Source organism: Dermacentor variabilis, unplaced genomic scaffold (assembly GCF_050947875.1).
Source record: "Dermacentor variabilis isolate Ectoservices unplaced genomic scaffold, ASM5094787v1 scaffold_31, whole genome shotgun sequence".
Classification (NCBI taxonomy): domain Eukaryota; kingdom Metazoa; phylum Arthropoda; class Arachnida; order Ixodida; family Ixodidae; genus Dermacentor; species Dermacentor variabilis.
This window is the reverse complement of record NW_027460489.1, coordinates 327,506-615,863: the sequence shown is the minus strand read 5'-3', so window position 1 is coordinate 615,863 and position 288,358 is coordinate 327,506.

Sequence of the window (288,358 nt, the reverse complement as noted above, 5' to 3'; positions counted from 1 at the left end):
CATGAGACAGGTGTGCGTACGGTTTGAACATGCGACAGGGGTTGGATACAAGAGGACTAAGGAAAGAAGGCGTGTACGGTTGCAATTGGAGCCGAATGCCGGAAACGCAAGCCTACATGTTGATCCTCATAACCGCGGCAGTTGCTCTGTGAATTTTCGTACTGTTCGGACAAATGACTTGTCAATGCATGAGTAACGAGAAAAGGGGCGCAGCCTTCTTGAACCATACTGGCAGTGTGAAAAGTCTCTTAGCTCATTATCTCCCGCGCAAGCTATTAACGAGCACAAACGCCATTTTGAAGGTCATATTTGAAAAGAACGCGCATTTTGAGAGGCGAAAAAAAAAATCTAACGCCAACCTTTGTGTGCAAGGAACATCTAATTACGTGAATGTCACTACGTAAGTGTGATGTTGCGATACTTGCAGTGGCGCAAGTGGAAGTCAAAATAAAGTTTTATTGAAGAGCGGCAGACGCCCGTTCCCTCCTCTGGTACATAGCTAGTGGGCCACACCCAGCGGCCCCTGTAGACACATAATCAAATCGCCCGATTTCACCACAGCGACATTTGTTATTACGTAATCTGTCCGCAGGGCTGTTCAGAAGATCAGTCGCCCCGAAACAATAGCATGCTCGAAGATCTGTGACGCATTGCATTTCACTATCGCGCGCTTTGCACTTTTCACCTCGTACGCGCTAATCTGCAAGTTCCGGCAGTTCCGTAAAGTTTTGTGCTATTTTAACATGATGAATTCTGGCATCCTCGCAAATTTTTTCAGCTTGACTCGGTTCGTTTCTACCGTTTGTTGACAGGTAGAACTCGTGAGAGAGTCAGTACTTACTCTACACTGTCTTTATCTCCGAAATGCAATCGCAGCGGTAAGCGATGATTTTGTGATTTTGGAAAAATGTTGGTCACGTTTCATATCATCAGTAAAGTTTGCCAAAATGCAGCTGCAGTAAGGATTCGTAATGTAGTGACTTATACCTTTACCGTCACACGCGCACGTTGAGCAAGACGACTGAACCACTAACGTTTCGTGATTACGTTGACGGAACGCTTGCAGCGGTTGAACAGCGTGGAAATTGCAGTATAAAATACGCCGTTCGTCGAATTCTTATCAGTAACCGAATAGCAGGAAGGAGTAATGAATAGCAACGGCTGCTTGCGTGATATTCCACAACCGCGTTATATGGCGCCGAGAAAATCTGCTGCCTCTCCTTGGCGAGAGAAGTGAGCAGGTTAACTTTGGGGGCATTGACCGCAAGATGAAACGCACTGTAGGCCAACGTGTATATCTCGAATGCGGCCTTCCGGCGGTCTCCGGGAATAGCAGCATCGCCAGGTGAACGCAGAAAAGGAGGTCGTGGTTGAAGTCCCAGGACACTCATTGTGTTGAACAAGAAGGACATTTGCCAGGAAATTGTCCTTCATAGACGAATCCTGTTTACGAAAATATTATTTTTACGTGCTCCCAAAGAAATGACATGGATAAGTAATATGCAGGTAGACATTCTCTTCTTTAATCACTGCCCGTACCCTCGCTCCTCGACGACACACACTTGATCTCCACTATGTGGCTAGTCACAGGAAACACGGTTCCATCACTAGAGTATACCTAATTTAGTTATAATGGGATTAGCATTCCTTGCGAACTTCGCCCATTCTGCCATACAGCGGTCTGACTGTACCCAACATCCACCACGCCAACTTGGGTAAATGACTTGGCCATGGTCTAATGGCTAGATCGTTGGGCTGCTGGGCTGTAGGCAGCGCATTCGAAACCAACCGTCGGACATGATTTAGTGCGATTAGCATTGCTGCAGAACTTAACCATACTTTCGGTATATTTGTTGTATAACACAGCTTTCACGCGAACTTGGGTCAATGGGTATGGGCCACTAGGTATATGCCACTTTTAAAAACAAGAAGATTTGCGGTGCACTGATTCTTTAGAAGTGATCTGTGACTTTATTACTATTAGCAATCTATCTTTAGCTTTTCGGTATTGTTGTTCACGCGCTTCATATATTTAATTCACATGAAATGTAGCCCTTACTCCAGCACACACACCGAATAAGCGAAGTTGGCTACAATTAGGTTTATTCAACAGCGCCACGTACCCAGAGACAGATATCCGTGACTCTAGGCGGCGTCGACAGGTTGATTGATGAGCCGCACATAACCGCTAGCATATACAAGTGACCCAAGGCGGCATGAAAGAAGGTCGTTTAAAGGACAACTCCAGCTTCTTTTCGATTTAATGGATGTCAATGAAATTCGCTGGGTACATTCCTCCGCACACTCCCGTCATGACCTCAAGAAAGCAGGTTCGAGAGTTGTACAGATTTTGTACAAAGGAATTTAATAAATGGCCTCGAGCACTTTTGCTTTAATTGCCCTCAGTTACAGTCAACATTGTGTGGGATGTCAGCGGAGTCCCCCTCAGGTCATGCCGGTATCATGCAGACGACAGCAACGAGAGCGCAGAGGAGTCGACAATCGTGACCTAGTGCTTTGCGAGAGAAATTGCTGTCGCGACAATTTGGATTCCCTGGGCACGGGCAGGTGCTGGAGGGTGGCAAGTGGTTATGCGTTGTTGCCTGCACGAATTTCAGCCCTCGCCATCGAGACACAGTTTGTGCCGATGTCTATCGTGTTTAGTTGAGGTTAAGCCTACGCCTGCTGCTGGCGGACCTGAGCACTGACCTGAAGCTAATTAGGCCATTATGATGGTAAAAACTACTTCTGTGGTTCAGTTTCGCCCATACGGATTTGATATAAGCCCTTCCTCATTCGTACAGTGCACACACAAAAAGCAAGTAGCGACGAGACGGAGCAGTATCAACATCGGTACGTTGCCGTTTTTGACGGAAAGCTGCCTGCCGCACTCACCGGCACTTCCCTAAATTAAATGCGACTATGAAGATCAGTGTATTTTTATAAGCTGTGATGCCGACTCTATATTTAGCTTCCGAGATGCACTGCTTGCCTCGTATCCGTAATGGGCAGCTAGTAAAGGGCAGACTCGTTGAGCTGCCAAGGGTGTCTTCACTTGCATCGTGGTTCCGCGGGAAAACTACGCGTTCTCTAAATGAACAATAACACGTGCAAGGTCCTAATCTATGTCCCCTTTACGGAACCTCTTGTGTGCGTGAAGAGAACATGGATAATGATAAGCAGGCAGCATAACGCTCTCGTACTACAGTCTCCCGCTCGCTGTTTTCGAAGGTGGGTGGTCGCACAAATCAGCGCGATTGAGTGTGATGCAACGTTGCTTACATGCACAAAATCTACCTGTTTTGATATGATATGACATTATGTGTTGTGAACGATGAGCGGCTGGTATTATGTCTCAAGGGAACGACGAGCGGTCGCTGCATCTGCCGATCAGTGTAAACGAATGCTTAGTTCGGTGCTTTGGATTTCCAGCGGCATTTTTGCGAGATACAAATGGGGAAAGGCTTGCTCCACACCTTACAGTGAGCATGCGAAGCGTTTCCCTGAGAATGGGTATACAACCTAAGATAGCAAGCAGCATGTATAAAATAGATGGTTTGGGCTACGCTTGGTCTTAATGTCGCAACACGATATGTAGCGCGTGTATACTGGCTCGCGGGATGGTGGGCCGAATACAAACGGTGATTCATGGGTATCGAATTCGTCAGAATCATTCTTGTCAATATTGGACGGTTCCGAAGAGCTGTTGCAGCTGACATTGTCACCCCAAGGTTTGGCGCGGTCACGATTCAGCCGAGCGTCCGCTCTTCGTTGCCAGCGGGCGAGACCAGCATGCCTTGCGCGCATTCCCCGGTGGAGACAGCTGTTACGTCACACGAAGGGGTTCGTTTGGCTGATAAGTCGGATTCTCGTTTCGTTTTTGCGCTTTCTTGCTTATTTAAAATTATTTTCAAATGTCCAAAACAATTCTACTATCAGACGCTTAGAACGACAGAAAGCTGAGCTAGTTGGTAAGGATTCATTATGCAAATAAAAGTGAGGCGTGCAGACAGGACACAAGAGAAGAGAAGTGGACAACACGAACGCCGACTATCAACTGAAGGGAGCACTGAGGCGAAGAAAAGAATGAAGACACAAAACTCATCTGCGCATGCTCATGTGCTCAGTGCTCCCTCAGTGCTCCCGCCTCAGTGCTCCCTTCATTTCTTCTAAGGTTCTTCTTCTAAGCTTCATTTCTAGTACTCTGAGCCCTTTTCCATGTTCCCCTACTTATCTGCGCAATCCTGCTTCATTAGCTTCCCTAATTTCCATTTGTATGTTCCGCGCTAGAACCATGTCATGGTTTAGTCGTAATCGTGTCGTCCCATTGGAAGTTCAAATAATGTGCGGCTTTCTTTAACCATCAACTGGGCATGCCAGGAGGACTGGAGCTATTCTTTCCGCTGAATCATGGCGCCATGTTAGGTTCTACCAGGAGTGTCTAAGGGTCCGTTGCGCGGCCCTGGGAGACGGTCGCCATTAGAACCGCCCCTACGCCGATTGGAATAAGTTAGCCGGGCAACATGCGGACTTCCTATGGAGGATGAAACTTTCGTAGCTTCAACAAAGTAAGAGGAAACACCTGTCTAATAATTCACCGTCAAATAATGTACTGGTTCTTGGAGACGCCTTCGTAAGTGATAACCATAGAAGAACCCTTGCTTTAGGTCCTAAGCACTGTTTTAGGCCTAACATAAAACCCGTTGACATTTTAAGCATACCGCGCTGCATAACCAGGTTCGTCCCGGAAGAAGAACGCTCGCGCTGTATTTCGGATTGCATTGCTAGCATTAAACAATCAAATTCTCATTTTAAGACGCCTCACCCTGTCCGATCGTTAGTTGATTACCTTGATGATGATGATGTGTGGAGTTTTATGGCGCAAGGGCCAGGTGTGGCCAAAGAGCGCCATGTCTGTGGTAATGAGTTTGCGGTGTAATTATGATTGCTATGAAGTTGGTGTGAGGTGGCTGTAAAGAGGCCTTAAAATATACGCTCTAAAGTGCGTAAAATCTGTATGATAAAATTATGGCGATGATGTATGACTTGTATTATGAAAATTTAGATGCGTATAAAAAGAATGATACGATAGGTAAAATCTATCTCGATTATAAGAAATGCCAGAGCACTACCGCCTCCTTAGAGCCCTTGAAGCACAAGGGCCTGGAGGCATGTGCTACGCAAAACAATTATCCCAGTGGCATCCTCTCGAGAGAGGAGGCGCTACGAATTCATGGGACTAATAACATGTAAGAAGACATCTCTGAGGAAACCTAGGACACTGTTTGTATGCTAAGGAAAAATATCTCTTTCTCTCAGATTCGGCTTCCCGACACTCCAGGAGGACGTGGAGTACGGTCAGCCTCTCCCCGCATCTACCACAGGTTGGAGGCTCACTTCCGGTGAGTAGAAAATTATGGGTGCCAAACGTGTGTCCTATTCTGAGACGACAGAATAGGACATCTGTTCGGCGCGATTTTGTAGTAGAGGGCCAGAATCCTAACTGTGGTTTTATCAGGTGGAGCTCATTATCCGTTTCCGCATCCCACATGTGTTGACAGTGATCTCGCAGCCTCCTTCGCAAGAAAGGCCTCAGATCTATGACAGGCACCGCAGCGGTAGGGTTAACAGCTTGCAATGTGATTGACGTGGCCATCTCGTCCGCCAGAACGTTACCTTCGATTCCCCTATGGCCAGGGACCCAGCATATTATGATATTCTGGTTAGATGAGTACGCTTTGCACAAGACCGAATATAGTTCATTAAATACGGGATTTTTATGTTTGCTGAGTGACATTAAGGCCTTCACGACGCTGAGAGAGTCTGTATAGATCGCTGCTTTTGGAAGTTTCGATTTTCTTATGTGCTTTACAGCAGAGAGTAATGCGTAGGCCTCGGCCGTAAAAATGCTTGTTTCCGGATGCAGTACATCGGATTCCGAAAACGATAGGCCGACGGCTGCATAGGATACCCCGGCATTTGACTTCGAAGCGTCTGTGTAGAACTCTGCGCAGGAGTGCTTGTGTTGGAGTTCTAGGAAATGCATTCGGATTTCGGCCTCAGGAGCGTGCTTTGTAACTTTTATAAAGGATATGTCACATTGTATCACCTGCCACTCCCAAGGAAGTAAGAGCTTGGTTAGGTGCATTAAGCAATGCTCGAGGAGTGGGACATGCATTTCATCGCTAAGCTCCTTCACACGCAGCGAGAAAGGCTGTCTTATGGAAGGACGATTGCTGAAAAGTGTAGCGCACGTCATATCAGTAACGGTATCAAAACATGGATGTTCAGGGTTAGAGCGTACTTTAAGGAAATATGTAAAGCTAATGTATGATCTCTGTAGGCGCAGAGACCATTCATTTGATTCTACATATAGACTTTGTATGGGACTCGTTCTGAAAGCGCCAGTGGCCAGTCGGATTCCTAGATGGTGGACAGGATCTAGGATCTTTAGTGCGCTCGGGGCGGCAGAGTTATATACTACAGCACCATAATCCAATCGAGACCGAATTAGGCTCTTGTATAGGTTCATTAAACACTTCCTATCACTACTCCATGTAGTCTGGGATAGAAGTTTCATTAAGTTCATTGTTTTTAGACATTTTTCTTTCAGATATTTAATGTGTGGAATGAAAGTGAGTCTGTAGTCAAGTATGATTCCTAGGAATTTGTGCTGTTTGCTGATAGGTATTCGTTGTCCACACAGTTCTAAGGAAGGATCCGGAACCAGGCCTCTCTTTCTTGTAAAAAGAACACAAGAGCTTTTGTTAGGATTGATCTTAAATCCATTCTTGTCTGCCCACATTGAGACTTTGCTCAGGCCGTGCTGTACCTGTCTCTCGCACACTGAGAGGTTACAGGATTTGAAAGCTATTTGTATGTCGTCCACGTAGACAGAATAAAAGATTGCCGGTGGTAATGAAGCACGAAGCGTGTTCATCTTCACGATGAAGAGTGTGCAGCTGAGCACGCCTCCTTGCGGTACACCCGTTTCTTGCGTAAAAGGACGCGAAAGTACATTTCCTACTTTTACCCGGAAGGTACGACTGGACAGATAGCTTTCTATTAGGTTTAGCATATTATCATGGATGCCCATTTCTGACAAATCTCTTAAGATTCCGTAACGCCACGTCGTATCGTACGCCTTCTCCATATCGAGGAATATGGATAAGAAGAATTGTTTGTGTACAAATGCGTCCCGGATATTTACTTCTACGCGTACAAGATGGTCAGTTGGGGAGCGCCCTTCTCGGAAGCCGCACTGATAGGGATCAAGGATTTTGCTCAGTTCAAGGAAATGGATGAGTCGCCGATTAATCATTTTTTCAAACACCTTACAAATGCAGCTTGTGAGGGCTATCGGGCGGTAACTTGCCACTGAGGAAGGGTCCTTGCCTTGTTTCAAAACAGGGACCACAATGGCTTCCTTGCATGTGGTTGGAAGGTACCCTGCATCCCAAATGGTGTTGAAAAGTGTGAGTAGTGTAACCTGCGTGTCATTGTGTAAGTTTTTGAGCATTTCATACATGATTCTATCAGATCCTGGTGCGGAGCTGTTGCATACGCTCAAGGCAGCTCTCAATTCAGCAATACAAAAAGGACGGTTGTAAGGCTCATTCTCTCGACCTTTTCTTGTTAATGGCTTACGTTCTTCTGTTTCTTTCTATTTGAGAAAGGACTGTGTATAATTTGTTGGACTTGACACGCTCTCAAAATATTCCCCAAATGAGTCTTCCTGGTCTTGCAGTGTATCGCCCTTTGTGTTTACCAGGGGGAGTGAATGTGTTTGCCGCCCTCTAATCCTATTTACTCTGTTCCAGGCTTTGGCCTCATCCCTAAACGAGTTAATACTCGATAGCTACTTTTGCCAGCTTTCTCTTCTGGCCTGTCGGCGGGTTCTCCTACCTTGTGATTTTACTTTTTTAAAGTTGACAAGATTTTCTGCAGTGGGCGAAGCGCGTAGCAACCCCCATGCTTTGTTCTGATTCCTACGTGCGATTCTGCATTCATTGTTCCACCACGGGACATGCCGTTTGTATGCCGAGCCGCTTAATTCACGTATGCATTTAGATGCGGCATCTATTACGAAGGCTGTGAAGTACTCCACAGCAGCATCGATTTCTAAAGAAGACATGTCATCCCATGATATACTAGTTAAGTTTCGGAACCTCTCCCAGTCTGCTGTGTCAATCTTCCACCTGGGAGCCTGTGGCGGATATTCGTTTTCCCTAAGTGTTCTTAATAGTATGGGGAAGTGGTCGCTTCCGTAAGCATTGTTCATAACTTCCTATTCGAGTTCAGGCAGAATGGACGAGGAAACTATGCTCAGGTCAATAGAAGAAAAGGTTCTGTTTGCTAGGGAGTAATACGTGGGTTCCTTCTTATTCAGCAAGCACGCACCTGAAGAACAAAGGAACTGTTCAACAAGATGACCTCGTGCGTCTGTACGAGAGTCGCCCCACAGGGAGCTGTGCGCATTGAAATCGCCAAGAACAACATAAGGTTCTGGCAATTCGTCTATAAATGACTGAAATTCATGTTTGTTTAATTTGAAGTGTGGGGGTACATAAAGCGAGCAAATGGTGACGAGCTTATTTAAAAGAACAGCTCGAACCGCCACTGCTTCAAGGGGCGTTTGTAGCTGTAAACGCTGAGAGGAAATACTTTTATGAACCAAAATGGCAACACCGCCTGATGATACGACTGCATCATCGCGATCTTTGCGAAACTTGACATACGGTCGGAGAAAGTTTGTATGCTGTGGTTTTAGGTGTGTTTCCTGCAGACACAGCACTGTTGGATTGTGTTTTTGGATAAGCTCTTGCACATCATCAAGGTTCCTTAGAAGACCTCTGATGTTCCACTGAATTATTTGTGTATCCATATTGGAGGTCAGTGGGTGCTGTGTGTACAGAAACAGAAGTAGTGATTATGAAAATTACAGAGATTAAATTACAGAGCCCTTTCGAGGCCCTGTAACGGGAGTTTTGCCCTTTCTGGAGCGTTCGAGGGAGCCTCGCCGCTCCTTAGGCGCTTGGTGCGCCTTGAGGATAGGTGTTGTGTCCATTGCCTCTAGTGAAGCTCCGGACACGTGCTCTTGCGAGCGAGACGTTTTCAGAAGGAGTCCCGCCTTGGAGGGCAAGACCCCTGCGCCCACCAGCCCGGAGGTCGATGGGGCTCCCTGAGGGATTTGACTGCGCCGGCTGTGGCCAGCGCTGGAAGGGGCCGGGGAGGTTGTGGCAGCCTCGGCTGCGCCCACCTTCGGGGTCAATGGTCCCTTCTGCACAGTTAGCGGAGCAGCGCTAGCTGCAACCACCGTGGGGGCAGATGGCGTAACTGCCGACTCACTGCGTGTGGGTCGGACAGCCGCCGGAGGCCGTTGTGACGCTGCCGCCTGACGCGCCACTTCGGCAAAGCTTTTCTTTGGCAGGTATGCTACCCGCCTGCGTGCCTCTTTGAACGATATATTTTCCTTCACTTTGATTGTGACTTTCTTTTTCTTTTTTCCATGATGGACAGGACCGCGAGTACGCGGCGTGTTCCCCATCACAGTTCACGCAGTGTGGAGCATTCTCGCAACTGTCAGATGGGTGTTCTTGGGCACTACATTTTGCGCAAGTCTGGCGGCCTCGGCAGTTCTGTGAACTGTGGCCAAATCTTTGACACTTAAAGCATCGGAGAGGATTGGGGATGTACGGTCTGACTCGGATCTTTATGTAGCCAGCCTCAATGGTCTCAGGTAGCATACTTGATGCAAAAGTTAAAATTAAGCGCTTTGTCTCAATCTCCTTGCCATCGCGCCTGATTTTTATTCTCTTGACATTGGTCACATTTTGATCGCTCCAGCCCTCCAGTACTTCGGCTTCAGTCAGTTCCATGATATCGGCATCGGAAACGACTCCGCGGGTGGTGTTCATTGTGCGGTGCGGTGTGACCGTCACTGGAAGATTCCCAAAGGATACTAGATTAGAGAGTTTCTCGTACTGTGTCTTATCACGCAGTTCTAAGAGGAGGTCGCCACTTGCCAACTTAGCGACTTTATAGCCTGGGCCAAAAGCTTCACTAAGTGTCTTCGCAACAAGAAAAGGTGAGATCACTCTCGCTGCCTTTTCTTTTTCCCTGAATGTACTATATGAAATCTTGGAAAATTGTCATTATTTCGGCCAAGAAACTTGAAAACTTCTTCGGTGCGCCCTCGTTTATGAGGGCGATCGGGAAGGGTTGGAAAAGAAGTTGCCATAGATATGTGTAAAAATTCGGCAGCGCCGCCAGCCACCCACCATGGAGCCCAACAAGGGGACGCTGCAGGACCGTGAAAAGACGGCCTGCACGCGACAGCTGCACGACACTACTATAACCAAATCTGTTATAACCAAGGTTGGCTATCCCACACAAGGTTAACCCTTGCCGCGGAGGAGAATGAAGTAAATGGAAGAGAGGAGAGGACAGGAAAGGTCAAAAAGTAAGAGATAAAGACGAAGATTCGAGAGGAAGAGACAGGAAAAGGCGACTGCCGATTTCCCCCGGGTGGGTCAGTCCGGGGGTGCCGTCTATGTGAAGCAGAGGCCAAAGGGGTGTGTTGCCTCAGCCGGGGGGCCTTAAAGGTCCAAACACTCAGCATCGGCTCAACCCCCCGGATCCCCTTTTCCCCAGACACGGCTAAGCCGCGCACGGCTACACGCGGGAGGGTCCAACCCTCGTGTGCTCGGGTACGTGGTGTCGCAACACACCAAACGCCTGCTTGCACAGACGCCCCTGCGTGGGTTGATTACCTTGTGGAGCATAAACTTAGACCAGTAATATCTGACAAGCAAGGTTATTTCGTGATTATGCCACATGACATGTTTTCAGAAAAAGCGATTTCAGTCATAGAAAAGAATTTTCAGCCAGTAAAACTCAAGCCTTCGGTAGTTAATCAATGTGCGGTTGACTTCTTGTCAAGGCATAATCTTGATAGGCTTATCTGTAATGTGAAGAAAGCTAAATCCCTCACCTTAGAACTGTTTTTCTCGGCCAAGACCCATAAACAAGAAATTTCTTTTCGTGCTATAGTGTCAGAGAAAGGGACGTGGCAGGTCTGTGTCGTTAGTTACCTACAAAACTGCCTAGCTTCACTAGTTTCTTCAGACCCCTTTTGCCTACGTAATTCTCAGGCACTAGTTCAGTATTTGAGAGAGGAAAATCCTGGTGATGGTACAGCTTTTAGTATGGATATCGAAGACCTGTATTATTCGTTGCCGCATGACGGGTTGCTAAATTCCGTAAATGAGTGCATTAAAGAACAAGTGCAAGAGTCAGCTTTTATTGACAGATGCGGTGTTTCCACGGGAGCTTTCCTAGACATTCTTTCAATGTACTTGAAATCGACGCTGATTGGTTGGAGAGATGGTGTTTTTCTGCAGAAATCAGGCATTTGTATTGGCCCAAAGGTTGCCCCTATTCTTAGCAACTGGTTGGGTTGGTCCAACTATTGACGTGCTGTCGGCACTTCTTGCTGGCTCCAGAAGTGGCTGCAGCCACGCACTCCTAGTATCGCGTTCCAATCATTCCAATCTCTCGGCGTTGCTCGTTGGCCGGAAACCGCCGGCATAAGATTTATATCTTTCGCGGCAGGGTGGAATCATTTGTAGATAAATTAAGTGCCCATCTGGCTCGATTGTCGAAAATGCATGGTTTGACAACCGTATAAGTTTCAGGTATAATATGGCATTCTCACAGGGCGAAAGGGGTATCTCTGAGCCCTTTGCCCCTGTTGATGTCGTGTTTATTTCCTGCTAGGTCACGTGGCCCCATTTCCTGCGAAGGCCGACAACGACGGCGCCGAGTCCGCAAAACAACTTAGCTGTAAAAGAAGGTTAAGAGATTGTAAGCAAAATGCTAGAATGAAAAACATGCTTGGCACACCTGGTCAAATCAAGTCGTCTAGCTGATTTACCATTTCAAAGTGAAGCAAATATATCATCATCATCATCGTTAGTATCGTAAAGCGCCTAGAGTTGCGCGCCGAAACGTGACGCGCCGCCGCACGCCTCGCCGCCACCCACAATTCTAGCTGTGCCGTCGCCACCTCCGATGTTTCCTGCGGGCGAGATCGGCACGCCATTTAAATGGGAATAAAGATTTAGTTTTGGGATGAATCCAGCTTCGCTTGAGATTTTGTGTTGTCTTGTTTAATTCCTTTGCCTCTATTATGCATAGAAACATGTCAAGCAGGGAAGCAATGAATAACAGAGGGGAAACAAAAGTAACCCAGCTCTCCACACGTCGGCGGGTGCGTGTCGTCAGAAGTCAGCGCAAAGTGGGCTCCCAAAATTTCTCCTCCAAAAGCGCAATATGGCGCAACGAGATGATACGTACAGCTGCCTCAAAAAGGCGGTATCACGGCTTGAGGGTTATAGGTACTGTATTTTCTTTTACAATCGGCGATACGTCAGATATCGGCATAAGCGCGAGAGATGCAAATTGTAGCGACACGGAAATTACTGGCCGCGAAGTGTTTAACATGCCGGTTCGAGGGTTTCCCATATTTCGGGCCGTTGCAGCAGGAGGAGGTTTTGTACATTTCTAAGTGATACCTGTATTTCTACTAATCCACACTTCTTCACACAACCTGCTGACTACGACTTAACCAATTTAGAAAATTTGTTTCCTACTGCATCATAACATGTCTCAGCTGAAAAGAGAAAAAAATTCCCACCTGCTGCACAAAAATTGAACATTTTAATTGTTTTTTTAGGGAAAAAGGACGTTATCAGAAAAGTTACACAGGAAAAGCTGGACCAGTTTTCATAACAGTTGATTTCACTTTTTGCACAGTCGAGAATGTGCGTTATAAGAGGTCCTGATTGGTTGACAGCTTAAGAGCTGAACACATGAACAGTGGCCCATAGATGAGGTCTGGTTTTGTACGTTAGGCATATTGTATAAACACAATCTCATCACACAATCTCACAAGTGGAAGCAAGGTAAACATATCTAAAGAGTGGCACAGGCGGCAACGCTGGCTTAGCAATTCTAGACGAATGCACTCACTCTTTGCAGAATGGGAAAAAAATACCTTGTATAAACCGAGGTACAGAAAAAAAACAATTGCAACTACGACGCAACAGGAAGGACCCGCATATTCGAGGAGAAAAAAAATACAAACACACTCAACATGGACGCTTATAGATATGTATTCAAATTTCTTTTTTAAATATGTCAGCTCAAGAGCAGATAACGCTGAATACGTTTTGTATTTATCTCATTTTCAACACCTCTGTGTGCGGCCCTATCAGCCCTTAGTATGAAAAGGCCAGAATTTCAACCAGTTTAGCAAAGAAGTTTGCAGCAAAACGGCTTTTTAAATTTGAGGTTTTGGTTCCCACGCCGTCGCCGCCGACTTGCAACGACCACTACGCCCCTGTCGGTCTATATTGACATAGCGCCCACCTATAATTGTGCCCATTGTCATGCGATGGCACGTATGGCTTAGTGTCGATACCTGCCAGTATTGGATCACAACTGCGTTGTATTACACCAGATCTTACGTCATGTAACAGATGAATGCTACACGTAGCAGAACTTGGTTAACACAAACGGGTTTGGTGACTGCTTGCCGCCGCCACGTATCAAACACGATGCAAATAAATCATGAGTAGCATCTTATTGTGCCACGGGTCAAGAGATCTGAAGTGTGCGCCGCGTAGTATTGATATCTTCGGTACACGTTATGGCACCAACTCGCGAGGTACCAATCACTGCTGAAGAAGCGAATCGTAGAAGCTACGCACGCGGATGAAACCAAGGAACGTCGGGGTCAGCAGTTCGCTGTCCAGACAGTAGGACGAGCCGCCGCTCGCCATCGAAGCCGGGTGGACAGTTCAGATCGTTCTTGTCAAAACGAGGCGAAGACACTTCAGTGTGAAGAGGTTCTAGTTCTTGCTACCGAAAATGGAGACCCTGCGTAGCCACTCATCCAGCTCACGCTGTGATTGGGCTTTCTATGCCTAGCAGTGATGTGACTTTTTAAATTTGGAACTTGTAAAGTTCCCCTATATAATATACAATCGTCAGTATCACTGTTTGTTGGCTTCTTATTCACGACCATACATATGTGTTGTCAGAGAAAGCACGATGGAACACAGACAAAAAAGGCCTCTATATATATATATATATATATATATATATATGTGTGTGTGTGTGTGTGTATGTATATATATACATATACATATGTATATATGCATATATATATATATATATATATATATATATATATATATATATATATATATATATATATATATATATATATATATATATATATATATACGGGATTTCTCAACTAAGTTTAGGCAGTGTTTAAACATATGGGAAGTGTACGTTGCTGATTTTAGTATGTAGTGAGTCACCCAATTTTTTGTATTCTGCCTTATTGCGAAGTTAGTCAAGACTAATTACTCCAACTTGCGAAGCAAGGGAGTTTGCCAAACCCTTCTAACTATAAGTTTGTAGAGCGCTGTACATAATAGTTGTGCATAATACATAACTCACTGTGCATAATTTATTAGTGTTTTCCGGCCTATTGCATATATCCATGAAATAAAAAAAATATATCACGTGAGGTGCCCCCTTGCGCGCCGTGACTGCATCTCTGTCAAACGTTTTTTGAAAACACGAACATAGCATCTAGCAGGCTCTGCTGCCTCACAAACGGCAACAGGGCAGTGACGCAAGCGTTGGCTGTGTGATTTACTCCTCCAACATGCTTCACTCGCAGGGGTTCATGATAGCGATAAGCAGGCACAGCTGATCGCGCAACATACATCTCCTCCCTTTTTACCCATAACTTGGCTTTTAGGAGCCTGTTCCTGTATTGAGCGTTGGCGTCGGCGTGACAGAGCGAACGAGCACAGCGAATGATCAAAGAGCGAACGCGAAGCGAAGCGGGGCATGAAACACGACGATAGCGAAGAAAGCGCGAGGAAAGCGGAGGAGGAAAGTATGGTGAAAGCGTGAGAAGCGTAATGCCGAGCAAAACGGGCTCTGCGGCGACGACCGCTAGGAGATAGTGCCAGAGTAGCGTTCCATCGTTTATTCACAGATGACTTGCAAAGAACCAGTTCACCGATACCATTTATAGACAGAAAGCTCGGCTTTAGCGGAAATTTATCTGCGAGGCTGCTGAGAATAGCGCCCGCGCGGCACCCCCGCGCTGCCTCGCGATCTCCCGATTAGCAAGGTGGTCGCGCGACGTTTCGCTCCGTTCGCAGTTTGCCGCACGGAAGAGATTGTCGGCGCCAGCCAATATAGCACAAGCCTGTGTGTTATCGCTCACATCCACTGCAGTTGCTCTGGCAATTTTTGTAGTCTTCTGAAAAAGGCATTCTCATTGCGTTCTTAAGCTGAAAATCAGAATTCTCTTCATAAAACGCTTCGGCCGTGGCGAAAGGCTTTCGGCTCTTTATCTTCTATATACGCACAGCCCGTAAAGAGTACAAATGCGTTGATGAGTGTCATATCTGGGGCATTTCGAGAGGCGAAAAAAACATTTATGCCGATTCTCATTTGCAAGAAGAATCCCATTACGTGAATGTCACCGGACAATTGTGATGTTATGATAGTTACTGTGACGCAAGTTGACGTCAAAAACTGGTTTTTAAAGAGCGCTAGTTGCCTGTGGGACCCTGGGACACATACCCCGTGGCCCACACACAGCGACCCCTAAGGATAAATAATCCAGGTGCCTAATGTCTCTACAGCGACGTTTGGCGTTAGGTGCCTCGTGTGCAGGGTTCTTCGCAAGACGATCAGCCACCCTGCAGCAATAGCGTGCTCGTAGTTCTATGATACCTTGCATTTCAAGATTGGGTGCTTCGCCCTTTTCACCTCGTTCATGCTAATCTGCAAGTTCCAACAGTGGCTTAACGCGTTGTGCTCTTTTACGTGACGAACTCTGGCATCGTCGCAAATTGCCTCATCTTGACACACGGTTCGCTCTTACCGATTGTCGATAGGGAGAGCTCGTGAGAGAATCAGCACTTACTCTACAGTCCCTTTGCTACATGTCCCTCTGTTACACGTGACGTGTCCTACTGAATACGAGAGCACGCAGTTGGAAGGTTGGAATATGAATGGTTAGCGCTTCCGCCTGGGAGCGTATATTTAATAAACAGAGGAGGGGAAGGGAGGACAAGGGAAAGGTATGAAATAATAAACGCCATCGCCGTCCACACTTTCGAGGTAGTGTGATTGCGGCTGGCGTGACTTAACAACAACCTCTAGCTCCAAAAAGCAATCGCAGCCCCAAAGGATGACTTTGTGATTTTGGAACAAAGCAGGACAGGTATCATTTCACCATTAAAGCTTGCCTTTGCGCAGTTGTAATACGGATTTACAATGTAATCACGTATTCCTTTACGGTCACGTCACCACGTTGAGCACGGCGACTTAACCACTAACTTTACGTAATGGCGCTGACGGAACGCGTGCAGTTGTTGAAGAGCATGGGAATCGCGGTATAAAATATGCCGCTCATCGATGTGGTATCAGTAACGAAATAGCAGGAAGGAGTACTGAGTAGTAATGCCAGCTTCGTGATATTCCACATCCGTGGTCTACGGCGCCGAGAAAATTCGCGGCCTCTCCATGCCGAGAGAAATGAGCCAAATCACTTTGCGGCGATCGACCGGAAACAAATGCAAACGCGTAAATCCCAAAGGCCTGCTTGCGATGGTCTCCGGGAATAGCAGCATGACCAGGCGAACGTAGAAAACGAGGGGGTGGTTGAAACCCCACGACACTTATTGCGTTGAAATAGAAGATTTCCCGGGAACCTGTCATGGTGAAGCGAATCCTATTCACAAATCTACCGTATTTAGGTGCTCCCAAAGAAATAACACGGACATGTCTCATGCCGGTAAAAATTCTCTTCCTCGCTGGCACACACTTGGTCTTGACTACATGGCTTTTTATAAGAAACGCGGCTCTGCAACAACGGTATACCTAATTTAGTAATAATGTAATTAGTATTCTTTGAAACTGGACCCATTTTGGCATATGTCCCTTTGACCGTATTCAACTTCTACTGCACCAAATTTAGTAAGTGGATGGACCATGGTCTTATGTTTAGAGTGTTCGGCTGATGAACTTTAGGTTAGACGATTCGAAACCAGCTATCGATCATGTAGTAATGCGATTAGCATTGCTGCAGAACTTCACCATGCATGGGGGATACATGTCGCATCTAACCTATTTCACGCTAACTTGGGTCCCTCTGTATGGATCACTATGTATGTGCTGCTTTATAAATAAAAAAACGGGCTGCATTCATCCTTTAGGCATGGTTGGTGACTGTAGTACTATCGGCAATCTATGTTACGTTTTTCAGTAATTGCTCCTTTGTTTCATGTAATAATTAACATAAAATGTGGCGCATAGTCAAGGACACATACTGATGCACCCAAGTTGGCAAAGGGCAGGTTTATTAAAGACTGGCACCCACCCACTGAGAAATGCACTTTGACCCTAGTGTGCATTGCACAGGTTTATTGAAGCAGCACCACGTACCCTGTTTCATACCCTGTCACCCAAGTTGCTCCGACAGTTTATTTCATACCTGGTTCCTTCAACAGAGCAACATGGCATTCCACTCATTTGATCAAGAACTACCCAGGGCCCCAAGTTGCCGGGGAAGAGGTTATGCGAATGTAAAAACATTCCACAAACTGGGTGAAGTTCGCAAAGAACGTTAATAGCATTATATCCTTTTTTCCAGTGCTGCGTGGCATCCAGCCAGCGTCCGTTAAATTACGGCAATCTTGTCTGCATACATTTTCAGACACGCGCTACGAGTGGACTTCACAGTAGCGCCACTATAAGGCACATCATGTCAAGAGGGAAGTACAATAGATTAGTGGGGCAGCAGTGCACATCTCGCATATTACAAATTTTGGCGGTGGAGATACGGTGCGTCACTAAATTGCTTGAATTAAACCCCAATTAACATGTACTATTGTTATCCTAGGGATGGTTTCTACGAGACATTTTTCTGGCGCTAATATAGTATATGCTTCGCAAACGTGTTTATCTTTTATTAAAGCACAGCTTCTATGGCACAGTGAAATATTGGCTAATCAAGTCAATAAAAGATACGATACGTTTCACGTTGTCTGTTCCAATCAGGTATTCATAGTACTGGCGATAACAGGTAAAGGTTTCAAGAAGTAACATTTCTCGATTATTCTGCCAATATGTACAGTAGCTGTTAAAAATCGCCTTATGCTGAAGGCTTCACCAAAAACAATTCACCCTGTTTTCTTCATTTTCTATTCTTGAAATGGTGGCCTTTTCAGCACAATATCATGTGACTTACGAGGTCCCGCTTGAAAGCAAAGCGGTCAGTTTGCTGAAAAGGTGAGCGCGACTTCTAGTGTAGCATTGATTACCTCAGCGTAGGAAAGTTCCTAGTAGTACCAATATATAAGCCCATTCATACGAATAGAAACACGAAGTAAACATTTAACACAGAATGTTTGTGGCTGCTATAACGCTGCTCATGATATGAATTTGCCGAAAAACAAGTTTCCTTATAGTCAGTTCCTGCAAAATCTCGGTGGATTCCGTTTTTTCCTTAATTTTTGTTTACGCAGATTATTTTTCAGGTACATATTCAACTGTATTTTCAGTCATGCTGCTCCAATCGCTTGTGTCTTCTTGTTGTAAGAAATTCTAGCAAAAACTATCCAAGACGATCACCCCATTCGACAATGGGTTACTTGGGTATTCTGCTAGGGGCTGACTTCCATGCCATCTCTTCATAATGAAACCTTATACGTACATAAGTAGACAAACGACGTGGTAATGTCGATCCTAAGCAAAAGGAAAGTTAGTACCTCGTCAAAGCATACCAAAAATATCTGAAGTTCATTTTCCCTATATGTCGTTGTGTTAAGCAAAACATGTTACGATAAAATTTTAAAACTAAATATGTACAGAACCTTGGTGATGCGGTTAAGGAGGCTGTTCACCGCCCAGGCGCAAAACCATTTACAGGTTCCATTCGAACAAGGTATCTAGGAACCCTTCCACTCGGGTAGTTTCTACTAAACATCATTTAAACAAGAAAGCTGTGTGACTTTTCTGCTTTAGCCATTATGATGAAACGCGTCTAAGTGGCTTAGGTTTTGCGGCGATGGTGTTTTAACCGACAATACTTCTCACAACGTTATCGCTCGGCGCAAGATGCACGCTCATGTATTGGAACATTCACGGATGTTGTGGCCCCTTCTATGCCTAGTGAACCTTTTCTAATCAGATTGCATGGGTGACGCCGATAGCATTGTACGTTATGAAAGCACGCAAGCGCCAGCACTACACAGTAATGCTGCTCTTTTCAGCACACGCGCATGGACTTCTGCTACACCACTTGGTAAGCATGTACATGCATCTTTCAGTTAATATTCCAAGACTCGTGCGCTTGACGCATGGATGAGATTTCCATGACCGACGCCAGTGCACTTACATCGCTGTGTTTAGGTGTTTCTTGCATCTATGAGCACAAGTTCACCAATGAAAAATTTAGTTTTCGTGTAAGACAGCTGCGCAAGTTTTTTGTTCTTAACTGCGACTACAACGCTGTAATATCTTTTATTAAATTTAGTTACCCTCAGCGCTGAGCGATCTACAATTGCTCCGTGTAGAGGTTTAGCTTAACTCTAAGAACGGGTACAGAGCTGAGACTTCTATGTTCTTAAACCGGGAAACCACTATAAAATGAAAATGTACACGACGCGTTAGAACTGCAGAACAATAAATAAACTTGACTTTTTAATAACTAAGCAGTGGCAGGCTGCGCCAGTGCGTGGCCTAACTGCAGCCATATGCCGCATCTACTTAAGTTTTTGAATGAAATATATGAATCATCTATATGAAGCAACAACGCGATGTGTTTATCTAACAAATTGATTTTATGAAAATTAGGACTAAGACTTTAAGTAAATAATTTGGTACAGCACAGAATTCTCCCACCGTAAAATCCCACTTTCCTAAAAGCTACAAATTAAGCTTTATGACATGCTTCATATAAGAGAATAGTTAACACAGTTTGCTCAAACTGAAATTCAATCTAAAATATTTGAACTCGACAGGACAATATGCATTCACTGAAGGGCGTCGGCTTCAGGATTGTGTTGTCACACTTGTACAAATGTGCCTGGGTGTGAAGAATACTTGAAACTTCTGAACTGGCTTCATAAATGAGAGAGAAGATCAAAGTCAGAAAAATAATATTTTAACAAGGCTGCAACTAATGGCCAAGTCCATTCGTAGAGAAAAAGAATGCGTGCTCATCCACGGGATGTTCAATTTTTTATCTGATTCAGTGTTCTTCACACAAAGCTGTGGTTGCTAGATGCGGAATGTCCCAAACCGCTCCAATCACGCAATCGCATGGCGACCCTAACCTAAGGACACGCCGTGACTTCTTGAAATTGACCATGTACAATAAACCTTCCTAATCGATGCGCAGAACAAAACACTCAGTCCCCCCTGTAGTCATTCACGTTAGCCCGCCGTCGTTTGCAGTATTTACGCATAACAGGTGCGTAGCTTCTTTTCTGATCGCTACAAGGAACATCCTTGTTCCCTCAAGGCTCTAGCCGGGAGTATGTTTACATTCTATATTGCGTCATATGGTTACTCGCTTCAATCCACGGCTTCGACACCTACCAAAGAAGCTAAAAGAACAGGAAATGTAATAATTTGGGAGATTAGGCCACTTGCAGGAGTGACCGCACGCGCGCAGAATACTAGCGCTTAATCTGCTTGCAAAGATGTGACCCGTCTAGATAATACAAGAGCCTGCTTAATTATCTCCGTGCATCCGTTTTTGGCAGATATATTTTTCCCATTGGTTTTGCTTGAGAGACTTTCAGAGCTTGTCAAACTCTGTGCCAAGATTGAAGTTGTTTGTGCCGCTTTTCGATAAAGATCTCGCCACATTGGATCACTGAGTATGTGCACTGTGTGTGCTGCAAGTATGCTGAACGTTTGGAGGCACCCGCACGCCACGCCTCTTATTTCGGCAGGCCGCTTGCGGACTTCTCTGAAGCGAGCGCCACGCGGCAAACTTCACTGGCCACAGAATTGCTTCACCGGACCAAGACATGTTTTTAACAAAAGGATGTTTTTCTCTGACACATTTGAATGACTTGCATCTTAATTTTATGATACACTCAGTACTTTACGTTGATACCTTTTTATTACATTGTAAAAGCTATTTTCATTTTTCTCACACTTTGTGTTGGTGATGCTTATAGTCCATCGCTATGACTTGCCGCATATAACCTCTATTTTGATTCAGTCCAAACCTCAGCAGTCATGGAGGCATTACGGAATCAGGATGTACACGAGCCATATGTAAAAATACTGAAAGGTATCTATAGCGGCTCCACAGCCACCATAGTCCTCCATAAAGAAATCAACCAAATCCCTATAAAGAAAGCCGTCAGGCATGGAGATACGATCTCTCCAATGCTATTTTCAGCGTGTTTACAGGAGGTATTCAGAGACCTGGATTGGGAAGAATTGGGGATAAAAGTTAATGGAGAATACCTTAGTAAGTGGCATGCATGACATTGCATAATGGCATGACTAGGCACAATGGCATAACTAGGCATGCATGGCATTGCCTTGCTTAATAACTCAGGGGACCAATTACAATGCATGCTCACTGACTTGGAGAGGCAAGGCAGAAGAGTGGGTCTAAAAATTAATCTGCAGAAAACTAAAGTAATGTTTGACCGTCTCGGAAGACAACAGCGGTTTACGATAGGTAGCGAGGCACTTGAAGTGGTGAAGGAATACATCTACTTAGGGCAGGTAGTGACCGCGGATCCGGATCACGATACTGAAATAATCAGAAGAATAAGAATGGGCTGGGGTGCATTTGGCAGGCATTCTCAAATCATGAACAGCAGGTTGCCATTATCCCTCAAGAGAAAAGTGTATAATAGCCATGTCTTACCAGTACTTACCAGATTTCTGGAGGCTTACGAAAACGGTTCTACTTAAATTGAGGACGACGCAAGCAGCTATGGAAAGAAGAATGATGGGTGTAACGTTAATGGACAAGAAGAGAGCGGATTGGGTGAGTGAACAAACGCGTGTTAATGACATCTTAGTTGAAATCAAGAAAAAGAAACGGGGGGCATGGGCAGCGCATGTAATGAGGAGGGAAGATAACCGATGGTCCTTAAGGGTTACGAACTGGTTTCGAAGAGAAGGGAAGCGTAGCAGGGGGAGGCAGAAAGTTAGGTGGGCGGATGAGATTAGGAAGTTTGCGGGGACAACATGACCACAATTAGTACGTGACATGGGTAGTTGGAGAAGTATGGGAGGAGCCTTTGCCCTGCACTAGGCGTAGCCAGGCTGATGATGATTATGATGATGATGATGAAGAATAAGAATAAGAAGAAGAAGATGGTCCTAAACATGAGGGGCTGGTCTCCCCAAGGCGCCTTCAGAAAGCTTGTCCTTACCGCCTGCGCATATGCCCTTTGGTGCAGCCATTGCATGGCGGTTGGCAGCCGCCTGCTCCTGGAGTTTCTTTTCATGGCTCACTTTAGGAGGATTTTACTAGGATTGCTTGAGATCTAATTTCATGAGATCTACTTGGTTACACACGGCGAGGTTGAGTTCCTGCAGCGCTGGTCCTGCACAATGGTCGTTCAAGCGGAAGGCAAGGTTAGATTTTCTGATGTCTTTCTTGCTGTTGAAGTGTTCTAATTCATGTATGCCAAAATGCCGAACGGCCACCTTTTGATGTAGATGTTAACACCCGCGCTCCTTGTAGACTGCGATAGCGTTGGTGTGGTTGTGAAATTACGTAATCGTGTTTGAGTTGTATGATCGCAGATTAGACTTCTCAGTGTACTATCTTCACAGAAACGTTGCCCTGAGGCACATGCGCTTGGCGGACGGCCTAGAAGATCGAGAATGTATGTTTCACGTGTGCCTGCATGCATGACGTATGTCATTTGTGGTAGGGGTGCTTGTGTGACGTCGAGTAACATCAGTTGGGGTAAAAATGCAGGGAAAACACAGGGAATGCGGGAGATGGAAATTCAAGACGATGAGCGAAACGAGAACAAGGTGAGAGCAGGAGCGAATGTTTTGACACGCGGACTTGTCTTTGTCAATGCGGCATATGCTCTCATCGGCACAGTATATATATATATATATACATATATATATATATATATATATATATCTATATATATATACATATATATATATATATATATATATATATATATATATATATATATATAACAGAGTTTTCAAGCTGCATGCGCATGAACAAATTTTTTCTGATAGGCCAGACGTAGGAAAACAGGATGGATATTCTGTTAGACAGCCTAGCACGTGGACACCGGAAGCTGAACAGTGCCCAGAGCACAATTTATATAAAAATAGCTAATCTCAAAAGAAATGCTAGAGTCAACGCGACATCGTCATAAGCGCTGTCCCCCGCTCAGCACCAAATTTTCTATGACCTCGCGGAAAAAAAGATATTGTTATAAAACCAGCAGACAAAGGCGGCAGTATCGTAATCTAGCCTATAGAAAGCACAAAAAATGAGGCCTTCGGAAAATTGTGCAACCACGGCCATAGCAGAAAACTCGACTTTAACCCAAATTTGGACTACAGCAAGTTAGTGAAGTGCAATAGCGGAGCCCCGGTCATAGGAACTAATCGCCCAGCCGGAATATCGCGTCGTGATGCCCAATAACAAAAAAGCTGACAGATTTTACCTTCTTAATATACATAAGGTTCCCGCAGAAGAAATATTTACAACAGAAATCCCAGGCAGACCTATAGTGTCAAATAACAATACACCTACCGAGTCACTATCTATACTCTTAAATCGCCATCTGCCAAACAACCCGATCACCCTACCATATTTTATTGAAAATACGTCCCACTTCCTCTAAATTATCGTCTCTATTAACGGCAGCCAAATCATCTCCGACTGGGCCATTTTAGTAGCCTTACATGTTTCTGCTCTGTACACTAACATGCCCATGAGTGAAGGAATTGAAGCCGTATCGAAATCCATCGGAATCAACCATCAAGTGCACACTTCTGATGTTTTCCTGTCACTCCTTGAGTTAGTTCTCACGCTCAACTATTTCAAATTCGATTCTTTTCCCTACCTAGAAACTTTCGGCACAAGCATGTGAGAACCAATCGCTCCCACGTATACCAACATTTTCATGGGTCAGCTTGAAGCAAACCTGATGAAATAGTACCCTTTATAACCCCACACCTACCTGCATTACAGTGACGACATATTCTATTCGTAATGTTGGAACACACAACAAACGCGCTAGCCGACCTGACTAGACGTTGCGACCGCTTTCACCCGAGTATTAAATTTACTGCTCACCACTCTCCTAGTCAAATCAACTTCCTAGACTTGACGGTTTATTTAGAAAATGAAAAACTGAGAACGAGACTTTACTAGAAGCCTATCGATAGCGAGTAGCATTTAGACTACACCAGTCATCAACCTCGACATTGCAAGCGAGCAATTTTTTGTCAGACAAACGAAACGACTAAGAAGAATCTGTAGGGAAGACAACGATTATATACACCATCTAAACAACGTTAAGTAAGACTAGCCGCAATAAACGGAAGTCCACAGATTCCTCTTGACCGGACTTATGGCATCGCATCAAGATTAGAGAGATAGTCGGAATTCGCTAAGAAACAACCTACACCTGAATAAGAGAGACCACCAGATATTCTAATGCCCTCCCAAACAAAAACAGCATCCGACGAAGGTACCACCCAATATTATCAAGCAACGTGTGTCTGAGAAAAGCGTTCCCGGATGTGTCAAGAATTACCTATCACCGCAACAGAGTACTAATACATTAGTACTGTGCCGAGGAGAGCATATGTCGCCTGCAAAAAGAGAAGTGCACTTGTGAAAACGTTGGCTCCAGCTTTCACCTTTTTCACGTATTGGTTGTCGGCATCAAGAAAAGGTCAGCGATGAGAACTTCGCCTTGTTCTCGTCGGACGTTGCTGTGTGCAAATAACGTAAGCTCTTAGCTTCTATTACAGGTCGCAATTCCACCCAATGGTAAACTTTTATGTGAGCAGTGGAAAACCGCACATAAGGGCGAATGGGAAAAATAATACCTGCAAACACAGCCGCCTAGTGACGTCTCCGCAATCAACAGGTGACACGGCTCTCATTAGGATAACGGAACACTGTGATGTTTTCTGTAGCCAAAGTGCGCATTTGTATAAAAAAAAGTAGAAAACGAAAAGCTGGCCATTTTGATCGCATTTTCGCAAAGTGGGCTGCCTAAACAGTGATTCGTATTGGGGACAACGACTAGACGTAGACGGCCAGTAAAACTGGTGATACAGTATTTGTTTATGTCGAAATTTAAGAAAAATTTGTTTGATTGAAGTGGTTCACATGGATCTACGAAATCTTATCTGGACATGCTACATCATAGCCGGTATCGCAGTTGAAGAGTAAGATTACGAATTCTCGTCTTTCTCTTCGTTTCGAATGTTTTATTCTCGGCGAAAATAACAATGTGGGCACACTGCAGTCCTAATGTACGTGTATATTTCTGCTTAACGTTAGCGTTACTGAGATACAGTGCCTGCAAATTATTATGGCAAACACAACGGCAACGTCTACATGAACCTTTGCAGCGCGGCATACCAATAATGCTGCAGTAGCAAGAACTACGCTCGTCCTGTCGTGGTTGTTTTCGTGTTCCTATCCTCGTACCTTGGCACTGTTTCAATAGAGCCACACATGGTATCATGCAACAGAACATATACACTACGGGATATAAGTGAACAGGCTCCATTTCGTTATCGTCGCTCGCACTTGGAGCCACCACATTTTCCCTATGACGGTTGCCTAGTCCAGCCTCTGCTTCAGTCCCTGCTCAGAAAACTGATAATTGATGAAAAGAAAAAAGACAACAATTTCTCAGTTTATAAGCTTGCGAGCAATTTAACAGCTGCGGTGAAGAAAAACGGCATGTGGACTGTTACAGAAGGCTAGCACTTCCATACTTTGTCTCAATAAATACGGCATATTTCAAGAAAATTCCCGTTTGGATACACTGCTCACGCAATGACGGCGAAGTTTTTTTCGTTTGTCGAAACGTTGGCTCCTGCTTTCATCTTGTTTTCGTTTTGCTCCTGGTCACTTGGGATAGTGGCACTTCTCAAACGTCCGCACTAGCTTCGCTGTAGATAGAGTCGAATGGAGGCGGGTTTACAGTACTTGTTACAGGGACCACAGGGCAACTTCACAACGACAAAACCCATACGAAAACGTAATACACATTATACACCATTAGAGTGAGAATAATAAACCATTTTTCAAACTAGATAAATTTGGGAAGTTTGGGCAACCAAAATAAGATGATGGTCTTAACACAGGGAGTTCGCTGCTGTTGCAATATAATTCGTTGAGTGCCAAAGAAGGCAGAAAATTACGTTGTGTTTTTGCTTTTATTCCAGATTGTTCACGCATCCTTTAGACCCATAAATCAACTGATCCAAATTAAAATTTTGATCATTTCTACCGTTGCTACACGTCGCTTGTTCAAAGCAAATTTCAAGAAGTGTAGTATAACAATCTTATTTAACTAACACCGATGACAATTTATTGCAAAGTAATCGAGAACCCAACGTCACGTTGTAAGAGCGCATCGAACTGCCAGCGTAGAAATAATATCTTTGCTGCCATATACGATCGTCTTCGACAAGGTCGCCATCGTGCTGCGGTCACCATACACATGCATGGCTGCGACCCATTCACACAACTACCAAATTCACAAACACGTTGGTTCACCTGGTAACAGCCATCCCAGCAATGTTTGGAGTCTGCCCAATTTTTTTCTTGCAACGCCTAGCGTGCTCGTGCCATACTCATGCGGCATGTCATCGTTGTCGTTTTTCTCCCCACGTGAAGCGGCCTCTACCATTAACCCTACCACGCTCTTAGGCACTGCTATCGAACATGAACCTGGAGGTCCAGCTCTAGCTGACCATTAGGGCATGTGACCACCAGGGCTTCCTGAACAGAGGAATTCAGCCTGAACAAATGCAACCGCTTCAACGTTTATTCAATAAGTCAGTGGCGCACAAAACTCACACCGCACTCCGACTGGACCTTTGTCATTTTGCTCAAATCATTGAAGTAAGTACATGGGTACACGGGTTTCGAAATTTTTCCACGAAGGAAAGCGTTTCGAATGTGAGTGTGACGTGTACAAATATTATGAAACATGCTTTTACGGCGGAATTTTAGACAATGCAAGACGAAATACACCGGACGAACGACGATCCTTTGTATCTCGCTGTGTGTCGTCTAAAATTTCACCGTAAATTACTCACAACTAGTCTACCTTAGTTTTTTGCACACGTATAAGACTATAATTTCTACAACGTGAATTATCGCGCACAGCTGCTGCGCTCTGGACAGTACCTAGAGGCCACTTTTGACTAACAATGCACACATTGCATACACTGCACACATCGTCATACAAGAAGGTAACATCGCACTTGTAAATCAACCTTATCAGGCTCGTAAAACACACACAGAAAATATGCACGCACAGCAAACACAATTGTAGTACCTCAAAAGTGCGACAGCCCCGAGCCATTGTCAAACGGGATGTGCAGTGCAGTGCGTACGATCTTTTCATCCTAGAATGCGACAGATGTATAAAAATCTCGCTGAGGGGCTTTATTGTCTCAGTACACAGTAAGGGGTATCAGCAGCAATCCTTTCGTCTGGTACTTCTGCTGTAGAAATGGCTGTTACGTTATTTTCGTGTAGCCAAGTCACATCGTCAAATGATTGTCGAAAATAACCTGCGAAGGCTCAGGAACAAAATCCACAAGCTGTTTACTTACGGACACTGATTCCGGTAGCCTCCGGACATAAGAACAAGGCTACTTATGGTGGCACCTATATCATTTAATGAAATGCCCTTCTAAATTGTTGTTTCTTTTATTCGGAAGAACTGGCCTCCGGCAGCGGCCGGGCTACATGGGCAATCCCATTCTCGGAATCCGGGGATCCCTCGCTAGACAATTCAACTTTATTTTAACGCAATTAGATCTATCTATCTATCTATCTATCTATCTATCTATCTATCTATCTATCTATCTATCTATCTATCTATCTATCTATCTATCTATCTATCTATCTATCTATCTATCTGTCTGTCTGTCTGTATGTCTATCTATCTATCTATCTATCTATCTGTCTATCTGTCTATCTGTCTGTCTGTCTGTCTGTGTGTCTGTGTGTCTGTCTGTCTGTCTGTCTGTCTGTCTGTCTGTCTGTCTGTCTGTCTGTCTGTCTGTCTGTCTGTCTGTCGTGCTCGCGACGCCATCGCGTACGTTCCATAGCCGTCATTCCAGCTTCGTGATCGGACTTTCATCACGCAGTCATCGTCGTCAATTGTACACCTACACACTGGTTCAAGTTGTCTAAAAGCTTGGGCCACTAGGGTTTCTGCTCGTGGTCGTAGCCTCGCCATCATTCTAGCTTTGTAAAACGACTGCCATAAGGTCGTGTTCAAGCTGTTGTCGTCACGCCATCGTCATCATATAGTCCCCATACAGTCGCTGTCGCATTGCCGTCGTGATGTAATCGTGGTCATTCCAATGTCGTCAGTCCAGCTTCGTCACCCGACACTCGTCGTGCCATAGTTATCACGCAGTCGTCGTCACACAGGCTTCGTGATGCAGTCTTCGTCACAACAGTGTCCTCATACACCTTCATGCCATCGTCATCATTGTGTCTCGTCATAGAGTCGTCATCAGGCATTCGTATTGTCATGCCGTTGTGATGCCGTCGCGGTCGCTTCATTGTCATCATTACTTAGATATCTGACTCTCGTCATGCCGTATTCGTCAGGTCATCGTCATCAAGCAGTCGTCGTCATCACAACTTTCTCGTTCATCAGACGTCAATTCCCCTAAGCCATTCTATCATCATCAAGCTGTCGTCATTCAGTGGTGAATATACTATTGTTGTCATCGTGATCGCGTCGCCATTAGGCAGTCGGTATAATGGACCATTGCTACACCGTCATCATGTGTCGGGGTGGTACCATCGTCTTCATTCCGGCTTCGTCATCACTTCACTTTGTCGTCATACGGTGAACGTCATGCCATCAGCATCGTTAGACACTTGTCGTCACCCCATTGTCGTCATATCGCTGTTACGCTGAAGTCGTTCCTCGTCATCGCATTGTCGTTTTGCCATTGTCGTCATAACTCATTCGTATTTTTATCTGCTTCGTTCTTTCTTCATCATTCAAGCGTCATAATTCCGTCGGCGTCATGCAGTCCTTGTAGTTCCACCGTGCTAATGGCTGGCCTTGGCGAGCAAATACCACAGCAAAAAGTGGCGATACAGGAGTATGCTGCATTCGCGGAAACACCAGAAGTATCAGAATCAACACAACAGGTGTTAAGAAAACATGGCTTCAGAAATGTTGTGTGTCGCTACATAGCGTGAATGCTAATCGCATTCTCGTCAACTGTCGTCGTCTGATGGGTTTTGTCGTAATTTTCTTTGCAATGAGAATACTACACCTATGCTTTTTTAGCTACCCCGAAATCTGCTATGGTGTCTACATTTCCTGTGGTGACTTTGGGGTGGTCATCACCATATATTTCGAGACGGTGTCGTCAAACGGTGCTTTTTACATTATCGCCCTCACTACGAGTGCATCACAAGGCCCCTCGTAGCATTCGGTGTGGTCCAGTTGCTCCTACAAATCATAGGTCCTGTTGTTCACTGTAGGCTTTCTCCCTTAGAGTTATCTGTTCTTTGACCTTATTTGTGTCTCGTTTTAGTAAATCTGACCAAAGAATACAATGAGGAAGGTTCGCTGCTATTTGTTACTGGCGGATGCGTGTTGCGTCCCATGACCTAATACAACCTTAGCGGCAGTAGCGCCACCTGTTCATTTCTGGTTCTAATTTTTTTTGCAAACAATTCTGCCAAAATATTTTCCTCTGGACAGCAATCCGCCCTTTATTGCAACTTCGAGTTTCTTTCGAACCCATTTTCGGAGTTCCACTCCCGGTAGTCCTGACCTGACTCGTAGGTCAACTCTGGCACTGATATTCACACTGGTGCGAGTTCTTTCTTTGCCAATAAGCTAAACGTCACTAAGTGGATGCCATTTGTGATGAGTTGGTACGAGTATTATAATGCGAGAGCATTATATGCTCCAGTACGCCAAAATTCGTCGGTGTAGTCGACGTGACTGAAACATGGAACCAAAAATGGCCAATGACGCAAAGAGCAAGAACACATAAAAACATGCACGGATTGACATTAAGTTTCTCAGCTTAAACAAAAATCTCTTAAGCTTCGCAGCGTAAGAAAATGGGAAGCTTACAGTCCGTGTTATTCTCAACAGAAAAATAAGAGTTCACCGGTGTAAGATTTCTCCCGTAAAAGGTCCGGACGACGAAGATCGGGTAACGACGTTTGCAGACCCTCAAGGATGGCTGAGTCCAGGTCGTCAAAGCGCCGCCCGCTTCTCTTCATAGCAGTTGGGACGCTACAGGTCGTCGGAGAGCCACGTTGCTCTGGGTGAGAAGCCTCTGTGGGCCCGGATCGAGGAGCCCCTCAAGCTCGCGCCTGTGCACCCCGGCAGTCTCCGTCACACGGTAGTCGTCGTCGTAGCTGGGAGACGCAAGATGATTGGCAACAGGAGCGCCGGCTGGGCAGAGGCCTTGTGAGCCCATGTCCAAACACCGGACAAGCTCGCACCTCTGCACATTATCTACCTTCCCTTATTCAAAACGGCGACGTGGCCCAGGCAATCTTTTCCTCTTCTTCATTTATGTCTTCTCGTCACCCGTGTACTTCATGAATAAGATATTTGTTGTTGGAATTTATTTCTTGCGATTCTCAGCCCTCTCGTGACATTTTTACGCGGCAGGTCGTTGCTTTTTTATGGCGCGCAAAGCCCACACAAAGCTGCGGTCTCGCGAGTGGCCCCTCTCACGGACTCGGTGATTTTGCGGGCAATATCACACACCTGCCAGCGCCGCCGGTTGCCGTACTTTTTGACCTTTTGTACGTTTTTACGCTGCACCTTAGTCGTAGGCTCGCTTATGGTGCGATATATATATATATATATATATATATATATATATATATATATATACGCACACACATTTCTTTAGTAGGATTACCTAGAGCGCCAAGAAGACATTATTGCAGAAAAGTAAAATTGCTTGCAAAATTGAATGAAAGCGCTCCAAACATCACAATGTACGCGTATACGTATTAGCCAATACTATAAAGGATTACCATTGCTGCAAACAACAAAGAAAAGAGACAAGCGTTGTTAGAACATTCAATACAACCAATTATCAAAGAAGATAACGAAAAATACATCTTTCAAGGCATCTTTTCAACACTCGTTAAAAATTTGAGGCATGAACAATATTTCTGGGTAAATTCAATTCAATTCAATTCAATTCAATTTATCGATCGTGCCAGGTAGAAAGAAATATTGAAATGCGTTAATGTGACACTTGTAGGTACATATTTACAAGGGTCCCTGCTGCTGAAAATGTATTGCTTTCAAATATTTGCTTTTATCAATGCCTGTTTGTTTGTGGATGATCTGAAAATATATATATAAACGAAACATCTTCGACGCGATGCCAAGACTTATATGCATGTTATACATGTGTTACTTATATCCACTTATATGTATGTCACAGCTTCTAACACCAAAATTATAATTGCCCATGACGAATGTTGCGGGGAGCCTCCGAGCCCTTTCTAGTTTGTAACTATTCTGGTAGGTGCATACTCAACTATGGACCTTATATTGGTAAAATGAAATGTCTGTTTTAATGACTATGGTGCTCGCTTGAAATTTCGCTGAAAGAATTACAGTATCTGTGGGGCCTTGCTTGCTACATTATCCACATGCGCTCTCCAGGCCAATGTATCAGTAATTGTGACGCCGAGGTACCTAATCTGCCACTTGAATCATTTCCTCTTTCAAAAAATATGCACTTTGAACTTTCCTTCTCTTTTTGGGGAAAAACGTGATAACACTTTGCTGCGTTTCGATTCATCTTGCATTTATCACACCAAGAAAGAACTTTGTTCCGAGGAGTTTGTAGAACGTTTGTGTCACCTAGATATGTGACTGGGCGATATAGCCCGCTATCGTCGGCATATAGCAGAATAGTTGGTTTAATTTCATCCGTCAAATTATTACCAAAAATCTGAGAGAGTGCAGATGATAACGGATGATAACTGCTAATGATAACGAGCCGCTTATCACAAGGCGTTCTTCACGACCAAGAAGGTAATCTTTGAACCATGCCAATAGTGATCCTGGCATGCCGAGAAACGACAGTCTTTTCGATAGCAAATCATGTGGTACAACTTCAGAAGCTGTGTTTAAATCTTATGAAATCACGTCAATCTTTACAGAGTTGTTAATGATAGATGATAAATAAATTCAGCGAGTTGCGTTGCGCACTATATGCCTGAGCGAAAACCACGCTGGGTCTCCGTGAAATAATTGTGGTCTTGAAGTTACTTAATGATGCCAGAGTGCACCACATCTTTCGGTGTTCTACTAAAAATGGGACGGTAGTTGCGTACACTGCGCTGCTCACCAGATTTATGTATTGGCGTTACGTTGGCGAACTTCCATTCCCGCAGTAGCTTTTTTTTACTCTGGAACGATTTGTTAAAGATCGCAGTTAAATACAGTGAAACGTGTGCGCGGCAGCGTTTAAGTATTTGACATGGTATGGCATCAGGGCCCGGGGCGGCATGTGGATCTAGCTTACAGAGAAGAGTTCGTACGCCTGATTAGGTTACTACTATGATTGCCACGTCGTGTAAAAAGTTAAAATAAATTGTGGAGTTTCATCTGCCAAAACCACGGTCTGATTTTGAGGCACGCCGTAGAGTGGTACTCCCGAAATTTGGGCCTTGTGGCGTTCTTTAACACGCACATACATATAAGTACGCGGGTGTTTTCGCATTTCGCCCCCCATCGAAATGCGACGCCGTGGCCGTCATGTCCACTAGCTGCCTAAGTGCATATAAAACAGTGTTTATAGCGGTTAGGAAGAAAATATAGCAGACGTAGTTATTACAACGTTCAGCTATGCTTATATTGTCCTTTACTAGGTTTCCTTCGTGTTTTCTAGCAGGTAGACCAGAAATATATCTTTTAATTTGTTTGAATGTATTGCCGCATTTCCTTCGCCTAATATTTAGTCTTGCTTCTAAGAGCTAACGTGCACTCCTTTTTTACAATTTTCTTTTGTCCTTTGGTTGAGAACCGAGAATGTTCGGTTGGCTGTATAAATATTGCTTCTTGGTTCTGCAGTATTCTCTGAACATCCGGACTTTTTCCTTTATAGATGGCGCAGCTCGTTGTTACATCAAGCCTTTTCTATACGACGCTTTGAAGAAAACCTCTTTGAAGGAACGCACTGGTCTATCGAAGAAAGAATGTTCTCTGAATATAGGCCACAAGTTTTCAATATCCACTGTGTCACTATAGTACACAAATTGTGGCCGAAATGTGTCTAGTTTGTTGCCCATTTCAGTACAACTCCCTTTATCGTAAAATAATGTTTTCCTCACACATGACGCATTCATTTGATGCCTATCGCACATTACAGTTTTTGTATTTATTTTTATTTTATTTACGTGCACCTTGCAGGCCTTCGAGAAGACATCGTGTAAGGGGGGGAATGCGTTAAAGTATTCGAAAGGAATGAGTAAGCGAAAAAAAATGCTTTAGTACAATGAAAAGAATATTCACGCGACGCAGCAGTATGGAACATTATTACGGTATTAGCAAATACAGTATCCAGAGAAACAACATTAAAAACATTAGACACTATCACATAACGTGATAACATTATAAAATGTTTGCATGCATACAGTATTAAATACAATAAAAATAGGATCGCTGGAATTATTTTGTTAGCAAGACGTGTTAGGCGGTAGAAACGGCATATTGATCGATTAGAAGATTGTGAAATGCATTGCGTTTCGAATGGCAAGCGATGATGTCTGGGAGAACGTTCCATAAAGGGATCGTGGGACAAAGCGGAAAAGTTAAAAGCGTGTGTATTGCCATAAATTCGGGTGTCTTTGTGACGTTGCTGATGCTTTCTTCCGGTTTCATAAGGAAAGGCCAACTGTGTCAAGGAATGTATGAAGCATTAATAGAAGGGTGAGTAGTTAGTGATTCCCACAAAAGGTCGACTTTTATTTGGACTGCACTTGACTGGTTATGTATAAATTCTTGAAATGAAACGCCTCGTTCTATTCTGGATGTTCTCCAGGAGTTGGATAAGGTATTTTTGATGAGGAGACCATATAGAAGAGGTGTACTCAATTTGGGGCAATGCAATAGTTACGCAATCTAGTTTTTGCAGTGGTGAAGGCGCAGTTCTTAGGTTGCAGCGCGCGAATCCTAATGATCTGGAGGCGTTATATCTGAAATGGAGGTGATGTGATTAGTCCACCAAAGATTGTGCGTAAGGAGAACTCCCAAGTACTTATATTCTGTGGTGTGGTCGACTATGTGAGAATTTAAATGAAAAGAGAAGTGAGAGCTGACAGTTTTTAGAGAGAAAGAAACTACCACGGGAAAAATAACGTACAGCGCAAAGGACCAGGACAGCGATAGACGACATACACAGCGCTGTTTAAATGTACGACAGTCACATGGGGTGTTCTAACAGCAAGTCATTGAACGATACATGGTCACCTCAAAAAATAATAATAATAAATAAAACAAATTAAGCAATACAATTTCTATCTGTCTAGAAACGCGACTTCACCAGGGGTCAGCGCGATTGAGGGCGCACTAACGCAAGAACTGCCAAGTTTTCTGATGAAATCAGCTTCCACTATTTCGCGTGTGAGTTGTGAGCAGTGTCTCGCTAAAACTTGCGTATCTTCAAAGAATGGCACGCAGCCGCAGTCCCGGCAATGGATGCCCAAGTGGCCTTGTACAGTGTTGCGGACGTTGTTAGAATGCTCTCTTAGTCGATCATTTAAGCACCTGCCCGTTTGTCCTACATATTTACGGCCGCAAGACAGGGGAATTTCGTAGACTACATTGGTTATGCACGTCACAAACCGTTTTTTGTGCCCGACAGAACAACAACTCTGATGCGATTTAGGCGTGTTTACACGACTACAGAGCCTTGCCAATTTTTCCGGGGCCGAGAAAACGACTGCGATTCCTACACGCTGCCCAATTTTCTTTAGCCTATGGGATACATCATGCAAATATGGCAGCACTGCAAATCTGCGTCTTTCAGCCCGCTGGTTTCCTGATTGAGCGGGATCATCACGTTTTGTGCGCCTCAGAAGCTGTTCAGCTATGGCTGAAATTAAGACCAAAGGGTAACCAGCCCAAGAGAGGCGATCAACCTGAGCAGCAAGACTATGTTGCATCTGGTGTGGGCACGATTTATTGAGGCTGTTAACGATACATAACTTTATAATACCTCGTTTAACGAGTTTTGAGTGTGCGGAGTTAAAGGGCAAGAGTGGCTTCTTATTTCTCGGCTCGAAGCACCAGCACACATGTTTGTTAGCAAGGCTCAGCCTGAGATCTAGAAAGCGCAAGGAATCATCGATGGGGAACTCATGCGTAAGTTCTAGAGGCTCCAGCTCCTTCTTAAAGATCTCCAAGACTTCAGAAACAACAGGCTCAAAAGCGGGATTAGTGCAATCAATAAATATCAGGTAGTCGTCCACAAACCTGCACACCTTGACAACAGGGGACGCGGCTAGGTGACCATGAATATTGCGATCATGATGAGCTAGGTAAATATCACTTAATACGGGCGCAAGACATGATCCTATACAAACACCATTCCTTTGTATGTAATTTTGTTCATTCCATGAGACGTAAGTTGATTTCAAGTAGAAGGTGAGCAATTCAAGAAAGCCGCTAACAGAAACACCCGTAGCATTTTGAAAGCCAACTGATCCAAAGTCATCAATGCATTCTTCAACAACCAGAAGCAACTTGTCATGCGGAAGTGAATAGTACAGATCTTTAACGTCGATCGAGAACATGTTGAGTCCCTTTTCATTCTCTTTTAAAAAACTAGTAACTTCACCAGAATGTCTAACGAGAAAAGGATCGTCAATGATTAGAAGGTTTAGTTTGTCTTGCAAAAACAAGCCAACAGCTTTCTGCCAGGTCGTTGCTTCAGTTACGATAACCCGCAGAGGGCAGTCATTCTTATGCGTCTTAGCTGTGAAGAAAATGTCTAGGCTTAGCTTTTTAGTTTTTTCTATCACTTTTGCTAGCTTGTCAAGGTTAAGGGATTTGCATAGTTTTTTTGCTTTCAATTTCACGTTTGCAAGGGAAACACTGTCAACACGTTTAAAAACTGAATCAATGGCAACGGCAGCCTTCGCATTGAAGTCACCTAACGGCAGGACAGCAAAACCACCTTCTTTGTCAGAGGGTAAAAGTGATAACGAGTTCGCTTTCAGAAACGATGTAACATATCCGACCGGGAGAACCTTTGTGGAAGGTTTGCAACGCGTTAAAACATCAACACCTTCCGCAACACACCTTTCTGATTCGGTGTCCGGAGCACGTCCAGCAACTTGCCTAACAAGGGTGAGAAGTTCGTGTGGCGATTTTCGAGGTTCCACGGCAAACTTCGGCCCAAGGGCTAACACATGCTGCACTTTTTCTGGAAGCGTCACGTCTCCAATACGGTGCACATTGTCCCTCGGCAGGGGTTTCTTCTTTGGAGTAATGGCACGTAGTTGTAGAAGCGCATGTTGCCAGAGATATTCAGCAGTTCTGTCGACAATAGCAGCCAACTCACGCCACTTTTTCTTTGCCGTAGACGGTCTGTCAGAACTGTGAAGTCGAAGAAACAAGACGTCACGGTAGAAGTGGGCCTGGCGTTGCCATTCCGAGCGCAGAATCTTGCAGATCCTCACGCTATGCCCACAAGAGGGTCTGAACCCACCACACAGGGCTGCCACTTCGGGAGGTATGATCTTGACTCGAATGCAGTAAGCGCTGTGTATGTCGTCTATCGCTGTCCTGGTCCTTTTCGCTGTCCTGGTCCTTTGCGCTGTACGTTATTTTTGATCATGAATTACCAACTAGCCCAAGCAACCACCCTAGTTCACTACCACGGGAATGATGGGAAGTGCATGGATTTGTCTGATCTTCGTGCTTGTGGATTGAAACGTTTTTGTGGCTTTGTTTATTACGCTATTTATATGCCTTCATTGTAAATTTCAGAGCAGTCTATACTTTTAGGAGTCCAGAAGACAGTGCGAGCACGCATAATCGCGACTAATTGAAACGGTTCAGCTTGTTGAGGCGGCCAAATCGAAGCGTGGCAAGAGTCTCAAGGAACAGGCTTACTCAAGATAGATTCATAAGGGTCTTTTAGGCCGCTTGTCAGTGGATGCGCAAGCGGCTTAATGGTCTCAATATCGTGATTCTGTGCTGAAGTACCTGTGCTGGAATCCTGCCATCAGACAATTTGTATATTGCTTATTTAATTACTAATTACGCATAACTTTGTTAAAATGACGCACCTACAATGCCAACAGGACGAAGTTTCGGCAAATGCATGTACTTCCCGAAATTCCCATGCTGGCTGAACCGCTCCCATTACCGCTCCCATTGCCGCTCCCATAGATGCTAGCGCCAGAGTTCCCTTTAGTATTTGTTGTACGAAACTACATGTCCGAAGCATTCTTTTTCGAGTCCAGCTAGGTTTTGCGGTGTATCTCTGCACATCACCGTTTTCGTGGGCAAACGAGCAGATAACTACCGCCGTATGCAGTCAGGATGGCAAGTATATAGCTGAGGCCTTGACCCGCAGCCGCGAGCAATGGGGATAGTGGAGGAGAACCAGCCAAGCGATTTGAATGTGAGCTCACTGCGGACGACAGAGAACCACCGAAGCGCGTTGAGTGTTTGCTAATGGAGCATGGCCCAGTGAAGTTTCTCTCATCCTCCAAGCACAAATACTTAGACCAGATGTGCGGGACTGAGAGCTACGAGGGGGACGCAGACGAGCATCGCGCTGATTGAGCTGGCTCGGGTTTCCCTCAGTGTCCTAAAAGCACCAGTCCATATGAAAATGACGCAACGACACTACGGCCGCAAGGGCGCCACAAACTCTTCGCGCGTCGACGGTGCGTCAGCGTCTCCTGCTGCAACGATTCGCGCAATGAATTTCAGTACGTAGACGATAACCATGGTTAGGTCTGACAACTTGTTTTGAGAATTCATTTGATTTTTCAATATTTTCGACAAATGTCATCGACCCTGACGAAACTACGTCACCCTTATCGGCGCGATCAAGTATTAGGCTCGTTGAATAAGAATGGAGAATAAAATGGATCGTTATCGATTACTCCCACTCATTATGTTCTGAGCGTCTGTTCGCCTTATCAGAGTTTCCAAAGTATGCCACCGGAGTGCTAGTGAGCCACTGCGATGCGAGCATGAAAAATATACCTCTTCGCTGTGCAGCAGCGATCGTACGATGTATTTAGAGGCTGCAGCTATCCGTCTGAGTGCTCACAGTACATTGTGCGACCTGTCGCGCGGCGACTTGAGCGTGCACTACTACGATTGCGAAGGATCACATACTGCTGACAAACAGGGGAAAAGAGAAAAACTGAAAATTCGCTGCGTTTTGGTGCTCCGCAGCGGGCTTCTATTGTAATGCAGTGGTTAATAACCGCAACGGGCGCCATTCCTGACGGCTAATCTCGGCGGCGTGGGCAAAACCATTTTAATTAAAGCACTGAACATAATGATGCAAGCGTGGCTCCCCATTCAGCTTGTTATATCGAAGATTTAGTCTATGTGTCCCTCCCCTTCTCTCAGCTAGCTCCCCTGTATAGCCTCCCCATGATGTTGCTCGTCTTCTCCTCAGTTGTCAACATCCGCCGCGTCCACACAGCGCTGAGTGTAAGTAGATCACATTAGCACACAAGAGATCTTATTAGTTCGTTTTGTTCCTGCCCGTATGCGTACCAGTTTCGAGTGACCTGTTCTGGGATCACCAGTGTTTTCGGGTCATCTCTTACTCTTTATCTTCCACCGACCCTTGCGACGCTTCTTCGGCACGCGTTCTGTTAACGCGATTAGCGTAATTCTTCCGAAAGGACGTTACAAGTCGCGATTCCATCAATATTTCTCCTCCTAGGACGACACAGGACACCACAATGCCAAATACATAGACCATAAAGTGAACGTCGAAAGGGTCCGTTCCTTGGTCCTGGCTCGTACTGGACACGGCGATCCGTCTGCGATGTGGTTTAGCAAGTCCCGTCTCTGTTATCGCCATGAGGAGGCGCCGGTGCTGATACCTGGGAGAGAGTACGAACGAGTGTTTATATTTCTGGAGCGGAAATAGGAAGGTATGCGCCAGAAGAGAAATCAGATTGCCGCGTTTCAGGTTACTCGTCCAGGCTGAAGAGGCTGTCTACCTCAGTATTTGCAGTATGAGTGGATAACAGCGGCACATTTTTTAAAGTCTTGCAGTGGACGAGAACTTTCGTTTTACCAGGTAGCTTTTAACATTTGTCATGCTGCGAAGAATAGGATTTCAAATGAGATGGGACAGCGTTTTCTGTCCTTGCTTTAACTAGTTCGTTACCGCTGGAAATATACTCAACTTCGGAGATAATATGTTTTAGCATTATATTTCAAGCCATAGTAGTTGCAACTTATACTGCGGTACATAAGATTATAGCCTGATCACTACTGTTTTGAGTGAATGTATAGCTTTAACAATTCTTCCGACTGCTTTTGCGAATTCTCATGTGAAAGTCAAAGAAGCACACCAAGGAACACGAATGAGTAATAATTTGCTAGTTTTAGTATAACTACTGACAATGAATAAAATCTTAAAATGGAAAATCAGCGGATCAAGTTCTCAAGTTCTGTAAGCTATTGGTTGGGCAATTCAATGCAGGAATGATGGCTCCCGGTCTGATTTTTCGATACAAATTAAATATGAACGCGATAGCGTAAAGGTGCCCGTGTCGCTGGAAATCCGGCGACCCGCGGTCTGCATCGGACGTCATTTCAACGAAAATTACTTGGAACCGCGCATACCCAACCACGCAGGCCATCTATGTGGCGCAAGGAAGTCACTGAGATAATTGAAATTTTCAAGGTAAAATACGTAGAAAAATCGTACAGTAGGACATAAACACAACCTACAGACGAACACAACAGCGCCGAAGTTTAATTTGAATATTCTAGAAAACATTAATTTGTTATGCGAAAACTCAGAAAAATCTGGCAGGTTTCACGTCAGTGATGTAGTCGCATGCAACAGCTGTTACTCTTACAAGCGCCCAGCGTGGCTTCTCTCTGAAGTTTCGTGCACACACCAAGGCCAGCGTTCGCCGCCAGTGTTTCTCAGTAAGCATTACGGTTACATGAACTGCGCTTGCCGGAAAGCGTGAGTAGCAGTCAGAGATCTTTGAAGGCTATCGCGTTCCATTCTTAAAGGCGAAGCTCAAGCGTCTTCTAAATTTCAACGCAACAGCGTTAAGAAGACCTTGCCGCAGAAAATCTTGTATCGGTGTGGGACGTTCCATCGGCAGGATGATTTTTGAACCACACATAGCTCTCGGATTGTAATTTTACTATAGAAGACATAATTATGTTATGCAAGAACTTAAAAACATCTTTTCCAGCGTTTCTAAAATCCATAGACTGCCGAAGGCGTCCGCCATTAGCGTGCGCCGGCGCATGAATATCTCTGAGTCCCTTAGTGGCGCGCCCGCTTCCTTCAAACTCTTCCAGATGGAGCTCGTCTCCGCCGCATTGCCGCCCACGCAAGAGGCCGTTTTTCTACCAGAAAGCCCATCTTCGTGCATACCATTCGTCACGAGAGTTTCCCGGTAAACATTACGGGTCCATACGCTGAAGTTGCCGGGAAGCGAGAGAAGCAGTCACGGATGTTTGAATGCTATCGCGTTCCACTTTTCAAAGGCGAAGCTTGAGCGTCCTCCAAAATTTTTTTCATAAATAGAGCAACGAAAATACTCTATTGAGTTGCATATTTCCAGGCGCATATGCACGACTGCGGAAAAAGAACAGCCTACGAAAGGTCATGTATTTATTTATTTATTTATTTATTTATTTATCTATTTCAATGTAGGGCAGGCCAACAGTTTTGCCCATGCAGGAGGAGCTTTGCAAAGCATGAAAATACAGTGTGACACAGGAAACGGCAGTACGAGGTATGATTATGAATAGAACTATATATATATATATATATATATATATATATATATATATATATATATATATATATATGCACGTGGTGGTGAAGTTGAAGAACACAGCGGTAATACTGTGAGAGACAAAACTAACTTTTATTGGGCGAACCTGTGCTCACAAAAACAGGCTACACTTATAACACAACGATAGCGGCGAACACGGTCGGCGATCGTCGAAAATCTGATCAACGGGTCAAGCGCGTCAGCTTTTATACATCCATCGTCGAATGTTCCAGACTAATCGTGGGGACCCGCGTGCCTTCCACAAAGTTCTACACCATTCGCGTCAGGTGATAAAATCAGATAAGCTTAAGGTTCGGCGACAACAGACAGCGGATAGAAGCATCGGTAACTTTCCAGAAACTTCGGATACATGCAGGAGCGTCCCGCGCTGTGCGATTATATTTGTTAGGCGACGAAACGTGGGTGCTCCATAAAGATAAGCACACGTGTCAATATACATGCACATATATATATATATATATATAAATATTATCCCATTTGGAAAGGGTCCGCGAGAGAAAACTGTGCTTGAATGTGTCAGTTGTCGCAAAAATTTGTTCAGGCAAACGATTTCCTGCATGGCATGTTCAACTAGACTATAAGTATTGCGGGAAGCAGTGTGTTTAGTTTCTGTGTGAAAAGCTTATGCATAAACAACAAACGGGACATTTTCCTGCGTATTTGAAGTAATGCGATGTGACTGGTTTTCATTTCTATTTTCGGCGAATATAACCTGTTAAATTTGTTATCATCATCATCATAAGCCTAGTTACGCCCACTGCAGGGCAAAGGCCTCTTCCATTCTTCTCCAACTACCCCGGTCATGTGCTGAATTCTGGCCATGTTTTCCATGCAAACTACTTAATCTCATCCCCCCACGTAACTTTCTGCCGCCTCCTGCTACGCTTCCCTCCCCTTAGAATCCAGTCCGTAACCCTTAATGACCATCGTTTATCTTCCGTCCTCATTACACGTTCTCACCATGCCCCCCCCCCATTTCTTTTTCTTGATTTCAACTACGATTACATTAACTCGTGTTTGTTCCCTTACACAATCTGCTCTTTTCTTATCCCTTAAAGTTACACCCATCATTCTTCTTTCTATAGCTCGTTGCGTCGTCCTCAATTTAAGTATAACCCTCTTCATAAGCCTCCAGGTTTCTGCCCCGTAAGTGAGTACACTCTTACGCAAAGTTACACCCTTTGGCTATCCCCTTCTGCCACACAACAATAATCGCTATCTGCCTTGATGCGTTTCCTTTCTTTAACGCTGCGAGCCCAGTACTTTCCAGTAACGAACGGCACGCGCGTTATCAGCATAGAACAGTTTACACCCTTTGGAGTGCCCCTTCTGATAATGCGCGTGCCGTTCTTTACTGAAAACTACCGGGCTCGCAGCGTTAAAGAAAGGAAACGCATCAAGGCAGATGACGATTATTGTTGTGTGGCAGAAGGGGCAAGCCAAAGGGTGTAACTTTGCCTAAGAGTGTACAGGTAAGACACAGCTGTTAAACACTTTTCTCTTGAGCGATAACGCCAACCTGCTGTTCACGATCTGAGAATGCCTGCCCATTCCTATTCTTCTGATCATTTCAGCCTCATGATCCGGATCCTTGGTCACTTCCTGGCCTATGTAAATGTATTCACTTACCACTTCCAGTGCCTCGCTACCTATCGTAAACTTCTGTTCTCTTCCGAGACTGTTAAACATTACTTTAGTTTTCTGCAGGTTGATTTTTAGACCCACCCTTCTGATTTGCCTCTCCAGGTCAGTGAGCATGCATTGCAATCGGTCTCCTGAGTTACTAAGCAAGGCAATATCATCAGCGAAGCGCAAGTTACTAAGATATTCTTCATTAGCTCTTAACACCAATTCTTCCCAATCCAGGTCTCTGGATACCTCCTGTAAACACGCTGTGAATAGCATTGGAGAGTTTGTATCTCCCTGCCTGACGCCTTTCTTTATTAGGATTTTGTTGCTTTCTTTATGGAAGACTACGGTGGCTGTGGAGCCGCTATAGATATCTTTCAGTATTTTTACATACGGCTCGTCTACACCCAGATTCCGTAATGCCTCCATGACAGCTGAGCTTTCGACAGAATCAAAGGCTTTCTCGTAATCAATGAAAGCTATATATAAGGGTTGGTTATATTCCGCACATTTCTCTATCACCTGATTGGTAGTGTGAAAATGGTCTATTGTTGAGACGCCTTGATGGAATCCTGCCTGGTCCTTTCGTTGACAGAAATCTAAGGTGTTCCTGATTCTATTCGAATACCTTAGTAAATACTTCGTAGGCAACTGACAGTAAACTGATCGGTCTATAATTTTTCAAGTCTTTGGCGTCCCCTTTCTTATGGATTAGGATTATGTTAGCGTTCTTCCAAGATTCCAGTACGCTCGAGGTCATGAGGCATTGCGTATACAGGGCGGCCAGTTTCTCTAGAACAATCTGCCCACCATCCTTCAACAAATCTGCTGTCACTGATCCTCCCCAGCTGCCTTCCCCCTTTGCATATCTCCCAAGGCTTTCTTTGCTTCTTCCGGCGTTACCTGTGGGATTTCGAATTCCTCTGGCCTATTCTCTCTTCCATTATCATCGTGGGTGCCGCTGGTACTGTATAAATCTCTATGGCACTCCTCAGCCACTTCAACTATCTCATCCATATTAGTAATGATATTGCCGGCTTTGTCTCTTAACGCATACATCTGATTCTTGCCAATTCCTAGTTTCTTCTTCACTGCTTTTAGGCTTCCTCCGTTCCTGAGAGCATGTTCAATTCTATCCACATTATACTTCCTTATGTCAGCTGTCTTGCGCTTGTTGATTAACTCGGAAAGTTCTGCCAGTTCTATTCTACCTGTCGGGTTAGAGGCTTTCATACATTGACGTTTCTTGATCAGATCTTTCGTCTCCTGTGATAGCTAGCTGGTATCCTGTCTAACGGAGTTACCACCGACTTCTATTAGGCACTCCTTAATGATGCCCACAAGATTGTCCTTCATTGCTTCAAAATTGAGGTCCTCTTCCTGAGTTAAAGCCGAATACCTGTTCTGTAGCTTGACCTGGAATTCCGGGGTTTGATAGCTGTATTCATTTAGGAGGTTGTGGACAAGTGCTGCACCAGGGTGGCCAGTCCTGCTCTGGGATGTGACTGGTTTTCATGTGTATCGTAGGCAAATCTAACCTTCTCTATTTGTTATAAATGATCCTTATTGTTTTCATATGTGCCATGTCATGCTGGTAAACATCTTTTTTTAAGAATTCGTTCCATAAGACCGAGGCGTACTCTAACTTTGACCTAATAAGTGGTATGTATGCAAGAAATTTAAGCTTACTTGCACGTCTAAGCTTCCGTGTCAGAAACAACAGCTTGGAAAGTGATGAGAAATAAATGTTTGAAATACGGACAGTCTGTGTTTTTTAATTTTTTTATTGATACATACTGCAGCCTCGGTGAAGCTATTGCAGGAGTGGGCAGTGAAGAAAAACAAAAGGAAAGCAAGAAAAAGAGGTATAGGCACAAAATATATAATTATCAAGTATATGTAATTGTTTGCGAAAATTCTTGCGTAGGTAAAGAGCGGATGCTTCCAGGCAGTGAATGCCAGAGTTCAATGGCCAATGGAAAGAAGCTGTGCTTGAACGTCTCCGTTCGGCAAAAGAAAGGGATAAGGTTGAGAGTATGAGAACTCCTAGTGATAGAAGGAGGACTAAAGTTCAAATAATTATTTGGTGTAACAAGGCGCTCAGAATGAATCAGCGTGTGTAAAAATTTTATACAATCTAAGCGGCGGCGAGATGAAAGAACTGTAAGACCTGTAGCTGTTTAATGGGAAGAAGGGGAAAAATCTCGGCTGTAGTTGTGAAAAATGAAGCGCACTGATTTCTTTTTGACTGATTCTAACTTTTTATAATCGGATGTCTTATGAGGATTCCTTATGATTCAGCCATAATCAAGAATGGGGCGGATAAGTGTTTTATACGTCATCAGTTTGGTATCCTTTGGAGACTTACGCAATGAACGGTGGAGGTAATCGAGACGTCTAAAAGCTTTGTTACATATGATGTCAATGTGTTTCGACCATGACATGTCATGGGAGAAATGAAGACCAAGGTATTTAAATTCGGTTACTCTTTTTAAATCTTGACCATGGAAAGTGTACGTGAAAAGTGATGGAGATTGGCGTCTGGAGAAGGACATGGAAACAGTTGTAGAGAAATTAATGTTCATTTGCCATTCCTTGCAATGCCTACAAGATTTTGTAAAGGAGTCATTAAGTAAATCATGATCCATTGGTGTGTTAATACTATAATAGAGGACGCAATCATCAGCGTAAAGACGAATATTAATGGACAAGCAATGCGGTAAGTCGTTAATATATGATAAAAGAAGCGGGCCTAAAACGGACCCTTGTGGGACGCCGGTTGAAACACTGACAGGAGAGGAAATAGAGCCGTTAAAGTGCACAGACAGAGAACGCTGGGTTAGGAAGCTATGTATCCAACCAACCAGAGAAGGGTTATTTAGAATTAAGTTAAGCCTGTAAAGGAGTTTTGGGCGTGGCATGGTGTCGAAAGCTTTGGGTAAGTCAACAAAAATGCCGTCAAAATGTCCGCCTAAATCTAATGACCGACAAATATCGTGTGTGAATTCGATTAGTTGTATAGTGGTGCTATATCCGCGACGGAAACCATGTTGGTAATTGGACAGAATATTGTGGCTTTCAAGAAATTTTGTGATTTGTTTAGAAATTATATGTTCGAGTATTTTGCATGAGTGGGCAGTTAATGAAATGGATCTGTAGTTCTGCAGAAGTTCAGAGTTACCGGATTTGTATATCGGAATGACCGTAGCAAGCTTCCAGGATTGGGGAACAATGGAGGTGGATAATGATTTACGGAAGATAACGGAGAGGTATCTGCTTGTCCAAAGGGAGTAGCGAACGAGGAAGGAATTGGGTATGTCATCTGGGCCCAGCTCTTTTTAGTATCTAAATGGAGGATCATGTTCAGAACACCTGAACTAGAGACGACGATGTCTTCAATAGGAGGGTATGAGTCACAGCTAGAAGGTGGAAGTGAAGAGTTATCCTATGTGAACACGGAATGAAAATAGGTGTTAAAAGCGTAAGCAATAGTGAGCGAATCTGAAACTGCAACTTCCTTAACAAATAAACTGCTAGTTGGGCTGTTACTTGGCCTTATCGATTTCCAGAATATACGAGCTTTTGTTTTCATTTATTTTGGCAAAGTAACAGCATGGTAGAAATCCTTGGCAGATGTTAGTTCCTGGCGAAGTTCCTTCTTGGCATCACTGAACTCTGAAATTTTGTCAGGATTACCATTTCTTTTAGACCTGCGCAATCGCAAAACACGACGCGATAAATGCAGTTGTCCTCTTGTCATCCACGATAGTAAATCGTTTGATGATGTAATCTATATTTATGACCTGTGACGTCGATAACAAAATGATTTAGTAGGATATAAGTGAAAGGAGAAGCTTGTTTTGTACGCGATATTCGTAAGATGACAGCTTTATCTAGGTTATGTTGCATATTCCATTTAACGCACCATTGATGAACGGCTAATAGTGAATTTTGTAACATATAATGATCGTTCTGTTCCTTTATGCTGTTAAATAGAATGCCGTCATCTGTAAAAAGTCTGACAATTGGCGTGTCATTCACGTCTCCACGGCCACGGCGCGCTTGGCCTGCTCTTGATAAATAGTTAGGGTTCTTCCTCCGGTGACAGATACAATGTTCCGGAGCGTCTGAATGGGGCCATTGTAAGCACAGTTCTAAACCTTCAGCCTTGAAACGATCACAATGCCAATGCACTTTGTCAGATTAGACTATGTGGGGCCGACGGGGCCAATTTCGTAGGTGGCGGGACTTTCTTGGTGCAACGATGGTATCTTCCCGTTAACCGGGAATGGAGTTTGTCGGAACGCGCCCAAATGGCGGCGAGCAGGTCAAACATGCGCAAGTTCACAACACATTAAACGTACATCGCTGTGCGAGCATCATAGCGACCCTGTTTGCTTTGTGACACCGTACCCGACATACCCGTCAATGCGCAAGCTGACTGGTTTTATTGGCACAATCGATGAAATCGGGGCCGTCAGATGGAGCAGCAGGTGGAGAAGGCATCAACACCCGTGCTAACGTCTGGTCTTGTCTGCAAGGTAGGTCAAAGAGCGAAAATTCCAGCATTATCGCGAAGAAGTGTTGCAAGGAAATTTTATGGAAGGCTCCACCTGGTCATAGCGGTGGCCTGCCAAAACGATAGCTATTTCCTCTATGAGTGTGGTTAAAGTGGTCCCAGAAGCTGTTAGTCTTGTGGTGGTAAGAAGATCCCAGTTTACGCTCAGTAGAACTGGAACAGAGCATATCGGTAGTAATTTGGGATAAAATGATACGGCCGTAGTGAGTAAGTACCTGCCACGAAACGCCTTAAAGTAAGATAGCCTTGCATAACAGGACGTCCGCAGCATCAGTTGGCTTAATGGTCGGTAGTGCTCGGGAAATCATTTGGCGCGTGGCGTAATCACTAGCCACAACCACCAATGTGTTTCCCGAAGCGGATGTGGCAAAAGGGCCTACAAGCTGCAATCTAATACAAAATAATGCAAAATAACGCTTCCGTATGGATGTCAATACTTAATATAACCTGCAAGTACGTAGCAGCAAGGCGGTTTTAAACGTTAACATGATCCGCAATATGCCACCTAACAGCGGACGTAGCGGGCATACGCCTGGTCAAAAGAAACGACGGTGCAACCGTTCGTAGGTGCGAGATACACCAACCTTTCCGAAAGCAGGTTGAGCTTGAAGTTCAATGAGAAATGAGAACGCTGTTGCGTAAGTGTCTACCAGCCTGACGATAAAAAAATGACAGGTTTGTCAGGATGGACATCCTGATAAGCGCCTTCAACTAGCTTCAAATCAAATATCCCTTCAACATACTTTTCTCTATCAATGGTTCGAACGCTGGCGCTACCACTAAAGAATGCCGCCGCTTGGAACAAGCCAAAAGTGGAGGCATTGCTCACCTATTGGCCTACCTTCCGAATGGAATAACGATGCGTGTGCGATCTCTTTCTTGACGCAAGCACCGGCGATAACGTTACACGTATCGTACGGCGTCAACTTGAAGTGGTCAGCCCTATTGCTCTGGAACCAAAGGTTCCCTGCGCCGGTTCTCATATCGCTTATTCAAGGAGTACTTCGAAAGAAAATCGCCAAAACAGGCATTGATGCCATTTCCACGCCTCCCTACCCAGATGTTTGACAGTGTTTTGCCATTTCACCTTGTCCCCGCATCAACCTTTCCATCCGGCATCTACGCCCGCTCTCGCAATTTGTCTGCATGGCGAACTGAAGAGGACAAACCAAACATTTTCGCTGTCACAGCATTGGCAACACATCCCGCCGCTGCGGAAACCGTTGAAGTTCTTCACGCCGGACACCGTTTGCTAACTACGATAATCAAGCTGGCCACCCTCGCCAACCCTGCTATTACGCTCCCAGACGGAAAACGAGGCAACGCAACTTATAGAAGTGGCCCTGAAGTGTTTGAACAGCCTCAAAGTCCGCTATTGACGGTCTCCACGAAGCAGAACCTTTTATTCTGATTACAAATCTTTGGGTAATTCAACTCGGGAACGGACTGTCTCTGCCTCTAACCGTTTTCCAGCCATCCTGGATCACCGGTAGTTCACGATTGAAGGTGTAGCGCATCGGTTCGGATGGAACAGGGTTCGAAATCAACCAGTAGACCAACTTGGGTAACTTAGTAGGTGGCCCTGCGTACCTATGTGCCACTCTTACAGGAACCTCTTTGACGCCGACATCGGTTACTGGAGACGTGGCACGTCAAATGCAGCACTGAGCATGTACCCCTCTTGAATGAACCTCTTTGATGCCGACCTGGAGCAGTGGTTATGTGCCAGTCGGTCTATGGTGCTGTTCAATGAGCTTCTTTGATATCAACTTGGGTTACTGGGGGCGTGCCCGCTGCTGTGTGATGCCAACGACGTTAAGTACAAGTATGCCACTGGGTATGTGCCGCTCTATAATGACAAAAATGATCCTTTACATTTATCCTATGCTCAGGGAAGTGGAACCCGCACCACGCGCTATCCTTACGTCTGCAGTGGGAAGCGTCAGAGAGGAGCACGGTTACCTAGACGTTTCGGCGTTATTAATACGGTGGGTCGATACATGTATTAAATGCTAATCGTGTTAACTTCGACATTAATCTTGAGGTGGGTTTTGCCGAATGTTATTGACGTACAGGTCAATGGCGCATTCATGAAAGCTCTGATCGACACTGTGGCGCGCGGTTCGACCATGAGTTTTTACGTTCGCCGAATGTTGCAAAAAAGTCTCGCGCCGGTAAGAGCTAAGTTCGTGCGTGTCATTTATGGAGGAAGAGCTACCGTCACCGGAATGTGTACGGGCCGTGCCCATTTCGCCCATGGCATCACAATTGTTCTCCTCACAGCCGTGGAAGGGTAGGCTTGTGTTTAATCAGCAATATTCATTGTACCGTGGCAGTATAAACAAGCTTTTTAATGTAACGAGGTCTCCCAAAGGGTAACAGAAGTTGTTCATTCCTTCACTGTCCGGCATTGTAAAACTGATGCAAATGGCGACGGGGGCTTAAAAGAAAACGTCGCAGTGAGCAGACGAACATTTACAGGCAGCACAGCGTGGCCACTCAATGAATTCGACAGTGTAGTACGGATCCATAGTGGCACGCTTTGATAATAGAGAGTTTTGGAATAACGCATAGCGGAAAACTTAAGGACAGTGGGGTAGGCCCGGCCGCGCAGTCCCAGCTAACCAACCCTTGTACTGGCCCGCAGCTTCCAGCTTCGGTCGCGTGTTCATCGTCCCAGCTCCTCAGTCACTAGCCGCGATGTTGCTATTCACGGAAGCAGTTACGTTCATTTGCGAAGGTGATGAACTGGCCCACGATGGCCTGGAGTGGCGGTACGGTACCGCGCCGGCAAGCAATATCTTGCGTAGTGGTGCGTCAAAGGTGGATGTGGCGGTGCAGGCAGTGTCTGAGTTACCAAGGTCTTCCAAGAGCCCGAAGGTTCTACACCTGGCTGGCTTCCCAGAAATACAGTTGGCTCTTATGCAGCACAGCCGGCAGTGTCGCCTCCGAGTTGCGAAGGACTTGGAGGCGCACAAACGCCCTAAACACAGCTCATTTCCTGCATGGGCGCCTGGTTTCTCGCCCTGAGCTCCTTTAGGAGAGTTGACGCAACAGGTAGGCGAAAGGTGGAGCCGCCTTGTTTCTTTCAGGCCACCACAAGGAGGCCGCCAAGTCACCTCAGATGTGTATGTGGTGAAGTCCACAGGCGCTCGTCGCCGAACCAGGATAGACTTTTCCCAGCCTTTATTCCATCTCGAGATCAGAGGCTCCTTGAAGTGATCCGGCCAAGGTGCGATGTCAGCCCGCGCTCGTGAAAAAAAATTATACCTTGACGTTGCCAATGCTGCTACTGACAACTAGTTCTTGATCTGTCGGAACTCGACCATGCAGAAACAATGAAAACTGCTCGCCCGTCGCTCCACCATAGCCCCAGACGATTGTGTGGAAATGCGCATAGTGCACCGCCGAGGGACGGAGCTGCTGCTGCAGGTGTTATAGGCGCCACTGCGTCGGCGTAGTCTTAGGCGGCTGCGGCGCCGAGAGCCGAACAAGAGCGTTGGAGGCGGCGTCCACGGATCCCCCGCCGAGACCGATAACGGCGACGGAGCAAGAGCAGGGGCGAGAGGAATGTCCTCCTCGTCACCCTGAAGATCTGCACGCATGACTGTGGTCACCTTGCAAGCCGGCACGGGCGCGGCTGCCTCCCCCATAGCTCTGCATTCCGCGACGCAGCTGATGCCCCACGTTGGGCGCCATTGTGGTGGGTGCCACGGCCTCACACTCCTACGAGCGGGCCCTAGTCTCGGCCAGCAGCATGCAGGCATAGCTCCCGCGTTCGTCGTCTTCTCCTTCCACCACTAGCCGCGATGCGGCGGATTAGCGTGCCAGTTCCTACAGGATTTGGCTTTAGTGTTGCGTCGGACACACTGCACACGTCGAGTAGGTAATGAACGCTTTCGCTCTTGCAAGCGCCAATTATTTTCGGGATTTATCGTTTAAAGCTAAAGAGCGTAAAAGAAACCTTCCCTAGAGGAACTGGGACACTAAGTGACCCATCCTGTCTTGGCGGCACCCGTCGAGCAGACATGGTTGTCCTGCACACCTTGGCCTCTTCGTTCCGAAGTGATGCTTGCATTTACTGTAGATTTGAGTCATCATGTTTCGAGAGCAAATTGTTAGAGAAAATTGAGCGCTGTTACCAAGATTGGTTCTCGATCGTTCGGTGCTATAGGCTTGAGAGAAGAGGCTGAATTGGCTGGTCCTAGCAATATTGTTATTGGCGATACAAAACCTCCAAGATTTCACGTCGCGGGCTACAAGCCTCGAGCGTTACCAGATCTCAGGAAGCATCGATCAGAAATCTTTTGCTTGTATTTGTTTATATAAATATGAGCCTGACGGGCTGCCAAGGCGGTGCTGCGGAAACGCCGGTCAACAGAGCCCCCTACGCCGCGCTTAGATGTTTCGGGTAGTACAAAACGCGATGCCCTGCTGGTGAATACATGGCGTCGCGGTATATCTGCTCGTCTGAGCTGCGCTGCGGTGGACATTTTGGAGAATTTCACGCATTGTAGGCAATGTAGCACGCTCTCCGTCGCCAAGGAAGCAAAGCGCGGTGCCGAATGCGTGCACTGCGCACGAGAAATCGCAGACGCCGTTTCTGTAGGCTGCCGCCCTCAATGCGTGTACTGCTCCAGTCGCGCGATGGCAATCTAGCTGCAATGGCAGACTGCTGTAATGTGTGTCTATTCGCTTAAGCACGTACACCAACCCGATAACAATGAATTAGATAACTAATGAAACTAATATAGTAATCTGCTGACGTTAGCACCATGACTCAGCTTAAGCGACTCTGGTATGTGTTGACGCTGAGACTGCCGGCCACTAACATGCTTCTCCGCAAAAGCTCATTTCAAGACACGGGAATCAGTAAATACTGTATTTGAGTGTCTGTATCCTTAGCGCTAGCTGACACGCTGTAGCTCTTTTTTTTTTTTGGAGGAAGAACGATGCAGGCGCAGCAACAGCTTCGTGTATTGTCATTCATTTGTTTACAGTAACATATGATGTGACAAATGCTGTTTAGACACCAATTTTTATGTACAGTTCCCTATCTTATTGCCGCAACTGACTGGGTCACGTCAGTCGATCCATTTCCTTTCGCTTGTTCTCTCAACAACGCTTCTGAAACAATTTCAACAACTCTATATGAACTTTCGTTTAATTAGGTGGACCGCTTCACCATAAGAAATTGCTTTAGGTCCTGTAATTTCCTGCGCGTGGCAGTTTTCTAATAAAAATAAATTTGCATGAACCTTTACAGATGACTGCATTCTTTCATGGTTAAGCTAAAATTAAATTCAAATCTTTCATGGCTGACCAGTCTCGGCGAGATGATCCACAGGCTACACTCAGCGAATGCAGGCGCTTCTTCCGATAGCTGAACACCAAAATAAAACAGGAAATGAACCCTGAACACACGCACAAACATGCGATACCGGCTGTACACAGCCCGCGGACAGCGTAACTTAATGCGGAGAGCTGCGACTTGCATACTACTCAGCCAATTATGTATCTCACAGCGAAGTCATCGCAGAGTGTGTTGAGAATTCCAGTGTGTCAGGCTCAAGGCCCTCGTGACAATTCACCACGCTTAAAAAACGGTGGTGACGATGTTTGGGGACAGTGCGCTGCTCGGCGCAGTCTACCGTATACTCGCCGGGTCGGCTCGCCTTTAGCACGGCGTGTCGGACAAAAAGCGCCTGTACTCCATGACCTGTGCTGCATCCGGTAGCGCACAACGCCCTACGTACGTGTCAAACACTTTTCGAGTGCGAGAACTACCCACAAAACTCAAAACAAAGCGATAAACGAGCGAGGTTCGAGCTACTCTACGGGGCGGTTTATTTTTCGTTCTGCCCAGCCAACTTCGTTGACCGCCGCCAGGTCCAGCGCGTCAGCCCCATGAGCAAAAACCTAAATTTTTGTGAACTGGTCAAAGTCATCGTTGTCAGTGCTGTTCAAATAATACGGACAGAGGTAGGATTAGGTTTACGTTTGGTGTGTATTTAAATAACTTGTTGTTTGTGAACACGGACGTTTGGTTTACGTTGCAGCCTTTTGCATTAGTGTTCCGATTTATCCCGCTATTCCAATGTCTACTTTTGACAGTGCTCTGTAGCGTACCATAGCGTTATCGTTGCGCTTCCCGCTAACGCTCACGCAAGCACTGCGCGTTCTAAAACTCTAGTAACTGCTTGTCCCGCCGAAGTAAAAAAAAAAATTGAGTACTTTTTACTCCCTCTTTGCCCAAAGCCTCATTACTGCACACAATATCTTCCTTGTCTTCCCCAACTATATGTGTGACTACCATCTAATGAGAATTCTTGTGGACATTGTTCGTATAACTTTCATGTTCTGCGCAGAAGTTTCTTTATGTATTACGTGAGCATGGTGACTTATGAACTGAGGTTTAACAATACCTATTAGCGCTACCGCCGAAAATTTTTTTAGACATATTACCTGTTCACTTCCACAAATGTGAATAGCTGGAATGGCTTCGTGAGTTGATGCCCGAAACGGTAAAACAATAAATGAAAGAAAAAGTTGCGTATGCAAGAACTGCGCACGGAATGTAAATATTTCCCCTCCCTGTGCTCTACACTGTGAAATGCTAAAGAGTGCAGTAGGCTTCATTGGGCAGCGAGACAAAACTGCATGCTTCCGGTTGAGCCGTCCGACACGTTAGATCGTCCAAATTAAACAATATCACTCCGTTGGTTTAAAGGGAGTGACAACCGAGAAGAATTTGTTATTAGACGTTGACGGAAATGAAATAACTATGATTTATAGTGATAAAATCTAGCACGCTGTTCGCGATTTAGATAGAAATCGTAATTTTAAATTGGCAATGAATTTCTCAAGAACCAGGAAGCAGCGAGACCTGGCTGGGAAATCTTGGTACTTCAGATGTATACAATGAGGTTACCATACGTAAGTCGACTGTTATTAAGTACAGAATAATTATTGCTTAAAACTGCAGTTGGTATATTATTAGACACTCGCGCATAATTCTATGCTGCGAAAAGCAAGACGCACGCGTGGCTACGGTGACACGCCTAACTCAGTATCACGTGTAAAAGCGTCGTTTCGTTTTTGATCAGATTGTTTTCGTTTTCACTGGTTAAATACAGAACAAGTTGGACAGCTAACCACGAGAACACGTGGCTAATGTGGTAGAAATAACTTGAACAATCCGAAAAACACGAATTGCTGGAACATCAACTTGATAAACAAAATCATACTTTGTTACAGCTACGGCAACACTTGTCGTCTGTCTCCCACTAATTCCGGCCTCTACTCGCTATCGCGCTCACCTATCACCATTTATAGCATGCTTCCAGTGAACTACACCCTCACTACAGATCGAGAAATTCTGATAGAAAATGTTCCACGGCGTTTTCTGCGTCAGCACTTCATAATAAGACACTCTTACCGTTAAGCTTCCGATTGCACTAAAAAAATGGGTACCATGAAAATTGGTTCAGTCCCTTATTGACTTCCATAGCTACACAAACACTATACTACAAAAGAAATGGTAGTGCAGCTCATTTGCTTTCCTAATAGCTTAGTAGAGGAACAGCTTACCTGAGCGGATTCAAGACGTGTATTGCTGGCGCTTGAACCATGGTCTGGTACAGGTCACCCGGAAGAAGGTTCCAATGGGACGCGACTTCAACCTCTTCGCCGGTGCAAACTGATAGGGCCACGTGTGTACCTAGCTGAGTTCTATGGTAGCACCTACTGACATCATGCTCAAATGTGGTGTTTCTGTTACAATATTTCACAATTTGTGCCAGCCATAAGATTCGATTCAAGAACGCGTCACTAAACGAAACAGTAAGGAATAACTGCCAGTCCCTGTTTAGACAAGGACATAAACTACGGCTGTCGAAAGAGCGGTACAGTTCCGGAAAAGAGGACACGTTCATCATGGTTGTCGGTGCAGTGCGAATGGCGGTAATACTGGACTGGACGTAGTTGCCCAACACCATCATACCTACCATCCATGCACCAGTTGCCAGACCCCGAAAAGCCAGAGCGTTTGCTAGAAATGACGGAGGGCTTTTACCGAGAAAAGTGGCAACAAAAAACAAAAAGAAGCCGGTGGCACGGTAGCGCTGCTGCCCGTCTGATAAAAATCGGCATCGTATTTGAATGTAGAGAGCGAGTGCGCCCCAGCCGATACAAGGCTCATAACGAGCCATAGGAGAGACGTCCACGAGTCAATGAAAGCCACCTTGTTTGCCCTTCGAATTGAAGTAAAATAACACAGCGGCGCTGGGCTGTATTGCGCGTCCGCGAATATGCTTCTCCTGATTAGGATGCCGCTTCCAATATGACTGAGGACCAAGTCAACCCGCTTGCTCAGAACGTCTCGCCAGGTACCAACATCTGTCATGTAAACGCTGTTATTCAGTGTTTTGTACGCGTCTATCAGTGCCAATGCCTCTGATCTGAGGCTTCCACCCGCCGTGCCAGTTTTGTCAGACCGAGCTATTCTTAACGTATGTCCGTTAGGATATCTTCCATCTGGCTTAATATCAGAGAATACCCATGACACATTAACAACACGTTGAACACTGCAGTTCCGGAAACGGTTTAGCGGAGCGTATACATAGTCCGATGTTACGATGGCTACGTCACAAAGCAACACTGATAATTGATGGACCAATTCCTCGTGCGAAGTTGCAGGAATAAAGAAGCGAACAGCTGTCGATCGGGCTGCATCTGAAAGTTGAGTTCGTAAACTCTGTGGAAGATGGGGCCATGGAAAAGTTAAAAAGAATAACCTTGTTTGCTGGATGTCGAGTGCACGCCTGCTGTTCACGATGCCGCATTTTCCAGGATGCCCTTTAATATAACCGTACATTTCGCATGTTATGTCATCCATAGATGCTCTTAGAAATTTCACCGGAATGGGCAGCTCTTTCGCGCTCTTGTAGAGACTTTCTGTATCGGAAGAAGAGTACAGGAACACTGGCCGATCCGAACATGATTTAGACTCGGCAATCGCCGTAAGCATATTTTGTGTAAGAGGCGCCTTTGCCGTGTGCACTAGAATTCCACATACTACAATTAAAGTGGTAGTTAGAAAAATTTGAATGCATGCTGTATGTGGAGGCATGGCTTCCGAAAAGTGTATGGAAATACTTCGGAAAGAAATGCGACCTAACGTGATTGCAATGTTACCTTTTACTTGCGTTTTTGCTTGTGTTGTGTCCGCGTGACAGAAATGTTTTGCAAATGCGAAAATATTCTAAGCATACTGTCTGCATCATTATCGTAACACGTGTACTGCCGGATAACGCCTTAAGCCAATTTTTTAGTTTAATGTTTTCTGTTGGGTGACGCACGCATACTAGTGCAGCAACTTTAGGTTCTTCCTCGGTTTTTTCATCTTTGCAGGGTGTGGATTCTGAAAATATAATGAAAGAAATGAATAGTTTACTGGCTTCACGTATTAGGAAGCAAAAATAAGAGAGCGGTAACTACTCACAGTTGAGGCAAGCTGTAATCTTGCTGTTGTTCTTCATTGTGTACCTTTTGCGGATTGCAGAAAATAAAGTGCTGCTTCAATCTTCACACAGAGTTCCTGGAGCATTCATAGTGCCCTGCAAAAGATAAGAATTGTTGCTAAAGTGCCTTGGTTTTAACAACGTGCGAAGTTCGGCGAACTCAGTCATGCGTCTACTCGCTCAAACTCATACAGAACGGTGAGTATGAGTTTGTTCAGGCTCGATTGTGTTTTCCGAAAACCGGTGAGTCGGAGGCGTGACTCTGGGCAAGTCCTAGGGACGCGATTCTGTTTGATTCATCTCTAGTGAACTGGAGATAGCTCGTATTTGAGTGAGATTAAGTACGCATAAATAACTTATGATTCCACTTGTTTGGGATTTCACGAAACTACTTCGAGGATGATTCCACGTTATGTTAAATCGGCCATTATTTGTATCCTGGAGCGGAGTCCGTCTGAAACATTAAGCCCGAACATGTTCATAGTAGACTACGTCCAATAAGTAAAAAAAAGATATTGTCACGTTGCAGTGATGGTCAGGAATACAATAGTGACACGTGTACTTGTTTGTCTTTATCAGGAGGCATTTTTTACCGAATAACAAATGTTATCGCACAGCGCAGGACGCGCCTGCATGTATCGGAAGTTTCTGGAATGTTATCGATGGTTCTATCCGCTGTCTCTGACGGAACCTTGTGTAATCTGATTCACATGTGTGCGCGACGGGAACAATGTAGAACTTTGTGCAAGGCACGCGGGTCCCAGCGATTACTCTGGAACAATCGACGACTGATGTATAAAAGCGGACGCGCTTCACCCGCCGGTCAGATTTTCGACGATCGCCGACCGTGTTCGCCGCTATAACTTGTGCTATAAGTGTAGCCTGTTTTGTGGGCACAGGTTCGCCCAATAAAAGTTAGTTTTGTCGTTCACGGTATTGCTACTATGTTCTTTGTAGTCACGACCACGTGACGATAGCAAAACTGTGACTGACGAAGCCAGCTCTTTACTGGGGGAACTTGTGCCCCTACAAGCAAGTGACAATCAATGCACAACGATAGCGGCGAATACAGTCGGCGATGGTCGAGGCGACGGCGGCAGTCGGAGTCAATGGTGACTTGATAGAGTCGCGCCACAGCAAGACGTGCGTGATTCTGTCCATTGTCGAGAAACTAAACAGGCTGCCCACGGGCGATACATGGGGCTGTAGGCCGAAGCTGGTTGAGCCAGGAATGTAGCCTCTCTAAGTACTGCGCGGCCGCTGACGGAGTGCCTTGCTGAGTTCCAAAAAACGGACCTGGAACGCCGATTGCTGATCCATAGAGCAGCTCGGCTGCGCTGAAAGGGAGGTCATCCTTGATTGTTCTTCACGACCCTAGTATTACTAGGGGTGGCCTTTCCACACAGTAATGTCTGTCGAGCATGTCAGGCAATGACGTTTTCGGTGTCGGTGGAGACACTTGACCATGCCGCTGCTCTGTGGATTGTAAGGCGTGGTGTTATGTTTGCGCATCAGCGTGTCGCCAGCGCAGAAAAAAAGTGATCTTTGGCATTGTCGGCCTCGGTCAGTAGTTATGCGCAAAAGACAAGCCCACCGTAACACCCACGTAGCAACAAGTGCTTCAGCCACTTTTTCGGCCGTGATGTCTTCTGGAAGCGTCGCCTCAGACAACCTTGAGTACCGTCGACACGCAGGAGGAGGTGCCTGAAATCTTGGCAGAGCGGAAGAGGCCCCACCAACCACATGATCGAAGCTGTTCTCCGGTGGTCGAAACGGCTGCACCGGTAAACGCATGTGCCGAGTAACGTTCTAGGCTTAACAGGCTTGGCAGCTTCTTGCCTAGCTGCGAACAGCTTTGTTAATACACGCCGTGGTTGCTCAGTTGCTATGGTGTTAGGCTACTGAGCACGAGGTCGCGGGATGGAATCCCGGCCACGGCGGCCACATTCCGATGGGGGCGAAAACACCCGTGTACCCAGATTTAGGTGCACGGTAAAGAACCCCAGGTGGTGGAAATTTCCGGAGTCCTCCACTACGGCGTGCCTCATAGTCAGAAAGTGGTTTTGGCACGTAAAACTCCATAATTAATTTTCTTTTGCTTTGTTCATCCCTGGCTAGACGAAGCGGTCTGTGATAAGCCTCTGTGACGCTCTGATGCCAGAATGGCTTAGCCCGTGCAGTGAATGGAATATTGGCCACCGAAACTGATGGGCCACCAACAGGCGAGAAGCTGCCGGCAATGTGTCGCACGTTACCAACGTCGTTGTGTAGGGAAGCGACCCCTGCGCAAGCTGGAGTCTTTTTCCCGCAATTGGCGCAGCTTGCGGTCGTTTTACAAGGCGGAGGCTAGAGCTTGGAAATCGACAGGGCCAACAGGCACAGCGCCGATCCGCGATAGTGCGTTAGTTCCCTGATTTGTGGTCCCAGATATATGGCGGATATCGGTAGAAAATTCGGAGATAAAAGAATGTTGCCACAGCTCTTTATCTGAGTACGAGGAACTGTTCTTGAAAACGAAGGTTAACGGCTTGTGGTCTGTCAGGATGTAAAAGCCATAGCCTTCAAGAAAAAAAGAAACAGAAATTCTTGACAGCGCAATAGATGTCCAACATTTCTCATCCGAAGATGCTGCAGCGAGCTTCTGAAGATTTCAGGCACTTTGAGAAGAAGCCCAGCGGCCTCCATTCTGTTGTTAGGGTTGGCGTCTGGCATCGCGTGTTGAAAGCAATTTCAACCGACCATCTGAGCCTGCGTCGTCGAAATGAGGCGTGACTTCGCCTGCTATTGTTGGCATCCCGATCCACGGGCAGAAAAAACTTTCTCTCACCCAACCTCCTTCCACCAGGCCTCGTCGAAATGAAGCGTGATTTTCTAATTTGCCATGACCATTTCGAGTGTTTGCCTGTCTGCCGGAAGCCCTTCATTGTACAGGCCTCTTTTGTGTGTGTATGCGTGTGTGGGTGTGCGAGTTTAGAGATGCTCTTTCCTCGAATTGGACCTAGAGGAGAACTTCCATGAACCCGCAACGCGCAGAAGAGACGGACAGGCGTCTACAATTCCAGGAGGCGTGACGACCTCCTCTCGGCAGCAAACTCGGTGTAGTTCCTGTCTGCAGCAGCTCTTTCTGTGCCGGTCACGTGACGTCGACGGAAGCAAATTCCCGCCCACGATTATAGAGAGCCTATTTAAGAGGCTCCAAAATGTACTTTTGATTACTTCCTGCTCTTCTCATTTTCTTTCATCTAGCTTTGAATAAACCGTGCAAGTTTTGCACTAGAAATCGTCTCGCCCTTGCTTGGTCGCCATGGACGTCAGACTCTGGAGTTTTGCAAGACGCGTAGCGCCACCTGCCGGTGCGAAGAGGCAGTAATTGAGTAGTGCGAAGCACTCCCTTCCTAAGTTGCCTATGCAGCTAGCGTCTGCGAAACAACGATTTAACTAGATTTTGGTCCATATTACGAGTGTTTTGCGCATTTAACAGCTAGAAAGAGAGCTATGAATTTCTCTACGCTAGTCGGACGCGCCGCCGAACTGCCATAAAGCGCTTGCTGGCTCACTCTTCAGACTGATGGCGGAAACGACGGCAACCGGGATAGCTCCGGGCGCTACGAAGAAACGCCGCAGTCGACGCTGCTTGTAAATTGCCATGAACGTGAAGGACTGAATAACAACGTTCAGTTTTACCGATTTCCATCGCGATCGTATGAAGGGGAAAGGCGAGAGCGCTGGATACGGGCCGTTCAACCTGTTAAGTAATCGTATTACTTGCGTTCCCCACAACATAGTGGCTCGCATGAGAAAGTGCGACAATTTTGTTATTCTGTAATTGTGTTGCGTAGCCCTGATGGAGGACCGTGGTAACCAAGCGAAAACTCAAGAATCTGCAGCCGCCACTTCGTTGGTAACAGAAAAAACAACGTTGCGAACCATCCTGCTTATGTGCCATCGATATCGCCTTTTAACAGACGTCCGCCTCCGCTTGACTCAGCAAGTGGAACGGAGATATTTGCCAGGTCAGCTTAACCAAACATTTTGGATCGTTTATGAATTCAAAATCCTGTTCTAGAGCATCGTTGTATTGCGAGCTCATTGCTACTTTCGGTATTTTGTATGTCCTGCGCCGATACAACAAGCACGTTTCGCAATGTGCTGAGCCTGCTCGACTGTGTTTTTCAAATGTCAGCAATAAAGTTGCTGTAGGAGCACTGGATGAGTAATTGCGAAGTAACGCACGTGTGTAAAGAAAAAAAATTGACGCGTTTATTTACATTTATTTGTGCGCACATGTTGCTCGAAGCGTCTGCGAAAACTTCTAATTAAGGTACTGAGCGATGCTGTAGCTCCTGCGAGAAAGAAAGATGCGGCGCGTAGGCACTGTAGGAAGCTTACTTTCGTTATGATCGAACGCTGTTTGCTGCCTTGGAAAACGTTTTCTGTTTGCGGCCCTGAAAAAGGCCATGAAAGGATTTACTCTGTAAATAATTGCGAGACTAAACATCACGATAAAATACGTCAAAATATAGGAGATACTTAAGTCTTGTGTTCAGGACATATTCAATATGAACAAATTTGAAATGCTTAGATTTTTATGCTAATATGCCTATAGACAAACCTGATGCTCTCTGTACTTGCGAGTTGCAGCACGCCGAAATAGCAACTGAGACTTTATTTTATATTGTACACGTACTTGGCCCTGCTGAGCTTCCTTTCCGAAGCGTAGATGGGCGGAAGAAGCTTTCAGAGTCCTTGATGTTTAGGAAACCGTGCCTCAACACAAACGAAAGAGAAAGGTCCATTGTGGCCTATGCACCTTCGCTTGCGGACAGCTCTCCTTGCACTACCCAGTTCGCGTCAAGGCTGCGATGGGGGCGCTGGTGACGGATTTTTCCGCAGCGCCGCCTGGGCAGAGTCTGAGGTCTATGGGCTACCGGATGCCTGCAGCCAGCCAACAACCCCCCGCTACCCAATAAGTAACGTCGATCGAGCTTCGATAGGCAGGCGTCGCTACTTCTCGGCAGCAGTACGATACGCTACCCTGGAGTACGCAACACTATGCTGTTGCAGTACTGCTGCAGCACTTCGCTTACTGCCGTGGTCGACGCGTCTAAAATAAAGCGAGTTGACACGTCTGGCAAAGGATGAATCAGCAATACTGTGGTCGCTAACCTTGTTTCTTGCTTGCTGGAAAGAGTTCTCGTGCTCGGAAAGAGTGGAGGGTAGGCGTTTTTTTTAAGTCACGACGCAGCAGGTCGCTCACCGGGTGAAGAACTTGCGCACATGATGATATGACGCGCCTGAAAAAAATTTATTAGCCCCAGAAACTTGCGCAACTTTCGGAAGTACGTTGGAGGGGGGAAGACCTCGATTGCTCAAACTCGAGATTCCAGTGACAGGATGCCTAGGAGTGCAATGCGATGGCCGAGAAAATCCAGTGCTTCAACTCCGAAAATGCATTTCTTGGGCTTTAGGACTGGGCGGTGTTCGCCCATTCGCTCAAATAGAAGACGAAGGTGCTCTTTGTGCCCTTCATCTCGGCAACTGCTAACGAGAATGAACGGATGTACACGCACATCCTCGTTCCTGACCCTGTGAAAAGTTTGCGCTGCATTCTTGAAAGCGTAAGGCAGACGGACAAACTTTAATGGGGGAAATGGAGTAGTGAGCGCTGTCTTCGGTATGTCGCTGGGTTCGACATGAATGTGGTGGTACGTCCCCATCAATCAGCATTGCTATATATTTGGTTCTTGTGAGACAAGCGCCGAGGTCACGTAGGTAGGGAACGGGATATTGATCCGGAGTAGAGAAGGCATTCAAAGCTCGGTAATCACTGCAAGGCCGCCAGTCGACACTGTCCTGCTTTGGGACCAGATGGAGAGGTGAAGACCAATTGCTGGAGGAAGGACGAATAACGTCGCGCTGCAGCATGTGTTCGAACTCACGGCGGGCAATTTCCAACCTCCGTCCAGCGACCCTCCGTGGCCGCGCAGCGACAGGTGGGCCTTTAGTGGTGATATGATGTGTCACTTTGTGTTTCACGGGCAGCGCATCGTTTCGGGCTTCGTGAATTGCGGGTACTGAGCAAGTATGTTGTTGCACGCTGAGACCTGCCAAAAGGTATGGCCGCCAAATGAGGTGATGATGGACTGCAGATTAAGCACATCGAGGGATGTGACGTTATTTTTGAGGCGTCAATCGCGAACACTCACATCTAGGTTGAAATGTCAGAGGAAGTCCGCTCCCAGTATAGGAAATCTGACGTCGGGTATCACAAACACCCATCTGAGCAAGCACTGGAGCCCGATGTCTGGCGTTTTCAACCGGAGCAGTGCTGTTCAGTACGTGGAGCGTCGGTGCCCACCGGTACGCCAACGCCAACGTTCAGTACGCCAACGCGGCGAATCCACTGTCCGCGTTGGCGATATGCGGCTGTGGCGGGAACGATAGACAGCTCGGCTCCCGTGCCGACGAGGAGGCGGATGCCGGTGATGCGGTCGACTCTGAAGAATAGCGGCTTGCGCGAGGGCCGATGTCGCATGCCGCCGCTTGCGACTGGCCGGTGCGTTTCCCGTCCACGAACAGGCCTGGGTGCAGCGACTTGCTTGTTCGCAAAAGCGACGGTGATACCAGCACAACTGCCGCGGCGAGTCTCTATACGGGCGCTGCGAGACTATGAAGGCGAACGGTTACGCAGAAGTTGAAAGCAAATGTTGCCACTAGTCGTCAGCTTTTCCGGTGCAGTAGTAGTTGGTCGACTGTCTCCTTCAGGGGCCAAAGTTGGTCTCCTGAGTCTGAGACTCTCGCAGTGCCAATACTTAGCTGTGCCGTAGACGAGCAATCACATGTGCGGTCAGCGAGTGCAGCTAGCTGATCGAGATTCGTCTCGTCGGAACCCGCCAGCACCAAGCGTGTGGACTGTGGGAGGCGTCGCAAGAACAGCTGGCGCAAAATTGGAACCTCGCTTTCGTTGGCGGGGTGGCCACCCAGAAACTGATGCGACCGGCGCAGGAGTTGTGGCGCTCGTTGGTCGTCGAGTTCCTCGGGGAAGATCTGTTGGAGTCCACTCTGTCGCAATGCTTCGACGCGCTGCAGGACCCTACTTTTCAGGTCGTCGTATGCTATAGCCGAAGGCGTACCCACTATTGAGAACAAGATTAATAGTGCCACCCACGACTCTTCTTTTTAATTAAGGCAAAGTTTGTTAAGGCACTCGAACCCTCGACCTTTGATGGGACCAAAATTCAATGGCACGAAAATTGATGTTGCCACCATTGATGGTCGAACCCACGACCTTTGGTGTTAATTAGGGCGAACGCAATTAAAACGGGTAATTACCATATATTTAGTTAAGGTATTCTAGCTCATAACCTGTGGTGTTAATTAAGGTGAAGTTAATTAGGATAGAGTTATTTAAGGCAGTAGAAGCCAGGCCTTTGGCGAGAGTTGAACCCTCGACCATTATTGGCACCAATATTATGTGGCACCAAGGATTTATGGTGCCATACACGACCTTTGGTTTCAATTAATGCTAAGTTAATAATGGGACTCGAACCCACAACCTTTGCTGGGAGTAGAGCCCCGACATTGGGTGTTAAGGCGAAGTTAAGGCAAAGTAAATAACACAGTGTTAAGGCACTCGAACCCAAGACTATTGGTAGGAGAAAACAGGTAAATGGCAAGTAATAACGCATTCGAATGAGATTACCAAGTAATTTAATAATAACATGAGATTTGGCAATGGTTCTTTTAGCGCGTCAACTCCATTTGAGTGCAGTGGCTGCTGTGATTACAACATATTCTCGTTCCCTCTACACTTCATTTACAACTTCAGCAACTTCATCAGCCCTAAAAGCGCTCCTATAGTTAGTTAGCTCTTTTGAGGTTATTGTTAGTATTAGGTTACTGTGTTCCTTTGCACGGTTTTTTGGACTACTTGAACTCTTTTGAGACAAGAATTCAATTGACCTTGGAAGAAGAGAAAAATGATTGCGTTGCCTTTCTAGAGTCTCTTATTGAGCGAACCTACGACAAAGCTCTCACCAGAAGCGTGTACCGCAAACCCTCGCATACTGGGAGGCACCTCGATTTCCACTCAACGCACCCCATCGGATGCAAGCGGTCAGTAGCCTCAGCACTTTTTGACCGGGCGTTCCATATATGCCCTCACAAAAGAAGTCGCTGGGAACCGAATTGTATAAGACAAAACCTGAGTACTAATGGCTACCCTTGCACCCTACTGACAAAAGGAGCGTCGGGCCTCAACACCTAACCGCCGATTGGCTCCTAAGAAGAAAAAAAGCGTTGCTGTCCCATATGAACATGGTTTAGGTGAGGCACTTAACCGGAGCTTTGAACAATGACGCACGTGTGGTTCATGTGCCCTCCGGAAAGCTTCGCGACCGTCTAATGCGCATGAATGACCACATCGAGCGTAACCTTCAACGAAGCTTTATTTGCAAGATTCGTTGTAAAGACTGTGATGCAATCTTCCTCGGTGAATCGGGCCACTTTAGGAAAAGCAAAAAGGAGCACCAGTACGAGGCGGCAACCGCAAACACATCGTCGAATGTGCTGGCCTTGCATTACAAGACAGACCACATCACTAACTGGGATGCAGCAGCTACGATCACCAAGGAAAGATCCCTACCTACACCCTTGCTGTTTATTCATTCCGGATACAGACAGCAGCGCACCTGTTTAACAGGATGTGGGTCAATCTAGCAGAAACCTACCCACGCTCATTGCGCCATCTTCGCAGTACGTAAACAAGGACTGCGCATCTTCGTTGTCATTGTGACCAAGAGGCCTGGAAGGGCCTCGAAAGGTCCACCTTAGATTTTCTTTATTTTCCTTTGTTTCTGCTTCAGTAAGAATGGCACTAAGTTACGTACTGTCTGTGTCAACCAAATGTAGCCAGAAAATTAGAAAAATAACTTAAGGATATATGGACATGGCGCTTACGCTATGTTAGTGGTGTAGTTCATGATAGTCATAAGGACTTTTCCATTCACAAATAAGAAAATTATATTCAGGTTTAGCTAGCTACGTTTCTTTAACTGCATTGATAATGTGTAGTTGCAAAGGTTGCGGTAGATGGGAAGGAATAACCGATAAGAGTGTTTAAGGGAACCTAGGCTTTTTGTGGTATTCTTAAAGATAAGAAAAAGGGATTCCGCAAAATGATACAAAAATTCTAGGTGATAACGAGCCCCTACTCTAGCGATATCAGTGGTCTCAAATGTAAACTTCGCCACATGGCACATTACGCATCTTCGTCATGTTCCAACCATGTAATCGCGTTTCATAAGGGGCGAAGGTACGCGCCGCATGTAGCTGGTGCGCCAGGGAAACGTGCGCCCACTCGTTCGAAATACTATGAAGTAAGCCGGTATATTAAAGCGAGAGTGTTAATGGCCCCATGTCGCAGAAAATCTTGTGTAGGCGTCCCGCACCCGGCACCCCGCGTCGGACGTCATTTCGGCAAAAAGAATTTCGAACCACGCACACCCAACCACGCATGCCCTCCATGTGGCGCAAGGGAGTTACTGATATAACTGAATTTCTCAAAGTAAAATACTTACAAAAATCGTAAAGTACAACTTATACGCAACCTACAGACATGGTAGCGTCGGACTGTAATTTGAATATACGAAAAAACGTAAATCTGTTACGCGAAAACTAAAAAAAATACTACAACCTTCTTTGCAGCGTTTTTACTAATAATACAGCGGCCATGGCCTTCCATATTTGGGCGCGCAAATATCAAGCACCACAAAATGGTGTGCCCGGTTCCTTGGAACATCTCCAGATGGCGCTCGCAACCGCCGCATCGCGGCCCACTAAAGAGGCCGCGTTTCTACCAGAGAGCTCGCCTTCGTGCAAAGTGTTCGCTGCCAGCGTTTCCCGGTAAACGTTACGGTTACGTAAGCTGCAGTTGCCAGGAAGCGTGAGAAGCGATCAGTAATCTTTGAATGCTATCCCGTTCCACTCTTAAACGCGAAGCGTAAGCGTCCTCCAAATTTTTTTGACAAAATTTACGTTTGATGCCGCTGCAGTACCGGGCGCACGAAAGTGTCATGACGACCTATGCTTCCTGCTTTCTTTTTAAAATTTCACACGATATAAAAGGTCCGCACAGTACCTGTACGTTGCTTAACGTGCCTACCGGTAATTTCTCAGGGCCCTTCGCAACTTCTGCATTGACACCATGTGAATAAAGCAGGCTAGGAAAAGCTTGTTCAGTGTAAATATTTTTCCTTCTTATTTAACAAAACACCCATGGTGAGCCTGAACAACGCCCATCAATACAAACGACTGCCATTCGTCTAAAGCCGTGCGTTATATTTATTCTTATTGACAATATTTGTTCGCGACATAAGCCGGTATTAAAGGTTAATAAAACAAACCTGAAGTTGCTTGGTCATTGCATATGTTTACCAGTTTTTCCGAAAACTAGGAAGAAAAAGAAAACTCCTGTGTTTTGACGAATGTAAACGGAAAATAAAGATCTCTGCGTTTTTGCTATGCGCATCAGCACCAATATCATAGTCTATGCCAATAGACCAATTTTTTGGACAAGCTTTAATATATTCACGGTCCTACGACCCGATGTACTACAACGTGACATATATTTCGAACGCCGAACGCTGGCGTCAACATCGCTGCCAAGGGTACAGTTCCTGCAATATATGTTTTCTACGGTCTTTGCGGCTGCCATTTGGACGCTGAAGTTCCCTAAAATCGTGAATAAAACTGAAAATTTAAGTCCCTGGCTAGTGTTCTGCGGCGGAAAAACCCCTCGAAAGGTCCACCTTAGATTTTCTTTATTTTCCTTTATTTCTGCTTCAGTAAGAATGGCACTAAGTTACGTACTGTCTGTGTCGACCAAATGTAGCCAAAAAATGAGAAAAATAACTTAAGAATATATGGACATGGCGAATGTGGTCGTTCAGAATATGGAGTAAATGTAGAATCCTAATCTGAGTGCAATTGCTGGACCAGTGAAGGTTGGCGGTCGAGATGTTTCACAAGCAAGCAGGTAGTTCGTGGCCCTGCCGCTCTCTCAAAGTTGCGACCAGACGTGGTGGGTCGGTGAAATACATTCGTGCCGGTATACGAACAAGTTGTTCGCCAATTATTGGCACAGGTTTACTGAAAGTAGCGTGCAAACTAGCACGCAAACATATGTGTGCGAATGAGAAAGTAGTTGGCCCTATTTTTATTACCCAAAATAAGGTACATACAGGTAATTACAAATATACGTCTTATTTTGGGCACCATACACTATTTTACCACACAGTCCCCAAACCACGCCGGTTCAGACATTTGTCCCATTCCATAGCTTACATTTACATGCCCCTGGGGTAGAATTTGTCCGGCTGACTGTGGAACCGCGGTCGGACTGCTGTCATGGCATCATCGTTGCACGTGAATCACAGTCGTGCCAGGAACTTCTTCAGCGGACCGAAAACGTAGAAATCACTAGGGGCGATGTTCAGGTTGTAGGGTGTGGTCTAGACTCCCCCAGTGAAATGACCGGAGCTTGTCGGTGGCTATGATTACCTCGTGTAGCCTCGCATTGCCTTGTAGGATCACCGCGTTGTCCACATCGAGAATCCCTTGTAGTTTTTGCTTGATGGCAGCCAGCAGGCGTGAAGGTGTAGAACAATAACTGTCAGCATTAATGGTTGCACTTGTGGCATCAAATGCGGCAGAAAGGTTCTTCCACCTCGGCGATCCCAGATGACCGTTTACATCATTTTCGAAAGAGATGGCGCTGAACGATTTTTCTTTTTTTGGTCACAGGCGAACTGGGGTGTTTCGGCACCATGTAGTGCTACTTCGATTCCGGCGGGAAATGCGGTACCCATGTTTCATCAACAATGAGGTCCAGGAAACTTTCACCCTTCTCACTGAAACAATCATTCAATTCAGTGAAACAATCATTCAATTTCCCTTCATCATGTCGTCCAACTGCTTAGGTGCCCGCCGACTTGAAAGGTTCCGGTACCCTAAGTCCCCGTGAATGATGTCGTACACACTCCCATACGATATGACAAGCTCCCAGAAAATGTCCTTGTGGTGCAGACGCCGATCCGCTTTCACCATTGCATCCATGCGGGAAATGTCGTCAGTCAGTGAGTCTCAAGTCTTCACGGTCTTTTGCGAGCTCACACCACCACCTCACATTTCTAAAAGGGAGACACTTTTCCCCATACGTGGGCGGCATTTCCTTCGGATTTTGATGGGAGTTCGTTCCTTGCTCCATAGAAAACGAATACACTTCGTTGCTCGTACGCCGTGGACGTGGGAGGCACAACCTCCATCTTAAACAACAGCAGCGCCGTGCCGCGAAGCTGCCGGCAGATAAGGCTGCACCGGTCCAAGAAAGGTCCACAGCTGGGAATGTATATGTTGAATTCGCATTTTCGGCCGTAGTGTGGCTAAAGAAATAGCGGCAAAGACTTCCAGATTCGCCATCGTATCATCACAATTAGAATGAGCTACACGATGGACAGACCGATACGGCTTATTTACTTTACTGATATTGCGGATTGTATTTGTGTCTTCACCAAAAAACGAGTGCCAATGCAAATCATTTTGAGCAAGTCCGCGTAGTTCGCGAATGAATAAGAATTGTAAACAAGCCTTATAGATTTTTCATTTCCCTCAGGCCAAGTTATAATGCACCACCTATAGTGCCCATGCTGCAGATACCACAGCTGAAGGTGGCTGCCTAGGCTGGGAGTTCACGAACGCTATTCGGGATTCATCGAATTCCATGATGCCAAATCCTGTAAAGGTGGCATTTTATAATAATAATAATAATAATAATAATAATAATAATAATAATAATAATAATAATAATAATAATAATGCCCTTTGTGTCACTTGTAGTGTACTCCACACTAGAGGCCGGCAGAAAAAGCTGTGTGAGGCAATCGGGCCGCAGCAGTCCACTTTGCCAATCACAGCTCGCATTATGGCGGAATTCGACGATACCCATAAAAAAGACCAACTTGTGGCTATTGCTGTGTAGCTGCCAGTGAACGCGCACATCCCGCTCAATTTGATCCTTATGAGTGTGCTTTGGAGCAGAGTGTCACAGGTGGAAGCTTCGGTGCAGAATAGCGCAATAGCCACAGCTCTTCCATGGCTGTTTGCTAGCAGGTAAATGTCGTAAACAACGCGATAAGGAAGCACCGAAGAATCCCGATGTGATTTCGGAGGCACCTTAACGCTTGCCAGGCAGACCACCACCAATCCCGAAGCGGCAACTGAAACGGATACTGAAGCTAAGAGAAGGCCTCTTGTTTTCTCGAGGTGGCTGACTGCGATCGTAGCCCGGGCATTACTAACGGCGAGGCAGTCACCGCGCACCAATACGACCAAGAATTTCATCGTGTGGGTAGCAAGCACGGAGAACATCGCAGTAGTCAGAACTCTGAGTGAAGACATGGCGGCCAAGATACGAGACATCAGCCCTGTGCAGTGGTGCCAGAAAGCATGCAGTGGCAACATACATGGTTCCACCAGTGAAATGGGCTCACGGAGACACCTACGACATCTCACGGCAACAAGCGGAGATAGTGCGCGGGCTGTAGGCACGCACAAGGCAAACCTTACAAGCACGGATCTTGGGACCATGCGTGACCACTCTGACTACTTTCTAAGTAAGAACGGTACCAAGGTACAAGGCGTTCCTTTATGAAATGAAAGGGGACGCGTGGCCTGCGCTCTGTGGAGGCTGCTTAGAGCTCTCGCAAGTGGCAGCATGGGCAAGCACGCCCGCTTGTGGCGTCATCTGTTGGCAGCCAGAATAACCAGTCACGGCCGACAGGCATACGCCTGCTAGAATTCCCTTTCATAAAGGACCACCCTGTACATCACCTTCCACGCTGCAAAGCGACACAAGCTCAAAGTAAACGGCAAGTCTCAACAAGTAGGGCACGGGACCGACGTTTGATTGTCAGCGGACAAGCGCAGGTTCGAAAGCTTCAGAGCAGGGGCACCCAGCGATGGGCACTTGTCCAAATTAAAGTGCTCGTTTTGCGTGGGCAATCACGCCACGGCGTCGAAGGGATGCCCAAATGGTACCCGCACTGCCCTGGTTGCACAGGCCGCGCAAGAAGCAGGCGCACAACGAAAGCACCACAACAAAAGTGACGGAAGGTCTGAAACCGTGCAGGAGTCGCAAGCAGGGATTGCGATCTTGGAGGCGCTTCAGAAGCAGAGCCCGAAAGGTGGCACCGCAGCTGTGAGGGGGCAGAAGATCTAGGTCGAAGAACAGAATCTCGTGAAACAGACGTTTGGAGACCCTGAGTCACTCGAGCTAGAAGCGACAACAGGTGAGCTGGGCCGAAAGCTGCCTCCCGAACGCGCAGAAACAGACCTTCGCATTTCGCGTGCGATGCTCTACGAATTGAGCTACCGCGGTGCCGTTTCCCCAACCACTTTCCCGGGCTTTTATGTTTCCTAGTGAGAACAGTGGCAGTGTTAGCCAGCACCGCCACTCAGCGACCTTGGCGGCGGATGTGGAACATCCTTTCTGCCACAGGCTTCACGAGAACATGACGCCTGCGTGACGCCTCGGTTAACCCCATTTCTTCTCGTTCATTACACAAAGAGGGTTTCGAATCCGGCAGCACTGCTGCCTTCTGGTAGCACGTGTGGGTTTATTGACCAGTTGCTTTCACCCAAAAACATCACGTACTCGTGACGCCAGCGGCAGAAAGGTTGTTCCACATCCACCGCCAATGTTTGTGAGGGGTGGCGCTGGCTAACATTCCCAGTGTAGTTCTAGTAGTAACACATAAGTACCCCAGAAAGTGTATGGAGAACGGTGCCGGGGTAGCTGAATTGATAGAGCAACGCACGCGTAATGCGAAGACGTGGGATCGTTCCACACCTGTGGTAAGTTGTTTTTTCATCCACTTTCATTTCGATTAAGCTATCAAAAATGTAAACAAGGTTGTTGAATGACCAATTTTCATTAACACATTTGTCCTCAACTTGTTCATTTCATGGCCTTTACATTTTTCATAATAGTGGCATGCACTGCTTTGCTGATATCGAACTGATATAGTTCCAAGGATCGTGTGATATTTTCTTTACTTACCAAATAGACAAAAACATGGAAGCATTGATATCAGTTACCTTGAGCTCAATTTCTGGTACATACGAATATATCTTTTTATTAAAAAATACATATATTACTTGTTTTCACAGTGCGTAGCGTTCAAGAATTCGTTTGCAGCATCTTTGGCAATGGCAATGCAGTTGTTATTCATGTATTCTCTCGGCAAATTGTTTAAGAGGAAGCTTTAGCTAGGGCCCAACTCCGACGCGGCCTATTCAAATAAATGTAAAACTAGAAACGCTTTTCTGAGATAACCCCTGGATCACTTTTAATGGAATTTGTTGAATTTGAGGAAGTTAACTTCTAGTATCGGTGGGAAACGCAAGTTCGATTTCGGGCCTCAATTTTTTTTTAAATATTTTGAAATATCTGAAAGTGCGAAAAAAATAGAAGCACGACGTTTACGAACTAAAAGCTCTTCATCAAAAACAGATACCGAGGTTCTTTAAACGGCATCTATTATAAGAGCCAAAGCGGACAAATTGGGTATGTCAATTTGTATCTTACGTGAATTGGTTACGTGGTGCACAAGGGTTCTGCTAAAGCCGTATTTCGGTAATGCTAAATTGTTTGAGATTAATTTGCAACATATGAATTTTGTCCGCTGTAGATGTACTATTAGATGCAATTCACAGAATTGTGATGTTATTTTTCATTGCTGAGTTAGAGTTTTAAACGTGATAGTTTCGTTTTCTGAAAATGTGAGATTTGTGCCAATATTTAATAAAAAATTGACAACCTAAATGCAAAACTATAAACCAGAAGAATGTAGAATTTTTTATGCAACAAACCTCATGAAATTTTGTGCAGTGGTTGCTGAGAACAACTAATTCACCTTCTACATGTATTTAGATAGGAGCCTCCGAGATAAAGCTTCCTCTTAAGGAGGAGGCCAAGCTGCAACGTGAGACCCCCCCCCCCCCCCCCCTCTTGAACGAAATTTCTGGCTGCGCCACTGGATGAAGGCGAAAGCTGCCACCCTGCCTTGGCGTATCGAGTTGCGTGCGGCCAACTGCTGCAGAAGCGGCACCTCGCTCCCTCGCCGTGGTCTTCGTGCGCGCGGGGTATAAACAAGCGAGCGAGCCGGCTTATAAAATAGAACGTGCACACGTAGAAAACAGATCTAGGACGCAGTCGGGCGTCACCACCAGAAAGTTTAGGACGACAGAAAGCTGAGCTAGTTGGTAAGGATGAAGGAATGGTGAGGCGTTCAGGTTGTCCATTTCTCTACTCTTGTGTCTTGTCTGCACGCCTCACCTCTTTTTTGCATAACCACGAGAAAGGTGAGCGATGCTGTCTGCCCACAGTCCCCGTGGTGTGCGCAATTACTCTTAGGAGAGTATATACGGGGAAGCGCGCAAGCAATCGCGCGTACACACACACACACACACACACACACACATACACACCGCGCCCGCGCGCTAACTCACTATATATGGGCTTGGTGGGCTTGGTGGCACCATCCGAGACGCAATGCTCAAACCTTTGTTCGTCTTCATACAGGTGTTCGTGCAAGGGCAAGTGCGCATCGGCGATGGCCTTCCGATACTGATTGAACATCTTCCTTCGACAACGTCATCAGTACCATGCCTACACGTGCCCTATGCTGCGCTGATTCCGCACGTTGTCGAGTCGACTGACTCACCACCCGAGGCATCATGGGAGGTGGACCACCCCTTCTGCGCACCGGCGACGACGGCGACAATGTCGAGACAGTATAAAACTGAGAGCCAACGGCGCGCCGACTTCAGTGGGCTTGGTGGCACCATCCGAGACGCAATGCTCAAACCTTTGTTCGTCTTCATACAGGTGTTCGTGCAAGGGCAAGTGCGCATCGGCGATGGCCTTCCGATACTGATTGAACATCTTCCTTCGACAACGTCATCAGTACCATGCCTACACGTGCCCTACGCTGCGCTGATTCCGCACGTTGTCGAGTCGACTGACTCACCACCCGAGGCATCATGGGAGGTGGACCGCCCCTTCTGCGCACCGGCGACGACGGCGACAATGTCGAGACAGTATAAAACTGAGAGCCAACGGCGCGCCGACTTCAGTGGGCTTGGTGGCACCATCCGAGACGCAATGCTCAAACCTTTGTTCGTCTTCATACAGGTGTTCGTGCAAGGGCAAGTGCGCATCGGCGATGGCCTTCCGATACTGATTGAACATCTTCATTCGACAACGTCATCAGTACCATGCCTACACGTGCCCTATGCTGCGCTGATTCCGCACGTTGTCGAGTCGACTGACTCACCACCCGAGGCATCATGGGAGGTGGACCGCCCCTTCTGCGCACCGGCGACGACGGCGACAATGTCGAGACAGTATAAAACTGAGAGCCAACGGCGCGCCGACTTCAGTGGGCTTGGTGGCACCATCCGAGACGCAATGCTCAAACCTTTGTTCGTCTTCATACAGGTTGGTGATAAATGGTCCTTTTCTAAATGCTTGAGAACCAGCTCTGTTGGGTTAGTGGTGCTGCCAAGCCCTGGCTGTCTTTTCCGCTGTTGCTGTGAATCATTGCATGTTGTGCGTTTGCTATTACAACTGAGTGGAGATGTGGAGGAAAATCCGGGGCCTAAGATTGACGAAGTTCTTAAAGTGGTTACTGAAATTCAGGCCTCTCAAACGGTTCTTCAGACCGGGTCACTTAATGTGCAGACTAGGCTGACAGAAATTGAAGGAACACTCGCATCACTTAAGCTATACCAGGAGAAGGTTGATAAGTGTGAAGTAGCAATTACGGCCGTACAGAAAGAAGTGTCACACATGGCCAAAAAACTGGATGATCTAGAAAATCGGAGCCGCCGCAATAACGTTGTCATCTTTGGTCTAAAGGAAGACAATGATGAAACTAATACATCCTTGGCAAAACATGTCACGGAGAGCATATTTAAAGAAAAGCTCGGGGTAGAGGTGCGATCACTCGAACGCATTCATCGCATTGGTAGAAAGATTAAGAACAAAGATCGACCAGTAATACTACGCTTGTATGACTTCCCTGAAAAAGCTGCCGTCCTTCGTAACTGTTTCAAACTGGAAACCAATACCATATCTATTTCTGAGGATTTTTCCCCAGCTGTTCGGGAAGTGCGAAAAAAATTGTGGCAGTCGTCGAAGGTTGATCGCGCGAAAGGTGAAAAGGTGAGCCTTCGGTTTGATAAAATGAAGATTGGCAACAGCTGGTACGCGTGGGACTGCGAGAAAAACAGAAGAACTGTGATTAAGCGTGCACAGGTTGACGATGACGCTGCTCCGCCCGGAACTGATAAATGACCGCAAAACACAAGCCCCTTGACACTGTTGTGCCTTAATGCACGTAGCATTGTGAACAAAAGAGAAAAATTAGAAGAAATTGTCTTGTTGTTCTCTCCTGACATCATGGTAATTACCGAAACCTGGCTGCACCCCGACATTCATGACTCTGAAGTAGCTCCAGTGGCTTATAGCCTCCTTCGCACAGACCGTGACGGTCGCGGTGGGGGCGTAGCCCTAGTAATAAAAAATAGCGTTATATTTCAAGAACACGAGGGCATACCTGGTCATGAAAGCATCTGGTGTACCGTTAACGCGTGCGGAATGTCTGTTCTGATAGGTGGTGTGTACAGGCGTCCTAACGCTTCCGTCGAATACATGATGCAATTGCACGATTTCCTCCACACCAAGCTAAATGCCAGAACCAAGCTGATATTAACCGGCGATTTCAATCTGGCAGGGATAGACTGGGATAACCTAACGTTTGGGGCTAGGGAAAAGGAAAGCTGTGACCAACTGCTGAAAATAATGTTTAGCTTCTCATTATCGCAGCTAGTTAACCATCCAACAAGGCAGCAGGGAGGCGTCGCATCAGTGCTAGACCTGGCATTTGTCTCGAGCACTATCAAACCAGAAATTAGCATAGAAGATGGTATTTCTGATCACAAAATGATTTTGTTGACCTTTTCTGGGCTGACGTCACAGGCGGGTCACCAAGATCATCCTTACACTGATTTTAAAGGTTATAGAAGAGCAGGTGACGTCAGCATCAGATTATTTAGAAACTGTGCTTGAGGATTTCACACTACTGCCTTCATATGATGTTAACGGATTGTGGGAGAAATTTAAGGGTGTCATAAAACATTGTGAAAAAAATTTTATCCCCACAATACGTAAACGAACAAATAGAAAAACACCCTGGATTACCCGCAGTATCATCCACTTGAAAAGAAAATTGCGAAGGATGCGCAGGAAAAAACATAACCCAGTGGAAATCGCGCATCTTTCGGCTGCGTTGAAGTTTGAATTAAAAAAGGCGAGAGATAACTTTTTCTCGAATACTCTGACGAACTTCATGCACAGTCAGCCGCACAAATTCTGGCGCTATCTGTCAAAACCTGAAAACCCAATAGTACAAATTGAAATCGCTGGTGCTCCTACCCATGATGCACACACCATTGCTAACGCTTTTAATGCCCATTTTCAATCCGTGTTCACACGCTCTCCCCGTCTAAGTGATGTTTCGTTTGCATCTGATTCAGCGATGCCTGACGTAGTTATAGCTGAGCCAGGCATACTGAACCTGCTCTTGAACATTGACACAAAGAAAACGCCCGGCCCCGATAATATTTCCAATACGTTTCTAAAAAGATTTGCTGCCCAACTGGCTCCGTTCTTACACAGGATTTTTACGGCGTCTCTTCAAGCAGCTGCATTACCTTCAGACTGGCTCGTCGCAAAAGTAATCCCGATTCACAAAGGTGGCAATAGGTTGCACATAGACACATACCGACCAATTTCTTTAACAAGCTGTTGTTGCAAATTAATGGAGCACATTATTAACAAATCCATTATTAGTTACTTGGAAAACAATAACCTGATATACCCTAAACAGCATGGCTTCTGGAAGGGCCTTTCTACAGTGACAGAGCTATTGGAAATTTCGCATGACTTTGCAGAGATAATTAATTCCGGATTACAAGGAGACGCCATATTCGTCGATTTCTCCAAAGCCTTCGATCGCGTGCCTCACTGTGAACTGATCGAAAAACTTAAACTTATTGGAATTGCATCTAACACTGTTGCATGGATAGCATCTTACCTCACACACAGATCACAATATGTATCAGTAAACAATAATGAGTCAGAGAGCCTTGAAGTCTTTTCCGGTGTGCCACAGGGGTCCGTGCTAGGGCCATTGCTCTTCCTTGTGTATGTCAACGACATCCCATCATGTGTTGAGCCTAACGTAACCGTACGCCTTTTTGCAGATGATTGTGTTGTCTACACAACTGTTCGGTCTGTGGATGATCAAATTAAGCTAAACACCTCACTAAACAGCATTGCCAACTGGTGTGATAGGTGGGGAATGAAGTTCAACATCAGTAAAACAACATGCATCACTTTTACACATAAAAAGGTACCTAACATGTTCACTTACAACATAAGAGGTACGGCTATAATAAGATCAGATACTGTAAAATATTTGGGTGTGACATTCTCGAGCTCGCTCAAATGGGACACTCATATTGATATCACATGTGCAAAGGCATTTAAGCAGCTCAATTTCTTACGTCGGAAATTGGCAACAGCACCATCCGATGTCAAATTAACTGCGTATAAAACCCTCGTTCAGCCAATACTTGAGTATGCCAGCATTGTATGGTCCCCGCAGCAGTCTTACCTCATTGATAAACTTGATAGAATACAGCGCATGGCACTCCGTTTCATTTATTCCAGATACTCTCCGTACGACAGCGTCACTGCTTTACGTGAACAAGCACATATCCCGACTCTAATATCAGGACGGCGAATCGCTGCCTTGAAGTTTCTTTTCCTTCTTTATCACGGGCACATAAATATTGATAAAACAAAGTACATTAGGCCACCCTTCCAACATTCGGAAAGAACAAATCACCGTAAGTGCATCAGACAGTTTTCTGCGCGTTGCAACACATTTAAATATTCATTTTTTCCATCTGCAATTGAAGCCTGGAACCGCCTGCCGGAACCAATTGCACATGTTGACTCCATCGAAGTATTTGCAACCAAGATACGTGCACTTTTTTATGATTAGGTCTGTTTCCGATTATGTACTGCTTTCCTACAACGTTGCGTTGCGCAACTGTGTTTTGGCCGTTTCCCACCACATCTGAATTGTTCGTAGCTCTTACCACTTCCCTGTATTATGTGCCTAGTACTAATTGCTTTGGTCTGTCGTTTTGTTTGCGTGTTATATCTTTCAATTGTAATAATTGGCGTGTTTCATTGCTTTCTTCTGTTTTGACCAACAATGTTTCGTTGTTTTGATTGTAACCCACTCCTGTATGAGCCTGTAAATGGCTTACAGTATTGCTAAATAAATAATAAAATAATATATATTGTTACGTAGGAAGACACCGACGAAAAGCTATTTACAAGTATATTTACAAGGCTACAAGGCAATACGCTGCGCTTGGCCAAGAGGCAACAGCCCGCGCTAGCTTCTAATCGTCGTCGTCGTCTTCACACTGCTCGCCTTTCGTGATCGCACATATTGTGCCGTAGCACTACCCCCAACGGCAAAAGCGCCGTCCCGGAGCGACTAAAGATCGGACTCGGAAGCACTGTAGTAGGCCTTGAGCCTACTGACGTGTACGACATCACTAGATGCCAGAGGAGAGGACGAGGTTGAACCCACAGGAGCAATTTCGTAAGTCACAGGCGTCACCTGGCGCAGCACGCGGTAGGGCCCTGTGTATCGCGAAAGGAGCTTCTCTGAAAGTCCGACGTGACGAGTGGGCGACCACAGGAGCACGAGCGCACCAGGCGGAAACTGTACGTCACGATGGCGGGCGTTGTACTGGCACTGCTGAGTGGTTTGTGAGGCCGTCAGTCGAGCACGGGCAAGCTGGCGTGCATGGTCGACGAGGGCGATGGCGTCGCGCGCATACTCGCTTGTTGAGACCGCAGCAAGAGGAAGTGCCGTGTCTAAGGGCAAGGTAGGTTCGCGACCGTACAGTAGATAAAAGGGAGAAAATCCAGCGGTGTCATGCCGGGAAGAATTGTACGCAAATGTTACGTAAGGAAGGGCAATGTCCCAGTCGTGGTGGTCCTTGGAAGCCTACTTGGCCAGCGTATCGGTAAGAGTACGGTTTAACCGCTCTGTCAGGCCATTGGTTTGAGGATGGTATGAGGTAGTCAGTTTGTGTTGAATGGAGCAGGAACGCACAATGTCAGCGATAACTTTCGAGAGAAAGTTTCGACCACGGTCAGTAAGGAGCTGTCGCGGGCCGCCATGAAGCAAGATAATGTCACGCAAGAGAAAGTCCGCGACGTCAGTGGCGCAACTAGTAGGGAGAGCCCGAGTGATAGCGTATCGGGTGGCGTAATCAGTCGCGACGGCTACCCATTTGTTCCCAGAGGATGAGGTGGGAAAGTGACCGAGCAGGTCTAATCCAACACGAAAGAACGGTTCCACAGGGACGGTGATCGGCTGGAGATGACCGGCAGGTAGCACCTGAGGTGTTTTCCAACGCTGGCAGGGATCACAGGCAGCAACATAGCGTCCAACGGAGCGAGCGAGACCAGGCCAATAGAAGCGGCGGCGGACGCGGTCGTACGTGCGGGTTACCTCAAGATGTCCTGCAGTGGGTGCGTCATGCATCTCAAAGAGCACAGTCTGTCGTAGCTGTTTTGGCACGACAAGAAGAAGGTCAGAGCCGTCAGGGAGGAAGTTCCTTCGATACAGAATGCCGCCCTGGAGGACATATCGGCGAACGGATGCGTCGGTAGGTGTAGAACGCAGACGCTCGATAAGTGCTCGCAGCGATAGGTCTCGGTACTGCTCATCGGCGATGTTAGCGAAGGCAGACACAGAGAAAATGCCGTCGGCGGTACTACTGTCGGCGTCGTCAGGCTCGTCGACCTGGTAGCGAGACAGGCAGTCAGCGTCCTTGTGTAGTCGGCCAGATGTATAGGTGACAGTATACGAATATTCTTGGAGGCGTAAGGCCCAGCGACCAAGTCTTCCTGTAGGATCTTTCAATGAGCATAACCAGCAAAGCGCGTGATGGTCTGTGACAACGGAAAAGGATCGGCTATATAAGTATGGGCGGAATTTCGCAACCGCCCAAACTAGGACCAGACACTCACGCTCAGTGATGGAATAGTTGCGCTCCGCGGGTGAGAGGATCCTGCTGGCGTAAGCGATAACCCGGTCGTGGCCTCGCTGGCGTTGTGCCAGTACCGCGCCAATTCCGTGACCGCTGGCATCAGTACGGACTTCGGTAGGCGCAGAAGGATCGAAATGGGCCAGAACGGGAGGCATTGTGAGAATGTCGATTAGATGTGAGAATGCAGAGGCCTCGTTATCGCCCCACTGGAAAGGGGCGTCTTTTTTCAAAAGCTCGGTTAGTGGTCGTGCTATGGCGGCGAAATTTCTCACGAAATGGCGGAAGTACGAACAAAGGCCGATGAAGCTGCGCACATCCTTGACACACTTCGGAACAGGGAAGTGCGCAACAGCATGCATCTTGCGTGGGTCCCGTTGCACTCCGTTCGCGTCAACGAGATGTCCGAGGACGGTAATCTGGCGACGGCCGAATTGGCACTTGGAAGCGTTGAGTTGCAGACCGGCTCGACGAAAAACGTCCAGGACTGCTGAGAGGCGCTCGAGGTGCGTAGCGAACGTTGGGGAGAATACGATAACGTCGTCCAGGTAGCACAGGCACATGGATCATTTGAATCCGTGAAGAAGGGAGTCCATCATGCGTTCAAAAGTGGCAGGGGCGTTACATAGACCGAACGGCATCACTTTGAATTGATAAAGACCGTCGGGTGTGACAAAAGCAGTCTTCTCGCGGTTGAGATCGTCCACGGCAATCTGCCAGTAGCCGGAGCGAAGGTCAATAGAGGAGAAATAGCGAGCACCGTGGAGCCAGTCAAGGGCGTCATCAATCCGAGGTAGGGGATACACGTCCTTTTTGGTAACCCTATTAAGGTGCCGATAATCCACGCAAAAGCGCCATGAGCCATCCTTCTTTTTGACCAGTACTACAGGTGACGCCCATGGACTATATGATGGTTCAATAATGTTCTTGGCAAGCATTTTGCGAACTTCTGCGTGAATAACTTGACGCTCAGCTGGTGACACTCGATACGGGCGGCGATGAATAGGAGGGGCATCGCCGGTATTAATGCGATGTTTGACAGCTGTAGTTTGGGCCATAGGACGATCGTTAAAGTCAAAAATATCGTGGTAGGAAAACGGAACGCGGTAGAGTTCGCGAGCGTGCTCGGACGTCAAGTCGGGGGCAACCATTTTCTGGAAGTCAGCGATGGTACAATTTGCCGACTGCGATGGTAGAGGAGTATCGGATCAAGTGGCGTCAACTGCACTGGATGCTACTGAGTGATCCTCGAATGAGCAAAGGTGGGCCAGAGACATCCCACGTGGCAGCACTTGTGTCGTCAAGCCAAAGTTGACCACTGGCAGGCAGACGCAATTCGCCGTAATAGATAAAACTGTATGAGGTACTGTGATCCCGTGTGTAAGGAGGACGTCTTGCATAGGAGCCGCGATGTAGTGACCGTCGGGGACTGGTGAGGATGACACTAGGTCAACGTAGGTCAGTGCCGAAGGTGGCAAGCGAACGAAGTCGGCGGAACTGAGGCGACAGGGGTGTGGTTCAGCACGATCGAGAACAGGCAGGTCAAGGCGGAGAGTACTGGCGGAACAATCGATGAGAGCAGAATGTGCGGAGAGGAAGTCTAAGCCGAGGATGATGTCGTGGGGACAGTGGGCGATGACTGTGAATAGCACGATTGTTGAGGAATCGGCGAAGGAGACGCGGGCGGTACACATACGAATAACGGGGGCTGTTCCGCCATCGGCGACACGGACAACAGTAGTCGTGGCGAGCGTGATAATTTTCTTGAGCCGGTTACGAAGGTCCGCGCTCATTACGGACAAATGCGCCCCAGTGTCTATGAGTGCAGACACAGAAACACCGTCGACTTGCACGTCAAGAAGGTGCAGATGAGTGGGCAACGTCAGTAGAGGATTTGGCGGCGTAGGGAGCAATGCAGCGTCACCTCGAGGCGCTGCATCGCCTAGTTTTCCGGCTGGGAGCGGCGTCCGAAGGGAGTCGGCGAATAGGAGCGACGGGGCTGGGGAGAGCGAGATTGGCGTCGTTGGGGCGAAGGCGAACTAGAATAGGGGCGGTTCGTTGCAGGAGAATCAGTGGCGGCATTATCGGAGCGTGCGGCATAGGGACGAGAAGGGCCACCTGGGGAGCGAGAGTAGGCAGTGTAAGTAGACCGGATCGGGGAACTCCAGCGACTGCAACAGTGCCGAGAAATGTGCCCGATCCGATGGCAGGAGAAACAAATGGGCTTGTCGTCAGCAGTGCGCCATTCAGATGGGTTGCGGAAACGTGGTGGGTAAGAAGATGCTGGACGGGGCGGAATGGAAGAAGCCGGGCGGGTATCAGGGCGATGGGCCGAGCAGATGGTGTGAAGACCCAAGTTTTCGAATTCCTGGCGGACAACTGCCTGGATCAGTGAGACCGTGACTGCAGATGTGTTGGTGGGACTGGAGTCGAAGGCAGCCGGATAGGCGGCCTCGATCTCACGCCGGGCGATCCTGGTAACATCAGCAGTGTTGTTGGGACGAGGAGCGTCGCCACAGGAAGATGTCGCTGGGGTGTTGGGCAGACGGGCAAACTTCGGGTCGATATGTCGGCTTTTGGCGAGGTCCAGGCGGCGGCACTCTTTTATAACAGCATCCACCGTCGCTACGTTGTTGCACACGAGCAAGTTGAAGGCGTCATCGGCAATGCATTTGAGGATGTGGGAAACCTTGTCTGACTCAGTCATGTGGGTGTCAACTTTGCGGCATAGAGCCAAGACGTCCTGAATGTACGTGACATAGGGCTCTGTTCACGTCTGCACACGGCCGGAAAGCGCCTTCTGCGCAGCAAGTTGGTGACCGTAGGGGTTGCGGAACAAGTCTCGAAGCTTTTGCTTAAGCGAATCCCAACTGGTCAGCTCATCTTCGTGCGTCCGATACCAAACTCGAGGTGTGCCACCGAGATAAGACTACGTTGGCGAGCATGATAGTAGGGTCCCACCGGTTATTGCGGCTGAAGTTTTCATACAGGCTGATCCAGTCATCGATGTCTTCCCCATCTTTGCCTGAGAATACGCCAGGATCACGGGGAGCGGGGAGAGTGATGTAGGTCGTCGAAGTGGCAGCAGGTGTCGGAGCCGGCGGAGTCGGGTTGTCGTCGCCGGGAGCCATGAAGGAAGGCTCGACGTCGTACCGTCCACTGCGAAGCTCCGTGACGAGGTACAGGGAACGTCCACCGCCACCAGATATGTTACGTAGGAAGGCACCGACGAAAAGCTATTTACAAGTATATTTACAAGGCTACAAGGCAATACGCTGCACTTGGCCAAGAGGCAACAGCCCGCGCTAGCTTCTAATCGTCGTCGTCGTCTTCACACTGCTCGCCTTTCGTGATCGCACATATTGTGCCGTAGCAATATATATATATATATATATATATATATATATATATATATATATATATATATATATATAGTCTCCTTGTTGACTAACCCGCACAAACAAGAACGCGCGCAGACAGCACCGTGCTGCAAAGAAAAGGTAACAGATTGCCAAAAAAAAGGGAGCAAGCAACTCAAACAAGAGTCAGAAGAATTAGGCCATGGTCGTTCGTCGGGCCATATACCCAATTCCTTTCGATAAAAATAAGAGGGAAGTTCTCAACGACAGTAAATCGGAGGCTTTTTGCAATGTATTAAGAAGCTTTTCGTCAAGTTCTATGAATGTGTTACTGGGTTAAGTGGTAGGGTTGTAGTAAAAATATCTCAATATATTGTGCCTACTTTAGGTAGACATCTGGGCGCCCTTCATATCCTATCTTCTGACAGATGCACTGATTAGTTCCTTGGTCATGGACATGAGCTTGCCAAATGTTTCAGACGTCCAAAGGACCAAGTTTTGAACGCCCACGCTATCAACATAAGCCTAAACGCAAACACTTCCGAAACTATTCCATTCATTGTTGGATCACGGGGTTCACCTGTTGTTCACCAGGTTGTTCACTTCGTTCTTGGTACACCAGATTCTCTTCGTTGATGGTTCATCAGGTTCGCCTGCATTTGTAACACTTGTAACAGCAACTAAAGTTCAGGCTCCTAAACTTACGCTTTGGACGACTGCACGAAACCAGCCTTGGTGGTGCAATGCATATCGCGTCGCCATGCTGAGCTCGACGTGACGGATTTGACTCCGCCCACCGCGGCCGCAAATCAATGGGGACGAAATGAAAAAGACGCTGCTCTACCTATGCATGAATGCACGTAAAAATATTGAGGTGGTCAAAATTATACCGGCGTCCCGCACTATGCAGTTGTCTCGTAGCCCGATTCTCATTATGACGCTTGAGTGTCGAGAATTAAATTTTTTTTTTTTGCGCTTGGAAATCTGCTACAGAGCGATAACACGTCGCACGTTTACGTTTTGGGCGTAACGTGGCTTCGTTCGTATACGCTTTGCAATTTATGCTTATAGTACGTGTCCGTATCCCCTTCGCCGCAAGGCTTTGTCAAATGGCGCTTACCACTGACGCTGACGCGTTATTATGTATGAGATGGCCATCTTTACATTCACTTCTTTCTTTTCTACCAGTGCATAACATGTAGTGCGTTATCTTGTTAAAGAGCCAAGTGATTGCTTCAACTTAAATCTAGTGTTCTCTTCTTTCCATGCCCCATTTTAAACACTCTTCTTAGGCAATAAGTTATACCGAAGTCTAACTTCTAGTAGTAATAAAAACGGCTAATGAAAGACGTCTACGAGCTTGCCATTGCTCAAAGACGAGATGCTGCTATCGCACGGTTGGCGAATGGTAATTTCCTAAGTTCTTTGGAATCGATAAAAAAAGTTCCGTGCGTGAGCGAAATCATAACGGCAGACCTTCGCAAACCTAAGTCTGCATAAAAGAGTTTGCTATTTCTTCCCTCACCTCAAAGTAAGCCCTTCAAAAGATCCATGAGAAACGTCCTGCAAGTTAGACCATTGTAGTGCTTGGATATACCCGATGTCGCTTTCAAAAACCACGTTGTTTAGTTTCTGAAACCTCGCAGCAGTGCAAAAAGCCCTAATAACCTTAAATTTGGCAGGTCGCTATAACACAAAAAAATGTTTGCTTTTTTATAGCAGAACCATCTGACAAATTATACATCAATATGCTTAGACATGACTGATGCTCCAGGGCAGACCTGCCATTCACAATATGCCGCGTGCGCATGGCTCTATTACACAGAGACGCGCACACGCACGCAAGCGCACACACACGTGCACACACCGATACACACCTATACTACGCTTCAAGGCAGTCTTCTTGCACCGGCTTCGTTCGCGCTTGGATATAGTTCGATGTTTCTGCGACCGTAATTGTGCGCGACTGTTTTTTTATACAGGGTCAGTATAGAAGGAAACAAGTTTTAATTCTTAGAAACAAACACACTGTGGTATTCGGCTGCTAATGTGTTGTTTTAAATCATTCTTTTTGTTTTTGTTGTTCCTTTCGGGTTTTTTTATTCGCAATACGTCGCGAGGAGCCTCTCGAGCATGCTCGCGCGAGCGAATCCTGTTGTCGCGCTGCGAAGCACAGACGGAATGCGCGGAGTGATAACTTTTCGTTGCCGAACTACTGGCGTAGCTTCCACAGCATTCACCGCTATGCATGGAACGGTGCATACGCAAGCGTGCGTGTACGCCTCCCCCCCCCCCCCACCCCACCCTATAACACGCAGACAGACACACACACACACACAAATACACGTGTGCAGGAACAGCAACGCTCTAGAACAAATGCATGTAAGGTCGATTCCTTTGAGCTGCATTTTCTGAAGAAGTCCAGGAAGTGCTGGACTCGGCGATTCCTTTCGCACGTTCAACATGACGACGTCTGCGGGCCGTCATTCGTTACACTCTGCGCAGGATTTGTGCAGGTCGAGTTCACAGCTTTCCCTGCACTCGTCCGAAAGGTAGTGCGCATTTCATGCCGGAGGTGGCGGGCGCGTTCCGTAAGAATAAGAAATGGCAACGAGCGGGAAGGAACTAGGTCGCCAACTGCAGTGAATCGACATTTGCTCGAACTCAATTGTAGAGTTCAGTTGCACACGCAGGCGAATCATGTGGCAGTTGAAGGTGGGTGCTTCTCAGGTTTTCAAAACTCGGAACAGCTTGAAGAGGGCGCGTGAGTCGCCCATCTCGCAACATACTTTGTGGCTCATGCATGGTATTATTTCTTCCTCCAACTACAGCATAGCTTTGTAGAGAGCCGGTGAGACAACATTTGTCCAAATTCCGGCTTTTATTCAAACACGACAAGCAAGTCGCAGAGTTGACCTGCAAACTACTGCAAGGTGAACTTCTCCTAAGTAAATTGGTAGAAGTTGAATTTTGAGTGAAAATCCAGGTATTGTATATCACGGACAGTGCTTTGTACTCGCAAGCGCATCACAAACGTTTCAAGCTCGTCAGGCGCATGGCCAGACCTAACAACGGTCCGGGGGCTGCCATAGATCATTCGCGAATGCAGAACCCCTGTGACTACAGTTACCTTCCAGCAAACACTACTCGGGCGATTCGTTGACGACGACAGAATTTTCAAGAAATTTTGATATTTTGGGCGTCATACAGCTGCAAGCGCACATATTTAATATTGTGTACTCCAAAGCACAACTGAAATCTTAGTCCCAAATTCATTCCCGTTGGTATTTTCGCTGTTGGCTTAGCAAGACACCACGCGGTCCTTGTTTTCGGTTTAGACATTCCGTTAAGAAAGCCCACCTTAACGTAAACATTTGTGCCCAGTTGCTAGTAGATATGCATTATCCTCATGAAAGGCGACAGTCTGTGGACGGGTGAAGCTGATGACCAGGTGAGGGAGAAAAACTCTGGTGCACGGAGGAACTGCGCACAGTTCCGTGCGTACTACGTGCGTTTGTGTGCGATGACAACCTGAAAAAATAAAGGGCAAAAATTAATGTAAGTAAAGAGTAAAGGGCCAGAACTAGGAAAAACTCTTCTTTATGTCTTGACTCACTTTCCGCAAGGTCAATTAAAAAATTTGATTCTCGATGTAACCTCACGGAGCCGCGGTAGTCCTAGAGGTTTTGCAATCTGTGTTTGTCAGAAGTGTTTCAGAAACTTGTGACTCATATTGCTATCGCCTATGTTTCTGTGTTAAGATTTGTGAGTGTCTCAAATACCGATTCTATTTGTCGCTCTATTATTATTCAGGGCGCAGTTTTTTTTTTTCATTTTAAATGTGGCCAATATTTACCGGGAGCCCTCAAGGGAGACTTGAGAATATTGGAACTTTTCTCTAGCCGTTCCTAACCTTTCAACGGAAGTCAGGAAGCGCTGTTGCCATATTTGATGCCAGTTTAGGCTTACGGGGTAACGAGGAATGCTTGATAACGTAGAAAACGAATAGATGCATTTAAAAAAAGTTTTTTGTTGAATTGTGTCCCAACACACTGCACTCTAGGGTTTCCAGTGTCTGAGAGCGCAGATCCTCGGATATTTTGCAGATTTCGCAGTGCTGAAGTGCAAAGCGAACTTTCTACTAAATTTTTCCTTTTTGCATTGGCTTTTTTTTTCATACCTCGCTTAGCGAAGCCATACTTTTACGTTCGAAGAAATACACCCAATACATAATTTGCCACAAAATTTGCTTAAATAATTTTTTTGTTATTTATGGTCCTGAGAAGACCTGAAAGTTATATATCGTTGTGGAGCGATGCCGCTAATGCAACCCAAGCTTTGTTAGATGCGCGTTCAAGAGCCTCGAATCTTGCAAATGTAAGACATACCCTTGCTGACTATGATTTTGGTAAACCGACCAATATGCTTCGCTTGCGGTGTCGCCGGCCACGTTGCGCGCTTCTGCCATTGTCGCATGCCACCTGCTAACGCTACTGTCGCACCGCCTGGATATGCCTATTCCCACGATACTACCGGGCATGCGATGCTTCCCGACCACGAGTTTTCGCCGACTCCTCGACGCCCTGTCGGCACCCATCGTTCTCCATCACCCCGTCGTCGCTCACTTTCCCCCTTACGCCGCCGCCAGTCACCTAGCGAGGGAAACTAGTCGCTGCAGTTCCGCAGGCACGAACTGCAAGCTTCGCGACTTCTAGAAGGCCTGCACAGTCGCCACGCAATTTATTGGACGTTTTGGTCGAAGGAACCGCCGTAATTGCGCTTATTGATACTGGGGCTGCAGTTCCTGTTATCGACGAAAAGCACTCTCGCAGCCTCCATAAGGTCACAACGCCGTTAGCTGGTATGCTTCTAAGCAGCGCGACTGCGCAGCATATAGCCCCGCTTGCTCAATGTACTGCAAGGGTGGTCATCGACGGCATTGTCTATGTTGTTGAATTTCTCGTGTTGTCATCATGTTCACATAACATTATTCTCGGCTGGGACTTCTTGTCTCCCCATCGTGCCATCATCGACTGTGCCCGGGCCGAAGTGGCGCTTTTCCCGCTTGCCGATGCCCCGCTGCCTGACCCCTCTGAACAGAAAGCCTCCAAGCTCACTATTTTGTCCGATACGGACATACCACCCGACATGTGTGTGCTTGTGCCCGTCTCTTGCTCTACCGCGCCAGACGCTACAGTACTTTTTACACCGTCGCCGATTTTTCTACGTGGCAAGGCCCTACCTCTCCCATTTGCCGTCCTCACCACTGTGTCTGGATTATCCTCAATGCTTGTGTGTAACCCGTCTCACTACCATGTGACGTTACTGCGCGGCGAATCACTCGGTCGTGTTCAGCCCCTTGACTCGCTTCACATTCTCGATGTTTCCGACGACACGGCCTGTTATGAACTCGACGCCCTCACTTCTCCCGTGCCGTGCACATCATCATCATCATTGTCGTCGTCGTCAGACGTTCTTCAATCTGTCGTAGACGCCGATCTGCCGCCTCCATATCGCCAGCAAGTCCTCGCGCTTCTTCAGAATTTTCGCTCCTCGTTTGACTGTGGTCAACTATCTCTGGGGTGTACGGCAACCGTCACTCACAGCGTACACACTGGTTCCCATCCTCCTTTACGCCAGCGACCATACCGCGTGTCGGCAGCCGAGCGACAGATCATTAACGAGCAGTTCGACGACATGCTACACCGTGGCGTCATTCGCCCTTCCCACAGTCCTTGGACGTCTCCCGTAGTATTAGTACGCAAGAAGGACGGGTCAGTACGCTTCTGTGTGGATTACCGTCGGTTCAATAAGATCACTCGTAAAGATGTCTATCCGCTACCTCGGATAGATGACGCCCTCGACTCCTTGCAAGGCGCGGAGTACTTCTCATCTTTAGATCTTCGCTCCGGCTACTGGCAAGTGCCGATGGCAGATGATGACTGTGAGAAGACAGCTTTCATGACGCCCGATGGCTTGTACGAATTTACCGTAATGCCATTCGGGCTCTGCAACGATCCCGCTACTTTCGAACGTATGATGGACACCATCCTTCGCAACTACAAGTGGAAAACATGTCTGTGCTACCTTGATGATATCGTGGTGTTTTCGCCAGATTTACCGACGCACCTCGTTCGCTTGCGTGAGATACTGACCTGCCTTACCTCTGCTGGCCTCCAACTTAACATCAAAAAGTGCCGTTTTGCTGCTGGCAAGTTAACAATATTGGGTCACGTTGTATCGAAGGACGGTGTGCTTCCTGACCCAGCCAAGCTTCGCGCGGTCGCAGAGTTTCCGACGCCCACCACTCTTAAGGCGCTCCGCAGCTTTATAGGGCTCTGCTCTTACTTTCGGCGTTTTGTGCGCAATTTTGCGACTATCATCGCACTACTGACCAATTTGCTTACCGCTACCAACGGCGTCTCCGCATGGTCAACTTCCTGTGACGAAGCCTTCCAGCAACTACGTCGCCTACTTAGTTCGCCACCGATTCCTCGACACTACGATCCCACAGCGCCTACAGAGGTACATACGGACGCCAGCAGTATCGGACTTGGTGCAGTCCTCGCACAGCGGAAAGACGGCTATGACGAGCACGTCGTCGCATATGCGAGCCGCACTTTAAAGAAGGCAGAAGCCAACTACTCAGTAACAGAAAAGGAGTGCTTGGCCGTTATTTGGGCGCTCGTCAAATTTCGTCCATACCTATATGGTCGCCCTTTTGACATTGTCACCGCACACTCGGTGACATGTTGACTATGTACGTCGCCTCGGATCACAGTAACTGGGACACTGTTTTGCCGTTCGTCACGTATGCCTATAATACGGCCACACAAGCTACCACTGGCTTTTCGCCCTTTTTTCTGCTGTATAGACGACAGCCCTCGTGTACTATGGACACAATGCTCCCACACCGACCCGACGCTTCCGAATGCACGCCTGTGTCTGAAGCCGCCAAATACGCCGAGGACTGTAGGCAGCTCGCGCGAACCCTTACGACCGCTGCTCAAGGTCGTCAAAAGCTGCGGCGTGACAGTGGCGCACTTACACCAGTTTTCCCGACTGGTTCCCTCGTTTGGTTGTGGGTCCCGCGTCACAGCCCTGGCCTTTCGACCGAACTCCTTGCACGCTATGATGGCCCCTACCACGTCATAGACCGTACTTCCGCTGTCACCTATGTTGTAGAACTTGTGACACCTTCACCCGACCATAGGCATCGCGGTCGTGACACGGTTCGTGTCAACCGACTTAAGCCGTACTATGAGCCCCTCGTCCTACCTACGCTGTAAGTCGCCAGGATGGCTCCTCTTCTCTTCCGGGGGCCATTGTGGTGGAGAGGAAGACGAGGAACGCACTCTTGTGTCGGCTGTGCGCGCGATCAGCGTTCGCCTACTGCCAGTGCGACTAGACTGTGCCTAGTGCCTTATAAAAATATTCTTATGACACGAGTATCAATTCACATGAATTGGGTCAGCAGTTAATCTAAAAAACTGGCAAGCATTGCTGCTGCTCATGTATATATTACCAAATGCAAGGAGTATTGAGACGATGTCATACTTAGAATGAAATCTGCCTTGTAATCTAAATTTGGAATCCTTGATAATTCAGTCTACTCTCAGAAGAGCCCTTTTCTTGCCCAAATTCGTCCATGACTCTTTGATGACTGACCTGACCCCTTTAGAACAAAGCAAACGTGTTTTGATATTCAAAATGCGTGACGTTTACTGCAACCCTGACCTTATATGTTATATAGCACTAATGGTGTCCTTTCATATCTTGCTTTAAACGAGGGCGCGAGCGTATATAGGAAACAACACGGAAAACAAAGTGCAGACCATGCCTGGGAGCCAACATATTTGAAATGCTTAACAAGGGTGCGACTTATTTCCTGAGATTTTGTTTGCACTACAACTACACATCTGACAACTTCCTAACGGCATGCGTGTACAGTACAATTCGGTATCCTGCCAGTCTCTAGATGCCCCCTTTCATAATAAATAATGAAGAAATTGAGAAATGGAGTATGTAACTGCAATATTTCTTTCTTTATACATAAATATACAGCCTAACCCGCTTACAGCTAATAAATATTGTTTTCAATGCCATAATGTTTGCTATGTCTGCCTTGACACTGTTTGCTAGTATGTCGGAACATCACGCTCATAGTTCCTAGATTACCAACGTGTTTACTTTAGTACTTCAAAACCACCACCTGCAAAGACAATAGGCCTTATCAGCGGTAAGCAAAGAAAATTCCAGGAAAAAAGAGTATAGAAAGTAAACTTAAGCTAATTGGGAAATTATGCTTCTCATCCTTCTATATTTGTTTGGCCCAATGAAAAATCACGTCTCTCTCGCTTTAAATTAATGCCATCAAGGTAGAAGTTTCCATCGTTTTGCAAGGCTATAATTGAAGAAGTTGTGCTCTTCTTTAAAAGAAACTGTAGACTGTGCCAATGTTTTGGCAGCAGTCCACGACACACACTTTATATATAACTAAGCGAGAAAAGCAAAGACAAAACCTTTAATTTCGTCGTTTCGGCCAGGGTCCAGCCTTCATCAAGAGTGAGATTTCAGGCAGCCAGAGCTCAATTTAGACATTTCCACTGTAAGAGTGAAGCAAACTTTAAAAAGGATGAATACATACGTACGTGTAAAATAACTTAAAAAGTATGGAAATCCTGGGTTTCCTATGAACCCAAACACGCGTATATTCGGTGGCGTCACGAATTCGGCCTCTAGTGTACCAACATGCGTAGACTAGTTGATGTAAAAAAAAGCGTATGTACCCTATGACACAAACACGTGTAAATTCAGTGGCGTCCACTAGGCATGAGAAATATAAGATGGAAAGAAGCAGTCAGTGTAATGCATGGAATAAGTGTCGCATTTCAGCATAGAGCGTGCGAGGTGTAGCAGCTACAAGCAGAGCGCTTCTCTTGTTCATTATGAAACTGCAACGCGCACAAGAAACGCAACCCAAGGCGAAGGTAGTTCAGAAGCAGTACTTGTAGTACTTTTCAGTACTTGTAGAATTCGTTTCTCTTGTTCTTTGTTTAAAGTTAAAGAAACTTTTCTGAAATCCCGAAGATGGTCATTGCTCGCACACCCGGTTGTATGGCACCCATACTGTGACCACCACTTCAGCATTTAAAGAATACCTTCGGAAGAACCTGAGCGACCTTCCTAAACGAAAGTAGTGTCCGTGATGTCGTTGCCAAATCTATGCGTCCTCTAACCCTACCTCCGGCAGGTTTTGTCTTCTAAAAAAATACAGAAAAAAATTATTCGTGCCTATCCATTGTCTCTGAGATTAGAGTCATACTAGAAAAAAATTGAGTTACGTAGATGGCCTAATTAGAGGAATTCCACCTTGATTCGCTTCTCACATAAAATATATCACTCACTTCCTTTTGGTACTAATTGACCTTTGCATTCCCACAAGCAGCCTCTTAATGACCCTGCACATTGGATCCCTGTATACAAATATACCACACGTAAATGGAACTCGCGTAGTTGTACACTCGTTTTAAGAGTCATTGTTTGAAAAACCACTTGATTGTCGCACGCTTCACACCCTATTTGAATTGTTATTAGAGCTAAATTATTTCGGATTTAATTGAAAATACTTCGCACGAGTGAACGGAACAGAAATGGGCTCTAAAATAGGTCGCAGTTATGACAATGTATTCGTGGGCATACTTTCTTGAGAGGTGCGCGCTAAAAACAGTGTTTTGCAAAAATGTTCATATACGACACATTTCTAATCTGGTCCCACGGCGAGAAACAATTTTAGAACGACAGAAAGCTGAGCTACTTGTTAAGGATTAATTATGCCACAAAGAGGTGAGGCGTGCAGACAGGACAGAAAATTAGAGAAGTGGACAACACGGACCCCAGGCATTCGTGTTGTCCACTTCTCTACTCTTCTGTCCTGTCTGCACGCCTCAACTCTTTGTTGCATAGAGAAGGAATTCTTGAAGTTTATTTCTGATATCAATGTATTCCATCCAACCATCTCATTCTTCCATACATTTTCGGCTTCAGCAATGACCTTTCTGGATATCGGTGGAAGGACGCTTCACAACAAGCTTTTCTCATCAGTTTCGAAAAAACCAACCGATAGACGCCAATACAAACATTTTCATAGTATCCATATAAAACATCGTAAAGCAGCAATCCCGTACAGCAAGTGCTTCGTTTCAAGCAAATGTGCACTAAAGAAGACTTTCTGTCGAACTGTGAAGAACTCCTTAAAGACTACGCCAACGGTACACTTCCTCTGCTTTGAGCGACGCCATTAAAAAAGCAGACAACCTGGATCGTCATGTGCTCATCAGCAGCAAACCAGTTCCCACCGATTCACAGACTAACTTTATCCTTAGGTATTCACCATCAACTGCTAACATGAATAGCATCCACTGGAAACTATACGGAATGTCTACTATGCTTTACTCTTAAAGAGCAAGGAACTGCACCAAATTGATGCTGAACCTCCGCGACTGGTATACAGACACAGCACCAACCTCTGATATGTTGTCACCTCCTCCATAATCAACTCAGCTAACCTCAAAGGAAGGGCACAATGCGGAACACTTCGATGTACACTCTACCCCATGATGAGTGCCGCTAATGTGGCCATGAGCACCGTGTCTATCTTTTTCATTAAAACTCAGTGCTCTTTCACTCTGAAAAAGGATGACCAGCGAAGCTCTGTATGTGCGCCCCTTAATGGCGAACTGCGCCTCCTCCGCGGGTCGGCCCGGCATGGCATGATATTCAGGATCGGCCCACGTAATGACGTTTTATTATAATAGGGCCGCGTCAATCACGGCGCGTACTCGACGGCGCGAACGCAGATGGCGTCTGACGCGGACGTCGGAGGAGAAGGCTCGAGCATTGTATCGACACGCGAACAGGATCCTGGGGGAACTAGCCCTTGACAGCTTCGCTTTAAATATCCAAGGGCATTACAACTGCGACGCTTGGGTAACTCTTTATATCTCCTAGAAAGCACCATGTGCTCGCACAATACATCGCACAAACGGAAACGCCTTTTAGCCTACGTTTTAATAATCACAAATCACATGTAAAATCTATACAACATCTCCCCCTCTCCCAACGTGTGCATACACTAGACCACCCTTTCGATAAATTTACCCCACTGTTCTTAAATCAGGATTCTCCACTTACTATGACAAAGAAGCTTGCGAGTCATTTCTAATACACAGCTTCAGCTCACTTTCTAGGAGAATTAATGAAAATATAGGCACGCTGACCTGCAAGCACAACTAGCAAGAATGTTTCCATGATTGTCATGTTTGGTGCAGCACTGAATATTCCTCCTGTCTGTTTTACGCATTACTACATGTTATATGTGGTACATAATATACAGCATGTTTATAAAGCTATATATAGATTTCCCTATTATTCATTAGAGGTTCTTCATGCCCTTCTCTTACTTGGATGCTCATCAGTTTGTTTTGTCGTATAATATTTAATTTATTTCCCTTTTCATATACGCGTAGACTTTGAATAAAGGGAAAATCAGACATCCACCCGTTCGTAGCAATTGCTACAAAGGAAACCCATACGGCTTCCTCGAAAGGAAAGCCTCATAGTTGAAGAAAAATTCGTCCTGGTCCGGGACTCGAACCCGGGACCACCGCCTTTCCGGGGCAGCCGCTCTACCATCTGAGCTAACCAGGCGGCTAGCAGATAGCAGGGCGAAGTCGAATTTGTCGACAACACGAAGCCAAGGCAAGAGTTTGACGTAGTAGTTCTGCGGAAACCCGCAAGGTGGAGAGAAGTAATGAATAAAGGGAAAATCAGACATCCACCCGTTCGTAGCAATTGCTACAAAGGAAACCCATACGGCTTCCTCGAAAGGAAAGCCTCATAGTTGAAGAAAAATTCGTCCTGGTCCGGGACTCGAACCCGGGACCACCGCCTTTCCGGGGCAGCCGCTCTACCATCTGAGCTAACCAGGCGGCTAGCAGATAGCAGGGCGAAGTCGAATTTGTCGACAACACGAAGCCAAGGCAAGAGTTTGACGTAGTAGTTCTGCGGAAACCCGCAAGGTGGAGAGAAGTAATGAATAAAGGGAAAATCAGACATCCACCCGTTCGTAGCAATTGCTACAAAGGAAACCCATACGGCTTCCTCGAAAGGAAAGCCTCATAGTTGAAGAAAAATTCGTCCTGGTCCGGGACTCGAACCCGGGACCACCGCCTTTCCGGGGCAGCCGCTCTACCATCTGAGCTAACCAGGCGGCTAGCAGATAGCAGGGCGAAGTCGAATTTGTCGACAACACGAAGCCAAGGCAAGAGTTTGACGTAGTAGTTCTGCGGAAACCCGCAAGATGGAGAGAAGTAATGAATAAAGGGAAAATCAGACATCCACCCGTTCGTAGCAATTGCTACAAAGGAAACCCATACGGCTTCCTCGAAAGGAAAGCCTCATAGTTGAAGAAAAATTCGTCCTGGTCCGGGACTCGAACCCGGGACCACCGCCTTTCCGGGGCAGCCGCTCTACCATCTGAGCTAACCAGGCGGCTAGCAGATAGCAGGGCGAAGTCGAATTTGTCGACAACACGAAGCCAAGGCAAGAGTTTGACGTAGTAGTTCTGCGGAAAGCCGCAAGGTGGAGAGAAGTAATGAATAAAGGGAAAATCAGACATCCACCCGTTCGTAGCAATTGCTACAAAGGAAACCCATACGGCTTCCTCGAAAGGAAAGCCTCATAGTTGAAGAAAAATTCGTCCTGGTCCGGGACTCGAACCCGGGACCACCGGGTTCGAGTCCTTATTCATTACTTCTCTCCACCTTGCGGGTTTCCGCAGAACTACTACGTCAAACTCTTGCCTTGGCTTCGTGTTGTCGACAAATTCGACTTCGCCCTGCTATCTGCTAGCCGCCTGGTTAGCTCAGATGGTAGAGCGGCTGCCCCGGAAAGGCGGTGGTCCCGGGTTCGAGTCCCGGACCAGGACGAATTTTTCTTCAACTATGAGGCTTTCCTTTCGAGGAAGCCGTATGGGTTTCCTTTGTAGCAATTGCTACGAACGGGTGGATGTCTGATTTTCCCTTTATTCATTACTTCTCTCCACCTTGCGGGTTTCCGCAGAACTACTACGTCAAACTCTTGCCTTGGCTTCGTGTTGTCGACAAATTCGACTTCGCCCTGCTATCTGCTAGCCGCCTGGTTAGCTCAGATGGTAGAGCGGCTGCCCCGGAAAGGCGGTGGTCCCGGGTTCGAGTCCCGGACCAGGACGAATTTTTCTTCAACTATGAGGCTTTCCTTTCGAGGAAGCCGTATGGGTTTCCTTTGTAGCAATTGCTACGAACGGGTGGATGTCTGATTTTCCCTTTATTCATTACTTCTCTCCACCTTGCGGGTTTCCGCAGAACTACTACGTCAAACGCGTAGACTTTGTATAAAAAAATTTCCGCGCAGTAACCAAATATACCACCTGTGCGAAAAATCCAATAAAATGCAATTCGCGGAACTCGGAGGTTAGTGGAGGTCACAGTATGGGTGTCATGTAATCAGGTAGGGGGGCATCGACCGTCTTAGTAGTCTCACAAAAGTTGCAGTAACTTCAAACAAAGAATAAAAACACTCTTGGGGTAGCTCCAACCTTTCGCATGCTGTATGCAAACAGGTAAAGCCTTTCGCCTGCATTCCACGGCCACATCTTTCCATTTTGTAGTTCTCACACCTTGTGGACGCAAAGCACTTAATGTACGCGTGTATGTATTCATAAGCTACCTATTCTCTCTTTTGTTTCTCTTTTCCTTTTCTGTTATTTTTTAATGAATGTAAGCTTGTTGGTAAAGATGACGCCATACGCTTTCTTTTCTCTTTACTTTCTTTTAGATTCACTATACTCTTTGAAAAAAAAAATGTATAATGGAGCACTGCGTTCTTGCAATCGCACCCTTGATGGAGGCTGCACCTCGGCCTGGCCGTAGTAATTAGATGTCTGTTTTTGCTTGTCAACGTGCGCCTGCACTTCTTTTATTATATGTGTAATGACTTAAAACAACTGCGCCCTCGCTTCGTGTAACGAACAGCGAGACAAAGCTCTTTGTCGGACTACAATGTGTTTGTACTGAATATATTCACCAACTTTAAAATAAATCGAAAAAGGTAAGCACATGTTGAAAACATAGAAAACTAGATAATTCCTGTAATCTTTCGGGTTTAAGTACTGCTCTCCTAATCTCGACGGGTGATTGAGAGAAAAAAAAGAAAGAACCAATCTTCTTGATTGCAAAGGAAGTAAGCCTTAATCACAATTTTCTGAGCATAATTATTATACTGAGTTATAATAACTAATATGTATAAGTTCAGTGCTTTGCACTATTTTGATAATCAGGGCCATGTACTACAATGTACATGTACAAATAAAGTTCTGCACCACATAACTTTATTTGGTCGAACCAAATGGAGTTATGCGAAAATTCGCAATAAAGATAGAAACATCACGGAAACGAATGTTAGAATGCAGTACAAAGAAGCGTAGTGCTGCGAAGAAAACCGACAAATATTTCTGAGAACCCGCGAGTTTCCTTAGTAGAACCGGCTTTGTTCAAGTGAATTGAAGAAACAAGGCATGACGTCGATCGATCGACGGGGGTGAAATGATGACGTGACAACAACGGGGTGAATAAACTGAAGTGATGACGCTATTGAAACGACAGCGTGACCCCATCCACATGATTACAACGACATGACGACGACGTCATGCCGAGAGTAGGATGCCGAAATTATAATGATGACGACGGAATGACCACGACGGCATCCCGACGACGGTGTGACAGCGAATGCATGACGATAACTGTATGAGGACGATGCAATGATAACGATGGCATAAATAATGACATTATGACAATGGGATGATGAGTGTACGGTGACAATCGCTTGGAAACAGCTTAAGGAAGAAAGCTGTATGATGACGACGGCCTGATGGCAACGGCATGACGCGAGTCGGATGACAAGGTTTGAGTGAAGATGATGGCACGACGGCCTTACGACGACGGTGTGACACTGGAGGCATGATAACGAGTCACTGATGACGATGGCGTGAAGAAGGGCGGCACAGTCCCTGTTGAACGGCGAGAGCATGATTAGAAGAAATAAAAAGAGTTTATTTATTTATTTATGTATTTATTATACATACATACTGCAGCACAATAAGCGGTATACGAGGAGGGGATTAGCCGAGGAAAATTATACAGAGAAAAGTACGATACAACGACGAGGATGATGTGTAGGACCATTCATCCTGTATCGCAGATCCATAACTTGGAAGTGAGCATGGGCAAATAGACCCAGGTAAGGGATTCCAGTGTTCTACGGAACTAGGGAAAAAGCGGAATTTGAACAAACTAGCGTGGGAAAATTAGGGCATCAAGTTCAAGTTGTGATGTCGTCTCTTCGATGACTCTGGCGCGAGGTTAGTGTAGCTTTTTGAAAGTCTAGCGGAAGAATTGCCCATGGCTGCTGCACGAAATCTAACGATGCTTTGCGGCGACGTGAATAGAGCGAAGGTAAATTCAAGGAACGAAGTGCAGAAGAGGGTGAAAAGTCATGATAATAATGGTGCAATAAATCTTACAGCTCTTTTCTGAATTGCTTCTAGCCTGCTAATCTCACACTGCTTATAAAGGCACTAAACGACAGATGCGTAGCCAACAGCACGGTTGAGCGATTTATATAACAGTAACTTAGTATCTTTTGGAGAGTTGGATAGTGTACGACGTGACGTGGCTAGACGTAAATAATCTAGTTTTTCAGTGCTTTGTTACAAATGCAATGAATGTAATTAGACCGTGACATGTGCGTAAAAATGACACCGAGATACTTATACTCAGATACCCTGCACACAGCGCGGTTATTGAAGGAGTAATGAAAAAGAGAATGGATAGATGGATGGACACAACCTTCTTGTACGTCCGGCAAGGTTTAACGTGACACGGGCTCAGGTCTCCCACGGGTGAACGTCAAGGCCCTGCCTCAACGCCGCCTTACGGGCTTGCTGGACTGCTCACGTCTGGATTCCGAGGTCTGAGCTCTGCAGAGCGGCGGCCCACTTCGACGACAGGGTCTCCGTTGTAACTGCCATCCCTCCTATAACTGCACTGCACTCCCACAGCCTGTGTTTGAGTGTTGCTGGTCCTTCCTGGCGCAATTTGCACGTGTCGTCATGATCCTTATCAAGGAAGATGCGTTCAGACGGAATGGATTAGGGAAGGTGTTCGTGTGGAGTTGTCTCCAGGCGACGGCCTGCCTCCTGTTCAATTTGGGACTCGGCGTTGTGTATATCCTTCTGGCGTTCAAATATGCACTGGTTATGTCGTTGTATCTGGTGAGCCTGTCCCGTTCTGCTCGAGAAGCGTTCGCTATCGTGCGAGAGGCGTTGGCCTGTTCGCCATGGCGGGTCATGTCTCGCGCCGTCCGGTGTGCCGTCTCGTTTAGTTTCGGGAGCGCGTCACCTTCCATGGTAACGTGAGAAGGACACGATTTTTTACGGAACGACATAAGAACGGCTTTATCAAAGTTAATGCTCATTTGCCAGGTGTCGAACCAAGTGCAAAACCTAGAAAATGGCTCTTGGAAGCGGTAATGATCATTAGAAGAGTTAATAACTTCATACGAAACACAATTATCAGCATAAAGAGGAATGTTAGAAGAGATATTAACAGCCCCCATATCATTATATATATACATATATATAAATTAAAAGCAGTGACCCAAGAACGGAGCCTTGAGGCACTCCAGATGTCACATCAATAGCAGTAGATTGGGTCGAGCTATTAAGAGACGAACTCGGAACGAAGTGAAAGAAAGCTTGAAGTCCCCTTAACTAGTTGAGGATTGTTTAGTGCTGCGTTAAGTTTAGCAAGGAGTTTAGAATGTAATACTGTGTCGAGTGCTTTAGAGAGGTCTATAAATACAGCGCCAACCTGGTTGCCGACATCAAGGTTAAGGAAAATGTCATGCGTAAACTCAACAAACTGCGTTGTCGTACCAAAACCTCGCCTAAACGCATGCTGTATATTAGATAGCAGTGAGATTCCAGGAAAAGCACTAGGTGTTTGTGATTGATATGTTCTAAGATTCTGCATGGCTGTGATGTTCTTGAAATCCGTCTGTAGTTTGATAACGACTGCTTGTCACCGGATTTATAAAGAGGAAGCACTTTAGCTAACTTCTATCAGAAAGAAACAGGGGCAGATGATGAAGATTTGTTTGTATATGGCCGTTGTATACCTTGATGACCACAGACAGACAGACAAAGAACTTTATGAACGAGGTCCTGAGAAGCTTTGCCCTAGGGCAGAGCTGCGGGCCGCTCCCACGTGGGGACGGGTAGGCCGAGCCTAACCGCCGCATCTTGGGCTCTCTGGACCGCCCAAGTTTGACGTGCATGCACTGCGCTCCGGATGGCAGAGCTCCATTCTTGTTCTGTGATGCGATTGGGTCCCTGTAACGAGGGGCATCGCCAGAGCATGTGTGCCAAGTTGCTAACAGCCCCACAGTCGGGGCAAGTAGAGCTGAAAGCCTCTGGAGTGATTGTGTGGAAAAGGGCCAGGTTTGGATAGCACTGCGTCTGAAGCATGCGTAAAGTGGACGCCAGAGGTCTAGCCAGTTTGCAGTGAGGGGGAGGATAAGTCCTCCTACCCAGGTGATAGTGCGTAGTAATTTCGCTGAAAGTAGTGAGAGTGTCCCGAAACTCGAGAACACCGGATTCTGAGCTCAATCTTGCTCCCGCGCGGTGGGTTAGTGCGCGCGCTCGGGAGTGGGCAATGTCATTAAGATTGGGAAACGAGTCAAGCTGGGGGTCGAGGTGAGCCGGAAACCACGTGATGGTGTGCGGAGAGATTATCTTGTTCGCGAGAATCTTGTGAGCCTCCTCGGCGATGGATCCTGAAGCGAAAGCCCTGACCGCCGACCTCGAATCAGTGAAGATTTGTGATCTGCTGTAGTCTAGGAGTGCTATAGCAACTACGGCCTGCTCTGCTCTGGTTGGTGTTGAGCACTTCAGGGAAGCCGCATTCACTATCTGTCCGTTGTGATCAACGAGGGCAATGGCGAAGTTAGACGACTGTCCATACTGGGCTTCGTCGACAAAACATGCCGAGTAGGGATCGTCTTTGGTACGCTTGAGGAGGGCGAGGGCTCTTGCCCTGCGTCTGCCTACGTTGTGTTGAGGATGAACATTACGGGGAAACGGTGCAACTCGTATGTTGTTCCTTTGATTTTCTGAAATTTCATATTTCCGCTCTTTCATGAGGATAGGGTTGATCCCAAGAACTGCCAGGATCTTCTTTCCAGCCGGGGTAGAGGATAGACGGGCCAGTTGGGCTGAGTCCTGGGCCTCGATTATCTCGTCCAATGTGTTGTGCACTCCTAGTTGCATAAAGAGGTCCGTGCTCGCCCGTAACGGAATGCCTAGTACTTTTTTCATACTTTTTCTGATGAGCGTGTTTAATCGTTTCTTCTCGGAGTTATACCAGTTGTGCATGGCTGCCACATAAACTATATGACTCATGAGGAAGACGTGGAACAACCGGAGGAGGTTGTCTTCCTTTAAGCCTCCACGCCTATTCGAGACTCTGTTGATGAGTCTCATCATGTTCTCAGTCTTGGCTGTGAGCTTGTTGAGCGTGGTATTATTACTGCCATTGGATTCGATGAACATGCCAAGGACCTGAATGGTGTCTACTCTGGTAATGGTACAGCCGCTTTTAGTGTGGAGTTTGATGTTTATTTCAGATATCGGTTTCCAGCCTCTAGGTTTGGGACCTCTCCTGACTGGCCTGTAGAGGAGGAGCTCAGACTTGCTCGGGGAGCATCTAAGCCCCGTATTTTCCAGGTACATCTCTCTTTGATCTACAGCCTCCTGTAAGCCTAATTCAACAGTTCCTTCGCTTCCTCCGGTGCACCAGATTGTGATGTCATCAGCGTAGAGCGTATGATTGATCCCTTCTATGTTGGAGAGCCTTTCCGATAATTTCTTCATGCCGATGTTAAAAAGCAGTGGTGAGACAACCGCTCCTTGTGGTATGCCTCTGGGGCCCAAACTGAAATTGTCGGACTTGAGGTCACCGATTTTGAGCGTGGCCTTGCGATCCCGGAGGAACGAGCTTATGTATCTGTCGAAGGCGTCTCCCAAATTGAGCTCTGAGATGGAGTTCAGAATGTGAGCATGGGATACATTGTCAAAGGCTTTCTCCAGGTCTAAGCCTAGGATGCCTCTTATATCTCTTGTGGTGTTGTCAATGATTTGACATTTGATGAGTTTCATGACGTCTTGCGTTGATAGGGCCGGACGGAAGCCGATCATGTTGTACGGAAACAGTCCTTGTTTCTCGATGTGCTTAGAAATTTGATTGTGTATGACATGTTCGCTACTTTCCCCACGCAGGACGTGAGGGAAATGGGTCTGAGGTTTGAGAGACTAGGGGGCCTTCAAGGCTTTGGAATGAGGATGATCGAGGCCATTATCCAGGACTCCGGGACAACCCCTCGTTCCCATATTCCATTAATCTCCTCTGTCAACCATTCTATACAGCAGTCGTCCAGGTTTCTGAGGGCACGGTTGGGGATGCCATCAGGACCAGGGGCAGACCTGTCATTTAGATTCTGGAGAGCTTCCCTTACTTCGCATGCCTTGAAGGGGTTATCTAGCTTGGGGCAAGATGAGCCTTTGTAGGGGGGATAGTCTTTGTCACTCGAGTTGCCCAGTGGCAGATACTTGTGAGCTAGTCTGTCGAGTACGGTCTGCAATGTCTCTGATTGCGATGCCTGGTGCAGAACCTTCGCTATCACTTGTCTTTGGTTTGACTTGGTATTGGTATCATCGAGCAGATGCTTGAGTAGGTTCCATTTAGATCCAACTCTCATCTGGCCATCTACGGAATTGCAGATCTCATCCCACTGTTGTCTGCTCAAGGTTGGCAGTGATCTTCTGTAGTTTTGTTGAGCTCCGCGATCTTTTTTCGGAGCCTTCGGTTGAGTTTTTGCCCTTTCCATCGTTGCAACAGTGACTATTTATCTTCTAGAAGATGAGCGAGGCGGCTATCCATCCTGTCCACCTCCAGTTCAGTCTGGATTTTCTTTGTCGCCGCACTGATATCCTCCTCTAACTGTTCAGCCCACTGCTCCAGTCTAAGTGCTGAGTCATGCGTTTGTGCTCGCTGTTCCCGAATCTTGCGAAAGTAATCCCAATCTGTAATAATGAACTCTTTGAGGTCCCCGCCTCTCACGTTGACGGAGGTGGCCAGGACGTTGTGATCACTGCCAAGGTCAACTTGGAGGTTGGACCAAGATGCCGATTCCACATTCCGTATGAAAAAGAGAGCGGGTGTGGTATCCCTGGAGCAGGAGTTGCCCATCCTGGTCGGAAAAGCCGGATCTGTTATAAGCGTGAGGTTATTATTGACTGTAGTTTGCCATAGGTCAACGCCCTTGTGGTTAGCTTGTTGGTACCCCCATGCTTGATGGGGAGCGTTGAAGTCTCCAGTCACCAGGAGTGGAAATGTCCTGGCCTTGCTTGTAGCCCTGTTGATAATTGCCGCTAATCTTTGCCTGAGGTCTTTGGGTGTACTGTATATGTTAAGTATAAATATACTTGTCTTGAATGGTCCGCTGGGGATGATTTCAACAAGCGAGTGTTCAACCTTGTTGGATTCAAGAGTCAGATCGTTGGCTATGAACGCACATTTGTTCGTGACTAATGTGCTGATTACCCTCTTCCCATCAGCATATTGGGTATGCGATTTATAGCCTGGTAGGGTGACCTTATCCGTGAGCGTTTCTTGTAATAAGATTACATGTGGCTTTTCCGAGTGGGTCCGAATGAACTGTTGGAGGACGTTCCTTTTACGATGGGATCCCCTACAGTTCCACTGCCAGATGTTAATTACCCTGTGATGTGCCGCCATGGTGGGACGTAGTAGATACCTTGTATTATAAAATGCTGCGGAGCGCAGCCGATGCCGACCTTTCAGTGTCGGTGTTACTCACTTTTTCCAACGGTGTAACTGAAGCCATTGTAGAAACGTGGCGTTCCAGATTATCGCATCTGATTCCTAGTGCTCTGACCGCCTCCGCAAGTGTGTCAATAACAACTTGAACTTTTTCGAGGGATTCATCAATTTTATCTATTTATTTATTTATTTATTTATTTATTTATTCATTTCCTCAAAGGTCTCTGTTGAGACATTACATGAGGGAGTGGGGAGTTAGTGACAAAGAGATACTACAAATTACAAAGAGATATATCCGATGAGTCGCTTGAATGCAAGTGGGTCGATGATAGTGGCAACTTCGGCGGGCAGGCCATTCCAGTCTCGTGTTGTGCGCAAAAAAATGATTTTTGAAAAGTAACGGTATGGGCTTGTGGGGGATATACTGTATTAGAGTGACTGGTGCGGGCAATGCGATGTGCTCTTTTTATGTACGGGTTGTCAAAAGGCAAGGAATGAAAGAATTTATGAAAAAGAATAAGACGGGCTATTCTACGGCGTGAGGCTAGAGAGGGTAGGTTTATTTGGGCTTTTAGTGCCGAGATGCTTGTATTGTATGAATAAGTTGACAGGATAAATCGTGTCGCGCGGTTCTGAACCGACTCGAGGGCTTTAATAAGGTTATTGTGACGGGCGTCAAAAATAGCTTCGGCATACTCGAGCTTAGGCCGCACAAAGGTTAGAAAAGCAAGTTGTTTAATAGAGGGAGGAGCGAGGAAGAGGTTACGGCGTAGATAACCTAGAGTACGATTAGCAGAGTTTATTATGTGGTTAACATGACAGGTCCAAGTTAAGACACGCGAGATGTACACACCAAGATATTTGAATGAATCCGTTGTTGCAATCTGCGTGTTATTGATGCTATAATTAGGGATAACGTAGTTACGGCGACGATGAATAGACATTAATACGGTTTTAGCAATTTTCTAACACTGGCGCTCTTGTCTGAGACATGAACTGCCAGCGCCCTCTTTTTGGGTAGACCATTGGCAGTCGGTTCCGCTACGGGGATCTCCATGGGCGTTTCTACTGCAGGGGCCTGACTGGGTTGAACTGCCTCTCGCTTGCTGGCTTTTTTTAGTTCTGCAATTTCTGCTTTGAGCTGCTCCATTGCGTATTTTAACGAAGCGTTTTCTCTTTCTAATTGTGCAATCCTGTCGTGCTCTGGCGATTGACCCCCCGTTACCTTTTTAGTTCTTCGGATGTTCTTAGATGTTAGTTCTTCACAGATGAGGCAGTCGAACGCGGAAAAAGAAACGTTTTGCCGCTTGCATATTCAAATTAGGTTCATTTTTTGCGTTGTGAAACCTGCCCAGGGTCATGGGAATAAAAATTAAATTAGGGGGCTTTACGTTCCAAAACCACTTCCTGATTATGAGGCACGCCATCGTGGGGGACTTCCGAAATTTGGACCACTTAAGATTCTTTAACGTGCTCCTAAATCTACGTACACGGGGGATGTCGCATTTAGCCTCCATAGAAATCTGGCCGCTGTGGTCGGGATTCGATCCCGCGACCTCGCGCTTAGCAGCTCAACGCCATAGCTACTAAGCAACCACGGCGGCTGGTTATGGGATCGTTGGTTAGTTTAGAATGCCTAAGCCTACGGACCCGACGAGATAAATGAAAGATGTCGCGATTTATCCAGGGAAGGTTAGCGTTACTTTTCTTAGTTTTTACGGGCACATATCGTTGAACACATGACTTGAAAAGACCCTGAAAATAATTACTAAGACAATTTACACCTTGTCTGCCTGACAAAGAGCAAAAGTATCGAAATGATTATCTAAATGTCAGTAATGCAATCATCGTCCACACGAGTGAAGTCAGGGAAACTAGTAAACGTATAGGATGATTTGTAGGTTGGACTAGAGAGCGATAACAAATCACCTTTATGATCTCATAGTCCGTCAATTACTTCGCAACAGAAGTCGTTCTTCGCTAGATGAGCGCCTAAGAATACCAAGTCCAGAGTGGAAGTTAACCTAGTTGCACTATAAACAACTTGAGTGAGCCTAAAGGACAAGGGCATATTGACTAATTCATTGCAAATTGTAACACTATAGAGAAGCAAACTTGTAACATTAAAGTAGCACTGAATAATCTTACACTGATACTCGATGTTCGAAGCTCGATGTTCAGTAATGTCTCAGTACAAGGTCGAGCATTAGAAGAGAAAGTGAAGAGCAGGGTGCTTTCTTATGAATTTTTTTTGCAGAAGAAATGTCATGCGCTAGCTTGGTGTGACGTCACAGATAACTGCATTTTTTTGTCGTATTTAGGTCATTGTGGTTTAATAAATGTTCTTGATACTTGCCCAGTTGAGTCGTTGGCTCTTAAAATATATTTAGTCCATCCTACTAGGCCCGTGTAGATGCGGACGTAAACAATGACGTCACGGTGATCTATAGCAGGAAATTCTAGGCGATGTCGCCATCTGTCTCGTTTATTCTTGCGGCTTTTCTAGCCTATCAACTTACTTCTTGCAGTAACAGCATATTTATTGCGGCTGTAACAGAGTATTTTGCAAGTACAACTAAATTTTTTGTCTCTTTAAGACTAGTGGCGATGTTGCGGGCGAAAAATTGCAGCATTTACAACTGAAAACTCTTTCCGTTGCTCTTTGGGCTTTATGTTACGGCACTGTTGATAAACGCCTACTCGGTGCTGGTCGGCTCAGCTGCTCGAGAACAATAGTCTTTTGAGAAGAATAAAATAAACTGTATTCAGTGAGACTCTCGAGGTCACAATAACCACAAAAACCCGATGCCAAAGTCATTCCATTCTCCGTATACTTCCGGAAAATAAAGAAACATTTAAGCAGATGTGTCCCTGCAAGGTAAGGACAGAGAGTTGCACTAGATTACTCCCAATCATCTTTGTGTGTAGTAGTGGCGCTCCCCAGCATAGGTCGGTAGAAACAACAGTATTGAATCAGACACACTCATAAATAAGATTTCGTGCTTAGAGCTTCTCTCGGGGAAGGGGGGGGGGCGGGTTTAAGCACAGCAGAATTCACTAAAGCCACACTCATTCTTACTCAGACTCACAAATTCGATTTAGCTAGGCCGCACTCGGACCCAGACTCACGAAAATTCTACTCAGCCGTACTTACTGGGATTCAGACTAGCGGGTTGGTCTGAGTCTGGATGTGTGGGCTTGTGAATGAGTTTCCCAACCTATGTCCCCCGTGTACGAATCGGCAAAAGAGCGATATTACTTGCCCCTCTTTTTTATCTTCATCTCGTCCCATTTGAGCTTAAACACTTGAGAATTCACTGGAGAAAAGGCAGGACACAGGGAAAATCTACGTCTCTAAGACAGGCCTCACCTAAGTAAACACATTGAGCCGCTGGTTAAAGACCGACACGATGTCCAGTGACTTAAAGATCCCATTTGTTATACGCAGTTTTTTTTCGGCTGTACGTAATCTGAGTCGGCGAACGAAATGTGAAGATCCAACCAACTGTGAGAATCTATGTTACTCGAAGCAGTTTGCAGGTACCCACCTATACAAGTATTGTTTATGGTTGCACAAGAAGACACCATGTGTGCCAACGTGTTCTTTTAAATTGAATAGTTATGTTTGGGGTTCGCGAGCCTACGTGTGTGTGAAAAGAACCAAGTTGCAGAAGGTCGTATGACGGCTACGGACTGTATACACTGGCTGTTTGACGCCAGCCATAATTGACGCGATTGTTCTATTCTACACAAGTAATGAACGCGCGTAAGAGAGAGAGAGATGGATCGTCACGTCATGAGCCACTATACTTTGTTTCAGGCATCAGGTGCAACCCCTTGGCGGTTAGAGAGACTTTTTGCTGCGGCTGCGTTCACATTTAGAAATAGTTTGAGGTATTTTTACCACAACTCAGCATGACTCCATAATAGGTTACGCTGTAAAATAGTTTCGCAAATAGCCGCTACGCTTCGTGATGGTGTCCGCCGCGGCAGCTGTCCGTCGCACTTATCGCCGGGCGTGAGAAAAGCATTCGCACTTCCCACCAGGATCGAACCCCGGCCCCCGGCGTGGGAGTACACGACTCTATCACTTAGCCACGCCAGTCCTTTTTTCATCTTCATCATTTTATTTCATCATCATCACTTTGTTGCATGGGATGCTGAGTAGTGTCATTTGAAAATTTTTGCATTGAGTTTGAACACACATGAACAAATGCACACATTCTACGCAGCCCAGTGAAAGTTCAAAATTCGGGCAAACAAACACAAGCGTCCAGACGTGAAATCAATCCCGGGTCGGGATCAAAGGTAGCAACCACATTGGGCACTTGAGCAGCCTCTTCTCCAAAGACAGATTTTGTCGAGCGAGGTGGCTCGGCATATCTGCCGATCGTTCGGCTTCTCCATAGTGAATAAAGTCCTAATACCATCAACATATCGTATGGTGCATTACTAGCTGACTTTTTGAAAGGAAGGAACCGGATGCTATTGGACGTGAGAGGAAGGCGTTTTTTATAGTTCTTTATGAAATTCTCCATGGCTCCTACCTTGTTGCGGAAAAATGCCCTATACACGCCTCCTGCCCACCACGAGACACGCGATGTGACACCGCGTAGCGTCTATACGTGCACACTTTGCGCTGCAGTTGCATAATATTGCACCAGGTGAAACGTCATGTAGCAGTTGCACGGGTAGGTTTACAAGGTTAACGCGCTCCATTTTATTATGGCTGAATAAAGTTGTTTCTCTCTCTCGGTCTTTCTACGAGAATTGGAAGTCTTGGGAAAAAAATAAGAATAAGGAGATGTAAAAAAATCCTAGAATGAAAAACATGGGAAACATCAATGAAAATGAAAAAAAGGTATGGGATACATGATGAAATCAAGCAGGTTAGGTCCCTGTTTATCACTGCCCGTTTCAAAGCAGATGCAAAAAAATTATAAAATAAATCGTAAGCACCATTATCATCATCAGTTGCATCGCACCGGGCCACTTCTCACGCGACGTGAAATACGTGCTGCGTAGCGTCGATACGTGCCCACTTCGCATTGCATTTGCATAATATTATAGCAGGTGGCACGCCATGTAGCACTTTATAGGCAGCGGTACAAGGCCATTAGCGAAGGCTTCAGGAAGAAAAGGAAAATTAAGGAGATGCATTCAAAAATGCTGGAATGAAAGACATTTATTGCACACCTGAATAAATCAAGCAGGCTAGTTACTCTTTTTCATCTTCGCGATTCAAAGGTAAAAAGTGGACCTGCGCGCAGCGTGGCGTCGATACGTGCAAATTTGGCACAGCTGTTTTATTGTATTCCACCAAGTGTCCCGACATGTAGAAGTTGCGTGCAGCAGTTGCATATAGCAGTTCTATGTAGCTTTTGCATGTTCAATGTAGCTGGGCCTGGTCAACTAAAGCATGCTAGGTGACTATTTGTCGCTGCCTTGTTTGAAAGCGGATGCAAATTAATGATCGTGGTCATCATCATCATCAGAAGCAGCATGGCATCGTACCACAAGGTCAAGTGATTTGACATCTGCGCCACGTAGTCTCTCGATACATTTGTTTACTCTTGGGTTCACGTTACGGCGCCTCCTCGCAAGGTACGAACCCTACAGTGCGTGCTGCCTGAAATTGAGCTCCTATGGAGGCGCTCCTCCAGCATACGCTGTGACTCTGCTGTGTGTGCCGCGCTGGCCTTCGACTTCTTTATATAGGATCAGCATAGGCTCATAATATCTTTAATATTTAGAGAAAAAAAACTAACTATGGTATACACGGCTGCTAATGCATAGTGATAGATACATAAGCCTTTCGTGTCTGTTGTTTGTTTATTTTCAATTTGAAGCCATCATGGGAGCCTCACGTGCAAGATCACGAGAGCAAACACCATTGCCACGCAGTAAAACATGGACGGAACGCATAGCGAAGCTGCAGTGTTATCAACACGCGGCGATTATATTAAGCCCGGAATACATGGAGCGAATAACCGGCGTCCGAGAGACGAACTTTGTCGGGCGGCGAACGCCGGACGGTCGGCGTCCAAAAATTTGACGCACGCCGCCGAGCTGTCTGTCCAAATATTTTCGTCGGGCCGCCGGAAGCGTCGAGCGCGCAGCGGCGGACGACAGCCAATCGGGAAGCGCCAGTTCGGGCGCTAGGCATCCTGGTCTTTCGCGCGCTGGTCTTTTCTCGTCTTCTGCAACCACGTTGGTGTCTGCGCTAGTGTTGATGTCTGCGCCGAACAAAAGATGAACGCGCAGGAATGCGGAGAAGCGGTAGAAGTGGCGCCTAGGCCCTATTTAGGATCGGCCGGGCTGGAGTATAACAATAAACTCATATCAGCTGTTCAGAAGCGCCCCACAATATGGAACTGCAGAAGGGCCGACTACAGAGACCAACGGAAGAAAACAACTGCGTGGCAGGATGTCGTCGCTGAAATCGGTGGCGACCCAGGAGGTAAGTTTTCCATGTCGCAATGAAGTGACTGTTCCTTTATGTAAGCGAACGATGCATACAGTACCCTCGGTATACGGGCGGCGCGAACAGGTGTCAGTGTTAGGCCCGTGTCATTGGGTTGCATGTAAACAAAACGTTTCCCGCTTCGCGGTTTGCCTGCGGCGTTCTCTTTCTTTCACCGCGTTACTACTGCCAGCAGTAGCCAGCAGAGTCATTGGCGAACCTTCGTCGAGTCTTATGAGTTTGCACACGAAATGACGGCGACCGCGTACGTCCCGTACCGGTCACCACCACCGTGCTGTAAGTTGTCCTTTGAAACTCCGTATTGCGTGCGTGCGCGCGCCTCTTTGTACCTGTTTATATGCCATTCAGCAACGAAAACGCATGTCCGCCAGAGTCGAGGGATTGGCGACGTTACCTGACCACTACCGGCGTCTGCCGTCTAGAGTATACAGACACCGTACCGCCTGTGCTACGTACCATCGATAAACGTTTCCTTCGTCCGTGCGACTGCTTTGTAGTTCGTGAACAGGTCGCGGAAAGTACGCTTCAAACTAAGTCAGCACTTAAATGTACATGATCAAAAAGCAGTAGCTGCTTGCATAGAAAAGTGAAGCCTTGGCCAAGAAAACAACAAACAGGGTACAGGCGGAGCGTACTCGTGCAACAGGAATGGCCGACGCCACTGACGAATTGCTGTTGCTTAAGAACTTGTATAAGGTTATATGTTTATACTGTATTACAGCGCCTAGATGTTGCTCTAACACTCCCTTCCGCACGTACACTGTTTGCTAACTACGACATGTGTCTCTTGCCAGCATATTTGACCTTTCTGTATTTTGATAATGGCATATTTTCATATATTAGGTTCCACTGCCCAAGCTCGCTGGAAGAGCTTGAGGGACACATTCTCAAAGAAGCACCGCACCTGGAAAACTGGTGCGCCAAGTGGGTCTGGGGCAAGCGATAGCAAAGACGTCCGCTGGCCTTATTTTAAACTGCTGTTTTTTTAAGGATTTAGTTGACATCGGAAGGTAAGCGTCAAGTTCAAATAGAGTTTTATGAAGTAGAAATTTGTTCTACTGCTGGCATATCATTTATATGTTGTTGAGCTGCTAAGTGTTATGACATTTACCTTCATATGACCTTTCCACAAGATGGTGTTTGTGTACGCTGTAATGTATAAGTTGCTTAGCAGCATAATTAATTTTTCAGCACTACAAGCAATATCCCGCAAGCTGAGGCAGAGAGTGCAGAAACCATCCTGATCAACATGTGCTGCCAAAAAGAATGTAAGACATTTATTTATCACTTCACAAGTATATCAAGTTACAGTGCATATAAAAACAAACATGCTCAGGGTTTCCATGTCTTCACATGTCACATAGTATTGTGTAAGTATTTCTATGCGTGAGCCACTCTTTAGAGGAAGATAGCAAGACTTAAATGTAGCCGCTTTTCTTGCAGACACTACCGACGAATGCAGATCCAAGGCCACTGAGTCACCTGTGCCTGGGACTTCCAGCACAACTGACGAGGAGACGTCAGCCGAAGTATGCCGAAGTGCTACGCCAAAGCGAACACAAGCAGTCGCAGCGAAAAGGAAAAGACACAAGCTGGATGACGAAATCGCAACTGTAGATGATCTGCTAAAAAAATGAAGATGCGCCTGCTGTTTTTGGGCAGCTTGTTGCCCATAAATTAAGAAAGATTTCAGAACGACAGCAGTCTGAATTGGAAATAGAAATTTTACAGTTGCTGAACAGGCACGACTATGAGTGAAAATAAAGTGTGCCCTATTTGTTCACTGCGACCTTGTCATGTAAATGTCAAACCATAGCTATTGTTCCTGGCACAGCCGTCATCTCCTGCAACAGAGCTGCCAAACATATGGTGCAGAGGTTCTCACACATAATGTACATGAGTTATGAAAAAGTACAATAACACTCTTGTATTCGAAACAAAAATTGCGTGTGACGCGCATTATAGGTTCTTGCTTACTGCTAAGTTCGTGCTGGAAGCCCAGCAGGTATAAAGCCAATCTGTGGCTCCATGCCTGGCTGCTTAGGAAACTTCGATTAGAATATTTAATTTCAATGATAACTACATCAAGGTCTTTTGAAAATCAACAGTTGACCTGAACTTCATGTACAAACGCAAGATTTGTTTCAGAAGATTGCCCACTCATGAAGCCATGTTCCACTGGAATGTGCTTTAAATAAGAGGTCAAATGTTTGTGTACAACCATTTCAAAAACTTTTGCAAACAAAAACAAAGGTGCGAATCTACAGTTCTCTGCCTACGTCGTCACATCTATGCACTGGCACTGCAACCGCTATTGTGGAAACTTTTCTAACAGCCAAATGTCTTGCTTTACAATGACACTGGAGGAGCACTAAACACTTTTGTAACAATCAGTTCGCCACTCACCAATGTAGAGTAGGCTTGGTCTCTTCGAAAAACCACATAGTTTTGAGGAATGTAGTGTCTCATACTAAAGAACTCGTACTGAAGAATATCATAAGGAGCCAACAAACACTGACACCAAGGACAAGATAGGGGAAATTACTTGTGCTTAATAAATGAAATAAAGAAACGATAAATTATAGGAAATTAAAGTGCATGAAAAAACTTGCCGCAGGTGGGAAACGAACCCACAACCTTCGCATTTCGCGAAGGTTGTGGGTTCTAAAGGTTGTGGATACTAAAGAACTCATTCACGCAGCTTTCAGATGTTACTAGATGGGGTTGGAAGGTAAGCGTATGCCCACTGCCATGGCACAGCACCTTCCGCCATAAAGTACTCCGCAAAGAGGTCGCGCGTCTCAGCAGCATCCACCGTGTGGTTTCTTGATGATGTTCCAGCCAAGCCACACAGTTCGCTTGTCTAAGCCTCTTCCCTCCACTGGCCTGGGTTAACGTTCACATACCGGTCTACACTGTCTACGTAACCAGGCGGGGAATACGTAGATCTGCTCATTGAGCACAAAAAGTTATGCAGCGCGCAGCAGGCCAGCACAACATGGGTTGCATTTTTTGGCAGGAGGTTGAGGGCGCCAAGAAGGACTCTCCATCGTGCCACCAAAATCCCAAAGGCATTTTCGACAATGCGCCTGGAACAAAACATTTAGCAGGTTAATAATGTGCTGTTCACAGACTGTGCAGCTATATAAATATTAACAAGCATGGCTGTTTTATTTCAAACATGAGCTCTACATTGCAACCAGAACAAATATTTTCATGTTACTTTGCTCTGCTAAGCCTATAGTTGAATACTTTTCGGCTTGGCTGTATTCCTTTTCCGGGATAGGGCCGCATAAAATCCTGCTTCAGCTGAAAGGCTTCATCACCCACAAATACGTGAGGTGCCACCTTCTTGCGATTTGGGAGACGTGCTGAGGCTGGCAAGCTTAGGCAATTGTTCGCAAGGTCCTTGCTAAATGCTGTTGCTTTAAAAACGCCCCCATCACTGTGTCGGCCTGGAGCCCCGACATATATCATGACAAATTTATAACTGTCATGCGCCACTGCCATCAACACAATGGAGAATGTTCCCTGAAAAATAAAGAAAAGCGAATACAGCATTGTCACATCTGGCTGCAATAACCTTCGCGCATGATTTACATACCTTGTAGTTGTAGTAGTTGCTACAAAAGTTTGGAGGTGCCTTTATTTGTATGCGTTTGCCATCGACGGCTCCAAGGCAGGTTGGAAAATTCCAGCGCTTTGCAAAGCCTTCGGCCACTTCCTGCCAGCGCGCAAGTCCTGGCACCTGTGTCATTGAAAGAGACGTGCACATGTCAAGGTTTACAGCAGTTAGTTGGCAACTCGCATATATCATTTGAGTTTGTTGTAGCCACATTCTACCCGCTACATTGAAGACCATGAGGTATTCTTTCGCCTTTACTGATAACCCATTGCAGTGGCTTAGTAGCTGCCGTGTTGCACTACTAAGCCAAAGATCGTGGGCTCAATACTTATCCATGGTGACCATTCTTCGTTGGAGGCGAAGTTTAGAACTCCCATGCACTTGACATTTTGGTCCACATTGACACACTAAAAGCCTGAATTTCTCCACAGTACTCGCGTTCGTCGTCACCTATACTCCAAGTCTTTCCTCAGCTATGGTAAGCCCCATTATTTACGGTAATTTGGCCCATAATGCTACAAAACCATAAGCTAGCTAGCATTAAGTCTAGCTGCTGATTTGTTTATTCATAATAGCTTGTGCAGCATATACTTACAGGCAGATAAAGTGGCTTTAGTCGCTTCCACAATGCTCGGCATGTGTCATGAATGACCACCCTACAAGTGGCAGGTGCCACACGAAAAACCATGGCGACTTGCTTTATGGCCATTCCTGAAGAGAGGTACCTGCATGAAAAAGCGAGTTTTCACATAAACGCTGAGATAAAATTAACATTGCTTCAATGCCTTGCCATACCTGATGGTGATGGCCAGTCTCTCTTCTGGGCAAAGTGGTTCTCGGCACAAGAACTGCTTGACGAGGTCATTTTTGACAAGCCGGTGCAGGAAATCGAACTTGTCTGGCAACATCCGATAATATTTGAAGAACATTGGGGGGTCCTTCCTCATGTCCTAGAACTGCAGTAAATGCAAACTTAAACTGACCTCTTTCGCACAGATTCTTTTACATGCAATACAGTATTTGCGCCGCATTTAGTGCACCTTGATGAATGCACTGTACTGTCGTTTTTTGCAAGATTAGTTTCAATGTGTGCCACTTTCAGGCGCTTATTGGTTTCAAATTGTGCCGCACATATTCTGCGATAATCACCTCCCTGATCTACATCTGCACAAATGAACGCAATCGCCCTAACTACTTAACTTTTCGTGAACTAGCGCCAGCACTCGATAAAAACTGGCATTGTCGCAGGAAAGTTCCATGTCTTCACTGTGTACGCATCGCCTGTTTGGGATCCAAGCTGCAAGCCGCATGAATTACTTCGTGCGAGGTAGGCGTGCGACGCGGAGATTAAATTTGCCGTAGCCTGCGCGTCTTAATAAATGATCGTGTTTCCATACGCAACCCATAACTCGCAGCAGTATGCATAATGCTTGCAGCGCTTCACCAGATATAAGACGTTCCCTGTTGAAAAGATGTGGTTTACAACTACATTAAAAATTTTAATGCCCTTAAGGGTGTAAATGACTTGTCCCATGGGTGACACCCTTTGGACATATTGCTAAACCCAAGCAAAGGGTGTAAATTAACACCCCGCGAGGAGAAGGGTGTTAATATGACGTCACCTTACCTATGGGTGTAAAACAAACAACACCCTTTCTATATGGGCGTAACACAGACACCACCCTTTCAATATGGGTGTAGCATGGACAACACCCTTCCAAAAGGGTGTTATCCCTGCAAGTATTTTAGCGTTCACTACAGCCATGTAGTTAATGGACAGACTAGCTGTTGTGAATGCTGCCTAGTCTTAGCTATGGTACTACCTTGTTCAATATGAGCCAGAATCTTTGAGACGTCGTCATATTGCGCTTCTGGTCCGTCATGTGGTAGCATATATAACGTGCGACCCTTTCAGGCAAAAAAATTATGTTTCACGATCGCAGCAATGCACACACCCTATACTTTTCGTAATCTTCCTCTGCAGGGATAGTACACTGCCGGCAGGATGCAGAGCGCAATAATAACGCGCGCTGCACTAAGGACACAGGATATCCCGCACCTTGATGCACCAGTACTTATCACTCCATGGAAACAGCACATAACCAAAAGCATGGTGTTACATGCATTTCAGAAATAATTAAAAACCTCCACGTTTCTTGGTCAAACATTTTCGCAGTAACACCAGCTCGACCAGGAGGGAAAGACACCACAACTCGTTGTTGTAGCTCATATTGAATGCAATAGAGCGCAAGCAATGCATGGATTGGCGACGGTAACAAGTGCAGCACTACAGAAGCATACGTTTGCCTGTCAATAAGTTTTTTTGCCGTTTGAGGCACATATTTTATACCTCTATTCATCAAAGTTGTCACTTATCTCCACGGGATGCTTCTACTAGTATTTTCACATGTGACTTAAAGGTAGCACTGAAAGCCAAACAAAATGCAACAGAGCGCTTCCACTTAGACTAATGTTTCAGCATTTACAAACAAAACTGCATGTGTAGTTGTGCATACTGTTTAATATATAAACCATGCCCTATTTCCTGAAATTTATGTATGCTTCATTTACTGCCAGTGACCTGCTTATACACAATAATTTAGTTTATTTTTCACCATGTGCTTGCACTGAATATCCCACAGGCATTGTACGTTAAGCTACTAGAACAACAATCAGCTAGTCTAAGGTTACGTAATTGAACAAAATCATTGTAAAATTTGTGACGAAATGTGAGAAGAAAAGTATTTATTATTTCATTAAAGAGAAATGTTTACATAATAATGTTTGCACATTTTAAAAGTAAAAAGGAAGATAAGGAGTAAAACCATACCAATACAGACATAAGCAACGAATATTGGCACAGGCTTGTTCAATTAAATTTTACGCAGATAAGTTTTTAATTACCACTACGAACTATCTTATTTTCATTCGAAAAGCACTGCATCTTATTACAAAGTACAAAAATAACCGGTCACATAAGAAAGAACAAGTCTGAGTGTGTCTATGCGAACACAAGGATAGGAAGTTGGGCGAGTTGGTACGGTAACATCATTTTGGATTGTAGCGCAAAGTGACACGGACACAGACTAGAAGCATACAGCATGAGCGCTAACTCTCAACTAAATTTTTATTGAAACGAAGAATACATAAATACGGGTGATTGCAAAAGAACCGCAGCATAAGAACATGACAAGGTATGAAGACATCAGTTAAACATATCAGGACGTAGGGAAGTCAAAAAAGGAAACAACAAAAAGACACTACTTCATATTAACACACGTGTTGTGAAGGTACTGAAATTCGCATTCTAATAGAGACGAAGATGCCTGGCTAGCGCAAGTCTCTCCTAATCTTTTAATGTGGAATGCCTCGATTATTTCCTGTGTGGTTTGGCATTTGTGTCTTGAAAGAATTGTTGTGTCTTCAAACAAAGGTTTACAACCGCAATTGAAACGATGTGACGCTAGATCTGAAGCATTAGGTTTTTAAAGTAAATGTTTGTGTTCTTCTGGTCGAATATTAATGCACCTGCCGCTCTGTCCAATGTAAGTCTCACCGCACTTGAGAGGAATCTGATAAACTATACCAGTATTATAAGGCACAAAAAAGGACACATGTCTAATGCCGCAATCATCTTTTCTTTTTTGCCACCCTGTTCAAGTTTCGTATTTATCACAGGGCACGTGATAGACAACTTGCGGGGCCGAGAAAACTTTATCCACGTCATATCTATTGGCCACGTTCCCTAAACAATGGGATAATCCATGTACATAGGGCACAAGAGCAAACATTTTTTTTTCTTTTTGTCTTGTTTCTTAGCGGGGCTTTTTATCCATTTTAAAAGCTTTTCGCAGGTTAGTGATAATAAATGCACAGGATAACTAGCCTTCTCGAGCCTATTTGTTAAAAACTGTTTCATATTGTGTGGACATGACTAGCTTACTCAGCTCTTAAGTTTGCCATTACTAAGTCATGTCCACACAATATGAAACAAAGTTTTTCACAACAAATAGATAGGCGCGAGAAGGCTAGTTATCCTGTGCATTTATAATCACTAACCAGCGAAAAGCTTTTAAAATGGATGAAAAGCCCCGCTAAGAAACAAGAAAATGTTTGCTGTGGTTCCCTATGTACATAGATTATCCCATGGTTTAGGGAATGTGGCCAATACATATGACGTGGATAAGGTTTTCTCGGCCCCGCAAGTTGTCGATCATGTGCCCTATGATAAATAGGAAACTTGAACAGGGTGGCAAAAAAGAAAAGATGATTGCGGTGTTAGACGTGTGTCCCTTTTTGTGCCTTGTAACACTGGTATAGTTTATCAGATTCCTCTGAAATGCGGGAAGACTTACATTGGACAGAACGGCAGGTGCATTAATATTACACTAAAAGAACACAAACATTCTTTTTACAACCCTAATGCTTTACATATAGCGTCACATTGTTTCAATTGCGGTTGTAAATCTTTGTTTGAAGACACGAAAATTCTTTCGAGACACAAATGCCAAACCACACGGGAAATAATCGAGGCATTCCACATTAAAAGATTAGGAGAGGCTTGCGTTAGCCAGGCATCTTTGTCTCTGTTAGAATGCGAATTTCTGCATCTTCGCAACACGTGTCTTAATCTGAATTAGCGTCTTTTTGTTGTGCCCTTTTTTGGCTACCCTACTTCCCGATATCTTTAACTGATGTCTTCATACCTTGTCCTGTTCTTATGCTGTGGTTTATTGCAATCACCTATATATATATATGTTCTTCGTTTCAATAAAAAATTAGTTGAGAGTTAGCGCTCATCCTTTCTGCTTGTAGTCTGTGTCCGTGTCACTTCGCGCAACAATCCAAGAGCATATGTGAACAAAACATGGCTAGTAACAACTAGTGAGCACTACAAAAGTTGAACATGAAAACTAGTAATAGTAAAGATATATACTTCGCTCAGCTGAACTGCAAAATATTGAAAATATCACAGACAGCATAAAAACTGAGCAGGACAGAGCACTGACTGTTAGTTATAGTTGCAATATGCACACCAAATCTAGACATAAAAAGTCAGAACTATACTGCCGGAAATGGTCATCTCTCCAAGAGACCACTGAGGAACAAAAGGTATACTTTTTATAATTCCATCTCATAGATTACTGATCTAATTAAATTTGATACATGACCACTTGTGTGTCACAAATCCCCTGTTCTCATTACCTACGCATGATTACCAGCCTTGGTGAAAGAATGACTTGCACTAACGTTTTGAACTTTCTGTTGTGACAGCACACTTGTGGGCAGTTGTGAACGCAGTTGCCTATAAGGCTCAAACACCATGTTTTGGCTGCACAGGTACTGTCTACCGAACACCTGGTTCAAGATAGCTTGCATCTCGGAGTGTGCAGCCACACTGGTGGCACAGCATTCTTTTTTCACCTTGCCTTTTGATAAAGCCTCAGCAGCTGCAATCATTTGCGACTGCTCCTAAAGGTGCCATAAGGTCAGGCAGCAAACACAGATACCACGTAGCAAAACCTTCAGAGTGCATTGTGCGAGTCGAGGTGTGTAATTTGTGCTTTAGTTGGGCAGCACTGCCACATTCAGAACTATTCATTGCAGCTCCTAAATTTCAACCACATCAGCAAAATAAATTAGGACAATTCCTTCAGTACGGTGGCAGATGCTCAGCTGCAGGATTTCTAGAACCATGCATTATCTTCAGACAGTGCCAGTACAGCCCGTAGCACATCTTTCAAGCGCTCCATACAAGTACACCGATTACTGTATACAGAGCATCTGGTGTCCATTTACCTATAGAGGTAAGGTAGCCCCCAGAAGACATATTGTGACAGGCATGCTGTGCACTTTGTCCCCTGAAATACAAGTGCCATTTGATACTTCAGTGCCTGTAGTGTCATTTACATCTGAATGAATAATGAATACATAGTAGTAACAAAAAGATGAAAAAAAGCCATCAGCCATCGACTGTGTGGCAAATCTGGGGGGAAGGTATTCCCTTATCAAATATACATGTAGGTATTGCGACCAATGTGCTCCCAAGATGTATGAGGCATTAGTCATTGCAGAGCTGTAAGGAAATGACAATCCTAGGATGATTATCTTCTTGAGGCTTTCTTCCCCACTTTCCATTTTTTGAAACGTGTATAGTGTCATGAAAACAAAAACGCTATAACTGGCGTGTGATAAGTTTTGAGTCTTATTTCCTAGGAGCTCATTGAAACGAGCCACGATGACAAATTCAAATGCTGTTACCTCATCAGACATTCAAATTTCTTAAACACTAACAAAACCAGATAGGCATTAGAGTGAGCATCACCTAAATACATTACACTGATTTAAAGTTATTGCACCGCATTGGGCGAGGTAAAAATGCTAGAAAAATTAAAAATGGTAAGATTCTACGGCCAACAGTGAAAACTAAATAAAAAAATCACTAAGCTTTCTTAAAACGGGTTCAGAAGCTTTACAACTGGCAGTCTTAATGATGGACACGCTAATAGATGAGCAGCCATTCCACTGAGACGAGAATGTTGAGGGCTTCGCATGGAAGTCTGCGAGACACTGAAGAGTAGTTCTTGGTCAACATGAAGGAGGTTGCTTGCATACACGTCTGGGCCACCATACTGAATGTATGGTGTTACCGGAACTTTTTCTCCCTGCATTGTGGTAAAAAAGCATGGTAAAGTTTAGACGATATTTAATATGTAAAAAAAAAGAGGTGAGGCGTGCAGACAGGTCACAAGAGCAGAGAAGTGAACACGAACACAAAAAAACATGAAAAATTTCATGAAATTGCTTCAACACATAAAATTTTGTACTATGTGTCAACAATTATGAGGGTTCATAACCGCAACATACTTCACATATAAGCAGGTAGAATTATCAGCTTGGTCAGTTTGTACAAGCTCGTTTGAGGCAAGAAATCGAGTTTCACAAAGACAACCTCAACATTCTTGATTGAAAAAGGAAAACCTCAGATGGCATGCCGTCCTGTGAATGGGAATTGCACAGTTCAAGAAAAACAAATTAAAACTGGCACACCTATTCTGAAAAAAAGAAGAAGCACCTGCTACTGCAAGAACCTAATTGGTAGGTTTTAGTAGCACAAGGGTATCTTTGGCCAAAGAGCGCCAAGTCTGTACTAGAAAAAATAAACTTAGCGCACCTTAACAAAGCAAATATATAAAGATGACTGATGCCTCTCTGTAGTATAGTTGCTTTGCTCTAGCATGAAGTCATTTTAAGGCATGCACACATACATACACACGCTACACCCAAGTGTAACAGCTGCAGAATTAAAACTGGGCCGCAACGAAGTCGCAACCTCTAACCCTTGATCCTGAGCTGTACTAGTGACTGGAGGTAGTACCAATATCGCCAATGACGAGTCGCACTTTTTCTGCCCGATGTTATGCTGCTCTGACTGTCAAAGATGAGTTACAGTCGGCATTGAGGGAAAGCTGCCCTCAAGAGCAGCTTTTATTTTTGTGTTATTTCTAACCAGAGACCAACGAAGTAATATATTTTAGAATGAGGATGACACCGAAAAAATGAGTACATAAAAAAATTTGGAAAATTTGGTACATTTTTCCGGAATTAACTTGGGGGTTTACAGGTAAAGCGGCAATCCAGAAACTAGAACAAGTTTTGACATGTTTGCTACTAGTAAATGATAGAAAATATGGCATTCTGTAGTTTTGTCCAACAATGCAAAAGGGATTCTTAATAACTGAACAAATAAATGGAAAGGTATCATTAATTATATTTCGTGAATGTAATGCAGAATCACTCAACTTCGGTTACTATATAATCTCCACTCGATCAACCTGCACTTTCTCAACTAGTTCAGGAGGCGTTAGAAGTGCTTCTTAAAATCCTCCTATTTATTAGACTAATCATATCTCTGTACACAAAGGCTACTAATTAGGTCCTATGCTATATCATCATCTTAGCAAAAACTTCACTTAGTAATACACATGCTGTGAAAAGATTTGAGACCACATTGAGATGCTGTACAAGGAGAATTCATTATTTTTAAAATGAAGCTGCTGTTCTTGCAAACGAGAAGAAAGGATACTGAGGGTCAAAATTTTTCTTAATCACAGCTCGAAGATGCCAGGGAAGATCCGTGGAAACTTATTTGTAATTTTCTATTTAAATGTAGAAATGATAAGGGGAATATAAAATTGTCAAAAGAAACAATCAACCATGGGGGGAGAACGAACATACAGCCTTTGCATTAGGCATGCGATGCACTAACCACTGTGCTACCAAGGCAGCATTCAACCGTCCTCAATGGCCCCTCAGATTGTCGACGCTCGAACGCGACCGTAGTACCACAGTGGTTAATATATCACATGCGTAATGTGAACGTTATGGGTCCGTTCCCCACCCACCCGTGGATGTCTTTTCATACACTTTCATTTCCCTTGCATTTATCATGTCTATACTTCATATAAAAAACTTAAAACATGTTCCTGTATGCTTTCCTTGGCCTCATTATCTGCTGGCTTCTTCCAGTTGTTACTTCCAACACTTATACATATTCTCATCTGGTAAGTAAACAGGTTGTCCATGATGCTGGAATGCAATATAAAACATTATTGCAGGGCCGTGTTATGTAGAATGCCTTACATTGCCCAGGCAAGGTGTATAATTGTCAATCTGAAAAAAAAATCCCACTTTAGACGGAAATGCTGTGTACTGCTGTGTGCAACAGGGTTTAAATAAAGCAGCTTGTTCAGAAATAAAGCCATCAAACAACGAGGAAATATGAAAACTAGATGAAAATTTGTGCAGTTGAATGTTAAAAATTTAGCACAGCAACAGATGAAGACATAATGAAGGAAGCGCGAGGATGGTTTATTTTGGACACACTAGGCAATATACTTGAAAGATGCATATGAGCTTACACGTGGACAAATATTGTTTATGTAGCAGCTAAACTACGAACAGGCCTAGAACACACTGATACAAGGTGTCGAGCATGTAAATATTAACATGCCCTTAAGTCAAAGAAACATGGCTCTTTCTCATGATTCGCTACATGCGGCTGGCTCACACAACTTAGCCGCTTCTATATATTCCGTGTAAGTACCAGGTGGCCTGTGTGATTTGTGCAAGCTTTAAATATGTACAAGTGCCACGTAGCTGGGCAGAACCAAGGTAATGTCGTTTGCCATCGTTTTGAGCAAGTGAAACCAATTTTTGCGTTTTTCCTAATTAGGTAATTAGTTATTAACGATTACTTAACTGCTCAAATATTATATTCAAAGCAAAAGTGTCAGTTCGAAAATTGTAGAGCATCCTAAAAAATTCCGAATGCAGCTTTCTACTGCTTAATAGGTGCAATACAATTTTTTTCAAGCTTGAAAAAACCTGTGAATGCATGCAAGAGGTGCCATGCAACTAACCACTCGTGCACCTGAACACCATTTGGCTCCTCCTTTCATGCTTGAAAAACTTTTTGAAAAGAATATATTAGAAATTGATTAATTATTATTGACCATGTTTTAGGCAAAATGCATGAAATAGTGTGACTGCCACCTCCATTTTCGGCGACAAGAATTGACTCCATTTTCATCTCCAAATCCAGCTATACATGATGAGTGTTTTGAGCTGGTTCTGTAATTTAGGCTGGTTTTGACTACTTGAAACTTGGCACTCTAATAATGCAGTCTACAGTCTTCAAAGAAATTGGTACATAAGCAGTCGCTGTCAGTACTCCATACTCCTTTAACTTAGTGGAAAGTGCTTGTGAGCCAAAACGTTGGTAGTTCTAAGTAGTATTAAGTAGTATCTCCATACTCCTTTAACTTAGTGGAAAGTGCTTGTGAGCCAAAACGTTGGTAGTTCTAAGTAGTACCAAGTAGTATCCTGACCTGGTGTTATAGCCCAGTTACTATGATGCCATGCTGCTCAGTCATGCTGGTCACAGCTTCAATCTAGGCCATGGCAGCTACCCTCCAATGGAGGTAAAATGCAATAACGCTTATGGGCACTTAGATTCAGGTGTACATTAAAGAAGGCCAGGTTCCCAAAACTTCAGGTTGTGACTTTGGAATGTTAAAGCCCTTAATTTAATTTTAAAATCTAAAGGTGCTTTATTAGGAGCAGGACATCATCTTGAGCATTTACTGCACTGCCATGACACCAAGGAGCTCCGAGTGAATAAAAACAATTTCTTAGACAATGTCTATATCTTGCAAACAATTACAAACACTTCTCTGCATGCACCTCTGTTGCTGTTATATTTAGTTCCGTATGCCAAGACGGGTTAGGATGTTAGAACATCTTTCTCTTTCAAGCCTGCTTCTTTTACCGCTTTAAAGTTGGTTATTTTGCATCGCTGTGTGTGTCGAACGCACATTTCAGTGCATCAATTTCTTCAGAAAGTGCACTCCTCTTTATTTATTTGTGCATGCAAAAAGGGTTCAGAACTGCTTTCTGAAGATCTGTATAACAAAAAAAACAATTCTGTGTAGGCTGCACAAAGAGAAAGGATTGGTTTGTAAATACGTTATTTAGCACTTCAATGAAGAGGCAGCTGTCAGTATTCTGTTCCAAAGAAAAAATTGCCCCTACCTGGCTCTGCTTCATTTCCGATGCTGATGGTCCATTCGGGGGCACTCAACTGATAGGCTGCACTTTGGCCATGTCGGGTGTGCTGTCACCAGGCCCAAGGTCGATCGACATCCTCGCCAAATGTCGAGTCCAAACTCTATAAAAGAATCATCTCATCATTTTGCTATCAGTTTTGTCATCTTGCGTGTTTCACACACGGCCGTCAGTGAAATATTTCGTCACTTGGATACTGAAAAAAATTCAAGCATTTTCGGGCAGTAAATGGAGAACATTAAAGAGCAAATACAGTTGTCAGATTGGATTGATGAAGTACAGCAGAAATGGAAATAAATCAGTGATACTGTGTCTGTTGGCTTTGAATGCAAGAAACGTAAAAACAGGAACTTGCAGCCACGCTACTTTGAATTTCCCGCGTTTGCTAGACCTCACGACAAGTTTGGCATCGTCCGGTAGTCAGGGATAGTAATCGCTTAAACTTAAGATGAACGAGCGTCGGCATTAATTAACAGGATACTTAACCGGGCAATATTTGTGCATAAAACAACTCACGTAGCGAAGCTACTGTCAAACAACGGACGACGCATCTGCGGGCGGTGCGGTTTGGGCGAAAAATTCAAGAAGGAATGCGAGTTTCACTTGTTTCACGCCTACTAAGCTAAGATAGAATTTGAGTTTCCTACTAAGCTATACTGGATATTACGCTCCGAATAAAACGCTGGAAATTTTGTTACGTCACATTGCATACGTATGAAAGTGAGGAAATTGCTTTTATTTTATTCTGCCCAGGCGGCATGTAGCAGCTACCACTCTCATGCAACAAAAGCATGAAAGGGGTACTCGCGGCACGTAAAACAAACACATACAGCGCCAACGTTACGCCTCTTGGAGTTGAAACTAAGCACGATCAAGCCAGTTTTCTAGCCTTCATAACGCCACGAGCACGACCAAACATCGAGCGGAACAACTGTCTGCTCTCGAAAATTATTAGCGCTTCCATTTACATACCTATCGCTGCCACAAGCAGACGTCCATGGGCTAGCTGTCCACAAGCCGCAGATTAGACTGACAGCAACATATTACGGTAACGTAAAACAATTTCCACGCTGACTTAGAAGCCGCGGTGTGCGCTAAGTGCCACAGTTCTCGTTTGCCGCTCTAAATTCACACCATGATGACGGACGCTGCATCTTTCACATGAAATATTGCACGCTTTGCTCCGGAGCTCAATAGGAGGGCGAAACGCATTTGCACGTACCTGAAATCCGCATGCCGGAAACCCGTCGACGCTTCCGAGAACGGGGCACACAGCCATACACCCGTACGGCGACTTGACATGCGACACCTTTCACACCGATTGCGCGAACACGACAAAATGCCGCAGGTCGCAATGCGACGCCGTGCACCCGTGCATCTACCGATGAGCTGCATGCGCGGACTCGCAGAAAAACAAAACTATGCCAAAGCGGCAGGCGCGAAAGGATGGCGGCTCTAGTTGCGGAGACGAAGCGGACGAAGCAATGAAGCGCGAATGAATGTTGCAGTGGGCTTGGCAGCACTCCGACAATGCGGTTCACTGACGCCGGACGCCTTTTCGCATTACAGGTGCTCACAGGCTTCTGCTTCACCGTTGGCACCTGCTGTTCTCCTGGTGCCGCCACGGGGCCTGCGGGCACGCCCGGCTTACGGTGTGTTGGCTTGCGGGATACACTTGCCTGGCGGAGCATCCTCTATCGTCTGCCCGGGAATGCCAATGCCGACCGACGCTCAGCGCCGCCTCACGTCTACAGTCAGCTGTATGCCTTCGTGCGTTGTGTAGGGTCGCCCTACCGTCAGCGCGCTGGTGTTACAGACGGGCCAACCTCGTCTACCCTCCAGTGCTCCGAAAACGATGCAAGCGCCGTTGACTACTGTGCCGCACCGCCCCTGAACGGAAATTCATCGCATCTATCGTCTTCATACAACTTTGCCTCAGCCGACGCATCGAAACAGACATCAACCTTCACGCATAAAACACGTCACCCCCTCGCTCTCATCAGTGGGCTTGGCAGCACTCCGACAATGCGGTTCACTGACGCCGGACGCCTTTTCGCATTACAGGTAACAACCAATTACGCTATTTATGGCGTCGTTCCCGCTATGCCGCTTTGCTAGTGCTGCCAAGCCCAGGCTGCTGCATTACCATTGTTCGCGACTGCACGTCTGTCATCTTACAACTTCTTGCTCTCTCTGGCGACATAGAATTAAATCCCGGCCCTAACACCCGTTCCACTTCAACGCAGGCATCCTGTGACATAATGGCTGCATTGGAGGAAATAAACTCAGGTCAGGCATCTCTTCTAAGTGAAATGAAATCAATTCGAAATAAACTATCTCAGAACGACAAAATTTTTGACGACATTAAAAGGCGACTAACAAAAATTGAAGGTGATGTTTCGGCCATAACTGCACTAAAAACCGAAGTTAATTGCATCAGGATAGTGGTCGATACAAACACTAAAGCCATTTCCGACATTTCATCAAGACTAAACGATTCAGAAGATAGAGCTCGTCGTTCTAACCTTGTGTTTTTTGGGGTATCTGATACTGAGCGTGAAACGTGGCAAGAATCGGAGAAGAAAATTGTGGAACTTTGTGCTTCTAACCTTAATATCAAGTTGGATCCCTTCGATATTGAGCGCGCTCATAGAATTGGCAGATACAGCTCTAATAGAAACAGACCCATAATTATCAAATTAGCTCATTTCAAAGTAAAACAACACATTCTTTCAAATGCTAAACAACTTAGAGGGTCCAGCTACAGCATATCGGAAGACTACTCAGCTAACACTCGGCATGCACGTAAACAACTAATCGAGTTCGGCAAGTCGCAACAGAAACCTTTCAAACTCCGGTACGACAAACTAATCGTGGATAACAGAAGTTACAAGTATGATAACACTACAAACAGAGTTATATCAATTTCATAGCTACCATCACGCACTATCGCAAAACCATATAGCATCCCTGTATGATTCGTTTATACTAACATTAGAAGCTTATTGCCCAAACGCGAAGCACTCTGTAGCCTTATCGATTCTGCTGATTGTAAGCTTCTTGTACTAACAGAAACGTGGCTGAATTCTACCGTCGATAACACAGAGCTTAATTCTTTCCTTCCTGATTTTGACATATTTAGGCGGGATCGTGTAGGCAAACGCGGAGGAGGTGTTCTGATAGCTGCCCATCGCAGCCTTTGTTGCTCCATTATCAATATCACTTCACCTCCAGAAATCTTATTCGTATTGTGCAGTTCTTCATACCTACAAACTATTATCGGTGTATGCTATCGACCCCCCGATTCAGATGCTTCCTTCACTATTCACTTCCACGAGGCACTGCAAACTGTTACGAAGTCATTTAATCATGCGCAACTACTCCTCTTAGGTGACTTTAACTTTCCTGATATAACATGGTCCGAACCAGCCATAACACTGTCTAAAAATAACCTTGAATGTAATTTTCTTAACACATGCCTCACCTTTGGTTTGACGCAGCTAGTGTCTACCCCAACGCGGAAAAACGAACAGTGCTCTAACATACTCGACCTTATCTTAACATCCCATCCCGACAGTGTTTCTTCTATAACACATCTACCAGAACTAAGTGATCACTCGGTACTACATGCAGAATTATCCTGGCAGCTACCTCATTGCAAAAAATCAAAAAAGAAAATAACACTCTACGATAAAGGTGATTACATCAGCATCAACAATGCACTAACCGAGATTTACAACTGGTTCATTATAGATTTCCCGAAGCGCACAGTAGACGCCAACTGGACGCTTTTTAAAAATAAAATGATCGAACTCACTACGACTTACATACCAACCATCATTTTAACAGAGCGACCTTCGTCCCCATGGTTCAACAACACATTAAAACGGCTAAACAATAAAAAGAAAAGATTGTTTCGTAAAGCCAAGCGTTCCAATACCGCTCCGGCCTGGGAAAAATATTACGTCACTGAAAAGGAGTTTGATTCCTTAGCCGCAACAGCTAAACGAACCTTCTACTCAACTACACTCCCTAATATGCTGCAAAACAATCCCAAACAATTCTGGAAATACATTAACCCAAATAACCGTAAACCATTACTATTATATGATACCGATAATAACCGTGTTCCAGACCATAAAGCATCTGAAGTACTAAACTCTGTCTTCTCTTCCGTGTTCACTTCTGAACCTAACACTGACCTCCCAGACTGTCCTTACCTCAACAACCCAACGATGCCTGACATAACAATCGATGCACATGGTATCACCAAGCTAATTGAGTCCCTCAAATTAACATCCTCAGCCGGCATCGACGGCATCAATTCCAAAATGCTTGAGAACACCGTGCACATCTCTAGTGTATTTTTGTGTCATATCTTTCAGCAATCATTATCATCTGGAGTGGTGCCGCAAGACTGGAAAATAGGTAAGATAATTCCAGTACCAAAAAAAGGATCATCATCATCGTGCCACAATTACCGTCCAATTTTCCTCATCAGTGTTTGTTCTAAACTAATGGAGCATATAATTTATTCTCATATTGTAAACTTCCTAACATGCGCTAATTTCTTTAATCCAAATCAACACGGTTTTCAGAAAGGCATGTCCTGCGAGACTCAACTAGCCCTATTCGTTAATGACATCAGCTCGCATCTTGATCAAAACATACCCATAGACGCCCTCTTTCTAGATTTCCAAAAAGCTTTCGACAAGGTTCCTCATGAACGGCTCTTTCTAAAACTATCATGTCTTAATCTTAACTCTCGTGTTCTCCAATGGATACGCAACTTTCTCACTAACCGTCAACAGTTCGTTTACGCTAACCAATGCTCGTCTACCTTATCACCCGTTATCTCAGGCGTGCCACAAGGCACAGTCCTGGGACCACTACTCTTCTTAATATACATTAACGACTTACCTATAGGCTGTTCTTCCAAAATTTGTTTATTTGCCGATGACTGTGTAATCTATCGTCCTATTACTAACGACGCTGATTCTCGCGCCCTCCAGTCCGACCTTAACGTCATTGAAACTTGGTGTAACAATTGGCTAATGTCCCTCAACGTCAAAAAAACATCACTACTTACTTTCCATCGTCGCCAATCATTTATGTCAGCTAATTACACTATCGCCGGTTCGGAAAAATGTGCTGTGACTTCATATAAATACCTAGGCGTTAACTTGTCCAATAACCTCAGTTGGTCCTCACACATTCGCAACATTAGCAATGATGCCAATCGTGTACTAAGCTACCTGCGCCGTAATCTACGTCTTGTCCCGCACTCAGTAAAACTACTCGCATACTTAACAATCGTTCGACCCAAACTAGAATACGCATGCTCAGTATGGGATCCACACCAATCTAACCTGGCAACAGCACTAGAATCCATACAAAATCGTGCAGCAAGGTTCATTCATTCTGACTACTCTTACCACACTAGCGTTACTATACTTAAATCATCTCTGAAACTTCCAACCCTCGAGCAGCGCCGCAAAACAGCAAGACTGTGCCTCTTTTACAAATTTTATCACTCACTACTTCATCAGACCGACATCACGCCTGCGCATCGCACTTCATCCCGTCATGGCCATTCAAAGGCTGTTTATCCCCCTCCAGCTCGCACCTCTGCTCATCTTAACTCTTTCTTCATTCAAACAGCGAAAGACTGGAATCATCTACCTTCTGAAGCGGTGCACCACTCCAGTCATTCATCGTTCAAGGCATTCATTGAAAATATTATGTAAATATGCCCACTCCTCATGTAAAACCCCAAATGGGGTATTTGAGGTACCAATAAATAAATAAATAAATAAACTGCTGGTTCCGCGTTGTGCCGGCGGTGGTGGCTTTAGTGGCGTGTGTTGCGGCGAATTTTTTATTTTCCCCAAACAGTATAGCTAAGATCAGTTCTTTGTTTGCATTTTTTTACTTTGTCGTTTGGTATTATCTTTCTGTCTTTTTATGCTATTAAGCAGCCAATTATGGCCTGCAGGTTCGCGCACGCCAGCATCGCGTGCAAATCTCGGAGGCCATAATACAACGCGTTAGAAAATGCGGTTCTTGTCGTTGTTAACGTTTCATCATCGTTTCTTCAACGGAGATAGAGGCGTAGTGTCACTTTTCCCGGGGTGGGGAGGGGGCGATGACGACGGCATCGCTCAGCGGGGGGCGGGGGAGTAGGTTGGAGTTGATTGTTATCGCGACATCCGCGAACCCTGCCATTTTATTTTTAAACGTAAGCATTTCTATACTTACCCAACAAGAAAAACCATCTGTCCGTTAGTCCGTAGCGCACGATATCTTTCAAAATAGAACCCGCAGCAGCAAGTGAATTCGCCTTCGTGCTAGCTCTCGCTTCAACGCGACCAGAGCGGCGTGAACACAGCGCTCACGAAGCTCTCAGCTCATGCCGCACTATGCGCTTTTCGCAGATCACATTCAAGATAGTGTTACGTTTCGCCTACGACGCGCGGTAAAGCCGGCGCGGATGCAACGGACGCCGGGGCTTCGTTCAAAGCGGCAGACATTTTGGCCCGTTCGGCGCCGCCGCTACGCCTCCCCGCCAAGCGCGTCCAGGCATGTTCCAATGCCACGTGTCTTCATGTGCGTGTGTGAGTGTATGTGCATATTGGTGCCCACGCTTGTCGAAGCGCGGCAGCCGGGGAGAGGAGCTCCCAACAACTGTGAAGCGAGGGGGTCTGACAGGCGCCGACACGACGTGTGAGCCACCTTCTCCTCCCCATTGTGCCCGAACGGCGCCGGCACGACGGCTGCGCCACCTTATCCCATTGTACCCGAGCGGCACCGTCACGTGCTCGTCTATAGAGGGGTTCCTTCTTGCCCTCAACTGCGAGAGTATAAAAGCAGCTGCCCCCGGACGCCAAAGGAAGGCTCCGATTTCTTCTGTTGAGTAACGTGCTCTCCCGTCTCTCTACTTCGGTCAACCTGACCGCCAACTCTTTGCGATGTTAGAATAAACAAGTTGTTTTGTTGTTACCAGTCGACTCATGCTTTGCCGGGACCTTCGGATGCTTCCAGTTGTACCTCAGGCCGCCAGGCCAACGCTACCCTTGGGGCTTGCGACCCAGGTGCAACAACGGGCGTCAGCGCCGAGTTCCCAACAACTCGTACCAGCGGTGCGATTTCAACAACTGTCTGCCAGCGGTGAGATCGCGACAACAGAGGCCAGCAGCGAAGATATGCAGTTGACTGTATGCTGAGCAGCTCAACGACCATCCGGGAGCAGTGCAACGAGCCCTGTGTGATGACTGGTTGCCTGCAGCGGAACGACTGCGCTGAATTCTTGGCTGCGAGGTTTGGTGAGTGCGGGACTTTCTTCTTCTGAGCTTTGCCAGGCTTTTGTTAGTGTCAGAAACAGAGCTGGTAATTGTGGTTGTCGTTGCTGCCGGGTTAGATTGCGGCAAGACAATAATAGGCAGTAGAGAAAGCAGCATTCAGAGCAGTCATGGATTTGAAGTCGTTGCGCAAACCGAAATTGTTGGAGCTTGCAAGAGAGTTGGGTCTGGATGTCTCGGACAAACTCAGAAAACCAGAACTGCTAAAGGCTATTCTTGAGTTAGAGGCTGAGGATGACGAGCTGTCGGAATGCCTTGAGACTATTGAGGAGAGGTCAAAAAGACAGGAGCGCGAAATTAAAGAACAGAAAGAAAAAGAAGAGCGTGAACGTAAAGAACAGAAAGAGCGAGAGCAACAAGAGCGCGACCGTCAACACGCTTTGGAAATGAAGCGTCTTGAGGTAGAGATGGAACGCGCTCGTAATGGAAGTCAGGCACACGGTGCAGGAGAACGCGTATTGTTCAAAATGACTGACCTGATGCGGCCGTTTAAGCTTGGAGAGGACATTGGTTTGTTCCTGGTTAACTTTGAGCGAACGTGCGAGAAGCAGGGGTTCTCTCGGGAAACGTGGCCACAGCGCTTGCTCACTTTGTTACCCGGCGAGGCGGCCGACGTAGTCGCTCGCTTGGATAGAGAGGAGGCAGAGGATTTCGACAAAGTGAAATCGAGTCTGCTAAAAAAGTACAGGCTGTCAGCGGAGGCGTTCCGTCGGAAGTTTCGGGAAAATTAGAAAGGCAAAAGTGAGTCATACACAGAGTTTGCGTACAGGCTTATGTCAAACATGCAGGAATGGCTCAAAGAAGAGAAAGCGTTTGGTGACCACGATAAAGTTCTGCAGTGCTTCGGGCTGGAACAGTTTTATAGTCGGTTACCTGAGAACGTGCGGTACTGGGTCTTGGATAGGCCAGACGTTTGTACGGTGGCTAAAGCCGCTGAGCTAGCCGAGGAGTTTGTGACGCGTCGGGCTCGCGGAGCTAAGGACGGTCAAAAGGGTGAATTTGGCTCGAAGTTTGAGAGGCCGAGGTTCACGCCCATGAGATTAAAGGGGGACATGCGTAGTGAGGATGCGAGTGAAAGCAGTCCGACCAAACGTAAAGAGACGGCGGCAGCCGAAGCCGAACGCAGAAAGCGGTTCGAGACGAGGCAAGCGCGCGTTTGTTATACGTGCCAGAAGCCGGGTCACTTTTCGGCGCAGTGTCCGGAAACAACACCAAAAGTTGTGTTTTTGTCATTATGCAGCACTGACGAGAACATGAAGCTTCTCGAGCCTTACATGCGAGACCTCCTCGTGAACGGGAAAGAGTGCCGAGTGCTTCGCGATTCCGCAGCTACGATGGATGTAGTTCACCCCTCCTACGTAGAACCCGATATGTTCACAGGCGAGTGCGCATGGATCAAGCAAGCCGTGGAAGCTCATAGCGTGTGTCTGCCGGTAGCAAAAGTGCTTATTGAAGGACCTTTCGGAGCGCTTGAGACGGAGGCGGCAGTGTCATCTGTGCTGCCCCCCAGTACCCGTACCTATTTTCGAACAGGTCCGATCACCTCCTGCGCGAGAAGGGGCTTTTGTTTGGTGAGGCTAGCGTTCAGGCATTAACCAGATCGAAGGTTCGGGAGCTCGCTGCAAAGGCGGTAGTTGCGGGGCCGACGTTATCGAACAATGAGAAAGGGTCAGAGGCGCAGCAAGCTGATATTCAGAGCACGCCCGAACTGAATAAACTTGAGTCTGTAACGTTAAAGGCACCAGATACTGGAGAGGAAATTCCCGACACGGGAAAGTTAGAAGAGCTATCTACAGATTTGCTCATCGCGCCTACGTCAGACGGACTTGATAGGTTGCTAAAAGTCAGCCGGTCGGCTTTGATAGCCGAGCAAAAGAAGGATGGCAGCCTAGAAAACGTGCGCTGCAATGTCAAGGAAGGTATCGCCAGGAAAAATGCGCGTTTTGTGGAAAGAGGTGGAGTCCTGTACCGGAAGTATCTAGACCGCAGGGGAGTGGAGTTCGATCAGCTGATCGTGCCTCAATGCTATCGTCAGAATCTGTTGCGCTTGTCGCACGGGGGTTCGTGGTCCGGACACCTAGGAGTTAAGAAAACTAAGGACCGTCTCTTGCAAGAGTACTATTGGCCAGGGTGTTTTCGGGACGCAGACCATTTCGTGAGGACATGTGACACCTGTCAGCGGGTGGGCAAACCAGGGGACAAATCGAGGGCGCCGTTGAGATTGGTACCTATCATTACGGAGCCTTTTAGACGGCTCGTTATTGATACAGTGGGACCTCTGCCGGTAACAGCCACGGGGTACAGACACATTTTGACTGTGATCTGCCCAGCGACAAAGTTCCCTGAAGCAGTGCCGCTTAAAGAACTCAGCTCAGTTGAGATAGTCAATGCACTACTGTCCATATTTGCGCGAGTTGGTTTTCCTGCGGAAATCCAATCAGATCAGGGCACAGTGTTTACTAGCGCTTTGACGACAACTTTTCTCGAAAGGTGTGGGGTAAAGCTGTTACACAGCTCAGTGTACCACCCACAGTCGAATTCCGTTGAGAAGCTCCACTCCGTCATGAAGCGCGTGTTGAGAGCCTTGTGTTTTGAACATCAAACTGACTGGGAGCTGTGTCTGCCTGGGGTGATGTTTGCTTTACGGACCGCTCCGCATGCGGCTACGGGGTTTTCGCCAGCTGAGCTGGTGTACGGTCGCTCGCTGCGATCTCCGCTTCGCATGCTTCGAGAATCGTGTGAAGGCAGGGGCGACGACCCAGTCGTGGTGGAGTACGTGCTTAAGCTCCTCGAACGCTTAAGAAGGACACAGGAGTTGTCAGGTGAAGCAATGGCAAAGACCCAGCAGAGGGCCAAGGTTTTTTATGATCGGACCGCCAGGGCCCGTCGTTTTGAGGTGGGCGATGAGGTCATGATATTGCGCACATCGCTAAACAACAAACTAGACGTGCAGTGGGAGGGCCCAGCACGAATTGTTCAGAAACTGTCGGACGTTAACTACGTGGTGAGTCTGCCAGGAAAGCGGAAAGCACAGCAAGTTTACCACTGTAATCTGCTCAAACCTTATAGACAAAGGGAAGCAGTGGTGTGCATGATGGTAAACGTTCCTGAAGAGCTTCCGGTCGAGCTTCCGGGACTAGGCTCAGTGACGAACAGGGAAGACACCGGTCAAGTCATTAGTGACCTTATCAGTAAAGCACCGCTGTCGCCTGAGCAGAAAACCGAACTACACCAGCTCTTACAAGAGTTTCAAGGTCTGTTCTCTGAGAGGCCTGGTAGGAATTCTGTACTTACTCATGATATAGAACTTACCTCCCCAGAGCCAGTACGATCCAAGGCGTATCGGGTGTCACCCCGCCAGAACGATATTATGGAGGCTGAGGTAAAGAAAATGCTACAGCTCGGTGTTATTGAGGCAGGTGAGAGTGATTATACCTCCCCTTTGATTTTAGTTGAGGTACCGGGCAAGGAACCTCGTCCTTGCGTCGACTACCGCAGGCTTAATTCCATCACTAAGGATCAAATTTATCCGATCCCTAACATCGAGGAGCGCCTTGAGAAAGTTAGTAGCGCTCAGTTTATTTCCACCCTAGATCTTGTCAGGGGTTATTGGCAGGTTCCACTTACAGAAGAGGCTAGTAGGTATGCGGCGTTCATTTCACCAATGGGAACATTCCGTCCTAAAGTGTTGAGTTTTGGTTTGAAGAACGCGCCATACTGTTTTTCAAGCCTCATGGATAAAGTGCTGCGGGGACAGCAAGAATTCGCTTTACCGTATCTAGACGACGTAGCGATATTCTCCGCATCCTGGTCTGAGCATATGGCACACTTGCGGGCAGTGCTAACCCGCCTGCGCGAAGCGGGCTTGACAGTCAAGGCTCCTAAGTGCCAGTTAGCACAGGCCAAGGTTGTCTACCTCGGTCACGTGATTGGTCAGGGTCGTCGCCGCCCCTCTGAAATAAAGGTGGCCGCTGTGCGAGACTTCCCGCAACCGCGCAAGAAGACCGATATTCGGTCGTTCTTAGGTGTCGCCGGCTACTATCAGAGGTACATCCCCAGGTACTCTGATATCGCGGCTCCCCTGACGGATGCTCTAAGAAAAACAGAGCCCCAAACAGTCGTCTGGGACGAGACAAAGGAAAAAGCTTTTAGCGCCCTAAAGAGTGCCCTAACAAGCCAGCCTGTGCTACGATCGCCAGACTATACAAAAGGGTTCGTTGTTCAGTGCGATGCTAGTGAGCGAGGCATGGGCGTTGTACTGTGCCAACGGGAAAATGGAGAAGTGGAACACCCCGTCCTGTATGCTAGTCGTAAGCTGACCAGTCGTGAGCAGGCGTATAGCGCCACCGAGAAAGAGTGTGCGTGTCTCGTGTGGGCCGTTCAGAAATTGTCATGCTATCTAGCCGGCTCGAGGTTTATCATTGAGACGGATCACTGCCCTCTCCAATGGCTGCAGACCATCTCTCCCAAAAATGGCCGCCTCCTGCGCTGGAGCCTCGCTTTGCAACAATATTCCTTTGAGGTGCGTTACAAAAAGGCGAGTCTCAACGGTAACGCCGATGGCTTAAGTCGAAGCCCCTAACGTAGGAATCAGCCTCAAAATTGTTTGTTACTGATGTTTTTCTTCCTGAGGCAGGATTTTTAACATATTGCTTTTGTTTAGTGTTTCAAAGTGATGACATGCTTTCTAGTGCAATTTTCCAATTTGTGGACGCGTTCTGAGTGCTGCTAGACTACTGTAAGGAACTAGGCAGTGGTATAAAAGGGGAAAGAGCCTGGCAGGGCTTAGTGAGGGTTGTGCCGTGCTTGCTGACTAAGCGGTTGTGTTTCAGCGTAGTTCTAACGCTTGCCGGGAACGAGAACAAAAATGTGAACTCTCCCGAAGTCACTTTGCAGTGTCCCGTGCGAACCTGAACGAGAGAACGAGGCCTTCTCTGTGCGCTGCGCTCTAGAAACGTCGAGGGACGCCCGACTTCGGTTATGAGCATCATCGAGCGACATCCCTCCGGACAGCGGATGCAGTCCCCTGACCATCGGGATCTCCTTCCCCCGGCGGGGTGGTCTGTTACGTTTCGCCTACGACGCGCGGTAAAGCCGGCGCGGATGCAACGGACGCCGGGGCTTCGTTCAAAGAGGCAGACATTTTGGCCCGTTCGGCGCCGCCGCTACGCCTCCCCGCCAAGCGCGTCCAGGCATGTTCCAATGCCACGTGTCTTCATGTGCGTGTGTGAGTGTATTTGCATATTGGTGCCCACGCTTGTCGAAGCGCGGCAGCCGGGGAGAGGAGCTCCCAACAACTGTGAAGCGAGGGGGTCTGACAGGCGCCGACACGACGTGTGAGCCACCTTCTCCTCCCCATTGTGCCCGAACGGCGCCGGCACGACGGCTGCGCCACCTTATCCCATTGTGCCCGAGCGGCACCGTCACGTGCTCGTCTATAGAGGGGTTCCTTCTTGCCCTCAACTGCGAGAGTATAAAAGCAGCTGCCCCCGGACGCCAAAGGAAGGCTCCGATTTCTTCTGTTGAGTAACGTGCTCTCCCGTCTCTCTACTTCGGTCAACCTGACCGCCAACTCTTTGCGATGTTAGAATAAACAAGTTGTTTTGTTGTTACCAGTCGACTCATGCTTTGCCGGGACCTTCGGATGCTTCCAGTTGTACCTCAGGCCGCCAGGCCAACGCTACCCTTGGGGCTTGCGACCCAGGTGCAACAACGGGCGTCAGGGCCGAGTTCCCAACAACTCGTACCAGCGGTGCGATTTCAACAATAGGTGTACGCACGTCTGGTTTCAAAGCGAAGTGAACGGTGAGAACACAGCGCGTGAAGTTTTCAGCAGTGGGCACACTCTGTCCGCAATGCAGTTCGCTTTCAAGATACGGTTCGCGCGGCCGTGCCACAAGCAGCCGCCGCCGGAGAACGGCTGATAATGGTTCGACGCGGATGAGAACTGCTAAAGAGCGATAACGGCTCAAAACGAACGGAACGTCACCAGCACGCTTGGCCCCGCCACCTGCAGTAATATGCTTGCGCCATTCACTTGGCGCCGCCGACCACAGCAGCTCGTGTCGCCGCAGCGCTGTCGCTTATAGTCGTCGTATCAAGTCTCATAACATTGATAACGACATGGACTGCGTGTAGATGAGGAAGAGTCACAATGCTTACGCATACTCAAACAAATCCCAGAGGAGTTCCTGTGTTAGTTTTTTTATCGTAAATGTGCAGTAAGCGGTGATCCAGAATTCACAATGCATGTATGACGGGTGCGAAGCTTTTCTTTTTATGAGAGTCTTGCCCAGTTCCCAAAGATCTGCTCAAGCTAAGACTTGCTGATGGCTGTATGTATTATTTTATATTGTCGCATAGGCCTCGAACCGCATGAATCCTACTGTGTAATGACATTAGAGCAGCATTCACGTCCAAAAGGAAATGCAGCCGGTATATGGCTGCCTAAGGTATGCGGCCCGGCGGCAGCTGCCCTCCCCTCCCCCGTTTCCGTTGACAATTTAGGGGGAGGGGTCTAGAGCAATATTACACCCCCCTCCACACAATGGCGTAGCCAGCAAATTTTTCGTGTGATGGGGGGGAGGTCCCAATTGACCGTGGAGGGGGAAGAAGCGGGGCCATTGCCTTAGCAGCAAAAAATTGACTGTTAGTGAGCGTTACAAGTGCCCGGCGTGCCCCACTTGGCTACGCCGCTACTCGCTCCTCCACCCCCACCCCCTCTGCAATCGACGCAAATCGAGCTATCAGAACGTGCATGACAGGTATGCATGGCATAACATGAATGACAAGCCGCGAAGCTGGCATGGATGTCGTCACATCATCATCATCATCATCATAAGCTTATTTTGATGTCCATCGCAGGACGAAAGTTTCTCCAGCGATCTCCAATACTCCTGTCTTGTGCTAACTGGTACCACGTGTCTTCAAGTTTCCTAATTCCATCACGCCCACATTATTCTCTGCCGTCCTCGTGTGTGCTTCCCTTCCCTTAGCACCCATTCTGCAACTCCAATAGACCAGCAGTTCTCTCCCTTACGCATTGCAATGTCTGCCCAGCACGACTTCATCTTTATGTCAAACATATTATCAGCTATCCGCGTTCGCTCGCTAATCCACATCGCTGTCTTCCAGTATATTATCGTCATGCCTAATAATTTTCATTCCATCGTCGTTGCGCGGTCCTCAACGAATTCCCAAGCTTCCTTGGTAGCTTCCAAGTTTCGGCCACATACGTTAGTAAGGGTAGAAAGCAATGATTAGCAGTAAACTCCCTTGTCATGATTTAGTAATGCCTGCAGTAAGCTCTCCAGCTAATTTTTATTTTTGGTAATTTCCTTGAACAGAGGCTCCTGCGAGTAATTAACCTCAATAACCGTATTTCTGCGCAGGTTCTAGAGGCTGACTGCCGACCATGACATTCGTTCTCTCGCCAGGCTGCGGAACATTACTTTTCTCTTCTGCATACTAACTTTCAATCAGACTCTTACACTTTCTTCGCCAAGGTCCTCAGGCGTTTGTTGCAAATAGTCAGCAGCGTTGCTGAGTATGCCAATGTCATGTACAAACCGTAGGTTGGTGAGCTATTTACCGTTAGCCCACGCTCCTAACCATTCCCAGCATAACTAGTTGCACACCTTTAAGTATTCAATGCTAGCATTGTAAATATTTTGCCATTCATCACATGAAGCCTTTTGCAGATATCTGACTATGCAAAGTCTGCGCGTTAGTGTCATCCATTCGATATCAACATTCGTGGGAAACTTCATTTTTGACCGCTGTTCGGAGTCTGTACGCTGCTGCCTAGATGCCCCCATCAAACCATTCCAGCTACCTGATTCAAGCGCAGGTAGCGCGCGTTTCATGTATAGCCAATATCAACGCGTTAACTGGCAATGTTCATTTATCATATACTGTAAGCTTGTTCCCTTACTACCTTATAATTAGGGTGTAAACTAGAAAGACTGGGGTGTTTCAAGGGTGTTTTCTCGTAGAACACCCTTTTCAGTAAATAAGGGTGTTCCAAGAGTGCTTACAAGGGTGAAAAGATAAATACACCTGCATTACACCCATAAGGGTGTGGAAATTTTAAGAGTGTAGTCCGTGAAAGGAGCACCGTTGACAATAAACATAATACGAGCGATGTGAACGGAAATTATATAATTATTGAGCATACTGGAGCGTTACCCACCGCAGTGTGATATTCTCCTTGCTTCCTCCTTTGTTGCCAAACAGGGTGGACCCATATCTGCCTCTTCCTCTTCTCCTTCTCAAGATCGCGCAATTTCAGAAGCAGCAGCGTCTTTTTGAGCAGCAGAAGGCGCCGGACGACACCCATACCGACGCTGAACGCACCGGCGTGGTCTCCTTTGAGGTTCCGGATGGACAACGCCATAGGCCATTTAACAGTTGCTTAACAGCAGAATGGCAATGCACACGCCCGTTACGCAAGCACAACACCACACCACAATAACAATAAAAACCACAATAACCACCACACCACAATAAAAAAGAAATTTGACAACACTCGCACTCGCTTTCAGCAGGCTTCGACGAACAACGGCAACAACACTGCACAATGTTGGCTGATAAAACAATGAACGCGCTGTCCGTGCATTGCATTACGCAAAAGAAAGTTAAAGCGCAGTAAAAATACTGGATCATTTGATGTTACTGTTTATACGCGTTTTTTTCCGTTATAAAAGTGGTATATGCCACCTTTAAAAGCGCTTATATTCGTTGCATCGTTCACCACAACGCATACACTCTTAAAATTTTCACACCCGTATGGGTGTAATGCGGGTGTATTCATCTTTTCACCCTTGTAAACACCCTTGAAACACCATTTTTTAACGGAAGAGGGTGTTCAACAAGAAAACACCCTTGGACCATCCCAGTCTTTCTAATTTACACCCTAATTATAAGGGAGTACGTGAACAAGCTTACAGTATATGATAAATTAACATTGCCAGTTAAGGCGTTGATATTGGCTATACATGAAACGCGCGCTACCTGCGCTTGAATTATGTAGCTGGAATGATTAGATCGGGACATCTAGGCAGCAGCGCACTGGCTCCGAACAGTGGTCAAAAATGAAGTTTCCCACGAATGTTGATATCGAACGGATGACACTAACGCGCAGACTTTGCATAGCCAGATATCTGCAAAAGGCTTCATATGATCAATGGCAAAATATTTACAATGCTATCACTGAATACTTAAAGGTGTGCAACCAGTTCGACTGGGAATGGTTAGGAGTGAGGGCTAACGGTAAATAGCTCACCAACTTACGGTTTGTAGATGACATTGGCATACTCAGCAACGCTGCAGACTATTTGCAACAAACGTTTGAGGACCTTGTCGAAGAAAGCGTAAGAGTCTGATTGAAAGTTAGTATGCAGAAGAGAAAAGTAATGTTCCGCAGCCTGGCGAGAGAACAAATGTCATGGTCGGCAGTCAGCCTCTAGAACCTGCGCAGAAATACGTTTATTGAGGTTAATTACTCGCAGGGGCCTCTGATCAAGGAAATTAACAAAAATAAAAATTAGCTGGAGAGCTTACGGCAGGGATTACTAAATCATGACCAGGGAGCTTACTGCTAACCATTGCTTTCTACCGTTACTAACGTATGGGGCCGAAACTTGGAAGTTACCAAAGAAGCTTGGGAAGACGTTGAGGACCGCGCAACGAGCGATGAAATGAAAATTATTAGGCATGACGATAATAGACTGGAAGACAGCGATGTGGATTAGAGAGCGGACGGGGATAGCTGATATTGTGGTTGACATTAAGAGGAAAAAGTCTTGCTGGGCAGACATTGCAATGCGTAAGGGCGAGAACAGCTGGTCTATTGGAGTTGCAGAATGGGTGCTAAGGGAAGGGAAGCACAGTCGAGGACGGCAGAGAATAATGTGGACGTGATGGAATTGGGAAAGTTGAAGACACGTGGAACCAGTTAGCACAAGACAGGGGTATTGGAGATCGCTGGAGAAGCTTTCGTCCTGTGATGGACGTTAAAATAAGCTGATGATGATGATGTTGATGATGTGACGACATCCATGCTAGCTTCGCGGCATGTCATTCATGTTATGACATGCATACGTGTCATGCACGTTCTGCTAGCTCGATTTGCGTCGATTGCGGGGGGGGGGGGCTAGTAGCGGCGCAGCCAAGTTGGGGACGCCGGGCACTTGTAACGCTCACTAACAGCAAAATTTTTGCTGCTATGGCAATGGCCCCGCTCCTTCCCCCTCCACGGTCAATTGGGACAGCCCCCCCCCCCACGCGAAAAAATTTCCTGGCTACGCCACTGTCGGGAATGAGGTGTAAGATTGCTCTAGACCCCTCCCCCTAACGTGTCAACGGAAACAGGGGACGGGAGGGCAGCTGCCGCCGGGCCGCAAACCTTAGGCAGCCCAATTACCGGCTGCATTTCCCTTTGGACGTGAATACTGCTCTAATGTCATTACACTGTAGGATTCGTGGTGTTTCGAGGGCATGCGACAACAACAACAAAAAACACATACAGCCATCAGCAAGTCTTAGCTTGAGCCGATCTTTGGGAGCTGGGCAAGACTCTCACAAAAAAAAAAGTTTGGCACCCCTCTTACAGGCATTGTCAACTCTGGGTCCCACCGCTGACTGCACATTTCCGGTAAAAAAAAATCCCACAGGAACTCCTCTCGCATTTGTCTAAGTGCGCGTGAGCATTGTGACTCTTCCTCATCTACACGCAGTCCATGTCGTTATTAATGTTATGAGACTTGATCCGACAAGTATAAGCGACAGCGCTGCGGTGACACGAGCTGCTCTGGTCGGCGGCGCAAGCAAAGTACTGCAGGTGACGGGGCCAGGCGCGCTGGTGACGTTCCGTTCGTTTTGAGCCGGTATCGCTCTTTAGCTCTCCTCATCCGCGTCGAACCATTATCAACCGTTCTCCGGCGGCGGCTGCTTGTGGCACGGCCGTGCGAACCGTATCTTGAAAGAGAACTGCATTGTGGACAGAGTGTACCCACTGCTGAAAACTTCACGCGCTGTGTTCTCACCGTTTACTTCGCTTTGAAAACAGTCGCGCGTACACCTATCTTGAAAGTGATCTGCGAAAAGCGCATAGTGCGGCATAAGCTGAAAGCTTCGTGAGCGCAGTGTTTTCGCCGCATCGGTCGCGTTGAAGCGAGAGCTAGCACGTAGGTAAATTCACTCGCTGCTGCGGGTTCTATTTTGAAAGATATCGTGCGGTACGGACTGATGGACGGATGGTTCTTCTTGTTGGGTAAGTATAGAAATGCTTACGTTATAAAAAAAAATCGCAGGGTTCGCGAATTTCGCGATAAGAACCAACACCAACCCCACTCCCCCGCCCCCCCGTTGAGCGATGTCGTCTTGATCGCCCCCTCCCGACCTCGGGAAAAGGGACACTACCTCTCTATCTCAGTTGAAGAAACGATGATGAAACGTTAACAACGATAAGAACGGCATTTCCTGAGTTGTCTTATGGCCTCCGAGATATGCGCGCGAAGCTGGCGCGCGCGAACCTGGGAGGCCATAATTGGCTGCTTAATAACATAAAAAGACAAAGATAATGCCAAACGACACAGTTAAAAATTCAAAGAACTGATCTTAGCTATACTGTTTGGGGAAAAGGAATAAAAAATTAGACAGCCGCAACACACGCCACTAAAGCCGCCACCGCCGGCATAACGCGGAACCAACGGTTGGCAACGTTCATTCGCGCGTCATTGCAACTGGTCATTGCTTCGTCCGCTTCGTCTCCGCTACGAGAGCCGCCATCTTCTCGCGCCTAACGTTTTGTATGGTTTTGTTCTCTGCAATCCGCGCACATAGCTCATAGTGGATGCACGTCTGCTCGGCGTCGCAATGCGGCCTGAGTCATTTTCTGGTGTTCGCGCAATCGGTGTGACACATGTCGCATGTGAAATGTTTGATAGAAGTGCCTCACGTCCAAGTCAAGCCGCCGTACGGGTGTGTATGGCTGTGCGCCCCGTTCTCGGAAGCGTCGACGGGTTTCCGGCATGCGGATTTCAGGTACGTGCAAATGCGTTTCGCCCTCCTATTGAGCTCCGGAGCAAAGCGTGCAATATTTTTTTTTATTTATTCAAAAGCACCTTACAGGCCCTATGGCAGGGCGTAAAGTAAGGGGGGCATATTAAACAGTAAAATGTATAAAAAGTACAAATTGCCAACAGGAACAGTGCTATAAGAAAAACAAGAAAATTACCGTGTTACACAATATTGAAGTCACTAGGAATACAAAGCAATATAAGAAAGCACACGAACACTTGTTACTGTTAACAGAGCAAGAAATACAGTTTATGAAAATGATATACAACATGGCAAGAATGCACGGTAACATACACTAGGTGGGTCACTCGTTAACGGTATTAAATTGGAAAAGCATGAGTAACTGAGAGCGGAACGTGTCGGGATTAGATATGGAGGCTATGTTATCAGGGAGGTCATTCCAGAGACGGATGGCACGTGGTAGTGCCGATGAATCAAATGCATTTGTTTTACCGTATATGCGCATGAAACTGAATTGATTATGTTCTCTGCGTCAAAAAGATTGGGGTATTTGTTGTTCCTCTGGACAGATAACTGCCAGATTCAAGCCCGCAAGAGCATCGGTAGTAGGGTGTTTCGCATTGCTAACGAATCTGACTTGGCTGTATTTACTTAATACAGCTCTGTACCTTGGGAAACTTTTCAGAAACCCTCGCTAATAACAAAAACAAACATGTCCGCGTATTTTTCAACTAACCAATTAAATGAACTAAAAACTAATAGTTCATGCTCGGCCGTTCATTTCAACGCACGAAGTTGGCGGAAACACTATGACGACTTTAATTCCCTGCTGTCAACGCTCTCTTTTCGATTTACCATCATTAGCTTTACTGAGACTTGGCTCTGCAATGACGACAAAAACTTATTTTCCTTCCCTTCTTACTCAGCCGAATACTGTCATAGACAAACTAGCAGTCATGGTGGTGTGGCCGTTTACGTATCATCACATCTTAGCTATAAACGTCGTCATGACCTCGACTTAAAGCTAACTAACTGTGAATCTGTTTGGTTAGAATTCAATCATCCTTTTCTTCAGGATGATAACAGAAACTTTATTTTTGGTTGCATTTACAGATCACCGTCTTCATCTTACATTGACTTTTGTTCTGCCCTCGATCAATCCCTAGAGAAACTATCATTTAATAACAAGAATGTAGTTATTATGGGCGATATCAATATAAACCTTCTGGATGACACTTCCCCTACCTGCTCCCTTTATAGCAACTGTTTTCAGAGTTACGGTTTTGAATGTTTGGTAACGCTACCTACTCGTTGTAATAAGATAAATGAGGGCACACTACTAGATCATGCGCTAAGCAACATGACGTCACCGCCAGAGGCTGGTATCCTTGATGTCGACATAACAGACCATTATCCTATCTTTATTTTCCTCAACTCAGAGCCGCAGTCACCCACTATTTCATACTTCAGCTACGTACTGAACAAAGATGCCTTTTTGGAATCTGTGACTACAACTGACTGGCCTGCTGTCCTTGAAAATAATGATCCGCAAGAAGCCTTTTCTCAGTTCTCCGCAATTTTGTTATCATTAATTGATTCACATACCGTCAAGAAAAAATGCAAGAAAATCCTCTCCCTTCCTCAAAACCCTTGGTTAAATGCTAGCATACTAGCCAATATGCGGAAACGTGACAACCTATATAAAAAAACTAAAAGGCAACCTTTTAATGTCGCCCTCTCTGCACGATAAATTTGCAACGCACTCAACAGCAAAATAAAGAATGCGAGGAAGACCTACTATGAGCACAAACTTGGTCAGTCTGGCAGCAACTCGAGGCAAAAGTGGCAAGTTTTAAATTCATTTTTGCGCAGAAATGAACAACTCTCATTCATCGATACCATCACAAACGATCACATTACATATGATCAACCATTTCAGATAGCAAGAGCGTTCAGTGATGCCTTTTTTCCGGACAAACCAGTCATCAGTAGCCGTCCTTTGTTACTGAATCGTGTGCCGCATTCATTTTTTATTTACCCTACAACTCCCCATGAGGTTCTTGATGTCATTCGCAAGCTGAAAGTAACCAGTGCCGGTCTTGATAATATTCATCCTAGTAACATAAAACTAATTGCTCATCTCATATGTGATGTTTTATGTTTTATTATCAATTTAATATTCAGGACCGGCATTTTTCCATCTGGCCTGAAACGAGCAAAGGTAATTCCAGTTTTTAAGAGAGGCGATCGTTCTTTACTAACAAATTACCGCCCAATATGTATACTTCCATTCTTTAGTAAAGTGATTGAAAAGTTGACTGTTACTCGATTAATCAATTACCTGTCTAAATTTAATATTCTTTCCAATTCTCAGTGTGGTTTTCGTCCTGGCTATTCAACCGACCTTGCACTTATCTTCCTAACGGATCACTTAAAATAAGCTATTGATAAAGGGTTTTTTGCTGGTTCAGTTCTTATTGATTTTACGAAAGCTTTTGACACTATTAACCATCACATTTTGTTTTTAATCTAGGCATAACTGGGCCAGCGATAATGTTACTACGAACCTACCTGCAGGATAGACATAACATAGTTAAAATTTCTAATGTTTTTTTCGGAAGCCAAGGTTACTAACCTAGGGGTACCGCAGGGTTCTATTCTGGGACCTTTATTATTTTTAATTTACATTAACGATCTGCCTGACTGTCTAACATCCTCACAATGTGTGTTGTACGCCGACGACACAACCATAATTAACTACGATAAAAATATTTCGTCCTTAGTTACTAAACTAAATAATGATTTGGCTAAGGTTACAAACTGGTGTATAGATAATAATCTTGTTATTAATCCCTCGAAAACCAAGTTTATTGTATTTAATTCCCCCCAGAAACCATTTTGTTCAGTTCCATTGCTGATTCTTGGTTCCCATTTAATCCCTTCTAGCACTCATTGCTCATTCTTAGGGGTAGAACTAGATTCTAACCTCAAGTTTCATCATCATATCTCGAATATCAAAAAGAAAGTTGCTTACGGCATTCGGTTATTAATTAGAGCCCGCCAATTTTTTAACTGTTCTACACTTGTGTCACTATATTACGCTTTTATACACTCACACATTAACTACTCGTTAATATGTTGGGGAAATACATACAATACTCACCTCAGTTCACTTCAAACTTTGCAAAACCAAGCAATTAGAATAGTCACCTCTAGTCCCTATAATACTAGCGCTCTCCCATTGCTACACCGTAATAACATTCTGTCTGTCAAAAAAACTGTGATGTATAATCTGGTTATATTTATTTTTAAGTTATTGAATAATGAAGTTCCTGCATGTATAATTCCTAAAACCTGCCTGGTCAACACTAATGTCACTAGATTTGCTTTGCACAATAATCTAATTTTAACTCCAGTGCGCACCAACTATGGCAAACAATCAGTTCATTTTGCTGCCGTTTCATTTTGGAATTCCATACCACTTTGTGTCAAAACTTCGCGTTCAACATCCGTATTGAAAAAACACCAAGAACTTTCTTCTAACAGAAAATATTTAACGTTAACTTCTTTTTTTCTTCTTTTTTTTCTCTTTTTCTTCACCCTTATTACTTCAAATATTCTGCTATTCTGATACCTTTCTTTTTTATTAATAGTCATGTGTATTTCAAAGTTGTTTTGTTGTTGTTTCTACTGTTGCATTTATGGTCATGTATATTTGAAATTCTTTTTTTTGTGTGTGTGTCTTGCACGTTTGGGTAAAATTACCTTTACTGTTCAATTCGTTTAGCTCATTTGGTTTTACTGCATTTGCTCCTCGCAATTGTATAATTTCCTTCGTTAGATTTCTTGTAACTAACTCGTAATCTTGTTTTGCATTCTCCAGCACTTACTTTCTTCCATGTTTGCTTATATATGATTTTAATGTAGTTCAATTCGTTGCTTTAGAAAGCGCATTTTTATAAATAACCGGAGGTCCCGATACAGTAATTGACTATGGGACCTCCTTCTGTATATTATTTGTTTTTACAACCTGTAATCTATAATGAATAAAATCAATTTCAATTTCAATTTCAACCGGGTTCGTTTATTAGTGTAAATATATTTGTGGAATAAGCACAGAAGAGCGATGTTGCGGCGGATATCTAATGGCGGCAACAGTAGGTCTAGTTTAATTTGTGTAATGCTCGAGTTTATACTGTAGTTACGGGATATGAAACGGGCTGCTCTGTTTTGTATCATTTCATGTGAAAGATGCAGCGCCCGTCATCATGGTGTGAATTTCGAGCGGCAAACGAGAACTTTGGCACTTAGAGCACACCGCGGCTGCTAAGTCAGCGTGGAAATTGTTTTACGTTACCGTAATATGTTGCTGTCAGTCTAATCTGCGGCTTGTGGACAGCTAGCCCATTGACTTTTTCTTGTGGCAGCGATAGGTATATAAATACAAGCGGTAACAATTTTCGAGAGCAGAGAGTTGTTTCGCTCGATGTTTGGTCGTGTTCATGGCGTTATGAAAGCTAGAAAACTAACTGGCTTGATCGTGCTTAGTTCCAACTCCAAAGGGCGTAACATTGGCATTGTTTATGTTTGTTTTCGGTGTCACGAGTACCACTTTCATGCTTTTGTTGCATGAGAGTGGTAGCTGCTACATGCCGTCTGGGCAGAATACAATAAAAGCAATTCCCTCACTTTCATACGTATGCAATGTGACGTAACAAAATTTCCAGCCTTTTATTGGGAGCGTAAATATCCAGCATAGTTTAGTAAGAAAATCAAATTCTGTCCTAGCTTAGTAGGCGTGAAACAAGTGAAACTCTCATTCCTTTTTGAATTGTTCGCCCAAACCGCACCGCCCGGAGATGCGTCATCGGGTAATTGACAGTAGCTTCGCTACGTGAGTTGTTTTATGCGCCAATATTGCTCGGTTAAGTATCCTGTTAATTTATGCCGACGCTCGTTCATCTTGATTTTAAGCGGTTACTATCCCCGAGTACCGGACGATGCCAAACTTGTGAGGTGTAGCTAACGCGGGAAATTCAAAGTGGCGTGGCTGCAAGTTCCTGTTTTTACGTTTCTTCCATTCAAAGCCAACAGACACAGTATCACTGATTTATTTTCCATTTCTGCTGTACTTGATCAATCTAATGTGACAACTGCATTTGCTCTTTAATGTTCTCCATTTACTGTGTATTCAGCTTGGCTGCCGTCCTCTCTTCAGAGGATGCCGCTGTGATAGCTCTTTCGTATAGCACATGCTTCTAGGTCCTTGTGTTTCAAGGGCTCTGGCGAGGCAGAAGTGCTCCAAGTAATTTTACCATCCTATATATTTTATATTTTGCATCATTCTTCCACGATGGATATTAATGTTCATAGTATTCGTCATTAGTCTTGGCCATAATTTTATAGCACGTAGATTTTACCCACTTTACAGCGACAATTTTTAGGCCAGTTTACAGCCAAGTCACATCTTCCATAATACATCGTCAACATTACCACTTGTCATGGCGCTCTTTGGCCAAACCTGGCCCTTGCGCCATAAAACACCACACATCATCATCATCAGCTTGGCTGCCAGAAAATGCTTGAATTTCTTTCAGTATCCGAGTGACGAAATATTTCACTGACGGCCGTGTGTGAAACACGCAAGATGACAAAACTGATAGCAAAATGATGAGATATTTCTTTTATAGCGTTTGGACTCGACTTTTGGTGAGGATGTCAATCGACCTTAGGCCTGTTGACAGCACACCCGACATGGCCGAAGTGCAGCCTGTCAGTTGAGTGCCCCCGAATGGACCATCAGCATCGGAAAATGAAGCAGAGCCAGGTAGGGGCAATTTTCTCTTTGGAACAGAATACTGACAGCTGCCTCTTTCTTTAAGAACTAAATAACATATTTACAAACCAATCCTTTCTCTTTGTGCAGCCTACATAGAATTGTTTTTTGCTTGTTATACAGACTTTCAGAAAGCAGTTCTTCTGAACCCTTTTTGCATGCACAAATAAATAAAGAGGAGTGCACTTTCTGAAGAAATTGATGCACTGAAATGTGCGTTCGACACAATGAGATGCAAAATAACCAACAACTTTAAAGCGGTAAAAAAAAACAAGTTTGAAACATGTTCTAACATCATAACCCGCCTTGGCATACGGATCTAAATATAACAGCAACAGAGGTGCATGCAGAGAAGTGTTTGTAAATGTTTGCAAGATATGTACATTGTCTAAGAAATTGTTTTTATTTACTTGGAGCTTCTTGGTGGCATGGCAATGCAGTAAAAGCTCAAAAGGATGCCCTGCTCCTAATAAGCACCTTTAGATTTTAAAATTAAATTATGTGCTTTTACTTTCCAAAGTCACAACCTGAAGTTTTGGGAACCTGGCCTTCTTTAATGTACACCTGAATCTAAGTGCATAAGCGTTATTGCATTTTACCCTCATTGGACGGCAGCTGCCATGGCCTAGATTGAAGCTGGGACCAGCATGACTGAGCATCATGGCATCATAGTAAGTGGGCTATAACACCAGGTCAAAATGAGAAATACTGCTTAGAACTACCAACTTCTTGGCTCACAAGCACTTTGCACTAAGTTAAAGGAGTATGGAGTACTGACAGCGACCGCTTATGTACCAATTTCTTTGTAGACTGTAGACTGCATTATGAGAGTGCCAAGTTTCAAGTAGTCAAAACCAGCCTAAATTACAGAACCAGCTCAAAACACGCACCATGTATAGCTGGATTTGGACATGAAAATGGAGTCAATTCATGTCGCCGAAAATGGAGGTGGCAGTCACACTATTTCATGCATTTTGCCTAAAACATAGTCAATAATAAATTATTGATTTCTAAAATATTCTTTTCAAAAAGTTTTTTTCAAGCATGAAAGGAGGAGCCAAACGGTGTTCAGGTGCACGAGCGGTTAGTTGCACGGCACTGCTTGCATGTGTTCACTGGCTTCTTTCAAGCCTGAAAAAAAAAATTTGTTGCACCTATTGAGCAGTAGAATGCTGGATTGGGAATTTTTCAGGATGCTCTACAATTTTCGCACTGACACTTTTGCTTTGAATATAATTCAGCAGTTAAATAATCTTTAATAACTAATTACCTAATTAGGAAAAACGCAAGAATTGGTTTCACTTCCTCAAAACGATAGCAAACGACATTACCTTGGTGCTGTCCAGCTACGTGGCACTTGTACATATCTAAAGCTTGCACATTTCATACAGACCACCTGGTAATTACAAGACATATATAGAAGTGGCTAAGTTGTGTGAGCCAGCCATGTGTAGCGAATCATGAGAAACAGCCATGTTTCTTTGACTTAAGGGCATAAGATTTACATGCTCGACACCTTGTATCATTGTGTTCTAGGCCTGTTCGTAGTTTAGCTGTACATAAACAATATTTCTCCACGTGTAAGCTCATATGCATCTTTCAAGTATATTGCCTCGTGTGTCCAAAATAAACCATCCTCGCGCTTCCTTCATTATGTCTTCATCTGTTGCTGTGCTAAATTTTTAACATCCAACTGCACAAATTTTCATCTAGTTTTCATATTTCCTCGTTGTTTGGTGGCTTTATTTCTGAACAAGTTGTTTTCGTTAAACCCTGTTGCACACAGCAGTACACAGCATTTCTGCCTGGAGTGGTAATTGTTTTTTTTTTCAGATTGACATTAATACACCTTGCCTGGGCAATGTAAGGCATTCTACATAACACGGCCCCGCAATAATGTATTATATTGCATTCCAGCATCATGCAAAACTGTTTACTTATCAGATTAGAATATGTATAAGTGTTGGAAGTAACAGAACTGGAAGAAGCCAGCAGATAATGAGGCCAAGGTAAGCATACAGGAACATGTTTTAAGTTTTTTATATGAAGTATACAAGTGAGAAATTCTAGGTAAGTGAAAGTGGATTAAAATATATCCAGCTGTGGGTGGGGAACGGACCCATAACGTTCACATTACGCATGTGATATATTAACCACTGGAGTACTACGGCCGTGTTCGAGCGTCGACAATCTGAGGGGCCATTGTGGACGGTTGAATGCTGCCTCGGTGGCACAGTGGTTAGTGCATCGCATGCCTAATGCAAAGGCTGTAGGTTCGTTCTCCCCCCATGCCTGGTTGTTTTTGACCATTTTCATTTCCCTTTATCATTTCTACTGTTAAATAGAAAATTACAAATAAGTTTCCACGTGGCTTCCCTGGCATCTTCCAGCTGTGATTCAGAAAAATTTTGACCCTCAGTAGCCTTTCTTCTCGTTTGGAAGAACAGGAGTTTCATTTTAAGATAATGAATTCACCTTGTTCAGCATCTCAATGTGGTCTCAAATCTTATCACATCATATGTATTACGAAGTGAAGTTTTAAGTTGATGATATAGCATGGGACCTAATTAGTAGCCTTTGTGTACAGATATATGACTAGTCTAATAAATAGGAGGATTTTAAGAAGCACTTCTAACATGGTCTGAGCATGTGTTTAAAAAAACTAATCTAGCATGATTTCAGGCATAACTGTTGCCCCTGAAAAATATTTGGATCATCTGCATTGGCATTGTTTTTAGAGAGCACCAATACTGCTTTGATAGAAGTAGCCTCGTGGAACATGAAGCATCGCTTCTTGCTGAGTCAAGGAAATATGTGCATATCTGAGGTGCATGTGTCATATGCTCGAATGCTGTTTAAAGGCTGCTAATAAGAAAATTACTTTATTTGCCTTCCAGAGATTGCTTCAGTAGTCTATGCTACTCGATCATAAACAATTTACCAGAGTGAACATTCATCACAGTTGGCTTTGCAATGTTTATGCAAAATACCACAATTGTCTACTAGACATGTGACTGCACTAAAACTTGGAATTAATGACCAGTAAGATTTATGGGACCAGCAAAACTTAGTTTATTACTCCAGAACAAAATGCGAGGCACTTCGGTTATTTCTGCCATAGAGTTTCTTACAGTAATTATTAGAGGGAGCTCTGGCGCTGCAGTCGTACCACCATGGGAATGACGGGAAGCACATGGATTTGTCTGATATTCGTGCTTGTGAATTCAGACGTTCTTGTGGCTTCGTATATTATACGCTATATAAATCTTATTGTCGTAAATTTCAGCGCATTCTATACTCTTCGAAGTGCAGAAGACGGCGCCAACACGCACAACTGCTAGTAATTGCAACGATTGAGCATGTCCGGGTGGCCAAATCGAAAGGCGCCAAGACTGACAAGGCACTGCTATGCCCGCGATAAATTTATCAGGGCGTTGCACTCGCTTGTTGTTACATGCCTCCGTGGCTTAATGGTTTCAATATCAGACTTCTGTTCTAGAGTTCCTGTGTTTGAATCCTGTCGTCGGACGATTTTAATGCTTATTTATTTGTTACACAGTATATTGTTGAAAATGACTAGTTTACAAAGTCACAAAGCCACTTGAAGCGAAACAGACGAAGTTTAGGCAAATCCATGTACTTTCCATAATTTCCATGCTGGTACAGCCGTTCTTGTTTGATCTCCTGTGGACACTAACGTCAGAGTTCCCTGTAGCAATTGTATGAAACTCTGATTTCTGCACCTCGCTCGTGCAGAAGCGGCACCACACCTGCTGCGTAAACATGCACTACCTTTCGGCCAAGTGCAGGGAATGCTGTGAACTCGCCCTGTACATAGCCTGCACTAAGTAAAACAAATCACAACGTGCAGTTCCTGCCACGTTGAACTGGTGGAATGAGTAGTGAAATGCAGCACCTCCTGAACTAGTTCATAGAGTGCAGGTTAATCAAGTGGAGATTATATAGTAACAGAAGTTGAGTGATACTGCATTACATTCACGAAATATACTTCATGATACTTTTCCATTTATTTCCTCAGTTATTAAGAGCCCCTTTTGCATTGTTGGACAAAACTACAGAATGCCAACATATTTTCTAGCATTCACTGGTAGCAAACATGTCAAAACTTGTTCTAGTTTCAGGATTGTCGCTTTAGCCGTTAACCCCCAAGTTAATTCCAGAAAAATGTACCAAATTTTTCAAATGCCTTAAGTACTCAATTTTTCGGTGTCATTCTCATTCTAAAAATATATTACTTCGTTGGTCTCTGGTTAGAAATAACACAAAAATAAGAGCTGCTCTTGAGGGCAGCTTTCCCTCAATGCCGACTGTAACTCATCTTTGACAATAAGAGCAGCATAACATTGGGCAGAAAGATTGCGACTCATCATTGGGGATATTGGTACTACCTCCAGCCACTACTAGAGCTTGGGATCAATGGTTAAAGGTTGCGACTTTGTTGCTGCCCAATTTTAATTCTGCAGCTGTTACAATTGGGTGTAGCGTGTTTATGTACGTGTGCATGCATTAAAATGACTTCACGCTAGAGCAAAGCAGCTGTAGTGCAGAGAGGCATTAGTCATCTGTATATATTTGCTTTGTAAAGATGCACTAAGTTTAGCTTTTGCAGTATAGATTTGGCGCTCATTGGCCAAAGATACCCTTGTGCTACTAAAACCTGCCAATTAATTCGCTTTTTGCAGTAGCAGCTGCTTATTCCTTTTTCAAGATCGGTCTGTGAGTTTTAATTTGTTTTTCTTGAACTGTGCAATTCCCACTCACAGGACTGCATGTCATCTGAGGTGTTCCTTTTTCAATCAAGACTGGTGAGGTTGGGTTTGTAAAATTTGATTTCTTGCCTCAAACGAGCTTGTACAAACTGACCAAGCTGATAATTCTACCTGATTATATATTAAATATGTTGCGGTTATGAACCCTCATAATGAATGACACATAGTATAAAAATTTTATCTAATAAAACAATTTAATGAAATTTTTCATGTTTTTCGCGTTCGTGTTCACTTCTCTACTCTCGTGTCCTGTCTGCATGCCTCACCTCTTCTTTTGCATATTAAATATCGTATAAACTTAACCATGCTTTTTTACCACAGTGCAGGGGGAAAAGGTTCCGGTAACACCATGCATTCAGTATGGTGGCCCAGATGTGTATGCAAGCAACCTCCTTCACGTGGAGCAAGAACTACTCTGCAGTGTCTCGCAGACTTCCATACGAAGCCCTCAACATTCTCGTCTCAGTGGAATGGCTGCTCATCTATCTGCATGTCCATCACCAAGACGGCCAGTTGTAAAGCTCCTGTACCCGTTTAAGAAAGCTTAATGATTTTTTTAATTTAGTTTTCACGGTTGGCCGTAGAATCTTAACATTTTTGATGTTTCTAACATTTTTACCTGGCACAAAGTGGTGCAATAACTTTAAACCAGTGTAATGTATTTAAGTGATGCTCGCTCTAATGCCTATCTGGTTTTCTTTGTGCTTAAGAAATTTGAATGTCTGATGAGGTAACAGCATTTGAATTTCTCATCGTGGCTCTTTTCAATGAGCTGCTACGAAATAAGACGCAAAACTTATCACACGCCAGTTGTAGCATTTTTGTTTTCATGACTGAAGTAGACTAGTTTCAAAAGATGGAAAGTGGGGAAAAAAGCCTCAAGAACATAATCATCCTAGGATTGTCATGTCCTTACAACTCTGCAATGACTAATGCCTCATGCATCTTGGGAGCACATTGGTCGCAATGCCTACAGGTATACTTGATAAGAGAATAGCTTGCACTCAGATTTGCCACGCAGTTGATGGCTGATGGCTTTTGTTTGTTGTCGTCATGTTACTACTATGTATTCAATAATTCAATATTCATTTAGATGTGCTGCGGTTTCTTGCAGTCACCTATATATATATATATATATATATATATATATATATATATATATATATATATATATAGGTGACTGCAAGAAACATATATATATATATATATATAGGGTCGCACGTTATGCTACCACATGACGGACCAGAAGCGCAATATGACGACGCCTCACAGATTCTGGCTCATACTGAACAAGGTAGTACCATAGCTAAGGCTAGGCAGCATTCACAACAGCTAGTCTGCCCATTAACTACATGGCTGTAGTGAACACTAAAATACTTGCAGGGATAACACCCTTTTGGAAGGGTGTTGTCCATGCTACACCCATATTGAAAGGGTGGTGTCTGTGTTACACCCCATATAGAAAGGGTGTTGTTTGTTTTACACCCATATGCGAGGTGACGTCATATTAACACCCCTTCTGTTGTGGGGTGTCAATTTGCGCCCTTTGCTTGGGGTGTAGCGATACACCCAAAAAGGGTGTCATCCATGGGAAAATTCATTTACACCCTTAAGGGTGCTAAATTTTTAGAGTGTATGCTAAGTCTGATAACAGTGGCGCCAACGCGGCGAACCCGCGGCGGCGTCCGCCCGCTGTTCGCCTCACGTATTGCTATGCAGCGCATCATCGACGTCGTGCCGCCGCGTCCCTGTTCGCCGCGCCGCGTTCGCCCTGACAATTCGGTTCATGTAGCCCGCGCTTTAAACAGATAGTTGGCGTTGGGGTGATATGTACACCCGCTTCTTGCCCAATTCTCCAATGTGGGTGTGTGCCTTAGTATGAAAATCTCAACCATCATCAACACGCGGGCACTCCTCATGAGCGATACCCCGTTGTAGTTGTTTGTCATGGTAAGGTAATCATAACCATCATTATCACGTGGACACGCTCTGGGCCGATACCCGTTTGTGGGTATATGCCATAGTGTGAAAAATCGTCATCATCAGATTCCACATGCGGCACACGCTGCTTGGCTGATCCCCCATTGTCGGTATGTGTCGCAGTATGGAAATAATAATAATCCTCGCCATCATCATCAACACGCTGCCATCATCTCTAAGAGGCTAGTTGGCGTTCGCGCGATGTCTACCGTCAGCGTCTTCACGACACCCCTATAGGGGAAATGTGTAATACTGCATATGAAGATAATCTGAAAAAAGATAGTTGATTCAGCAAAATTTTAAACTGCACGAGGAAGACGGGACATGAAGAGCAACAGAGCGCACACAGAGCACGAACAAATTCTGGATATCAGTAAAATATTCTGATTCTGTGAGCCGACTAGCGCAACAATATCCTTTAAATACTTGGTGTTACCACGAGAAAAGTATACAAGTGATTGTGTCCTATTAGTTCGAGTGTTCGGCTTCTTCTTCTAACGTTATGCCTGAACATGATGTATGTGGCTATAATAGCATGGACTTGGCCCACTCTTTGCCTTGAATGGGCTATTCTTGTGTGTTTCGAGCAGCCGACTCCACGCGAATTGAAGCACCAAGCTTAAACACACCAGCCTGAACATGCCAGGCGTCGATGCTGGCTAGCAAGACTGCGAGATTTCGGCACTAGCGCCACACTCGGCATATCGAGATTTCTAGTGTGTTTAGAAAAACTTTACTTCGGCAAGAGACGATACGAGCACTGAGTCACAATTACGGCACAATTCCACCAGCACGATAACACAAAAAACGAAGCACGGCCCGTATTCAAAGTAGTGTCTGAGTCCTCCCTCGCTAACAGATAATCACATTTACCCACGGAAAGGCACAGTTACACATAAACTAAATGACACATGTATAAAATGATGTTCCATATATACAGATTTCTAGTATGTGGCTTCTGCCTGCGTCCACATGGACACTGAGCGACATTGAAGAAAACAAAGCTAGCCGAAACCTATGAAACACTCAATATGTGTCGATCTTTCCTCCATAAATTGACACTGATTCAGCATATAGTGGTAGGTTTTAAAATCAACCTTAAGATCTGGCACAACTTTCATGGTCAATAGCAGTCAATATTCAATAATTTAGGCCGTAATATTTTTGCCCAATTCGAGGGAGTAACTTTCGGTTGTCCAAATGAATGGTTGTTCATTCCTCCGATTAGCACACGCCTATGGCGAGCCGAATTAGTCTACGGGGTTGAGACTAAATTTAGCCCCCAAACGTACGAAGTTTGGGCTCGTTGGTCGAGTCCTTATTCAAGTTGCTCATCTAATCTGGAAGGCTTCAACCATAATTTTTCAGCAGCGACCCCACTGTTGCTGGCTCCTCCTATGTTATGAAACAAATGATGAAGTGTACACTACATCTAAGTTATCTTACTGATAATGTGCCCGCCTTGTTTAAGTCAAACCAGTTAACTATAATTGTGCTTCTTCGTGTCCTAATTTATCAGTATGAATCAGCAATACAAAGGTGGAGTGAAGGTCAGCGAGTACATTCATATTTGCAAACAGTGGTTTTGAAATCCCTGTCATACGTATGCAACGTCTGCGCTTGGCTTATTGTGCTTTTGAGAATTTTCATGGGGCGTTAAGTTGTGTGCTGTCATAAATAATTTATCACATGAAGAGTAGATACTGTAGCTGTCAAGCTGTAGTTATTAAGAAATTGATGTGCGGCAATAATTTCACGGAGTATCTGTGATCGAGTATGAGGAGAAGGCGCGTATATCAATGAAACAGGTGTCGCATTGGCGATAATTCGGTTTCCTAAATAAGCAGTATATTGGGAAAATAGCGCGGCACGGCCGGCGGATCAAAATTTAGAGAACACGAGCGTTTTCGAGGAAGCACCCCGTGGATGAGCGTGTATGTTTATTTTTTGAGAAGTCCTATAGCCCTCCGGTGAATATTTAGCTCCTTGAAACCTACAACTCACTGTTTCGATTGCGAAGGATTTTCCTGAGTCCCCTAAAAGATTGCCTTCTCCTGCTTATTGAAAGTTGATTCCGAGACTATGTCAAAATAACCTTCCTTCCTAGTTCCGTGAAACCAAGCTAACGGCACATTTAGCTCACTGTTCAATTTCCAGCGAAATATCTACAAAGTCTCATGAACCCTATTAGCAATACTGGTTATCATTGCCAGATACTCGGAGACACAACGTAAGATGTTTCTGCTTGGACCTACTGACCATAATTCGTTGCGAGTTCGTGGAAACAAAACCGGAGACGCGTACAGGCAGTCATTAAAATGGTGATCCCGAGCTTACCAAATTCTAGCGCTTTATTACGTTGCCACGCATAAATACTTTCTTTTCTTTTCTTTCATTTTTTTCTTCCATAGCCGCAAAGTACACAGAACGGCAAGCGTTTCCTGACAAAAAGCAGGCAACCGTGGTGCGCGATCATTAATTTGAACACGCAGTACAAGCGTGTGGGGGGACGTTATCTGTAAGCTCCTTTGCGGCTATCTACTTTCCTATTTTGTTTATTCGGTGTCACAGGGAAAATATAATCACATTCAATTACGACTCCGCTGCACAGCTTCATCTCTGCATGCGCTGCACTTTGCTTCTTTTATTTGCACAGCTCCTCCTTTGTTTATGTTTACTCTTTCTTGGTTTATCATAATTTCTTTCTTTTCCAACGCAGCAATCGATACCTGTGTTTCGGGCTTTATTGAATCACACTAAGCTAGGGGTCCCAAAAATATCTGCGTGACGGCGACTTACTCCATAATTTGATTTCCAGTTCACATAAATAGACGCCACAGGCAAATATAACAGACAGTAAATATCTAACGAGCAGTGGAAGAAGTTATCGCCTTTATAAGGCTGCCTCAAGCACACATTGGTGTTGAAGTTTACCGGTTTGTAAGTTTCTACCCAGTGGGCTGCAAAACTTCAAGTCCCGGCTTACGACTGTCTAGCGTTTTCTTCAGTCGTGCCTCATGTGGTTCAACAAGTTGGTGTTAAAAACGTTAACTTTCCATATATGGCCAATAAGCCGAGCAATATATAAGCGCGAGCTTTGGAGCGTTTGAGCAGAAACTGTAATAACCATCGCCGTGGCATAGCGGCTATGGTGTTGCGTTGCCAAGCCCGAGGTCGCTGGATGGAAGCCCGGGCGCAACGACCGCACTTTGGGGTTGAGCGAAATGCAAAAACGCCCGTGTACCGTGCATTGAGGGCACGTTAATGAACACCAGGTGTCCCAAATTAATCCGGAGTTCCCCACTACGGCATACATAATAATCAGATCATGGATTAGGCGCGTAAAACCGCCTGAATGCAATTAAGAATCATTAATTTTCTTGTGTGCTACGAGCACAAAATATGAGTGAGCCATAGCACAATATGCACGAAAGTAGGCAAGGTTTGAGCGACCCATTTTGTAGTTTCGCGCCTCGCATGTTGTTAGAGCGATATGAACCTCAAGCGATTCTTGTGTGACTGAAGCCGACAGTAACTTAGACAATACTGTGTTTAGCCGTCGCGTAGTCAAGTGTGGTATGCTTTCAATAGTGAGCGCAAACAATGCAAGCGAAAAAAGCCCTGGAGGCACTATTTTGTAGCGGTTGATTTCCCGGTATCTTTTCCCGATTGTTAGACGCTCCTTCCCGGGCGGAGCTTCCAATACGGCTACTCACGAAAGAGAGAACTGCCGAATGACATTAGCCTCGGGAGAGGCATCGCTGTAACATACCGGCCAAGAGTGTGTCAGACGCAACAAAAAATTTGATGGTTCCTATCTCACGATGAAGGTCGACAGTAATGCGTTTAGCATCGAATAAATATAGCGACACAACTTATTGCCACTGTCGAAACGAGTTATGTATGAGGTGTGAACTTCAGCGGAAATCCGCTTCCGTGCTTCCTCAAAATCGCTTGGTGCCATCTTGCACCGCCGCAGCGCATTCTAGGCGTGGCTTCCGGCATGCATGACCTGTCGGAGAGTGCGTGCTGAGAAACGGGTTACCGACAATCGGGCTCCACTCTCGTGGAGCCCGAGTGGAACGGCCGAGAAGCCCGTGTGCGGCCTCCGTGACCAAGAGGTTGGCGCACCGGTTGCTCAGAACGCTGAGAATTGTCAGCTCGCATAGTAACTGGCACATGCTTCACTGCCTTCGTGGCACTGATCAGTGAAGAGTTTGCGAGGACGGCGTTCATTTAAAACCACGCATACCCAGTGCATTTGTAGTGTAGCCTGGTAATTTGTCCTGTTGCTGTCCTGGAGGAACCCTTGTGACGTATGTTTGATTTCACTCAGCATCGGAGAAAGTTAAGGGGTCTTTTTCGTCGTTCTTGAAAGGCACATTTCTAGAGGCACATACCTAGTAATCCAAGTTTGTGTCGAATACCTTCATTGAAAAGTGGTACACTCATAACGTCACATGCCTAGTGACGCAAGCTTGCCTCAAAGAGCTTAATTGAAGACCAGCACATACCGAGTGGCATATACCCACTGCTTCAGCTCGGCATCAAATAGTACTTTTTGAAACAGCTGCGCCTATCATTCTAGCATATACAGTGACCCATGTCGGCGTGAAAGAGGTTCGTTCGGAAAATTACTTTCTTGGTAATGTTGTTCATATTTCTACACTCTAAACAACAGTGCAAGGTGCCATCGTTCTCTTTGACTAATATAACCAGTGAAGCCCAGGAACTTGTCAAAGGGGGGAAGATGTCGTCTTTAAGTATCTGTTGAACATGGTGATTTAGAGTTGTGCTTTTTTGCAACACCTCATAGGCATGTTGGCGCACAGGTGTTTTGTGGGTGTGGTTATAATTAGATGCTTGCAAGGGCGCCTGGCTTATCATGGTCGTCGCAGCAAGACTATCTCGAAACGAAACCGGGTTATTTAGAACGCTTTTTTTATGGGGCTGCTGGTAGGTTCGGTCTCACATTGACAGTACTAGCGAACGCTTTTGCAGTATTGTCGGACTACGAAAGAGTAGTTAACGTTGAGGAGCTCCGGACATCGACAATTTCATCAAGGTATACATAAGCTGTGCGCTCAGTGACGTGGCGATATTCTCCACTGAAGTTCGTGCATAGCAGATGGGCTTGTCTTTTTCTGAGCTAAACAACTCCTTCGGGGGCACAGATTTGCTGTTAAAGAAAATAAGACGAATTCGTTTCAAAATTTACAGCTCGGATACGCGTAGCGCTGTGTTTGAGAATTGCATGGTGTCAGGTTCAGAATAAGTATGGCTGTAAACGACACCAGCAAGTCATGAAGGTTGACATTTGAGCTGTATTTGCGAGGAAACTGCTTGTCGATAATTATTGGCCATGGACACTACATACTTGTACATGGAAAGATGCCTAGAACATCAACATACACATTTCAATTTGTATTGTGCACATTCCAGTTGGCGTTACCAGATGGCCTCCTACCGTAAGCAACTGGTGCCCTTGCTAGGCGATGTCGTAAGTTTTTGCAGTTTAGATACAAGTACGCCGCTCATACCTCAGGAAACAGCACTGGTGTCAAAGAGAGCAGTAACAGCGTTTTTTTCGAAAAAAAACTTACTTCTATGGAAGAAGAGCCGAAAAGTTAAACTGCCGTTGTCGGATCGTCGTGATCTCTTTCGCAGTTTGATGAACAGCGGTGCTATACCCACCCCCCTCCCCCAAGCCGCCCAACTCACTAGAAGTCGCCATTCCTAGTTTTCTCTATGGGACCTCGGGGAGCTTCTCCGCATAGTAGTGTAAGATTACGAAGTTACATGACATGGACCAATGAGGGGATGCTGACCAGCACTGCCGTGACTGGAAAGTCAAAGGTACTCGTCGACGCGCCATACAAACTTCGATTTCACCTGGACACCTACTAAAACCGCCTATAGACAGTTTTATTGAGAGCGCCGCCATTTTGCAATCGCAACGCCGTCTATCGTACGGCACCATGCTGGTATGTGGGATCGCGCTGGAGGGTGCACGGCGAACGTGCTGCTGACGACGAGACAATGACCAATATTCTATTTATTAGTAGTAGTATTGTAACATTGGCACTGAACTAAGGTAAACTGTTTATTTCCTTTTTCGTTAAATCTATACATTGGATTTAGTTTAGCAGTTGACTATTGCAATCATTTAGATGTTTCGCATGCATTTTAGTAGGAAGACTGAGAGCTCAGAATTTCTTTCTGAGTGTCTGAGTGTCTTTTTGAGTGTCTTGTTTTTACACCATTTTCTTGTGCTGACTTCTGCACATGATATTTTTCAGGCACCCACTTTATATAAAGCGAGAAGGAAGCTGCAAGCAAACAAGGATAATAAGGAGCCAGCCCAGTACGACTCCATATTGTGCAGAGGAGCGCACTCCAAAGAATCAAAGTACATCGCCATGCAGTTTGAACGAGAAAACTAGTATGTGGCTACATGGGTGTACTAATTGACTAAATGTTCCCTATAATTCAAGATACAGTACGTCACACCAAGTTGAAAATTCTCACATGCTCTACAGGCAGTCATCCTAACATAGTATTCTTTTGTAATGTCCATGATGGGAACGTCAATATTCAGTATCTTTCTGGAGACAAACACATAGTCTCATTGCAAGTCTCATTGAAAAGTTAGAAATGGGTTTTAAAGAAAAGCAAATTATTTTTGCAAGAAGTGAGTGCTTTTTGTCTTGTCTCTCATTATATCCATCAAAATAATAAAATATGGGGTTTTACGTGCCAAAACCACTGCCTTATTATGAGGCACGCCGCAATATATCCATGTGACAAAAAAACGTAGTTAAGGAAAACATTAAATTTCTGGATTAAAAATAGAGTGCACAGTGAGGCACTGTATATGCTTCCCAGAGACATATATATTTCTTTTGAGACGAAGATTCTGTGGAGGGGATTTTTCTTACTCTAGCTTACCTTGCACACTTAGGTAGGAAAGAAGCTTTGATTTCAGGTAGTTGGTTACTTGTGCAAGTATATGCATAGCCCCATGCAAAATCCACATGCAGGGAAGGGATATGAAAAGAGTATTGCTTTTCCACATTTAATATATTCTTTGTCTTTTTGTGCATTGCTTTGCCTTTACTGATATTTATGTAGCTTTTCAGGCATCATATTCATCACACCTGATTTTTGCTTCACATCTGAAGCCATGCTATACTTAAGTTAGATTGCATTTTTAAGAGTCACAATAATTGATCATGTAATTATGCAAGCTGCTCCTAAGAAATGCAGCATTCTTACCGTAATAGGAATGAAAAGCTACTATATATGACAAGAAATGTTATGCGCAAGATTTTAATGCGAATGCTCTGGCATTTTATACTCATTTGCTACACACTAGATAAAATTGTATATTTTTTTATTTATTTGTGAGAAAGTGTAACGGATCTATCACAACAGCACCAGGGTGCTACTTTCGTGAGAAGCTTACCGAATAGGAAATATGATACGCCTCTGTACGGCATTGTGGCCGGGCAGAATGTTGCTGCAGAACAACGACAAGACACTTATAAACAATAGGGTGCAGCCCACACATGAATAACTTTATCTGAAATATAAGCAAAGCTAGCTAGATCACATAAGAATATACAACACATTTCTAAATGCAATGTACTCTCAGTCGGGCACATCCATACGCTGTGCAGCACATTATCAAATGAGCTGCTGAGTTAGAATATGGCACAAAAAAAGCTTTTTGCACAATTTATCTGCACATATTTCCCTTCGATCGTAATGTCAATACTTCGTGAGTTGTTGCACGTTCGCTCTATGTTTACCTTCCATTGTAAACTTTATTTTTGAAAAGATGGAGCCATTTGAAAATAAAAGAAGTTTCAAGACTGTAATACTGATGAAACTTTAGAGAATATACTTTTGTTTTATAACAAGATGTGTTGTAATGTTCATGTGCATCATTGAAATCTGACTTTATATGTGTGTCAGTATGTTTCTTAAATTATTATTCAGTATGTGTTGGGGCTGATCAATAAAGATTTCGATTTTTTAAGAAAATAAATGTTTCGTTTTACTAACTCTGTGAATACAGTTTATATCAAATTCACCAAACATAAGTGCAGGAGCTGCTTATGAAGGAATAAAATATTCCCCACATGTAAGTATTGCAAATTCTTTTTAACGTGACCATGGCTATACATCGTGAGCCCTTTCCCTCTATTGGGAAGAGTACTAGAACTATGTTCAGAAGGAGTACAATCTGTCTGTTAGGAGCAAGGACACTTTGGGGAAATATAAGTACTCGGTTTGGAGGAGTAGAAGTACTCGCTCTGGCATAGTACTATTACATTTGTGGGGAGACTGTGAGCACGCTGCGGAAGAGTACTAGCACTTCCTTGCGGTGGATTAATAAAATTTTCAGGGGGAGTTATTTTATTCTCTCAAAGGGGATCGATCTACTCGCCAAAAAGGGAGTGAAATATGAGACAAGCAGATACTCCCTGGAAGAGAGTTCCCGGGACTCTGTTTTTGAAGTGCAGGCAAGTCTGGAGGAAACTATGATTCGTCTGCAAGTCTCCGTATTTCAGTGCATGGTAGAAGAGCTGATTGTTGGGCTAGGTGGTCGTCCATATTTGAAGTAATAACTTAGCTCGGTAAAAACACGGAAACAAGCAAGGTGGACAAGGACAAGCGCTTTTATTTGTCCTCCTTTCTTGTTTCCGTGTTTTATCGCGCTGAGTTTCTACGTCAAATTCAGTGCATGGATACGGCGCAGCAGAGAGAAGGGGAACGAGAAACTGGATAAACAGAAATGTCCTTCCTGAGATAGACACCAAAGCAACAGCAGAGTGAGTTCTTGGATAAGATGCAGAACTTCAAAAGTTGGAGCAACATTTCTCATGAGACAGTATACTGATGATTATGATGATGATGATGATGATGTTTGAGGTTTAGTGGTGCAAGGGCCAGGCCAAAGAGCGCCATGCTAGTGGTAATAAATATGCAGTGGTCTGATGGGTTCTGTGAACTTATAGTGACGAGGCTGTAGAGAGGCCTAAAAGAGTTGGTGTAAATTGCATAAAATGTACATGTAATAAAATTATGGAAATAATTAATGACGTTCACTATGATCACTAAAATGCGTTAAGAAAGAATGATGCATTAAATAACATATGCGAGATGTTAAATTGCTTAGAGCACTACTGCCTCGCCAGAGCCCTTGAAACAAAATGGCCTAGAGGCATGTGCTATTAAAAATAATTATCACAGCGGCATCCTCTGAAGAGTGCAGGCGCTACGAACGTGTGGGGCTAATAACATGCAACAAAACATCTTTCAAAAAACCTAGGACTGCGTTGGTGTCAAAGAGTGGTTCTGGACCAAGTAACATAACAGGATGAAGGGGGATGTGCTGCCGGTGTGCTAATGGAAAATGTTTATTTCTTTCAGATTCGGTGTCCCAAAACACCAGTAGGACGTGGAGGACGGTCAGCCTCTCCCCGCATCTACCACAGGTTGGAGGCTCGTTTCCCCTGAGTAAAAAGATATGTGTGCCAAATGCGTGTCCTATACTTTGACGACAGAATAGGGCATCTGTCCGGCGTGATTTTGTTACAGGAGGCCAGAAACCTAATTGTGGCTTTATTACATGCAGCTTATTATTTATTTCCAGGTCCCACAAGCGTTGCCAGTAGTTTCGCAGTTTTCTTCTTAAGAAAGGCTTCAGGTCTGTGACAGAGACCGAAGCATTAGGATTAACTGCATGCATTGAAATTGATGTGGCCACCTGGTCCGCTAGAACGTTACCCTCGATGCCCCTATGCCCAGGCGCCCAGCATATAATCACATGTTGGTTAGATATATATGCTTTGCACAGGACAGAGTTGAGTTGATTAATTACCAGATTTTCGTGGTTACAGAATGAGATCAAGGCCTTCACAACACTGAGGGAGTCCGTATATACTACTGATTTCTGGAGTTTAGATTTCTTTATATGCTTTACAGCCGACAATAGGGCGTAAGTCTCAGCCGTAAAGATACTAATTTCCAGATGTACTACATCGGATTCCGAGAAGCATGAAACGACGGCTGCATAGGACGCCCCGTCTCGTGACTTCGATGCATCTGTGTAGAGCTCCGTGCAGGAGTATTTGTACTTGAGTTCCCGGAAACACATTTGCATTTCAATCTCTGGAGCGTGCTTTGTTACTTTCACGAAATATGTATCGCATTGTATCAGTTGCCACTCCCAAGGAGGTAGCAGCTTGGCTGGATGCATTAGGCGGAGCTCGAGGAGTGGGACATGCATTTCATCACTAAGCTCCCTCACACGCAGCGAAAAAGGCTGTCTTACGGAGGGACAATTATGATAGAGTGTAGCATATTTCATATCGTTAATGGTATGATTCTATTCCTCAACACGGATGTTGAGGAATAGAGTGGACTTTCAGAAAATATGTTTGGCTGATGTATGTTCTCTGCAGATGAAGTGACCACTGATTTGATTCTGCATATAAACTTTCAATGGGGCTTCTTCTGAAAGCTCCAGTGGCCAGTCGGATTCCTAGATGGTGGACCGGATCTAGCATCTTTAGCGTGCTCGGGGCTGCTGAGTCATAGGTCACGGCACCGTAGTACAACCGTGATCAAATGAGGCTCTTGTAAAGATACATTAAACATTTCCTGCCGCCGCACCATGTTGTGTGGGATAGCACTTTCAGTAAGGTCATTGTTTTAAGCCTTTGACTTGATATACTTTATGTGTGGAATAAAAGTTAATTTAAAATCAAGTATGAAGCCTAAGAACTTGTGTTCTTTGTTCACAGGAATTCGCTGACCATACATTTCGATACTGGGTTCTGCAATGAGCCCTTTGTTTCTTGTGGAAAGCACGCAAGAACTCTTGTTGGGGTTTACTTGAAATCCGTTTTGTTGTGCCCATTTGGACACTTTCTTTAAGCCCTGTTGTACTTGCCTCTCACATACTGTAAGGTTGCAGGATTTGAAACCTATCTGCATGTCGTCTACGTAAAGAGAATAAAAAATGGCTGGTGGTAATGAAGCACGAAAGGTGTTCATTTTCACTATAAAGAGCGTGCAGCTAAGTACACCTCCTTGAAGTACACCAGTTTCCTGTATAAAAGGTCGCAACAATACATTGCCGATTTTAAAGCGGAAGGTACGTCTGGACAAATAGCTTTCTAGTATGTTTAACATATTTCTACAAATGCCCATTTCCGATAAGTCTCGCAAGATCCCGTATCGCCACGTTGTGTCAAACGCCTTTTCTACATCGAGAAATATCGATAAGAATAACTGTTTATGTACAAATGCGTCCCGCATATTTCCTTCAATACGTACAAGATGATCAGTTGTGGAGCGCCCTTCTCTGAAGCCACACTGATAGGGATCAAGCATTTTGCTCTGGTCAAATGAATGAGTCGCGGATTTATCATTTTTTCAAACACCTTACAAATGCAACTTGTGAGGGCTATCGGGTGGTAAATTGCCACTGAGAAAGGGTCTTTGCCTTGTTTCAAAACAGGGACCAATATGGTTTCCTTCCATGCGGTTGGAAAGCACCCTGCATCACAGATGCTGTTAAAAAGTGTGAGTAGTGCAACTTGCGTATCATTGGGTAAGTTTTCGAGCATATCATACATGATTCTATCAGATCCTGGTGCAGAGCTCTTGCATGCGCTCAACGCAGCTCTCAACTCGGCAGTACTAAAGGGACAATTGTACTGTTCATTCTGTCGACATTTTCTTACAAGTGGCTTACATTCTTCTATTTGTTTATATTTCAGAACGGATTGCGAATAAAGGTTTGAACTTGACACGCTCTGAAAGTGCTCCGCAAGTGAGTCCGCCTGATCTTGCAGTGTATCGCCCCGTGTATTTACCAGAGGGAGTGAATACGTTTGTCGCCCTCTAATTCTATTTACCCTTTTCAAGACTTTGGCTTTATCTGTAAACGAGTTTATGCTCGATAAAAACTTCTGCCAACTTTCTCTTCTGGCCTGTCGGCGGGTTCTCCTACCTTGGGAGTTTACTTTCTTAAAGTTTACAAGATTCTCCGCAGCGGGCGAGGCACGTCGCAACCCCCACGCTTTGTTCTGTTTTTTACGAGCGATCCTACAATCGTCGTTCGCCATGGGACACGCCGTTTGCACGGCAAGCCATTTACTTCTGATATGCATTCAGATGTGGCATCTAATATAAAGGCTGTAAAAAACTCCACTGCAGCAACAATTCCTAAAGAAGACATGTCAGCCTATGAGATACTATTAAGAGTTCGAAATTTCACCCAATAAGCTGTCTCAATCTTCCATCTAGGAGCTTGTGGTGGATATTCGTTTTCTTTAGGTGATCCTAGCAGTATAGGGAAGTGATCGCTCCCGTAAGGATTGTTCATTACTTCCCATTCGAGTTCAGGCAGTATACACGGGGAAACTCGCCAAAGATCAATTGAAGAGAAGGTTCTGTTTGGAAGGCAGTAATATGTGGGTGCCTTCTTATTCAGCAGACACGCACCGGAAGACAAAAGGAACTGTTCAATGAAACGACCTCATGCATCGATACGAGAGTCTGCCCACAATCTGCTGTGTGCATTGAAATCGCCAAGAACAACATAAGGTTCTGGCAATTGATATTTAAAGGATTGAAATTCATGTTTCGTTAATTTGTAATGTGGAGGTATGTAAAGAGAGCTAATCGTGATGAGTTCGTTTAGGAGAACAGCTCGAACTACCACTGCTTCAAGAGGCATTTGCAGCTGTAAAGGTTGGCACGCTACACTTCTATGAGTGACAATGGCAACACCGCCCGATGATTCGACGGCATCATCGCGATCTTTGCGAAAAGTTATATACTGTCGGAGAAAGTTTGTGTGTTTTGATTTTAGGCGTGTTTACTGTAAACACAGCACTTTAGGATTGTGTTTGTGGATGAGTGCTTGTACGTCATCAAGGTTTCTAAGAAGACCTCTGACGTTTCATTGCATAATTTGTGTATTAATATTTAAAGTAAATTGGTGCTGTGTGTACGGAAACGGAAGTGATGCCTTAGTTTACAGAGCTCTTTTTTTACAGACCCTGTAACGGAGATGTGACCCTTTTTGGAGCATTCGAGAGAACCTCGCCGCCCCTTAGGCGCTTGGCGCGCCTTGAGGATACGTGTAGTGTCCGTTGCCTCTTGTGAGGCGCTGGACACGTGCTCTTGCGAGCGAGAAGTTACCAGAGAGGGTCCCGCCTCGGAGAGCAATACCCCTGCGCCCACCAACCCGGAGGTCGATGAGGCTCCCTGAGGGATTTGGCTGCGCCAGCTATTACCAGCGCTGGAAGGGGCCGGGGAGGTTGTGGCAGCCTCGGCTGCGCCCACTTCGGGGTCGATGGTCCCTCATTCTGGGTTGACGGAGCAGTTGACGGATCTCTTTACCATCTCGCCTCATCTTCGTTTAACATTGATTACATTCTTGTCACTGAAGCCCTCCAAGAGTTCAGCCTCAGTGAGCTCCATCAAGTCATCGTCGGAGACAACACCACGGGTGGTGTTCATCGCGCGGTGCGGGGTTATAATTACTTGGGCTTCCCGAAATGACGCTAGTTTTGACTTTTCTTCTTATTGTTTCTGATCGCGGAGCTCGAAGAGGAGATCACCGCTTGCCATCCTCGACGCCTTATAACCTGGACTAAAGACTTTAATCAATGACTTCGAAACAAGGAAGGGTGACATTGTTCGTACTGGTTTATCTGGTTTTGCAGAATGAATGACATGGAAACGTGGGAAGGATTCTTTTTGGCGACCAAAAAACTGGAAAACTTCATCGGTGCGCCCCTTTTTCTGAGGGCGATCAGGCAGTTGAGGGAAGGAATTATCCATAGAGGAATGTGTAGTTTTCTGCAATAACGCCAGCCACCCACCCTGCAGCCCTACAAGGGGACGCTGCAGCAACTGTAAAAACTGGTCCTGCAAAAGCCAGCTGTACGTAATTACTATAACCAATATCAAATAACCTAGGTTGGCTATTGACACAAGGTTAACCCTTGCTGCCTGGAAATATTGGAAGTAAGCGGAAGCTAGGGGAAGACAGGAAAGACGAAAAGCCAGAGAAAGAGGAAGGCTGGAGGGAGAGAGAGACAGGAAAAGGCAACTACCGATTTTCCCCGGGTGGGTCAGTCCGGAGGTGCCGTCTACGTGAAGCCGAGGCGAAAGGGGTGTGTTGCCGCCGCCGAGGGGCCGTAAAGGTTCAAACACCCGGCATTGGCTCAACCCCCAGGATCCCCTTTTCCCCGGACACGGCTACGCCGCGCACTGTTACACGCGGGAGGGTCCAACCCTCGTGTGCTCGGGTACGTGGTGTCGCAACACACCAAACGCCTGCTGACGCAGACGCCCCTGCAGGGTCAGTAGACTGAACGCAACTGACAAACTTAATTTTTTTAGATACCGAAAGAGGACGAATTCGAGGAACGTATAAGTGAATATCTCATATTTATTAAAATGTAAAACTATTAAGGAGAGAAAAGCTGAAAATAAAAGAAAAGACAAGTTTCTCCAGGCGAGAGCTCATACGCACAACTTCCGCATGACAAATCCCGCGTCGGCGGCAGCTGCCGCAAGGGTGTAGTATTTCTTAATGCAAAGTATTGCCACAGGTGTTGATTCACACTATAAGTTTTACAAACGGCCACTTTAGACGGGCCAGAAAGACGTAGACAGAGGACAAACGAGCTAGCGCTTGTCCTGTCTACTTCTTCCTTCCGTTGCTCTTCTACTCACCTTCCTTGAGACACAAGCTTCCCAACGGATTTTTCAGATAATTTCTGTCTCCAGGAGGGCATGCGATTGGAACGTAATGTTTTAAAATTGTAACAACAAAAATTCTCAAATTTGAACGTCTTTTGGTCGATCGCATGCACAGCGTTCCCGATAGCAAACCGTCAGTAATCCGAGGCACATTTGTCCAGTCAGCGAACAAGGCTGGCGATTACGGAAGCAGGGAGGTCCATTCTCTTACGCCTGGGGCTCTCTGCCCCTCTGAGCCATCCGCCGCCGCAGACTGTGAGCTTACCCCATGCATCCAGAGAAACATCACCGTACGTCCTCTACCTCGCAATATGCACCCAGTGCGCCACGCAGAGCGAAGGGAGGCCCGCGCCCTGGCTATACACAAGCGATACGGAACTTTACCCTCTACAGCCTACACGGACGCGGCTTCTTACTCCAGACGCGCAGCCACAACAGCCACCGTAGTCGTCAAAACAGAACATCGGAGCAGCATTTCGCTCACACGAAACAGTACCCTCCAAGCCGAGGAAGCTGCCATAGCCCTCTCGCTCTCCCAAAGAGAGGTTGAAGTCATAGTGACCGACTCCATACAGGCGTGGCGCAACTTTGCTAGCGGCAGAATTCATACCACTACGCTCCGGATCATCAATCAGAAGCCGCCAACGAGATCAGTCATGATCATCTGGGAGCTAGCTCATCAAGGCATTCCTGGCAGCGAGGTCGCCAACCACGTGGCTCGAGATCTGACCCACCGAGCCGACGCCGAGGAATCTGAACCTGAGCGCATGCACCCTCTAATCTCTTACCAAGACATCACACAACACTACAAGCTAACCCGCAGAACATATGCACCTTCCACAAGCCACTACCTAGAGAGCAGGAGCGATTCCTCCGAGCTCTACAGGTTAATACATTCCCCCACCCAACCAGAAATCACCTCATACACCCTACAAAATTCTCTCCGCAATGCCGCTTCTGCGCAGAGCCCGGGTCCCTCAGGCAGATAGTAGGGGGTTGCAGAGCGGCACCATTAAATCCTCCGAACCCTTACCCCACTAACGAGCTTTGGGAGAGAGCCTTGGCCAGCTCGGACCTCGAGGATCAGCAGCGGCTGATTGCGAGGGCCCAGGACGCGGCCCGAGCTCAAGGCATTCTGGAATGAAGACGCCTCTCCAAAGCTGCATTTACCTAATAAAAATGTTTATTCGCTCTCTCTCTCTCCGTCAAAGGAGCGTTAATAAGAAAAATGGCACATCTTCCTGGGATGGGTGTATGCCAAAGCATTTTGCCACGAGGAGAACGATAAAGCTCTTGAATAAAATGCTGAATATTCCTTCGGCGCATGATACATAGGGAGTGCTGATATCAAAGGAAGCCAAGAAACAGAGAGAGAGAGAGAGAGAGAGAAAAACATTTATTCGAACCATCGAGGTGGTTGCACTTGATGTCGAGTGGATGGTGTCCTCATTCCAGAACTCCACTGGCCATGGCTGCTCGGCGTACTTTCTAGACGAGAGCTTCTTTTCCTGCCAGGGTATCGCTGGTCAGATGTACCTCCCACCGCTCAAATGACGTGCTAGGCGTCTTTGAGTGTTGAGATTTGCCCCCGCACACCCACGAGATGTGAAAGAGTGTAGGGCGTGTGTTGCCGCACGAGGGCCAGATGCCGCGATATGTATGTGGGAACATTTTACTGCATCTGTGTAGGTTTGGAAATGTGTTGGTCTGAATAAGTCGAAGAACTACGGCATCTTCAGTGTTGAGCTTTCTGTGAGGCGGAGGATAAATCCTGTGGTTGAGTCGCTGGATCTCGAGTCGGTCACAGTAATTGGATGGCAGGGGCATGAAGGTAAAGGGTGGGGATTGATGAGATGATTCGTCTTGCCCCGCTTGGTTGATTAGCTCTCGTGCTAGGGCGTTCTCCCTTTCGTTCCCCTCCAGACCCACGTGGCCCGGCGTCCACGTAATTTGATGGTATTCTTGCAGACTCGGGCCTAGAATCTGAGCCGCCAGCAGCGGTGTTCGCCCGTTGGAAAAGTTATGGCAGGCCTGTTGCTTGTCGGTAACGACATGGACTTCCCTGCCTACCCTGTCTTCTTGCTTTATTACCAGCGCCGCGGCTACGGTCTCAGCCGCAGCTGGGGTCTCTGCTCTTACGGAGGCTGCGAGGGTCAAGGAGTTGTCTCTCCCGTTCACGGCGGCTACAGCGAAGAGGCCCCCTACAGGGTACGCCGCCACGTCCACGTACGCTACGTACGGGTCACTATTGAATTTTCGGCGCTGTCTGTCGACGCGAGCCTTGCGTCGTCCTTCATGGAGTTCATGAATTATGTGCTTGGGTATCGGGTCGCCTTGATCTTGCCTCTGACCTCAGACGGGAGTGATCGTTGCCCATCGAGAGCACGGAGCTCCGTTGCGGTTGCGGTCTGGTGGATGATGGCTCTGCCCAACGCCATCTTCTGTAGTCTGGTCTTTTGCGAAGCCATAACCGCGTCCGACAGCTCAGCGAAGGTGTTGTAGATCCCGAAAGCCGCTAACTTCTCGTTTGAGGTGGTGACAAGGAGACCCAGGGCCGTTTTGTACGCGCCTCTGATGATGGCATCGACTTTTTCTTGGTCGCGTTTGTTTATCGAGTGATAGTGATACGGCATGCTATATGTTATTCTGCTGATCATCAGAGACTTGGACGAGGCGAAGCGTGTCCTCTTCTCGCATGCCCTTGCGGCTTCTTGTAATTCGTTTTATAATCTGCGAGATCTGGTTGGTTGCAGACCTTAGGGTTTGGATGGTGTGCGAGGCTTTCAGGTTGCTCTGGATCCAAAAACCCAAAATCCTAGTCTTATTGCCTTCCGTGATCTTCTGGCGCTCAAGATAGAGGTCGATAGGGTCGGGGGACTTGTAGATTCCTCCTCCGTGCACCCGGATCACCTCGGACTTTTTGGGTGCACAACGCATCCCGCTCGCTGCCGCAAATATCTCCACGGCTCTCGCGGCCTCTTGAAGGGTCGCCTCTATTATTGAGTGCTTTCGTCTCACGAAATGGAGGCATCGGTGCGAGTGTAATGATTAATTAATTGATTGCCCGTAATCTTGGTTGCGCATTTTAGGTACAAAACACGATGACTGTTTCGTTGCCAGGCGCATGTGATCGCCTTCTTATATTTAGTACCAGATACCCTGTTTATGTGTAAGTGGCCTCCAATACGGACAATTATATACGCTGCGGGTAATAGCGAGTTTCGAATAATAAGTAGCTTCAGAAATTTGACAGATAATGTTTTGAAGTAGGACATGCTCTAAAGTTGGACTTAGCTTGCTTTAATTTTGTCTCAATAAAGAATCGATTGATCTTATAAAATATTTACATTCGAGTACCCAATATGGCCGTCTTAATCATTAAATTCAGCTATACAAATAAACTGATAAAATAATTTATTTGAGTCTGCTGCAAAGAATATCGTTGTTTTAAAAGAAAAGGTTAGGCGTGCGGGCATGGGCACACGAAGAACAAAACGAAAAGCACAAACGCCGGGATTGGTGTGGTTTGTTACCCTCATTTTGTCTCCGTCTATGCATGCCTGACTTTTTTGTAACCTGACTCCCTACCAACTAGCTCAACCTCCCGACCTTTTCTGGCATCTTCTCTGTTCAGCGCAAAGTACTCTTGAAGCGCAAGGTGTGAGTCTACATTGGTCTGAACAAATTCTTTCGTTCCAGCTAAACCCAAGCTTGATTCATCCAGCTGCGAACTGGAGCTCGGAACTCCGCCAAATGTCCGGAAGATATAGCTTCGTCAAACACAGATCCTATTTACGGGACGCAGTTGTAGTACAGGAAATGAAGATGAGAAAATATTATTTCGTAAATAGTTGCTTAAAGACAATCGACTGTGGGTGGGAGAAACACAACTATGAGAAACAAATCCGCAGTTTCACTAAGGTAGCTTTGGCAAACTTTGTCCACGCACTCGAGGCTTCACTGAGGTGGGGCTTCATGTTCTTGTGGAGTAAATACAACACTTGAAGCTAAATCGATCGATTCGGCTGGCAGAGACGGCTCTTACATAAAACAATATGATGTCCTAATATTTCTTCGTTTTTCATTTAAAGGGAATGAGGAAATTTTTAAGGTTGTGCGCACGCTATGGAATGGCTAGCTTGCACATTCCACTGCGGCGCAGTGCTTAGCGAAGTTCTCCTCCAGTTCTACTTATTAACATCCTGTTTGTTGTAAAATCACCATATGCATTCGGCTAAAGCATTCTGTTCCTGGCTTAGACTTCCAGCTTCTACGAACGCAGCAGCGATAGCGCAGAGGGTGTCAACGCCGAGCTCAACATACCCTTAACGCAGTTGTGCAAATGTGTGCAGCGGGTACTGATCGCGTACTGTCTCGGATCAAGGGCGGCAAAAGTGGCCATCTGTCGATGTTCCCCATAACTAAATCGTGAGAGATTTCTCGCTTCTCGTTCTTATTTCTCAGTTAAACCGTTCTTATCATTTTCATGCTTAGTTTTTCCTTTCACAGTGACCCAAGGCATTGCATGTTGGGTGAAAAGTGAATTATTTAAATAATATTTGATAAAAGCACAGTACTATGAAGCTTTTTCACTCATGATTGCACCTTGGCCTGCATAGAAACTGTGAGGTGACATGTGCCAATAAAGCAGGTTGCCTCGACACTGTTTGACGCACCAAGAACTACGAAAGTACTGTGACTGCTGGACACTTTCAGGGAAACCGAAATAATGCAACACATTATAAGAAGCTCCAAGTCCTAGGTAAAAAATGATCAAATTGTTCCGAAAGTTATCAAGAATAGCAGCGACCGACATTCCAGTTGTTTATGAAATATAATAGGGTAGCAGCAAATGAGATATGTCATAGTAAGTTACTGCAGAAATCGCACCAACACCGCCTTTAAATATAAAATAATGATGGTGCCTCCCGTTATTAAGAAAGGCATGCATCATTCAGAGCTTAACGAACAAGCACTACGAGGAAAAAAAACTTTACTTTTAGAAGAAAATACGCCGTGGCAGTACTTTTCAGGCCGGGAGGGGCGTTTTAAAAGCGGAGTAAATGACGTTCGGCTGAACTGGAATGCAACAATGAACCACAATGTAATAATGTAACAACCCGATATGGGGTAACACTGTGCCGAGAAAAGCATATGTCGCCTAGAAAAAGACAAGGTCACTTGTCGAAACCTTGGCTCCCGCTTTTACCTTGTTATCGTTGTGCTCACGGAAACGATATGTAGTTATTTAGATGTCATTTTTATTGCGATAAAGCAATTATACGGACACACCAGCTGAATTGCTGCCGCCGCCGTCGTCGTTGGTGTCGCCGTGGTATTTGGTACAAAGCCTGAGTGCGATAAAGTCACGGCGTCGCGCCGTGTGCTGTAGGTGCAAGGGAAAGCGTTCGAGAGTGAGCAGTCAAGGAGGGTGGCTTGAGTTCTCTCGCATCCGCCGTCTTCTCGCGCGTCCATGAGGGGGAGCGGGGATATGTTTGGGCGCACTAGCATGGAAGGAGGAGGGTGAGCAAATTAGCACGCTTCTGCTCTTCTATTCCTGCCATGGCTGCGCATGGCAATGCAGAGCGCGGCTGCGTGCGCCCTATCTTGGGGGAAATTTGCGATAGGTTCAAAGCCTAAGCAACCTGAGACGGCTGATAGCTTCGAGTACGCTGTGTTCTCGTGAGCCTAGTTCGCGTCGAAGCGAAAGCCAGCACGAAGGTCAATTCGTTCACCACTGCTGGTAATTCTCAGTACTTCAGCGTCCTGATCATTAATGTCCGTGGTCATTACGTGAGGCTCTTGCTCGCCTGCATGAGTGTAATACTATGCTTGTTAGTTCAGTTCAGTAAGCGCATGTTAACATTAGTTTATCCGAGGTAATTCGTGCATTTCTCTAATAATTCGCTACCGCAATCAATGCTTCATTCAGCTCCCGGTCGAAACTGCGACTCTTTTTTGGTATGTTGTGAATACGTGTAGGCAATATGTGATTCTCTATACTGCACTAAAATTGCTATTTTGGGAAGTTTTGATTTTGTTGGTATGTTTATTATTCGAATGCGATGTATGAATATTTTTGCGGGACATGCACTGCTTTTCCATGGAGAAAAAGAAATAAAACAAAAACAGGTATTTCTGATGCACTATACTGTTTAGTTTGAGCGAGGAATTCAAATGTCGATTGCACTTGTGCAGCCCGGCAGTTTATTAACCCGTTACTCGCCTACCCCGAGCTCTAATCGTAGCACGAGTTTGTACCAATATCGCCAACGACTAGTCACACTCGTCCGGCCCGAATTTCCGTTCATTCCTCCGCCCACAAAGTGCCACGGTCGTCAATTGCTTTGCTTGTAATTTTCAACTTTATATGGTTGTTGTTGTCTATGAAAAACCGCATTTCGTGCCTTCTGCGTTTCTTTTAAGCCTGACAACCGTAATTTTCTAATGGCGCTTCTCAAGAGACTTGCCGGTGGCGGCGATGCTCCAAGAAAAAAAGGGTGCTTCTTGGAGCAGTACAGAAAGCAGCGTTAGTGACGACATGGAATTGTGTCCAACAGAGACTCAGACGTGGTCTTTACCCTGGATATCGCTTCAGATGACGACTAGAGTGACAGCGGTGACGACGACGACGATTCACTGAGCTGTGCACGTGTGTGGCAGCGCGTGAAAACCGATAAACCGCCACCTGCGCCTCTGCGGTTTCCGTTCAGTGCCCGGAATCTTGCGGCAGCCCACTGACGAGAATGACATTATCGGCTAGTTTCATGTATATTTCGACTGGGGCATCATTGACCTAATTGTCACGGAGGCGAACCATTATACGATAGCGTACTTTGCTGCTCCGGGTTATACATGAAAACCGGTAGAGCGCGATGAGATTATGGCCATGCTTGCGCTGATAATATTGCAGGGTATTGTCAGCAAACCTCAAGTTGAGATGTACTGGTGTACAAAGAAAATTTTGGAGACACAAGTGTTCAGGATGACCATGAGCAAAAACCGCTTCAACGTGTTGGTGCGCTGCTTTCATTTCACCAACATGAAAACCGTGGATGAAGCTAAGTATCAGCAACCAAGGCTATGGAAGCAATGTCTCAGCAATTGTCAGTGTGTTGCCATGTATTGCATCAAATAGGTACTTCGCCGTTCAGTACGTTCGGGCCCATTACCATCGCATACATTGAGGAAAAGCCACACTCAACAGCAGTTTATTTTCCTTTATTAATTTCTGTGCTAATGCTAATCAGAAACGAAATATGTGATACATTTTCAGAACAGAATTGCATGGAGAAAATTATGACGACTTAAAGAATTGCCGATTTTGGTACGCTTTTCGGAAGTTCAGTTGGAGGTAAAAGGGTTAAACAGATCGCACGCGCATCGACCGCACATGTCACTGCCCTAAAACGGTGAGAAGCGATAATATCCGCAAGTGCGAGATTTCCATCTCGAATGCCATCTACAACAGTGTTCGCTTCAGGAGCACATGGGTACAACCTGCCTCTATGTGCTTGCGCATACTGTTGCCTATGTCGGCACTTCTCACTGTGATAAGCACTGACATGCCGTGAAGTCGATGCTCACGTTTTCTGGCTAAAAAGTGTCGAGGTTTGATTGCCAGCAAAGGAGCCCTGCCCGGCTCTGTGCGTACTTAGCTCATGTACTTTTCTATAAGTATATTAAGTGAAATGAAATAATGCAAATAAAAACGGAATAAAATTCGCTTTTAATGACAGCCTCTTTAGTGACAAACAAAATTGCCCTAAGGCAAAACTGTGTCTTTTTCAAAGGCTCTACAGCAGCACCTAATGCGATAGGTGATGATGATAATCATTGGTGTTGGGGGAAGGGCCAGGTGTAGGCAAAGAGCGTCACGGCTGTCATAATATGCTGTCATTATTATTTAAATAATGGGTATCGAGACTTGAAGAGAGAAATATTAAAGAGAGCAAAGGCAGGGAGGTCGACCAGAGAAGCGTCCGGCTTGCTACCCTACACTAGGGGAGGGGAAAGGGGAAACAGAAAGAGGAAAGCGGGGTAGAGGTAATACTGTGTGTGCACGCAGCAAAGCGCCTTGAAATTATTAAGGTCTGAGTCCTGCCCTGCCGATCTGTTAGGCTGCCATCATAATATTCTGCTGTCTGAAGCTAATCATGGTGCTTCCTCATAGCTGGTGATGCATGATGAAGTCACCTGTGAAGACCAAGGAGCCGCGGATGGTCAGTAGTACGTTGCAGTATGTGGCAGTATATCGTTAAAGTAAAATCTGGTCTTTTTGACTTCAGTACGAGTAGGATGCTGCGGGTGAGCAATGATGCCTACTCAAGACTTGCAAGCACTGAATTGAGAGCGTCCCCCCCTCCCAGCCCTTTCATTGCACTTCGCGCTGACAGCGAGTGTAGGTTATTCAAGAGCATTCAAAGAATACTCATCAGCCGGAGCATCATAACCATATGCCCGTCTTCTTCGGGCAATTTGTCATGAACCCGCGCTGTGCACTCTACAGCGGCTGCGCAGCTGTATCGCATGACGTGGCCCCGGTTCCGGCTGTGGCATCGGCTGTGGCATCGGATGTGAATGAAACACGGCTGTATACAGGCCAAAACGCATTCAGTGAAAACTACCTATATACACGCATTGACTAACGACAATGACACATGAGATATGCTGTGAAAAACGATATACTACGAGGAGGTGATATACTAAAATACGTCGCTACATAAGCACTACAGCCTCAGCACGGTCCTTAAGCACAACAGCCGGGAGGCGTGTGCCATACATGTCGCTACTAACACAGCAGCTGCCTTTGGTGAGTGAATGTGCTAGGAATCTCGTGCCCTTATAACGCGCAATAATTGACTTGTCATAAAGATTTTACAACTAATTTATGGACAAAAATTGGTTCTCCTCCAAGCGACAATACCGGATCATGGGGAATGTGGTATCGGTGTGCTAGAGGAACGTGCTTTCTTTTCGTTCAGCTTCTACTTCCTGACACTGCACTAAGACGTGCAGAACGGTCAGCCTCCCACCACATCCAGCAAGCAGGGGAGACTCAGCTCCGGTCAGCGGGTAAGAATGAGCGCCCAATGCGTGTCTTGTTCTCAGTTAACAGAACATGACACTTGTTTAGCGCGCTTTTGTCACCGAAGAACAATTTCGTAGGTGCGATTTAAATGAAGTTTCGTAGAGGTTTCATGGTCCCAGATGGATTACCAAACGTTTCTCAGCTTTTTGAGCTGTCGCAAGTCTGTCTGCAAGCATGCTACTCACTATGCCTCGGGACCTTGGCGCCCAACACTATAATATATTGGTAGGATGCATACACATGGTACACAGAAAGGACAAACCAAGATCTATGCGCTGAAAGATAAACAGGCTAATATCATCAGCAATCTTGAAGGTATAGTAGAAGGAGCGGAAATATTCTGTACTGACCTGTTCAGTACTCAAAGGAGTCATGATACCTCCATTCGAAGCAGTAATGAACAGGTTCGAAGAAACTTTTCCTATAACTAGCGATGAGGTCAGAAGGGCCTCGCAAGACTTGAAACGAAAAAAAACGGCAAGCGAAGATGGAATAACAGTCGATTTAATAAAAAATGAAGGAGACCTAATGCTAAAAAAACTGGCGGTTTTCCATAAGAAGTGTTTATTAGCTTCAAAGGTCCAGAAAACTCGAAGAATGCAAAGATTATACCAATCCACAAAAAGGGAGACGTTAAAGACGTTAAAGACAATAGGTCCATTAGCTTAGTCCATCGATTATGTAAAATATTCACCAAGATAACTTGCAATAGAATAAGGGAAACTCTGGGCTTCAGCCAAGTAAGGGAAAAGGCTGGCTTCACGAAGGGATACTCTACTATGGATGACATCCACGTCAATAATCAGGTAATCGAGAAATCCGCAGAGTTCAATCAGCCTCTTTATGTGGCTTTCATAAACTACAAAAATGCATCTGATTCAGTAGAGATATTAGCAATCATAGAAGCATTACGTAATCAGGGAGTACACACATCTTAGGTAAATATCTTAAAAAATACTACGGAGATTCACCAGCTACCATAATTCTACACAAGAAAAGTAGGAAGATAACTATGAAGAAATGGTTCAGAGAAGGAGACACAATCTCTCCCATGCTGTCCACTTTGCGCTTGGAGTATTCATGCTAATAAACTAGGAAGGCTTAGGAGTAATGATCGATGGTGAATATCTCAGCAACTTCGGTTTGCAGATGACATTCTTCTATTCAGCAACACTGCAGACGAGTTAAAGCAAATGATTGGGTACCTTAACAGAGAGGGTGTAAGAGTGGGGTTGAATATTATTATGCAAAGGTCAAAGATAATGATCAATAGCCGGGAAAGGGAACAAGAATTCAGGATCGCCAGTCAGCTTTTAAGAGTATGTGAAGGAGTTGGTTTAACTACGTCAATTAATCACAGGGAGCCCTGATCATGAGAAGTAAATTCATAGAATAAAAATTGGTTGCATCGCATACGGCAGACATTGTCAGCTGCTGACTTGAAGCTTGAAACGAAGGTGCACAATCAGTATATTTAGGCGGTGCTGACGTATGGGGCAGAGACTTGGCGAATGACAAAGAAGCTTCAAAAAAAGTTAAGGACCGCGCAAAGAGCGGTGGAACGAAGAATGCTGGGCATAATATTTAGAGACAGAAAGAGAGAGGCTTGGATAGGAGAGCAAACGGGTATAGCCGATATTCTAATTGACATTAATAAAAAATGAAGCTTGCCAGGTGATGTAACGCACCTGTTGGACAGCCATCGGACCATTAGGGTTACGAAATGGGTACCGAAAGAAGGAAAACACAGTCGAGGACGGCAGAATACTAGGTGGGACGATGAAATTAGGAAATTCGCGGGTGCTAGTTCGAATAGGTGGCGCAGGACAGGGATAACTGCAGATCGCAGGGAGAGGCCTTCGTCCGGCAGGGGAAATAAAATAGGCTGATGATGATGAGTACAGGTAATTCGCTACTGGATTCTTATGTTTTAATACAGACATTAACGTTCGTACTACGTTCAGAGAGCCTGTAGATATAAAAGTTTCATATAGATATAATGTCTTTGTGGTGTTTTAAGCCAAGAGTAATGTAGAATTCTCTGCCGTAAAGCTGCTCATCTCTGCGTGCAGAACAATGCATTCCGAGAAAGATGGCCCGACTGCCCCGCACGTTACACCAATAGGTTACTTTGGTGCGTCAGTAGAAAATTCGGCCCAGGAGTACTTCCAATTGAGTTCCAGAATGTCCATACGGATGTGGATCTGTTGAGTATGCTTTCTAACTTCGACAAGTGGCGTGTCACATTTCATCAGTGCCAAGTTGCCAGAACCACGGTTTCAACTGCCTTACTGGAGCCATGAGTGGATGCACATGTAGTGGGACATTCATCGCTAAGCTTCATCACGTGTAGTGAGCAACGCTTTGTTACTGAAGGGCGGTTTTCAAATGGTGTGGCAGACGTCAAATCGTTAACGGTTTCATAGCAGGGGTGTTCAGCATATAAAGACTCTATAGGACTTTTTCTGAAGTTGCCTATGGCCAGGCGAATTCCTAAATGGAGAACGTAAACCAAAATCACCAATTCCGTTGCGACTGCAGAGAGATACATCGCGGAACCATAATCCCAATGTGACCGTACGATGTCCCTGTAAAGGTTCCTTAGGCAATCCCGTCACTGCCCTATGTAGCTTGCCCAGGAATAGTAAGAATGTTCATTGCTTTTAAACATTAGGCTTTCAGATACTTAATATAGGAAAACAATGTTTGTTTGAAGTCAAGTATGACATCAAGAAATTTGTGCTGTGTGTTCAAAGATAAGCCCTGACTATGGAGCTGGAAACTCGGCTCTGGGGCTAAGCCCTTGCTTGTAGAGAGGACGCAGGAGCTTTTCTGAGCATTGAGTTTAAGTCGTCTAATTTGCCTCTCTTGAGGGCTTGTCCAACCACAACTGGACGTGTATCTCACAGACTGCGATGTTACACGATTTAAAACGAATCTGCCCAATCCATGTGAGTTGGCGTTGTGTTCAGCTTAACGCTTAACTAATCCTGAGAAACTGCTTAATACAATTCCATTTTTTGTTGCCATCGTTCCATAGCACAACGTCCAAATACTTACTTCTCCGACATGACTGTCGAATAATATTTGAGGTGACCTTAAAATGTGAAGTCTCACTACGCCAATTTATAATGACAATTTTTCGATAAATCAACATTTAAACTAGTGCTGAAAAAACAGCTGCGGCTTAAAGGCTTCATGCTTTTCAAGCCTGAAACCATTATTTCTACTACATATAATGTCCCGAGCGAGAAGACACAGCGAGGACACGGCAGCCCGGCCGTGACTATGTCGACTGACATACCATTGTTCGTGCAGGTCTTTTCGGCCTGCGTGCTCTTCACTGCAGCTGGCCATCTACATCGCGCGGACCATGGCTCCTGCCCGCTGGAGTTTGCGTCCGTTCAAGCACCGTGCTTCCCTGCTTTGGAAAGTGAAGATGGCGGATCCCGTCCGGATTCTGATATCTGGATGATACCGCTGCTGTCGCACGTGTACATCAACTACCGCGCAGCATTTGGGCGCACGATGACGCCAATGGACTCTGACGTCGGCACACGCCCACCGCTTATAAAAGGATCTTCCCCGGCTCTTTCCTTCAGTGGACACGGCAGCCCGGCCGTGACTATGTCGACTGACATACCATTGTTCGTGCAGGTTAGTAAAAAAAATATTGGTTTCCGTAGCAATTCGCTCTGTTTGGTCGTGCTGCCGTGTCCACACATCCTTTGGAATTGCTTATGTGATTGTTTGTCAGTGGTGAGGATGTTGCTGTTAATATCCGGAGACGTCGAAGAAAACCCTGGTCCTCTGACCGACGAGATGCTTAAGGAATTACTTGAAACGCAGAAGGCAATCCTGCTTAAGCTTAATGACATACAAGAAAAGCAAGCTTCCTCTGATGCTAGCTTGCAACTTGTTGAAAACAGGCTATCAACGATAGAAAATAAATTGCTGTCTCTGGATGAAACACGTGACAGGCTCACTAAAATCGAGAATTTAGTTATCAGGAATGATGCTAATTTGGCTGAGCTCGGCCGTAAAGTTGATGATTTAGAAAACCGATCTCGACGAAATAACATAATTGTACGCGGAGTTGTGGAAGAAGGGCAAGAAAGTGAGGAAATGCTAATGAAAAAAGTAAACGACGATATATTCGAAGGTATACTCAAGCTCAAGTTAGGCTCCATCGAGAGGATTCATAGGCTCGGAAAGAGGATTCCAGGTGTGAACCGCCCGATCATACTAAAGCTCGTAGATTTCAGGGATAAGAAAATAATACTACAAAATTGTTCCAAACTCAAAGGCACCCAGATTAGTATTAGCGAAGATTACTCTAAAAGGATTGTTGAAATACGAAAGAAGCTGTGGAATTCTTGCTCTGAGGAAAGGAAAGGTGGAGCAAAAGTGGCATTGATCTTCGATAAATTGAAAGTTAATAATGTGATGTTCAGTTGGGACGAAGATAAACATGAAAGGGTCAAAGTTGTGCAACCACCTCGCGCAAAAAACACCTGACATCCCCGTACAAAAGAGGCAAAGTTTAGTATTATTAATGTCAATGCCAGAAGTATCCTAAATAAGTTGGAATCTCTAGAGAGCATTGTCTTGGTGCATGAACCAGATGTTATGGGTATAACAGAGACATGGCTGCGTAAGGATGTAAATGATTCGGAGGTCACACCCGCTGGGTATTCAATTGTGAGAAAAGATCGGGAAGGTCGAGGTGGTGGCGTAGCATTCTTGATAAAGAACGGTGTACCATATGATATTCTTGAGACCGAGACAGCGATGGAAACGGTCTGGATCAAAACAAAGTTGGGTGAACATCAAGTCCTTATTGGTTGTATTTACAGGGCACCTAACTCACCCGTAGATGTTATTTTGCATTTAAGAAAATTTATGGAGTCGAACATGCATCAAGGCAATAACATTATACTTTTAGGTGATTTTAACTTGGCCGGCATTGATTGGCCGACACTTTCACCGGGACAGACTGAGGTTTCAAGTTGTGACCAGCTTTTGGAGCTAGCTTTCTGTTTAGGCCTAACCCAGGTAGTGACAGATTATACAAGAATCTGTGAGACTAAGTCATCAATACTTGATTTAATTTTTCTGTCAAATTCTTTAATACCACATCTAGAAATATGTAAAACGGAGGATGGTCTTTCGGACCATAAAATGGTGCAAGCATTTCTAAACTTAGGACCTGTACCATACCCATGTGCTCTTCATGAAACATTTTTGAAGTTTTCCTCTGCCAACGATGTTGGTGTGTTAGACTTTTTAGAGCGTTCTTTCGATCATTTTGTTCATCTTGTTGAGTCAAATACTAGTACAGATAATTTATGGGACTACTACTTTGCAACGGTCATGGATTGTATTAAAAACTACATACCAAAGTGCTATAAAAGAATTAAAAGGAAAAATCCTTGGATTACAAGGGAAGTTATACATCTAAAGAGAAGATTAAGGCGAAAACGTGGGGACTGTTCGAGGAATCCAACCCCCGATAAGAAAATCTCAATTCAACACATGAGCCATGACCTGAAATGCCTTATAAAACAATCTAAAGACAAGTTTTATAATGTGACACTTACGAAGTTCCTTAAAGAGGCACCGCAGAAGTTCTGGCGGTACGTCAACCCATCTACAAAACCGTTATCCTCAGAATCCTGCAGTACTGCTGCAATGCAAGCTGATAATTTTAATACTTACTTTGCATCCGTTTTTACTAAAGATAATGGTCATACACCTCATATAGCCTACACAGCTGCTAGACCACCCATTGCAGACATTGAAATCAATGAACAAGGCGTTTTAAATCTTCTCCTGAATATTGATGTTAAGAAGAGCCCTGGTCCTGACGGCATTCCAAATGAATTTTTACGTAGATATGCAGAATGGAACTCTAAATACCTAACTAAAATTTTTCAGTCCTCTGTTGATAGTGGTTGCTTCCCGGTAGCATGGAAACGCGCAAAAATCATACCTATACACAAAAGTGGCAGTACAGCAGAAGTGGCAAATTACAGACCAATTTCTATTACAAGCGCGTGTTCTAAGCTCCTTGAGCACATTGTTAATAAACAATTAGTTTCTTACTTGGACCAATACAACTTGTTTTTTCCTGGACAGCACGGTTTCCGAAAACGGCTTTCAACAACTACCCAACTCATTGAAATTGTACATGACCTCTCTGAAACGTTAAACTCCCGTGGTCAAACAGACATAATCTTCCTCGACTTTGCGAAAGCATTCGACAAAGTGTCCCATCCGAAGTTAATCATAAAAATTGATTCTGTATTTCAGAGCCCCGCAATCACTCAGTGGTTTTCATCTTACCTTTCTTCTAGAGAACAATACGTTGAATTCGGGGGGTGCACATCACGCCCTTCCTGTGTTGTGTCCGGAGTTCCGCAAGGAAGTGTCCTAGGTCCTCTTCTATTTCTGATCTTTATAAATGACTTGCCCAGTAATATTAGTGTCCCTGTCAGACTGTTTGCTGACGATTGTGTGATGTATAATAAAATTCGGGATAGTAATGATCAGGCCAATTTACAGTCTAGTTTGCAAATAATTAAAAAATGGTGTGACGACTGGCAGATGGAACTAAACGCAGCTAAGTCTGTTGTTATGTCCATAACGAGAAAGAAAAAAATTTTGCGTTACCCTTACAATATAAATAGTATAACTATTAGCAGAGTCGATAAACATAAGTATCTAGGAGTAACGTTCACTTCTGACCTCAGATGGAATCAACACATTGACGCTGTATGTGGTAAGGCCAGCAAAGCGCTCTGGAGCCTAAGACGGAATATAAGTGCGTCGACACCTGAGGTCAAAATTTTAGCCTATAAATCGTTAATACGTCCTATCTTGGAGTATGCTAAAGCTGTATGGGATCCCTACACTAAATCCAACCAACAAAAGATTGACAGAATCCAGAGGTTAGCATCAAGGTTCATATTTAACAAGTATCGCTACTGCCAATCCCCCACTGAACTTTGTAAGCTTGCCGACTTACCTCCGCTAGACTTACGTACCAAGTATGAGCGACTGAAACTAATCTACCTTATCATTAATGGTCACTTGCTTGTCGACAAACACAACTTGTTCAAAATCTCGACAAATGAAACATCCAGACATCGTCACAGCCAGTACATCACACCCCCTCAGGTCAGAAATGACTGTTTTAAGTACAGTTTTGTCCCGAGAGGCATTACGGAATGGAATGCGCTTCCCGACTCTGTCATGTCGGCCTCATGCATTGAGGAGTTTTTGCAATGTGTACATGTTATTCTTTTCGCCGCTAACTAATATGTAACTTTGTCAAAGGTGTATCTGTTCATTTCGTTTATTATTTTGGGGGGGGAAGTTTGTAAGGTGCATAAAATCCAAACCGATTCGCGTCCCTGCTGAAATGTCTGCTGCTGTTCATTTACTTGCTTTTGTTGTCATACTGTATCCTTGTATGTGTTTGTATTTTCCACTCCTGTAAAGGCCCTTCATGGGCTGACAGTATTATTAAATAAATAAATAAAATAATAAAAATGTACAACATTTAGGCGATGTCATTTAAGTTGCAGATTGGCGGTGCTGTATGACAGGAAACTTGTCGACTCTCAATCGTCTGAGTCCTGCTTTGTAAAATACGGGACGTCGTCGATGCTTTCTACGGTGTTTTCGACGAATCACTTCATTCTCGGCGCATGTTTTGTTGTGAGTATGATCCATGTTTGAGAATTTTCATTATCATGCATAATTCTTTGTTGCCACCGTCGTTGATTTTACGAGTATCTTAATAGACTATTGCTCGGATACACGCTTTACATCGTATCGTTATTAATTTATATGAAAAAGCGAATTTATTCCTTCTATTCTGAATGAGGAGAACCAACGAAGAGACTCTGTATGTAACATCGAAAGTTTACGGAAGCCTGATGCGGAATCTGCGATTCTAATTCTATTCTGAAACATCAACAGCGGCCGCTTAGAACTGATTACTAAACCTTCCTACACGAGAAGAGAATGTGCGCTGCTTATTTTCTGTGGGTTCCGCCAATGTATTTTCCATGGGGGCAACGTATACAAGTTACGAAAAACTGTAATGCACAGAAAGTTTAACGCACGCACCGCTGTACTGAATGATTCTCGCTTTGCATTGAGAAAAAAGAAAGGAACCATCAACGCTGCTAATATAAACAGCAACACAATCCATTTGACAGTAGTAATGACACCTTTAACCTTGCCGAACTTATGCAAATGAAAAATTGTGAAAATAGCAGCACATTAATGCGCAAACTTCATTTACATAAATTAATCTCCGTTCTGAAAAGGGAAGAAGATGAGGTATTGAAGCGTAAATATTAAAGATAGTTGGCAAGAGACGGCGCTTACGCATTTAGCTAACTAGTAATATTCCACTAATAATCACTAACAGCTTCAAAGGGTGCCTCAAAGTTATACCAGTCTTAGCGTTTTGGAGGGAGACTAAGTGCATCCATAAAATGAACCCTCGCCAGGCGCTAAGGCTGACGGAGACGTTCACGAAGACAAGGGATAGGACTTCGGCTATACCTGAAGGTGTGGAGACAGTAAGATTGGCGTTCATGGCTGAGGACCCTCAGGTTAGCATTCGTAACGTAAGTGAATACGTGCAGAGCACGTCGCCCTTGTGTTGAGCGCTGGAGTGGCGGCCGCCGGGGCGCTCCAGAAACTCCCAGCCACGTCTAACGGCAGCTGCTGGGCTCGAAATACGAAGTGTCTGAGCACGCATGGCCGACGCGTATAATCTCGGGCCCAGCCAATAGCTTTAGACGTCACTGGCTGGCTCCAGAGTGCACCGGCGGCCGCCATTCGAGCGCTCTACACATTGGTGGCGCGTACTGTACGGAAGTCAAAATCATCTGCCTGGAGAATCATGACCAATATTCATCCGTAGCATCTTCAACTCCACTGGAAGTTAGAGGAGAATGATTTCCAAAGCCAACTGGACTTCACCAACTGGATTTTGATCAAGGGCAAAGATGAGCCTGGCTTTCTCAACGACGTCCTGTGGGCAGGCGAAACAAACCTTACCAGAAACGCACAGCTCAATCTACATAACACCATTATTGGAGCGACAAGAACAAGCACTTCTTGGCACAGTCCAGTCACCAGTACCAGTGGTCAGTTAATTTCCGGAACGGAATTTTCTACGGCAGGATAATTGGTCCCGTCTTCCACGATCACTCGCTTAGCGGACAGCGTTATCTCGACAAATCTTATTATCGTCCAGTGGACAAATGAACTTCTCCTGAAGGGTCTTCCGGACGCATATATTCAGGATGATGGTGTCCCTCCCCCTGACTGCGGTAGTCCCCCTCGAGCCTGGCTGGACATTGACTTCCAAGGACAATGGATAGAGTGGCACCGACCAGTGTCATGGCCTGCAAGGTCGCCGGACATGACCTCACTCGACTTCTTTTTGTGGAAATACGTAAACACCGCCTATATCGAACCAACCGATGCAATCAAGAATAGGATTGCGGTGGTGGCGATAAAATTTATTCTTTTTTGATAAACTTTATTTAGAATTGGGTCCATGTTTGCAGTAAAATTCTCTAATATGTCGTCAGGAGTGCAGCGGCAGACGTTTTCAAGCGGTGTCAGTGCTGCGTCGCTTCACAAGAAGACTTGTTTTAGCACATCTTGTAATGCGGAAAGACTAAAGTTAGGCCCCTCTCAAGACTCATTCCGAAGAGCCTATATGTACATAGCGCATGTCATTCATGATACGTGCTACTGCTATTGTCGGAAACTTGTTGCCCCAAGGCATCAGCGAGCTTGAAGAAGCGGATGCCATTGGTACTTCGTTTTTTTTATTTCGGCTGATTACGATAACGAACGGTTCCCTTTTTATGTTGTTTTTCATCTTGTGTTTTAACGCTTAAGGTCCAGGCTGCTATCTTTGCAATCGGGAAATAAAGTCATGTCGTTCTATTCTTTGCACTCACAATTGGTGCCTGGCCCGCGTGGAGCTTATTATTTTTTTTGCACACACGGTGGTGATATTATAGGCACTTCCCGCGCCCACTTTCAGCGCCCACGACGGTGCCATTGGGCGACACGGCCACTCACATGTCACGCGACGTGCGTTTTTGCCGGCAAAAAAAAGGATCCAAGGGTTTTGCTTCCTGCGAAAGCGAGACCCGCTTGCTTTTCGCGATGCGTCAGCAGTCATGGGCGCCTTCGTTGGAGCCACCAAAAGCGCGAAGCCTGTCCCGGACAGCGCTGCAGAAACAAGCGGATGTCGTTTCCTTACCGGTCGCCATGGAGCGCTGATATAGACGCGCTATCATTGGGGTCTTGTATTTCGCGGGCTTTCTTTAAGGGAAAGAACAAGACGCTCTATGAACGCTGCTTAGTGGCAAATACTTCAGTCGGATGTTTTCAAATGTAATCTACAACATTCATATTCGCATGGCAGTTCCTTTCAGAAGCCAATATTTAAAAATCAAGAGCCTTTCCATTCTGTCAAGGTGGATGAGCAGCGAAACTGCTTAGCCCATGGCACAGAGCCGACATAGAATTTCGAACAAAGCGAAGAACACACACTTCTTTATGTACGTATATATATATATATATATATATATATATATATATATATATATATATATATATATATATATATATATATATATATATCGCCTAACATTAACAGTATTCAATTACCACTTCGCTGAGAGAACCAAGGGGATGTGGGTGCTTGGAGATAATCAGATTATTTTTTCATGTCGCCTAATTACCTATTTTGGTGTATTAATGACTCTGTGAAATATTATGATAAGATAAAAAGTGTCAATAAGGAACTGGTAGAGCAACATAAAAAAACTCCCGGTACAGCTTTCTGTAGCTCAATCTATGCTACATAGACGTTTTTCAGAGCATGAAAGAAGCCAGGGGCTACACGCAAAATTTTCTCGCAACAGGCCGCTAGAGGCATTTTCAATGTATTTGCGGGCCATCTTTGACGCTCGGAAAAACACGATTATGTAGCACGTATTGAGCAAGAGAACGCTGTATCGGAAGTTTTCATGTTGCTCTACAATTTTCTCATTGTCACTTTTCATATAGTTCTAATATTTCAGACGGTTATTAAAGCATTAAGGCCAGGTATGTAATTAGACAGAATAAAAGAAATGTGGGGTTCTCCAAGCGACGGAAAACAACATTACCTTGGTCGGTCTAGTTACATGGCATTTACTTATCTTAAAGTGTGCGCAATATATGTGGGACACCCTTGCATATTCTATATATATATATATATGCAGGGTGTCCACTAGGACAGCCTGCATAAAGCCATGGCTGATTATGAATTTTTTTTGCTGACGCAGAACAAAAACGCACAGAATCTTAGTCATAAACAGCTTCGCTGCAAAAGCCAGGCAATTCGTTTATGCCAAAAAATTGGCTGCGGAAATCGAAAACAATATACCGTAGACTAAGGCGCGCGATTTTCAACTTCACTCAGTTCATTTCAGCCCACTAGCACACTCCCTCGTTCTTACAATCTTGGTTACATTGAGTTGGGATACCCTGTATGTACCATTGTACTTCGCTCTTAACAATACTTTGTAGCGTGGTGAGCATGGTGTTCGAATAGTAGAGCTTGTACCTCAAAGAGCTGCGACGTAATGCTCACGAATTTCTTTCGCGTTCGCTGCTGAATGGCCACTGCATTTGGGCCTCTTGTATTTGCGTGCATAATTAGAAATGAGAGATGTTGCAGCTCCATTCGTGAGTCTGTCTGCTTTTTTCCGTTTGTTTGCATGTCTTATGCGCAAAACGAATGCACTACGATAAATCTTAATTTTACAGTTTCAGCATGCGTGCAGTTTCCAATAAAGAACACAACTTGCAAGTAGAAAAAAGACTCACAAAGCGGCCACTAGCCCTGTGTTGTTGATTTCTAGATAGCAAGGTTCTGTTCCGACGCGCGATCACGTCTTGCCGGCACAGCTAGAGCGCGTTTGTGATGTTCCGAGGCCCATTATATTTAGAGCTGCTGAAAAAAATGACACAACAGAAGGTTGTCAGTGTGAAAGCGCCGGAAGGGACTCTACAAAGGCCCTCCGGGATGCGGGTTGTTTCAGAATTTCCTCCCTCCCCCTGCCATCATCGCCACACACAGAGAGAACATTGAACAGTCTTTAGGCGATTTCACAAGCGCAATAACGACACGGTGAATGCGCATTTTGGCGCGGTTCGGTATTTTACGTGTCACCATCGCTTCTCGTTTGGCTTTATGGAGTCACGTCTGCATTGGACCTGTGTTGCACGCGATTCATCTGTGAGTGTCCTTTTTCTACGGTTGTTGCTTTTGACTCAGGTGAGAGGCGTCCTTCAAGGCGAATTTGATTACACCCCGTCATTCAATGAACAGAACGCAACTTTTGTGTAGTTTCTTCCATAGTTATTCTTTATCACTGCGAGGAACGCGAATTACTTTCTGGTGTACTGCTAAAGTGCATTTTATTTCTAACATGAGCCCATTGAGCAACTGAAGGATTTGCTCACTAGGGCCATTCGATTACATTACCGTTGTGTACAGGGTTGCAGAAACCTGCATTTGAGCTTTCCATTTCATACATTCCTTAAGAAGACTCTCTGACACGATCAAATCTAGTGCATAGCTGCCACTGCCTGTGCTGGCGCATTTACTGTTGAGTGCTGGTGTCAGGCTACTTACGTTGATTCGGCGCACAAACTACACATACACAAGATAGACAGTTTGCAGGGGAAAAGAGAAAAACTATGACCTAAGGTAAAAGACAGGTCGGCCTATGCACTCTTAAACAAGATTGCACCATTTGGGTCGATGTTTGCCATAAAACAATATTTGTCGTCTGTCTTGTTCGCATTTCCTTTCTTTAACGCTGCGAGCCCAGTACATCCAAGCAACAAACGGCATGCGCATTATCAGCATGACAGAGCATTCTCGACAGGAAATTAGCGAGCGCCGCGTTTTCAAGAAAGGAAACGCAAGCAAGTCAGATGACAATTCTCGCTGTGCAGCAGATATACCCCACAAAAAGTGTACATTTTTCTAAGAGTGTAGTGCTGCTATGAACGACAGATATGATGTAACGCTTTAGCAGTTGCAGCAGGGGCTTTATAACGTAAAACTATTCCAAACGTTTCTATTCCAATTCTGCAATCAGCCCTCTGCTATTGGTCAAAAACAAATTTGGACCTTCCCGCTTCACCTGTCTGTCACGCGACGTCGCGAAAACTGTGATAGCTCCCCATCTGATATAGTGCGTACACATTGACTATGCATGATTTGACCGAACAAAAGCAAAATTGTTATTTCTGATGCGACGCCTTCTCGTCATGCGCCCCTGGCTATTGGTCTAATGTTTTCGGGAGTCAACCAGTTCACCTGCCTGTCACGCGATGTCACAAAACCGCAATAACTCACCGTGTCAAAGTGACGTGTAGCGTTAAAAATACATTAATATGCCGAAGAAAACGATTTTCTTCTGAATAGTCACAGGCTGCCCCATTCCGAAAGGAATAAAAGATGACTGCCGCCGATCGCTCAGGCACTGGCTACTCGTACCTGCCGGAGAGCATGGGTATATTTGCATATAATAAAACGTTTTGCGTGGCCGTGTCACATTTTCGAGCACTTTCCGCAGGTTTACGGCCTCGTTCTGCCGACTCCTCTTTGCTGAGGATCAGGTTTAGCGTCATTCTTAACCTCCCATTGCATGGTGCCGCGATTTTTGACCAGCCATCGCAAGCTAAGTAAGGGAAAGCGGACCTATTGCAGACGCCGGCACCACCCTCTTCATCTGGTTATCGATTTTCAGTGCAATGGCTCGGCCCCATCGAATTCCTCTCCACTTCAGCGTGCTCCTCGCCTCTTGTCAGCCAATTAGATAAGAGAAGCCTCTCAGTGCAGGCAATGTTATTCGTTTTTCAAGCAAACGCAAGTGACCTCCTATGAACGAGGAGAGCTTTTGAATGGTCTGTTCAGACAACCCCGCGGGTGACTTCCCGATTTTTACGTCGGCGGCTACGCAAATTTGACGTCAGGTGATTGTAATAAAATTATATTGGAATTGTTTGACTTTATAGGGCGCAGCAGATTGAAACACAGTATGCCTGCCATTGCCCTGTCAATTCGCGTCATGTATACGTCAGGCCCGTTGTCAGCGACAGTTCGTCAAGTGGCCTTCAACGGCCTAAAAAGTAAACCACAAACGAAAAAAAAAGTGGTGGTGACGATACGTTCCTCTCATTTCGCCCCGCCCTCCTTTCCCCTGCACGCCCACGCCTTCGCTTCGCGGGCCGCTCGCTAGTGGGCCGACGACTCGCTGTGCCAGTGTCGCTACACGGACGGCTGGCTTTTGCGTGTTATTGACGCAGTGTCCCAGCGTCTGGAAGCCAAACGCAAATCTTTGTTTCATTTTTGTTGACATTTTGAGTACTCACTAACCACCCAACACTCGCTGCACCCTGAAGCAGGACTTTGTTTCACAAGAGCTTAGGGATGTCTGGTTTCAACCAGCGACTTGAATAACTACCGGGTAAGCGTTCTTTTTTGCCGGATATCTTTTCAGCACCTTTCCAAACTTCTGTCCTCGTTTCCACGTGAGCACGAGGCTCCGTGTCTCCAGAGTGAACACCTTTTTTCGGCTCCGCCATATGGTGGTAAGTCTTCAATGACACGTATGCATGTGTCAGGTAACCTCTTGTAGAAAAGGTACAAGTGAACATTAAAAAAATAATGAAATAACACGCATTCTAGAAGTTCAAAATGAACACTTCGGTACAGCTCTGTAACCCCCCCCCCCCCCCTGCTGCACACACACAGACCCTGTCTCCCCCTGTCCACTTTGCTTGGTGAGGTAATACTTAAAGGCCCTTTCCACACAAAAACTTCTCAGCGCTGTGCGGTCTGTGCCTCAATAAATGCGGTGAATAATCACTGCTTAAATAAGCACACGAATTGTTGCAGTTGCAGCGCAGGCATGAGTGCCATGAATTAGCTATGTTTTTGCTTCAAACTAGCATCGTGAGATGAAGGCAAACATGCCCTTTCAAAGTGACGGAAAGAAGACATATCGCTCTTGCTGCAGGGTAACTTTGTATAGGTGTCATCTGGAAAGTGGTGCTAGATTTACTGTTTTCGCTAAGCAAGCATCACTGCTATTTCTGCAGCCAATTACTGCACACGTCTTCGATTCACCGCTGCACAATTTGCAGCACGATTGATTGCACATAAGTAAGTTAGAATAGTGGTACGTGCTGCAAGTAGCAGCAAGTAGCAGCAGTGTGCGGTGCCAACGCCGCATGCCAACGACGTGCTGTGCGACGAGAGACGGAGGAAGCAGCAGCGGCTACCAAAGCCGGCAGGCTCTCGAAGCAGCTAAGCCCAGTGGCGGGGCCAGAGGGAGATACGGACTGCGCGCTCGTTTCCGAGAGCGAGACGGCAGCACACGCATGAGGGCGTCACCCGACTTCCTTGCCGTCGACAAACCATCTCGCTCAGCGGCGTCACGTGGCAGCATCTGCTCTGTCGAGGTGCTCTGGTGACGTGGCGTCGCGGCGATGCACTCCACTCACTCAACACCAGTGCGCCAGCTTTGCGCCGTCGAGACGCGTTCGTGACCTGGCGTCGCAGAACTGGGATTTAGGTGTGATTTCGCTGCTACAGACGCCGCCTTCATCGCTTAATGGGCCATTCGATGCTTGCGCATAAAAAAAATGAAAAGAAGATGCGTGTTTTTACCTGTCACAAAGTAGTGACATGATAGCTGGCGCAATATATGCGCGGTAAGCGTCTAGCTTTATTATGATGTGTCGATTGCAGCAATCATTCACTGATGCATGCAAGCAAACCGCTTCCAAGAAGCAGAAAACAGCGGCCATATAACGTGAAACAATCAATCTCTTTCTCTTCCAATTTGCTGACGTCAATTACGTAATTTACGTAACCGCCGACGCAAGTATAACACATTGATTCTCAATGTTGTTAGAACAGGCCAGTCAAACGCTCTGCTCGTTTACAAGGAGGTCACTTTTGTTTCCTTGAAAGCGAATCGCATTACCTTACGTGACAGGTTTTTCTCTACTAATTATCTACCACATGCGCGAAGCATGCACAAGTGTAGAGCGTTCAGGTGGGGTATGGCTAGCCCGATGGAAGTATATAACGCGATGAGGACGGTGGTGCCAGCGTATGCGATTGGCCTGCTTCTTGTTGCTTAGCTTTCAGTGTCTGGTAGAAAATCATGGCGGCTTGCCACGGAAGAGTAGAAATGCACCTAACATCTTTCTTGAGCGAAGAAAACTTGGTGGAGTGATGTCGCGTACGTGATCAGAGGACTCGACAACGTTACACTGCCACGCAAACACTTTTATTATATGCTCCGTAAAGTCGAGTTTGCAGCTACTCTGGCGCCATCTGCCGCCGCGGCGATACAGTACGAGAAATGTGGCTCTGTGGGCCGGCCGGCTCGACGCTTATTACCTCACGCTCACTGCACCTTGTGTCGGCACCGATTGGGGTTGTTTTGCTTGGTTAATTCGCCCTCCACCCCCTTTTCTTAATTAAATTATGGGGTTTTACGTGCCAAAGCCACTTTCTGATTATGAGGCACGCCGTAGTGGAGGACTCCGGAAATTTCGACCACCTGGGGTTCTTTAACGTGCACCTAAATCTAAGCACACGGGTGTTTTCGCATTTCGCCCCCATCGAAATGCGGCCGCCGTGGCCGGGATTCGATCCCGCGACCTCGTGCTCAGCAGCCCAACACCATAGCCCACCCCCTTTTCTTTGTTACGTCTTGCGATGGTGCACTGGCATGCGCTTAACGGAGAAGCGTCGAAATTACGGATGCGCGACAAAGAACAAGTGAAACCGGAAATACTGCTGCGTAAGACTTACAGCCCTTAAGGCAAGCCCGCGATAAATTGGTACATGTTTCCTGGCAGGCCTTACGAACTAGAACGGCGAAAGAAATGGACCGTAGCTGGGAGGGGAGCTAAGTCAGCTTCTGCCATCATATTTGTCAGAAGGGTTTGTTTTGTAAATAGTGCTACACGTGCGTGTTTCGCAGCTTGTGTGGCGCCAGCAGTCATGAACGGGTCAGCTGCTCCACATTTAAAAGACCTTTGTGTCGACTTTGCTGATTTTACGACTGCTTAGTGGAGTCTTAGCATTTGGTATGATCACGATAACACTGGCGTGTGCGATGAGCACTATTTGATGCCGAGGAATTCCTATTTTATGCTAGCGAGCGCTAATTCATAGACGATACTGGTTTCGGCTGCCGGTGTCAGAGGCGCAGTTTCACATGGTGAGATTTTTCTTGCGACTTTGCATTGGCCAAATCGTCTTGCAAATGCAAAACGCTTGTGTAAGCAAATGAATTCACAAGCGAAATAGAACTTATGGAAAGGGCATAGTGAACCTCGATCATTGTACATGATGAAAAACGAACATTCACGTCATGAATATTTTGATCTCGTGGTTAATAAACCACAATCTTCAGCTGCAGATGGCTCCGAATGGGTCTCAAACGAATCAACCAAGATATGCTCTAATCATTGCGTCAATGGAAAAAGAAGCACAATCGAAGGACATCCTGAAAACAACGCGACCCTTTTTCCGGACATTTGCAAAGTGCGGCAAGCTGACCGGAATAATTTGACGAATAAGAAGACCTGATCCCCATTTGCTGGTTTTCTCCCCCCGCGCTACTGGAACTCTGTTGTTTATACACCGCTTTGGCGGTTCGTAATTACTACTGGCGCCTATCTACAAGGTCCGTCGTCATCTACACTCACCTGCTGCGTCGTCCAACTCGAGTTCTTGCGCGGCTTCGCGAGTGCGAGTGCCCCGCGGCACTCGCCGCGTCGGCGCGGAGCATCCAAGCTGCTGTCCGCTGCGTCGAAGGAGCGGAACTTTACCGATGCAACTGCCATCCAAGTGAGGAGCGTCTCCTTCGTGGGGACAAGTGCAACGTGCGAAGGCGGTACTCTGAGCATGGATACCACCAACATGGAACAGAACAGCCCTGCTGTAGTGGCGCACACCTCGGCCAAGAGAACGAAGGAAGCTACTGGCCTTCTATCGGATGAAAATGCAGCTCCAGCAGCCCCGAAAAGACCTCGCTCATCACAAGCCCTGCCCGCACGACCGACACGCACGTCGACGGAGTCACCAACGACATCGTGGTTCAAAGTGGTTATCAAGCCTCGTGCTAGATATGACATGTTCACTCTGCACAACCGTATTATTCAAGCGGCCCTGGGTGCTTGCCTCGAGATTTCCCGATTTCAAGGTTTTTCTCTTCACAAACCCACTAATGCGGTCTCAGTATGGGTATCTGCTATGGCACTAGTTTATAAACTCGAAGAACTGCAACAAATACAAGTCTCGGAAGAATGTGTCCTTCCAGTCCAGGCGGACGTCGCCAGTGGTGCCGATCTGAGACGCTACGTGGTTAATGGCGTTGACCTAGACGAAGAAGTCGAGAGGCTCCTGCAGGAACTATCGTGTCCCACACACAAAGTCGTGGCTTCTCGCTACCTAGGCAGTGGTCGTACGTGACTAATCACGCTTCAAGGTCCTAATTCCCCACCTGAACGTATCCTGTATTACGGCTGCGTACTGCGCCCACGTCCGTTCAAGCCTACCGTTGTGTACTGCTACTCTTACTTTAGACAGGAACACATGAGATCATCCTGCCCCTACCCACCCATGGACGACACCATGGAGCCTGAACCGTCAGCATCGTTCAGATGCGGCCTATGCCAAACAAACGATCATGGCATCACTTGCACGACGTCTCTTACTAAGTTGAAAACCACTAAGAAGGCTCAACAACGCCATTCTCGACAGCCAGCAAGGGCCCCTCGAGATCCACCAATGAAACAAGTCCCTGTGTACAACCGTTATGCCGTTCTGGCCTCGCTGGAAGAGGACGCTAGCCAGGTGACAATAGCAAGTACAGCGACAAGTGGTGCTGCCACTCGTACCTAAAGCGCAGCTGTTAGGTCGTCCACTTCCCGACCGCAACGGGCATCACAATCGATAGAAAACACGCCGCTGCCTTTCGCAGACGAAGAGTTCGAGATCGACGCTCGCCTGGCCAACCTTGAAAAGGAAATCCAACGTCTCAAGGAACGCCGCACAGTGCTCCGGCGTCGTCATGACGGAGCACGGCCGTCGCATTCGCCGTCCACATCTAGTCCTGCTCATATGGCTAACACGGCATCTGTGTCGAAACCTTTTTCACCTCAAGAACTCCTGCGCTTCGTTGCGCAACAGCTCCAGCATCTCACGTCGGTTCTACTGGCCAATCTTAATCTATGATGGCTGCTGCGTCTTCATGTGTGCTAGAAGGCATCTAACAGTGGAACTGTCGCGCCATCGTGGGGAAGGTCGGAGAGCTGCCTCAGCGTCTCAGATATGGGAAGCTGCGTGTTTGGGCTCTACTGCTTCAAGAATTCAACGGCCTGCCACCCGTTCCAGGATTTGTGGCATACTCATCGCCTTCAATGTTGGATCGTAGGAGTGCTACGCCTGATGTCCCTCCAGGAAAGGCTGCAGCGTATGTAGGGTGCACTCTTCATCAGACTAGCATTGATCTTTCACGGTGGTGTACTCTATGTCAAGAAGTCGTGGCCGTATTGATTTGTCTCCAACGCACGGACGTTATCATGGTTTCGTACTATGCCCGCCCCTACAGCGGTCGTGCGGTTCGGTTGTGTCTCCTCTGGCTGGCGCACCTACGACAGAAACATCCTGGTTGCGTCATTATGGTCGCAGGAGACTTTAACGCGCCCCACATCACATGGGGATACGCTATTTCTAGTGCGCGTGGTACATGGGTGCTGGACACATTTATGGACGCCCGATTCACTGCGCTTAATAATCTGTCAGTGCCTACTCGTCGGCGTGACCACACTCGCGCGCCGCCACACTCACCGGACTTATCTTGGGGGCTAGGAAGGACGACCGTCTCGTGGTCATGTGAACCCGACTGCTGGGGTAGCGACCATCATCCGATACACCTTGGCTTACCTTCGGGCAGAACAGGCCGCCTTCGTCGACTATGTCGAGTGGTGTACTGGGATCGATGCATGGCGGTATCAGAAAGCAATGTATCCAACTTTATGCTGGACCCGTCCCATTGTCTTAAGGCGGCATTAGTTGAGGCGACACGTACGTCGTGGGTTGATAAATCGCGAACCGCTCCTGATTTGGAACTTCTGCGTCTCTGGGCGTCGCGCCGCCAAGCACAACTTGCATCAGAACGCGACCCTGCATCAAATACCTCTCGCTTAGAGGCCCAACGCCTTGGTGCAGTAGCTCGGCGCCATGAACACCGCTTAGAACGTGGCCGCTGGATGGACTGGTGCTCTTCTCTCGGACCTTGGCCATCCAATGCCTCCATTTGGCGCACCTTCCGAGTAAAGGAACATGGTCGGCGCCGTCCAGTGCCCGCAGCCTGCGCCCTGTTAGCATCGGGCCAGACACGAGCACTATTCGCAGAAACTGTCGCTCACACCTTTTTTCCGGCTTTGGACATAGCACCGCCTCCCTTCGTTGTTCGAAACTGCCTTCCTGCGGACGCAGGCACGCCACCTACGCTCTCCAACATCGAGGGTATACAAGCTGTCTTCACTATGGCGGAATTTTTAGCGGCAATATACCTGTCGAAGCTATACAAGGCACCAGGACCGGATGACATACCGTATGAACTTTATAAAAACACGGAAGGCAAGGTTCTCGAAGTGCTGTTGGGGGCCATAAACGAAGCTTGGGCTACAGGAGTCATTCCCGAATCTGGCCGGCATGCAGAAATGGTACCTATTCCTAAACCCGGAAAACCCCAAGATAATATCGCTCATGTGCGCCTTATAGCACTAACCTCAACGTTAGGCAAGCTGATGGAGCGTATGCTCGCGACACGTATTACATGGTGGCTCGAGCGGTCCTCATGCAGAATCTGTCAAATCGGTTTCCGTCTGAGCGCCGTCTACTATGGGCGTCGTCTACTGGCACTCCAGCCTCTTCAGTTAACTCTGGATCAGCAACCATTACACGAGGCTTCAACTCTCCGTGTGCTCGGCCTTGAAATGGATTTCTCCGGATCTGCGGGACCATGGGTCAAGAATTCAAAGCAAGGCCGCAGAAACGATACAGTTGATACGTCGGATTACGAAGTAATCTGGCGGAGCGAACACCAACATGCCTCGCCTTCTTTTCCGTTCTGTATTGCAAGCACGACTCGTCGACAGAGCCCAGTTTCATCATCTCACGAAGGCACAATGGGCTCGACTTGAGGCCAGTAATAACGAAGCCATGCGGGCCATAACGGGACTACCACGTCTCACTCCGTTGCCAACCTTACAGGCCGAGTCCCAACTCAACACTATTGACGAACTCGTACACCAACGTCGATGCGCGCGCGCCCTAGAGCCATCATATTTCTGCTCGGCTGCTTCAATGGCCCGATACATGGGGCACGAAATAGACAATAAAGCGTCTACAAGACACGATGTAGCTCCACGGAAAAGGCTACAATTAAGTGACATTAAGCCTCTTGTTCGTCTGTATAGCCCGGTTCCTCGACAGGCGAATGCCCATGTTTCCCGCCTTCATCGCGCCGATGACAATCAAGCCGATGCGACTCTTGTAGCATACACTGATGCCAGTGTTAATGGCACCATGATTCACAAAGCTCTCGTGTGTCCATTGATACCAGACGCAGGCCAGACGTGCTCGTATGTTGCCGATCCTGCACCACCGGCCTACGTTGCCTAGCTTTCTGTCATACGAGATGGCTTGGCCGCGTTGCTACCTACTGTTCAAGCTGTTCGATACTCTCAACTCATCATTCGCACAGACTCTGCTCAAGCCATCCACGAAATACGTAAGGTATCTCGGTCCACTCTATTCTCAGATAGCATTCACCGTCTTGCTGCCACTATGAATATCCTTATACGCGTCCAGTGGGTGCCTCGAGCAGCCCTGCCGGGTCCCCTTGAAGCAGATATGGCAACCCACCCACAGATTACAACATACCCACTTCCACATTTTCCTGAACACGCCTGTGGACGACTGATCCGGGAAAAGGAAATCCTCCGGCGTACCACACGAGCTCTCATACCTCTTTGTGGGTCAGACCTACCTGGTGGGTTAACCTGCCGAGAGGAAGTTACGTAAAGGAGGCTACGTGTCGGGGTCGCGCTCACCCCGTCTGTGACTGCTCTCTGGCCACAACAGTACCATGGTCCATACGGGTCATCGTGGCCATTTTGCAACACAGAAATAAAAAATGTGACAGTGACACACCTATTACGGACGCGAGCAGGACTTCATCTAAGCCGTCTCCGCCGCCTCCGGCCAACAGGCCTTCGGCCAGGCAGCCCATCCAACCTTGAACGTTGCATTCATGGACCACATCATCGTTCACTCCTAAATTTTTTGCACGAGTCGAACCTGTTCGTGCATTTTTAACATCTTTCTGTATTATGCCTAAGAGCATGCTTTGGAACTAAAAAAAAGACCTGATAAATACAGGCTCGTTTGTCTCACTAGCCGCTCAAAGCGACTTGTAGTTGCGCCGATTACGTCGGCAAGTAGGTCACGGCTCTTGATTCAACAGTGAGCCATGATAGACAGCTTACAACCGCAAATGCTTCCGTTTGGCACCGCGCTACACGACGAAGCACAAAGAACGCTAGAGTATCGTTGTGTGCCACAGTCACTTTCAATCAAGATCGCGCCCGTCAGGATCAAATTTCTCAATTTACATCACGCATGGTCACTGCTACATGGTTCAGTCATTCGATTCATGTTAGTTTAGCTCACTCGGCATGACGGTGGTCACGACAGCCTACGACTGCAATCGTTAAGGTCGAATTCGACGCGCGGATCGCGAACGACCTAACACATATCGAGCGAAATCGCGATCCAATGTAACCATGAAGCTATACCAGGTCCGGACCGAGCTGAATGGCGATTTAAAGTAACCATGTGACATGGGCATCAAATGTAGGCAGCGGTTTACAACGCACCGGACCGCAATGAGGCATGCATCGCCAATAGAGAGGTGTTCATTAAAAATTGGTCAACCTATTAGAAGCACAACGTGTTGAGGGTGCCAGTTTAATGAACTCAGTGTTAATGTCACAATAGGCCTTACTGACGTGCAGAATGACCTCGTGCAGTTGTTTTCCCTGCTGCGAACGGCACTTCGTGTGAACGTCGAGGCCAGCCATTTGTTTCACTGAGAGAACTTGTGAAGTAGTGTGCAGCTTCTCCCCGCTGGTTAACGCAGCAGCATGAAAGTACTCTCGTATTACTTTATTATGCCAGAAACCGCAAAAAGTACTTTCGACATCACGAAGGACCATGCTTGCACCTTCATCTACGCAAACAACGGCGAATCACCGATATACATGCGGCTGTCTACGACATTTGCTCGAAGTTTATATTTCGCAATCTTCTCACCTTCCCAATGTCGCGCCGCTCATCACAGGCGGCGCTGAGCAGTGCGGCATCACGACGGCCACCTGTAGACTGCATGGAGCCTATATGCAAAGAAATCCATTCTCCGTGGCAGCTCCGTGTTGCCAGTGCCAGAGCGATCGGCGGGCAGCTACGTTCCACTTGACCAATTTTTACGAAACATTTTGACCAGTTGTGAAAGGCTGTTCGCAGAAATGGAATGGAAAATTTCGGAATAGCTTTACGTTGTAGCGCCCTAGTTAGGCTTTTAGTCGGAGTCGCATTCATCATAATTATCATCATCGAATAAATACGGCATTGGGAGACACAGCTGAGAGCACTTGCAGCTAGCGCGTAAATCTGTTAGACAGAAACTGGTCATCGTCAAAGCCATTTGTTTTACTGTAAGCCAGAGCTTAGAGTATAACGAATATTAGCAGAGTAAATTCCCCCATGCGGCTTTTTAACGCGTATATGTCGCTTGCACTAGCGAGCTGAGTATTGTAACGTCGCTTGTCGTGTTACACACACGCATCTGCATGCTTAATTTATTCTAATAGCTCGCACAACACAAGCACGGTGCCTGGGGCTATAAACCTGGTTTCGCTAGATTGAGACAAACGATTTGTGCTTGGGACCACTTGTGTTATTGTTCATGTTCCCTGGAAATAACGCTTACTCTACACGAGAGAGGAGCAATGAAAGAGGCGGCTGTTTGCTTGCTCTCCCCCACTTTTCTTCCTGTTCATCTAAAAAAAGAAAAACTAGGAAATCCTCCAGGCAAGAAGAGTAGAGCCAAACCACAGTGGTAGCCGCACACCATGTGACCCGGAAGAAATCGATGGGGACTGTTTCGCCAGCGAGCATTTTCTTGAGCAAACAGGTGAGGCCAGCCGTTTGTCATACTCAGTCAGCCATAGTTGAGGGAACAATCGGGCCGAGTTTATTGCTTGAATTGTAATATACATTTGCCGCGCTGAAACAGCAGGCTTCATTAAGCAGGCACGACACATTCTGCACGCATCCTGCATCCATTTAGAGCACGCCCTTTTACTTGATTTAGGCGCAGCGACAACAAAACGATTGGAGCGTGCGCATCATTCCTTGCCATGCAGAGAAACACGAACGTAATTTACTGGCCTTCTTGCGTCAAGACAAGCGATGGCAGCTGGGGCCGTGAAGAGGAAAGATTTCATGTAAAGTCTGGTTGTTCTGCTGCTCAAAGTACGCAAAATTTGATCGTGGTCCCTTGCATAGAGCAAATGTTATAGGTGGATGTCGCAAGGGTATTAGTCTCGTTCAGCAGATAGTCATTTTCCTTCGATTTAGGCTTCCGACTGCTAGTGCTCGGTGTGTTGATACAGCAGTGTGGCTGAATTCGGTCTTCGATCTGTTTGCGCAACAGCCCCCGTTATGCCACGGTGCGGCTTGCAGTACGGTACGATTGGCTGCACCTATTTGAACCTCAACTATAGCACAAGTTTTTTGCATAGGCAAAATTGGTTACATGTTTTTTTGCCCAGAGAAATTCTGCTACAACTTTAGAGAGCTACCAGACAAGGGTGTTTAACAGTTTTCAGATACGCCATCTTTTATTCAGAACGAACGTCCTGCAGGTGGCTTTATCATTTCGAAACTATCAGACACTTCTTCGTACCATCTTTTTTTAAAATATTGCACTGCCGCGAAAAGCTTTAATTTGAAACTTATCCGTTAGGCTTGGACACTTAAGATAAATGCACTTCATGTACAAAAAGCAGGCCTGACTTCGTTCACGTGCCGCGCTGGAAAAATAGATGTTTAAATGCTTGTGGTGACTCTTATAGGCCGGTGCGCAAAAATACATAAGGAACTGAGGAATAAACTGGTCACAGTTAGCTGCACAATGACCTTGAACAGCACCAGTTTATTTTTTTTTTACTTTCACAGGGTTATTATGCTATCCTGTATATATCGTATATATCAATTACCACAGGAACAACAATATCCGAAGCATTGCTGACTCGGTGGGCACCACTGCGTGCGAAAGTGTGTAGCGACAGCGGCTGATAGCTCTTGATAAAAGGCGATCAAGTAGCTATCATTTCAAAAGCACAGCAAAATAAATTGGGCTGAATTCGCCCTGCGTAGTCAAGGAACATAAACATCAGCGAAAAATGACAATTGACACAAGGTAATGCTGAAAGCAGCTATGCTTACAACATTCAAGAGGTACTATATAAAGCACGAAGGACCCTAAGGAACTAAGTTAAACATGAGCAATCATCAGGATGTCGCAGTTAGTCTGCTGAGGATGCTGACGCGCGGAATTAGCAAAGCCTCTCGGCGCTATTGGTCAGCGTCGAGTGCTCCCCTCTGCTCGGCAGTCTGTCGAACCTGACGCTGGCTCACTAGAGCATCGAGAGTGCACTTGTATTCAGCTTCTATGCAGTCGTCCGCGCATTTTGTCGAGGACCCATTCCTTCTAATACACCTGGCGATCTTTTTCAATTCTCGAAGACGTCCCCCTCAAAGAGTGCGATGACGCAATTAGAAACAAAGGCGATAATCGTGACAAGCTCATGACTTCCTCATGACATCCCCTTTGAATCCGAGTGACGACGAACATTCACTAAGCCAGCGTGTTACATGTTCCCATGCCTTAAGGTTGCACGGCGCCTTGCGCTGCGTTATCTCGTGAATGATAAGAAAGGGGTTAACCGAGGGGCCTGATTTTTATTAGTCATATCGTAAGAAGCCAACAAACACTGACACCAAGATCAACATAAGAAAATTACTTGTGCCAAATACATGAAATAAAGAAACGATTAATTATTCGAAATGAAAGTGCATGAAAAAACAACTTGCCGCAGGTAGAGAACGATCCCACAACCTTCGCATGCGAAGGTTGTGGGTTCATCTGAAGGTTCCATTCATTGTCATTTCCATTAATTTATCGTTTCTTTATTTCATTTAATAAGCACAAGTTATTTCCCCTATGTGGTCCTTGGTGTCAGCGCTGGTTGGCTTCTTATGATTCATATCGTGGAGGTATTTATGCCAGTCACAATGCTGTCCAAACTTCTATTCTGCTATATTTTCCCCGAGTCCTCCTGAAACATGTTGTACGCACTGAAATTTCAGACATTCTTAGGACAACATATGAATTTGCGCTTAATTGGACATTTTCTACAAGGTGAATGGGTGATCGGAGGTGCTGGATTTTTTAGTCAGAACTGCAGGAAGATACATACATAGAAGTCAGAGCAACACCGAGGGGCCGTTAATGTTACGCCTGGTAGAAATGCCGAAATAATGATGTAGAAAGAAATGAAAGTGGACGAAGATACGACCTGCCACAGATCGGCACCGTATCTCCATCTTCCTAGCTGTTTTTACGATTGTAGTCATCACTAATGTCTGAAACTTAACGGGATTACTTATTCGTAAAAACTTGCAATAAAAGATTGCAAGTATCTCTGTACTATATCGTTTCACGCAAATTAATGAGCGCTGAGTCACCTCGTAGCTAAATACAAACAGTTTTATTCATCCTTCCAATTTTATTTCTGTCTAAATTGATTTTCCTCTCGTACCTTCTGTCTTGCATTCTGCCGGTCCGAATCACTTTCTCCGTGACGGCAGTCATATTTCAGTATTAAATTTACTCTTTTTGCGAGCTACATATGAAGTCGGAAACTATGGTTCTACTCGTTATGCCTCAGGAAAGACAGCATGTCTCCATATGTATTACAACACGTGATCAGTGCCGCAATAAAAATGCGTCTAAGGTTTTCTTTCTTTGTTTTTAATGCGCATTATCTAGTTGGTTTAAGCAAGAACACGAAGTCATTTCGAAGCTGCGTTGGGATTGGCACCACCACAGTTTATTTTTGCATTTCATTCAGTTTTAAACATCAGTATTTGGAAAACCGTAAACAATTTGTTTATAAGCGCCACTCACTATTGGGAAAACATAAATGTAGGTGAAAGAAATGGATCCGGCTTAGTAACTGGGGAACCAACACAAATAGAAGCACTCAAACCTTGAAATTTTGTCTTCACGGCAACCACTTTTTGCGAATATGGTGTTATGATTTTAAAGTCCCTAAAGCGGAATCGTGCACTGTTGTGGCCCATTACCTCAAAAGGTCATGCAAACAATCTTACCCACATGCAGTATGCTGGTCACGTGTATAGAGCTCTTAGTAAGTGCTGAGAAAGATTGCGCTTCGGCGAAATATATTGAAATTGAAGGAAATACTTTCCATGCACAACATTACCTTGTAAAGGCTAGTTGCGCTTCCTTGTTGCGCTTGGAGTGGAAGCACTGACTTGGCCCCTGCAAATAAATTAACATAACATTCAATCACTTTGGCGTGGTAAACGGCATATTAAAACTATTTTTTTGCTGGACGACGTTCCGGTCTATAGTGTATTGGTGCGGATATTTGTTGTAAATTTAGATGACTGATCAAAGTGAATGTCCGAGTGATTTATGTATATAACCATCTTAGTGGCGCCGCAGGAGCTTGACGATTTTTGTTTTCGACCTGCCAGCTTGAAATGGCTGCAAGCAGAAACAGTGGATAGCTATTTCAGTGCTCTGTTGTAGCTGCGGAAACGCGGAACATTTTTTGTTACTCGCTTAGCCAGAGATGAGGGCCTTCTTGGCTGAATATTTTCTTAATATGCACAATAAAGCATTCTTTTCAACTGAAGTGTCAGTAACTTCACACCCTTAGCGAATAGCGGCTTGACAACAGCGCGAACATAGAAAAATGACGGGGCCTCATGGCGAAAATATGGCGGAAATGTAACACGCACTTTTGCGTTGAAATTCGATGTGGAATGTCCTCACGACCCAGTGAGAAAAGAATGACGGGAAAGACGGTGGAGTATAACGCTCAATACGTTTCAGACGTAAAAGAAGTGTTTAGAAGCAGTTCAATTCACGTGATTTTGTCTTCCTTTCTTAAACGCATCTAGCACGGCATTTTCGCAAACATTCATTTTAGTGTAAACTTAAAATCCAAGCACACCATTACTTTTAAACGATGAACTTGAGAGTACAGCGGCAAGCAGTTATTTTGCAATCGTCGCTATCTCGCCAGTTTGTTTCATGAATAACTTCTCGCTTTTTGCGCTGCTGTTGTTAAACAATACAGTAAGAACAAAAAACGAATTCTTGCATATCCTAATCCTGGTAGCAATAGTTTGTAGCCATGCCTTTCCTCAGCTCGGGAAACACAGCAGTTGTCCTCAATCTACCCTCATTGTTTTGTTGCGCCTCATTATCCTTATGTGATTTAATAAAAAGCAAGTCTTACTCGAGAATAATGGCAAAAAATTTGTGAGAGACTGAAGGTGCTCAGCATTCAATGAACACATAGAAAAATATAGAGATAAATATTCCGTATTGTCAGGTCGTGCCTTAGGAGAAAGAATAAGCGCAAACGAAGATAGCAGCCTACATCGAATCTTCAGGCTTTTGAACTAATTTAGTTACCCAAAAGTTATTAGTGATGGAAAGAACTCAGCACAAAATATTTTGTGCGGAAACAATATAATCCTCTACGCAAGCCTGGATTTTTCTCTTGGTTTAACCACCCGATTTGGCATAGGGGTGCATGCGGCATCGAGAAAGATGGAACAATGATCTAGTGACGGTGACACCTAAGTAGTTGCTCCTGCGAAATCAGAAAATCTTGATGTGACGGTTCTTTTAGAAGTTGATATGGGTCACATATGTTGGTACGTAGAACCTGACCATACCAACCTAACCACCACCTTAATAGACATAGACTCTAACATGAAATATAGAAGAACAACATATTCCTTTGTGGTTCAAGTTGTGGTGCGGAACCGCACTCAACATGTCACGGTAAGCAAGTTCCCACTGCTTCCCCGATAATGTAGCTGATAGCTACAGAAACAGGCTGCCAACAAGGCCAAATATTGGACGCAGGAAGCCTCAATTCATATTTTGCTCTGGTGTCTAAAAAGGAAGCTGTGAGTGCAACTGTACCACTGTCCGCACATATGGACACAGGGTAAATTTTTTTAAAGCAGGTCCAATGAACCAACAGGTTGGCACAAGCTAGCATCCCTGTAGTTCTCTAGTTCTGACAAAATATAAGAGCATGGGTACGTGTCACGCAGAGCCTGAAAATTCCGTGGAAGCAATAATAAGGGCATAAACTTCATTTCATTTCATTTCATTTATTCAACCTTAAGGGCCCGAAGGCATTACATAAGGGGGGGCGTGCATCAAAGTCGAACAGCTTCATAAGAAAGTTACATAATAAAGTAACTTCATTTAAACACTTCATTTAAAAACCACACATATACTCCTATATTAGGTGAAATAACACTTGAAATTGAGCATGAGTACAGACGACTTCTTTTTGATGGGTGAGGCGTAAGTATAAACAGATGTATGCATAACAATATTTCGCAAGTAATTGGCTATTCTGCCATAATGATCTCTAGAGGCAACCATTTCGCATTATTTAATATTATTGGGTAGGTTTACCACCCGGTACTTAGGTGAGGCAGAAAATGATATCTCAAGTAAAAAAATATTTGCACAATGCGTTGTAGAGTGATCGCTTCTGATTTATGAGATTAAACATCAAAGTTGGTTGAGCTTATCTAAATGTTTTTCTACGCGTTGCGTAGGAGTGTGCTATTGTTTGTCCTATAGGGCTGTTAGAAGACAACAGGCGATAAAATCTGTCAATACTAAACATTTTTTAGTTAGAAGTATTTATTAACTTTTGCGAATATTGCTTTCACGTTCAGAATAGCTTGGATAGGGGCATTAAGTGCCACCTATAATGAGCAGAATAAGTTGTCACAATTAGCAATTACACGTTGAAATCCATCATTTTCGAAGAAATCAATAATTGCAAATTTAGGAGCCAAAACGAAATATATATGTCTACTAAAGAGCGCTTTCAGGTAGTGAACAGGCATTGTGGAAAGACGCTTGCCATAATAAATCCACGGATTATAGAATAGGGTAGCGGCTCGTTTCGATTTTCTTAATTATTCGTCCACCTAAACAAAGAAAATAAAACTGTCCGACGACGCCTATACTGCTGCAATCAGAGATGAAAAACCAATAATTTCATCAGCAGTGTGGCAATTCTGCTAGCCGGAATAGATAGCCCAAATGCTGTCGAGCTCAAGAAAAAAATGAGCCAGAGGCGGAAGGGAACGCCGGAACAAAAACGTGCAGAGATTGTTTTTCGAGAGCGAGAATCGCTCAACTGGCCGCTTCACAAAACCTATTAACAAAAATTGCAGTCAAAACTTCCATAGAGCACAACTAAAAATGCCTTTCGCACATCAGGACATCGAGAATGAGCCTTTGTTTCAAAAGAGAAATTTACTCTGTCCTCAAGAAATGTACCTGTTCCGGAAGCCCTGTTTAAACGAGAGGGAACGAAGGGTTACGGGCCGCAAGTTTTTGTTTTGAGAAGGAAAGGAAAAACGCGACGCATACGCAAAGGCTTGCAACCGTAATGAGACGCGTTGGGGCAGGAAACTGCTCGCGGAGTAATATCCTGAACCTCGCACATTTATCGCATGCGTAGTAGAACATTTGGGAATCGGAACCGCTTAATAGAATCGAGCACAGCGCAACTTCTCGTCTCCGATTGTTTGCGAGCAGCGACATTTGTCTCGAGTGTTCTGTAGCGTTTGCCAAACTGTGTACTTGCGACAACTGCTCGCAAAAACCGAAGAGAAAGAACGTCGCCTTCCCTGCCATGATCATTAAACTCAAAGAGGGCGCCTGCATATGTGAATCGTTACGGTTCTTTTGTGTACGAACCATTGCTTCTATTTATTGGTTTCTTAAGCTTCGGATTTATTGGTTTTGCGGAATACAGTATATCACTTTCCGCATAGGGCTGTCGGGTGTTACACAAACGTACACATATAGCACTTTGTAGCACTGAGCTACGTTTTGGGTGGATGTCTCATTTTTTCCTTTAATAAACATACACATAGAGGCTCCTTATAACCACCGCAGTGGCATCTAATAATGCCGTGGTGGCTGAAGAAGTAAACCTTTATAATTTTGGGATGCGTCCGCATTCTCCTTTAAGCGCTATTCAAGATATATAGCGAGCGCTCAAGATGAATGAAAAATAAACTTCATCAGTGATAACTGCCTCTCCGCAGAATTCACCGCCCCGTGAACACAATGCTCAACGCGTGACGTTAGTATTAAACAAGACGAGTCTCAGGTATAGTTCATGAGTAACTATTTTAGGTTTACTGATTTTTCCGAGAAATTCACTATTTTCATGCACTGCATGATGGCTGGTTTAAAAAATTTTTATCGTAATTTGTATTTTCGTCTCCGAGCAAAATGCGCATTACGAAATAATTTTATCTAGTTTTTTGTGTGGTTCCGTTCCAAATAATGCAATTTGAATGTGATATGTTACACAATATACTGTTACAAATAGGTGAGACTTTATTATAGTTCAGGTGAAACGTCATCGCTAGACAGTGATCAACGCAGGCGTGCCGCAAACACCATAGTTAATCGATGGTTTCAGTTCTCGGTTTAAGTCGTGGTACACTATAAATTTTTATTAGCATCAAGTATAAAATATATCAAAGCTTCCGAAACCTAGTTAAATATTAAGGGCAGTCCGGACCCCCCCCCCCTCCACAAAAAAGAAAACATCTTTCAATTTTTCATAAATTTTTGCTCTGAATATTAAAGTCTTCTTTACTCTTCTACTTCTACTTCTAGTCTTCTACTTATCTCTGAAGTAAAGTCGTCTATTCCGGATAACGTGTGGATAACGTGTGCATATAAAGTAAAGGTGTAGATATAAGTGGCATTCAAGCGGATACTAAAGACCACAAGAACAGAAATTAAAAAAAAGTGCGGTAGGAGCAAATCTGGTCAAACGCCTCCATTTTCATGCTGCATTGTATATTCCTATGAAAGAAAATGGGTAGAGAAGGGTCGAAATATAGAACTAGAGCTGGTAACTCGATTACGCGACGGATAACTTCATCAACTTCACCGACATGTCGCGACACATCTCCTGGCAGCTTCAAACAAAAAACGCGTTTGCTTCGTACACGGGACCATTTCCGAGGATAAATGATAATGGTGGGTGGATCCACCTTCGCTCTCTCGTGCCACTGATAATAATTATAATATTAATGATAATAATAACAGTGTGAAGCGGTGGCGTAGAGGTAGAACACCCGCCGCGCGTGCAAGAGGTCCGTGGTTCGAATCCCGGTGCCGGCAATTTTCCACCATATAAAAAAGAAAAAAAAATCCGCGTAATGATAAAATTGCACAAACAGGCCTGGAGTGTGGCCTGATCCCGGTGACCAAAACTGGTAACGCACTCCCTCACCAGAGCAGGATTGGCCATCCTGGTGCAGTACTTGGCCACAACCTCCTATATGAACACAACAATCAAACCCTGGCCCCTCAGTCCCCAGCAGCTGCGAAGCAACTGACCACGGCGGCGGTCAGACCTGCGACGCAGCAGAGGGTGCTAAGAATCACTGGCTCCGGACAGGCCGCCATTGGAATATGAACCTGGCAACGTTTAACGCTAGAACGTTATCTAGTGAGGCGAGTCTAGCAGTGCTATTGGAGGAATTAGAGGGCCGTAAATGGGATATAATAAGGCTCAGTGAAGTTAGGAGGCCAAAACAAGCCTATACAGTGCTGAAAAGCGGGCACGTCCTGTGCTACCGGGGCTTAGCGGAGAGAAGAGAACTGTGAGTCGAATTCCTGATTAATAAGAATATAGCTGGTAACATACAGGAATTCTATACCATTAACGAGAGGGTGGCAGGTCTTGTTGTGAAACTTAATAAGAGGTACAAAATGAAGATTGTACAGGTCTACGCCCCTACATCCAGTCATGATGACCAGGAAGTCGGAAGCTTCTATCAAGACGTGGAATCGGCGATGGGTAGAGTGAAAACTAAATACACTATACTAATGGGCGACTTTAATGCCAAGGTAGACAAGAAGCAGGCTGCAGACAAGGCAGTGGGGGAATATGGCATAGGCACAAGGAATAGCAGGGGAGAGTTATTAGTAGAGTTTGCGGAACAGAATAATATGAGGATAATGAATACCTTCTTCCGCAAGCGGGATAGCCGAAAGTGGACGTGGAGGAGCCCGAACGGCGAGACTAGAAATGAAATAGACTTCATACTCTGCGCTAAGCCTGGCATCATACAAGATGTGGACGTGCTCGGCAATGTGCGCTGCAGTGACCACAGGATGGTAAGAACTCGAATTAGCCTAGGCCTGAGGAGGGAACGGAAGAAACTGGTACATAAGACGCCGATGAATGAGTTAGCGGTAAGAGGGAAAATAGAGGAATTCCAGATCAAGCTACAGAAAAGGTATTCGGCTTTAACTCAGGAAGAGGACCTTAGTGTTCAAGCAATGAACGACAATCTTATGGACATCATTAAGGAGTGCGCAATAGAAGTCGGTGGTAACGCCGTTAGAAAGGAAACCAGTAAGCTATCGCAGGAGACGAAAGATCTGATCAAAAAACGCCAATGTATGAAAGCCTCTAACCCTACAGCTAGAATAGAACTGGCAGAACTTTTTAAGTTAATCAGAGAAACAAATAAGAAACAAATATTATTACTAATATGGATGAGATAGTTCAAGTGGCTGAGGAGTTCTATAGAGATTTATACAGTACCAGTGGCACCCACGACGATAATGGAACAGAAAATAGTCTAGAGGAATTCGAAATCCCAAAGGTAACGCCGGAAGAAGTAAAGAAAGCCTTGGGAGATATGCAAAGGGGAAGGCAGCTGGGGAGGATCAGGTAACAACAGATTTGTTGAAGAATGATGGGAAGATTGTTCTAGAGAAACTGCCTACCCTGTATACGCAATGCCTCATGACCTCGAGCGTACCGGAATCTTGGAAGAACGCTAATATAATCCTAATCCATAAGAAAGGGGACGCCAAAGACTTGAAAAATTATAGACCGATCAACTTACGGTCCGATGCCTACAAACTATTTACTAAGGTAATCGCAAATAGAATCAGGAACACCTTAGACTTCTGTCAAGCAAAGGAGCAGGCAGGATTCCGTAAAGGCTACTCAACAATAGATTATATTCCCACTATCAATCAGGTGATAGAGAAATGTGCGGAATATAACCAACCCTTATATATAGCTTTCATTGATTACGAGAAAGCGTTTGATTCAGTCGAAACCTCAGCAGTCATGGAGGCATTGCGGAATCAGGGTGTAGACGAGCCGTATATAAAAATACTGAAAGATATCTATGGCGGCTCTACAGCCTCCGTAGTCCTCCATAAAGCAAGCAACAAAATCGCAATAAATAAAGGCGTCAGGCAGGGAGATACGATATCTCTAATGCTATTCACAGCGTGTTTACAGGAGGTATTCAGAGACCTGGATTGGGAAGAATTGGGGATAAAAGTTAATGGAGAATACCTTAGTAACTTGCGATTAGCTGATGATATTCCCTTGCTTAGTAACTCAGGGGACCAATTGCAATGCATGCTCACTGACCTGTAGAGGCAAAGTAGAAGAGTGGGTCTAAAAATTAATCTGCAGATAACTAAAGTAATGCTTAACAGTCTCGGAAGAGAACAGCAATTTTCAATAGGCAGCGAGGCACTGGAAATCATGAGGGAATACATCTACTTAGGGCAGGTAGTGACGGCGGATCCGGATCATGAGACGGAAATAATCAGAAGAATAAGAATGGGCTGGGGTGCGTTTGGCAGGCATTCTCAGATCATGAACAGCAGGTTGTCATTATCCCTCAAGAGAAAAGTATATAATAGCTGTGTCTTACCAGTACTCACCTACGGGGCAGAAACCTGGAGGCTTACGAAAAGGGTTCTACTCAAATTGAGGACGACGCAACGAGCTATGGAAAGAAGAATGATAGGTGTAACGTTAAGGGATAAGAAAAGAGCAGATTGGGTGAGGGAACAAACGCGATTTAATGACATCTTAGTGGAAATCAAGAAAAAGAAATGGACATGGGCAGGACATGTAATGAGGAGGGACGATAACCGATGGTCATTAAGGGTTACGGACTGGATCCCAAGGGAGGGGAAGCGTAGCAGGGGGCGGCAGAAAATTAGGTGGGCGGATGAGATTAAGAAGTTTGCAGGCATGGCATGGCCACAATTAGTACATGACCGGCGTTGTTGGAGAAGTATGGGAGAGGCCTTTGCCCTGCAGTGGGCGTAACCAGGCTGATGATGATGATGATAAATAAAACGACACAATGACAAGTGAAGGAAGAGCAGAAATACAGCAGGAGTAACGATAATAACAGTCATCCTGCCGTCCGACCAGCCCCACGGTACCGGGGCCCAGTCAGCAGTGCACCGGTGAAGGTTGCTCCCCGGATCTCCCAGCTACGCTTGATCGGCTTAGCGGGCACAGTAGCAGGCGCTACTGGTGTGAACACTCGAGCCGCGTGAATGCGACGTTGTCTCATCCTTCGGACTACGCAATGCCGACTTCGGAATCAGCGACGCCAGTACTGTGGCCAGAACATCCACCCGATTTACGTGACGTCGGAGTCAGTGGCCTTGAACAAACACGTCGGCTTCGACGATGGATGGATGGATGGGATGAACTTTATTGTGACTGTCGAATGTTGAGGCGGCTTGAACGTCGCGGGCGAAGAGACACGTCTAGCCCCTCGAGCGTCGCAACATCAAGTGCCTTTATTGCCACTTGCGAGTGCAAAAAAAAAAGACACGGGTGAAGACCAGATGACAAAGACGAGTGCTGAAATTCGAACAGTTTTATTGTTTAGCGCTCGAATGATACTAATGCCTAACTTGTCAAAATTGGCATCACCTTTTTCCTACATGGTCAGGTCTAAATACTCCGTAAAGCTAAATAATCTGAAGCTCTCGTTGAAAGAAACAACTTGAAGTGTCTCAAGACCATCGAGGTATAGGAGTGGAATGTGCTCCAAAGGAAAAGGTAGATAACAGAAATAAGTGTGTGGTGATACCGTATATTTATCGGTTTTCGCATCGTGTAAAATAAGCAGCTTACCGCTACAATGTTGATGTTGTTTTGACTGTTAACGAAAAGCTAGGTGCTATTTGTCCAGCTCATGCAAAGCGCACGTGCTGGAAGGGGATGAAAAGAACAAGCTCAGTCTAAGAGACACGGTATAACCCTTGTTCCTTGCGTTGTGTAATACATTCTGTTTACATGTGGACGGAAATACATCGGGCAGAGAGGCGGCTGCCTAAGCATCAGATTTAGATAGCAGTACCACCTCCCTAAAAGAGTCACCATATTCGCATGGCGCCGTACAATGCCGACAATGCGCATGCGAACCTGTTCTGCAAGGCGCATGACTCCTTTTCTGGTATCGCGATAGGACGACCAGGTAGGTTGTATATGCTTTCTACACAAAAAAATGGTTCCGCGTGTCTAAACCAGACCTTGATAAACATGTACACATCTTAAATAGTATACTTCAATGAGTCGTTTTTCGCTGCAAATCTCGCAACATCCGGGCCCATATGATAAAGTCCTTAGTAGGAGCTCGTTTCTGTGTCTTACGCTTTTGGGGACTTTCTTTTTTTTTGTTTCTTTATAAGCACAGGAGACCTAGGACTTGAAAATTTTTGGATGGCCCAGTGAGTGAACGCAAGCGAATCCTTACTACATAGATACTAGGGAATGGAAATTTTTTAAACACCTTAGCTTACTACTTCAAACTCCTCAGTAAACCAAGATTCGATCTCCTAATTGAACTTTATTTAAAGCTTCAATAAAGAAATCTCTTATATAACCTACATAACCTATATAAGCAGCCTATATCCTTTTACTTTTCGGATAATACAGGCATTATTAGTTGTAGTTTAAGATCGTAGAAAGTTTTCGGCGGACTTGAAAGCGCAACATTTATTAAGGTGGACCGAAAAAAATGTAAATTACTTTGCATGACCTTGCTGAGAGCCTCCTATATAATGCTTCGCAGTAATATAGTGACGGGAGAGTTTGTGCACTTGTAACAGCACTCATTGAAAGCGTCCCTAAAGTTTCAGAAGTCATGCACTCAAGCACGAACTAATGCGTGCGTTTCGCGGTACCCGCAATTGTGATAGAATGGTCTTACCCCAAGTGATAGTTGAATATGAAGTTTGTTACCCCTTTGTTTAGATGACGGTTTTCTATACCAGCCTTTTAACTGAAGACCCTGGTATTTAGAGGAAACCATTTACTGTACCTTACCCACCCTCAAAAAGAGCAGATTTAAAATTATTTAAACGATTCCTTTTGTGATTTACGCTGCTGTAATATATGTACCGGTATTATACCGTTGGATAATAAATGTAATAATAACTAAACATTCTTTACTCCAGGAAACGCAAGTTGAGCAATCCTTTCGGTAACATTGTTTTCGAACCTATCAGCACGTAATGGCAGCTCTATGAAGGTAGATTCTTTTTCCAGTTAGGAAAAAACAATAAGCACTTATACGCCATCTCACAATGTGGTTGCGGTAGGGTGGAAACTATGAAGCTCGCGGCCGCGGTGTTCAGGCGCTGCGCCATATAGTGCGCCCATTGCACGTTCTGTTCATTGGTCTAATCACAACAATAGGTATTGTTGTGCACATTGATGTAATTTGAGACCCACTAAGAGGTCTTCATCGTGATTATCTTAAGCTGCTTGGCTTTAATATTGCAATTTGTCGTTTACTTTCCGCCAAGACCATTGAAGAAATAGTAACCCTGCACATTGAATTATTAGGTTGCAAATATGCCGGAAATCAATCCACGGGTTCCGCACTGGTATGAGGCTATTGTTTCAGAAAGTACCGAAAGCTTTCTTGCATGCGTTTACATGAACATAGGAAGCAAACGCAAAAAAGAGGAAGCGTAGGCTTCCTGCACAGTAGTGCACAGCCATTAGCAACCATTGCGACCGCCGTAGCGGTCACTTCTCGTGAACGCCGTTCGACGAAAGTGCGATGTTTTGCGAAAGAGGCGAAAGCTCAAAGATCGTGGAATCGCTTGAGAATTAGTATGGAGAAGTCTCCAGCATGAATTCTCTGGTCAAGAGCACAGCACAATTCACGAAGGTGAGCGAGCGGACGCTGTACGAGTGGGTGTCGGAGAAAGAAAAGGTGGTGAGAGTGTAGGCGCCGAAAAAGCGTTCCTCAAAAATGAACTACAGGACTTGTTTTCTGCAAAGGGTGTTGTGTATGGCCAAGACTCGATAAAGGCTGAGCTCACGAAGCTTGTACAAAACATTAACGTGGGTGGAGGCCGACACCGAATGGACTATCATCAAATCGACTGGAACATATCACTGTCAACTCAATTCGATATAGGTCGGATGATGTGACGTCAAAGGTTTCGTGGCCAGGGAAAACAAGACATTAAATGCTCAAGACGTGGAGCTGCTGGTATGGAAGGGGATGCAGCAAGTTACTGCTGAGAATTGGAAGAAGTACGTAGAAGGCCTTCTAGACAAACAAGACTCGATGAAGAAAGCGGATCACATCATTGATAATGTTGATGGTCTGTATTCAGTGCCGGTGAACATCCGAGAGGACCGAACGAGTAGTGATGGCACAATCTCTGCTGATGAAGGCGGCCTCGGGTGTGAGCTCCTGTCAAGGCTTCATCAATACAGCTTCATTCAGTGGATCTAACGGGTGTCGTTTTTAAGTTCGCATAACGTTCAAAACTCTACCTCTCCGCTTAGGCGTTCCGTTCTGAATGGCTTTGCAATGGTTAGACAGCTGTAGCTGTTAACTTTATCTTCTTGTGGCTTTATAGCTGTCGAACAAACTTGCTTGTTTTAACTCAATCAGGGGCGATGACAGGAGGTTGTATGAGCACCACATTAGGTGTGAGCCCATCTTATGAGCTTCCTAAAACGTTTGCGTGAAAATTGTTAATGTTCAGGATCATCATGTGAAGCCGGAAAAATACCTTGAATCTCTATTTCTACTCCCTTGGGGTGATTTTCTTATATTGCGTATTTTGTGTTGGCTGTTTCTGTGCATATATAATTCATGTTTATTACGGAAGAACTCAAAATGTTTTAGTTTTATTCTGCAATGAACAAAGTTCACAGTTCTCGAACAGCTTTTAGAGCAGTAAGTGGACCACCTTGCTCACCACATATACGTATTACAGACCACTTTCTCAAAAGAGCGTGTGCATTTCATGTGTATCTTTCTGAAGTGCACAAATGAAAACCTGTCCTGTCAGGCATTCTGCATCTCTGGATATGTTAGATATTAACTGTTGTATTTTCTTTAATCTCTTCCTTTTCTTTTGCGCTGTGACATCGTGACGGTTGCCGAATAGACCTGCTTTTTTAGTATAGAGACATACCAAAAACAGGGACTGATAATTATCTACCTTACTCACTGAGACAAAGATCCCTATGGTTATGCAACCGTAGGAGCAGTCAAAGGCGATAAAGGTTATTTTGGGATAGTTTTGGTGAAACACGAATTACAGCCGTTTTTTGTAACCTTGCTCCTCCCGTAAAAGCCCATAGATCCACTGCAGACGTAAGTAAAGTACGACCTTGACTGCCCGACACCAGCAGTTTACGCTGCGTTGCGCAAGTTTAGCTTGATGCTTTCTGTCTGCTCGCGTGCTTAACTTGTTTTGTTCTGCAAGTGCTCAGACCAACTTAGTATGGACGCTCGACGCGCTTCCGGTCCTCAGCCTGACCCCAACGTACGATTTGGGGTGCGATCACCCACGGAAGCCAAACTTTTTGCGACGTTTGCCCTCCGCCGCCGTGCCTGGCTTGGCCTAAGCAGCGCTGTTTTGCCTGGTGTGGCCCAATGAATTTATGGAAAGGTATCGAAAGCAGCCGTACTGCTCTCAGCAAGCTAGAGGGCCACTACGAATTATAAGTTTCGATTCATCGAGCTGGTGCAGAAATCACGAGGCGACTGTTAACAAATTCATCTTTTTCTTTGTTTGGCTATGAGCTATGCAATGCGACCTGTTCATAAAACAGAAACTCTCTATTACACAACTTCTAGAATTCACCATATTGTGAGCGTATAGCACGTACCCAAAATGCTAAAATTTAACAGTAAAATTGGGGTGCTCATTCATTCATTCATTCATTCATTCATTCATTCATTCATTCACAAAACTTTATTAGTGTCCTCAAGCCCGGTTTTTTCAGACCGAGGCGGGCCGCGTCTACGTCGGCACCGTCAGGCCGAGCCTTATGGCGTCATCTCGGACCCTCTGGACAGCCCGTAGCTGATTTTTATATGAAGCGCTTGTTATCATCTTGTGCCAGTAAAGCCATTTTTATTCGGGGTTGGCGAGAGTCGCGGGACAGCCTGCCAGCATGTGTCTGATGTCAATGATGCCATCGCACACGTTACATTCTTTCCTAATTTCTCTTTCGGGGTGAATTTTATTTATGAAATACGGAGTGGGGTACGTCCCGGTTTGCAGTAAACGTAGCGTGACTGACTGAGCCTTGTTCAATTTTACGTGTGGCAGTGGGAATTGCCTACGCCCCAAGTAGTAATATTCAGTGATTTCGTGGTAAGTTAGTAAGTGATCTGTATGCTCCCTGGAATGGTAGTGGGCGTTGGTGCGGTTCTGACCTGCACGGCAAGCAAGTCCTCGCGTCAGGTCATTCGTCACCTGGTTGAAGATGGGCCGACTCTCGTTCACTTGTCCCATATGTGCAGAAAACCATCGGATTTCAGTTTTGATAGTTTCGACCTTGTCGATAATTTTAGCCGCAGTCCCAGCTACATAGCCTTTGTCAAAGCTCTTAATTGCTGCTTTGGAATCGCTATAGATGAAAGACCATTTACGGTTCCTGATGGCTAGAGCAATCGCGGCTTGCTCCACCACCGTGGAATCCTTGGTGATGATGGTGCCGGCGTCCCGTACCTCGCCCCAGCTGTCGACCACCACGGCGGTGTAGGCCTCCTTGCCTTTGAACCAGGCAGCGTCTGCAAGGGCCGCCTGCTGTCCTAGCTGTTCAATTTCTTTCAACAAAGCTTTCGCTCTCGCTTTTCTCCTGCTAACATTGTGTTCCGGGTGCATATTTCTCGGGAGGGGGGTGGTTCTGATCGCGTCTCTAAGGTTCGCGCTCAATTCTGCCTCGGATTCCTTCGGGTTCATCGATCTATAGGGGTCTGTCCCTACCGCTTTGAGTATAAGCCTGCCTGCTGGCGTTTTCGTCAGTCTTTCCTGCTGCGCCATCTGTTGCGCTTCCGCCATCTCTTCTATCGTATTGTGCACACCTAGGGGTGTGCACAATACGATAGAAGAGATAGCGGAAGTGCCACAGATGGAGCAGCAGGAAAGGCTGCGCACACCTAGGGGTGCGCAATTTAGGTGCTAGTTGTTTGCGAATTATGACATGAGCTGTGGCTTCGGGGCCGGGCGAATTTCGCTTCGAGATGCTGTTTCATGGCAGTGCGATTCGCACTGCTTGAAGCCATCGTAAGGGCGAAGTTCTCCATCAGCGTAGCTGGAAAGGTGGGGAAAAGAGCTGCTGGCTGAAGATACGACGTAACTGATTCGTGCGTCCGCGAATGGAAACTGTTTTATAAGATTTGGGCACTGAATGCATTTCCGCAGGGATTTTTTTCGGTATGTTGTCTTGATGTGAGGCTTATACGCGGAAATGTTGCCATATGCTTTCAAGTATGTAGAAAAATTCCAATACTGAGATTAGAAGCGAAATGATATCGTATAGCATAATAGTTTATTGAATATTCGAAAATATCTAATATTGCCACAATCCCGAATTAAGAGATATCACATTAGGGGCCCAGAACTCCGCGTCCCTAACCACGACGCGAGCTCCACTCTTTGGCACGGCTTTCGTATTGGATTTCGGGCTGGGAGGAGGGGGGGGGAAGCTCAGGTTTCATTATTTTCTATTAGGCTTAACATGCTTGGTCCATAATAATACAACTATTACTTTAAGCAGGCCATTAGCCTGCCTGAAGGCGTGTACCATTCTGTACTTGTTTGAGCCGCCGTTCGAAGGATATGCGCCTTCGTTCATAAGCGACCTGCCAAGGAAGAGAGCGTCAGCCGGAAAACTTTCAACCCAGGGGAGGGGGGGGGGGGGCAGATGGCGAAGGCCGGTCAGCCACCCCCTGTCTACGTCACTAATTGGGATGGACGGAATAGAAAAATCTCTTTACAGCCGAGGTTACTAAATTTAGGATCTCGTACGGATATCTGATAAATTAATAAATAAATATATATATATATATATAAATAAATAAATAAATACCTAAATAAATAAATAAAATCTTCTTGCGTAAATACAATATATTTCTGGGGGTTCGAACCTTGTTGCAATCAATGCCTTTTCGACTGGTCTTCATAGCATCTGAGCTAATGAGGAAGCTAGCAGGTCGCAGAGCGTACCTAGTATAACTGACAGCTTCAAATACGGGGACGTTGAATATGATAAATTATGCGCCTAGAACAGGTCTCACCAACCCAGGAGGCACACAATACAACAGCCAGAAAAGTTCGAATCGACTGAAGAACTATTTCTCTACACAGCAGAATACCTAGACAATTCACAAAATGATAAAAAAATTTTTCTTATACATGCGTCGAATGTTACGATGCAGTAAATTTTCTAACTGCAGATCAACATTGATAAACACGAAAAGAATGGCACGTAGAGGATGGCACATATTGATTGACTGAAACATCCATTTTGTTCCTTATGCGTAATGTAAAATACTAGAATTACAAGTGAGTGAATAAACTAAAAAGTGTAGGAAGTACACCAGCTAGTCAAAGGAGCTACCAAGCTCATGAGGGGAAAATAACGAGACGAACAATTTCATAATGGTGCATATACTTGAGGTATACAGAGCAGCTTGCCCAAGAAAGCTTGCTTTGTTGTTTGGCTGAGGGAACGCACCTACCTACTGGATAACAGTGCTGACGTTTATTCAAGAATACACGCTCCGCATTCATTTCGCGTGCCGCCGCAGCACTTCACCTGCTTCGTTTTTTCCAGAGTCATTTCCTGTGCGCAGTGGTACTGAACAGACGCACCGAAGGGTAAAAGGAGTGGGCGCATCTTTTTCTGCTCAGCTCAAGGGCACAATCACATTTCATTGCCTCCGTGCCTCCGTACCGTTGACCTGCGCTGTAAGGGCCTCTTATGTGGAGTAAGAGACGACTGCCTCTCGAACATTCACTGCTGCCTGAACCAGAGTTTTGCTAGCAGCAAACAAAGGTTATAGGTCACGGTGTCTCCTGCTCCAGCACACTTCAGCTCTATTCCACGCGAACTTCCCATTGTGCCAACAACAAAGCTCGAGTGCAGCTGCTGCCAGATTTCTGCGTCGTTTTGATCTGGTGTATACAGGGATTCGAAGACGGAAACACAATGCTCAGGTTTTCAACAAACGTTTCTTTATACTGTGAGATGTCGACTCATGCCACATTTTTATGTCAGAGCAGCTCCACGACGCTGCCCCACAAAATAAAAACCAGAGGGTTGATGATTAGATTCATGTGGCAACAACAAGATGTATATCTTGCATTGGCACTGTCTACCCCGCTCTTGCGAGGTGTTAGGGTAACCACAGATTAGAAAATGAACGAGCAACTAGTATAGGGCTTACGGCGAGAAGTTTGCAGAATTTCAGTGATGCGACGAACGCGGTTAGTAACCAGACTGAAAGAACAACGCGTCAGTTAGCCGTGCTTCTTTGCGCTACGTTGTATGGAGCAATAAAGCGACACATTTTCCGCAGGCGCTCCTTAGGGAGGAGAGGAGGGGGGGAGACAGGTGTGTGCAATAGTGCTCGTCGCCCGGAATGAAGCAGCGGTTACCGAAGGGAAGGTGGTGCGCAAGCCGAAGGACGGGGTTTATATCCGTAGAGGTAACCACATGGACGCGATGTTCACGCGACCGCCATAAGCGATGCGACCGGCCGCTCCTGTCGCGGTGTTGGATCGAGGCACGCAGCAACCACGTGGACGCCAGATCGCGAAATAAAGTAACGACAGATGCACGGTGTTGTTGAAATAAATGCAATCGAGCCCCCGTAAAAACAGAATCACAAACTGACTACGAAGCCACTGTCTTCGCCAGTAGAAATCTGTTCCGTGCCGCCGGTGGAAAATGCAAACTTAAAAACTTTTCGCGGCTCTCGCTGGGGTCTCAGTCCTAACAGCATGAAATCAAACAGCTTGTCACCATAATAACGACAGGACAACGCGGGGATTTGCCCTCCGCTTGAGATGGGAGGAACCGATTGCTGAACTTACTGTTTATACTTTTCGCTGTCAAAGAAGAGGCACGAGTGATTTCAGATCAAAGTGGTCGAACAGGGTGCTGCCATGTCGTTCCGCATTCACGCGGGTCCCCGGCGCATATTGTCGCGAAGACGTCCGTACGACGAGCGCAATTTTCTGGCTCGCCAAAAGCCGGGGACGTGACACACGACATAGACGGATCGCTGTCCGCCAAGGCAAAACCTGTCGCTCGTCGCTTGTCGCCGCCACTCAACATCGCGTGCACGTGGCGATGCCTCAAAGGAAGAAAATGGGGGATGTGGTTGTTTGTACCAACGTTACTAGACCAGCTTCAGTTGTAAAACTCCCCGCCCGCGCGCTTACAGCCGCTGTCGCCACTTCTGTGACAGCCGCCAGATGGCAGCGCTGTTTCATCGGGCTCCTCTGCAGTCGCCTCGTCACAGCCTTGAGCTCGTGCCGACGGGCAGTTCGCGCGTGTTTCACGCTCGCTCGCGTTCTCCCTTGTCGAAATTAGTGATACCACGAGAAAGCGGTATCCACCTACAGCAATAAGATTGATCGCGCCAGTTCGTTAATACTGAAAGAACGGTAAACTGCACCAAAGGAAGAAACGCGTACTGCGAAGCGCAGAAACTGCGTTTCTAAATGTCGTTTTAACGTTTCGCGCAGTTTAGGCTCATGAGCCTGAATATCTGGCCAAAGTGCGTGATTGTAGGATGATCTTCATCCCCACCGAAGCTTCTCACCACGCCAAAGAAGCGCTACAAAAAAAAATGAGGTCGGTCTTTGTACGCACAAGCTACAGAAAAATAAAAAAAAGGTCGGATTTTTCATTCCGTGAAGATGGTTAATCAGCGAAGCTGAAACGTGCGGTCCCTGTGTTTATCACTGGATTAATCCCGAGGGTTCATTAAAGTATTTGTCAGTTATGAGGTCACACACACAATCGGCTACAACGGAGAGAACGACGTCACTGACTGCATGCCCGCCGTCCGCAGTTGTCGCTTGCGTTCGATGTCTCGAGTTTGCTCGGCGCGTGGTTAGCAGCCTTCGCCTGCGATTTGCCGGTTGTGATTCTTCGAAATTAAAATTTTCCGTTACGTAAGACCATCAGTGGTTCATACTCCCTTAAGCAATGGTTCATACCCAAGTAAACGCGGCCTCCCCATTACGACGACGGTAGTGAAGTGAAATTCCATGTTGGAAAGATGAACGGCCACGCAGCCAGCTGTGGAAGACGAGGACGAACGCGGGAGCAGTGGCACGAGCGCGTGGCGTTGATTTCGCAGAGAGTTCCCGGTCGGCACGAGGAATCGCTCTGTTTCACGCCGAGCGAAGCGTCGCATTGCTGGGAGCACAGAAAGAGTGGTGCGCCGAACTGTCGACATCGTTCCGATAGCGGCCTCTCCAGCCAGGTACGCAGCATGTCGGTGTCGTCTGCTGACATTCTTAAGAAACTCGGCTAAGGCTACAGTTCCAAGGATGACATGCTTGCTGAAATTCGCCGTTAACAACGAACCACAGAATACACCCACGCTGCACCGCGTGCTTAGTCCGGCCCGCCCGCGTAGCCGGCCAGCGAGGAAGTGAAGCCGGGCGCGACCGCAGCGCCACGAAGGCGCGGGCGGGTGGCGGTTCCGCGCAACGGCGCCAACTTTAAAAACTGAAGCTAGTCTAGTAACGTCGGTTTGTACGTTGCATGGAAATATCGCAGAAAGCTTCGCAGAAGGAAAATAATATCTCTGTTGATGTGGTAGGGTCCTCTATAACTAGAGTACGTAAGCAACAATACTAAATGCAAGCGTTCACCGTTGGAAGCGCCGGTGTCGGCCCAAGCCTACGCAACGCGGCGAAGGAGAGCTCTTCAAGTTGAATGCAAACTACGGTTACTCGTATCTACTCAGCTGGGCTGCCTCGAAAGCAATTTATCAAGAAGCATGGCCTGCTCGAGGAAGTTACTCCGAAGAATAACGGCTGCACGGAAAAAAAATAAAGCGACGCTGTTTAATCAGCGATAATCATAATGTATCTGCGTTAAAAATATTGTAATTTGACCTTCCCCTACCCTCTGTTTTAGGTCACCTGTTGCTTAGCAATTCTCTCGGCAGCAGCTTCATAAAAACCACTCAAAGTTTAATCTCCTCCGAAGGAGGTAGCATGACACCGAGTATAGAGGCATTCAAAGGAGTTGTTCAGGAGGAAGCCTTCGCTCAGGATGTCCTAACTAAATACTTGAGTAGCAAGAAACACAGAAATCGATTTTCTTGCAAACAAACTGCGCAGCTTTTTATTATATTTGTCGCAATAAAAGAATAAGTTAAAATGTAGTACCTATATCGGAAAATTTTTAATGAATACGAGCACATTGTTTATTACAGAAGGTTTAAGAAAACTCGAGAAACTGCCTATAAATGTGGAGGTCACCTATGAAAGTGGTATCACAATTTTGGTAACTGTATACAACAATTCATCCAAAGGGACAGACGTGATGTTAAACTCATTGTTCCTAAATATAGCGCTAACGCGTCGATAGGGCGTCAGCAATGCCTTTGTACACATTGTAACTATTTCACGTAACCTGTAAATTATTACATTAAATTTATACGCTTAAAATTCACGACATTGGTTTTGGTGCAAGGCTAAATATTTGTAAAATTTCTACGATATGTTCAATTTTGAACTGATCTTTTATTGTCAATTTTTACAGCTTAACAGGTCCTCAATCGAAATTCAGCTTCGTAATGTTGCCAGCATTTCACTTTCTCTCCACTGGAATATGCTTGATTCGAATTTGCTTCATGGTAGTCTAATAGGAGCATTTATGCTTTTCACATGCATGCGTTTCAATGGGGAAATCCAAGTTTTCCGCAAATGAAGCATCTTTTTATGAGAAGTAGTAAAGGCTTTCTATTAGATCGCTGGCCGTCAGTTCCGGTTTTTGTACATATCCGGCTGTGTGTTTTTCGGAAAGCACAGATGCCACCACTTCCTGCGTTTCTCGGGTAGCAATGTTATAACTAATTTTGAGAGAAAATGCCTAAATCTATTTAAATTTGTTTAAACACGCTAGTGGCCCATATAAGACGCTAACACAGAGCGCGTATAACAATAAAGTCGCCAAGAACAAAATAAAAAAAAAACGTTTATTTGTCTTGCGAAGGGCCGACTTCACCATCCAGAGTAATACCCCTGTCACAGGAGCACTCGAAAGTCTTTTGAGCAAAAAATATTTCCAAAAAGAGTTTCGCCTGCATACACACGGCAGAGAGCCATATTTTTTTCAGAAGCGGTCTTTTCTGGAAGCTGAGTTCGTCCATATCTTTTACGGCCGAAAAGGAGCAGCCTCGAACCCAGCAGGTGCGCGTAATTATAATAAATTAAAGAAAATAGGCAAATATGTATTTTTCTGTCACCTAGGCTCCGTAAAAACTAATTTTGTGTCTCGCAGAAGATGTAGTAAACCCAGTAATGGTTATTTTCTTCTGTCCTCTCGTCAGCAGGTCGAACGGGTAGGGGATGTCACGTGACGGCGCTTATAGACGCGCTCCGCACGGACGAGCATTAACGTTGCTTTATCTTACCCTGTTAAATTTATTTTAAAAACGTGCAATGCAATAATTTTACACTGCATATTTCGAGACACATCATTTTATTTTGGCCGATTTTGTTTCGAACTCTAGCGCCACGCTTTCGGTAGCGTGTCCTGAAGGAAACACTGAAACGAGATCGTCGGTGCCGTGTGTCTGCAGCGCAACACTTCTTCACAAATAAGTCTTTCAACTTGGTGAAAGACCGCTTACCAAAAGAGTTATTGCATGCTGGTGCGACAGAGGTAAAAGTTAATGATGTTACCCACTCACAAAAAAAATACTTTCCTCCACTTGTAGTTACCCGAGAAGCTTTCTTTTGTATTCAGCGTTATTATACGGTGCCTTGTTAGCTTGGTAATGCAAGTGACGCAGGTGCGCGACTGCATGAAACCAACTGGCACTAGAAAAATAGTGTAAAAATAAAGATAAATATTTTTCTTAATACCGTGCAGATCGATTCGTACTCCTTCGTTATGTGAAGTGCCATCCCATGCCGGTAAGCTAAACGACACGGGCTGTAAAACACCTTCAACATATGCCGGTCATTTGCGGAACAGGGCAGCTCTCGAAGAGCTGACCACGTTTCATGTTCAGGCAGCAGTTTCCAACAATATTGCTTCGTAGGGACAGGTGGGGTCTAAATCTTCGAGCGGGCATTATATTACGGAAAGCGGCTGACGAATGGCACACCGTTTTGAGGAATGGAAAGCTTCGTGAACTCGGTGCATTCACCGCAAAAGCCAAACGGTGAAGGAACATCTACAACGCACACGCAGTGTTCTTTTCCCTCAAAACCATACAAGCCCACGCCGCTGTTTAGGGCAACTTACTAAACGCGAAGCTGTTGTTTCCGTCATGCTGCTATATATGGCGTTAAAAAGTTCACGGAAGACTCCCACGTGAGATTGGGATGGAGAACCAATTGCATCTTGGCGGTTACATTTCATTCAAATTATTTCACTGCTGAAATACCTTTATGACCAATGATACTTCGAACTGCACTGGTATTTACGGTTTTTGAAGTGCATAATTCTGCCATTAGGTCACAATCGCACGATGCGCACGAGTACTTGGCACGAGTGCGTCTTGGCACGAGTACCTCTCTCGTGCGAAGGCCAACTAGCTCTTTCAAAGGGTCGCCACGTGTTGATTCTGATGATGATTTGCCTACGATGTCATATACTCACAAGGGGAGAACAGGCACGAAGCACATCCGTATTCTGATAATGATGGTAATGATTTCCATACAGTGGCACCAACTCAAGGCTTTCGGTCGGCCACGGCGTGGCGGGAACAGTTAAAATACAAAATAAATGAAATATCAGCCCAATATGAGATATGTCGTACCGTGCGGCACGGTTGAGCGAGAGAGCATACGCGTGCCAGTTTCCTTTACGCCCAACCCGGAGGAACGAAACGGCCAGTTTATAGCATTTCATTACCCGCCTCATGAAAGCTTCACTCCTACAGAGATTGCAGCATGAGCGATTGCCTTGCATAATTTTAACGCGAAAGCGTTAAGGAGCTCGTGTCGCAGAAAAGCCAGTGTCATCGGCGTCGGCGGCGTTGGCCGTGATCGAAAGATGGCGTAAGGCAATTCATATTAAGAACAACTTGCAAGATGGGCTGGGTGGGAATCTAACCAGGGTCTCTGGAGTGTGATACGGAGACGCTACCACTCAGCCATGACTTCGATGGTTCAAGTGGGACAAAAGCGCCTCTGGTGAATGCGGTGTTGCCTTAGAAATGTGCCGTAGAAAGTTATACTGCGGTGTATATTGGTAATTATGAGCATGTAAAATACAGAAGTCCCAGTTAAACGCGTAGCGAAGTACGTTTGCGCTACATTTCTTCTGCGCTTAGCGCAGAGGCAGAAGACCTCCTCCTCGCAATGTACCGCGCTGCCCCGCCAGTTGGCGCGTCATTCGCCCGCTTCTCCCCTTCGTCTCGTTTGAGCGCATATGGGCCGTGCGGGGACCGGTGCGACGATGCCCCAATACCCTTGCGTTTAATAAGTTTTCTCGATCTCTCCCCTTACAACTTCCAGCGTACGTCACTAGAACCCTGGTGTTTAGGCAACGCGGCTCCTCTTTCCGCTCACAGCGCGATTCCTAGGTGCAGCGTCCGATAGGGGACGCCTCTGACGTGATTGCTGCGCCGTAGCGCGTCTGGTGGGAAAACGTCCCCAGTGATGTGTGCCATGCTGCCGGCGAGGAGTCATGCGTCTGCGTTGGGCTCTCAAGCGAGACAGAGGACGATCCCATAGAGGCGTCAGCCCCTTGATGGGGTCCGCCTTCATGCCGCGTCGCGGCCCGCCGGTCCGTGCCGATCACGACGTTTGGCTCGCGTAGATCGTTTCTCCCTCCGAGACACCGAGTTATTTGGTTCGCTCTGCTTGCTCAGGCGCACGTTTCGTCTTTGTGTGACTCAAGAGCATGCCGAACAAATGAGTGGGAGGTTCCACTCTTGAGTTCCACTCTTGAAGGGGAAGCTTAAGCGTCCTCCAAGTTTTTGTTGTTGCACTTGTCTTGAACAATGGAGCAATGAAAAAGCGACTTCGTTCATATCTTAAAATTTGTAACCGCAGTGAGTAATTGTACATTTTCTTACAAAGTAGACGAATTACCCTGAATTCAGTAGACGTTGGAGAGGGCATACGGAGCGACCTACAATTGACAGAACAACTTGTAGAGGTTCACAGTTAAACTCTTAGACGTATTAGTTACGGAAGAAGGGAAGGAATTACGAATGCGCCAGTAACATATTATATAATATGAACCCTAAAGCTGCCCTCAAGCACTGAACAAGCAGCACAGCATGACGCTTGTCATAAAACATTTCTGTTCTCTTCAGTAGGGCAGCTGCTCGTTCCAATTGTCATAAATAATGGCACTTGAAAAAATACAGATCTCTGAGGTCGATGGCAAAAATATATTTATTGTGCACATAGAATTGTCCTACGCTCAGAAAAGTATTTGCAAGAAGTAGTATGCCTAAGAGAAAAACATTTTGTTTTTACCTCGGAAAGAAATATCTCTGACGATTAGGATAGTCCCAAATGCGAAACTTGAGAGCAGGTGTATGCGTTTTTTGCTTTCCCGGTACATTGAGGGGTTGCACCAAAGGGCATATGCGCCGGCGGCGAGGACAAGCTTTCTGAAGGCGCCTTGGGGAGACCAGCCCCTCATGCTTAGGATCATCTTCTTCTTCGTCTTCTTCTTATTATTCTTCATCATCAACATCATCATCATCAGCCTGGCTACGCCTAGTGCAGGGCAAAGGCCTCTCCCATACTTCTCCAACTACCCATGTCACGTGCTAATTGTGGTCATGTTGTCCCCGCAAACTTCCTAATCTCATCCGCCCACCTAATTTTCTGCTGCCCCCTGCTACGCTTCCCTTCTCTTCGAAAGCAGTTCGTAATCCTTAAGGACCTTATCTTAAGGTTATCTTCCCTCCTCATTACATGCGCTGCCCATGCCCCCATTTGTTTTTCTTGATTTCAACTAAGATGTCAATAACACGTGTTCGTTCACCCACCCAATCTGCTCTCTTCTTGTCCCTTAACGTTACACCCATCATTCTTCTTTCCATAGCTGGTTGCGTCGTCCTCAATTTAAGTAGAACCCTTTTGGTAAGCCTCCCAATTTCTGCCCCGCAGGGGGAGAAATCTGTTAAGTACTGGTAAGACACAGCTATTATACACTTTTCTCTTGAGGGATAATGGCAACCTGCTGTTCATTATTTGAGAATGCCTGCCAAATGCACTCCAGCCCATTCTTATTCTTCTGATTATTTCACTATCATGATCGGGGTCCGCGGTCACTACCTGCCCTAACTAGATGTATTCCCTTACCACTTCAAGTGCCTCGCTACCTATCGTAAACTTCTGTTGTCTTCCGAGACTGTTAAACATTACTTTAGTTTTCTGCAGTATAATTTTTAAACCCACTCTTCTGCTTTTCCTCTCCAAGTCAGTGAGCATGCATTGCAATTGGTCCCCTGAGTTACTAAGCAAGGCAATGTCATCAGGGAATCGCTGGTTACTAAGGTATTCTCCATTAACTCTTATCCCCAATTCTTCCCAATCCAGGTCTCTGAATACCTTCTGTAAACACGCTGAGAATAGCATTGGAGAGATCGTATATCTCTGGCTGACGGTTTTCTTTATTGGGATTTGGTTGCTTTCTTTATGGAGGACTACGGTGGCTGTGGAGGCGCTATAGATATGTTTCAGTATTTTTACATATGGCTCGTCTACATCCTGATTCCGTAATGCCTCCATGACTGCTGAAGTTTGGACCGAATCAAACGCTTTCTCGTAATCTCTTACTCAAATTAATCTCAAATTATAGCTAATTTGAATTTATCAGGAACAAAATGTATAATCCACGATGAAAATATACATCTTACGAAAACCGTTAAACAAGCCTGATCAACGCCAAAATACAAATGAGATTATATGCGGCAAGTCAAAGCGATGGACTATCAGCATGGTCAACAGAAAATGGGAGAAAAATGAAAATATGTTTTATAATATAATAAAAGATATCAACGTAAAATACTGATTGTAGCATAAAATTAAAATGTAAGTCATTCAAATGTGTCAGAGAAAAAACATCCTTTTGTTAAAAACATGTCTTGGTCCGGTGAACCAATTCTGTGGCCAGTGAAGTTTGCCGCGTATCGCTTCAGAGAAGTCCGCACGTGGCCTGCCGAAATAAGAGGCGTGGCGTGCGGGTGTCTCAAAACCTTCAGCATTGTCCCCTGACTTGCAGCACATGCAGTGCATATACTCAGTGACGCAATGTGGCGAGATCTTCATCGAAAAGCGGCACAAACAACTGCATTCTTGGCACAGTGTATGGCAAGCTCTGAAAGTCTCTCAAGCAGAACCAATGGGAAAAAAATGTCTGCCAAAAACGCATGCGCGGAGATAATTAAGCAGGCTATGGTATCATCTAGACTGGTCATATCTTTGCAAGAAGATTAAGCGCTAGTATTCTGCGCGCGTGCGGTCTCTTTTGCAAGTGGCCTAAGTCCCCAAATTGTTACGTTTCCTGTTATTTTAGCTTCTTTGGTAGGTTTTGAAGCCATGAATCGAAGCGAGTAACCATATGACGCAATATAGAATGTAAACATACTCCCGCCTTGAGCCTTGAGGGAGCAGGGATGCTCCTTGTAGCGATCAGAAATGAAGCTTTGCACCTGTAATGCTTAAATACTGCAAACGACGGCTGGCTAACGTTAATGACTACAGGGGGGACTGAGTGTTTTGTTCTCCGCATCGATTAGGGAGGTTTATTGTACAAGGTCAATTTCAAGAAGTCACGGCGTGTCCTTTGGTTAGGGTCGCCATGCGATTGCGCGATTGGAGCGGTTTGGGACATTCCGCATCTTGCAACCACAGCTTTGTGTAAAGAACACTGAATCAGATGAAAAATTGAACATCCCGTGGAAGATCACGCATTCATTTTCTCTACGAATGGACTTCGCCATTAGTTGCAGCCTTGTTAAAATTTTATTTCTCTGAACTTGATCTTCTCTCTAATTTATGAATCCAGTACAAAAGTGTCAAGTATTCTTCACACCCAGGCACATTTGTGCAAGTGTGACAACACAATCCTGAAGCTGACGCCTTACAGTGAATGCTTATCGTCCTGCCGAGTTCAAATATTTTAGCTTGAATTTCAGTTTGAGCGAACGGTGTTAACTATTCTCTTATATAATAATAATATATGGTGTTTTACGTGCCAAAACCACTTTCTGATTATGAGGCACGCCGTAGTGGGGGACTCCGGAAATTTTGACCACCTGGGGTTCTTTAACGTGCACCTAAATCTAAGTACACGGGTGTTTTCGCATTTCGCCCCCATCGAAATGGTGCCGCCGTGGCCGGGATTCGATCCCGCGACCTCGTGCTCAGCAGCCTAACACCATAGCCAATGAGCAACCACGGCGGGTTATTCTCTTATATGAAGCATGTCGTCAAGCTTAATTTATAGCTTTTAGGAACGTGGGATCTTACGGTGGATAATTTCTGTGCTGTACCAAATTATTTATTTTAAGTCTTAGTCCTAATTTTCATAAACTCAATTTGTTAGATAAATACATTGCATGGTTGCTTCACATAGATGATTCATATATTTCATTCAAAAACTGAAATAGATGCGGCATATGGCTGCAGTTAAGCCACGCACTGGCGCAGCCTGCCACTGCTTTGTTATTAAAAAGTCAATTTTATTTATTGTTCTGCAGTTCTAACATTTCGTGTACATTTTCATTTTGTACTAGTTTCCCGGTTTAAGAACATAGAAGTCTCAGCATGTACCCGTTCTTAGAGTCGAGCTAAACCTCTACACGGAGCAATTGTAGATCGCTCACCTCTGAGGGTAACTAAATTTAATAAAAGATATTACAGCGTTGTAGTAGCGGTTTAGAACAAAAAACTTGCGCAACTCTCTTACACGAAAACAAATTTCTCATGAGTGAACTTGTGCTCATAGTTGCAAGAAACGCCTAGACACAGCAATATACGAGCACAGGCGTCGGTCGTCGAAATCTCATCCATGGGTCAAGTGCACGAGTCTTGGAATATTACAGTGTAGTGCCGGCGCTCGTGTGCTTTCATAATGTACAATGCTATCAGCGTCACGCATGCAACCTGATTAAAAAAGATTCACTAGCCATTGAAGAGGCAATGACATGCGAGAGTGTTCAAATACATGAGCTTGCGTCTTACGCCGAGCGATAATATTTTGAAAAGTACTGTCGGTTAAAACACCATCGCCGCAAAACATGCACCACTTAGACGCGTTTCAATATAATGGCTAAAACAGAAAAGTCACACAGCTTTCTTCTTTAAATGCTGTTTAGTAGAAACTACCCGAGTGGAAGGGTTCACAGACACCTTGTTCGGATGGAACTTGTAAATGGTTTTGCGCCTGGGCGGTGAACAGCCTCCTTAACCGCATCACCAAGGTTATGTACTAATTTAGTTTTAAAATTTAATCGTAACATGTTTTGCTTAACAGAACGACATATAGCGATATAAACTTCAGATATTTTGGGTGCTGGGGTGTTTTGATAATAAGATATGCTATGTCGTGGTACTAACTTGCCTTTTGCTTAGGATCGGCATTACCACGTCGTTTGTCTACTTATGTACGTATATGGTTTCATTATGAAGAGATGGCATGGAAGTCAGCCCCTAGCAGAATACCCAAGTAACTCATTGTCGAATGGGGTGATCGTCTTGGATAGTTCTTGCAAGAATTTCTTACAACAAGAAGACACAAGCGATTGGAGCAGCATGACTGAAAATACAGTTGAATATGTGCCTGAAAAATAATCTGCGTAAACAAAAATTAAGGGAAAACGGAATCCATTGAGATCTTGCAGGAACTGACTATAAGGAAACTTGTTTTTCGGCAAATTCATATCACGAGCAGCGTTATAGCAGTCACAAACATTATGTGTGAAACCTTTACTTCGTGTTGCTATTCGTATGAAAGGGCTTATATATTCGTACTACTAGGCGCTATCCTATGCTGAGGTAATCAATGCTACACTTACAAGTCGCGCTCACCTTTTCAGCGAACTGAGCGCTTTGCTTTCAAGCGGGACCTCGTAAGTCACATGATATTGTGCTAAAAACGCCACCGTTACAAGAGGAGAAAATGAAGAAAACAGAGTGAATTGTTTTTGGCGACGCCTTCAGCATGAGGCGAGTTTTAACAGCTACGGTACATTTTGGCAGAAAAATCGAGAAATGTTACTTGTTGAAACCTTTAGCTGCTATCGCCAGTACTATGAATACCTGATTGGAACAGACAAGGTGAGACGTATGGTATCTTTTATTGACTTTATTAGCCAATATTTCACTGTGCCATAGAGGCTGTCCTTTTATACAAGATAAACCCGTTTGCAAAACAGATATTATATTATTGCCAGAAAAATGTCTCGTAGGAACCATCTCTAGGATAACAATAGTACATGTTAATTTGTGTTTAATTCAAGCAATGTAGTGACGCACCGTATCGCCACCGCCAAAATGCCTAATATGCGAGATGTGCACTGGTGCCCCACTTACCTATTGTACTTCCCTCTTGACACGCTCTGCCGTATTGTGGCGCCACTGTGAAGTCCAATCGTAGCGCGTGTCTGAAAATGTATGCACACAAGATTGCCTTAATTTAACTGACGCTGGCTGGATGCCAAACAACACTGGAGAAAAGGATATAGCGCTGTTAGCGTTCTTTGCGAACTTCCCCCAGCTTGTGGAATGTTTTTACATTCACCTTATCTCTTCCCCGGCAACTTGGGGCACTGGGTAGTTCTTGATCAAATGAGTGGAATGCCAGGTTTCTCTGTGGAAGGAACCAGGTATGAAATGAACGGTCGGAGCAACTAGGGTGACAGGGTATGAAACAGGGTACGTGGTGCTGCTTCAACAAACCTGTGCAGCGCCAACTAGGGTCAAAGTGCATTTCTCACGGGGTGCGTGCCAGTCTTTAAAGGGAAGCTGAAACGGTTTTCAATTTCTATGAATTGCTGGGATTGGGAAGAACAGACCTAATAATTTACGGTTCCGAAATTTTTTTTTTCGTTTTGTTGATATAACGGGCGGAAATCGCTTTCTAAATCACCCGCGCGGACACGCCCCCATCGCTTCCCGGAGCGCCGGGTGACGAAGTTGGCAGAGGAGAGAACCGGCGAGAGTGACGTCATGGGCGGAGACCGAGCCAACCGAGCTGCGGACCGGCGTGCTGACATGTGCTGGCATGCCTCTTTCCGTCCTGCGCTTTACTGAACGACGCTACGAGAGATCTGCCGCCGCCGCCGCCGCCGCTCACGTTTGTTTTGCGATTTTCGTAAACTGTTCTTTCCTTCTGTGCTGCTTCTTGCCTACTTGCCTTGTCCAGCCGGTTCGACTCCTTTCTGGGCAAGTGTCACTTCCAGTACTGCCCTGCTGAGGCACACAGTCCTGAATTGTCTTGAACTTGTTACGCACTGCGTGCGCTTCTGTTTTTTCCTAATCTCTTGCACCTCCTGGCAGCACAAGCAGTTCTCTTCATCTTCCATCAATACGCAGCACATGCAGGTGCACCTAGTTTAATGAAAGCGTGATTAGGCCCACATTGATTCACTGGAGAAATACGAACATTTGCAGCCATTAACGTCTGGTAACACAGCTTTAGCGTAGCCGGATAGCCTTACGACAAATGCGAAAACGCGTTGTTGCTAGCGTTGCTATACTCCGTTTCATACATCAGGTGCAACGCTGTGGAGGCTTGAGATACTTCTTGCAGTGGCTGCGTTCGCACTTAGAAAAAGTTCGGTGTTTCTTGACCCGATTTTTCAGAAAGCTTTCCATATATAAGCTCAGTTCGGAATGAAAAAAAAAAGGATTTACCTATAGAAACCATCCGTGTACTTATACGGCTGCTAACACGTTCTTTTAAAAAAATTTTCTTTTCGGTATTTTTTAATTGCTGCCCGTCGTGGCAGCTTCACGTGCATGCTCGCGCGAGAAAACGCCGCTGGCACGCTGCGAAGCATAGACGGAAACGCGCGCAGTAATAAATTTTGGTGACCGGACTTCGAGCGTAGCTTCCACAGCGATGCACCTGAGGTATCAAATGGAGTGTAGGCTTGCCTAGTGACATTCGACGTACGGTTCAGTTATCGTGTTTACCACACGACGGTGCTAAAACTGCCTAGTATATTTATGTCAACACTAGCATGGAGCACGCATACCGATCCTTGATCGAGCCACACTCGCAAAGTCGTCGAACCATAGTATGAATATTGCACATATAATACCTCTGGTCATCTCTGGATGTGTATGATAAGCAACTTCCATGACTGTACCTCACAGCACTGCATGTGCGCGCTTTGAAACGCGGCACTTATGTTCGCGATCGTGTATCAACGCTGAAAAAACCACGGGACCTTAGACAAGCAGCGGTAAGGTGCTTGACATCGCGGAATTGCACCCGTGTAAATCTAATGAGAAGTTAGTGCTTCGGCATTCTTCCAGCAGCATGTTCCCAGTGACACTTTAGCGCATTTTTTCTCCCGTCATTGCAACGTGCAGCTACATGAAAAAAAAACATACGTACCAGCTAAGATTTCCAGCGCGCGAGAAGGTGCACACATCGCTCTCGCTGTTGGCACACTCAATATCGTCGTTGACTCTGTTGCCGCCATCGTTTTCCGTATCGGCTGTAGGTTCAAACATGTACGGGGACAATGCCAGCTGTCGGAGACAGCGAGGACGTTCCATCTTGCAACTCAGCTATGAAGCCAGAACAGCAGAACCGCGTGCTACCAGAGAGAAAGGAATGGTGCTACGCTCTGAAACGGAGACATGCGGCGGCGCCGACCGGCGACTACCGCCAATGACGTCACAGCGGCCCCGACCAATCACGGGCAACAGTGGCGTTCGCGCGATGCCCTGAGGCGCTGGTGCGCGTTTTCTTGGAAAAACAGCCCCTTGCGTTTGTTTCCGCCCTTTTTGAACCAGATATTCGTGTTCAGGGGACTCAAACCTGTAAAATGCCGCAGAGAACTCATTTTTTTCGAAAAGTGTTTCAGCTTCCCTTTAATAAACCTACCATTTGCCAACTTGGGTGCATGGGTATGTGTTCTTGACTATGCACCACAGTTTATGTTAATTGTTGTATAAAACAAAGGAGCAATTTCTCAAAAACATAACGTAGATTGCTAATAGTACTAAAGTCACCAACCATGTCTAAAGGATGAATGCACCTCGTTTTTTTTTGCTTTATAGAGCAGCACATAACTAGTGATCCATACAGAGGGACCCAAGTTGGCGTGAAATAGGTTAGATACGACATATATCTCGCATGCATGGTGAAGTTCTGCAGCAATGCTAATCGCATTACATGATCGATAGCTGGTTTAGGATCATCTAACCTAAAGTCCATCAGCCGAACACTCCAACCATAAGACCAGGGTCCATCCACTTACCAAATTTGGCGCAGTAGAAGTTGGATACGGTCAAAAAGACATATGCCAAAATGGGTCAAGCTTCAAAGAATACTAATTACATTATTACTAAATTAGGTATACCGCAGTTGCAGAGCCGTGTTTCTTATAGAAAGCCATGTAGTCAAGACCAAGTGTGTGCCAGCGACGAAGAGAATTTTTACCGGCATCATGTGACATGTCCGTGTTATTTCTTCGGGAGCACCTAAATACAGTATATTTGTGAATAGGATTCGCTTAACCATGAGAGGTTCCCGGGAAATCTTCTATTTCAACGCAATAAGTGTCCTGGGGCTTAAACCACCCCCTCGTTTTCTGCGGTCGCCTGGTCATGCTGCTATTCCCGGAGACAGTCGCAAGCAGGCATTTGAGATTTACGCGTTTGCCTTTTAGCTTCTGGTCGATCGCCACAAAGTGGTTTGGCTCATTTCTCTCGGCATGGAGAGGCAGCGAATTTTCTCGGTGCCGTAGACCACGGACGTGCAATATCACGAAGCTGCCATTCCTACTCAGTACTCATTGCTGCTATTTCGTTACTGATACCACTTCGATGAGCTGCATAATTTATACGGCGATTCCCATGCTGTTCAACAACTGCAAGCGTTCCGTCAGCGTCATTACGTAAAGTTAGTGGTTAAGTCGCCGTGCTCTACGTGGTGACGTGACCGTAAAGGAATACGTGATTACATTAGAAATCCTTATTACAACTGCACAAATGCAAGCTTTACTCATGAAATGATACCTGTCCTGCTTTGTTCCAAAATCACAAAATCATCCTTTAGGGCTGCGATTGCTTTTTGGAGCTAGAGATTGTTGTAAAGTAACGCCAGCCGCATTCTCACTGCCTCGAAAGTACGGACGGCGACTGCGTTTATTATTTCATACCTTTCCCTTGTCCTCCCTTCCCCCTCCTCCGTTTATTATATATACGCTCCCAGGCGGAAGCGACAACCATTCATATCCCAACCTTCCAACAGCGTGCTCTCTTATTCAGTAGGACACGTCACGTGTAACAGAGGGACTGTAGAGCAAGTGCTGGCTCTCTCACGAGCTCACCCTATCAACAATCGGCAAGAGCAAACCGTTTGTCAAGCTGAGGAAATTTGCGACGATGCCAGAGGTCGCCACGTTAACGAGCACAACGCTTTAAGCCACTGTTGGAACTTGCAGATTACCTTCAACGAGGTGAAAAGTGCGAAGCACCCGATCCTGAAATGCAAGGTATCATAGAACTACGAGCACGCTATTGCAGCAGGGTGGCTGATCGTATTGCGAGGAACCCTGCACACGAGGCACGTAACGCCAAATGTCGCTGTAGTGAAATTAAGCACATGGATTATATATCCTCAGGGGTCGCTGGGTCTAGGCCACAGGGTATGTGCCCCAGGGTCTCACGGGCATCTAGCCCTCTTCAAAAACCAGATTTTGACGTCAACTTGCGTCACTGAAACTATCACACCATCACAATTGTCCGCTGACATTCACGTAATGGGATTCTTCTTGCAATTGAGAATAGGCGTAAATGTTTTTTTCGCCTCTCGAAATGCCCCAAATAGGACACTCATCATCGCATGTGTACTCTTTACGGGCTGTGCATAGAAGATAAAGAGACAAAAGCCTTTCGCCACGACCGAAGCGTTTCATGAAGACAATTCTGATTTTCAGCGTAAGAGCGCAATGAGAATGCCTTTTTCAGAAGACTACAAAAATTGCCAGAGCAACTGAAGTGGGGGGGGGGGAGGGTAAGACGACGACGTTTCCACGCAGACGTCGTTTCCTTGGGTTCCTTGGAAATTGCTCGACAGCAAAGAAACTCTCGCCCTTATCCGGATACGAAGCTCATCGGAAGCCTATGGGGACCTGTGGACTCTGGTGAGGACTCTTCTTTGCCTTGTCCTACTGATCCTGCTCGTCTGATATACTCAAAACAAGCACGGCTGGCGCTTAGGCTTAGTGCGGCCGCGCCGCCGCGCTCGCCCGACGAAGAAGTAGTTTTTGTGCCAGATGTGAGCTCGTCATCTGTACCTTCCACTGGACTGCTGCGCGTGACAACATCCATGCCAACTATGCAGCCGAAGTGTGCAACCGATAGCTCGAATACCCAAGATGCAACACCGAAGGACAGTTCTCTTCATGATGTGAATGTGAACATATCCGCAGTCGTGCCGACGGACACTGGTGACCCTATAGACGTGCAGCCGTCTGCCGGTTCGACGAATGCAGCCAAGCGAGGTCCCCCTATCAACGTGCTTCAACAAGACGCCATCGTATTGGAGCAAACGGCAAAAAAGGTAAGGGCCACCCCAGACAATTCCTCCACGGCCTCCCCTACGCCCGCTCCCTCTCAGTCTTACCCAACGCCCACCCCTTCTGAATCATATCGAGTTCATACACGCCCCCTTTCATGCTACGACGTAACTTCAGTAGCCAAAAAATATGTCGAAAGGGTCATCGACCAATCTCTTGAAACCGCCGGATACAAAGGGTTCGCAGCATATAAATCTGCCAACTCGATCACTGTGCACTTGGCACCTCTCAGTGATGTGCAGAAAATGTGCACTTTAACATCTATCACGCTGTCAGAAGATCAACACCTACCTGTGCAGTGCTACTTTGCATCGGGCCCTAATATACAGAGGTGTGTTGTCTATGGCATTGACCCGGAAGACACGCCTGAGATAATATGTCGTGAATGGACCTGCACGACACACAGGGTGCTCGCAGCTACTTTCATGGACAAAAGCCGTACATGCTTAGTGATCGTCCAGGGCCCTCAATGTATCCCAGAACGGTTTTATTACTATGGTTGCATATTGCGACCTAAACCCTACGTCCCTCGAGCAATATTCTGCTACCGCTGCTTTCAACGTGGACACATGCAGGCATTTTGCCCACAGCGTACTATTGATCCAGAAAAGCTCACACCAGAAGGCCAACCACGATATCGATGTGGCTTATGTAAATCTGATGAGCACGATATGACAAGTACAAATTGTCCGACTAAACAGAAGGCCACAATACGGATACGAAAGGCTATGCCAAAAACAACTATAGTAACAACACACAATCGTTATGATGTTCTTGCAGAAGAGCCAGAGATTCTCTTGGCAGAAGAAGAAAAAGCCCCAGAAACACAACTGTATTCTTCTGTTCTTAAACGTGGCAAGCAGTCGCAGACAAAGAAACAGAAATTACCGGTACCTCTGCATCAGTCGGATGATGACCATGATGACATTGACGCTCGGATAGACGCGTTGGCCAGAGAGATTGAGCGACTACGCAAACATAAGGAATTGGTAACCCTGCGTCGTCAGAAAATAGGACCAACACGTGACGCATCAACCGCTGCGAATGCCACCGTTACGCCTGGATCCCGTCCGGCACCACAGGTCAACCAAGCTGTTTGGACAGCAGTTTTAGATCAAGTTGCTCAACTAATGTTGCTCATTCCGAATTACCTGCATCATGGTTAATTCTCTGCAGCAGCTGTCACAGGATAGAATTCTACAGTGGAATTGTCGGGGCCTAAACTCCAAGTTAAGAGAAATTAAAACCAAGCTTCAATACAATAAGCTACATGTATGGGCACTGCTTATTCAAGAGCATAATAAGCTATCCTCCCTGTCCAATTTTAATGGGTATCATAACCCATCTATTAGAGATAGACGTGCTACTACAATGGCTTCAGCTCCGGCAAAAGCTGCAGTTGATATATCATCGCATATTGCTCACACAGTGATTGATCTGGAGCCATGGTGTAGTGGTAATCAAGAAGTTGTCGGGGTCCTGACACGACCAGTGAAGACTCCTGTCAGGCTAGTGTCATTCTACACCAGACCGCAGCGCACACGTTTGAACTTGGGTTGGATAGCCCATCTCCGGTCTACGTACCCGGGAATTCCTAGTCTCGAGGGTGGAGCCATCAATGCCCCACATACAGAATGGGGGTACAAGTACAACTCCCGAAGAGGATACTAAGTTAAAAAAATTGGAGGACGCTTAGGCTTCGCCTTCAAGAGTGGAACGCGACAGCGTTCCCGTCGATCTGCCAAGGGCTGTAAGACAATGCGCTACGGCGCAGCGATCAGTTACGAGGCGCCCCGCATCGGACTTTGCGCCCACATATCACGCACTGAGCGTCGAGCAACGCAGCGTTCGGCGCGGCAACGAAACGTGCGCCTGAGCAAACGGAACGAACCCAAGAACTCGGTGTATCGGAGGGGGAAACGATCTACGCCAGCCAAACGTCGTGATCGGCATGGGCAGAGAGATAGATAGTAATCTAAAGAAAGGAATGGCGCTTGATTCTGCAACCCGTGTGTGAGCACGGCGAAGCGTCGTCAGGGGAGAGGGAGTGGGTGCCGCGACGCGCCTGGCACCGGTCTTCGCACAGCCCCAATGCGCGCGTGCGCGCCACCCGTCGGGGCAGCGCCGTACATCGAGAGGAGGGGGTCTTCCATGTTTGCCGCAAGATGGCTCTGCGTGTGGGGTAAGCGCAGAAGAAATGTAGCGGAAACGTACTTCGCTACTCGTGTAACTGCGACTTCTGTAAGTTACATACTCATAATTACCGATATACACCGCAGTATAACTTTCTACGGCGCGTTTTTAAGACAACACCGCATTCACTAGAAGCGCTTTTGTACCGCTTTGAAGCATCGAACTCGTGGCTGAGTGGTAGCGTCTCCGTCTCACACTCCGCAGACCCTGGTTCGATTCCCACGCAGCCCATCTTCGAAGTTGCTTTTTATTTATGAAGTGCCTGCCGTGATTTATCGCTCACGGCCAACGCCGCGGACGCCGACACCGACGCCGACGACACCGGCTTTTCTGCGACAGGAGCTCCTTAACGCTATCGCGTTAAAAACTGCTCTGGATGTGAGCGATAACACACAGGCTTGTGCGTCTGCCATTCGGCTCCCATAGAACCCGGCGTCCGCAATTCTACACCGTCTATTATACGGAACTCATCACGGCACCGAGATAGCACTACGATGCTCAAACCATAGGCATGCTTCTCTCATGCCGACGTGAAGTACAGTCGAGCCCTTGAACAACGGACGTCTCTGAAACGGGATGACTTGTATGACGCAGGATTAACTCCGTCAATGTTCTCGTGTGAGCTGTTCGCTGTGCAACTTTTGCAATGATGTGACCTGTACAACGAATGATTACGGAGGCGCAAGCATTCCGTTATAAAGGCGGTCGCCCGTATTACGCTTCTTTCACAGGACTGCACGTATACGGCACATCCCACATAGCACGACCTGGAGCACTTATGCAAACTCTAGCTTCCATTCGGCAACTAGAATGTATGACCGTATTCCTTGCGTCACGAGCGAGAGAGTTTCCGTTCTTTTCACTCTTGCATTGCAGTCACTGATGCTTTCGGATGTTGTGTTAAACTGCACCCCCACCTTCGGAGTGGGCTCTCATTACGCAGTCTTTTCCTCGTAGCAGAACCTTACGAAGCCGCTGCGAGACTTGTACCGCCTTGGGATTTGGCCCAGATTGTACCGTTTCTTTCTGGAGTGAAGAATTCAACGTCGATTACGGCACTATCAAAAGGCGATACATGTTTTCATTTCGAGCTATGTTGGCTGGCGCCGACAATCTCTTCCGTGCGGCAAACTGCGAACGGATTGAAATGTCGCGCGACCACCTTGCTAATCGGGAGATCGCGAGGCAGTGCGGCGGTGCCGCGCGAGCGCTATTCTTAGCAGCCTCGCAGATAAACTTCCGCTAAAGCCGAGCTTTCTGTCTATAAATGATATCGGTGGACTGGTTCTTTGCAAGTCATCTGTGAATAAACGATGGCACGCTACTCTGGCACTTTCTCCTAGCGGTCGTCGCCGCAGAGCCCGTTTTGCTCGCCACTACGCTTCTCACGCTTTCACCATACTTTCCTCCTCCGCTTTCCTCGCGCTTTCTTCGCTATCGTCGTGTTTCATGCCCCGCTTCGCTTCGCGTTCGCTCTTTCATCATTCGCTGTACTCGTTCGCTCGGTTACGCCGACGCCAACGCTCAACGCAGGAACAGGCTCCTGAAAGCCAAGTTATGGGTAAAAAGGAAGGAGATGTATGTCGCGCGATCAGCTGTACCTGCTTATCGCTATCATAAACCCCTGCGAGGGAAGCATGTTGGAGGCGTAAATCACACAGCCAACGCTTGCGTCACTGCCCTGTCGCCGTTTGTGAGGCAGCAGAGCCTGCTAGATGCTATGTTCGGGTTTACAAAAAACGTTTGACAGAGATGCAGTCACGGCGCACAAGGGGGCACCTAACGTGATATATTTTTTTTATTTTATGGAGATATGCAATAGGCCGGAAAACACTAATACATTATGCACAGTGAGTTATGTATTATGCACAACTATTATGCACAGCGCACTACAAATTTATATTTAGAATGGTTTGGCAAACTTCCTTGCTTCACAAGTTGGAGTAATTAGTCGTGACTAACTTCGCAATAAGGCAGAATACAAAAAATTGGATGACTCACTACATACTAAAATCAGCAACGTACATTTCCCATATGTTTAAACACTGCCTAAACTTAGCTGAGAAACCCCGTACACACACACACACACACACACACACACACACACACACACACATGTATATATATATATATATATATATATATATATATATATATATATATATATATATATATATATATATATATATATATATATGTATATGTATATAGGCCTTTTTTGTCAGTGTTCCATCGTGCTGTCTCTGACAACACATAGGTATGGTGGTGAATAAGAAGCCAACAAACAGTGATATTGACGATTGTATATTATATAGGGGAACTTTAAAGTTCTAAATTTAAAAAGTCACATCACTGATAGGCATAGAAAGCCTAATCACAGCGTGAGCTGGAGGAGCGGCTCCGCAGGGTCTCTATTTTCGGTAGCAAGAACTAGAACCTCTTCGCACTGAAGTGTCTTCGTCTCGTTTTGACAAGAACGATCTCAACTGTCCACCCGGCTTCAATGGCGAGCGGCGGCTCCTCCTGCTGTCTGGACAGCGGACTGCTGACCCCGACGTTCCTTGGTTTCATCCGCGTGCGTAGCTTCTACGATTCGCTTCTTCAGCAGTGATTGGTACCTCGCGAGTTGGTGCCATAACGTGTACCGAAGATATCAAGGCTACGCGGCGCACACTTCAGATCTCTTGACCCGTGGCACAATAAGATGCTACTCGTGATTTATTTACATGCAGTTTAATACGTGGCGGCAGCAAGTAGTAACCAAACCCGCTTGTGTTAACCAAGTTCGGCTACATGTAGCATGCATGTGTTACATGGCGTAATATCTGGTGTAATACAACGCAGTTGTGATCCAATGGTGGCACGTATCGACACTAAGCGATAGGTGCCATCGTATGACAATGGCAACAATTATTGGTGGGCGCTATGTCAATGTAGACCGACGGGGGCGTAGTGGTCGTTGCAAGGCGGCGGCGACGGCGTGGAAACTGAAACCTCAAATTTAAAAAGCCGTTTTGCTGCAGACTTCTTTGCTAAACTGGTTGAAATTCTGGCCTTTTCATACTAATGGCTGATAGGGCCGCACACAGAGGTGTTAAAAATGAGAGAAATACAAAACGTATTCAGCGTTCTCTGCTCTTCAGCTGACATACTTAAAAAAGAAATTAAGATATATATCTATAAGCGTCCATGTTGAGTGTGTGTTTGTATTTTTTTCTCCTCGAATATGCGGGGCCTTGCTGTTGCGTCGTAGTTGCAATTGTTTTTTTTTTGTACCTCGGTTTATACAAGGTATTTTTTTCCCATTCTGCAAAGAGTCAGTGAATTCGTCTAGAATTGCTGAGCCAGCGCTGCCGCCCGTGCCACTCTTTAGATATGTTTACCTTGTTTCCACTTGTGAGATTGTGTGATGAGATTGTATCTATACAATATGCTTAACGTACAAAATCAGACCTCATCTATGGGCCACTGTTCATGTGTTCAGCTCTTAAGCAGTAAACCAATCAGGACATCTTATAACGCAAATTCTCGACTGTGCAAAAAATGAAATCAACTGTTATGAAAACTGGTCCAGCTTTTCCTTTGTAACTTTTCTGATAACGTCCTTTTTCCCTAAAAAAACAATTAAAATATTGAATTTTTGTGCAGCAGGCAGACATTCTTTTTTCTCTTTTCAGCTGAGACATGTTATGATGCAGTAGGAAACAAATTTTCTAAATTGGTTAGGTCGTAGTCAGCAGGTTGAGTGAAGAATGTGTGGATTAGTAGAAATACAGGTATCACTTAGAAATGTACAAAAACTCCTCCTGCTGCAACGGCCCGAAATATGGGAAACCCTCGAACCGGCATGTTAAACACTTCGCGGCCAGTAATTGCTATGTCGCTACAATTTGCATCTCTGGCGCTTATGCGGATATCTGACGTATCGCCGATTATAAAAGAAAATACAGTACCTATAACCCTCAAGCCGTGATACCGCCTTTTTGAGGCAGCTGTACGTATCATCTCGTTGCGCCATATTGCGCATTTGGAGGAGAACTTTCGGGAGCCCACGTTGCGCTGACTTCTGACGACACGCACGCGCCGACGTGTGGAGAGCAGGGTTACTTTTGTTTCCCCTCTGTTATTCATTGCTTACCTGCTTGACATGTTTCTATGCATAATAGAGGCAAAAGAATTAAACAAGACAACACGAAATCTCAAGCGAAGCTGGATTGATCTCAAAACTAAATCTTTATTCCCATTTAGATGGCGTGCCGATCTCACCCGCAGGAAACATCGGAGACGGTGACGGCACAGCTAGAATTGCGGGTGGCGGCGAGGCGTGCGGCGGCGGGCCACGTCTCGGGGCGCGCCTCCAGGCGCTTTCCGATACTAACGATGATGATGATGATGATATATTTGCTTCACTTTGAAACGGCAAATCAGCTAGACGACTTGATTTGGCCAGGTGTGCCAAGCATGATTTTCATTCTAGCATTTTGCATACAATCTCTTAACCTTCTTTTACAGTTAAGTTGTTTTCCGGACTCTGCACCGTCGTTGTCGGCCTTCGCAAGAAATGGGGCCATGTGACCTAGCGGGAAGTGAAGACGAGATCAACAGGACCGAAGGGCTTAGAGATATCCCTCTCGCCCTGTGGGAACGCCATCTTATACCTGAAACTTATACGGTTTTCAAACGATGCATTTTCGACGTTCGAGCCAGATGGGCATCGAATTTATCTACAAATGATTCCACCCTGCCGCGAAAGATACAAATGTTATGCCAGCGGTTTCCGGCCAACGAGCAGCGCCGAGCGATTGGAATGATTGGAACGCGATACTAGGAGTGCGTGGCTGCAGCCACTTCTGGAGCCAGCAAGAAGTGCCGACAGCATGTCAATAGTTGGACCAACCCAACCATTCGTAAAAACGATTGCAGCGCCCGCATCTCTCGTGGTGCGCCTTGTGCCCAATATACGGTGTCTTGGATTATGGGTTCCACACATTCCATTCCGGCTACAACTATGGGAAGACCACGAGTAGTGCCTACTCCTGAGGAACAACTTACTTACCGCTAGCGTAAGCGATATTGCTTGGGAAGTTTAAATTGCAATGTGAAAACTCGGTGTACTTGAAAAATATTTGCTTTGCAATGGCGGCTGCTTCGATTCAGTGCAGCTGACAGTTCCCAAAGGCATCTTCTGTTGGGTATGTGCCACTGCATTTGTGTGGCAGTTGTCACGGCCTCAATTTCATGCCATCGCCCTCACATAGACATCGTTGCGCCATCCACGCCGTAGTCATCAAAATCGTAGTCGTCTAATTCTTGTCACGTTGTTGTGGTCACCACTACGGTGGTGACGTCGTCTACTTATGATTGTTGCAATTTTTACTTCGAGAAGCGCATGAAGAAAGAAGCTTAAGAATGCTGAAGTTGTGATGTGGAGGTGACTGCACGATTTTGCAGCGTACCAATAAATGCGCACAGAATCAGCTTTGCGTGCCTGATGCACCTCTGAAACGTTTACAAGGAAACATTATGAAGATAGTGCAGTACTAGGCGGCCCGGCGGCGGAGCTTAAGCAAGCATGAAGCATTCCGCACACGTGGGCCGATCCCGAAGATAAACCACCACCAGGCCAACCCACAGCGGAGGTGATGCAGGCGTCAAGCCCTCCCCGTACGTGGGCCGATCCCAAAGATATTGCAACACCTGGTGGACCCGAGGCGGAGGTCATGCAGAAGTTAAGCATTCCCCATATGTGGGCGGTCCCGAATATTGCGCGGCGGAGGTGAAGGGAACATGAAGCACTCTGCATACGCGGGTCCATCCCGAAGATAAAACGACGCCGGGCCCGCCCACGGTGGAGGTGATGCAGGCGTAATGCACGTGGGGTGGTCCCGAAGATAGTAAGGTTGCGGGCTGACCCGCGGCAGAGGTCAAGCAGGGGTCAAGCAGTCGCCGTACGCGGGCCGATACCGAAGTTTGCACAATACCGGGCTGATCCGCGGCGAAGGTGAAGCAGGGATGAAGCAGTGCCCATGCGTTGGCCGAGCCCTGAGTTAGTGCAATACCGGTCAGAACCGCGGCGGAGGTGAAACAGGCATGAAAAACTCCTCATACGTGGGCTGATCCCAAAGATAACGCAACATCGGTCCGACCCCCGGCGGAGGTGAAGTAGGCGTCAAGCACTGCCCATACGTTGCCCGATCCTTAAAGTAGCTCAATACCAGGCCTACCCTCGGCGGAAGTGAAGCAGGCGTGAGGCATTCCCCATACGTGGACTAATCTCGAAGTTATATGCAACACCGGGCCTACCCATGGCGGAGGTGAAGCAGGCGCGATGTACTTCCCAGACATGGGCGGATCCCGAAGACAGTGCAATAATGGGTCGACCCGTGGTGGAAGTGATGCAGGCCTCAAGCACTCCCCATACGTGGGCTAATTTCAGCTTGTGCACTAGCAGGCCAACCTGAGGTGGAGGCGAAGCAGCAATGAAGCATTTTGCATACGTGAGCCCATCCCGAAGATAAGCAACACCGGACCGACCCGCGACAGAGGTGAAGTAGGCGTCAAGCACTCCCCATACGAGGGCCGATCTGCATGATATCGGGGTACCCGGCCGCCCGCGGGGGAGGCGAAGCAGGCGTGAAACATTCCCCAAACGTTGGCCGATCCCGAAGCTATTGCAGGGCAGGTTAGACTCATGGGGGAGGTGAAACAGGCTTTAAGCACTCTCCGTAGTTTCGCCGATCCCGAAGATAGTGCGATGCGGGCCGACCAACAGCGGAGGTGTAGTTCACCGTTAAGTGGCCCACATGCACAGTTTCGCTAGTCATCCTTTCTAAGAGAGTGTAAGGGCTGTGACTTTTGTTCTATTTTATTAATACAGTGATGATCGCTTTATGGTCACTATGTTACACGGTCATGGGCTCCGCGAGAATGTTGGAAAGGTTTTTATACTCTATACACGACTGATGACGCTTAGTTAAGATATTGCGATGTATAAATAAATAAATACATTGAAAGCCGAAGCTATTGTCATCGCGGTATTTGATGTACCGACCAGCATGACGCATACGCTTGACGTTGGCGGCCGCCTCGTCGTCGGTGGTCTCCTTTCGGCACCGCAATGCTCATTCCCGTTTCTCCTTGCGAAGGCGATCTTCTCGAGCACAGTGCTGTTCTTCGTCGGAAGGAAGGCGGTTACGTGACGGTGCATGCCCGTCGACCAATGCGTGGTGGACGTTAGCGGCTTCCTACCGCATTCGCGACCTTTCCCACTTCTGCTCCCGCCGTCGACCTTGGATGGCAAGCTACTGTTCCTCGGTGTGCACAATACGCGTACTACTCATAGCACGGCCAGCACGCAAATGCTGGTAACGTCCCTTGGCGATGTTGACGTCACAGTTATGAGGCGCACACATAACGTCGAGCTACAAACGCGCATTAAGCGTGTATAATCCGACGTTCTCGGCGCCCGTGCGAGCGTTGCGCACTGCCGGGCGCGTCTGAGGGCTGCAGCCGAATATATGTCTTGCTCTACGCGAACATGTGCTACGCACGCAGAAAAAAACGGAAACCTTGCCATATACAGCTTCGCTCTCAAATGATGCTCGATCGAATACTGGGATAAGAACACATTCCTCGAAGAGGCACCCATCCAATAGTTGACGTTGAGGCAAAAAAGTCATTCTTGAATTAAAGCTTAGTTCTTTTATCAGAAACCAAATATGCGGTCCACGAAAAAAAAGAAACATGTTACGAAGACTGCTAAATAGGTCTCATCAAGCCCACAATACAACAGAAGTGATTTGTGGCAAGTCAGACCGATGCACTATAAACATGGACAACGCAAGATGGGAGAACTAAAAAAAAATTTTACAAACTAATAAAAAAATCACGTGAAGTACTGAAGGTAGCACAAAATGAAAATTTAGGTCATTGTAATGTGTGGAAGAAAAGAACATCACTTTTAATGAAAACATGCCTTAGCCCGGCGAAACAAACGCATGGTCAATGCAGTTTTGCGAGTTGCGCTTCAGAGAAGTCCGCACGTGGCGTACGGAGATGTAAAGTTAGCCATACCGGTGCCTGTGAACCCTGATAATTGTTGCCTAAATTGGCCGCCCGCAGAATGCAGATACTCAGTGACCGAAGATGGCGACACGTTCATCGAAAAGCGGCAATGACCACTGCACTCTTGGAGCAGCTCGCGAAAGTTGGCATGAAGGACGTTCATCAAAAACGGAACATACACAATGTATTTGTTGCGCAGCCTGGTGGAGCGTCGGGTGGCTTTCCATTAGGAACCCATGCAACGTGGGCTCGATACCTCCAAGTGCCCCATAAATTAAAGGATCTTTTTCCTTTCACTTGAACGGCCCATTCTCAGTGGTAAATGCCCAGTTAGCCAATTCGACGTCCAAGACGTTTGTTGAAAAGTGGCACACGCCATCTCGCACATAACCATTCACCCACGTCGGCATCAAAATGGTTATCGACGACCACAACAAACCGAGGGGCACATACCCCGTTCGCCGAGTCGGCGTCAAAGAGTTTGACTGAACACCGGTCCATGTGTACACATTGCCACATACTCAGTGGTCCAAGTTGGTCTAACGGTTGGTTGCGGGCACTGTTTCCTCAGCACAACAGCCCGATGTACTAATTTGACCAGAAACTGCCCAGCAACCGAGCTGGCGGGAACACGTTTACACACAAACATAGATAGATGCATTGATACGAACAAAGAGAACCCCGAAAAGCGCACAAAATATTCTGAAAATACTAAGGCCTTGTGAAGGCTAAAAAAGGAAGAGAGCGAACAAGGCAGGCGCGAGGGTGACAGAAGAGTAATAATAAATAGTCACTCGCGCCGATGCACTTCAAGAGGCTATGTATGAGCTTATCACCTCTAGCAAGGGCCGTTGACAAGGTGTTTGGAATCGAGACGAATGCGTACGAGTTTTTATGCTACGGCTGTTAGGCGGCTACGAAGAAGGCTCCTACGGCAGAGTGCAAGATTTAGACCTCAACATCACGGCCGATCGGCGCCAGAAGTCGTAATTCAGCGCAGTAAATACAAGAAATAATGTATGGAGAGGAAAGGTGGGGAAGTCGGCCACACAATCATTCTATTTCATGAACTTCAAAGAATAGAAGGCAAATTAAGAAGTCACAGAGAAAAACAACAGGAGAGTTAACAATGCGGGAAGGTGGGGGCTTGTTGTACGAGAATTATACATGGCCAATCAGGTAAGTCGACTTAAGGAAATAAAAAAATTACGAAATTACACACTATTCGCGACTATTCGTATATCCTCGGCCTCCTACCATCGACGCTTCTGTATAGCATCGTTCGTAGCACTCGCAGCAGAAGTGGCGTCCATTGTTGCTTTAATGTATATGGGACGCAGACCAGAAACGCGACATATCTCCGGACTTGTCCTGATGCGAAGTGCACCTGTTTACGGCCGAGAAGCCATATCTGTTTAATCTCTCTTACGAACAGGCGGGCACCGTAGTAGAGCAGCAGCTTCTAGGTTTCTTCGTTTCATCGGACTACATTGTGTTGATTACTAACAAGCAAAATTATATGCAACGTCTGGCTTATATGTTTGGACAAGAAGATGCGAATTAAGGGTCAAATTTTGTTCCCAGAAATTCGGTTTTTTTGGTATTCACAGAAAACAGGGAACAGATATTATACAGTTTTAGTACTGCGTACGTTGCCTACGCAAGATCGCTACGTTCTGCAAAGTGCGCATGTGCAGAGCACAACACAAACTCCCCGCGATGCCTACGCGGCCGCCGCGTACGTACGCAGGGAGCCTTCAGTGCTGCTCTCGTGGTTCTCATTTGTTCGGGAGAGCGCGAGACAAAAGTTCGGCCAAATAACTGTGCCGACGGCAACCAGCGGAAGACTGTTCTTTTCCATAGGGTACGATTTGGCTTTGCTGCGCGAAGTAAATACGCAGAACCCTTTCCAGGATCCTGCAAGGTGGTAATGCATAACCAAAAATATGAACTTTGCTTTTTCGAAAGACTTCAGCGTGCGCTGTTTGCGCAAAAGGCTGGAGCTCCGCTTGGCGCAGTTGGTCGCACATGAACGTGCCAGCCGAGAAACTGAGTACTCAGTTTTTATTTTTCTTGGTATGATTCGTGTAATGCACCAGTAATAAATATAGCAGCACATAAAGGGTTAGACGAAACGCGAACGCGCGCGCACGTTACGTCACGTTGGCGAGAACATCGTCTAGTTCGAGGTTTCGACGCGCTGGCGGACGCGGCCGACGCGCTCAGACGAACCCGGCGTCTAAAGACCCTCGCCTGCGCGCCGATGATGCTGGTCTATATACGCGCCTTAACCGAGGCGTTTCACGTTTGTCCGCGCTGTTTGCGCGCTTTCATTTGTGCTCTTACCACCGTGCTCTGCCCGAGCCGCTGGCTCGAGTTACTCGGCGCCGTGGTTTGTTGTGCGCCCCGGCCAAATGTGTGGCAGTGCGAGCATGAGCGGAGGGTTTTGGGAAAGCAAGTGATATGTCCTGCCCGCGTAACCACTTGCTTTCCGCCTATGGAGCACGATAGTCGGTTTCTTATATTGTGCACAGTGTAGGAGGGAACAAGGGTGGTGTGTAACTGAGTGCTATAAAGAAAATAATTGGAAAGAAGGAAGATTGCCCATAGCATATTAGAAATATTTTCGCGCAACGTTTTACCTCTGCTGTTTGCGCACTGTGCTGTCCAGATTGCACTGAAGTATATACGTCAAGTAAGCGCACAATTTAGGATGAAATGATGTTTACACACGTGAGCAAAAGTACAGAGACAACAGACTCCCCTAAAAAAAAAAATGCATTTATTCGTAATTGAGGCGCGCAAACTAAAATCAGAGATTGCATTGGAAAGTTTGCAATGCCAAGTAAGGGCTGCAGTCGTGAATTCCAAGTCACATGTTTAGCCGATAAATAAAGCGGATTTATTGCGAATTTCTAGTTGATGTATTTTTGCTCACGGGACTACAATTGAAGGTAAGCATCTTGAGCTGGAATACATCTGGCTGGCTTAAACTTCGCCAGCGGCACTACTAGATCTGATGTACTCCTGGGACATGAAATGGCTTATCGATAGAGCACGCATCCGATAAAGCGGCGTGTGGAAGAGAAACATTTATGTTAAAGAAAACTTTCCCAGAACGCGCGCACAACACAGAGATAAGATAAGCTTCACGTGGTTAAAATCGTGAGAATACATGCCGCATAAAAATAAATTATCGGATTTTACGTGCCAAAACCACTTTCTGATTATGAGGCACGCCGTAGTGGAGGACTCCGGAAATTTCAGCCACCTGGGATTCTTTAACGTGCACCTAAATCTAAGGTTACATTTATACGGTTAGACCAAATGCATTAAACAGAATATATGCTGCGAATATTTATACTAAATAATTTATTATTTACTTGGATTTACAATCCGCAGCTTCCCATCCACTCGGTGACGTGCAGAGGCGAACCATGAGCTTTTGCCACACAAGTCTTGATTTCCCCCGCGTATAACACATGACTAAGTTACCTTTTAGGTCGGGTACCGAAAAAAAGTACGAGGAGAAGGAACGACTCCTTTAGGATATCTGGACGGTTGCGAGGAAACACGGCTACAAAATCAGAAGCCGCAAGACACAGACTGCTATGGCTCAAGAAAGTGTTTGTAGCGGCGCGTAGCGCAGCTGCTGTGCACAAATCATTGCTATGTAGCCTGCAATGAAGTAATACTTTAGATTACTATAGGTGCGCGTTCACATACAGAAATGGGAATTTTTCGTTTAACCACTTAGATTATCATTTCATTAGCGCTTTGACAAGTTAGGTCGAATAATGTAGACACTGCTTCAGGAAATCCTTTAGGACAGGTTTCCCGACAAAGCAGGGTCATTCTTGCCCATGCTGCATTGTAGAAGTTAGATCGCGCTCCATAACTAATTAGTGCGCTAGTTACAGAGATAGCGTGATTGGGAAGAGGGACAGGCGTTACAATTGCACAATGATGTAGGAATCATGGGAACAGCGACATATCTAAAGGAAAAGCGCATTCAACAGTAAGTTTTCTTTTGTTGCTGCGTTGCACTTTTTCATAACACAGATTTCCAACCATTTGCACGTGCTGGATGTCACCTTTTGTATAATTTACTGGGAGCAACGAATGTGCAGAGAAGAAATCAATGACGTTCATTTCGGCCTCACTGTACGCGGAATGTTCAATATGCGCAACACTTGTGAAATGGTAAGTCTAGAAGATCCCTATCTCTTCCACATAACGCAGAGCCACTCAATGCTGATGCGAGCTTTGACGACACAGTTGACATTGCGACAGAACTGTTGGAGAGAGTGGCACGTGGCACAGACTGGAACCGCAAGGTTCCTCTACAGGCAGCGACGACACCCAGCACAGCCAGCGACAAAGGTTGCCGAGCCCAGGCCCGTTAAGACACAATGAGGATGACGGGACTGAGACAGCAGCTCTGCTAGGCGCGCCTAGTAAGTGAATTGTTGTTCTTCATTAAATTATGCATGAGCATTGGTTGCCTAGGTAAACAAAATTTACTCACACATATTTACAGTACATAATTTTGCCTTAGGCTCACGAAGACTCACCTCACTAACATTTAGGTGACCTCACTCGAGCTGTGCTCGGAAGAACTCGCAGCAGGCAGCTCATTTCCTTTACGAAGAAAAAATCACTCAGGTAGGCTTAAAAAGGGTAATGGAATCGCGGGCCCAAGCTTACTCGCACAGACACCCGCTGATTTAGGCTCGCATGACGCAGAATTGCACGTTCGCAACCGCGAATCGGAAACTCCAGCTCACAGTAAACGAGTTTGCTCAATTAGGTGTCATGTCTGTGCATAAAAGTGCCAAATCAAGGGGATGCATTAGCGAACCATAGGCGGAACACGTTAGTGTTTGTTCTAGAAGGTCTGGCACAAATAATTAGTATTGTATGATTACATGTTTTTTTAGTAATGTCTTGATTCGTAGTAAATTACAGGCTACACACATTGAAACACGTGCACAAGTTACTTGATAGCAAGGTTCCTTATCATTGCAAAGCCATTGCACACGAACCCTTTAGGCACCAGTCATCACACATGTTTGTCTCCTGATTTTGTAACTTTCGATCATGTGCAAACATGCTTGTATTTCGTCTCGAACTCTAAAAGCTAATGTGCTAACACAACCGATGCCACTTAGGCACATTAAAATTTGCACAAGCTTTCATTGACTGGCACTCGCTAAACATTACTGTCCAGTTCCTCACATAGAAGTTTTAACCAGAGAGACTCACTGGAGCTCTCTAACCGTCAAACTCTTCGGTCGCTCTGAGTATGAGCGAGTACACTCAGGATTTAGATGAGCGACCTGCACTCACACTTTGTTTAGTAATAATGGAGTATTCCCAATGAAAAATTAGTGCACTATTATGTTTTATTGTAATGATGACGTATATTTTCAAATGTAAAGGAAACAGTGCCTCTTGCTAATTTCGTGAAATTTCAAATTTTACAGGAAAGCGGCGGGCTGAAGCTGCGGCAGCAACTGCGTACCACGAGTAGCTGGAAAAAAAGATGCAGACATGAAAGTGCCCTCAAGGAGAAAGAACATAAGATAGAAGTGGAGTGGCTCGCCATAGAAAGAATGAGAATTGAGCCTAAACTTCTGGGAGAAGAAACATGAATTGAAGCAAACAAAGACGGAACGCAAATTGCAACTGCGCGAGCAGAAATTTCAAATGAAATTAAATAATCAGTCGAGAGGGAGCAGCACTTATGGTTTTACTAGACTACTCAGCAAGCAATATTTACAATTGTAGAAACACTAGGTAGTAAGCTAGCCAAGTAAACAACTTAGACAGAATACCTTTTCCAGTCACCTATTAAAGGGACACGAAATTGATACAATAAGTATATTAACAAACTGCTTCTTTGCACTACAACATAAGTTACGCTTATTGTTAGAAGACGCTTAGTAGGCCATAAAAGGAAAAACAAAAGCCATGTGGCGATGTTGCCTTGAAGTTCCCGCAACAAGTGGCTATGACATCGTGGATTTTGACAATTTCCTTTATTTAGTTACATTTTTCATCTCATAAGCTGGACTGCATTCCATTCCACATATTTCGCTTCTAACTGCTCACCTAATATCGCATTGCACTGCATATTATTGGAATAAAGCTTTGAAAAAATATTTTATAAGCTCAAGATGCTGCAATTTTTCCCTTCGGTGTTCCTTTATTTTATTCTTTTTTCTGTTTTGTCCACAATGTATATTCGGAAATAAAGTAAGAAGGCAATGGAATTCACTGAGATGGTTTACTGAACAAATGTACCTACGTAGCATCTCGAACATAGAGTACTTGGGGGTTCAGCCTTTGTACCAGTTCTCGAAGTAAGACAAGTGTACTTATGTAAGCTGCATTAAACTGCAATTCACTACTGTCTCGTAGGCCTCAAGCAATCCATGAGAACAGGTGGCTCCACACCGAGATAAGTGGACACTTGGTTGCCATACAGGCATGCATAGAACATAACATAACAGCTACCCTGTACACCCGTGAGCAAAAGTACACGGACCAGGAGTTGCACGATAAAGCCATTTTTTTTCTCTGCTGGTGAACACAAGTTGAAATTGAGGACAGCCGTCCAAACATGGCATTGTGAACTTGCCAGTGTACTCGTTAATTGCAGTTGATGTTTGTTAATTACGAAAAAATTCTGCTTCTTCGGTGACCCCGTGGTCCGTATACTTTTGCTCACGGGTGTACATACGTGGCACTGCCTGAAGGAATATTTTCTCCACCTTCTGATACAGTTAGCTATCTCGGAGTATTCCTGCAAGCACAAATAAATATCCCATACAATTCAATTTCATTCAACACATTGCACACAATCCGATTACAAGAACTGTAAGTGTTCGCAGTCAAAGCACTGCTAACAGGTTCATGATAGAAACATGTTTCTTTATGCGTGTGGGCACTGATTCAAGTACTCACCAACCTTCGCAACCTTCGAAAAGCTTCGCCACTCTTCAGCATCGCGCTTCCGTCCCGTCTATGGGCCATCCATCTGGCAGATGAGTCCGTTTGGGCAAATCAACGACTAGTACTTGAGGACATGTAGCCGCTTGTGCCCGGAGAAGTACAAGCGTTTGTCTTGCGAGGGTCGGCATATTGGGCATGCTGTACAGTCGATAAACGACCAGCAGTTACTCAGAGCAACAACTTTACGATGAATAGCCTAGGGGCAAACAATTTACGGCATGATAACAGGCACAGTTTATTTCAAGACAACGAACAAGCTTGTCGGAACTTTTCTATGGAACCAAACGATGCAGAACAAACGCACGACTCACCTCGCTCGTTGCCTCCAAGCCTGAGTGTTTTAGCCAGTGGTGCATTATCAAGTCAATCAGAATACAACCGAACTTCCCTACGTTGTAAAGGGCCTTAATTCACACGCTGGACACCAAAGAATAGCGTCATCCAAAAAATTCTTGCAAGTCGCACAGCCTGTTCGGTACGCGAGTTGCCTCAGACAAATGCAAATGGCTTCCGTTGCCGAGACGCTCATTCCCTTGGCACTTGTGACTATTTTTAACTATTAATTTCTTTGCGTCGTCCCTAGGTGGTGACGCGCACATCGAGAAGGAAAAAAAAACGAAACGACGGGAAGAGTGGCGCACTTTTCAAGAGGCAGCGACAACATTCCAGTGGCTCGCTGGCACCGATGATGGCGTCGATTTCGCTGCACAACCAACGAATTTTTTGTTTCAAGAAACAAAAACGACGCCGGGATTCAGTTTCAGCCATTTCTTCAAACGCGTTTCCCACCGCCACCCGCTCTCCTCCTGCCTCAAGAAACGCCAGCGCAATCCCAAAGGAAGTGCCATTTTCTCGAATTAAACTATGGATTGGATCCAAACGTGCCATGCCGCAGCCGCCGGTTGGATCCAATCCAATCCACCAGACGCGTCATGCGAAGCCGTATGATCGCTCCAAACTTCCCAGCTCCCACCAAATTCGGCGCCTAGCAGACGAAATGTTCGGTGGAAGGATGATTGACAGGTGCGTGTCGTCATTTTGACGTTACCAAAAACGTGGCCGCGCCCCGCGGCTGGCGACGTCGGCGCGGAGTAGGCCGATCGTACGTGCCGGTGACCGAACAAATGCGCCGAACAACCATATCCTATCGCATCCCACGAAACGTCATCGTGATCATCATCTAACGGCGTCGGAGGAGGCAGTGGTTGGCAAATAGTCACAAAATACCAATGTGCAAATTGCATCCCTTATCAAGTTTTGCAGGAGAACTTTGTAGTGGCTGCACGCCTACAGATAACCGACGCGTGCGCTTCTGCGACACGTCCCTCTGATGAGGGCTTATATACCGCGGCGCCGAGCGTAGCCCGCGCACTTCTTCCCAGCTTATCACAGACGGTGGCCCAGCTGTGCTGGCGCTAGCCAGTCACCTTGTCCATGGAATAAATTACTTCTGCGTACTTTCGCTCCAACTACCTGGTTCCTGCCTGCCTGGAAGAACACTACAATCTACACGGGATATATCCGCGGCATTTTAAGCCCTGCTTGAAGGTTTTGCCATATGAACGAACAAGTTCTTTTTTACAATTATTTCATCTTGTACCTTTGAATATCCTTGCCTACTGATTTTGTGATCCGTATAGTCCGCACTCATTGTATGTTTATTACGTTAATGAGGACAGCGAACTGAGCAAGATGGCATTCTTTAATACTGGAAATTCAGCTCTAAAATGACGACCATGGAGGAAGATTGTCATTGCATTGTGGCATTGCCAACGACATAGTGCCGTGATCACTTCGCAACACCATAAGATTGTCGTTATGCCGCGATGATCAAGCCACCGTCGTCATACCGCCAAAATCATTCTAGTTTTGTCACTTCATTCTCCTCATGCCGTCCTTGTAACTGTCGTGGTCCTGTGATCCCCCTCTTTCTAATGTTGCGATCCCACTGTCGTCATGATGTCATCTGTCATCGTGACATTTTCGTCATCAGTCCTTACTGGCGATTCATGTTATTCGCGTATTCAACCGTAGTGCTTGGCATATTTTTTCTGCGTAAGCATAAAGGCTGCACAAGGTTGGAGTTGTGACTTTCGAAGCGGATAAGAACAAATATTGGATCACATTCCACGTTGCCTAGGCGAAAAGCAAACGCAATTGAAGTCCATCGCCGTTAGTTGTATAGAATTTATTTATTCATTTTACTGAAGCTGTGCTTAACATAGCAGCAACATGTACGCTAGACGTGCGTAATTCTTACTTATTGGATCCTCTTCTATATCATATGCTCAGGTTTAAAGTGTCTGCAACCAGAGGGGAATTTTCGCATCTTCCTTTCAACAGTTACTAATTTAGTAGAGAGATATGAAAGAAACTGCTCTAAATTCAGAATAATCAAGAGATGAGAATACAGCACTGTTTGCCCCAGCGCCTTTTTCATCTCCTCTCGTCATCGTTCTTGATTTACACCTTTTACGTTCAACTTCATTAATATACTAACGAGACCAATTGTGCGAGCTGGTTACTAGAAGAATTAGTGCACCAAAGAGGCGAGTCCTACCTCGAAAGCCTAAAGGACGTGGGGTTTATGTCTGCTTCTAGGAAACTGCAGATTTTACGTCTCTTTTGATGCTACTTGGCAAAAAATGGCACTTACTTTCCTTGCGTATCCTAATGATACCACAGAAGAAACTACTAACAATGCGAGGGAATAGTGCGAATAACCAACATGACTGAACCTTCAAGGCAGTTTAGCAAGAGGAATTTTCCCCTCAAAGTAAGTATTATGAGACAGATCATTTGGCTTGAAAAATAGAGAACGAGTTTAGCGCAAGATCAGAAAGTCGCTCAAGCAAAACCGAAGTGAAATACAGATATGGCAAAAACGGACGCAAAGCGATAATTAAGCAGACTTTATAATTATCTAGATTGGCCATGTCTTTTCGAACAATTTAAGCTCTAGTGTTCTGCGCGCGTGGGGTCTTGCCTAAGGTCCCAAATTATTGTTTACATTTCTTTTAGCTTCTTTGGTAGGTTTTGATCACTTGGATCGAATCGAGTAACCATATGACGCAGTATACAATATCAGCATACTCCTGCCTAGAGCTTTGAAGGAGCAAGGACGTTTACTGAATCGATCCATAAGAAACTTTTGCGCCTGTCATGCATCAATGCTACAAAGGGCGGCGGGCTAACTTGGATGACCGCTGGTGGGAATGAGTGTTTTGTTCTGTGCATCGAAAAAAAGGAGGTTTATTGTTCCAGAAGGTCTATTTCAAAAGTCACCATGTGTCCTTCGGTTAGGGTCGCCATGTGATTGCGTGGTTGGAGCCGTTTTGGACATTCCGTATCCGGCAATCCCAGCTTAGTGCGAAGAGCACTGAATGACGCAAAAAATTGGACATCCCGTGGCGGACCACGCATTTATTTGTACTACGAATGAACCTTGCAAAGAAGTTCTTGCAGCCTTGTTAAAACTTTATTTCTTATCGCTTCATATTCTCTCTAATATATGAAGCCAGTCCTGAAGTGTCAACTATTTTTCACACTCAGGCACATTAGTACAAACGTGAGACCACAATCCTGAAGCAGACGCCTTTCAGCGAATGGTTATTGTCCTGTCGAGTTGTGCAGATTTCTGCTTCGATTTCAATTTGAGGAAACTGTGTGAACTATTCTCTTCTATGAAGTGTATAGTAACCTTAATTTTTGCTTATGGGCATGTAGGAGTTTACGGTGGGTAAATGCTGTGTTTTACCGGGTTATTTATTTGAAGTCGTACTCCGACTTTTCATAAATCAATTTTTAGAGAAAGATCTTGTATTGTTGCTTCATATAGATGATTGATACATTTCATCCAAAACTCATTTCAATATTCCGAAAACTGCCTAACTTACTGTCAAGCTATGCTGCCTAGCTATGCTGCATTAAGTACTTGAAGTGAAATATCGCGAACACGTAGATATTCGAAAAGGATGTTTCTAATCTATTCCTTACCTCACAATTCTTCGTTGTGGAAGGTGAGCTTTTCCTTGTTGCTTTTTTTCAGCATTCTTCCTTCCTGCTACTGGGCTGTGTTGAAGGCTTCATAGTCTTTGCGTTTGGCTATGGAGGCGGTGTTCTTTCATTTCGAGGAATGGGGCCGTTTCTCTTTCTTTATGACACTTCGCGGTACGGGTAAAGAACTTTAACTCTTTTTTTCCAGCCATCATTGTGGTGAAAGTGTTATTTTTTAAGCAAAACGAAGTTTCGAATATCCTAAACACGAGCGTTCACAGAAGCATGATAATTCCGCTGTGACCAGCGCTGAAAAATACACGCGCCCCAATTAGTACAATATAATTTTGTATATATATATATATATATATATATATATATATATATATATATATATATATATATATATATATATATATCAGATATGATATTATAATTAGTAGAATAATTGCATTGTTAGAGTTTCCTGGGGATCTTTGCAGTCGATAGACACTTCGTATAAACAGCCGCCAGTTTTCCAAGCATTATGTCCCCCCATCTTTCATTAAATCGACTGGTATTCCATCTTCTCCTCCCGCACTTTCTCGTTTCATGTCTAGCAAGGCCCTTCTGACCGCATTGCTACTTATAGAAGGTGTTTCTGTATCCAGTTCATTACTGTTTCTAATCGAGGTATCCCGACTCATCTGTCTATTGCACAGGTCAATATATAATTATTCCGCTAATTTTACTTTATCTTCAAGGTTGCTAATGATATTAGCCTGCTTATCTTTCAGTGCGTACACCTTGTTTTGTCCTGTGCCAAGTTTTCTTGTCACTGATTTCAGGCTGCATTCATTTTTGACGGACTCTTCCAATCCATTCTCGTCTTCGGTGATAGTCTTCGACCGTTTCTCCTAGGATTTTTTACAAGACGCAAGAGATCGGAGCTGGATTACTGATATACGTTTGAAAATCTCCCGGAAGAATCAGCGTAAAGAAAAGTTTGAGAAAAAGCGCAATACGCTGTGAATTTGCTAGAACTCACTTTTAATAAAGTTGTTTTTCTACAAAAGGGTATCATCACCAGCCTTATAGCAACCTGGATTATAGCAACTTTATTACTTCGTGTTGCTGTTCGTATGAATGCGAATTCATATTGGTAGTACTAGGCACCATCTCGCGCTGACATAATCAATGCTACACTGGAAGTTGCGACCACCTTTCGGAAGAACTAAGCGCTTTGCTTTTAAGCGGGACTTATAAAGTCCTTGAATTTGTGCTAAAAATAACACCATCCGAAGAGGAGAAAATGAAGAAAACAGAGAAAATTTTTTTTGTGATGCACTCTCCATGAGCTGATTTTTAACCCCTGTGGTGCACACGGGCAGAAGAATTGAGAATTGTGATTTGTTAGAACTGCTACCTGTTACGACCTCCACTATGAATACCTAGCTCGAGCAGAGAAGATACAACTTATCCATAATATATCTATTGATTAGCCAATGTTTACTGTGCCATAAAGCCTGTCTTTTAATGCAAAGTAAACCCTTCCGTAAAGCAAATAATGTGGTAATTATTAGTCATCGCAGGATAACAGTAAACATTATTTGGCTTATCAATCAAGCAATGTGCCCACGCACCGTATCACCCACGTCAAAATACCTGTTCTGTGTGGCGTGAACTGCTGCCGCACTATTCTAATATATTTCCCTCTGGACACACTGCTCCTCATTGTGGCGCCACCGTGAAGTCCACTCGTAGAGCGTGCCTGAATATGTACTCAGACGCGATTGTCGTAATATATTTGAGGCTGGTTGGATGTTTCGCACTACTGTAAAAAAGGATATAATATTGTTGGCGTTCTTTGCGAAGTTCACCCAGGTTGCGCAATGTTTCTATATGTCTGTTTTCGTGCCCAATTTTTTCCCGGGCAACTTGTGTCCCTGGCTAGTTCTTCGTCAAATGGGTTGAGTGTCAGGTTGCTGTGTTGAGGGAACCGGGAACAAAACCAACTGTTGGAGCAAGTTGGGTACCAATGCATGATACTTTAGGTGCGTGGTCCTGCTAAAGGAACCTCTTTCGCGCCGCTTAGGGTCACTGCGTATGTGACGCAGTGTATTGGCTACTCGACCATGATCCTCGTTTATTGACGTCAACTTGGGTAACTCGTATGCGTCACTGTGTACGTGTTGCTCTTCAATGTGCTTCAAAACGCCAACTAGCGCCATAGGGTATTTCACTATTCGGCGAACCTCGTTCACTGACGTCAAATAGTGCAACTGATTTGTGTAACTGTGTACGTGCTGCTTTTCAGTGCACATGAAGAAGACAACTAGGGTCGTAGGGCATTTCTTATCGGGTACGTGCCTCTTGAATAAAGTTCGTTGATACCGGCTTGGATCACAGAGATTGTACTGTAACTATTAGTATGCTGCTTAAGGAACCTCTCTACTGCGAATTCGAGCCTCTAGGTTTCTGACGCTGAGTGCAAGCAGCTCCTTAAGTCCAACTTCGGTGATTTGACGTAATAGTTCAGCGGAAACCCGCAAGGTGGAGAAAAGTTGGGATAAAAACTCTTGCCTTTCCTTCGTGTTGTCGACAAGTTCGACTTCGCCCTGCCATCTCCTAGCCGCCTGGTTAGCTCAGATGGTTGAGCGGCTGTCCCGGAAAGGCGGTGGTCCCGGGATCGAGTCCCGGACCAGGGCGAGTTTTTCTTCAACTGTCGGGCTTTTCTTTTGAGGAGCCCGTATGGATTTTCTTTGTGGCAATCGCTAGGAATGGATGGATGTCAGTGATTTGTTGACCATGTCAAGGCAATGGATAATTTAGGCTCCCGAGACCCCCCTGACACGCGTCTGATAATAGAATTGTTTCGGACATTTGAAAATAACAATAAATAAGCAAGAAAACGCAAAAACGAAACAAAAATCAGACTTATTAGCCAAGCGAAGCTCTTCGTGTGACGTCACAGCTGTCTCCACCGGGGAATGCTCGCAAGGCATGCTGGACACGAACGCTGGCAGCGAAGAGCGGACGCTCCGCTGAATTGTGACTGAGCCAAACCTTGGGGTGACAATGTCAGCTGCAACAGCTCTTTCGATCCGTCCAATATTGACGAGAATGATTCTGACGAATTGATACAAATGAATCACCGTTCGTAATCGACCCGCCATCCCGCGAGGCAGCGCCCATACGCTACATATTGTGTTGCGACATTAACACCAAGGGTAGCCCAAACCATCGATTTTATCTGCTTGCTATCTTAGGTTTTATACCTTTCTCAGGGAAACGCTTCGCATGCTTACTGTGAGGTGTGGAGCAAGCCTTTCACCGTTTGTATCTAGCAAAAATGCCGCTGGGAATCCAAAGCACCGAACTAAGCATTTGTTTACACTGATCGGCAGGTGCAGCGACCACTCGTCGTTCCCATGAGACATAATACCAGCCGCTCATCGTTGACAACACATAATGTCATACCATATCAAAACAGGTAGATTTTGTGCATGTAAGCAACGTTGCATCACACTCAATCGCACTGATATGTGAGACCACCCATCTTCGAAAACAGGGACGGGAGACTGTAGTACGAGAGGATTATGCTGCCTCCTTATCATTCTTCGGTTATCTTCATGCACACAAGATGTTCCGTAAAGTGGACATATATGAAGACTTTCCACGTGTTATCGTTCATTTAGAGAACGCGTAGTTTTCCCGCGGAAACGCCGATTCCAGTGAAGACAACCTTGGCAGCTGAGCGAGGTTGTTGTTTACGCTGCTGTATGGAAAGGGCCTGCGCTCGCTGCCCATTGGGGATACCAGGCAAGCAGTGCATCTCGGAAGCTAAATATAGAGTCGGCATAACAGTAGATCAAAATACACTGATCTTCGTGGTCGCATTTAATTTAGGGAAATGTCGGTGAGTGCGGCAAGTAGCTATCCTTCGAAAATGGCAACGTACCGATGTTGATACTGCTCCGTGTCGTCGTTTCTCGCTTTTTTGTGTGTGCACTGTACGAATGAGGATGTGTTTATATCAAATCCATATGGGCGAAACTGAACCACAGAAGTAGTTCTTATCATCATAATGGCTTAATTCGCTTGCGGTCAGTGCTCAGGTCCGCCAGGAGTAGGCGTAGGCTTAACCTCAGCTAAACACGATAGACATCGGCACAAACTGTGCGTGGATGGCGAGGGCACAAATTCGTGCAGGCAACAACGCACAACCACTTGCCACCCTCCAGCACCTGCCCGTGCCCAGGGAATGCAAATTCTCGTGACAGGAATGTCTCTCGGGAAGCACTTGCTCACGATTGTCGACTCCTCTGCGCTCTCGTCGCTGTCGTCTGCGTGATACCGGCATGGTCTGAGGGTGAATCCGCTGACATCACACACAATGTTGATTGTAACTAAGGGGAAGTAAGGTAAGGTGCTCGAGGCCATTTATTATATTCATTTGTACAAAATCTGTACAACTCTCAAACCGACTTTCTTGAGGATATGACGGGAGTGTGCAGAGGAATGTACCCAGCGAATTTCAACGATATCCATTAAGTCTAAAAGACGCTGGAGTTGCCCTTTAAACGACCTTCTTTCATGCCGCCTTGGGTCACGTATATGCTAGCGGTTATGTGCGGCTCATTACTCAACCTGTCGACGCCGCCTAGAGTCACGGGGTATTTGTCTCTGGGTACGTGGCGCTGTTGAATAAACCTAATTGTAGCCAACTTTGCCTATTGGTTATGTGTGCTGGAGTAATGGGTACATTTCATGTCAATTAAATATATGAACCATGTTAACAACTATACCGAAAAACCTTAAGATAGATTGCTAATAGTAATAAAGTCACAGATCACCTCTAAAGAATGAATGCACCGCAAATTTCCTTATTTTTAAAGGTGGCATATACCTAGTGGCCCATACCCAGTGACTTAAGTACGCGTGAAAGGTGTTAGATACAACGAATATACCGAAAGCATGGTGAAGTTCTGCAGCAATGCTAATTTCACTAACACATGTTCGACGGTTGGTTTCGAATGCGCTGCCCTCAGCCCAGTGGCCCAACGATCTAGCCATTAGACCATGGTCCAGTCATTTACCCAAGTTGGCGTGGTGGATGTTGGGAACGGTCAGACAGACGTATGGCAGAATGGGCGAAGTTCGCAAGCAATGCTATTCCCATTATAACTAAATTATTTATACTCTAGTGACGGAACCCTGTTTCCTTTGACTAGCCATATAGTGAAGGTCAAGTGTGTGCCGTCAAGTAGCGAGGGTATGGGCAGTGATTAAAGAAGAGAATGTCTACCTGCATATTACTTGTCCATGTCATTTTTTGGGAGCTCGTAAAAACAATATTTTGGTGAATAGGATTCGTCTATGCAGGAAAATTTCCTGGCAAATATCCTTCTAGTTCCACACAATGAGTGCCCTGGGAGACCAACCAGGACCTCCTTTTGTGCGTTCACCTGGTCATGCTGCTATTCCCGGAGACCGCCGAAAGTAGGCCTTCGAGATAAACACGTTGGCCTCCAGTGCGTTTCATCTTCCGGTCGATCGCCACAAACTTGCTCACTTCTCTCGCCATGGAGAGGCAGCAGATTTCCTCGGCGCTGTATAGCGCGGATGTGCAATATAACGTAAGCTGCCGTTGCTATTCATTACTCCTTCCTACTACTCGGTTACTGATACGAATTCGACGATCGGCGTATTTTATACTGCAATTTTCACGCTCTTCAACCGCTGCAAGCGTTCCGTCAACGTAATCAGGAAAAGTTAGTGGTTCAGTCGTCTTGATCAACGTGCACGTGTGACGGTAATGGTATAAGTCACTACATTACGAATCCTTACTGCTACTGCATTTCGGCAAACTTTATTGAGGATATGAAACGTGACCAACATTTCTTCATAATCACAAAATCATCAAGTACCGCTGCGATTGCAATTTGGATCTAGAGACATTGTAAAGTAAGTACTGACTCTCTCACGAGCTCTACCTATCAACAAACGGTACGAACGAACCGAGTGAAGCTGAAGAAATTTGCGAAGATGCCTGAATTCATCATGTTAAAATAGCACAAAGCTTTGCGGAACTGCCGGAACTTGCAGATTAGCGCGTACGAGGTGAAAACTGCAAAGCGCGCGATAGTGAAATGCAATGCGTCACAGAACTTCGAGCATGCTATTGTTGCGGGGTGACTGATTTTCTGAACAGCCCTGCGGACAAATTACGTAATAACAATTGTCGCTGTGGTGAAATTGCGCACTTTGATTATGTGTCTACAGGGTCCGCTGGGTGTGGGCCACTAGCTGTGTGCCTGAGGGGGGAACGGGCGTCTGCCGCTCTTCAATAAAACTTTTTTTTACTTGCACTTGCGCCACTGCAAGTATCGCAACATCACACTTACGTGGTGACATTCACGTAATTAGATGTTCCTTGCAAATAAGGGTTGGCGTTAGATCTTTTTTCGCCTCTCAAAATGAGCGTTCTTTTCAAATATTACCTTCAAAATGGCGTTTGTGATAGTTAATAGCTTACGTGGGAGATAATAAGCTAAGAGACTTTCCACACTGCCAGTATGGTTCAAGAAGACAGTCCCCGTTTTCTCGTTAATCATGCATTGACGAATCATTTGTCAGAACAGTACGAAAATTCACAGAGCAACTGCTGCGGTTATGAGGAGCAACATGTAGGCTTGCATTTCCGGCATTCGGCTGTGTGTGTGAAGTGATTTTAGAAAAGGAAACGGAAGAGATAAGTGCAGCGCCGTAACTGTCTCTCACAGGAGGACACCTCAACAGCACTGCACGGGAAAGGGGGGAATTAGAAGAAAAAGATGAAGGAGAGAAAGACGGGACGAACGTGGCAAGGGGAAAAAAAGTGAGTGGGGGGCTCAGAGCCGCGCTCTCAAGTGCGTCGCATTGCAGTAGTCTAGCAGTGCCGAAAAAGCGTGCTTCACGATGGACGAGTGGGCTGCAGGGAATAGCAGCGCGGTCGCCGTATCGCAAGTCAGTCCCAGTCGCCGATAGACTGTACACAAGTCCGTGCGCTCCACATCGAAGGCAGGGCAGCGAAGTAGCAAGTGGTCGAGCGTCTCCAAATCGGCGCAGTTGCTGCACGCGGAGTCGCCAATGCCCTGCAGCCTGTGTGTTCTAGCAGCCGTCTTGTAGCAGTCGACGCGCAGGCGAAGCAGGAAAGAGCGGTCCGCCCGGGAGAAGCCCACGCGGGGGAGGAGTCGAAGTGACGTACCTGCGGCGACGCGCTGGTCCGGATGCTGCGCACGGAGCGTTCGCAGAATGGTTGTTTTGGCCACGTCGAAGCCGGTGACCGAGGTGGCGAGGGGGAAGCGCAGGGAGTGAGCCTGCTTCGCGAGAGCGTCGGCGGCTTCGTTCCCTTGCAGGCCGATGTGCGCTGGAACCCATTGCAACGCCAAATCGCAGCCCTGGCTGACAAGATGGCGGAGCTTTGAGCCGACGCGCTGCACCAACGGAGGTCCAAGGTAATCCTTCGCCAGCATACACAGTGCCGCGCGCGAGTGCGAAAGGATCGCGGCAGAAACAACACTGCGCTGTTCAACCGTACGCACACCTGTCTCATGTCAGGAGAACTGCAGTCGAGCATCTTTACAACGAACGTCTCTGGAATATAATGGCATGCATAACTAACGAATAAATACGGTCATGCAATTGTGTTAGCTGTGCACCGTGCGACCTTTACAATGAAGTGACCTGAAAAACGAAGGATTGTGGAGGCGCCAAGCCCTTACTTATAAAGGCGTACAACTGCATTATACTTCTTTTACATGACTAGCACTTAGATGTGACATCGCAGATTCACATCACCCACTAAAATTAATGACGAGAGGTATCTTTGTCCCATTCTCGCCTTTTGGCACGTAGCGCTTGCGGACGCTGTGTTTAACTTCAACCCCGCCTTCGGAGTCCGCTCTCATTCCCTCGCAGCACGAGGGGGCGAAGGTGCTGCGAGACATTGGGTCTTCGGGTTGGACCCAGGTTGTAACGTTTCTTTCTGAAGTAAAAATATGCATCGACGATTGAGGCGCTCCCTAGTGTGAAGTCTATACAGGTTTATATTTTGTGATATATTGGCTGGCGCGCACAATCTGTCTCGTGTGGCAAATTGTAATCAAAGCGAAGCGCTGCGTGACTACCTCGCTAATCGGGAGATCCCGAGGCAGCGCGGGGGTGACGAGCGGGAGCGATTCACAGCAGCCGCCGCATAGAGACCTCCACCATATTTCTCGATCGCCAGTGGCCCATTGGCGCAAGCTGCGAAAGTGAGCCAATCGTCAAAGAATACGATCGCGATCGGAAATGCACCGTGTGGTAACCGTATAAGATTCGCGGAATAAGAAGTAAGTGAGTCAGATAACTTTGTTTATAATCCGGGGATTAGGGAGGCCCGAGCCTGTGGCCACCTAGATGACCACTTGATATGAAGCAACAGATAAATAATAAAATCCTGTCGCAGACAAACGCGTGGTCGTCGTAGCACTGGCGAGAATGTAAGATGCTATCTAGCTTCAACGCCACAAACGGTACCACTGAGAGAAAAATAACAGCTAAACTATCTGACGGACGCGTGCACGTGCATAAGGCTCTTGTGTGTACGTCTCAAATCATGTGAGAAAGGCCGCGGCTGCTTGTAGTTCAAAACATGTTGAATCGCTTACACCAAAACGGAGAAACCACTTGCTTCGCGCTCTATAGTATTATGCGGACTAAATAAGAATATCAACTAGTGAATGCTATTTCTTTGTCGCGTCAACCGCGGCCCGTTTGTAGATTCAAACCTATAAATAATGACATTATACGGCACACACGTTGCACGCCTTTCTTGCAAGCAAAAATATGTTTCTTTACCGCAAGCACAGAATAGGGCCCATTTGAATCTTAGTTTTAATTCGATACAATGGTTTCTTACATTTTACGATGCAACGGACTCAACCTCCGTGCTTTCCATGTCGGTGGCCAGAACACACGATGCCGGCCTTCGGGGCGGTGGCTAAGTGTTTATAAGGAAGTTAATTTCTTCGGAACAGTTATTTAACGTATCCCACAGTCCGTGACGAAAGCATATGAGTATTTTACTGACTCTGTTTAGTTGAAATACAAAAAAAAGAAAAATATGGACGACGCGAAAGTGGCTGCAGGCTGAGGAAGAGAGGGCTGGCAGAGCAATCGAACTTTGCGCGTCACACGAATGACTCGCATGGAGGCGCCATAGGATGTCCTCGCCCGCAATATGGCACCTATGAACGCGCTGTCCGCATGCCATCGGTGAGCAGACGACGGTGCGCTACTCTAGCGCCATCTTGTAGCGGTCGTCGCCACACAGCCCGTCTCACCTTCTGAAAGTGCCGCCTTAACTTCCTCGTCCGTTTTCCTCGCGCTATCTTGGCTATCGCCGTCTGCCATGTCCCACCTCGCTTCGCGTTAACTCATCCATCCTAAAATATGCTCGTTCGCACGGTTACGCCAACGCCAACACTCAACGCAGCAACGGACACCTAACAGCTGCGCACCAAAGTTATGGACAGAAAAAGGGGAAGTACAACTCCTTTTTACTTGCTTTTTGAGCTGCTTCGCCGATCGCACATGCGTCGGTGAGTTCCCGTTTGCTCTTCGTTGTAATCATTTTTATATTTCCATTGCATCGTCATTCATGGGTGTTAGAAACTATCGCAATCTTAACTCATGGTTCATTTCACGCCATACGATAAATTTACAATGTCACTCAGGCAAATGCAATATAAAAATAAACAAAAATTATGTGAAATAAACATTCTGTCAAGCGCCGTGCGAGAGGTGTTTCTGATTCGGTCGAGTGCGTACAAGTGTTGAAACTACTGGTGTTCTACGGCTACGAATAAGGAGATTACGGCTGTGTCTGAGTGCGATAGACTGAGTATGTCTCCCTAGCTTCTCACGTGCGCATGTATGATAAGAAATTTTAAGAAATGAGAGCGATCAGCGTAGTTCCGGCGACTCTTATGCGTCGACATTGGTTTCATCGCATTCCAGTCTCTTTTCCGCGGATGGATGAGGCTGGCGCTGATTAAAGGCTTGAAGAGCCAATCTGTCTTGTCATTCTTTATTTGACTCTGCAGTAGGCTTCGAATGCCTCGCTTCACCTGCTCCTGCCGCTACATTTCCACTGCGACGGAGCCCTGCGACTACGACGCCTTGTTTACGCTGTTTACGCTACCACTCCCAAATGTTGTCCACTTTGCTCGTCTGTTTAGATTCAACTATTCGTCACATAGCCTCGGTATTCTTGTGCGTATACGCTCTTGTATAGCATCGCTCGTTCAACTCGTAGCAGGAGTGGCGTACGTTGTGGCTTTCATCTATATAGCATGCAAAATAAACTCAGTCAATAACGTAGCTATCGGAACGGGACCTGCTGTGGTTGATTAGCGGCTATGGTAGTGGGCAGCTAAGGACGAGGTCGCGGGATAGAATCCTGGCCACAGCGACCACATTTCGATGGGGAGAAATGCGAAAACACATGTGTACTTAGATTAGTTGCAGGTTAAAGAACCCTAGGCGGTACGAATTTCCGGAGCGCCCGCTATCAAGTTTCTCGTAGTCAGAAAGTAGTTTTAGCACACGAAACTACATAATTTATTTATTTTTATCGGAACAGTCGATACATCTCCGGACTTGCCCGTATGCGAAGTGCATCTGTTGACGGCGTAGAAGCAATGTCGGGTTAATCTCTCATACAAATAGCCGAGCATCATAGTAGAGCAGGAGCTTCCAGGTTTGTTGGTTTATTTCTTTTTTGACGGCATTGTGTTGCTTACTAAAAAGCAAACTGATATGCATCGTCTGGCTCGTATGTGTGGAGAAAAAAGTGCGAAATTAGGACTAAACTGTAGTGTGTAAAAATTAGGATTTATGATATTCAATAAAAACAGTGAACGTACATTCATATTACAGGGCGAGGAATTATACCAGGTAAAAGAATACAAATACCTTGGTGTATGCATAAACTAAGGCAATAGATATCTCGAGGCAGCGGGAAGAAACAATAATAGATAAAGGGAAGGGTAAGGCGGCCATAATGAAACAGCATGCCATGGGGACAGAATATGCAGGAGGTGCGCCGATCTATGTGCAAAGGTCTGATGGTGCCAAGACTTTTACATTTGAAATTACGGTTGTTTCTTTTGGTCAAGGGTAATATCGGGACTCGATGGCAAGCGCACGTTAGTCTGTTCTCGGAGGAAGACTAGTAGTGAAGCTCTGCATTGTTATACGTGCCGGACAAATTTTGAAGTGAGGAACGCTCAGACTAAAACTGATTTTGAAGACCAATCGGGCAATATAGAAACTAAATGGGTTGTGATAACGTTCACATATTTGTGCAGTGAAAATGTTGACTCGCAGTGGAGGAAAAGCGCGAAGAAGCTTCCCACCAAGTGCGCCACCGGTTTCGTATCCAGCATCGCAACGCAGAACGTCAAACGCAATGTTAGCGAGGCTGACAATTTCTTGGGCGGCAGCAGTTTAAAAGAAACCTGCTTTGTGTGATTACCTCAAAAGAGAAAAACAGGTCAGGAAAGAAACAATTTATGAATACTCAAAAAGAAGCTGCTTGCTTTTCTTATCAAGACCAGGATGCGATATAACGGGCAGTTATAAAACGAGGTACACCGAGGACGAATAGCGTGGGCTTGCTGCGGTGAAGCTAGGGAAATGATAGAGCATGGTATATTAGAATGTGAAGGTATCTAGCAAGCTTGCGGTTCAGGCTCTGCTGGCCTCCTGGAAGCCCTTCGGTACAGCTATAGCAGGCCCAAAGTAAACATGTGCGCCGTAGAGGCTGGAGTTTGCCGATTTGGTGGCAGAAAAAGGCGGCAGACCGCAGACAGCGTAATCGCGCAACAGGGCTTCCGGTAATCATTGAAAAAGTATGACACTGTGAATTCGTTTACACCGAAAGCTGTATATGAGTGACCTTCCGTAATTTTTTCGGCGTCTGGCAACAGAATCAAAATTAGTGATTACTAACACACGCATAAGGGTGAAGTGCGGCGGCGCAGATTAGAAGGCTCGCCCCGAACAATAGCATGACGTCAATGTTATCGCAGTATATAAGCAGGACAGGTATCGGCTATAAATACGCCTTTGTTATCGATGGGGAAGACACCTATTGTTAGCACACCTGAAGAACAACATGCATGCCAGGAGTGCCGGAGGGAACATCAATGGGAATGTTAATTGCGCCGGCGCGAAACGACCAGCGACGTGGAAGGTCACCGTGAGCTCGAACGAAAACGACAACAGCGAGCCCAGGCACCTTCGAACGAGCAACGATGCCTGACTGGCAACGCAAGAAAATGACAACCATTCCAATCTATGAAGATGGAACGGCAAGCGAAAGCAATTTCTTCTCGTTTGATATACCTTAGGTCAATAGACAAAATAATAGCAGGAGCTTGGTGGCGCAAACCAACCCGTTAAAGAAAGGACGCCTATAGCATCCATCCATCTATCCATGGTCTTAAATTTTTTCCCACTTTATGTTAAGGGGGTATTAAAACACGTGGATATCAATTAATTAGGGTTTGATTTATACTACACTAATAATAGAAAACACGTGCAACAGAAAGTCCCTGGACAGGTATATGAGGAAGAAATAGTGCTACTAGCGAACAATGCAATAGATATTCAGAAAACTGCGAAGATGTGTAGTGACGCAGCGACAAATCTAGGCTCTATGTTCAGCGCATAGTAATAAGGAATGATTATGCTTATTGAAGAGACAAGCTGTTACTTGGTAATAATTGCAGAGCAAGTCGTTCCCATAGTCAAGCAATATATATATATATATGCATCGGTGTATACATAAATGAAGGAAAGGCTTTCGCATGCACCCACCAAGATAATATAGAAATAAATAGCAAGCGAAATGCAGCAGTAACGAAAGATCGCAGTAAATAAGCAGGAGAGGTATCAGCGCTATACACAGCTGCGTTAAAGATGGCGCGGACAAGTATATTTCGTACACCCGAAGAAAAACATGCGTACGAGGGGCGCCAGAGGTAACAGTAACGAGAATGTAAACTGCACCTGCACGAAACGATAACCGACGAAGAACGTTCCCGCTATGCTGAACGAAAACGACAATAGCGAGCCCGATGACCTCCGAACGAGCAACGATACCAGACTTGCAACGCAAAAAAATGACAACCATTCGACTATATGAAGATGGAATGGCAAATGAAGCAGCTTGTTTTTCTATTGGACTGCTGAATAAATGTCAGACGGTGCAAGCAATCCAGAAATGAATAATGGTGCAAGTGCAAATCTATATTTCTGTTATAAAGAAGAAACCTTATCGCATTTGGAAATTGACCATGGGCGCTGGGCCGCCTGGCTTTGGGGGCTCACCTTAAAGCGACGAATGAGGGACTGGAAGGGGATATTGGTTCCGTTTATATTGAAGTCTGAGGAGCGCAGGGTAACATACTTTTGAATATTAGGGACATGAATAAAAACAAATTGCCTGCTAAAGAGCACGAATATCTGTGTCTCAAAAGCAGGGACACGGAATGAAGGAAGAGGTCTCTAAAGTGGGCAATCAAGTACAGAGCGATTGAAATTCTAAACACCAACAAGCAGGTCTCATAGACGGGAAAGTGGCAGAAACAGAGATGGTACTTTTATTGCAAAGCGTGGCAACAATAGCACCATGGAGATATAAAAACACTCTTGGAAAAAGAAATCAGTGTTAAAGTTGGTATAAAAACGCAAATTATAGTGCCTTCCTAGTTGAGGCCCGTGCTTGCTCCTGGCTGTTCACGAATACATACCGGAGCAATTATGTGCCACAGGATTCTGCGAAATATGCCCAGACTCCATTGGGCACATTGGTATTGAATGCCATGATATTCATCGAGTGAGATCCCTAGAAAGTGTCCACCTTCCAGAAGAGTTGGGATTCAAGAAAGTCGGACGCGTCAATTGGCCAGCGGTCGAAATAGGTAAGAAACGATTATAGTTTTGATGGAAAAAATCCGAAAAGATATTGTTAGAACCTGAGTCACTGTAAGCGGAGGTAATGGAACAATAAATTGAGATAAGCTTTTAATACGAATGTTAAGATAGGAATATCATACGCTAAGCCTACGTAGCGATATGTATATTAAACGCTGAATACATCAAGCAGGGTAGGTTAACACTTGCGCTCGCTTCGTTTCCAAAGGGGATGCCAAGACGCATCATCTTCACCATCTAACGGCCTAGGAAACATCGAAGGCAAATCGCACTAGATGTCAACGAGTGCATTGCATCCTTTTTCAAGTTTTGCAAGCGAACTTCTGGGGATATATTACCGTCATTTTAGCAGCTCTGCCTGAACATATCGGTATCTTAACCGTGAAGTACTTTTGCGCCGGTGTTTTATCTTGTGCTTTTAATATCCACACCTATTTATTGTGTAATGTGCATAGTCGACATTTTCGGTATGTTTGTTATGTAATGAAGAAGAAGAGCACAGGAACAAGGCCAGCCAGATCGTCTCTTCCATGCCTACTGTGCAACCAGTGGGCCAGCCGGATCGCCAGTGCTTGGCACGAGTGTGAGCCGTTCGAGCTACCAGCTGTTCCTGCTCTGCGTCACCTGCCTCCTCGGTTACGAAGAGACGTTACCATCGGAACTGTTCAGTGCACCCATTACAGTCAGGTGAATAAGGACAACGAAAGGAGCAAGTTGGCATTGATTCGTGCTGTAAGTTCAGCTCTAGAAAAAGCGATGACAGTATATCATAACATTCCGCGTTGATTGGGCCAAAAGCAAACGCAATTGGAGTTATCCGCGTTAATTTTATAGCATTTATTTACCCATTTTACTGAAGCTTTCCTTCCAAAGCACAAGCATGTACGCTGGATTTGCGTATTTTTTACCTATTAGGTGCACCTTCCTATATTCGAGACTCACGTTGAAATATCTGTAACCAGGTGTGCATTTTCGTTTCTTCGTTTCAATACTTTTGCAATCATGGACTTAAAGGAACATGTACGAATTAGGGAAACAAATTTAGTAGTGCGATTTGCAAGAGAGAACTCTAAAATCAGCGTAATTGCGAGAGGAGAAGAACAAATCACTGTTTTTCACAGCACCTTTTTTGTCCCCTCTCGTCGTCATTACTGATTTTGCCCTCTTATCTTCAACTTCTCTAAAGTAGTAAAGAGACCAATTAAACGAGCTGGTTACTAGAAGAATTAGTGCACGTAAGAGGGGAGCCCTGCGTTGAAGGCATAAAAAACGCTTGGTTTAAACCTCTTCACATACCACTCGAGCATTAAAAGAAAATGTACATATTACGGACCTTTTTATGCTACCGGGCTGAAAGCAGTACTTCCTTTCCTTGTGTATCATCATAATAATAAGGAAGAAAATACTAAGATTATGGTGATGACAGTATGAATACACGAAACGAGAAACCCTCGAGAGAGCTTAGCGAGAGGGATAGCCTCCTCAAAATAAGTATTATGAGACAGATGATGCGGCTCGAAAAGTATAGACCGAGTTTAGGGCAAGTTCAGAAAGTCTCTCAAGCAAAACCGATGTGAAGAAAAGATCTGCAAAAGACGGATGCAAAGAGCTAATTAGCCATGCTTTGGTATTATCTAGGTTGGCCATCTATTTTGCAAGCAGAATAAGCGCTAGAGTTCTGCGCGCGTGGGATTGCATGGGGAATATTTTAATAAATGTACTGCGGAACGCACGTCAGCGCGCAGTGGGCGTCTCCCACGCAGGGACTGACGGGGAGTACCTGGCGGCCGCTGTGCCAGCCTGCTGGACGGCTCATTGCTGGTCTTGTAGGAGCGGGCTTCGTATAGTCTTCTCCCACTTGTTGTAGCACGAGTCGGGCAGAGCGATTCTGCACTCACAGAGTAGGTGTGCGAGTGTCGCCGTGACCCCGCATGAGGGGCATGCATCGTCGGGGTAAACATCCGGGTAGGTGGTGTGTAAGGTCGTGGGGTTTGAATAGGTATCTGTCTGTAATAAGCGTAGCGTTATCGCCTGCGGCCTGTTCACTTTGGGGTTAGGGGGCGGAAAGAGACGTCGTTCCAAGTAAAAGTGTTTCGTGATTTCACTGTAGGTTACTGGGGCGTCCCTGTTCGCCTCCAACTCATCGAGACGTGGTTGCCGGGGGTGACGGCGCGGTCGGTAAGCGCGCGCGCAGCGTCGTGGGCTATCTCGTTGAGGTTCGGGAGGGTCGCCCGGGATCCGACCTAGGTGTGCGGGAAACCATATGACAGTGTGGTGTTTCATCGGGGGCCCAAGGGGCCGCTTCACTACCTGTCGGATGGGTGTATTGAGCTTGTCGCGCTACGATTGTTTCCACTTATGCATTGCTGCGACGTAGGAGAAGTGACATAGGACGAACGCGTGTACGAGGCGTAGCAGATTGTCTTCTTTGTGGCCGTGGTGACGATTGGCCACCCTGCGTACAAGTCGTATTGCGTTGTCCGTCTTTGTCGTCAGCTTGTGGACCGTTTGGATGTTTGATCCGCCTGCCTCGATAATCATTCAGAGTACTCGGACGAAGTCGCCCCTGGGGATTGGGCGACCGTCTCTGGTGCACACGGTGATGTTGCGCTCGGTCGGTGGTTTCCATCCCTTAGGCCTTCTGCCTCGTCGTTTTGGGCTGTACAACAACAGCTCCGATTTGGATGAGGAGCACTTGAGGCCCGTGTGGTCGAGGTAGGATTCGGTTGTTTCGACTGCCTCCTGCAGCGCGGATTCGATGTCGTCCGCGTATACCACATGTTTCAGGCCTTGTATCTTCGAGAAACGTTCGGAGAGCCCAATCATCACCAGGCTTAACAGCGTCGGCGAGAGGACGGAGAACTGGGGGTGCCGCGCTGTCCGAGCTCAACTTCTTCCGACGTGAGGTCTCCGGCACGGAGCACGGCCTTGCGACGGGTTAGGAAGGAGCGGACGAACTCGAAGAACCGGCGCCCGAGCCCTAAGTCCGCGATCGCCTTAAGTATTGCCGAGTGCTGGATGTTATCGAAAGCCTTCTCCAGGTCAAGGCCGCGTATGGCGCGGGTGCCCAAGTAGCCCCGGCGTCTATGATCTGCTGTTTCAGGAGAAGCATCGTATCCTTAGTCGAGAGCCCGGGTCGGAAGCAGATAATGTGTGTGTGAAGCAGTCCTGGTCTTCGAGATACCGGCCGACTCTGTCGAGTACGACATGCTCGCCCACCTTGCCCACGCCCGACGTGAGCGAGATGGGGCGAAGGTTGTCAACGCCAGCCGCCTTTCCCGGTTTCGGAATGAGGATCGTCTGGGCGAGTTTCCAGGCATCAGGTAACTCGCCCCGCCCCCACACGTCATTGATGGCGCCCGTGAGGCACACGAACGAGGGGTCGTCTAAGTTCCGCAGGAGCTTGTTAGTTATGCCATCGGGGCCCGGGGCGGAATGGCAGTTTAGTTCGTGGAGAGCCCGGCGTATGTCTTCGACTGAAAATTCGGCGTCTACGAGGCTGTGGTCGGTACCTGTATAATCCGGATGTAGGGTCGGCGGGCCTGTGGTTATCGGCAGGTACTTATGCCCAAGCCTCTGGACGATGTTATCCGGTGAAGCGGTGTCGTTTGCCTGGTGAAGGACTTTGGTGAGCGAGTGGCGCTGGTTCGTGCGTGTGGTTGGTGTCGTCGAGCAGGTGTTTGAGGAGGTTCCACGTCTTCCCGTTGCGGATCTGTCGGTCAACGGAGTTACAAACCTCGTCCCATTGCTGTTTCGGATAGGGTGCTGCAGCGTTCCATTATGGCCTGGTTTAGTTCTGCAATGCGCTTGCGGAACCTGCGGTTGAGACGCTGGCTCTTCCATCGTGTCAGTAGGGACTGTTTAGCTTCGAGCAAGTGGGCCATGCGGCTGTCCATCTTCTCGGTTGGCATATCAGTGCTGAATGTTTTGGTGGCCTTACTGATGTCGACCTTGAGCTGAGCCATCCACATCTTGAGGTTCGGGGCAGTGTCTGGAGGGAGTCGTGAGGCGCGAGTCTTGCGAAAAAGGCCCCAGTCGCCCCACGTGTACGAAATGGGCTTCCTGACGAGGCTGGGTAAGTGCACGGCCAGTATGAGATGGTCGCTGCCAAGATCCTCCGCAAGATTGGACCTGCGGGCATCAAATCAAATCAAACCAAGTTTATTCATTACAAACAAAGAAACGGTCACATTTTTGTTTTACAGACGAGGGTCCCAAAGTCGAAGACTGCGACCGGGACCCTCGGTGGCTAATTATAAGAAAAAAAATTACATAGGTGGCAGGACAGAAATAAAATTCAAAGAATGTACACTACGAGAAACGAAGAGCTCTAGTGCAACAACAGAAAAATGATTATGATTACAATGTACACTAGTACTAACGAAAAATACAAATAATATCGGCGTACAACAGAACCTTTAAATTATGTAAAGAAGGAACAGAACGAAATAGAGAAAAATATAATCGGCAGGCTGAAATGAACATGAAGTAAGAATATGTGTGCTAAAAATATACATATACAAAATTTCAAAAGAGATAAAAAGCATGAGAATACATAAAAAGAAGCATTTATGAACAAAACGACTAAATGCAACAGCAAGTATGTGAACAGCAAAACATAGGGAAAATAGTGATAATAAATAAAACATTTGGAGCAACAATTGTGTCACTGCATCCAAAGGAACTCTTTAAGGGATTTTTTGACGACATAGAATGATGTGAGTGTTTTTATGGTTGATGGTAAGAGATTCTATAATGATCTGCCAGCGATAGATGATGTTAGTTTACCATAGTTGGCACAGACACGAAGTAAAAAATTTCTGTTAGAGGCAAACCTAGTTCTATTGTAGTTACGTATATCGTTTAGGTCAACGAATTATTAAAGCAATTGGTTCTTAAGTAACTTGAAAAAATAAGATTGTTAAATTATATTGAAACAAGTTCACGGTCGTTACAATGAGGTTTTGGCGAAGCAAAATGGATGCATTTGACTGGCGAGGACTGCTAGTAATGATATGAATGGCTTTATTTTGTAAATGCTGAACTGACAGGTGGTAATTGTACGTATTGCCCCAGGCAGCGATTCCATAGTTAATATGACTATGAATAAAAGCGAAGTAAAGTGATAAAAGAGCCTTGTGAGAAAAGAAGTAGCGTGCTTTTATTAGAGCCCGAATGCCAAATGCCATTCTTTTCTTAATATTGTTAACGTGGGAGTCAAATTTGAGGTTAGCGTCCAGGAGAACACCGAGGAATAGAACCAAGTCACCGGCTGGAATTAGATGAGCACCAAGTGTTAACGCTAGTGGAGAAGTTAGGACCCTGTGACCACTATTGAATATGATATATTTAGTTTTCTGGGGATTAATATTTAGGTAATTACTGAGGCACCATTCAATAACGTCAGTTAGCGCAGCATTTAACTTTGATGTTAATGAGAATAACGACGTGTCTGATAATGATAAGGTGGTGTCATCGGCGTATAAAACGCAGTGAGATGAAAGTAAAAGGTCGGGTAAGTCATTAATGTAAATAATAAACAGTAATGGACCGAGAACGGACCCCTTGGGTACACTTAAATTAATTATTTCAGTTTGAAAAAGGGCACCCGCTACAGAAACCACGTACTGCCTATCCAACAAACAGCCTTTTATTAGAATTAAGGCGGGACGAGTAATACCGTATGCTTCAAGTTTAGTGAAAAAAATGCTGTGATTTATCGTGTGGAAAGCTTTGGTGAAATCCGAAATGACAGAGCAAACGAATTTACCGCAATTTTCTTCACGAAACAGAGATCTGGAGTTGTGTCCCTGAGCGTGGACGTGCCGATACGGCTAGGGGAATGTGTTGTCTGTCACTAGGGTGAGATTGAGCTCGTTCGCATGCTGCAACAGCGCGATACCCTTGGGGGATGTCATATACGTAACCCCAGGTGCGATGCGCAGCGTTGAAGTCGCCAGCTATCACGAGCGGCTTTGAGCCTGCAAGACGGATGGCTCTCTGTAAGAGGCGTCGGAAACGGTGACTCTTTTGTCTTGGGCGGCTGTACACGTTGAGTATGCAAACACTTTGTCAGGACGCGTCGCATGGGAAAATCTCCGTCATGACGTTGTCCACCTCGGACGTGCCGAGGTCATCCAGAACGGGAGCCCGAACGGGACCCGGGCCCGGACTTGCAGCGAGACACGGAGCGGTCCCGAGATGCTCCGCGCGGCTCATCACGGGAGTGGGCCCGCGGTCGGCGCCGGGATGTCGACGCCCGCCAGGAGCGGCTCCGAGATCGGCCTCTGGATCTGGACTGCGATCGGTTGTTGTCAGCGGCTCGTGAACCTCTAGGGAGTTGCGGGTAGGCGTCTTCGGTGGTAGCGATGGCGGACTTGGGCATTGTAGTACAGTCGTCGCCCTACTTCGTCTAGCGTGCTCTCTCCCATCGCCGTCGACGGACCGCGTATGGCACGTGGTAGCATTCCTTGCAGGCTTTGACTGCGGTGATATGGGGGCCACCGCATAGCTTACATTTGGGTGCATAGTGGTGCTCTCGAGTGGGGTTTGGTAGAGTCACTGGAAAAAAATTTGAGTACCGCAAAGGTCGGGATTTGATTGGCAACACTTAGCGGCCACCGCCATATACCTTCCAAGCCGACTGCGTCGCGGGAAGGCCGCTGTGTTGGAAGAGCTTTATATTCGGCGACACATCGGGTTGAGTGTTTACTGAAGTACAAATACTTTGTGCCCGGAGATAGTGGTTGCGAAGAACGTGAAGGACATGTTATTTTGTGCGATGTTAACCAGCCGGTGGTTGTTTTGCACGCCGATCGTGTTTACAGCTGGAACTGTGCTACCATTGCGGGCAGCAGTTTAGCGCTGCTATCGCGAGCTTGTGCACGCGTTTTTTTCCCCTTCCCCGGAGCAAGCTACGAAGGAAACATTTCGTCACTTCGAGCCGCTATGAGGCAAGCTTGCGCTTTTGGGCACGAACATCGTGGACCGCCGTCGGCTTCTCTTGAATATTTCCAAGCAGGACGAAGCACCTGACAGTATCACAGGTGCGTACGTTCATTGTATAACTTCACGAGCTAAATCAGATACATTTTTTTGTTTAATTTGTAATCGGATACCGCGCGTTCTCGACGCTGCCTGGCGACTTCGTCCGCCGTATACGCACGACACACTGCGAATGCCGTGTGCAGACTGGTGTTTGGCCGTCATCGTAAGACGATCTGTGCATAGCAGGCGTAAAAACCAACTGCGATGGCCATTTTGCGCACTAAATCTTGTGGAAGGCCAATATGAACCATTTGCGTGATTACAGCAGCGTATATGTACTTCTGTACACTGATAATGAGCGAGAGATTGCTACATTGCGATTTATGAACGCGTCTGTCTAGTGCATTCCCCCCTCCCATGAGCAGCTACTCTTCTCAACTTATTTATGACTGTTTTCTTAGACTGCAAAGATTTCCTGCGTGTGTAAAAAAAAGGCAGGAACGCCCGCAGGTGACGCAGCACTCCTTTTTCTGAGTTGCATGAGCGATGTAGGAAATTATTGCGCTTTTAGAGCGGTTTATGTAACATGCATAGTGACAGAGTGAAACTAAAGTAACTGGGTGTTTTGTTTTTTGTTTCTTATTATGCATCAAGCATAGCATTATTTGTGTATGCACCGTAGTATTTCAACATAAAGCATAATATGTATGCTGACTTCAGTTCATTATATGTGCTCGGCTTACAAGCTCAAAATTTGAAGCATGCTTTGTGAATATCACCTAGCCGTTGGTTTCAAGCTCAAAATGCGTATGTATGAATGAGCAAAGGATAAGTGGAAAAAAGGAAGTATGAAGGGCCTCGTATTGACCAAATATAAGGAAAGACTGCAATGTGTCAGACTCTGCAGTCCTGTGTGTGGGTGACCAAAGGAAAATAAATCAAAAGATGAGTTACTTGATATTACATGCATGCAGTGTTTGGTAATATTTTCCTAAATGTAATGTGTATAGGTCAGTTTCATTTGTAATATAGATCCAGGTACAAATTACACATTCAATTAAAGAAAGGCAGTAAACAATATGAGTGCTTCTTGTGCGTTAAGCGATAGCCACCTTGCATACATTTATTGACATTTATAACATATACATTGCACTTTCATTTTCCCGACCACAAGCCTACGGCTTTAGTCATGAACAAAGTGGAACTTTGGGCTATTTGGCAATACTTTTTACAGAGAGACTTGCCGAAGAATCAAAGCACGGGGAAAAAAGGATGGCGCAAACGCAAACAGACAAAGAAAGAGTTTATTTCAGAGGCATACTCAAGGAGACCGACATGTCGGTGCTCACCGCTGATGCAGAAAGCCTCTTTCAGAAATTGTGCAGAGAATATAGATGGGCCACTGTCCGCAGTGCCACAAAAAACAGCAGAAGAAGAAATTTCAGATTTTGCCCTCCTTCCACCGTATCTCTCTGTTCCCAAATGGTAGCAGGAAAGTTCTGCACAGACGTAGCCTTCACAGGCTCCCACTGTCCGCACAAGTTGTCAAGCCTTTACACATTTATCAGCCGAAGTATGGTGAAAAAACTGGTTTGTAATATGAAGCATACCACCAGGTTTGTTCAATGTGCAGCACTCATGGTTTGCAAGATATCTCTGAGCTGTAGGTCTGTTTATATAGGGCAAACTGGTCGTTTCCTAAACAAATGACGAAGAGAACATGGTGCTTCACCTAATAAAAATAATGTTCAGTATCTCCGTTTGCACGGTAATGCTTGTAGTTTTTATCTGCTCTACAGAAAGACAGAAGTCTTAGGACGATTAAAAGACAAGTTAGCTAGGGGGATTCTTGAGGCACCTCTCATTCACAGGTTAGGAAGAGACGCATGTGAATGATATATCTGGTGTTGAATTTCTTCAAAGAGCACTCAGGTTGCTTAATTCTAGATAATATAGTTTTTCTTTTACATTTTAAGTTAGGCTTTATCCTGTTTTTTAATTTTGCTACAGGTATGAAGCTTTCACCTCCTTTGCTTTCGATGGTTTTTGCTGTGATAAAAATTTTTTCATGTAATCACAAAACATTCATCATTCCTGTTTAAGTGTAGTGGCTGGGCGCACACATTGCTTTCTTTAATGCTGTTGTCAATTCGAGCTCATCCCATCACTAAGACACTTTGGCACCCAAAAACAAGATGCACGTAAATGAGTGATAACGTTTTTTTGCTCTTTATGGCACATAAGGCCAATATGCTTATGCTGAAGAAACTTGAAAGTGGAGGTACACCTGAAGTAGAAATTAGGGATGGCTTAGGTTTGCGCCTTGCGACTAACAAACTGCCTGCAACATCCATCATGTACGGAAGCTACAAGTTCTGAAGCCTAATGAATTTTATTATTTCTTTTCTCGGATTTATAAAGATAGCTTTAAGTAAGCTTCAATGCGTGTGTTGCTTGGAACGCATCACGATCAGTTTTTACTGTGCTAGCAAACTAGTTTCAGTTGCAGCGCCAATCATCACAATGGCAGTGAGGTGAAGCGAATGCCCCTGCTGTAGTGACCTGGGACTAAGCGGGGTAATCATTGACTAAAGAATAAATAGTAGTAATCGTGGCAGCAACTGCATTTCTTTCATACATTAAATTTTGATGGCACTTCAATGATGGCACTGATGGCACTGCAAACGACGGAGGTCTAACATGAATGACTGCAGGCGGGATGGAGCGTTTTGTTCTGCATGTCGATTAACAAGGTGTGTTGTACCAGAAGGTGAATTTCAAGAAGTCACGGTGTGTCCTTTGATTAGGGTCTGGGATATTCTGCATCCGGCAACCACAGCTTCAGGTGAAGAGCGCTGAAGCACATCAAGATTCGAACATACTGTGGCGGATCACGCATTTTGTGTGTACTACGAATAGACTTTCTGTAAAAGTTGTTGCAGCCATGTTGAAATTTTATGTCTCTGCGCTCCATCTTTTCTCTAATAAAT